This window comes from Podarcis vaucheri (assembly GCF_965113315.1).
Source record: "Podarcis vaucheri genome assembly, chromosome: 11".
NCBI classification, from domain to species: domain Eukaryota; kingdom Metazoa; phylum Chordata; class Lepidosauria; order Squamata; family Lacertidae; genus Podarcis; species Podarcis vaucheri.
In genome coordinates this window covers 32,839,612-33,050,173 of record NC_138749.1, presented here as the reverse complement: position 1 = coordinate 33,050,173, position 210,562 = coordinate 32,839,612, and the positions used below count along the sequence as shown (strand labels likewise).

At 41.7% G+C, this 210,562-nt stretch overlaps 2 protein-coding genes across 10 annotated transcripts; one reads left to right on the top strand and one right to left on the bottom strand.

Moving 5' to 3' along the window:
• Nucleotides 1-35,481: 35,481 nt before the first annotated feature.
• XRCC4 (X-ray repair cross complementing 4) lies at nt 35,482-145,494 on the bottom strand. Of its 9 annotated transcripts, XR_014212108.1 has the most exons (12): nt 145,215-145,358; nt 137,496-137,647; nt 136,982-137,134; nt 131,427-131,617; nt 102,968-103,134; nt 93,975-94,127; nt 91,857-91,959; nt 80,860-81,008; nt 74,150-74,317; nt 72,051-72,110; nt 65,663-65,766; nt 35,482-35,753 (listed from the first exon to the last, which is right to left on the bottom strand). XR_014212108.1 is itself a non-coding variant. In XM_082192018.1 (10 exons), the coding sequence occupies exons 3-10, from the start codon at nt 137,524-137,526 to the stop codon at nt 35,645-35,647; spliced, it is 1,056 nt and encodes a 351-aa protein (XP_082048144.1). In that variant the 5' UTR covers nt 137,527-137,647; nt 138,883-139,135; nt 145,215-145,324; the 3' UTR covers nt 35,482-35,644. The 9 variants fall into 9 exon arrangements, 7 of the variants coding, with proteins under 7 accessions (XP_082048144.1, XP_082048145.1, XP_082048146.1 ...); XR_014212109.1 differs by lacking the exons at nt 65,663-65,766; nt 72,051-72,110; XM_082192018.1 differs by lacking the exons at nt 65,663-65,766; nt 72,051-72,110; nt 74,150-74,317 and adding an exon at nt 138,883-139,135 and having other exon boundaries at nt 145,215-145,324.
• On the top strand, nt 145,439-153,869 carry TMEM167A (transmembrane protein 167A). Its single transcript, XM_082192043.1, has 4 exons — nt 145,439-145,553; nt 147,764-147,873; nt 149,070-149,104; nt 152,321-153,869. Exons 1-4 carry the CDS (start codon nt 145,551-145,553, stop codon nt 152,389-152,391), a joined length of 219 nt encoding a protein of 72 aa, XP_082048169.1. The 5' UTR covers nt 145,439-145,550; the 3' UTR covers nt 152,392-153,869.
• The last annotated feature ends 56,693 nt before the right edge of the window (nt 153,870-210,562 follow it).

Below are 210,562 nucleotides of genomic sequence, written 5' to 3'. Positions count from 1 at the left end.
CAGCATGGAGGCTGCTGGTGGTAAGAGGAGGGGCAAGATTGGCAACAATGTGCCGCTCTGCCCTGTGCCACTGACCACTACAGCACTGTTTGGCAAATGGTACAGAATATGCCGCTGTCTCGGGCCTACAATCGCATTACATATACAACAGTCACAATATAAGAGAAAGCTCTGGGTGATCCGCACATACCACTTTAAGAATATTTGTGAACAAGAGTAAGCCAACCAGGCTCCAAGCTGCACACAAGTCAATTTAAAGACACATTTCCCTTCCAGGCAGATACAAACTCTTGAAAATCCAAACATTTAAGGTAAATGTGACATTACTGAGTGCACATTTGTCTAATTTTGGTGGCTTCCAAACTATTTCTCCAGAGAGTAACATGCATTTAGGTAAGACATTCTGAAGCACGCTGTAATCACAGGAACAATGTGTTGTGTACCTCTAAACAGTGTTATTTTTCTAGAAAAAAAGAGGTGCTGGAACTCACAATGAACGCCTCCCTCGTTCTTATAGAATGGCAATGGCGCTCACCAGAGAGGTTCCAGAACTGAGTTCCCACTGAAAAAAAGCCCTGCCTCTAACCATCAGTGAAGCCCATAACACACTGGCCCTTCCTACACCTTCAGCTCAGAAGCTGCTCTAAGTTGTGGTGACTGTGTGGCCATAGACAACAGTCAGCAGCCACACAATGAGGTCACAGCCACTGTGTTTTTAAACAGGTATCCTGTAATTCCCGGTTGTCTCTTTCAATGAAAAATTATTTTTAAAAAATGAAAAACTCAAGACAATTTCATTCATTCAGCTCTTGTGGTTGCCACAGAAGCTGTGGCATGATGAATCAGAAGTTTTGCTTCCCTTATTATATTTTTACAACACAAGAGTTGCTTGGAAGCAAGCATCAATACTGTGGAGGAAATAACTTGCATTAACTCTTTCCTGCAAAACATTGTGTGTGCAGATTTAAGGGTGGGATCTGTACATTATGCAGCTAATATGGAAAGTCGAGAAAAGTATGGGTCTGAAACTATTTACTGAGCTGATATTTGGTTTCTTAATACTGCTGTGAGACACTCCTTTGGGCGGTGTCCTCTGTTCTCCCTACCCTCCAATATTTGGAGTAAATCCCACAGGATTTACTGTATTGCCTTTGGTTGCCGTGTTCTGCTTTTCATCCAAAGAACTCAGCCAATTGTCCAGTCAGTTTCCCACTCAGAAGGCTTACATGGCCAGCTTGTGAAGTATGGCAGTGTCATGTGCCTTTAAATTATTTTCAGGGACATTTACTGCCTTCACATGCATCACTCAGAAGGAATTGGTTCAAAACTGTGGCCGTGGTATACAACAAAAGGCATATCTATCTGTCTGTCTGTCTGAAACTAATTAAGAGCTTCTGCTTCTTCATTTGTCACACACACAAAAATGGGGCTGACTAATACATGAGTGCAAATGAACTCCTGCTCTCACAAAGTCCTGTGATCTTTCAGAAAGGCATTGCAAATTACCCTGGCTTCCTTGTAAAGAATGGAAAAGTTTCTGCTGAGGAGTCAAAAAGTGCTCGAAGACTGCAGTCACTGCAACTAGGGATAAGGACAGTGATATTGCTTGCTTCAGCTATAACACCAGGTCAACCATACAGTAAGACTAGGCAGCTGGCTGGAGTGACACAAAGCCAGCAGAAGCACAATCCAGTGGTCACCTGGTGTGCTAGAAGCAGCATAGGAACAGGCATGGGAACCAACGCCAAGGTTCGTGTGGGCTTCAGCCCCCACAGTAAAATATTTGAGGGGGCCGGGCCCCCACAAAGTTGATGGGCATTCCCATCCAAATGGTGTGTGTGATCGATTATGCAGGGCAGGGCTTACATGGGCCCCCACAATATTTTATTCAAGTTGACACCCCTGTGAGGGGCTCTTGCATTGCTCTGAACATGCCAGGCCCTCTGTGCAATCTGAAGGGGGTGCTTCAGAGTCTTCTGTAACATCTTGGGAGTAGGGGGGAGGAAGGCAATAGCCACTGTTGATCCTTTGTGCCCCCCCAAAAGTTCTTGAGCCTGCAAGTCAGCCAATAACATAGAAAGAAGCAAGATTGGAAATGCAGTCAGAGTAGTCATGGAGATTGCACTAGAGGGTTACATATGGAGAAATTTATTCTTCTGCTGCTGCTGCTTGGAATAAAGGTCAACATGAGAGAAACAGTTTCGGTCAGAGTGGCAGAGTTACCCCAGAAAACAGAAGTAGTTCCATACGAGCATTGGGCCTGATTTGATTCAGCATATCAATTCTTTAAATTATGTGAACTGGGTAGGGCATTCACAGGTCCAGAACAAATTCCAGAGGGCATCTGATTGACTCCAGAGCTGCTGCTCTAGCATTTCCCTGATCATTTTTAAAGAGGTTTTTTGTTTGACTTCTGAAAAGCTTGAGGTTTACCCAAGCCTGCTGCTACACCCGTGTGTGTGTGTGTGTGTGTGTGTGGTTTTTGCCATCTTGACTACATAATAAGCAATGATGCTCACAGCTTGAACATAAAAAGAGGGAGTCATTTAGCAAATAAGTAGTTGTCCGTATCAAGCATGTTTTATACATGTTAATTGTCATACGAGTTCTTTATAATTTTAAAATTGCAATGAAACCGTACAGATACCTAGGAGAATGGTGTTAATTTGCCCTCAGTACTGAGGATATAGTTGCTTGTACCTGTAGGAGGACTGGCTGCTGGGGGCCTGAAGGGCCCCGCCCTTGCCTCTTTCCACCTGGCTTGGGGCGGGGCTTGACAGGCTTCACAAGGATTGTGGCTGCTGCTTAGTACCAAGGACTCCTCTTTTGAATTGTTTTTAATTTTTATCTGTGTTGTTTTAGATGAGATCATCTTGGCTGTGAGCCCTGGAAGACCTGCACCCTGCCTTGCAGGCCCTTTCCCATCTGGCCTGGGAGAGTGGAGTGCTGACTGACTCCAGCTACAAAAGCTGAGGCTGCTGAACAGATTCTTGAGCTGGAGTATTGTTTACTGGGGGGGGGGTGTTGAGAGAGCTGTTGCTGTTATTTAGTTTTACATCTTATGATTTACGTGGAAATTGTTTCCATTAGATTGTGTACTTTTTGATGTGTTTTATTTATTGTTTATGACTTGTTATGTTGTTTGTAATTATGTAAATCTTGTCATGTTGTAAGCTGCCTTGAGCATAGTTTCAACTATGGAAAGGCGGCATACAAATAACATGATGGTGATGGTAGGAGGAGAACTTCAATATCATAACTCTTGATAACTACTGTAGTCACACATGCAGGTGCTCACATGGCCAGACGGTGGGCCAGCAATGCATGACAGAACCAGTGTACGAATGACAGAGTCCCCAGGAATCTGTGGGCCTCCAGGATTTCAGTCAGGGGATATCCACAGCCCTACCAGGGGATGCCAAGAACTGAACCTGAGACTTTCTGCATGCGAGGCAAATGCCATCCCACAAAGCTTCCCTTTCCCTACCGATGTACACTTCTGCTACATGGACACGCATGGGCTTTTGTGGAGGCTGATGCCATGTATTCAGTGAAGACCCTACACAGTCCTTACCCTTCCAGACAATCTGTTCAATGAGCATTCATCTTGATTTGTTTGCAAGGAGATTAGATGATGTTGTGTCAAGCAAGTGTTGCCCCATACTTTCCATTTTCACATCACTATTCTTATTGCAAAATGCCCGTTCTTTTGGGGAAGTGGGCTCATTTCATAAGAGCGTCAAATCAGCCTGAAGTTTTCCATGATGTCATTGAATCCCACCCCAAAATAGTGGTTGTCTGGAAATGCCCTGTGTAAATAGAAACTGAGTTTCATGTTATGTGTATTAACCAAAGGTAAAGTAATGATTAGTGATAGCAGCCCAAGATCCAGTGGGTTCTTTCACACCAATATGTGGAATCTATCCCTTCTATTATGCTCTTGACGTCACTGTCACCCCAGTTCCCTGACCCACAACCTCCTCAGCCTCTTGACCTCCTTGTTCCTTTTTCTCAGCAGCAACAGATAGTTCCTTGTCTCTCAACACAAACCTTATCTTTTCCCTTTCCTCACACCAGCTGCACTGTCTGTTTTTGTTATGGCTCTTTCATCTTAGCAATTAGGTTGGCTACTTAACATGCCATGACATCACTGCAGTTCAACAAATGCCTGGTATGGAGGAGGGCAGCTGGGAAGGGGAACTCACAGACAAGTGATAGCTAGCCCCATCTACAAAAAAGAATGGGTCTGTGAGCTTTGACCTGTAAAGTTTTTTGCAGATCAGGACCCCAATTTATTCTGGAATGCCTCTCCTGATATGAGCCTCTTCAGATGCTTAGATCTTCCTCTGAGGGAGGCTCAGGGTGCTGACAAAGGGAAGGACCTTTTCAGTTGTGGCTCCTGTCTGTGGAATATTCTCCCCAGTGAGCGCCACCTGGCGTTTTCATTGACATCAGATGATGTTGGCCCTGTATGGATGATGAAATAAAATAAAAAACCCAACCAGCATTGATATTAATCTTGCTAGCCAAGTCGGTGCAAGAGGTTTGCACCTTGAAATCTCCACTATTTATTTATGACCCAGGGAAGCCTATGTGGTTTACTCCAGATGTTGTTAGATTCCCACTATCAGCCTCAGCCAGCATCAAGAAGTAGTCAAACAACATCCATAGGGTACAAGATTGGTTGGGAAAGAGGCAACCAAAGCCTGACACACTTGAACTCACTCCTACCTACAACTTTACAGATACTCATGTAAAACAGTTATTCAAAATGTGTATTTTGAATAATGGTGTTAAGTTCTGTGCAAGTGATCTATATGCATTTATCCCACAGATACATTACTTCCAAATAAACACATACATATTGAATGCTAACTTTATTTAAAATTTCATCTGTCGTGACATGAAGTAATTTTTAAATGCAAGTTAAATAATTATTCAGTTCAGAGCAAAGCAGTTAGGCAACCAAAAAACGTTCCACTTGCTAGAAAAATAATAAAATGTGGTTCTCAGGATAAAAATCCTGAGATACCCATTTGTCCTGTAACACGTTGGCATGTCCACAGAAGGCCCATTTGCTGACAAATTGAGAGCCAACATACAGAAGATGCTAAGACTTAGTCATTTTTATTAGACACCCTGAAAATGTCTCCAATAAGACTGGCCTCTACTTTGAGCAACATATCATCGATTTTTAAACTGGTAAGGTTATTAACTTAACTTTAAAATGATTCTTAGCTGCTGGTCAGGCCTACAAAATGAAAGCCCTAGAAATCAAGAAGTTAGCACTCTCCCACTTCATATGTGCTTATTTGCTTTATTTTCCTCCCAAGCATTTCCAGACAGGGCCTGTTCTGTGGACCCTTTCCTGAGGCCCTATCAGCTGCTGCGCCTAAGCACAATGTAGCGATTAAAGGAGAAACCCTCAGCCTTCACTTTGAATTTCCTTGCATATGTTGGCTTAAGCCAACCCCTTAACCTTTCTGCAACATAGTTTTTGTGTGCACGTTTATGAAGCCTCTCTCTCCCACCGCCACCCTCCTTCGACTCCCCCTTCCTTCTTGACTGTAGATCAAACACTTCCATGACATATGGGCAAAGTATTTGCCAAGAAATTGCTCTTCTCACGATGGGAAATTGCAGCCCCGTTCCTCCCTCGTTTCACACACCATACAACAATGTCCAGCTCTCCCCCACCCCCACCCCCACCCCCAGCAGCCCTTTCAGGCCATGCTGGGAGGAGAACGGGGATGAATGGGGGTAGTTTCGCCTTGCCACCCTCAAGGTCTTGTTTTTACAAGGCGATCCCTATCCTGCCCTCTGCCTGCCTCCCCTTTGCCTATGTAATACGAAAGACATCTCTAACCTCAGTCATAGGGGACGAGGGAGGGGGAGACGTCGTGAAAAGATATTCATTATCTTTACAGTTCTCTTAATAGCTAGTCCCAAAGGCCTATTCAAAATATCATTAACAATGGAGCTCAACAGAGGTATAAATGTCAGAATATGACCAGGGTCAGACTCCTTTTTTACAGGCTTACGCCTCCCTTATTACGATTCTCATGTGTCTGTTTTATTCTTGGCTTTCCACTTCTGCATCTTAGTCACACAGCTTTTGTGCTTCCAATTGCATAGGCGGGTGGAACACCTTTGATTTTGTGGCAGTCCTGTAACATGAATAATGTGGTCTCAATCAGTGGGGTGCCCTTAATTTTGGTTTTCTTCTTGGAAGACGCCTGTGAGTGAATTTGTTTTATGTGTGGAAAGCAGTGCACGCTGACCAACGAACAGTCTTCGCCGTATGGCTGTATTCCGATGGCATGAGTATCAGAACGACCAGTTGATTCTTATCTGCTGCAGCCTTCATCCACCTTCACAGCTGTTGTAGCTGTTGTAGCATACCACTTGTTATCTTCTGCTTGGTTCTGCTATTGAGGACTTTTTGGATCATTCTTTGTTTAGCTCTTTCCCCTTGACCTTATCACCTTGGGTGACCCTACTGGGTCACCATGGCCTGTAGAACAAATTTTATTCCAGACTTCAGAACAAGAGAGCATGCAGAACTACTTCTTCTTCTTCTTTTTTATAAGTGGATATAACACTACAGCTCAGCCAGGGGTGCCAACTTGAATGAAATATGGAGGGGGGGGCAGATATGCCCTGCCCCATCGATCACATGACACAGTGCATGGGCACAATTTGAATGGCAATGCTCATGGACTTTGGAGCAGGGTTCAAATATTTTATTGGGGGGCTGAAGCCCTGTTATGTACTGAGCTGAATCCTAGAATAGGATCCAGAATGCAGCAGTCTGATTGGTCTGCAGGAGCCACCCAATCCAGCTCCAGGTGGAAGTGAATCATTGCCCTGATTAGCCTGCAGGAGCAGCCAATCAGGCTCCTGGAGGAGGTGAATCTGCAACCTGATTGGCCTACAGGAGCTGCCCGGAATTAGCCAATCATGTGGGGCCCATTGTGTAAAGAATGTATATGTAGCTAGACGTTTTGGGGAAGTTTTCATTCATTGCTACTATGAGCTGTATAAAGAGCATGAAATTCATACTCCGAGTATATTTCAAGCCCCCTCATGCCCTAGAAGTTGGCTCCTATGAACCCAGGTTTGGCAACACTTCAACACAAAAGACCACTTTACGGAGTTCTGTACAAACTGATATGAATAGAAAGGTTTTTGGGGGAGGAAGAGAGTTATTTTTTCTGATATTAATTCTGTTTTATAATGACAAGTTCAATATGTTCCAGGGGGCTCATTCTTTCAAAATACTTAAAGAGTGGGAATTCTATGTAAATGTGAACTAGTGCTGTCTAGTTCTATGTAGCAACTATTGTTTTCATCCAATGTGATTAATTAATACAATTCTCCATTGATAAATGTTCATCTTAGTAAGAACAAATTAATTAAAACTTAGCAGACGATACCCACTGTTAGACACACTGTTAGTAGATCCATTACAATGGATACTTAGATAATTTAAGTCCGTTGATTTTAATGCATACCACCCACGACCTCCTGCAGTGGCTGCACCCAGATTGACATTGGGCCCCTCCCTCAACATTTTGCGCTGATTATTGTGGCCCTCACACCATACATTTAAAGCACATGGCTTCCCAAAATAATCCTGGAAACAGTAGTTTGTTAAGTTCACTGGGAATTGTAGCAGTGCAAGGAGTAAACTACAGGTCCCAAGATTGGGGGGTGCTATGTGCTTTGACTGCATACTGTGGGTATGAGCTGCATAACAGCAAACAAAATTTGTAGTGCTGACCTTTTCTCTTTCTTCATGTTCTATATTGCTGTTTTATGAAATTTTTAATGTTGTAAGCTGCCCTGAAAATGGGATATAAATGCTGTAAAAATTTAAAGATTGGTTTGTTTGCTTTTATTTCATGTGCAGTACCCTAGCCCAGCATGTGCACTGCTGAAAAGTTATATATTACTTTCAACTAGTTATCTCAATTCTCTTATTGATGGTTTAATATTGTATCAATACAAACTTTGTTGCCTGTAGCCAGAGGCCACCACAATCACATGGAACACGATGTAGTCTGTGTGTAATTTTATTTTGATTGGTTGTGTTTTCATCTGTATTCTACTGATAGTATTATCTGCTCATATGTTCAGCTGAAGGAGCCAGTGATTTTGTGAATAATAGTGTCAACATTGGATAGCCCTGGCAAGTGCCTTTATAAATATTAAGTTTTAATCACTTAGACAGAGCTACGGGTACACACTAGTTTTGAGGTGATCTTTTGGTTCTAGTGTGTTACTTAATAGGAAAGAGAGGGGGGGACACTAAATATAGCTTTCCTTCTAACTATTAGTGGTAGCATTTCCCCCCTCAAACTGTATATTAACTCATATTTTCCCCAAATTTCAAAAAACAATTATCAAAATTCTGCCGACACAAATTTATTAAATGAAGCAGTTAAAAGACATATTTAATCATCAGATAAAACTTATCAGCTGACAAGCTTTATTTGACACAGTCATGAAACTTGGAAGAAAAAATAACTACATGCAGGATGCTATTGAGTCAACCCAACTAGCCTTTATCTTTGTGTGATTAGAGAGAAAAGTTCTCAAGCCAAGGTGTCTATGAATTCTAGAGGTCTTGTACCTTACAGGACACTCGGCTTAATATCTATCCCAGAAAAACTGATGAAAAGTGTTGTTGAGGATAAAATGGCCAAGCATACAAAAGAAAAAGCCTTGCTGAAGCAGAACCAGCAAGGGCAAGTCCTGTCTCAAGAACCTATTAGACTCTATAGACAGAGGTGATCCAGTTGATACTGCGTACCTCGACTTTCAGAACTTTTTGACAAGGTACCTCACCCAAGACTCCCGAATAAGCTTAACAGTCATGGAACAAGAGGAGAGGTCCTCTTGTGGATCCAGAATTTCTTAAGAAGTAGAAAGCAGAGAGTAGGAATAAACAGACATTCCTCCAGAGATGCAGAAAAGTAAGTCCCTCAAAGAACGGTGTTGGGACCTGTGCTTTTTAACTTGTTCAAAAACAATCTTGATTTGGGAATGAGCAGATGGCCAAGTTTGCTGATGATACTAAAAACAAAAAGAGAGTGCAAAAAAGAGCTCCAGAAGGATATCTCCAGAAGGATAACTGAGTTAATGGGTGGTAAAATGGCAAATGCAACCCAGTGTGAACAAGTGTAAAATGATGCATGTCAGGGCATAAACTCTTAATTTCACATATATGCTCATAGGATCTGAACAGTGACTGACCAGGAATGAGACCTTGGGATCATTGTGGATAGCTCTATGGAGGTGTTGATCCAGTGCGGGGCAGCTGTGAAAATGACAGATTCCATGCTAGGGATCATTAGGAAAGAATCTAAAATAAAACTGCTGATCATAAATACAAATCTATGGTGGCCTGCCTAGTTTTGCTGCCTCCCTACCACTCACACTGAAACATTGCTTACCGGGGTCATGTGAGCTTCTGGTAAGATCTTGTGGGATTACATGGAGGCCTCCAGAAGCCTCCACACAACCTCTTGGGGCTCTCACAAGATCTCCCCAGAACCCAGAAGCCATTGCAGTTGCTTTTCTGATGGCTGAAGTGGTCTACTTGGGGAGGCCACCCCTTGGATTCTACCAACTGAGGTGGCTGCCTCTGTCTACCTCAGAGGACAGGACACCCCCCTGAGGAACACATCTGGAATACTGTCTACTGTTCTGGTAACTTCCTCTCAGAAAGGATATTATAGAGTTGGAAAAGGTTCAGAAAAAAGCAATGAAAATGATCAAGCAGATTCTAGTGAATTATGATGTGGAATATGGAGAAGCAACAATGACCGTCTGATAGGCAGTGATACTAGGGTCCTGATCTACAAAGAGAAATGTGTTGTTGAGCTGTATGGGGAGATCCACAAAGGAGAATGTCACATACACCACCATTTTGTACTTAGGGGATAATATGGGATCCCACTGGATTAGGATGACTGACAGTTGTGGATGGCTTGGTAGAGGAACTCGTTTTCCAGAGAGTCTTTTTTTATTATTTGCTTATTTATTTAGTACATTTATAATGTACCTTTCTTCCATTGTGGAACTCAAGGCAGTGTACATGGGCCACACAAGTGGGTCACTATTCAGCTACTAAACAGCTCTAAACCTACATAATGTACCTTCAGACCCTGTCCTAAGAGGAATTTGCTCTAAACAAAGTGATGGGTTTTGATCCTGTAGCTCAATAATTCAGATTGCAGTATTTTTTTTCCCCTGGATAGTCCCTTGGAGTTTCAGAGGGAAATAAAAAAAAGTCCTCTTAAGGCTGTTCTGCCCCAGCATAAACGTTGGCAGCAGGGTCTCTTAAAAACAGAAAGAAGGTTAAAAATTATTCTGAGGTCCATTGGCTGAAATTTGGGCTAGTGCTCAATTGCATCTTAGTCTGTTAGTGGTCCACTGTCTAAAAGACCATAAATTCAAAATCATTTGCTTAATTGGTTAATTGGTTTTTGCTTTGAAAGTTTTCACAATTGGACCAGATAATACACATGCTAATATTGTGCAGCGGTTACCTTTTTGAACAGCCTGACTGGAAATCAAGTAGCAGACACGAAATAATACTCTGGTTGGTAGAAGAAGCAATGGCACTTCTGCCTATCTCCGTGTCAGGTATAAATGATAGTCTGTTTGGCCGGTATAGAATTTGATCTGTATATTTAAAGAATAGGCCTTCTGTAGTTTATAGTGGGAGTCTTTAGAGAAGGGTTTAAAAGGTCACATGCTACCAGTTTCCTTCTGCACACCGGTCTGAATGGGAACAGAGCACAATCAAATGAGGGAGAGAAACTTATCACTATCAAGAGGTCCCAGTCACAGTGAAGTACTGTGTTAATCCTTACTGTCTCAGACTTCCTTTGATAAATTTCACCCCGGGCTCATATTATTTTTGTTTTGATAATGCAGAGACTGCACCACAAGAGTTGACACAGAAGTAATACTGGACAATCAATTGCGGGTTTGTTCTTTCCCCTTTTACCTCATGCAACCAGACTTTCATAATTTACGATATGATGTTACCGCAATTGTGCAAATACTAAGTCTGGGTCCACACTGATAGGGAGGGCTCTTGAAACCAAGAAAAGCAGTGTGTCTGTTAGTAATCCTTTCCTGAGCCTCACTCTGTATCTGCTAAATGTTACAATAAATGGGAACTCAGTCCAAATGTATGAAACTCAATGGAAAATGACTGTAGGGCCCAAATTAACTGGGAAATTCTCCTGCAGAAGCCCCACTGAATAACTTACAAATCCCCAAGGTTCCCAATCCATCTCTACCATATTTAATTTATTGCTCTTGTACCTCTTCCTCTTTGTTCACAGGTTTGCTTCTTTAAGTTTTTTTTTTTTTGTCCCAGTCCAAAACAGGTATACGTAAAAATATGCCCTTATTATGTCGTTCACTTCCATTGGGGAGCTTAGAGCAGTTTAAGCATGGTTCCTCAGCTGATCTGCCTTCCATGTTGTCGCCAAGGCCTGAACTACTTCACTTAAGCGATTTCAGAGACTACTCTCTGATCTTAGGTCCAGTTCTCAGAAAGAGCTGGCGAGTGAATAACCTTACACTTCAGGTGCAGGGTATCTCAGTTTTATGTGGAAGAAATACGTTTGGGAAAGGGGGGGCTATTTAGTCATAGCAGCCCTCACATGCAATCTGGAGTGGAATCCAGGAACTGTTGTTTAAATGTATGCCTTTGTCATATCCACGGCCCATTTTTCAACAATGGTTTTCAAAGCAGGTGGTAAGTTGTTGGCATCCGCCTGTCCTGAGATGCAAGGGAGTGTGCCTCTGGGGGTGAAGTCAAACCGCTGTGTTAACAGCACCAAAGTGACCTCTCTGGGGTGCAATCTGAGCAAGTGTATGGAGGCCCTAGGCTGCCCAGATGACAAGACCCCACACTCAGCCTTGCTGGTGTGGTCCAAAGCAGAGCAACACATTTGGTACCAGCTTGGCTGTGGGAGTTGCAGAAGGAGGCATATAAAGGCACCATCCAACCATCTTAGGGCCTCCAGTTTTGCGTAGGGTTTGTTCCCTTTCTTCTCCCAAAGATATCCCACAAGGCAATGGAAGTCTAGGATCAGACTTTTCCTTCTCAGATTTTGTAGTGCTGACGACTCTTAGCATTACACTAAGTGAAGACACAGTAGATGAAATCTGGGTATTTCCAGAAAATTACCTTTGAAAACTGGGTTTTAACGACTTTGGGTTGGGGAAATAATACCTACATAAATTAAGGGAGCTGCAGGGGATGAGATTTTTGTCCACTAGGTGGTGCTTTATCTCTTACATTACCTACCATAATTATAATGCAATTATTTGAAGCTGATAAGGATTATCAGCAACTCTTTTATCTAGGTAATAATCACCACTGTGTTGCTGTTTTGGTAACTGGGCGAAAGGCAGAGAGGCCACTAATTAAGGTCTTATGCAAAGCTATGTTTCTTAGATTAGAGTATCTGGAAATTGCTCACCGACTCAAACTCTGTCCTTCAACTGCCACATTAAACACAAGTAAAGCCAGTGTTTGGTTAAGTTAGAGTCGCAAATTACTCTGTAGATTTACTAATTTCTAAGGCCTGGGTTTTACCTGTAATTCACCCAGATGTCCCTACAAGACCAGGCAATGTCTGTGAGAAAACAAGAGTAACACCATTCATGAGGAAAACCTCAACCTTAGCTTTCAGAGAGTTGTCACCAATTTCTTTGGCTGGGTTCCTTTGTTTTTAGCAGCTGCCAGAGAGGCAAACTTTCAGCAGAGACAGCCCCCCACTCCCCACCCCACCCCCGCATGAATGGAGCAACCCAAAGTGTGCTAGCCATAGTCATTCCTGAGTTAGCAGAAGCCAGGATCTCAAATGTTACTTTATTGATTGATTCAATTTCTAGGACTCTCCATCCAGACTTGAAGCAAGGGGAGGCGGGGATGCCCTGCCCACATATATACAATTAACGTGCAGTTAAGACATATGTTGAAAACCATGCTCTCCTTTTACAAAATACATGAGACAGAGATTTAATTTAGAAATATTTCACACTTTGCTGATTTTATGTAGAAAAGCTTGCTTGAGAAGTGCTATGCTAAAAATGAAACAGCAGCGTTTACAAGCACGTTTGGGCTGTACCCAACACTGTTCTGCTCATGCAGCAGATTTTTGCTTCTTCAGAAGAACTTCCCACTCCTCTGCCCAGAAATCTCCCAACACCTTCTTAGTCTGCTCCAAAGGGTTGGGAGAGCCTGTCGTGCGAGTTAAACTCTACTTGGGCAGCATATAAACCCAGTAAGTTCCTATACTAGATTTCATATTTTAGCATTTTATAGATTATTACAGTGGACGCTCGGGTTGCGAACGTGATCCATGCAGGATGCACATTCGCAACCCGCATCTGTGCATGCGCGGGTTGCGATTCGGCGCTTCTGCGCATGCGCAAAGCGCAATTCGGCGCTTCTGCGCATGCGCAACCACGAAACCCGGAAGTAACCCGTTCCGGTACTTCCAGGTTTTGGAGGTCCATAACCCCAAAAAATGCAACCTGAAGCGGCTGTAACCCGAGGTATGACTATATGTTATCATTAATACGTACTGTGTTTTCTATAGGGTTCTGTAACACAGAGAGAGAATGGGTAGTCCAGGCAAAGAAGTGCTTAATCCTGTTTCCAAGAAGGTGACACTCCCTTTCAAAATACAGTCGTACCTTGGATTCTGAACACCTTGTGAGTCTAATGTTTTGGCTCCCGAATGTTGCAAATCCGGGAGTGAGTGTTCCGGTTTGCAAAGGTTCTTTGGAACCCGAATGGCTTTTGCAGCTTCCGACTGAGTGCAGGAAGCTCCTGCAGCCAATTGGAAGCTACGCCTTGGTTTTCGAATGTTTTGGAAGCCAAACGGACTTCCAGAACGGATTCCATTCGACTTCTGAGGTATCACTGTACAGCTGTGTCGTTTGGGCGTCTTCTGTCACCTATAATTCCTGCTAGATCTCTAGGTGGCAGCTTACATCCAAGAGTACTTCTGCACAGCTTAGAGTGGCATGCAAACTGCTCCCATTCCAAGAAAAGGTCGACCTGGCCATGGTGACGTGTGCCTTCAGTTTCATAAAGATTAGATGGCTCTAAAGAGGCTTCATATGTGGCTGCCTTAGAAAAGCGTTTGGAAACTTCAGCTGTTTCAAAAGGCTGCAGTGAAAGTCTTGACCACAGCTGACCCTTTGGAGCATGTGACTTCTCCATTATAGTGTCCAAGTGGTGGAACTCCCTGTCCCAGGAGATCCATCTGTCCTGGCCATGTTTCCTTTCACCACCTTTTCGGGATGCAAAATATTGCTCACTCCAATGTGTTTTCCTTTTTTTTTTTTATCGCTAGAAAGTTAGATAGATAAAATCTAAAATGAAACACATGCAATATATTTCTGATTATTTTACTTTTTGAATTGTTAGCTGCCTAGTTCATTCATTGAAAACAGAGAGGAGGGATAAAGAATGCTCTTGGAAACAAGAATAGCAAATGATTTGCCTGAATCTTTTTGGTCCAAACCTTAGTAAAAGTCACCTTGAATGAAAAAGGGTGTATGATGCCTCAGAAAGAAATACAGTACAATCATTAGAGAAATAAGCACTGTTGTAATGGAGCTATGGAGGACATAACTTGCTGTCTTAAGTGGTAGTAGTAGTAGTAGTAGTAGTAGTAGTAGTAGTAATAAAGTTCAGAAACAGATTTTTCTACCTCATTTGCGATTTAAGAAGTAGGCCTGAGACTCTCCAACATAGTTCATGGGTAGTACTATTTGTCTTGTATGCTTTATATGTAATGACAGGTTGGGTTTGAGTTTGGAGCACTATTTTAGGTACAGGAGAGGCTTCCACTCAGAACACGTATCTGATCTAAAACAATATTATAAATAAACAAATATAGGCAAATATTTCTTTTGTTATTTTGGAAATGTTTAGCATTTTCTGGAGACCTATAGCCCAGAACCTATAGTCTGATCAGCTATATGTAGTAACTTTTAGAGGCAATCATAGGATCGTCAAGTTGGAAGGGACCCTGAGGATCATCTAGTCCAACCCCCTGCAAGGCAGGAATATGCAGATGTCCCTTACGGGGATTGAACCTGTAACCTTGGTGTTATCAGCACCACAATCTACCCAACTGCCTTGCTGTTAGCTCAGGTAATCAGACTCATGAGACGTTATTTTGAGTGTTTAGTGAAAACCTTAACTTTATAAAACAAAGCAAATAATTTCCAAAAGCATGAAGTGGAATTTGCAAGAACCTCAACCTTAATAAATGGAAATTGATACCAGGCAGGCAGTTTGCTGTACTCATTCAGAACCTGCTTAAAACTTTTTTTTAAGACAAACCTATCCAGATATGTAGAAGCTGCATGTGTTTTATTTCTTCTTTTTTAAAAACTACTGTTGAATTTAATCATCTTTTGAATATGTTAATACGAATTTTTACTGGGTGGGGTTTCAATAAATTTTTATTTTATATTGTGGTAAACTTTGAGGTTTCTTTCTTTCCTTTTAGTCAACCGGTATATTCATTCTGTTAAATAACTAAAGTAAGTAAATATGACTAAAGGATGTCATCCTCTACTTTCATCCAAGTAAACGTGGTTAAAATCTAGATATGACAATCCATAAGACTATGGGCAGATCTGCACCATACATTTTAACCACATCCAATGCATACTCAAAGCACACAGCTTCCCCCAAAGAATCTTGGGAAGTATAGTTTTCTTCACACAGAACTACAATTCCCAGCACCATTAACAAAGACTAGTTCCCAATATTCTTTGGGGACTATATGTTGGATGTGCTTTAAAAGTATGGTGTGGATCTGCCCTAAGCAAAAACTGGCATCCAGGTCTAGAGTCCGTTATTCAAGAGACCTGTAAAGTGGTACCTCGGTTTACTAACTTAATCTGTTCCGGAAGTCCGTTCTTAAACTGAAACGTTCTTAAACCGAGGCATGCTTTCCCTAATGAGGCTTCCGGCTGCCGGTGCCCTTCCACTGTTTGGCTTCCGTTCTTAGACAGAGGTAAAGTTCACAAACCGGGACACTACTTCTGGTTTTGTGGAGTTTGTATACCAAATCATTCGTAAACAGGACTGTTCTTAAACCAAGGTACTACTGTATTGTTATTTTAAAAGATTGGTTGTCACGAAACATGCTCAGCTATCCCTGAAATAGTTTCTACTACTAGAGAAGCCTGTTCATAAGATTTGGCACAGTTTACAAGGTTTACTCATTACCTTAGGTACATATTATGTTACTTGAATTTGTCATCAGTATCTCTTCTTTTTCCCTGGGCAAACTTTTTTTTGGTTACTCTAAAAACAAAGACCCCCCCCCCTTGACTCATAATTTGTGTTTGAGTTCTCACACTGCATTGCTTACAGTATCCCAGGGCACTGTTGGAGAACAGGATCCTATTCCATGTTGACGTGTTCCCCCAGTTTCCTCAGAGTTCAAATACTTTTGATGAGATGACTCTTTTCTTTTTAGGGCTTTTTTTTAAAATTCAAGGCACATTGCTCATTCATTCCCTGCATTCTATTTGTGGCTTATCATCTTCAATGAATGAGCCAGCATGACAATCAACTTTAAAGTTATTTTCAGTTCAGATTTAAACGAAGATCTGAACCTGACTAAACTACAGTTTTCTTAGGGCTGGTTCACACGTGTATGCTCATCACTTAAAGACTTTTTGGTAGTGGCGCCCACCCTGTGGAACGCCCTCCCATCAGATGTCAAGGTTCCGGTTAAGAATGGACCTGCAGAACGAATTAAGTTCTTAACCCAAGGTACCACTGTAGTTGTTTATTTCCTTTATATCTGATGGGATGGCGTTTATCGCATTTTTAATATTCTGTTGGGAGCTGCCAAGAGTGGCTGGGGAAACCCAGACAGATTGGCAGGATATAAATTATAATTTATTATTATTATTATTATTTTTACTGCAGCATCAAATGGCTGTATACATGAATAACTGTGCCACTGCATAACCAAAACTGAAGATAAAATCTGCAATTTAACTAATCTCAAGGCCACTGAAGACAGTTCTTCCATACTGTACATTCACTGATTTTACAGACAGTGAGAGAGATTGTGGCCCTGACCTCCACATGTCTGCTGGTCCTGCCCTTCTCCTGACTTTTACACATTTTGTAATGTCTGCATATAATGTCTTCAACGTGACTGGGAATGCTGCACGATTAGGGTTCCCAATCATGTGGAAGAGCTTATGGACATACAGCTGCATATGCGTAGAGACACTGTACATATCTATCACAGAATGTGCAGAAGTTGGAGGTTAGTCCCCATTGCACACATCCAGTGAACACATGGAGGAAATGTCTGAAAGGCTACAAACACTGACTATGGTTTCCAATAGAGTCAGTCCACACATTCAGTATGCATCATTGACCACCTGTTCAATAAGCCAAGGCATGAACAAACCTTTTAGTTGCACATGCAGTCCCTTTGCTCCTTTGCATGAACAAGTGAAGCAGCAAACCAGGAAGCATTCCGTTAACCATAGTTTCATATTTCACTCAAACCAGGAAACTATGCTTTGTGGCTTTGGAACAAACCAGGACCTGAAGCCTTGACTCGAAGATGGCTTGTTCCAAAACTGTTAAACATAGTTTTCTGATTCAGAAGGAACTATAGTTAACTGAAGACTGCCTTAGATGGCAAGGAAATCTGAAGATTTCCTGGTGGGTTTGCTCCCTCGTGGAAAGGAGCAGAGTGTGTGGCTAAAAGGCTCATTCATAACTCAGTTTATTAAGCTGAGTTATGAACCACCAAACCAGTACATAATGTATATTTACGTGTGCCTTATGTGATAATTAAAATATACATAAATAATAGTCCTGTGGGTCTCTTAAATGTACAGTAATAACATTAATATGGTGCTTTTGATTTGCAAGAACCTTAATCGATTACATCTTGTTGAGAATTACAGCTATTAGGTAAGATGGCTCACTCAACAGCTAGAAAACTGAGAAATCATAATCTCCTCTGGGTTTGGGGCTTAGATACATTGCACACACACCAACCTCGTCTGCTCATAAGCGTTTCCCTATTCATTCCAGCAAAGGGGGAAGTTCCCTACACATATTCCTTTGTGTAAAGAGAGTAGCATTGAGATGAATGTTGTTCTGTTTTATGCTTTAGTCCTTCTCTTCCTGCAAAGGAGCTCAAAAGAAACAACATACGGTTTGCAGGCAGTTGCCTATTAGGGCCAGATCTGTTTAGCTTCAGCGACAGCAATGCAATGTGGACCTTGGTTCTCTGGGTCAATGAAAAAGTCCACTTACCCAGAGCTGTGTATCTACTGGAAAATATGTGGGGATTTGTTTGGCCATTTACTTACCTGCTTAGGTTTATATATGGCTTTTCTGTCAACATAGGACAGCTTACAAATAAATAGTGGCAAACACAATAGGCATGATACAGAAGGAATAAAGGCAGTGGCATAGGAAGGGGGTACGGTGGGTGTGGGCTGCCCCAGGTGTCATCACTGAGGGGAGTGACCGCAGGGCCTGGCCTGCAGTGTGCCTGAGCCACACGTCTCACCTGGGGAGTGACGCAGTGGCTCGGGCACCTGCAGGCTCCGTGCTGCCTGAAACAGCAACGTGGGGCTTGCGGACTTCATGGAGGTTTTACGCAGCGTGCTCTGCCCTGGTTTTCCCCGCCCTGTGGATGGCTTTCCCTGCTCCCCGAGTGCAGGGCATTTGCCTGGGCACCCAAGCAGCTAGCTACGCCACTGAATAAAGGAACACGGTGGGAGTGTGAGAATAAGTACATTCAAGTTCTTATGTAACGGCTGAAGACTGACCATGTATTTCAGGGATGGGCAAGAATGTTGTTAGACTCCAGCTCTCATCATCTCCAGCCAGTATGGCCAGTGGTCAGGGATATTTGAAGTTGCATTCCAGCAATATCTAGAGAGCCATAGGTTGCCCATCACTGCTGTATCAAATAGCCATTATAGGAGACCAATTGAGGAGCAGAGGTGCTAATGGCTGTTTGTCCCAGCCAAACCAATGGAAATATCCTACTGTCTTGCCTCACCCACTGAGGACTTTGGACCAAGAGGAGTCTACTTTATTTTCTGTAATGCATACACAGCTCATTCTTCACAGGCTAAGTCACATATTCAATTAAATCGTCTTGGGATTCCTGTCCCCACCCTTGAGCAAAATAGATAGCACCCCTCACAGACTGGTAGGGGGTTCAGTTCTTTCTGCAGCTGAACACGTCTCATAACAAGTATTGGGCCACATTTAGGGTATCTGCTTCTCTCATACTATGAAAGCATTTATCAAGCAGCTTTCCTTGGATGCGCTGCTTATGAAGACATATGGCAGCTTTAAAGATTAGCACGACTATAATGGCACAATACTTTGATTTAGTCCCTCTGCTTGAAAATATTTGGTTAAGTGCCAGCTCCAGCTATATATCTTTGTTCAGTATTGCTGCAAACACTCAGCCAAAGCAAAAGGGAATGGGTTATCCAATAGGTTTTCTCATGCCTGGAGCAAAGGATGTCATCTATTTATACTTCTGCATCTAGTGCAGATGCCATCTGGCTGTATTTCTAGATTATTCTCTCCCATCAGTGATGCTTGGTGAAGAAATAAAATGTAGTTTTCGTCTTTAGACCTGGGATAGATTCAGGAGTGGAATTGTGCCTGTTGGTCTCATCCCCAGCCCTCTCACAGAGGCTACATCTGTACTGCACTCAACCACTTCAGTCTGTGGAACTGGCGTTATATCAGGTACCGCATAATACTCGTTGTACAGTTCTAAAGAATCCATAATTTAGTGTGGAAATACCTATACTTTGAAACTCTCTGCCTACTGATATCCAGTTATGGTTGTTTATGTGTTAGAGCTGCGCATGGGATCAGCTGAACACACTGAATGGTGAGGCAACGCCAGTGCTGTGGTCTCATGCTACCACGCCACCCAGTTATTGAACACAAATATATATCCCAAAAGTGATTGAGCCAATCTGTTTTGTTAACTGAGGAGATGTTCAAAAGCAGTTTAACTCCAAATAGGAGTCTGTTTAAAACAAAGAAAGAAAGAAAGAAAGAAAGAAAGAAAGAAAGAAAGAAAGAAAGAAAGAAAGAAAGAAAGAAAGAAAGCATGATACTGGACATGCCACATGCCTAAGACCTCAGATGTACCTGATGAAGTTCTTTGTCTCCTCGCCACATTTACTTATTCAAGGAGACGAGTGAAGCCAATACAAGCCTCTTCCCTTAATCTCAAATCTAGTCTCAGTTGTAAAGTCTTTGAGAAATATTTTAATTTTTCCAACATAAACAAAATAACTCAGAGTGTAATTTTCAAGTACTTAAGTAGAAGTAAGTATTTGGTCAAAGGAGTGTGAATATTCTATTTCCACACAAACACACTGAAAACATGAAAATATTGGGGAATCACTTCTGAGGGAACATAATTCCTGAGAATTGGTGTTATGATGCCAAAAGCACAGGTGCTCAAGTCAAATCATGCTTTACCCCAGGACATGAAGCTAGGAATTGTATACATATCTCCCTAAGGGAGCTGAATACAAACAAGTGTACTAGGTCAAGATTATTTGGTTTGCAGCCCAGAGGAGGAGGACTGGAGGGCACAAAAAGAGCCAGTCAGGGCATATGATCCCCATTATAACTTAGATGTTGGATGGAACTGGCTAGACCCTTATCTGAATGTGAGCTGCCATTTTCCTCTTCTTTAATCAGTGAGTATTCACTCAGAGTACAAACTGCAAGGTTAGGACCTTTAAGCAAAGGTTATGATAATAAACCAAGCCCTTTCATGAACATGGGCAGAAAGGGGGCCTTGGAAACCACCACAGTATTGTAAACAACCAAATGCAAGTTTACTTTAGTGACAGATCCAGATAAACAGAATAAGGCAGCTGTAAAAAGAATTCCCACTGAAAATGTGCAGTTTTCCACAAACTAAACAGATCTCCAATAAAGAAGCTACAGATTATTTAGATGCTGCAAAGAATCTTCCTCCAGGGTCCTTCAGATTTTAAGAGGAAGAGATACACAGAAAAAGCATGAAAACCCATATTTAGTCAAGGAGTCCTATTCAGTGTTGGCTACACACACATGCTTCTCTATCAAATAAGCCTGAAATTGAAAAGCTACCCTTTGTAAACATGGATTAGCTCAAGCATGCAAATCAAATTCCCAGCATTGAAATTAATTTCTACAATATTGTGAACTAGCAATGCAATCCACAGAACTCAGCCTCAAAGTCCAATCAGTGGGAATTTGGAGCGAGTCACTTCCTTATACTAGAGCAGAGATCCAGAGTTCCTCATTTTTCACCATAGTTCTCATAATTTAGGAGCCATCAGCCACATTACAAAAACTCTTCCTGGCTGTTCCTACTTCCTACATGGCTGAGTGAGATCTCAGGAACCAGACTAGGTCAGGTATTGTTTGGCTGAATTAAAATTTCCACCATTGTGCAATGCAATATACGTATTTTAAATGAATTGTTAAACTATTCGTTTAGTGATGTAGTGATATTATAATTATGCATTTAGACTGGGTTTTTTATATATAAGTTACTATGAGCATAAATCTGTGGAATATTCAGCATGTAGATTGTTGGCATCTATCTGTCTCAAGAGACAATGGAGTGCACCTTTAGGGGGTAAAGTCTAACCTCTGTGTTAGCAGCACCAAAGTAACCTCGGGGTTCAAGACCATTGCCAAGAGGGGGATCTTGTTGTCTGGTCAGCTCAGGACCTCCATTCACACTGCCCAGGCTTAGGAGGTTGAATGGAGGTCCTGAGCTGACCAGACAACAAGATCCCCCTCTTGGCAATGGTCTTGAACCCCTGGCCTACCTGGCAGCAAGTCAGTATGTCAAGTCCCCAATCCAGAATCAACTCACGTGTCCAAAGTCCTGCAGAGATTCTGGAGCATCCAAGCTGAGAGCCATCAACATGGGCAGCTGAGCAGACACAGGCATTCAGCTCTGCTTCCTTTCCATACTTTGCATGCTGATTGCAGCACCTGGGCTTGATGTTCTGAGCCTGTTCTGAGCCTACTCCATACCTCCTCCCAGAGCCAGTGAGCCCTACCTGGCCAACTAGGGAGCTGGGCTGTGGGCCCTTGCCTGCCTCAGCCTCCTGGGGTGCCCCACCTGCTGCTCCCTATGCTTCAGAGCCTGCCATGCTTGTGGAGACAGGGGTCCCTTTGGTGATGAGTCTTGCTGCTCTGCTTCCTGTGCACTAACCCCCATCCCCTAGTCATTATCCATCACCCTCTGAGTAATTCCTACACCAACCTCTCTTTCCTCAGCGCCAGCTTGTCCCGGTGTGTCCCAGTCGCGGTTGCACCCCTTGCCAGGATCTCCCTCCTCCTTCCCATTGTCCTGCCAGTTCATAATCTTGTAGGGTTTACCCCTTAGCCTTATTTCTTCCCAAGATATCCTGCAAGGATCAAGAGTTTTCCTTCTCCTAGATGGGCTACCTTGTTGACAAGCCCCATCTGCCCCTCACAACTAAAATATACATGACAAAATGTTATTATTTACTGCACAGCACAATGAATGAATGGAACTTTATTTGCGTCAGCCATCAGCCATAGCAACAAAAGAACATTGTGATATACACAGAACAAAATAAAAAGTTGATTATATAAAACACAGTTTAGGGTCCTGAATCAGCAGTCAAACAGTGGACCTTATTCTGATTTCCTCAGCTAGAAACCTTGCAACCTTTGTAGTCATCTGCTTCTCTTGATCTGGAGCAGCACAATGTTTGCCCACAAAATTTGGCAGAGATGCTACTCTGTTTCACACATTCCCTTGTGGGAAATGATTTCTAAATTCAACAGACCAAATTAACTAACATTAGTTAAGATGGACTAAATGTTACCTCCAGATTCCAAAGCACTTCATTAACAAAGATTAGAATTCCCTCAATAGTTCTTATTCATGATGAATGCAACAATACTGGCAGACGTTTGTGTCTGTAACTGTAAAAATGGAGTATGTGCCAGTTATTTGTGGCTAGTCACAGTTTCCAATGCATTTCCACCGCCTATTTGCATACAGTATGTGCCTCTTCTGTTCAGTGGTCATTGAAGGATGTGCTTTGGACACGCTGAAAAGATGCTAGCTGTGTAAAGTGAAAATTACAGTATGAAGTAAACCTAATTTGGATACCTGTTTCCAAGGCCCTGGGAAATAGATTTGGTATCACAAGATCTCAGAGAATCCTTATAATATCCTCAGTGTCTCCAGCTGAGGTCTTTCTGTTTGCAGTCAGCAGACACCACCATCTGGGCATGACTAAGCCAGTTTCACACCAGATAAGCCCAAGTGATATTTTTGTTCACTTCACAATGCATTCAGATTTTAATGAGCTAGTGTGAGAGGCAAACAGCAAATTAGACACTACAGCCACATATCCCCCTAAATTGCCAGGGCTAATAAGGAGAAAGAACAAAAGCAATAATCTCCCCAACCAACAAAGCAACAGATGAGAAGTGAATGGGCAAGCCCTGAGGATAATCTCTTGCTTTTGTGACTACAGTTGTATCACTGTAATAGGTAGTGAGCCTGGCGTGCTCTGGTCCATGGGGTCACGAAGAGTCGGACACGACTAAACGACTAAACAACAACAATAGGTAGTAATTTGGGAACATGTACCTTATGTGCAACTTCCACACTAAAAGATCACAAAGTATTTCTGTGCACAGTATCATTTTATGAGCCCATGGGGTACAACTTCCTCTGGAATGGAAAGTAGCAACTGGTCAGCTCTACGTATCATAGATGAACATCATTCACATGAAGTTAAGTCTTATATTTTGCATAAGCAATGGGGAAAAGAAAGAGCTGGAATTTGGTTCATTTGTCAGGATTTTAGCATTTTTAAAGCAAAGAGCCATTGGTGGGGTTGGAATGTTTAACTGATCAATCAGTTCTATTAATTGACTAAAAAGGTGCCCAGAAGGAATTGAGCGTAAGATTTTGTGCAGAAGTCCTTTAAAAAACTGCAGGTAGTTAAACCATTTTGAAAGTGGCATTCCCCTTTTCACTAGCATGCCTCTTCTAAGATAAAGGCCATAGTGATATATGTGCCCATTATCTTTAAAAAAAAAGGAAGTATGTTTCCTGCTTCATAGTAATTGCTTTTACCCATGAGCAAATTTAGATTAATCAACTAAAATTAATGTGATTTAAAAAGTAATATTTCTTCAATGGGGTGATGGCACTAGTTATCAGCTCTGCAAAATATGGTTTTAGGGAAATGCTCATGAAACATAGTTTGACCCAGAGCATACAGGTGCGCCAGCTGCATTTCCCTTGGTGTAAGAGACTTTGCTTTCTGAGTCACATGCCTGGGACAGGAATGCTCACTTCAGTAACACGCACTCTAAAATGCACAAGCCAAAGTTTATTTTCATAGTTCTAACTACTTTTTTCTTAAAGGGCTTTCAAACTATGGATTTAGAACACTATTTCCAGATGTACTATAACCTCATTTATTTATTTTTGAGGAGATTTTATCATCTACTGACTCACAAATTTCCTGCTACACCTATTTGGCCCTAGGAAACCTACATCAAATCTTTCAGGGGCGAAGTAGGACACTTGAAGCAGCCTGTCCAAGAAGCAGAGGTGGAAATACTTGCATCATCTCACAATGGAGGCAGCAAGAACTGAACAACATGTCCAAATCTGTTACTGATGCAGATGTCCTGGGAACATACCATTTCTGAATGTGCCATCTCAGTGTGCAGAACCAGTTTGTTGGCCAGCGGTAGAGATTCGCTGAAGACTAATTATATTGGTCTGAAACATGGGGTGTGGCTCCGTCTCCTTCACACTCCACAGATGACCTCTTAGATTCAACATTTGGTATATAGTGATATTTTAATTCCACCCTCCCATGTGCTTGATTCATTCATTCTTGCCTCCTCCCACTCTGTGTACATTCTTGGAAGAGGGGAAGACAGAGCTGCTGTTGCATCAGGCACCTTCCCCTTTGCCAGTCCACTACTGCCTTCATATGAAGCACTCCTAGGGGTGCTTTAATCTCTCCAAATTTAGGATTGCTGGCAGTAACAAGCTAAACCACAGTTCTTGCTAATGAAGCCCAGATAGGAAATAAGAGGTTGGAAGCAGAGTACAACTTCAGTTAGGATACATCAAGTCCAGAGATGGGAACCTGTGGCCAGATGTCATTGGACTCCAACTCCCACCAGCCCAAGCCAGCAGGGCCAACAGTCAGGGATGATGGGAGCTGTAGTCCTACATGATCTCCAGTCCTTTTTATTGTATCACAACAGGCAACCAGATGTACTGAAAAGGCCCACAAGCAGTGGACAAAGGCAATAGCTAGCCCTTCCATGCTGTTGCCTTCCTAGCAAATGGTATTCAGTGATCGCTGCTTCTGATAGAGGTTCTGTTGGATTAATGGCCTAATAACCCTTGATGCATATCTTTGTTGAACTGGCCTATTTCCCATTGAAAGCCCTCTAAGCTCATAGCCAACTCCTGGTCACGAAGTCTAGCACTTGCTGCATAATTCATAAATCTACTAATCCAATGAGATTGCAGCCTTAATTACGCATTATGGGAAGAAGTATTTTCTCTTATCTGTTCTGTATCTATTGCCAATCAGTTTAGGTAACTCCTGATTCTTAGCATCGTAGGAAAGGGTAGACCATCCCCCCCCCCAATTTTCTCAACACGATGCATCATTTTTTAACCTTGATCATGTCCCCATGTAGTCACCTCTTCTCTAAAGTAAAGCATCTCCTTTTAGTTAGTCTTTCCTAATAGGCAGCTCAAGTCCTTGAACATTTTGGCTTCCCCTTCCAGTCCAGAATGAAAACAGGTAGCCACTTATACACCTGAAGTTCTTAGCATTTGTCCCTGACAATGCAGTGGTAATATTTCCAGAGAAGAGGGTAAAGCAGAATCAGTACATTCATGTTGAGGACTATTTTTGCATTCCAGATTTTTGCCTAAAACACATGGGGCAATGCCCTGAGATTTTTGTCTGTTCAGCAGGGGACTCCTGCTGCCCTTCAGACTTCTGCATCAGAGTTGTTCCTGACAATGCAATTCTTGGGAGACAAGGGAGAGTTAAAGCTGAATCAATAATTTAATTTTGAGGACTAATTTTTGGCCTGAGATTTTTGTCAATTCAACAGGGGACTCCCTCTGCCCTTCCAACTTTTTTTTATCAGTGTTGCCAGCAACAAGTTATTCATAAACAATGACTCACATTTCCACCTTCCCAACTAAACACTGATTTCAAATAATCTCTTTTATTGATGATTTAAAATATGACTTTAGGAAACAAACTACTGAAATATTTTTCTTTGTAACCCTGTTGATATAAATGAGGGGGTGCATAAGAAGGTGCTCTTGCTCAGCTCCCCCTCCTTTTTCTGCTGATCATATAACACCCAGGCATTTGATAGATGAAAAATAGGTTGACATGAGAGTAAGTGCTTGTTACTGAATGGCCTCTGAGGACTTCAGCAGCTGACATGTCCCACACTACACTGGGGAAATCCTAGTCCCCAAATGCATATGAACACAGAATTCTTACATATTTCAAGAAAAGTACTCAGATTTGTGATATGACACCAATCTTGGTGTGGAGCTAGACAACATCCATGAAGCTGCATGTTGGAAGATTCGGGACAGAGCTACAATTTCCAGAATTCCCTGTGAAGATGGATCAATTGTTAAACCATTCTGGGCACTGTAGCTTTGGGAGGAGAATAGGGGTCTCTTAACAACTCTCAGCACCGTTAACAAACTGCAGTTCCCAGAAATCTTTGGGGGAAGCCATGACTGTTTGAAGGGAGTGTGTGTCTTTCTACTAACTCTAATGGAGATGCTATTCTGTGGTGAAGCTGCCAGGGCAACATTTACTTCTATTCAGTCCTTTGTCAGCCTATCCCATCACTCTGTGTTTTTGTTTCATTATATTGCAACAGGAAAGGTTCTGGCAGCAGAAAGGTTGCTGTTTCATATCTGCCTATAGCTCAATGAAAAGGGTGGAAATGCAACAGCGACACACTGTTATCCGCAGCTCTGCAGGCAAACCATGTGTCAAGATCAAGTGTAAAAGAAAACAGCTTACATTGCATCTCATTGCTGAGTTGCCCTCATAAATTAGAATCACTCTCACCTTGACTGATGCCTTCCCAAAGTCAAATGGGAAGAAGGAACACACTTAACCTGATTCATTATTGGGAAGACTGCCAATTTGCCAGGGATTTCCAGTGCCCAACAAGTGTAAGAAAAGAAGAGGTGATTTTTCTTTCTCAGCAATTATTTCCATAAATCACCCCTGATTAACTTATCATAAATGTTTCCCAGCTTAAAGATGGCAGCTGCACTCCTTTTCTGGAACCACATTACATTGCCAGAAGGATGGTGACTTCCAGGTCTCTGAACAAACTTAAGGATACCTTTGAAAGCAATTTCCATTACAGATCTGAGTTTTGTAAACAAACTCCTCCGAGAGACCCACACCAGTTGAGGAAAAACTAGAAAGCCTAAAATCTCTTGCATATGCATTCTTGGGATCTCTAGACTTCATGATTCGTGGCCCAACCTATCACAACTCTTCCATAGAAAGCTACAAAGTTTAGGAACAAGATTGAAACACAGCTTCACCTTTTTCAACATATCCAGGCCCTGGATATCCATCCCACATGTGTTCTGCTGTCTGCCAGCCCTGAGTGTTCATTTTGCAGGGTCAGAGGGAAAGGGGAATCACTCTGTTGATGTTGCTAGGCAACCCACAGCCGTCATCACCAAATACCCAGCGCTTTATTTCTCAAAACCTAGAGGCCCCAGTTCCTGGAAGCCAGGCTGTTTGGGCCAGAAGACCTCTTTCCCAATCTTAGAAGTGAAACAGCTACTTGGGGCTGCGTGACGATGAAGGGAAGCCGTTCTGCATGTGCTCAAAAGGATCCCTTGCATCATTAAAATCCCATTTTAATTCACATATTTGAGAGTTGAGCTCCCGAGCATGAAAACAGGATTGAGGGCTGAGCTTTGTCTCAAAGTAAGTCTTTGGGGCACATCAGCATTGTGGCCGCAGTTGCCTAGCAGAATGATTTCTTTTCCAGGTCCAGCAATAGGAAATAAGAAGGGATCATCACGGAGAGAAGTGCATACCACAACAGCCAGACTGAAGGGCAGTCAGACATGCACAGTGCTCAGAGCAGTCCAAGCCAGGTCTCTCTTCAGAGCAGTGCTCAAATGATGGAGAAAAAGAGTTGAGACCCCTTCATGAAATGTAACCCCTCCACCAACAATTTTAGCTAAATCATGTCCCCAATAACCTTCTTTTAAAAAGCTAAATTACAAAATTCGGGGTTTGAAAAATGAGCATTTGATACTGCATGATTAGTACACACTTGTATACTGGTATTAGTATGATTAGTATACACTATCTCACTCAAGCTGCTGGGTAGCTAAAGCTCTCTGGATTGGTGCAGATATCTGGGAATATAACCACATGTAAGCATCTGTGTACTGCAGTTCTCCTGAAAGCATCAGCAACCGGATGTACAAGATGACTTAATAACACCGATCTGTCCCATCTCACTCTCTCAAACACACGTCACAGACCTTTCCCCCTTGTTCCTGCGAGGCAATAACAATATCCCCAAACAGCTGATCTTCCTCACTGTTCCAGCCAAAGCTAGTTGTCTTCTTTCTTTTCAAGAGACTTCTTGTGAGCAGAATTAGAGTGAGCAGGGTTTGTTTTCATGCAGTTCCTTTCCAGTGCTGAGCAAATCTCAAGAAAACTGACTGCAATCATTTGCAGATCATTTTCCATCCTCCTGCATCGGTCTTCCAAAATGACTGCTTTCACGAACCCAGACATAACTTTTTTAGAGTTACCTTTGCCCTGTTGAGTAGTACCTCCAGGTTACTGTTAAAATAAAACTAATATTTAAAACTACACTTTAATCGTCTTGTTAAATGAAAGAGAACATTGTATAAGCTTAGCGGGGTGGGGGGTGGGGAGAATGGAAACACAAGGCTAGAGGGAAATACAAGGGCAAAAAAGCTTTGATCCAATACAGGATTCATGCTCAGCCAGAGTAATCAGAACCATATGCAGAAACTATGGGACTTTCAGCTGCTCTTTAATTAAATAGCATAAAAATGACTTGACATCATTTTGTGTACTGGGGCACTTTGCAGAAGTGCTTTATACTAGGATAAGTAGCCTTATGGAATGTCCTCCACTGGTTGAAAAAAAGCAACAAGACCCCAAGTACCTTGGAAACTGCTGAAATCAGTGAGACAATATATCAAAGAGGGACATGAACTAAAGCAAGTGTGTGTGTGTGTGTGTGTGTGTGTGAGAGAGAGAGAGAGAGAGAGAGAGAGAGAGAGAGAACAAATAGACAACTATTGGGTTGACCACAGAGGACTCTTACACCTCTTAAGTGTATAAAATAAACAGGATCCACTCAAAAGGTAAACTAGTTTCTAATCATTTCCCGAGTGGTTCTGCTTTATATTTTGGCTTATTGCATCAACAGGAGTTCTTTGAAAATGATGGTAAGTTTGGGTGTAAGGCTGAATGCACAACATTTGATTTTACTTATCTATAATAAACCTGCATGCATAATTTTAGCCCGTATACACCCAATTTGGCACATCTGAGTGGTTTTAATTTGCATTTGGCCTTTTATATATGCTGTTAAATTTATTGTGTCCTGTTCTGTATGCCAAGAAGGAAGGAACAATAAGCTGAGGGTGACAACGTAAGAATCAAAACCACATGAATATTTTGCATCAAGAGACAGATTTGGAATTTGTCACATTTGTTTCCTTACCTTTCTTTCAAGGAGCACTTCGCCCATAAAATAGGTCAGGCAGAAAGTGGAAAAGGGAAGGGGATGCTTCGAGAGAACTTCATGGCAGAGTGGAGATGGAACTAAAGTGAGGTCAACCTTCGCCAAGCTGGTGTCCTCCAGATGTTCTGGACTACCAGCCCCACCCGGAAGAACATCAGCTCAGCCTCTGGTCCAAAATATCTGAAGGACACCAGATTGGCAAAGACTGACCCAAGCCAAATGTTCTGTGCTGAGAAATCTTGACTCAAAGGTTGGGATGGGCAAAGAAGAAGAAGAAGAAGAAGAAGAAGAAGAAGAAGAAGAAGAGGAGGAGGAGGAGGAGGAGGAGGAGGAGGAGAGAGTGTGTGCGTGTACCCCAAACAAGGGGCTGATTTCAGTGAGAGGGATAGGGAAAAAGATCCCCAGGATTTTAAGATACAGAACTTTCTGGCCATACTGGTGGCAGATTCTTTTTTGTTTAGTTCATTTTTGCTGCTTTCTATTAGTCATGTCGGAGCTCTTCGTTGTGGTCAGATAGTGGGAACCATTTTCTTCCTCATAATGATTGGGAATTTTACTACTGCCTTTGCTAGGCCACTTTGGGGGAGGAAATGGTGGCTGGTCAGTACAAGAAACAACAAAAACTGAAACCTGCCCTCATTGTTGCTGACAAAAGTAATCTTGAAAAATATCTCTCCCCACTTCATTTTCATATCCTGTGAATGGGATTACAAATCCATGGAAGTGCATTTTGCTTTGGCACTAAAACAAACCCATAATTTTCTAGCCCAAAGTCAAACTCTCCACCACTGGCTATAAAAAATAGTTTTTAATGGTTTGAAGATGATGCATATAATCTCTGTACATTTCGCATTTAACGGTAGAGGCATTGATAAAAAGTCATGAAAACTGTATATAGCTGAGCAGATGTTTACACATAAAACATTTTTTAAAAGAAGGTATGGCTACAATCCCAAGGAAAAAGTTGAGTTGGATGCAGAGGAAGTTAGTCACAACTATAATCTATGACTAATTTCCTCAAGATCCAACCCATTTGAGATTCCAGGATGGGCCAACGTATGGAGTTGCAGCCAACACATGTCCAAAGAGTATGAGTAAAAAGTAAAAGTGTGTTTTCCCATTATTTCCTAATTAAATATGGTTATACATTGGAAAGCATCTACAGTAGGGAGCACCTGGTTACAATCTACCTATCTTTTCATAACATACACTCTAATCCTTCTTATCCCTTTTCAGCTTTGCACACTGTTTATAGAAAGAGTAGCGTTTTTCATCCATATTTCTTATTTCCATAACGGATTCAGTGTCCTATTTTCAATTATTTTTTTTTGTTTCTTCTTCTTCTTTGTTTAGTCTTGTATGCCTTAAGCAAGCTGAACTATTGTTGAATTTGCAGTGCTATAAAATGTGGCAGCAAATCATAGAATCATAGAATCATAGAGTTGGAAGAGACCACAAGGGCCATCGAGTCCAACCCCCTGCCAAGCAGGAAACACCATCAGAGCACTCCTGACATATGGTTGTCAAGCCTCTGCTTAAAGACCTCCAAAGTAGGAGACTCCACCACACTCCTTGGCAGCAAATTCCACTGTCGAACAGCTCTTACTGTCAGGAAGTTCTTCCTAATGTTTAGGTGGAATCTTCTTTCTTGTAGTTTGGATCCATTGCTCCGTGTCCGCTTCTCTGGAGCAGCAGAAAACAACCTTTCTCCCTCCTCTATGTGACATCCTTTTATATATTTGAACATGGCTATCATATCACCCCTTAACCTCCTCTTCTGCAGGCTAAACATGCCCAGCTCCCTTAGCCGTTCCTCATAAGGCATCGTTTCCAGGCCTTTGACCATTTTGGTTGCCCTCCTCTGGACACGTTCCAGTTTGTCAGTGTCCCTCTTGAATTGTGGTGCCCAGAACTGGACACAGTACTCCAGGTGTGGTCTGACCAGAGCAGAATACAGTGGCACTATTACTTCCCTTGATCTAGATGCTATACTCCTATTGATGCAGCCCAGAATTGCATTGGCTTTTTTAGCTGCCGCGTCACACTGTTGGCTCATGTCAAGTTTGTGGTCAACCAAGACTCCTAGATCCTTTTCACATGTACTGCTCTCAAGCCAGGTGTCACCCATCTTGTATTTGTGCCTCTCATTTTTTTTGCCCAAGTGCAATACTTTACATTTCTCCCTGTTAAAATTCATCTTGTTTGTTTTTGCCCAATTCTCTAATCTGTCAAGGTCGTTTTGAAGTGTGATCCTGTCCTCTGGGGTGTTAGCCACCCCTCCCAGTTTGGTGTCATCTGCAAATTTGATCAGGATGCCCTTGAGTCCATCATCCAAGTCGTTGATAAAGATGTTGAATAAGACCGGGCCCAAGACAGAACCCTGTGGCACCCCACTAGTCACTCTTCTCCAGGATGAAGAGGAACCATTGATGAGCACCCTTTGGGTTCGGTCAGTCAGCCAGTTACAAATCCACTGAGTGGTAGCATAGTCAAGACCGCATTTTACCAGCTTCTTTACAATAATATCATGGGGCACCTTGTCAAATGCCTTGCTGAAATCAAGGTAGGCTACATCCACTGCGTTCCCTTCATCTACCAGGCTTGTAATTCTGTCAAAAAACGAGATCAGGTTAGTCTGACATGACTTATTTTTCAGAAATCCATGCTGACTATTGGTGATCACAGCATTCCTTTCTAGGTGCTCACAGACTGTTTGCTTAATGATCTGCTCCAGAATCTTCCCTGGTATTGATGTCAGACTGACTGGGCGGTAATTATTTGGGTCCTCTCTTTTCCCCTTTTTGAAAATAGGGACAACATTTGCCCTCCTCCAGTCTGCCGGGACTTCGCCTGTTCTCCAGGAATTCTCAAAGATGACTGCCAGTGGTTCTGAGATCACATCTGCCAGTTCTTTTAATACTCTTGGATGCAGTTCATCTGGCCCTGGAGACTTGAATACATCTAAACTAGCCAAATATTCTTGTACTATCTCCTTAGTTATTCTGGGCTGTGTTTCCTTTGCTGAATCATTTGCTCCAAATTCTTCAGGTCGGGCATTGTTTTCTTTATCGGAGAAGACTGAGGCAAAGAAGGCATTGAGTAGTTCAGCCCTTTCTGTGTCCCCTGTTTGCATTTCACCATCTTCTCCTCTGAGTGACCCCACAGTTTCTTTGTTCTTCCTTTTGCTACGAACATACCCATAAAAGCCTTTTTTGTTGCTTTTAACCTCTCTAGCAAGCCTGAGTTCATTCTGTGCTTTAGCTTTTCTGACTTTGTGTCTACACGTGCTGGCTATTTGTTTGAATTCCTCTTTGGTGGTTTCCCCCCTTTTCCATTTTTTGTACACATCCTTTTTTAATCTTAATTCAGTTAAAAGTTCTTTAGATAGCCACCCTGGCTTCTTTAGGCACCTTCCATGTTTCCGTCTCATTGGTATTGCCTGTCGTTGTGCTTTTACTATCTCCCTCTTAACAAACTCCCAGCCATCATGAACTCCCTTTCCATTAAGTATTGCTGTCCATGGGATCTCACCCAGCACTTCCCTAAGTTTTATGAAGTCGGCTTTCTTAAAGTCAAGAAATTGAGTCCTAGTATGCTTGGCTGCTCCTTTCCGCTGTATAGTAAACTTCAGAAGAGCATGATCACTCGCGCCTAATGATCCTTCCACATCTACCCCACTAACCAGGTCATCAACATTGGTTAGGACCAGATCTAAAATGGCTGTTCCTCTTGTTGCTTCTCCCATTTTCTGGACAATGAAGTTGTCTGCAAGGCCAGTGAGGAATCTGTTTGACCTTATGCTCTTGGCTGAGTTTGACGTCCAACAAATATCCGGGTAATTGAAGTCCCCCATTACTACTATCTCCCTTCCTTTTGCATGCTTGGCCATCTGTTCCAGGAAGGCATCATCTATGTCCTCCGTTTGGCTTGGGGATCTATAGTAAACTCCCACAATGAGGTCTCTGTTATTCTTCTCTCCCTTAATTTTGACCCAAATGCTCTCACTTTGGCTTTGAGGTTCTAAATCTTGGATCTCTTCACAGGTATACACATCCCTGACATATAACGCCACTCCTCCTCCTTTCTTGTCTGGTCTGTTTCTCTGAAATAGATTGTATCCCCCCATTATTACATTCCAATCGTGGGACTTATCCCACCAGGTTTCAGTGATGCCTATTATGTCATATTTAGTTTGCTGTACCAAGAGCTCAAGCTCATCTTGTTTATTTCCCATGCTTTGCGCATTAGTGTACAGACATTGAAGTCCATTAATCATTCCCCCGTGTCTCTTATTTAAGGATTTTTTCCTCCCACCACTAGGTCCGCGTGCTGTTTGCTCCATTTGGTCTATGACATTTGGATGATCATCTTCATTAATTGATAGACTCCTACCTTCAGGAGCATTGTCTCCCTCCCCCACATTAGTCAGTTTAAAGCCCTCCTGATGAGGTTTCTGTCGAACTGAAAAAAACCAAAGGGTTGTATTCAACTAACTTTTATTTTCAGTAGACTCTGTGAAATTAATGTTCTCTAAATTAGCCATGGCCAACAATTTCAATAGGTCTACTCTGAGCAAAGGTTAGTAGATGCCCATCCAAAACAAACTTAGATTAAAAACTCCAGTGGGTCCAAAAGAATTGAGAATCATAAATGTGTGACTGCTAAAATGGGAGTTCCATATAGCAACTATAATCTTGTTAATTTTGGCATTTCTCTTTCTTCTTCCCAGAGTTGAACTGCACCATCTGCTCCAGTAGCAACTAGCATTGATTAAGGCTGAAACGGATACTGTTTTCCAGAAGCGTGTTTTGTAGTAAAAAAATAATAATGTCCCGTTTCTTCTGTGTTTTTTGGCAGTACCTGCAAAAACATCTACCTATTCATCTGCACTACCTTCTCTTGCTCTCTTTCACAAGTGACTTTGTTTGCCCCTGAAGGCGTTGTCATAGAAAAACTTGCCCTCTGGAATAACTTCCACAAGAAGAAATGATACATGTGAGAGGTATAGTGGGAGGCTGAAGTTATTTGGTTTTGTTCTATGCTCCCTTCTGTTTATTATTTATTTGAGACTTTTGTTTACCGCCTTTTGCCAGTAGGTCCCAAAGTGGTTTGCATCAATAACAATATGAAACAATGGTGCAGGCTTGAGCAAGATGTAGCACCTTAGACCACGGCATAACTGGAGCTAATGATGATCTGCCTTCACCCTGGGACTTTTTAAAAAAGTGGCGCCCAAGGAGAGACAGAGAGGACATTGGATTCCATAGCAGAATGCTGCAAATTAGAAAATATTTGTCAGCCTTGAATCTGGGAAATATCTTACGGCTATCTATGAAAAAGTTATAGACTTTTAATCCCTTTCTGCAGGGATTGCAGTCTTAATCTCCCCTCACTGTTTTTATTGCTGCCACTTTGGTGGTCTGGTTAATTTTTCTCCCTAACCCCCAAGGGAAGATCAGCTTCCCTCACACAAATCAACTGTAGACAAACCCATCTTTGAAATCTTGAGTGACAAATGATGACCACTAGGGGGATCACACGCAAAAACTTTATTAGAAAAAGATAAAACCATTGTTAAAAATGTTCTCCGAAAGAACAAATAGCCCCCCACTTCTAGATAAAAATATTCTTTTTGAGACAAATAATTAATTGGACATAAACAGCTTGTAGTGAGGTCATAGTCTTCTTCCAGATTGGTCAGATATCATCAAAGAGGTCTTCAGGATCACCAGTGTTTTTTTCTGACTCTGAAGGCATCTCTTTCGATGACGGCTGCTTGTCTGACGATTTTGGAGGAGAATCAGCTCTAGAGATTTAAAGCAGAGAACCTTTGTGAAACAAATTTATGTTGGTTATTTTTAAACCATGTTAGGTGAAGATACTTAAAGGAAAGTTTAGTGTCTTTGGAGACTGTATTCATTTTTAGGAAGAAATTGTGCTCATATTTGCTACTTGCTCATTTGCGGCAAAGCCAGCAATGAAAATTATTCAGGTTGCAGTAGTTTAGTTGTCACTTTTCCATTTGAATCCCCCCTCTCATTTTCCTCAAGATGCCAATCCAACCTGTGATGCCAACGTAAAGAATTAAGCAGAAGCAAGCAAGTAAATGGAAAAGACAGCTAAGCTGTATTTAGTTCAGTTACCACTGCATGGCATAGCTGGAAATTGGCTGGAGTTCCCCCCTCATTTTTCTCGCATGAGATTTATAGCCATTTTCTAATATTTTGACATTAGGAGCAAATTCCTAAATTTCAAGGTCTTAAGCTCTACCTTCTGCCTTGCCAATAGTTGAAATATCAAAACCAAACCAAAAAAACCCTTACAAATAGGAAAAAGATTTGAACTTTCAAATCTAGAGAGTATATTTGGGCCTGTTGTGCATATTTGAAATCCTTGAGAAGCATGTGTTTAGATATTCCCAATTTCTTTACCTTCATTGCTTGTCTTTTAATTACAGCGGTTAAAAAAAATATCTGCAGTTTACTGAGAAATGTAATAAATCCTGATTCATAGAGTTGTTAGCAGGTTGATACAATCAAGCAGCTGGCACAGGAATTGCATGATCCAAACTTCTGTTATGTACCACACAAGTAACTTATCACATAAGCCAGGTATTCCACGCAAACCAAGAGATGTGGGCAATCATAAGGCCCTCTTTGGACAACCTCCTCTTACTTCTCCCCAGGATCTGAGAGTAAAATGAGACTATGCCAGCCAGCCACACTCCCAACATCAGCGCATCCATCTAGCCACACCCCCAGCAGCACCTATCTGTTTAGCTCAAGGAAGCAAATGGTATGAAGGAACAAGAGGCAGGGGAGCCGACCTGGGCCCAAGTTTATGGGTGCCTGGTGCACATGACAGCATGTTGTCATGCCCGTGCCCTGGCCTTGGAACCTCGCAAGACTTCAGACTTGACTTCTGGTGCTTCGTGAGGCACTGGAAGTTGTGTCGGGGGCTCTCTGGTGAGCACCCGCAACAATTTTTTGTGGGTGCTTGGGCACCCAGAGCCCTCTATAGTTGGTGCCCCTAACAGAAGGTCACCACCTTGCCAAAGCTAAGCAGGCATGAGCCTAACCAGTTCAGATGGGAGACCACCAGGGAAACACATGTAGATCCCTGTGGGTTCCATGACAGAAGGCAGGGTATATAGTGGTGCCCCGCAAGACGAATGCCTCACAAGACGAAAAACTCGCTAGACGAAAGGGTTTTTCGGTTTTGTGTTGCTTCGCTAGACGAATTTCCCTATGGGCTTGCTTCGCAAGACGAAAACGTCTTGCGCTTTTTTCTTAAAGCCGTTTGAAGAGGCGCAGTTGCGACGGACCGTGCGTCGCAAGACGAAAAACATCGCAAGACGAAAAGACTCGCGGAACGAATTATTTTCGTCTTGCGAGGCACCACTGTAAATGTTACAAAAGTAAGACATACAGTGGTACCTCGGGTTAAGTACTTAATTCGTTCCAGAGGTCCATACTTAACCTGAAACTGTTCTTAACCTTTAGCTAATGGGGCCTCCTGCTGCTGCCGTGCCACCAGAGCACGATTTCTGTTCCTGAAGCAAAGTTCTTAACCTGAAGCACTATTTCTGGGTTAGCAGAGACTGTAACATGAAGCGTATGTAACCTGAAGCGTATGTAACCCGAGGTACCACTGTAAAGAGACCCTCGTATCCTCATACTAAGTGCACAGGGGCTTCCATCTTATATCTTGATTGTGAAGCACAGATACCAGGGGCATGGACAGAAGGGCATGAAGAGGCATTACTCTTTTCCTCACACTGTTACAATACACAAAGCCTTTTCTTAAACACACAGTAAGCAATGGAATTTCTGCTCTCTGGCTCATACAGTTTGTGCTGCCACCACATTAGTTAAAGGAGCCTTGTGAACTCTATGACATTTAGCAGGATTGCCAGGGAACCAAAACTTTAAAATACATCCCCAAAGCAAGGATATTATAGTCCCACCGTGGTTTTTCCAGTGATGTTTTGAACATTCCCACCACAGATGAAGAAAGTCTGCTTTGGGAGTGTGCCAGAACTTGAGAATATGTCTGCTTGGGGAGTCCCAGGTTGAAATCCATGCTCACCTATAAACCTCACTGGGTGACACTGGGCTATCTCTCAGTCTAACCTAAGGTTGTTGTGAGGATAAAACAAAGGAAAAGAAGTACACACACTACGTTCATCTCCTTGGAGAAAAAGCAGGATAATAATGTAATGAAAAAAGAATTCTAACTTCACCACAGTTTAGCACCCTCAAATGTGAAACATCAACTCTGTTTATGAGTTGTGTGAATAATACAGAGAGCTGAACCACAAATTGAAGGGCAGGTAAGAGCACTGATAAGTATTTGTTTTCTCAGCTGAGAACGAGCCACACAAACCTGAAAAAGCAGATGTGAGACATCTGAACAGACAAAGCAAAGCACCCACTAACTATTTAGTGTGATTGAGTGCCTATCCTAATGATGAGGTGATACGACAGATAATGCAACTTAAATGCTCCTACAGCCACACAAATTTCAGAATTCTGACAACAAATTAAATATTTCAAAGCTTTTGGAATGTTTACCTAAAACTCAGTTACATGTTAACATCTATGTCCAAAGTGATATGTGCTATTGTTAATAATACAGGGAATAAACACTTTGCCCTTTTCCTTTTGAAAAAAGAAAAATTCAGATTGGAGGCTGAATTTGCCAAGACTTTATATAAGATCTACATATGTGTAGGATGCTTGGTTTTTTGCCAGTGCTGGCACATCCATCATGTCCTAGGCTGTGCTGACATATTTACTGGGGCTTTGTTCTTAAATTCCCAGTGTGGGGTATATTGTAGCATGGTTCACATATTAGGAAATGTTTTCCTAGAAATTCTAACAACTACACTGGAAAACTACTTGGATTTGGTTATGCTCTATGCTCTATATAAATTTATCATTAGTTAATCACTCCCCTGTATGAAAATGATGGGGAACTGACATGTTTCCCACTAAACTTTGTGTCTCCCAGGGTGAGAATTTCTATGTCATGTTTTCAGATACTATGGGAGTTCCTTCACCTCCTATCACTGTGCAGAGCAACATATTCATGGTAGTGGTTTCTTCTATGGGAGGGGTGGGGTAAAATACTCATCACCATTGTACTGGATGGTAATGTAGTCAGGAAGATAGACATCCCTTCATTACATCATGACATTAGTAAAGGGACCCCTGAACATTAGGTCCAGTCGTGGCCGACTCTGGGGTTGCGGTGCTCATCTCGCTTTACTGGCTGAGGGAGCCGGCATACGGCTTCTGGGTCATGTGGCCAGCATGACTAAGCCTCTTCTGGTGAACCAGAGCAGCACACGGAAACACCGTACCTTCCTGCCGGAGCGGTGCCTATTTATCTACTTGCAGTTTGACCTGCTTTCGAACTGCTAGGTTGGCAGGAGCTGGGACCGAGCGACGGGAGCTCACCCCGTCGTGGGGATTTGAACCGCCGACTTTCTGATAGGCAAGTCCTAGGCTCTGTGGTTTAACCCACAGTGCCACTGTTGTAAATAAAAATATGCCCTTTTCCCTTATGGGGTATCCAAGAGCCCATATAGAGTCCTTACATAGGTTCCCTAATAATAATAATAATAAATTTTATTTATATCTCGCCCTCCCCAGCTGAGCCGGGCTCAGGGCGGCTAACAACAATCAAATAAACAATCAAATAATCATACATTCTAAAAATATTTCATTATAAAAATTAGTTAAAATCAAATTGATGGCAACCGATTAAGCAAAATTCTGTGCAGGTTGCCAGAGGAGGGAGTCAGGCTGCGCCCTGACCAAAGGCCTGGCGGAACAACTCTGTCTTGCAGGCCCTGCGGAAAGATGTCAAGTCCTGCAGGGCCCTTGTCTCTTGTGACAGAGCGTTCCACCAGGTTGGAGCCACAGCCGAGAAGGCCCTGGCTCTAGTTGAGGCCAGCCTAACCTCTCTGTGGCCTGGGACCTTGAGGGTGTTATTATTTGCAGACCGTAGGTTTCTCTGTGGGGCATACCAGGAGAGGCAGTCCTATATCATGATAGGAGAGTCCCTATCATGATATTACTTAGCTGCTTAAGTCAACCTGGTAGCATCTAGCAGTTGTTGGACCCCAACTCTCATCAGCCCCAGCTAGCCAATGGTCAGAGAAGATGACTGCTGTAATCCACAATATCTGGAGAGCACCTTATTGGCTATGGCCAAGTTGAAATTATCCAACCCGTTTAATTTTTGTTATTGAGATGTTTTGCTTCTTCAAAATCATGATCATTTTTAAGCCAAGCAAAATCTGGATGAAATCCTGGGCACAAAGGGGATGAGGAGCTATTGGTAGGGCACGAGATAGAAACACTATAACCCAGATGAAATGGGAGGGTGTGAGCAATTTCCCTGGGTATATAACAACACAGGCTGGCTGGTCTCTCACTCAGTATGGTTGATATGTTTCCTTAAACTTGGCTTTTGTGGACTAAGCTCAGGCCCTGCACCATCATGAAGTTCTCAAGACCCAACAGACCCTTAGAAACAGTGTTGTAGGAGTGCCTTAACGACAAAAACTTTGTGGCTTCCTGCACATCTCTCTGTGAGCAATACTTTGTGACCAGACATGGAATGAAACAAAAGAAAACAAAAAGAGCACAATTATTTTGATTTTCTTATAAAAAAGATAAAAATTACATTGCTGAATAATGCAAACCTCAACACAGGAATCAAGACCCACAAAGATTTAACTAGGCACAGTTGGTTGCCCGCTATCCCAGGGGTGGACTTCAGTCTTTCAAATTTCAGCTGCACCCTGTGCAAGGCAAAAATTCGGCAATCCCTGCTTCTCATCTTCCATTTTGCTCAATTCACTATGTCATAGTTACAGTACCCTGCAGCACCCTCTAGGCTCAGCGCCCAGTGCGGCACAACTGGTTGTGCTGCTCTAAATCTGCCTCTGCCACCCCCCACTTCTAACTTTGTCACATGACTAGGAGAGAGGAGCTTTTTAAATGCATGTGATGGTCTGGGAAGGAGGGAAGTGTGGGAATACGGCAGGAGGGAAGAGTTTACTTAATTGTGCATTTTAGAAAGACATTTTCAAAGAAACTGGGCAACTGAATGGTCTAGAAGGAATTCAGCACTCATTACCCAGCATAAGCGTTTGTCAGAAGTAAAAACTGCACCTGCCTTTATCATATATTTTTTTTAAAATATTTTTTATTGCTTCTTTCCAGGCACAGATATATCATCAAATGTTCAACAAAAGCAACTTTACAGAAAAAGGAAAAGAGAGAGTTAGAGAAAAAATTCATCTTTCCAAAACAATTTTTTCATGGCCTACCGGACTTCCCCACATCTTCCCCACCCTGCATTCTTTACAATAAAAATAACAGCAAATTGTTACCGTGTTTCATGCATTTTTTGTACTTTCAATTAATTATATTTTAGGTTTAAAGTACTTATTGTCAAATTACTTTTCAAAATAAATCTTAAAATTTACTCTAAACTTTGGTAATTTCATAATTATACCTTAGTTTCCCTATCTTCAAATTTTGTTGCTGAAGCTAATCTTTCCCAACCTTGCCTTTATCATAAATACAATTGGCATAATGCATCTGAAAAAAAGATCTAAAGGCACTAATTCAACAAATCATATGTGCATGTTCCAGACTGAAGGCTTCACGATGCTCACCATTTGCTGCTTTCAATTGTTAAATTACATTTAAAATTGAGGCTAGTGTTTTTGTTTTTACAGAATTAACTGTGATCTGCTTGGCTATAGCTTGGCTGGATCATTTAAAGAATGATAGCTATTGATTTATAAAATAATTTAACTCACAAATACATACTGGACAGAATGAACCCATCTTAATAAAGATCTATTTCTTTTCTTAAACTAAATTTAATATTGTAAAAATAAGCGGTGGCAACAAGTATATTCAGTTTAATAACATTAGGAGAATTAACAAAGTGATAAATAATTATTATATGTAGTCAAAATACATTTCTGCCTGCTTGTCAATAATTCAAGTTTTGAGAATTAAATCCATATACCATTAAAAAAAATTCACAAGCCTGAGGTGAGTTAACAAGAGACATACATTCCTGTGGTTCATTTACACTTAAGCTCATTCCTGCATAAAGGAACTAGACCACACATCTAGACTGAGAAATCGTTTTACAGCCACTGTCTCAGTAGGGAGGGGGGAAAGGGATCTGATTACTTAGTCAAAACCACAAAAAAGTATATACACAGCACAAACATTTGGGTTTGCCTAGCATTTTAGACAAGAGTTTTTACAAACCCAATACAACATAAACTATCCACCAATATTGCAATATTTTCTACTTTGTCTTTTTAAATTATATTTACAATGATGTGTTGGTGCTCAATACTTTCTCCCTTCCAGCAACCCTGCAGCAGCTAATAATCTTGAGCAAACTCAATAATGTTGGTCATTCCACTCACGATTTCTTATTTAGATACATCACTATGGAATGCCTTCTTGAATACACCCAGCAGCCACTATTGATCTGTCACCTCTCAGTCTAGAATGTTTATCTTGCTGAATTGGGGGAACAAATGTTTGAGGGAGGGAAGATATCGTCTTCAAAAAACTTCACCTTTACATTAAACCCCACCATCAAAGTAGCTGAGGTGGTTAGTTCATAAAGACCACACTAGAAAGTCCAAGACCTCCGTTTAGTATACAAATGCCTTCTATCTGGTGGTTGCGCTGAAACGGTCGAGACTCGTTCACTCTAAAGCTGAGGCACCTGAGACAGCGATGTCTCAGGTGCCTCGCCTTCTCCTGCCCTCAAAGGCTAAGTAAAAATATTGAATCCTGGATATAGCCCCAAACTCCTTCTGCATAGGAAATGCTAAAATGTAATGTTCAAATCCCATGCATTTGAATGAGAGGAGTTTGTTGGTTTCACAAGTGGCTCTCAACAGATAGCACCATTAAGAACTTGCAGTGATTCAGATACTGTGGTAATTTAATTTAAGTGGACGTAATCAGTCTTACCTGTTTGCTTCAACAAAGTAAGATTTAATTTGGCTTCTAAAAATGTAACTTTTTTTTAAAAGGTGAATTGATTATGCTCCCAACTTTCTAGCTTTCCAGGAGCCTCTGGTTCATCACCTGTGTATTCTCATTCATATCGGACAAGTTCAGGTAGCTTCTCTCTCTCTCTTCTCTCCCCAAATGAGCATTTCCCCCTACTATCCTACAATTCTATATAGAATTATTCTAGCCAGGTCATGAAATGGATTTGTGCTGCAATCACAATGATCGAACAGCTTTCATCTATTTTTTAGCTAGAGATGAAATCAAAAGGCTAAAAAATCAAAAGGCTAATAGCTACACAGTAGGTAGCTATTGGCAGTCTCAGTTGTTGGTAGCATCAAAAAAGCATGCAGACCATAATTGGCAGAATAAATACCTGTTTGGCAGGATTCTTAGCCACATAAAGCCAAGAGGCAGGGGAAACTGAGTTAATATTTATCTTTGAAGTATCTGAAGAAGTGTGCATGCACACGAAAGCTTATACCCAGAACAAACTTAGTTGGTCTCTAAGGTGCTACTGGACATTTAAAAAAAAATAAAAATACATTTATTCCATCTTTGAAGTGTGATATAAGTGAGGATCCTTTTCATGCCTGTGTGTTTTGTCCTTCCGATGTTTTTGCCACCTGTCTGTACGAGTTCATTGATGAGGTCTGTGAAACTGACAAAGATTCAGCTCTCTGGATGAATGAATTTAAATATTTCAGGATCAAACAATGATTCTAGAGCTGGGTGCCATCACTCTACCAAGAGATAATTAATTCCATAGCTGGACAGAAAGGACAGACAGAGCAGAGGTGAGTCTTCTCTGGATGTTAATATACACCAAGGAATGAAGTACCAGTCTAGTTGCAATTCAGAGAGCATTCCGCTGTCAGTTCTTCCTTTGTTTGCAGACAGGAAACCTGCTTCCAAGTTAAATAATTTACACTTTGCAAGTTTATGAAGAATTCATAGCGGCATTCTTGGCAGGAAGTTGGACTGATCGACCCGCAAAAGTGATGGGAGCCCTTTGGAAGGCTAAAGCACGCATTTCTCCTAAATGGTATTTACCAACCCTACTGATTTTGAAGCAAATGCATGTTCAGGACTGCAGTACAAAGCAAATTAATGAGACTGGTATAAAGAGAAGTGAGGTGTTAATTGAAATTCTTTCTTTCTTTCTTTCTTTCTTTCTTTCTTTCTTTCTTTCTTTCTTTGACACTGGAGAGACTTTAATTTATTGTTTTATTTTGACTTTTATTGCTGAATCACTATAAGCTGTCTTTAAGTCTGTTTCTCACAGAAAGTAGCATATCAATGGAAAGATTGATAAATAAATAACACACAGGGCATATGTAGACCAGATGCAACCCATGTAAAACAACACAGTGTTACCCAGATGAACCTGGGAAGCACTAATGTACCATCTCTCTTGGGTTATTCTTCTCTGAAAGCCAGTGCAAGTTTCAACTCCCTAATCTTTCTCCCCCTGCTCCCCAGCTCTGGACAGGGGAACAGGAAGAATGGCTGGCAGACATTTGTCAGGCATCAGTTTCTCACTTGAGGCTTTCGCTTTCCCCTTCCAAAGGATAAACAGCAATTGTATGTTTATGGTTCAGCATCACAGGGAAAGCTTTCATCTGCTGTCTTTCATTAACTAGGTGTGTGCGCCACTATTTACATTGCAAAGCTGGAATTCAATATATATGCTGAAAAATATGAGATTTGAAAACATGGCATAGTTCACAGACTGAAATCATTTAGCGTTTTTAAAATAATCAAGACAGAAATGGCAGAAATTAACAAATTTTACTCCCTACAGATTTTTAGAACTCTAATTACAAGAAAGGTAATTGTAACAAATGCAAAGAGCAGAATCTAAGTAATGATATGATTATTATCCCATTAACATGAAGTACAAACATATATTTAAAATCAATGAGAAGAACTTTTTCTGAGGATAAACTCATATGTAACAGTTTTCCATATGTCTTTCCTTTTAAAAAAAGATTATCTTCTGTTTGATAGCTGTTGTTATGGCATGGAATATCTCTGCATCTCCATCCCAAACCAGAACATTAGCACAACATTTTCAGTGTTACACTTTTGTTGTCATCTGAGCACAATGGTACCTCAGGTTAAGTACTTAATTCGTTCTGGAGGTCCGTACTTAACCTGAAACTGTTCTTAACCTGAAGCACCACTTTAGCTAATGGGGCCTCCTGCTGCCGCTGGAGTACGATTTCTGTTCTTATCCTGAAGCAAAGTTCTCAACCCGAGGTACTATTTCTGGGTTAGCGGAGTCTGTAACCTGAAGCGAATGTAACCTGAAGCGTATGTAACCCGAGGTACCACTGTAGTGCTGTTTGCTTCTCATGTGACAGAACTTATCTCTCTATTTGTGTGCTACTGCACACATCTGCAGAAATAAGTACCTGGCACGTGTGATCGCTCAAAAGCTAATTTTGGGGAAATAGCAAAACTATTTTTGGGATCTTTACGGGAGATGATTAAGCTTAGACAGACAAAATTGCACTGGCTTCTATAATCTTGCTGAATTTGGGGCATTTAATACTGAACAATAGTGATGTTCTTACTCTGGAGACCACACTATCACTACATTTGTTATAATTTTATATATTTATAATTGAAGTATGCAAATATAATACAATTACAAGCTACAAAAGGTTTTTATTTTTTGCAACATCAGATTCCCACTGGCCCTGCTTGCATTTAACAGAAGGCAGCACACCTTCACACAGAATTTCCAATTACACAAAAGGGTCTATGTAAGAGTCATGTTCCGGTCTGATGCCAGATCCCACAGAGAAGGGTAAGGCTGGAGGCAGGTTGCGTGAAGTTGGCAATTACAGAACCACAGAGAACTCCAAGTGAGAAACCCACCCTGATAAAAGGTTGAGCGCATTCTGATGCTTTGTAAAGCTCCTGCTATCAGACCAAAGGCACAACCTTGAGGCTCCTTCACAATGCTTTACCTATTCCTGCAAGTGGTGTGTGAAAGGGGTGACAATTTACAGTGGTACCTTGGTTGTCAAAAAGCTTGGCTCCCGAACAAATCGGCTCCCGAATGCCGCAAACCCAGAAGTAAGTATTCAAGTTTGTGAACGTTTTTTGGAAGCCGAACATCCGGCGCAGCTTCTGCTTCAGTACAGGAAGCTCTTGCAGCCAATCGGAAGCTGCACCTTGGTTTTCAAATGGTTTCAGGAGTCAAACAGACTCCCAGAATGGATTAAGTTTGAGAACCAAGGTACTACTGTACTACATATTGGAGTTTTATAAATGTCGGAAACAAACCAAGGAGATAACATGAAAAACTGGGTTCCTTTTTGCAGACTTATAGAGCAATTATTGCCATAAAAACTTGAGGGCCCATGTACAGTTAATGCCATGTATGGCATATGGAATCAGAATGGGATGTGTTGCAATGCCCTTCAATAGCCCTGAATTGGTTTTTCATCTGCGCACAAGGATATTGGTGGGGTCAGAGGCAGGTGGGAGTCTGCAACATTCCATACATCATGGAACTTTTTATTATTGACACTGATTCCTGCAATTCTAAGTTATACTCTTAAGTTCCAAACTGAGAGCATGGAAGCTTCTACGTAGGCATTCCTTAAAGGCGATAGATTGATCTGTGAGAGTGCTGGCTCTCCCAGACTATTATGATCCTGTGGCTGGGCTTTTTACACAATCTTTGGAATCACGTCATTAAATTCACAACCATGAGACAAGTTTTGAGTAAATAGCACTACTGAGTGGTTCTGTAGGGATCACAATAGTTCTGTAGGGATCACAACAGTCTACTTTCAGCAACTGAATCAAATATTAGCTCATAAAAAGCACTGGTGTGAAAAACCCAATCAAACTTCATCACCAGGAGGTGGTTCACAAGAACTAGCATATTAATAATAGGGACTAATTATATCCAGGGATTTCACTAATCCAGCTATGTCCTCTAAAGCATACGGGAATGAGTCTGATATAAAGTCCATGTAACTCTCACTGCTGAACTCAGTATTCAGGGATTCAGGGTATGTGTGTTGATTCAGTGAGAGGCATTTAAGAACTTTTAGCATGTCCCTATGAAGTTTTGCGGTGGCATATAGAATACAGATTTATGTGGGTTAAAATTACTAATAAATTCAAGGCACCCAGTTCTCAAGACAGGTTATTACTCTGTTTACAATTTTGCTGGAAGGAATCTGGAATGCCAACATGTTGATCCTAATTGTAATAATTATTTACTTCCTGGATGACTAGCATGTCAGAATTAGTTTAAAGGCTTGCTCTTAAGGCACTGAATTTAGATGGTCTATATTATTTTCCCCCATCTGCCACAAAACCTGGGATACTTCATGCATAATTTCTTTTGTTGCTGCAGTACTATTTCTGCAGGAGAACGTTACAGAAATTATTATTCTGTAAGGATTGGTGGGGGGCGGGGAGGATATCAGGAAGCACATTCATTTTGGATATTCACCACTCATGGAGGTATTCATTTACATCCTGCAATAAGACGTACATATTGACTCAGTTTGCATGTAAAACTAAACCAACCATGGGCTCTCGGAGAGGAAATTGTGGCTGCTCCGCTCTTCCTGCAGTCCAGTTCTGTCCTCCTGCTGCTGTGCTACTGTGAGCTAAGCCATGGTTTGGCATAGCACATTATCCAAACTTCAGCTTTTAATTTGTCTCCTCCAGACAAACCACAAGCTGTAAACAAATTACACATCTTGTTTACAGCTCATGATTTTTCTGAAGTGAGACAAACCATGAGCCCAGGTTCAAAGAGTATGCTAATCCAAACCATGGCTTAGTTTGCAGTAGCAAGAGGACTGTGGGAGGGACCAGGTAGCCTCACTTTTCTCTCCAGGAATCCACATGTTCATGCCAAGTGATAGCTTGACTTAGTTTTATGTGCAAATCAGGTTGTTATGAGGATTGGAGAATCAGCAGCAGTAAACAGTAGCAGTAAACACAACAGTAATCAGTAGCAGTAAACACAACTTTAACATTAAAAAGTGTTAAAATATGCATTCAAAACTATTTTTCACATCTATCCATTGGAGCAAAGAAGAGATGTGTACAAATCATAATCAATCAGTCCATTATACCAAGTACAGGGGAACTTTCATAAAACTACCATCAATAGTATTGGCTGGTGAAATTGGCCGCAATTCTTCCTCTCCTCTTCTCTAAATCATTCGTAGTAGCCAAAACAGCAACAAAAGAGTAATGTGTTTGGTAGACAAGAGGTTTAAGGAAATGAATCGAGAAGCAGTTGCCAGCAGACAGCAATGGCTAAATGTAGTCTCTTCTAGATAGGAGACAGCTGTATTCCTTAAATCTATGACAGACAAGCCTACTTAGGATTTCTAGCCATGCAGATCTTCTGATTGGAGATGCATGTGACAAATGTTCTAGAAGCAGCTATATTGCAAATTTTGATATCACAGAGTGGTAGAACAGGAAGATGGGCTACAGAAGCACAGTGCCAAACCTGCATTCATGCAAAGGAAGACCACCTGTTCTACAACAGCTTATCTTGAGTATTATGACAACCACCAACAAAATCTACCAGAAGATCATGTATCTATTTAAATGTATTTACAGAACAAATACGAGCCCTTTTCGGACATCTGATCCATGGTGGGCAAATGAGTGTAACCAAAAGGTTGGGAAACAGGGGTCTGAGATCCAGCCCTTTTCAGTCACATTCAGAGAAAAATGGCTCCTAGTCGTACGGGCTATGTATTACTTCCAGGACCAGAGGCAGTTTGCCTCTAATTATCAGTTGCTGGAGAACACAAATGCCTGATGGTGGGCTTCCATTAGGCATTTTGTTGGCCACTGTGAGAACAGGAGGCTGGACTAGATGGACCTTTGGTATGATCCAGGGAGGCCTTTGCTCTTTTTCCCCCACAAAGGAATGTGAGCCCGTGTAGACGGCGGTCGACCACTATCACCTGGGGATCGACCTGTCGATCGCAGTCGACTGGTTGGACATCCCTGATGTATACTATTCATTTTTAATGTTGTAACTGATGCTGTGTTTGCTGTTTTTGCACATTTATAATATTCAGTGTAACCATGCATGTTCCTTGGAGATGCACATTGAGCCAGTCTGCATACAACTGCACATGCAGATTGTTCCATGCAAATGTGAACCTTATTCTTTAGTCTTTGCCAACTGGGCACCTGGGGAAACCTAGCATTACTGCACAATACTACATGGCAGGTTGCTGCAGACAAATGGCTTGCGAGGCAGAGAGAGCTACCATGCAGTGTTAATTTAATGTAAGTATGGCTTTAGCTTTGTTCATGTGTAACCTCCGGGGTCAATGCCAGTATCATCTATACAAAATATTTGCAGGGCGGAAAGTCAAAGAAAGTGGGAAAGGCCTTTGTCTGTTTTCAGATGCTGCCTCTAGGCAGCACTCCTTGGAGAATATGCTTAATTTAATAGTTTGCTGTCATGTTTTCTTGACTGATTCTTTACTGAATAAAAGACAATAACTGTTGTCTAAATGTCCCTTATGTACACAGTTGGGATCAATACAAGAGCAAGAGCAAGAATTAAATCGATATGAGAATAATGAACCAAACTAACTCTGATTAAATCAACGAACATAGGAGCATCAGACCCCCTCTTAGGTACCTGTCTTGCTTGACTGATTCAAGTTAACAAATCTCTGCATAGCTGAAGCCCTGAGGCTTTGCGAACTGTTTACTCTATATCCAGCAAAGATGGTTCTGTTAATGGGGAGGAAAATGTATGGGTATCTCCCCCCCCCTTCCTTCCAACATTCTTCAAGAATGACATTCAACCTAGCATTCAAAACACAAATCTAAGCTTTTATAAAGGTAGATCTCAGTAAGGCATTCAAAATGCAACAACTCAGGGATAAAGCTAAGTTTTCAGTCTCATTCTTGTGACAGGGGCCGACTTCAAATTGGCAGATCAAGCCTTGCCTAGTATAGTACTATGGGAAATGAAAAACCTCTATGAGCTATTTCTTTAAAACAAAATTATTTGTGCTGCTGAGCCATGTAAATTTTCCTGTAAAAACATTATGATAACCCATGGGGTCCAGGTGCAGAATCCTCTCATCTCCTGGTGCAACGTAATTGTATTTTCTGTGCTTCCTTTCATTATTTGAGCCATCACAGAACAAAAATATCACCCTCCAAACTGTGATTGCTATTCTGAGATTAGGGATGCTCTGACAACCCATCTCTCCGCAGACTAAGCACAAACCAAATCTTCAGGTTACTGAGGAACTGAAAGACTGCCAGGAATGAAATATTTCTCACTGCATTTAGAGAGATAAAATAGGTAAAAAGCTATTTACCGTATTTTTTGCACCATAACACTCACTTTTTTTCCTCCTAGAAAGTAAGGGGAAATGTCTGTGCGTGTTATGGAGGGAATGCATACGGGTGGCATGCCTACGGATTTTCCTCCTCTAAAAACTACGTGTGTGTTATGGTCGGGTGCGTGTTATAGAGCGTAAAATACGGTACTTTGTAGAAATACACAACTTTCTAAGGAAGGCAGAACTCTTCATCAGGCAAGTTAGAAGAATACTTAGGTCTTAGTTGGTCCAGTGGCGTAGCGTGGGGGGTGCAGGGGGGGCCGGCCGCACCGGGCGCAACATCTGGGGGTTAGGGGGCGCAAATCCACGGGTTAGGGGGCACAAATTACTTGCCTTGCCCCGGGTGCTGACAACCCACGCTACGCCACTGAGTTGGTCTGTTATGAACTGCTTGTGTGTAGTTACCTGGAAATTCCCAGATTTTACATTTCCTGGTGTTTGTGTTTCTTTGGCCACATTAAGTCCTCAATTTCCTGTCTTTGCTCTTTACTAACGTTGTTCCTGATGATGCACAAGCAGCTGAGTCAGAAATTCTAGCTTTTCCAATATGGAGATATGCCAAAACTTGTGAAGACCCAGCAGGAAGACCCAGTCCAGGGATTCAGAATGTCTTGCCTAATCGGTGATTTTGCCTTGGCTGAAAGGCAGGCTTGCTTGTGCTATGGCTTTGGGACAACACGAATTACAGGCCATACAATTTAATGTCTATTGCTTACTCATCTCACAATGGTGGGAACAAAATCCCAGGGAAACCAAAATGGTCTGAGGAGGATAATTTACTGCTGTATTTTTGCTGGAACAAAACTTCTTCCTTTTAAGATGCTTTCACATTTAGAACACTATTTTCAATGTCTGGAACAATTTAAACCAAGTTCCACTCTGCAATTCAACATTTCCAAAGGAATAAGCCAAATAAGCAGACAATAGGTTTTCTTAAAAGATTCTTTTAAAAATAATGTGTAAATGTAAATGCAAAACCTTTATGCTAACACTCTCTGGAAATCAAATATGCTGATTAAACTGTGCGCCTCATGGATTGAGGCACTTTTGCAAATGATTTTGCAGCTGAAGGAGATGATAATGTTTTAACTAATCTGATGATATGAAATATCATTATGAATATTATGAACCTTCACTATGTTTGTGAAAGCCATACAAAGATCCTAGTGCTTTTGCTGAGACAGAAGAAAAATAAATGTAGAATTTAACCAACAGTTACAAATGAATAGTTAACATATGGTGGTCAACCACATATAGCATAAAGTGGTCAAGGCATAGGCAAATATTTGGATTCTACAAATTTGTTAAAGAATACCAATTACCTTGATCTAATATGGGTACTTCACATTTTCCAACTTACAGAAACTTGGGGGTGCTGCTAAGTCAAGGAAATGGCCGCTACAGTTCAAATCCAATTCTCTTTACAGCTGCTTTTTTTTTTTTTAGACAAATAACCATTCCAGTTATGAATGTCCGGTATCAAACATTCTGGCTCACCTTGGTTGCAACTGCCAGAATCCTTGCACTTGTCATCACTGGAAGCTCATGAACAATTACCCACTCCCCTCCCCATGTCTGAAACTAGAAAGGATAGCAAGGGCTTTTCAGTTTGCCCCAACACCATGGAATTTGCTCCAGCAGCCAAAGGGACCTTAGCCTTCTTCCCAACTTTGAAACGGTGGAGGAGGCAATGGTGAAGACACAATCGCAGAGACAATTAGCACACAACTCTGCAGCTGCAAGACTGAGAAGATGGCTGAGGTTCATCACACCCTCCCAAGGGCAACAGCAAACTAGCTATGGAAAGAAAGTTGCCAGATCCTGATCTAGCTCAGGACCCAGAACGTTTTGCATGCATAGCCTGCGCTCTGTCCCACAGCAACACACCCCTCCCCACCCAGCATTTTCCTTTCACTTCATTGTATGAAAGCATCATGGCAAGGAGTTAATTCATAAACAAAATAAATACTGATTGAACTCAATGCACAATTATACCAAGCACCAAACTGCGTATTATTTAGCTGTCTGTGTAGACTTCTGTTGCTATGCCGCACATAGAAGCAGTTTAATTTCCCTCGGGGAATTAAGAAAGGATAAAGACATTCAGACATTTCTGGTCTGTAAAACTCAAAGTGGGAGGACAGCTCAGAAGTCCAAACCACAGAGCAGAAAGCACCCCATAAAATAGAAATCAGACCAAATACTAGCAAGAGACAAAAAAACTCTAATTATATATAACTAAACAAAGGATGGTGAACATGTAAGACAACGTTCAATGGCATTTGCCTGCAAGCTCAGGGGAAAGCACATTATTCATTTTATTTCATGTTAGTTTTTCACTGAAAACTTTTAATAATTATGGGTAGGTGGGTGTGGGTGTAAAGACTATAGTGAGAAAATCAGTAAGAATGCAGACATTCAAACTGTATGGAAAGTTTGATCCTTGTGATATAGTAATAGAATCCACACCATGAAGCTAATAAATAGGTTTCAAAAAGTATTATTACACAGGAACACCATGTATCATAGAATTAAATATGCATGTTCACGCATAAACTAATATAAGCCTATATATAGCTTCCTATTGGGTGTATTCAGATGCAATGGCAAACCATTGTTTACAGCAATCCAGGAAAGTACTTGATCTCTACCCCTTACATATGGAAGGAGGAGAGGAGGGAGTACACTAGCCCGGGGTTGCTTATGTTCATAATAGCAAACAATGTATTGCTTTTATATCTGAATGCAGTCACTGAGTTTTCACTGGCTATACCTCATGGTCATACACACTGTGCAGATTGTTATTTATTTATCTATCACACAAATCAGATCCTGCACCTGTGTACGGTTTCAGTGCATTCCCATTTACCATTTTCTGATGCTTATCTTTTTTATATAAAAAAAGAAAAAGAAGAAAAAGAATGTATTTTGTACTCGGAAATAGTGGCTGCAATTTAATACATTAGTGATTTTGTCTGTTACCAAATAAATTTGTGCATTTCTATTTTGGGGGGTGCTTTCTTTGTTCGCTGTACATTTTGGGTGAGGACACCACAGTAGCAGCATAAGCATGCAGCAGAGATTTGCATATTATAATACAATCCGAAAAAAATGGAGAGAGCTTTTATGTCATATCTCTCTGGAAGAATAAAAAGCTTTACTCTTAGATAGTAAATTTATGCTAATGACACCACGGCTCATCTAAAATGAGAGGGAGGAATGAAACACTAAAGTGTCAAAAGCTAGCTGATGGTGACCCTGCAGGCGCATGCCACTGATCAACTAATTACTATGATTCTGAAGGATGCCCTAGGAAACAGCAAGTGGTTGACTGCTGGGACAGACATGCTGAATCTTTAAGCAGCTGAAATTTGCTGAATGAGAATTTGTCATTGTCTCTTTTGAACGAGGGTGGGGCGTGTTTATTGCCTGTTACCTCAAGAAGCTCTCGCATTTATTTTATGGTTATGAAAAAGAAGCCACCGATTTATGTATTCATTCTCTAATTATGAAAATCGCTCACAGTCTGAATTCCAGTTGTTTGGCAATCAAGTGATCATTCCTCCCAAACAAACAAACAGCATACAATTGGGTCCAAAGGAAAGCATTTCTCTCATACAGAATGGTAGTTATTATATACAGCCTGTAAATATAAACCTATCCGAAATTAGCAATCTATGCCTCACCTTCAAGACAGACTAGGTTGGTAGGTATTTAGGACAAGGCCATTCCTGTAAGGAGTGCCCCAATTGTGGAATTTCCTCCCCAAGGCAGATACATTGGCCAACATCCTAGCCTAGCCTTAGGCAGGCTATAAAAGCAGTTTAGTTTTACTTGGCTTTCAGTGGGCTTTAAATTCTGCTGTATGGCTTTGTATTTTGATTTGTATAGTTGTTTTAATTGTTGTATATAACCCTTGTGAGCACAAAGGCAATCCATAACTATGTTAAAGAAAAGAAAAAGAATTCAGGGACAAATATGCTTAAGACCATTGATTAAAATGTATAGGATTGGCCTGGGAAGACCCGAGCTCCTTTGAAGGTGAGTATGAATGGCTAGAAATATATATATACTTTTGATTCCAAAACTAATCTTAACATACAAATCCAGGATAATTGCTGTTGTTTGCATCCACCAGTCTCGGGAGACACTGGAAGACTTTACCTTCGGAGGTAAAGTCAAACGGTTGGAAAGTTACAACTGTGGCAGCAAAGCCTGATACAGGAGAGACATGCTTTATTGCAGGTGGGGCAGATGAGGGCATCCAGTTTTGCTGCTACAGGTTATTCTTTCTGCGCTTCTCCCAGCGATCATTCCTCCTCTGGTCACTGCGGTTGATACATGATCTGTCTGTCTCCAAGCACTGACGTCATCTGCAAGGGATTCCCATATGGTGTCTTGCATGGACACAATCATCTTGTAGAGCTTAGGTAGGAATGCTGTCTTGCTGAGCAGTTTGAGAGGCCGTAGCTCAGTGGAAAAGCATCAGCCTTGCTCCGACCTGAAAACCCATACAGCTGCTGCCAGTCAGTGTAGGCAGTACTGAGCTAGATGGGCATATTGATGGAGAACTAACCTTCAGGCCTATGCATTCCCACCCCGGTTCCTGTTGCCCAAGGTCTTGCACAGAGTCTGACTGCTGAGGGAGGAAGTAGTTCTGAGAACACCCTAGTGACCATGCAGGTTTTGGTTCCTGGAGCTCCTCCATCTCTCCAGGGCATCCCTTCTGTGTCTGCCTCATGGGAGGGATCTTCTTCTTCAGGTACTGTTTGTTCACCCAGGCCCAGAACTATTCCATCTGATAGCCTGGTGGCTGAGTGGCTCTGGCTGAAGCAGCTTGGCATGTCAGACAATGTCCTGGCTATGCTCCTGGTCTCCAGGAAGAGTTCCACAAATACGTTTGTATGGCTCCACATGGAGGGTGTTTCTTGACTAGTGCAGGAACAGTGGGAGGGACCCCACATTTAGGGAAATGGTGGACATCCTGTGGTTCCTCCAGGCAGTACCCACCTCTTCTGCCAGAAACTGGTCATATCCAGTGCAGGGGTGGGTGCTGTGTTCTGGAAGTTAGCCAAGGGCCTCCTAAGGGAAGTCCACATTGTCCTCCTGTTTTTCACTGTCCTGTACACCTTACTTGTTTAACTGTTCTTTGCCTCTGACAGTGTGTCTCTGTCATTAGTAGCTCCTAGGTGTTTTGGACCTGGAGTGGTCGGATGTGGTATGTGAGGTTGAGGGGTCATCTCTGCTCTTCCAGACATTCTGGGGGAGAGGGAAACCCTCTCCCACCACGAGAATCATCAATTTGGACTCTGCTTGACACTTCCAAATCACTTCCTACCCAAAGTCATATTGGGGCATGATTTACAACAGCCTATAATTTGCAACTTACTTAACTTTGTGGGCTAACAGGGTAGAAATCATTCTTATAGACTGGTTTTATTTTATTTTCAGCGTAGTGAAATTTGGAGCACTCTCTCTCTCTCATACAAATTCTAGCAGCGTAATTGGTTCTATTTTATCCCCCTTTTAAGCTACAGAAACAAAAAGCAAGGGAATGCGTATGTGAGACTGGATTGTTTTACAGCTCTATTCATTTTAATTGCCTAATTTCTCCCCCATCAGCATTCTTTCAAGAAAGATTTGCTCCTCAGTCAAATATGGCATGTGCTAGAACCTAATACAAAGAGGTTTTTCACAGCCAATAATAATACATTTTGGAAAATGAGTTCCAACGTGCTAATAAACCTTTAAGTACAGAAGTGGCAGCAGTGTCTCTAATAACATATGATGTAAAGATCAATTTGAATATCAAAGAACATATTGAAATACTTTCAAAATTGCTACCATTCAGTCGGTATAAATGGGAAGGGGCCAAAATCTAATAATGATTCTCCCCCCACTTCAGCACTTTCTACCCTTTAGTACAAGTAAAAACACACACAAATTATTTGAAATTAACAGGCTTTACAGGGAGACGAGAGCCAAAAACTGAACATTAATTCACCATTATACAACACTTGGTTCATTGTTTGTGCATTGAAACAATCTGTTCAAAAAATGACATCAGCAGACTTCAGTAAATAGCTGCACTTATAAACCTTTTTATCTTATACATAAGGCATGAAAGAACAAGGTAGGAACATTTGTGAGGTCACCAGCTGCTAAGGAGGAAATGTAACAAGCCCATAGCAACTCCCAGTCTCTTGTGCTGGAGGCAAAAGCATCCCAAGTCACTCCTGGTCTTTTTCTGTTCCACCCACTAGGTAAAGGTAAAGGTACCCCTGCCCAAACGGGCCAGTCTTGACAGACTCTGGGGTTTGTGTGCCCATCTCACTCAAGAGGCCGGGGGCCAGCGCTGTCCGGAGACACTTCCGGGTCACGTGGCCAGCGTGACAAAGCTGCATCTGGCGAGCCAGCGCAGCACACGGAACGCCGTTTACCTTCCCGCTGGTAAGCGGTACCTATTTATCTACTTGCACCCGGGGGTGCTTTCGAACTGCTAGGTTGGCAGGCGCTGGGACCGAGCAGCGGGAGCGCACCCACTAAACCAGCACAAAAGAAAGATGTTCAAGAATCACCCTGGACTTTGTGTACCATAGATGATTTGAGTGATTTCTGGCACAGCATCCAGTCAAGGATCATGGTTAGTGTGTGGTAGGCATCTCATGCAGATGACCTTAGCAAACTTGGATAGATTTCTAAATTTTGCTGTTACACATTAAAAAAAAAAGCAGTTTCATTTTCGGCACGCTGCCATACATCCTGAAGCAGCAATGTACATAATAATATGTGCCTGGTAATAAGTGCTGGAAATGTAAGGAATCTGAAGGTACTTTCTACCACCTTTGGTGGACGTGCCCGAAGATTAAGGCTGTCTGGGAAATGATATATAATGAAATGAAAAAGGTGCTAAAGTGTACCTTCCCTAAGAAACCAGAGGCCTTTCTCTTGGGCATTAGTAACCAATTGGTGTCGAAGAAAGATAGAACTTTTTTTATGTACGCTACTACAGCAGCAAGAATACTCGTCGCAAAGCATTGGAAGACCCAAGATCTACCCACCTTGGAAGAATGGCAGATGAAGGTGATAGACTATATGACATTGGCTGAAATGACCGACAGAATCCGTGAACAGGGGAAAGAGACGGCGGATGAAGATTGGAAGAAATTTAAAATTTATCTTAAGAAATATTACAAAATTAATGAATGTTAAAATGTTGAGGTTCTTAGTAAGAAAAGGAGATTACAGCGACAAAAGACTAAGTTAAAGAAAAAACAAATAAGGAACAAAATTTGATAAAAATTTAATTTAGGACTTGCTGAAACAATTTTGGGAACTGAGATGCAGAAAGGGGAGGTTTGGGGGAGTCAGAGAAATGAGGCTTAGGAAAAAAAGGAGACGAACTTATACATGTTTGTTTTGTCTGTTTATATGTTTGTATTGTTTATAAAAACTTTGTAAAATCAATAAAAAAAATTATAAAAAAAGAAGCAGCAATGCTGTTTACAGCTAGATGTGCTGAAAAGTTATTAGGAGATGCTGTTCATTACAGAACAGTGTTTCTTCCCATTACATTTTTTTCCTGCCAACGCTCTGATGAATCGACAGGGCTGATGGCATGTCTTTCTGGCTTCAAAACACAGGGTGAGATCCAATGCTGCCATCCTCCTTGCAGAACACCATCAGATCCAGTTGAGGCATTGTAAGAGGAGACAAGGCACATCCCTCAGATTCTCCCTGTGACACCTTTCATGCTGCTCCGGAGGGTCCCCTGGCCCTCTGGAGGGTCCCTCTGGTTGAGGCTGATGGGAGTTTGCAGCCCAACAATATCTGGAGGGCCATAGATGCTCCACCCATGGCTTACATAGAAGGGATACTGGAGGTGGAGGAGTCTGGAGGGGACAAGATGGGAAGGTGGGGAAGCCAAATGGAACTGGTAGGGAGGAGTAAATTGGGCTATCTCCTTCCCATGGCTGGCCTAAGACTTTTTGATGATGGAAGTGGAAAGTAAATGGCACCTTCTCCCTACACTTCTCAGTTAAGGAGAACAATAACCAAGACATAATATCTCACAACTGCCTCCTCCTGGCAGTAAAAATAGAACAACAAATTAAATTGCTACTTTCATGACATCCAAAATCAGATGCTTGAGGAAGCCTCCTAGCTCTGCCCATACCCCCTTCATAGTGAGTCTGGCTACTTATGTTTTCCAATGAAATACCAGAATGGCATAGTGATTCTGTAGGAATCAGAAGCCACTGATTCCTATTTGAGAGCTAAGCAAGGTATAACATAGACAATTATGTGATCAGAATCTCCTGTGTTGTCATTTTTCTTTTCTTAGCTAGCAGATGTTTTCTTTTCAATTAGATGTGAAACAAGCAAGGCTGCCTAGGTTAGCCAAAATGTTTCCATTTGGTTTTAAAAAAGAAAAGAGAGTCCTAAAACTGGGAATGAATGCTGTGAATCCAGCACACTATCTACTTCATTTTAACTGAGATAAATTCATCTCAACATTTAGATTGCCCAGAGGATGTTGGGGATCCACAGTCATTCTGGTTCTGCAAATTGGGTGCTAAACAAATGGGGTTTCATGGGATTCTGAACTCACCAGTGCTACGGGCCAAGCTTATCAATGCAATGCAGCAGGTTGGGAGCATATAAGGCATCTAATAAAATGGGGGATAGAGAGTGGAAGACTCAAGCAGGCAGCTGTCCCCAGTATGCAATAGCCTGACTGAACCTGATAGCCGACTACAGCCGTGCTTATTGGATAATTCTCACATTTCTAGTGTGTACATGAGATGCTTTACATTTCCCCTTCAAACAAAATGTTTGCAAACCATTTCCCAGCAGCTGGATAGGCTATGGCTCCTACTGTATAATGGGTCTGCTGTTGCATAATGTGTGGAACTGTTATTAAAAGGTTGGTAGCGCTGCCAACTACCTGTAGTTGACGGGCTCATGGCATGTGAGAGGGGCTTTCTTGTGATGGCCCCCCAGATTGTGGAATGCACTCTTCTGAGGTGTGTCTTGTGCTTTTTGATGATTGTTCAAGATGCATCTCTTTAACCAGGCCTTTGGTTGAGGATATGCCTTCACTCCTCCGGCATTGCTGTGCATTGCTCTCTGCTTGTTTTGCTATTCTGTTATCTGCTTTTGAGATTTTAATTTCCAATTTTGAAATAGATTGTACTTATTTTAATGGCAATATTTTTTAACCTGCCCTGGAAGAATAGCTACAAAAAATAAAATAACCAACATAGTATGGGTAGACTTCTCACACAATTTTTTAATAGCCAGCCTTGGTTTTCAGGGCCCTGGATAATACCTAGTTTATATTCACAAAAGCATATATCAATACATAACTATAAATGCTAAGGTGCAATTATTTGTTCTTGATACATCAAGAATATGTGTACAGCAGGTGTAACAGCACTAGTATGAAGTTAAGTGTAACAACACTGACCTTACTACTTTACTTTTATATCAATCTACGCGCGCACGCACACACACTGCTCTGTAGCCCAGGAATCCAGACCTGGGCCTGAGGTTCTCAATTCCTGTACTAGCTCATCACCAAATAAGCTCAGTTTCCTACAAAAAAAATACCTATCAAACAGGAATGCTTTATGAATGACCTCTTACCCAAAATGGGCAATGTATTCAAAACAGAGGCCTTAACATTTTACCTGGTGGCTTCTGTCTATGTTAGAAAGTGGGGGGTTAAAACATGCTTAATGCATGCCATCAGTTCTACAACATTGTAAACAAAATGGAGGAGGGGGGCAGAGAGGGAGATATTACTTTAAAAGCCCAGTGGGAAATACCCACTGCCAGAAATATGTTAGCCATATAATAGTTTTATGCTGCTGTATCGTTATTATGCCGCACTTTTCTTTCACCACTAAGGGTGCTGTGTTTCATTTTCAGTAAAGATTTATTGATTCCCAATTGTTTGTGAAGGGAAAATGTGACATTTATGGTTTTACGCTTTACTGAGATACTACATTCTATGCAGAGGATGTCATTAAAATGCACTGTATTGTTTGATTCTGTCATGGCAACTGCAGTATTTTCCACATGGAGATTCCTAAAAGCACTTACTAAATCCATGTCATTTCTGCCACAATGAAGATGGTCATAAAAACTAAAGAAACTGTCCTTACTGTGGAATTTTAAGAACTTTTCATTTTTTGTAATTAAAGTAGCATATTAATCTCATAGAGTGGCGATTTAATGCAAAGTAATGCTATAAATTCTAAGGTCTGTCGTTTTAAAGATTTATCCTGTTGAAACACAAACATATTGTTTACGCTTGAAATACATATTTAGCAGCTAGCATTTCTGCAGAGGGTAAAAAAAAAACCAGATACAAAAATCCAGCAATATAAACTCATGCAGAATATTTTACAGTTCATAGCAAATAAATATCAAATATTTTATTATTTTAATTCTACTTTTCATAGATTTGCAAGTTTTATATTTAGGACATTCATTGACAAGCTTCCTTTTCAAGCCTGAACACAAACGTTGAAAGAAACTTAAGCTAACATGACTTCTAGTAGTATGTAATTGTGACAGCTCCGTGGATGTGGTGGGGCTGAAAAAAAGGACATGAAGTGGATGATGGCATCCCTGACCACTGGCCATGCTGGCTTGGGCTGATGGGAGCTGGAGAGGCACAGGTTCCTCCTCTTTGCTCCATACTTCAAATCACTGACACCATTCTGAATCAAAGCAGGCAACGATGAACTGGCAAGAGAAAATGCAAACCATCTGATGCTACAGTGGTCCAGTGAAGGGTTTTTCAAAAGTAATGATGTTTGAGTAGGATTTGTAAGGGTAGAGAAAGGTGGTTTCAGCTGCAGGAGGTTATTCCAGATATAGGGAACAGCATACACAAGACCATAAAAGGAGCCAATGATTGTCCTGAGCTACTCGGTAAACTTGCTTTTCCATCATGGCCTTCTCTTAACCACACCATTTGTTTTCAAGAACGATTATTCCAAAATTATTGCATTAAGTCAATCTGCTTTAGTGGTCAGTTTAAATGATAGCATGACTGACTTTTACAAGTTAAAGCAGCATCTCTACAATTGTTTTTACACTTAGTGCATGGAATAAATGTACAAACCACACATTTCCTAATCCCATGTAAATTAATGTATTTTGAAAATCTGCAGTAAAGGCTCTATGACATTTTCAGTACCAATTTTTAAACTAATTATTTGCCTTGTTCTCTATATCCCTTGAAATCCTTCTTTCTGAGCTAAATATAGAAAAATACAGACGCACAGGGTGGATCACTTTTGCTAGCTTCTTTCATTTTTATCTTGCATCTTTCCCAAGTTATCATATTAGCCACACTCGAAGGGTTTAGTCAAAACGTATCAGACTATTCTCCTACTCTGACCCATTCATTTGTATCTTGGTATAAACATTTTAAAGAGATACTGGGCTCTTCCATTTCATTGCTTTAGACTAGCAAGCTATATTTCCCCAGGCTGACCGTTGTATCATAATTGGTATGAGAGAGACAATATGTGTGTGTGTTTGTGTAATGGATGACCTTGCTATGACTTAAGGAAATAATAAGATCCCCCAAGGAAAATGTACAAAAGCCTGCTGATAATACCACAGCAAATAAAAATTCTGAAGGACAAATATACCTCTTGTCAGAGCATTAACATTAACAGTATTTTCTCCTTAGTCTGTTATTTGATCTGTACCATGCTAAGTGTGCTAAGTCTACTTTTTTTCTAAAAAGTAAACATTCAAAACAGAATGAACCTCAGTGTGTTACTTTTACCATCCCTCTACGTGTCTAGAAAATCTTAACCTCTATCACTAATGCACATTTTTGTTTGCAATAGCATGGATTTATATCTACACTATTGGAATCTGTTCTTTAGCACCCTTCACTTGCCTGTGTTTTAGGGGTTTGTGGGGGGCAAGCTTCCTCTGCTTCCCTCTTTAACACTGCTGTCAATAAAAAAAATGGCATGTTTAATAAAGAAGTTGCTTTCTTGGTCTCCCTCCTTCCACCTGCCTTGCTCCACCCTCTGCTTCTCAATGTGTATTGTATTATGTACTGTGGCTTGCCGTTGTTTTATTGATTACAGTTTAGATATTATTGTAACCTTTGAGTGGATTTCTGTTTAACTTTTATATGTTGATATTATCATTTTATACTATTCAAATGATTGTTAAATGTTACCTTTTTTTGATGGAGGTTGCCTATTTTAAAGTTATGTTTTATTATCACATTTTTGTTTTGCACTAGATTATAAAATGTACTTTTTTTGTTTCTTCAGCTTGTAAACCGCCTTGAGTATTGTAAGATAGTAAGGCGGCATACAAATTATAAATGATGATGATGATGATGATGATGATGAAGGGAAAGAGCCATAGCTCAGGGGCAGAGCTTATGCTTTGTTTACAGAAGGTCCCAGGTTCAATCCCTGGCATCTCAAGGTAGGACTGGGAGGCTAAAATTCTGGAGAACCACTACCAGACAATATAGGCAATACTGAACTAGATGGAGCTAGGTGAGTCAGGCCAATTGTCTGACCCAACATAAGGCAGATGCCTATGTTCCTCAGTACAGGGGGCTGGTACGCTAAGCCACTTGCAGCTTTCCCTTTAAGTGCCATTTTGTTGCACCTTCACCCAGATTTTCTCTAACTGGACAATTTTTCTGAATAGATTGTGGGGGCCGCTTCTGCTTCCTACCTTCTGTAACTTATTTGGCTTTACATTTTGGTAGACTTGTCTCCGTCTCCACACTTTCTCCCCTACTCCCCCACCCTCTCTTAATTCTGCTTCGCAGTTTAATGAAATCTGGGCAGTCCTTCACAAAGGTCCTAGAAACGATATACAGCTATAGATGTGGCGGGGGGGGGGATATGGAGAGCACACACTGAAGCCTTAGCCAGCACGTAGGGGCTTACATTTGATAATTGCAGTGGCTAAGACAGGAAACTAATTCAGACAAACTAGACCACGGTCTTCACAGTTGAAAGCTGAGATAAGTCATTTAGAACTGAGCACTGGAATGAATGAATATCCTCTCCCACAAAACCTCTCCCTGAAACATGCAGCACTTTATTAACTAGGAATTAAGAGCTGGATCTCAGCGTCACTCCCATGTGCCAGGTGTTCTGTGTAAGTCATAGCCGCTCCAGTTTTGGCTCCTATTAATTTTGACAACAAAATTGCTTCTATGGCAAGTAATGTTTATAAATCTGGGGAATCAATCTCAATGTTCCAGAATCGTTGGAAAGAAGGCTGAAGGAATACGAATGCACCTCCGCCCTCTACCAGAATTCAACTGCACAAAGCCCCAAGGAATTGCCAAATGTTCATAAATTCAGCAATGGCAATACATGGCTTAATATTTTGCTTTCAAATGTCCTAGTTGTCATTCCGGCTACCAATGCAGACTATCAAAAGTAGGGCACGGGGGATATTATTACAGTTAGGGCTTACACTGCTTGATTAATTTTCTGTTATTGGCGAGGGCTGCATATGGGATTAAATTATTCTGGAAAAACTACTTTCTTCCCTTTACTTTTCATCTCTCTCATTCAACAGGCAATAATGAGCTATCCATTTTAACACTCAAGAAATATAAAACCTGACAGCAATTTAATTCACGGCATGGTAGCAAACTGCTACTGCCATGCTGCTCTTCAATTTTCAGCAAAGTAACGCATGGACTTGAGCTATAGGATGCATGCAACATGATGATACAGACATTAGCAGTACAATCCTATGTATGCCTACTCAGAGGTAAGTCCCACTGAGTTCAATGGGGCTTACTCTCAGGTGAGTAGGTACAGGATTGCAACTTTATGAGGCCATTTTATCAGGAGAGTCGGCTTGGTTTCAGTTTCATGATAAAAATGAAACAACTTAAAAATCAAGTCTACCAAAAAAGTCAAAACCAAGTGAAACTTCAAAAAAAATTATTTAACATTTGAAATTGTATCTTTTTAAAACATTAATTTATTACTACTGTATTATTGCTACTGCTGTTAAAACATACATAGCCACTCATCAATAAATATTCATGGTGAGGCTACCTTTTTCATTTTCAATGTAAAAGTCAAGTCTTGAGTTCAACTGCACAATGCCAATTTCATTTTTGCAGTACAGAATTGAAAAAAGGAAGAAACTTTCATTGAGTACAACACAAAAACTATGCAAATTTATAGAAAGTGAATCTAATAAGAAATGTTGGCATTCAGAAAGAAATTTAAGAAATTAAAATCATATGTTAAGTTTAAAGAACTAATGATTTTGGAAAACATGTCCATTAAAAATGCCCTTCCTGTTCAAAACTTTAACTAAAATAAAAATAAGATTTCTACAACATTAAATAATGCCTTGTACAAGAGATAACTTTGTAACATTTGTCAAGCCACAGGGGGAAACTGAATGGCTAACTTTTGCCTCATGCATAGATACAAACTGTTCACCTGGAAAAGGAGTGTTTCCTACAGACCAAACTCTTTATTGGACTGTCATTGCGAATGTTTGAACAGCAGCACAAAAGTAAGGACAATGCCAAATCCGGTGGAAGGAAATGGTCTGTTATCAGAGAACTATTGATTGCTTCCATGTCATGATCTTCTTTTATTCAGTTGTCCAAACAACAATGCCTTGGCTGTACAAAAAAAGAAATAAAGTCCATTCTTTGTTTCATTTATTGCCTGGCTTTCACTTTGCTGATTTTATAGGTCATTGCAGCACTTGGGAGAATCTTATCAAAGCCACATTCCTAGGTGGGTCAGTAGTTAGTTATATGACAATAAAAACAGCAACACAGAAAAAATTCCCAAGCCCACTGAGGATAAAAACAGTTTAGTGAAAAGCCCAAGAAAAACCCCAAGAAAATAAAGCCTGAAGTATCCAGCTAGTGCAGTAAAGTCTCTCAGAGTAGGATCTTCCAAAGCCCTTGCAAGTGAAAAGGCCTTCTGCCCTCAACCTCAGAGAATGAGATATAAGAGATACTGAGAAAACAGGCTCTGAAGTTAATCTTAGTGTATGGAAACATTTTAGACCTATGTATCAAATGACTGTGCTTTGCTACAAGAGCATCATCATTCCAGAAGTATCCCTATACCACAGAAATTTTGATCTGGCAACTTCTAGCGAGAACCAATCTTTTCACAACAAAAATTATTATTTTTGAAAAAAACAAGCACACCTAAGACACTCAGCTAAGACAATATCCTTTTAAAATGGGACATACATACCCCAGATGTTGGGCAACAGCTCTCATTGTTCCTGACTTCTGGCTGGGGCTGGAGTTCAACAACATCTGGGGGGCTCTAGGTTCCTCACCCCATGTTTTAAAATACTAGACAATAAGAATAATTTGTATGCTTCAGTCTTTTCACCGTGAGTCTGTGAGATTAATTTCTGCAAAATTTAAACCCTAGTACTTTATTCAGATATGCAGATGACACAACCTTGATGGCAGAAAGTGAAGAGGAATTAAAGAACCTTTTAATGAGGGTGAAAGAGGAGAGCGCAAAATATGGTCTGAAGCTCAACATCAAAAAAACGAAGATCATGGCCACTGGGCCCATCACCTCCTGGCAAATAGATGGGAAAGAAATGGAGGCAGTGAGAGATTTTACTTTCTTGGGCTCCATGATCAGTGTAGATGGTGACAGCAGTCACGAAATTAAAAGACGCCTGCTCCTTGGGAGAAAGGCGATGGCAAACCTAGACAACATCTTAAAAAGCAGAGACATCACCTTGCCAACAAAGGTCCGTATAGTAAAAGCCATGGTTTTCCCAGTAGTGATGTATGGAAGTGAGAGCTGGACCATAAAGAAGGCTGATCGCCGAAGAATTGATGCTTTTGAATTATGGTGCTGGAGGAGACTCTTGAGAGTCCCATGGACTGCAAGAAGATCAAACCTCTCCATTCTGAAGGAAATCAGCCCTGAGTGCTCACTGGAAGGACAGATCGTGAAGCTGAGGCTCCAATACTTTGGCCACCTCCTGAGAAGAGAAGACTCCCTGGAAAAGACCCTGGGCATCAGTGAGCTAAAATGGACGGGAATGGGCGAATTCAGTTCGGATGACTACCATATCTACTACTGTGGGCAAGAAACCCGTAAGAGAAATGGAGTGGCCCTCATAGTCAACAAAAGAGTGGCGAAAGCTGTACTGGGATGCAGTCTCAAAAATGATAGAATGATCTCGATACGAATCCAAGGCAGACCTTTTAACATCACAGTAATCCAAGTTTATGCACCAACTACTGGTGCTGAAGAAACTGAAATTGACCAGTTCTATGAAGACTTACAAAACCTTATCGAAGTGACACCAAAGAAGGATGTTCTTCTCATTATAGGGGATTGGAATGCTAAAGTAGGGAATCAAGAGATAAAAGGAACAACTGGCAAGTTTGGCCTTGGAGATCAAAACGAAGCAGGGCAAAGGCTAATAGAGTTCTGTCAAGAGAACAAGCTGGTCATCACAAACACGCTTTTCCAACAACACAAGAGACGACTCTACACATGGACATCCCCAGATGGGCAACATCGAAATCAGATTGATTATATTCTCTGCAGCCAAAGATGGAGAAGCTCTATACAGTCAGCAAAAACAAGACCTGGAGCTGACTGTGGCTCAGATCATCAGCTCCTTATAGCAAAATTCAAGCTTAAACTGAAGAAAGTAGGAAAAACCACTGGACAGGTAAGATACAATTTAAACCAAATCCCTTATGAATACACAGTGGAAGTGAGGAACAGGTTTAAGGATTTAGATTTGCTGGACAGAGTGCCTGAAGAACTATGGATGGAGGCTCGCAACATTATACAGGAGGCAGCAACTAAAACCATCCCAATGAAAAAGAAATGCAAGAAAGCAAAGTGGCTGTCCAACGAGGCCTTACAAATAGCGGGGGAGAGAAGGCAAGCAAAATGCGAGGGAGATAGTGAAAGATACAGGAAATTGAATGCAGATTTCCAAAGAACAGCAAGGAGAGACAAGAAGGCCTTCTTAAACGAGCAATGCAAAGAAATAGAGGAAAGCAACAGAACGGGAAGAACCAGAGATCTGTTCAAGAAAATCGGAAATATGAAAGGAACATTTCGTACAAAGATTACCATAATAAAGGACAAAAGTGGTAAAGATCTAACTGAAGCAGAAGACATCAAGAAGAGGTGGCAAGAATACACAGAGGAATTATACCAGAAAGATATGGATGTCTCGTACACCCCAGGTAGTGTGGTTGCTGACCTTGAGCCAGACATCCTGGAGAGTGAAATCAAATGGGCCTTAGAAAGCACTGCAAATAACAAGGCCAGTGGAAGTGATGGTATTCCAGCTGAACTGTTTAAAATTTTAAAAGATGATGCTGTTAAGGTGCTACACTCAATATGCCAGCAAGTTTGGAAAACTCAGCAGTGGCCAGAGGATTGGAGAAGATCAGTCTACATTCCAATCCCAAAGAAAGGCAGTGCCAAAGAATGCTCCAACTACCGCACAATTTCACTCATTTCACATGCTAGCAAGGTTATGCTTAAAATTCTACAAGGAAGGCTCAAGCAGTATGTGGACCGAGAACTCCCAGAAGTGCAAGCTGGATTTAGAAGAGGCAGAGGAACCAGAGACCAAATTGCAAACATGCGCTGGATTATGGAGAAAGCTAGAGAGTTCCAGAAAGACATCTACTTCTGCTTCATTGACTATGCAAAAGCCTTTGACTGTGTTGACCACAGCAAACTATGGCAAGTTCTTAAAGAAATGGGAGTGCCTGATCACCTCATCTGTCTCCTGCGAAATCTCTATGTGGGACAAGAAGCTACAGTTAGAACTGGATATGGAACAACTGATTGGTTCCAAATTGGGAAAGGAGTACGGCAAGGCTGTATATTGTCTCCCTGCTTATTTAACTTATATGCAGAATTCATCATGCGAAAGGCTGGGCTGGATGAATCCCAAGCCGGAATTAAGATTGCCGGAAGAAATATCAACAACCTCAGATATGCAGATGACACAACCTTGATGGCAGAAAGTGAAGAGGAATTAAAGAACCTTTTAATGAGGGTGAAAGAGGAGAGCGCAAAATATGGTCTGAAGCTCAACATCAAAAAAACGAAGATCATGGCCACTAAGATTAAACATGCCTAAATGTTTTTGCTGAAGTAGTAGAAAGAAAACTGCTGTTTGGGAAAGAACAAAACATTGCTTGTTTAAATGGCAGTGTCACCTGTTTTTAAAACTTCTTTTTGTTAGCTGGAGTTCCATTTCAAATATTGGTGACATTTGCTACACTGCTTAGGTTCCATGCTTATTCATAAAAGGGTAGCCTACAGTTATAGCCTGAAAGGTATAGGGCCACTTCTTAGTTTGTTATGTTTCATGTGACTATAGTTTCAGATGCTTTCCATAAAAACACATGTAGCCAGAGAAGAGTTAACCCAGCTTTCTGCATAAGTAACAATACAGACCTTATCCTCCCATTTTAATTCATTCACTCAAGTTGGAAGCAGAAAACATGAGGCAATGGAAGTATTCAATAATACAGGTCATCTGCTTAGCAGAATGCCAAATTCAGCAGCAACTAGAAAAAATGCAGTGTCATAACAGCTTGCCAAAAATTAAATGTGGACACTCCTGTGACATTTTTGTCTGGTTTTGTGCTTAGACGTTCTGGAAACCTTGCTACATTTAGATACCAGGGGTCTCTAAATTCTCACATCTATAAGTTGACATGGTCTGCAGCCATGGCAGAACCCACACCTACCCACTTTCTTGATTTGCCAAGGGACATTTAACAAAAAAAGAAAGAAAGGGAGATTAGCATCACATATGGATTAACAGAAGAAATAAAGAGTATTTACTGTGAACTGCCTTCACTAACTGAGACAGATTCAAAATATTGATAACACAGGTATTTTAATAACATGATTTGATGTTGCATTATTTTTTTGCCAATACTGCAGCAGAGAGATTCAAGTGCTTTAGAAGCCACCTGAGTCATACAGCTGATATTTCAACGTCTCCTATGTATTTCATTGTTTGATTGGCATAAATTGTAATTGTAAGGAATAAACATTTTTCTTTCTTTCAATTAGAAATTGCACTAGCACATCAAGGGGATTGCCATAGGTTTCCTGTCTCTCCAGACCTTGCCAAATTGTATTTGGAACAATCTGATGATCACTGTAAGTGCAACTCTACTTATACGGTGATATATCTCCACCTTTCATTTAGTAAAACAGTTAAAGAGGCAGATCTAAATATGATTGAGAACTACATCAGTAATGCAATTGCCTCATTTACCCTGTGAAATGTAGTCTAACAACCATACCCAGCATAGAAAGCATAAGAAAAATGGGAAAAGGGGTTTACAAAATTTAAAACAGTAAGTTTTTTTCTTTTTTAAAATTACCTGGGTTAAATTAAAATTCAAATTTCTTAAAACATGGTGAATCCTAGCCTCTTAAAATTGAATTATATCTATCTAAAGGTGCCTTCCCACTTGTGGAAAGCTCCTTTGCTCATGGAAAGGCTGGTTCCAACCTAGCAGACTGCATTGCTTCATTCAGTGAAGTGTGAATTTTGGATGGCTGTGTTTTGGCTTGCATTTTATTTCAGAAAGTGCAAATTAGTTAACTTCACCTTTAATGTGAGATTAATTATTTTCCCCCAAATTCCCTAAGTGAGTGACTAGCTAATGGGTATATAATTTATTACCACCACCGCCACAAATTATTATACAGGTTTCTACGTGAATCAAATATTTTATTTCCAGGCCTTTTTGCTTAACAGCTTGCAAACAAAAAATGCTGGGTTCTACTCTTCAAGAAGGGTGATACTCCTTCAAAAGGAATACATTTCCACTGGGATGGCAAATATTTCACAGCTAACACAGCATTCATTTTGGACCTCTGGAACTGGCTCAGATGTTGTAGCTCCGTTTCTTTCATGTTAACTCATTCACAGCTCTGTAATTTCACAGCACATTACCTCTAGTCAATTAAGCAGGTGAACAGCCTTATTGTAACCCTTGTGAGCCTACCTGTGTGAGGAGCAATAACAATGACAGACTTTCTCCAGAGAGAAATCTACTCAAATTCATATGGGCCTGACCTGTTTGCCAGAGAATAAAACACATGGGCCTGAATGAAGCTTTCTTTTTTTCATGATAGGATCCAAATTCAGTATTTCAGAGAACTCTAGTCTGAATATTTCTGCACCATTCAGTCTCTCTTACTGTATATTGTTTTATGGCCCTAATGTTTTACATTAAAGAACCATGAGATACCTACGCCTGTGAGATTACTTTATATACATTAGATTGACAGAATCATTTACTTATGAATAGTTTAGCAGCCTTTTAATACATTTTGAAATTAGAAACTGTGCCAGTTTATACAAACAGAAGCTCTGAACTATATTTTTAAACATATGCACAGAATATCTCTGTTACACTCAAGTGGCTTTCTAATAATGTACGGCCAATGTGTTACATGTGCCTTGCTGAATGGTATCCATGACTTAGAAAACTGTGAGCAACCAAAATGGCCACACTGATGTGTGTTGAAGTCCCAAACATGTTTGTCAGAGAATACAACACAGAGGTTGAAGAAGTTTAACCTACACTCCTCCCAGATGAGGAAAAGTACATTTGTTTTATTGTATTTTTAATGTTTTGTTGGAAGCTGCCTGGAGTGGCCGGGGAAACCCAGCCAGATAGGTGGGATATAAAAAAAAGTAAATTATATTACTACTACTACTACTACTACTACTACTACTACTACTACTAAATATCTACTTTTTTCATTTTCCTTGCTTTAATGAATTGCACTAAAGAGATCAGTTTGCTTGATGTTCTTTGGGTGTTCTGGCAGTCAACAGATTTTTTTCCTTACTACATTAGGCTCCTTAACCAGGCGCTGGCACAGAAACTACCTTGGCCACCCTTTGTTGTGAAAGAGATGGGGAAGTGTGACACTGGTTCTTGATCTTTCAGTCACTTGATATCAAGGAGCATAGTTTTCTCCTGGAGCGGCTGTCTGAACTGGGACTGGGATTCCACCTGGCCATCCACTCTCTGCTATGCAAATTCCCCTGAGATATGGATGCGGTGGGGGGTGGGGCATGGCCATGGTCACTTGGGATGGGGGAGAAGAAGACAACGATGCTGTCGATCTCTTTGTGTTTAGTTCTGGCATATTTTAACACCTCTGCCAAAAAAAAATGAATTTGTGGCTTTGTTGAGTATCAAACTAATTTATTATTTTTCTTTCTACTAGTTTCTCAATAGAACCTTTACAATAAATCATTTTCTAAATCAGAGTTCCATTTTACATAATTGAAAATAGTTAGCTGCTGTATTGCTGGTGGCAATGCAATTTACCAGAAAAATAAATTCTGTCCGATGCATTTAGTACTTCCACAGTGTGATCAAAGGTTTGCGGTATGAAAATTATCTGATGCTATTGACGTGAAACATAATGAGTATCCGAGAGCCATCACATCATATTTAATAAAAACGACATGAAAGGTTTACCCAAAACTCACGTCCTCTAGCTGGTTTCTATAATTGAAAGCATGCTATGCTGCACATTAAACAGAAAAACCCAAATTACACGGTGACAAGAGAACACTCACGAGTTAGGTGCAGCCAGACAGACAGAAACGACAGTACAGGTCTAGCTCTGTGGCCTCACACTATAGGGAGGAATTACAACCAAGAATGGAAGATCACCCCGTCCCCATTTACAATACGTTACTACTATATGAAAGCTTTACAGTGCAATTCTTTATGTATATTTCTTTGTATGTCTGTGGTGGCTGGTTCCCCTCGGGACTGGTAGGGCAGAGGTCAGGGAAGCCAACCATAAATGGGAGTCAGAGCCAAAGACAGGCAGAGCCAACTAATTCCACTTTTGTCTCTGCTGAGCTTCACAAGTGTCCAACACCAAGAATCAGGAGGAGGAAGTACCACCCCCTAGACTGGCTCTAAATAAGCAGGCAGGCAGGTGGGGCTGGCTAGAGGCAGAAGAAGACAGGTGGGGCAGTACCGCATTTGCCATAATGGACCAATCTCCACTGCTGTACATCTATTTAATTTTGAAGTTAGTTCCAATGCGTTCAGTGAGACATACCCCTACATAAGTGCACACAGGACTGCAGATATCAATGCTACACATGTTTACTCAGAAGTAAGACCCACCATGCTCAGTGGAACTTACTCCCTAGGAAGCTTACGTAAGACTGCAGCCTTAGTCTGATATTTTCCCATGATGTCTATCTTCATCACGAGGGCTGAACAGAGGAACATGGCAATGTAGGCTCTTGGTCAACCTGCCTCTGAAGCATTAACCTACCAAAGTATATCATGAAAAGCACCAACAGTGCCTTGTGTTATCCTGCTAGGACTGTTGTAAGGCAGAAAATAGCCTATCTCCTGAGTTTACACTAATAAAACTCAGAAACACGAGGAGTTAGGATTCCAACGTTATTTATGATTCACGAAATTAAAAGACGCCTGCTTCTTGGGAGAAGAGCAATGACAAACCCAGACAGCATCTTAAAAAGCAGACACATCACCTTGCCGACAAAGGTCCGTATAGTCAAAGCTATGGTTTTCCCAGTAGTGATGTGTGGAAGTGAGAGCTGGACCATAAAGAAGGCTGATCGCCGAAGAATTGATGCTTTTGAATTATGGTGCTCGAGGAGACTCTTGAGAGTTCCATGGACTGCAAGAAGATCAAACCTATCCATTCTGAAGGAAATCAGTCCTGAGTGCTCACTCGAAGGACAGATCCTGAAGCTGAGGCTCCAATACTTTGGCCACCTCATGATAAGAGAAGAATCCCTGGAAAAGACCCTGGTGCTGGGAAAGATGGAGGGCACAAGGAGAAGGGGACGACAGAGAATGAGATGGTTGGACAGTGTTCTTGAAGCTACCAGCATGAGTTTGACTAAACTGTGGGAGGCAGTGGAAGACAGGAGTGCCTGGCATGCTCTGGTCCATGGGGTCACGAAGAGTCGGACACGACTAAATGACTAAGCAACAACAACAAATATTAGCTGTATTTCTGCCCCAATTGGGGGGTTAGGACGGCAGCTTGCAAAATCATCAGTTTCATGAAGTAACAGGCCACCATAACTTCTCTATTAGAAGCATACTCAAGGATTTAAAGAGGTACGCATTATCACATTTACTGTGGCCCTATCACAATTTCAAAATGTCTGATAGCCAAGTTCCACTGCTTTTCACAGGCTGGGAGTATGCATTGTGACAGTCTGTAGCAGTTGCAGCTGTGAAATGTGCTAGGGGCAAGCATTTTTGTTGTTGTGAATTCTATTGCTGTTAACAATGTTATCTGACCAATAGTACGCAAAATCTCTTAACTGGTATTTGAAGCCTACAGTATGTGTTAACGAGATGAAAGCAAACTAACCGTGGCTCCAGTTGAGAAAATGTTTGATATAAATTGACTTTTAATGACTTTTTTGTGGGTTGATTCATTTTCCACATTGATCAATAGGTCGACAACTCTGAGGAACCTTTCCTAAAAAAGGGCAACAACTTTGGGGTTCCATCCCCCCAAAAAGGTTGACAACTCTGGAAAGGGGGGGGCGCCGGAGGGATCTTTGCACCACAGCACTGGATATGCTTAAGACGGCCCTGTGGATTACACAATCTTCCTTGGGTGTCATCAGTATGCTTTAGGGACTTATACCTTATGCTTTATTCTTACCTCCACCTTCGGCCTCGAAAGTCTTTACCACACTGAGGGGTCCACTTTTCTCTCCTCCTTTGGCGGAGGGAATATCCAGCAGGCAGGGGAACCTGGAATTGGATATCTGCCGCCTTGCTTCTTCCTTCTCCTTTTTAATCAGAAAGGGCTTGGATCCATGCAATCCAGCTGCAAAGTGGGGACCTGACACCTGCACAATTTCCATTGCACAATCTCCCCTGAAGCCCTCCTCCCCAACACATAAAAGTTGTGCATTCCCAGTGATGGCAAACAAATGTGACCTGCAGAGCTGACTACAAAGACCATTTGCATCCCTGGGTGAAGATAAAGCACACCTGTGGGGATAATACAACACATGGGCTACCATAACTTCTCTATTAGAAGCACACTCAAGGATTTACAGGGGTACACATTATCACATTTACTGTGGCCCTTTGGGCCGCTGCCACACAAGGGTACAACCTTTTCAAATATTCAGCATTTAGAATATGCGGGTACAGAAGTGTCTCCAAAGTAGAAGACAAATCTTTGACACACAGGCATTCATTAAGGTCATTATCTACAGAATTGGGCAGACGTCATCAGTCAGGAATGCCATTCCTCCTTTCAGTATCAGGAAGAAAAACCATTGGGATGTTCTTCTACGCTGTCATGTTGGCACTGAACTTTCATTTCCCCCTATACTTGAGTACTCTCCCTGCTCCAGCCAGTTTCTTGCCCAGCGTTGACTAGACCTCATTCTGTGAAGAATATATACTGAAGCAGCTCCTGTGCATCCTTCAGTGTGCTGTGCCTGGTAGCTCTGTCTGTGACCCCATGACCAATGCATCATTAGAAAATGAGTGCTTTGGTTTGCTAGGCAGAAATGCCCCTGCAGGGATGAACTAATGTGCTATGATGTACACCAGAGGAATTCACCATAATGAAAACAGTTACTGTAATACTTACATTCTACTTGTAAGGACAAAGGAAGCAAGCCAGACCCACCAAAACATAGACTGAGAAATACAATAAAGCACATATTTTCCTCATATAAATTAGAACTGATTTAGAGAGGCAGTCAGCTGAGAAAAATGTATTCAATTTCCCCCACATTTCATCATTCTTATTCATGTAAGCATTCCATTAAAAAAGGAGCCCTGAATGCAAAAAAAATGGGTATATACTGAATGCAATTGTGCTAGGGGGCTTTACTTAGGATTACTTGTGTCATGGGATCAAGGAGAACAATGCATATTCTTCCTTGTTCCATCTATTACTTCCTTCCATTATTACAAGCTGCAGAAATGGATAATGGTAGGGTAGAGATAGCCAATGTTTGCAGGACAAACGGACAGGTCTGCCTACACACAAACAGCAGCAACTTTTGTCTCTGTAATTGTACATCTACCTGTAATTGTACATCAGAAGGTTAGTGTGAAATGGACTGTATGTAGATTTCTGTGAACTACTTTGCCTATATCCAGATACCAAATAGATTGTCACTAACATTTCACTCTTGTAATTGTAAACAAATGACCAAAGAGAGATTATGTCTATTCCCTGTAAGAAACTGCATTTGTGAACTGATCCTTTCACTGTCCATGGTAGTCATCATTCAAGACTTCTTTTACTTACATACAAAATAAATGGGTACTATATTGTGTGTCAAGGATCAGGTTAGCTGCGCTTTGGACTAGGAAACTGCTGAAAAGAAACTGAAAAACTTCCCTTCCTCCATATTTTATGGTGGAATCTTTACAGTGCAAATTTGGGAACAAAAGAGTGAAAATCAGTCCTCTTGAAACTGGATAATTTTGCAGTGCAAATGCTTGCAAATTCAAAGCTGTATTTTCCAATCAATAGCACCATGTATAAATCAGGGAAATGTCTATAATGTCCAAATTACCACCCCAGATGTAACATTTACTGGCTTAGCTTGCATTTTTTCATTTTGTGGGACTGAGTTTTACCCAGTTACAATGAATGACACAGGTGTGGCTGGATAAATATTTGAGTTGATTTCAGTAAACCTATTTCATTCACCTGCAAGAAATTTGTATGACACTTGAGGCCTAAAGCAGAATGACGTCCCCACTGAAGTGTGCCTCACCCAAAACTTCTATTTCTTTAGATGCCTAGTAAAAACCCAACTCTACCCCCCGCTACCAGGTTTTTAGAAGCTGATGGGTTATTATTTGCCAGTTGCATTATTTATGAATATGGTGTTTTGCTTTATTTGGTAAAACTCCTTGTGACCTTTCTTTGGTGAAGGACAGCATAAAATCTCTTAATAAAGTAAATAAATAAATAAATAAATACAACAAACCCTTGTTTGCAGTACTGTTTTAGGCATTTAGGCAAAGGTTTCCTCCAACAATGGTTACCTGTGTTAAGTTGCGACAGAAGCACACTATGCAGGTTCTGAAATACCCTTTAAATTACAATAACTAAATCTTTCTAAAGTGCAATGACATGCTAACATACAGGTTTGAAAGAAAATAGGGGGTTTTTTAAAGGGGGGGGAAGAGTGACGGTAGTGTAAACTTCATACCCTCGCTGGGCCACGAAAAAGGTTGATGCCTTTTTAAGTGGCATCCAGTTTCACAGAGTTAAACCTTTCCAGTAAAACATTGCTTCATGTGAGACAGTAATACCAACATCTGCATGGCCCTCTGAGAAAGCTGAAATTCAAGATAAGCCCAAGCTGCTGCTACTTGAATCATTGATGGTAGCAAACCACATTTTAAACAAAGGTTGAATTCAGTGTTTAAAAAATGTGAGCCACAGGCAATAAATTAGGCAAAAGAAGAGAAAGAATCCCAAGGGAATTCATGATGTACTGCAGACTTGCCATGCTTTTAAGGAGGCAGGGGGTTATCAAAAGAAAAGCTGTTTACATCCACACAAGGTTTTGAAGAAAATCCTAGGCAACTTTAGTGAGACATTTCCCAAGGAGATAATATAGACTGCTGAAAGGAGGAGGTACACACAGCACTGCACTTAAATTTCCCTCGAGAACTTCTTGGTAGAGAAGGTCAATGTCACATCCACAAGGAGGGAAAACCCTAATTTTTATCCATCAGGTTTTCTCTAACCACGGAGAGTTTCTGAATCAGCTCCTTCCGCTCCAAGCGTAATTAGGAGAAGGTGATGTGATGGGGGTGAGAGAGAAAGAAGGTTCTTGATACCATCTAGCTGAGTATTGTAAAGACTTACTGGCAGTGACTCCCAAGGTTTCATTAGAGTTGGAAGGGGCCAAGAGGGTCATCTAGTTCAACCCTTGGCAATGGAGGAATCTTTTGCTCCACATCGGGCTTGAACCCATGATCCGAAATTAAGAGTCTCATGCTCTACCATCTGAGCTCAGACAGGGATCTCTCCTGGCCCTACTTGATGCTGGGGACTGAAACTGGGATCTTCCACATGCAAAGCAGATACTGTGCTGTTTGCATCTCACTAAATATAAGACTCACTAGGTGAGACCAAAGGGACGCAGGTGGCGCTGTGGGTTAAACCACAGAGCCTAGGTCGGCAGTTCAAATTCCCGCGACGGAGTGAGCTCCCGTTGCTCGGTCCCTGCTCCTGCTAACCTAGCAATTCGAAAGCACATCAAAGTGCAAGTAGATAAATAGGTACCACTCTGGCAGGAAGGTAAACGGCGTTTCCGTGCGCTGCTCTAGTTCGCCAGAAGCAGCTTAGTCATACTGGCCACATGACCCGGAAGCTGTACGCCGGCTCCCTCGGCCAATAAAGCGAGATGAGCACCGCAACCCCAGAGTCGGCCACGACTGGACTTAATGGTTAGGGGCCCCTTTACCTTTACCTTTTTAGGTGAGTCCACCGCATTGGCTGTGCCTGCTGAGAATTCTATAGGCTCCCCTTGACACAAGCAAAGAAGACTGGTCAAATAGGCAAGAAAGGGAAAGAAGACCTGCTAGCTGATTCTCTCCTCTGCCCCTATTTATTTTCACTTCTTAGAGGCCAGTTTCCCCTAAAAATCAAGGGGAAATGGTAAGGGCAAAAAGACAAGAACATAAAGAATGGATCAGTCAGCAGTTACTTCTTCACTGCATATTTGATTGAGCTTTCTTTCCCTGTTGGTGGGGGAATCTTCCAAATTCACACATGCAGAGTTAGGTTGCTTTCATGTGATAAGATTAATGCCTACTTGGGCATTATTCTTGTATAATATTTTAAAACAGTTTTCATTTTAAGACTTCTTTAACCAATTTATTCATCCTCCCAACTACGGAGCAATGTCAACCTTTAATGTTCAGTTTTACAGATGGGCGAATTGACGCAGAAAGCAGCTTACCCAGGGCCACCCAACAAGTCTGAGCCTGAGCTAGGGGATTTGAACCGAGATTTCCCAGGTCCAAGTCTCGCAAACGATTCATTGGACCACACTGCCTCTCAGATCCAGATGCGGTATGAGTCATGACCCTTTAAACAGGCTGAAAGCTCTTTCCTGTAGATAGGCTAAATTAATCATGTCTATTTACTAGCACTGAAAATGAGTCAAATTCTTTGAGTCAGCATTCAAAATCCAATCTCACTCCATTCTAAGGCTCCTATTTTATTAATAAAGAGGTATAGCTAGGGCTATGATCACAAAAATCTTCACTGCTTTCACGCACCTTCAAGACTATTTTAGCCTATTGCTAGGTATTCTGCCTCCAGTATTATGGCTTTCCTTTTATACTGAAATAAATAATTTGATATCACTTGATATGTTTGAACTATTTCTGAGCCTTATGTGCATGATGATGCAATGAAATTCCAAGCTACTGCTATACTATTATAAATTCTGTCATAACACAGTCACCAATGACACTAACTTAAATGTGGAGTAAAGAGTAAAACAAAACAGATGTACATGGAAAGTAGCTGCATTCTCAAATAAAGCTTTTTGCAACAATCCATAGCAATCTTCATTGGGAAGTGGCACCTCTAATGCAAATAGTAAAAGTAAATCCCAACTAATCTTAGGAAATTGTCTCTTGTTGATTTGTTCCTGCTTCTTCATAGACAATTTATTATTTGCAGAATGCTGCAAATTATAGTAGAATATCATTTTCAGAACTGATTCGCTACAGATTCTGAAGGATCGGTTTTCAATACTAGTGTCAGGCCTCTCAAGAATCTCTGATATACACACTGCTTCTGTTCCCCAGAGATCATTTGGAAATGCTTTCATAAGACAGCAGGGATATTAACATAACCATCTTCCAAGACAGCACCCTAAGGCAATAATCTTATGCACCATTAGGCTGCTTGAATCCCAGTGACTTCAATGGGCTTTAAGTAGTCTGACTGCAAACGGGATTTCAGCCAACCAACGTACTTAACTGCTTCTGTTATAAGCATACTGAAATCTCTTCATGAAGTGCATTGCTTTGTTTGAACTGCGGGTTATTAAGAACTTTGAACCAAATACGTGCTATTAAATAAATAATATTACAACTTTTTGTTTATTTTCCCTGTTATTTTGGAGGACACTACGGTTTCCTCATTGCTTTCTTTGTGCCATTAAAAAGGACAATTACGGTACTAGCGCCAGGCCTATGTACAGTACAGTACACTATAGTAGCATGACAGGAAAGTAAATTACATGGGAAAGAAAGCCACAAGGGAAAGAATACCACAACATGCAGGAACTACAAATATAATTAGGGGGGAAGGGAGCATGATAAAAAAATCCCCATGAAAAATATTAAAATACCTCAAAACACCACCTGAGATCCATTATCTGGCTACTAGTCATGCTGGTTAGGTTCTACCTCCACTGTCAGAGGAGGCACCTATGAATACCAGTTGCTGGAAGCAAGCCACAGGAAGGAAGAGCCTTGCTTGTGGGCATCTTGCTTTTTGGCCACTTTGAGACCAGGGTGCTGGCCCAATCTATTTTTACAATTTAACCCCTGTGTTACAAACAATAGTCAGTAATATCCAAGGCTGTTTTCAGCAGATAAGAATCCGATATATTGCTTCTTTCAGAGACTTGCATAGTCTTCAAAGACTTTCAGAGATTTATAAGACTTATGTTTATTTGGTTTTATGTTTTCAAGAGAATCCATTAAGAGTACATATTTTGTGATCTTCAGAGATTCATAAGTTTTCTGTTTATGTGATTTCATATATTTCATATTATATAAAGAGTGTATATTGATATTGTATCATTATATTTGGTCATCGTGTTGCCTTGGGATATTACCCATCTATTTTTACGCAGATATCTATTTTTACGTAGATATTACTACTTTAACGCAAACAAATTAATACTATTTTTTATGGCTTGACCTAGTAATTGGATTTCAGTCTAAATCAGTGGTTTCCAATCTTTTTTTGGCCTGCCTCAGCTAAGTATCTCTAAAATCCTGACACACACACACACACACCCCGTTACATATAATTCTTATTATTCAAAAAGTGAACTATTCATGTGGAGGAAGCCTAAAGGCCATTAACTGTTAAAAACTCATTTTCAAATTGCCCCCCTTAAAAATCAACACACACCCCGTGGGGCATGCGCCCCACGTTGGGAACGACAGGTCTAAATTATCCTTAAAAGTCTATGTTATCCTTAAAGCTGCGTGTTAGCCCTATTGAAAATGCTGGAATTTACTTTGGTGCAAACATGCATGGATTTGTAGCACAGTCTAAATCTAAATTCAATATGCTACAAACGGTACCTTTGGCAATTGATATAAATACTAAACCATTCTTACCTTTTCTTTGCTGCCGTTTGGGACTCGTATAACGCCACTTTTGGTTCTGCCCTTGGAACATTTCGGGCCCGCTGCCTTCTCTTTCTACTTGGTGCAACATCAATAATATCTGGGCTACCAAGTAATGAGTCTCTTCTGGGTTTAGCTACCAAAGAGAGAAGAGGTAGAAAATGACAAAATAGATTATCATTTATGGGAATGTTAAATGACTGTTTTACAAGTTGCACTGCTCAGCACATAATTTTTCAGGCAAAACATAAATACACTCCATACACCCCAAACATAGTAGGTGCTAGGAAGTACTCTTCATGACTAATAATAGCATCTAGGTGTTTCCTACCTATTAATAAATATCCACATTCTGCTATATCTCCCAAATTCAGATAATGGAATCCAAGTGAATCTGGTTTTACAATGAGTCTAGCCATAAAATTTGTATTTGGTAGTTGGAGAATTTGGAAATATTTTAGATTTTTGAAATCATAAAACAATGCATTAATCAGTTAATGATAGCTCTATTCACTTGCTTAAACTTCTTGGTTGGATCTACTGTTTCTTACAGCAATTTATTTCAGAATGCACAGGCCAAAACTTGAAGAGATCAAAGTTTGCAAGAGAAGAAGACAGGAAATTCATTCTCCAGATTTGGCGGTCTTGTTTTGCAAAGCAGCTGCATAGCGCATAATGTCATTTTTATTCCTCCCTAGGTGAAAATCTTAGAGCAGGTTTGCTTTTTTCTCCATTACTGTTTCATGAATTGGACCACTGGATGGGCCCAGTATTTACACAGTACTAATAACACAAAACTTTTAAAGGCAGATTGTGTAGTTGCATTCCTATATAGGCCATTCTAATCACAAGTAAAAATAAATAAATACAAGGGTATTGCCTCAGATTTTGTTGCTGCTGCTGTGTTTTTCTTATAAAATTCAGGTTGAATGTGTTGGGATTCCTATACATTACACACAAAATGAATAGCTGGTTTGGACACCCAAAGAGATTACAAAAAAAATACTCTAATATCCATTTTTGCTGGTGCAGGGCATTAAGAATACGACTTTATCAAAACGTCTAGAAGCTTGACTATCAAATACTTTACAAATCTGTGATTATATAGATATGGATATATTCCTAAACCCATCAACAGTGGCTTAGATACAATTAGCCCTTTCTTGTTTGGGCTAGGAGTAGGGCTTCTCTCATTTTCTTGAATGCCCACCACAATTATAGGTCTTTCGTGTTTCGGACATGATTCTAGATTTACAGAAGTGGGTGAGTGGAAGCAGGGTGGGGTGGGGGGGGACTCCTGTTGTGTGTGTATGTGCAGAATGCTATCCATGGTTCTTTGGATCAAAGCCTATATTTCCTATTCCAAAAAGGTTTGCTTTACTTAGATAGACTCTACTATAATGTTACATAGAACTTGTTAGGCAGCCAAGCTACAATTCCACTCACAATATCTTCCCAAAGATCTTAATTAATTCAGAGAAGTGCTTGCTATTAAGAAAGATTTCCTAACCGAAAAGATGCATTACTTTTTATAGCTAATAATAAACTTTATTTAATAGCTCCTCAAATGAACAATGGGACTTCAAGGGGGGGGGGATGAAGTCAAGGTTATATGCGGTTAAAACGAGAACAAATGCTTCAAGTTGAGAATTCACTGCCTCTCAAAAGTGAATGCACGATTCCACTAAATGTTTTCCTGTTGGAAAACCGCCATTAGAAAATCTGCAATGACTTTGCTTTTAGATATATTGTCAGGTCTGCAGTAAAGAGGAGGGAGAGTTTTCATGTATGGAGAGAGATCCAAGAATCCACTTGGATAATACGATAATTTACCATGGAGTGTTTATTTGTGTCATGATTACCTGAGATAACTGGCTCTAGTACAACAACTGGATGGTTTATGTTGCAGCAGCCAGTAAGATGCTCATGCCACTGCAATTTAGAGTATATCTCCCGAACCACTTCAGCAGCACTAAATTTTGATTGGAGGGAAGTGGTTGGGTGGGGAGGGAGGAGGCCAACAATGGCAGATAATGAAGCATAGCCAGTGGCCATGAAGAAAGCCGGTGAAAGACCATTTGAACTGCGCTAAAGCTTGAACATAACAACAACAAGTTTTGGGCTTTTCAAAACACTTCATATACAGTATTTCAGCAGCTTTGACAAGGTAGATCATTATTATTCCTATCCCTATAGCGCAGGTGGAGAGTCTAAAAGACAGTGGTTTGTCTAAGACCACCTAATGAGTTCAAGGCAGATGAGACAGATACAACATTTTGCATGGACGTGAGCACAAACACAGAGCCAGAAAGGAGAACGAACACACACACACACACACACACAGAGAGAGAGAGAGAGAGAGAGAGAGAGAGAGATTGAGAGATTATAGAAAGTGCTGCAGAATTCTAGTCTGGGTGTATTCTTAGGCACAGTTCTGTGCTTGGAAAGTAAATGGTGACATTCTACTTGCTGAATAATCACATGCAAAGTTGCATGCACCCAGCAGGGTGGCCATCTGTCTTACTTTGCAGGGGAAAGTCCTCTATTTGACAGGCTGTCCAGTCCAAGTTTTGGAGCAAAGGGTCATCAGTATGCTGATGCAATGCAGCTCTGCTTCCCCATAACATGTGACTCAGGAGAGACTGTGAATGATCTAGAGTCTAGACTGTTTTCTGGAAGCAGTACTGGAGTGGATGAGGGCCAATATGATGAGTCCAAGCCCTGGAAAGACAGAGGCACCATGGGTGAGGAGTGGTTCCCATATCTAGGAGATAGGCCAGTTGCCTGTTTTGGATGGGGCGGCAGTCCCTTGAAAGAACAGGCATGGAGTTTAGGGGTGTTACTGGATCCATCTTTGTAGCTGCAGGCTCAGATAGCCTCAGTTGCCTGGAGGGCCTTTCACCAGCTATGACCATTCTTGGACATGGTTAGTCCAGTTGCAGTGATTTATGCAACTTTGACTTCAAGTCTTGATTTCTGCAAGTAGCTCTATGTGGGGCTACCCTTGGACCTGGTCCAGAGGCACAAGCTGCTGGAAAATGCTGCAGCAAGACTGTTGATGGGGATAGACTATTGCCAGCACCTAACTCCAATGTTCAAAAGCTTGCACCTGCTGCCCATAAGCTACTGAGTCAGATTCAATGTTCTTGTATTAATTCTCCCTTAACAACTTGGGTTCAGCATACCTCAGAGACCACATAATCCCTTGTATCCCTGCTCAATCACTGAGATCTTGGTGAAAGTCACTGTTAGCTACTTTCATAGCACAGATCCACAAGGAGCTGTGTGCTTCGTATTGTGGGCTGAAGTTTGTGGAACTCCCTTGCAGTTGAGGTTAGATAGGCTCCCTGTTGAACTTCTGGCACTGAATGCACTTAAAAAAAATTCCACCAGGCTTTTAAACTGAATTCTGATTTTATAGCTTCAACTCATTTTTGCAGTATTGCATCTTCTATCTTCTAGCTTAGAGATAGTTATGATTAAGAGGTATACAAATGGTTGAAATAAATAAAAGGGGGGAAATATAAGAAGGGAGAGAAATTGCCTATAAATAGCACTTGGACAGAAGATGGAGGACCGTAGACAGGTTAAAGTCTTTCCCATTTTGGTAAGATGTATTTCTAGTTAAATTGTGGTAGATTTGCATTTATGCTTATAATAAGCATATGCAGATTTCAGACAGATCCATTTCCTCTTTCCTGCTGGTGCCTAAGTGCCCACCTGTACATCCTTTCATCTGCTATGCAGATTTAAGGCTGGATGCAGGAACAGAAAACCCCCAAAACTGGGAGGGAGATTTTCCTCAACCAACCTCACAGGGAAAGGCCCAACAAATTTCACCTCCATGTATACAGTGATATAAAAGTATTATTGGGAGAGGATCTACTCTCTCTCTCTCTATATATATATATATAAAGGTAGCTTCCTCCAAAAGGAGACTTACTCGCCTCCCTTCCATTGGAGAAGAGAACTCTTGGATCCAGCAAACTGATGCTTAGTTATAGTGATTTTTTATTCATTAAAACAGGTGTGAGGGGCCTATGGATGTCCAGGTGTTGCTAGATTACAACCCATCATCTCTGACCACTAGGCATGCTAGACAGATTCCCCAGCCCTAGTTCAGTGCTTTATGGGGAAAACATGCTTTTAAAACCAATAATATTAACAACAGTGACATAAGCTGTCATATTGTCAAAATGAAACATTTAAGATATAAAATGAACCCCTCTCCCTTCATCAAGAAAAAAAACCATGATGGGAACTTTCAAAAACTTTTTGGCTACACAAAAAATGAGGCTGTTTCACAGTACAATGAAAGCTTTATAATAGTGCTTTAAAATCTCTGTGACATACACTGGAGGTAAAAGATCCATTACAAAGCTGCTGAAAGCTGAGGAATTATAATTTTGTTATCTGAAACTTCTAGCCCACAAGTTGATTCTCTCCTCCCCCTCCCACCGTTATTTTATTTAAAATGGTTAGCATAACTAGCAGTGACTACAATGACAGTAGAAACATTTTCTTTATGCCATGTTTTGACAAACCAAAAGTTGTTGAATGATAAGATGTTCATTAATATAGTGCCCAAAATTAAACATTCCCACCCACCATAAATTTATAACTTATAAAGTTCATGTTTTCAATGCAGCTTTGCCAACTTTATGTTGCAATCTGTCCAGTGACTAGATTTTTTATTATAATTAGAATTATTTATAACCCAACTTTTTCCGTGACAGAACTCAAGGAAGCTTACAGATAAGAGTAAAAATGCTAAAAACATGGAAAATGCAATCATTAAAAACAATTAAAAGTTGATAGAATTAAAACTATATACATATATGAAATCTATTAAAACAATACCAATAACTACAATAAAAATAGCACAGAAACAGCCCTTTCATTAAAAGCATCAGTTCCCAAAAGCCTGTTGGGACAAGAAAGTCTGTCAGTGGAAGAACAAGGAGGGAACCAGTCTAGCTTCTCTAGGGTGTTCCAAAATTTCAGAGCAGCCACTGAGAAGGCCCTCTTCCGCATCCATATGAGGGTGGAGGGACCAGGATATGGCCGCCTCCAAAGATCTCAAAGCCTGGGCAGGTTCCTATGAGAGAATACCCTCATCTAGCCCATTACTGATACCAGTGTAGAATCAAAATGGCTTCCTTTGATTTCGGTGGAAAGGAGAAATAGAGCTGGTGCCATGGAACCCCGAAAATATGGACAATCTTTCCCAGTGGTTTCAGGTAAATGTTAAATAGCATGGCAGAACCCTGAGGACCCATAGACCAATGACCAAGGTGTCAAGCAAGAGTCCCCCTGCACCACCTTCAGGGTTTGCCCCTCCAGGAAGAAACAAAGCCACTGTAAAACAGTCTCCAAGTTCTACCCCAGCAAGGCGGCTCAGAAGGATACTATGGTCGATGGTATCGAAAGTCACCAAGATGAAGAACCAACAGTGACACGCTCCTCCTGTCCAATTCCAATTCCATCAATTTAAACTCAGTGTCAAATGCAGTTTAAAGTAATGTACAATCACAGAAATAGGGTGGGTTCTAAAATATACAACTCTCTCTCTTCCCCTTTATCATTTGCATCTAATTATTTACTTGCGTTTCTTTTTTATTTGTATGACTATAAAGGCCTGTGGGAGTATACTTTCTGAAGATGTTATTTTTGGATTAATATAGGAATAGGAATTTTAGCTATTAACAAAATTTTGAAACTTTAAAACAACATAACTTAGTTTTAGTTTTACCAGTTTCTGACAAGATTAAGAATGTGTATCTATACATCTGAGAGATTCCTTATTTTATTTAATAGTCTGCTTATTTACCAAGGTTAATAAATGCTTCCTCTATGCAGAGTCCCACTTAATTTGCTAGCTTACAAACATTAATTTCTACGTACTCTTTAATCTCTTGCCTGTGCCCCTCAAGGAAAGTCCCACTGGTTTCCAAAGCACAGGTCACTCTATGCTTTCCCAGTCATCATATTTGAAATAATAAATCTTTTTCAGGCCTGAGAGAAAGCCCAACTGAGCTGTCTGACTAGAGGGTCAAATGTCAGCCGTTAGGAGGTCATGCCCTGATGCAACTCAGGATTCTCATTCAAGAAGCTGATCACTGCTTTGCTGCTAGCTTACACTGCTGCCTATTAAGGCTCATTTCAGGGCTCTTATTTCTATCTCACCTAGAAAGAAAATAAGTGTGTCCCAGTGATTTACTCTTTCATTGACTTTTTACTACCAGGACACCTGTTATTTTCTCCAAACTTGCTTTTACTCATAATAACAGAGCTATGTTGATCTTGCTGCCCAAGGATACCAAAAGACAATTTAACAAACACCACTCCAAAAGGAACCATGTTCCAATACTCTTAAATAAAATAAATCACCAACTTAACACCAAAGCAATTAGACTTTGCATCTTCTCTCAGAACTGAATATTAAAGCTTATTTGAAAGATCACATTAAAGGCATATTGCCATTTCTGAAAGGTAGAGCATCTGCTTTGAATGTAGAAGATCTCAAGTTCAGTCCCCAGCATCTCAAGGTAGGATTGGGAATGTCTCTTGCCTGAAGAGCTGCTGCCATTCAGTACCAAGCTAGCTGGACCAACCAACTGACATGGTATAAAGGAGCTTCTCATGTTCCAGATTTCTGTCTACTGGTTTTTGCCTTTCTCTGTGTTTATATATACACACACATGCACAGACTTGTGGAATATACTTTACACATCTATACCATCAACACTTATTCCATAATAAATTGGCCAAAGGTACCCCAATATTGTTCCAGCTCCTCATCAATATCTAGTGGTACTTTAAAAAACAAATTTTCATTGGTTTTTAAACAAATACAATAACCATTAAACACACATCCAGCAGTACATCTAATGGTGTTTTATCCTTTGTTTCTAGACATACACTTACACATTCAACATTCAAGTATATTATTTAACATATTCTCTCCAATGAGAATATTGAGCGGTTGGTATAACAAGGTCTTGATTTTGGCCGTTAACATAGTTAAAGGGGCCTATGTGTCTTGGAAGGTATATTATCTGTTATGTCTTTAATTGCCTCCCTGTGTCTGGTGCGATGTTCAGACATTGCTGTATCCAGGATATTATTCTCCCATATATTCAGGGGTATTTCAATGTGGTTCTTTCATCACTGAGCTCATCACTGAGCTATCACTAATCGTGCTGCAGTCAGTAAGATGCCTCCTAGTTCTCTATGGAGCAGGGTGGAATCTATGACTATGTCCAAAGATAGTAGGGCTAAGGCAGGATTTAGAGAAAGGGGTTGGCCTGCAATTGCAGATATGATGGAGAATACTCTATTCCAAAAAAAATTAACATGGAGGCATTCCCACCAAACCTGAATAAATGAACCAACCTTTCGAAGCCCTTCCAACATAAAGGAGAAGGGAGGGGTTAATTTTTGCCAACTTGACTGTTGTCTACTGCCATTGGAGGATAACCTTGCAAAAAGCTTCCTGTTGCAGTTTTCTTCCCTGTTCCTGCCTATCATCATTGGCTGCTGGTGGTGATGGAGGGAAATGCAGTCTATCATAACAGCAGGAGGCAAGTTCTGTTAGATATTGTGAAGGAGGTAACTAGATGCACAACTATTATTTGCAATGGCAGCTGAATGTTTAGTGTAGTGTCTAATTTGGACCCTAGAGCCATGCAATACTGGTGATTCTCTTTTCGTTCCTAGAATGCCACTACTTACTCTTAAGACAGGGCTACCCAATATGGTACCCTCCAGGTGTTGCTAGACTACAACTCCCATAATTCCTACAATTTGGCCATGAGGCTGATGGGACCTGTGAACCAACAAGCTCTGGTGGGCACTATGTTAGCTACCGTTGATTTAAGGGTAGAATTATTTAAGGGCACAGAATTATCAGCTAAAATCAGAATACTCTAACAGCTAACTTCATTTCAACCCAGCAGTGGTGCTTTTATTCTTCTGCACAATAGATTGTTCCAGATGACGTCGTCCAACAAATAAGCAGTGTGCTAGGGCAGAGGGAAGCTTGCTTTGTTAAGTACAATGGCTTACACATAGTAAATTTAGATTTTAAAATGAAGAAATCAACCAACCAAGTCTTTCCAACTCCTGAAAATGCAGTAAAGCTACCTGTGAATAAGCACCGGATATTAGCCAAGTAATGAATAGAGTGCTTTTAGTAGTAATTTGTACCAAATAGCAACACTTAAATGTTATGAGAAAGAATGACAAAAAGTAGGATAAACTACTCTTTGCGGATCAGAGATCCGAGGAGCATTTTGCTGAAAGACAGCTGTAACAGCCCAGTCTGAGTAGCAACGTAAGTAAACAAAATAAAACTGCTTCCCAGAGTGGCTATGCTTTGCCAAAGAAAGCAGTCAGGTAAGAGCTATAAACAGCTGAGAGACCTGTAAACATTGCACTCTAATTTGTTCTGAACACAGGAGAAAGTAAAATGATTTACAAAGATCCTTCCAATTCATGCTATGCACACATTGTGTCTGTTTCAAATCTACTTAAGACCAAACGTCAGAGGACTGACATTGCCTCCACATTATTTATAGGTTTAAAAATTAATTCAAGAGCAGTTTCCTATGTAAAGTGCTAGGAAGTCTTTATTTCTTTTCTTGAAAAGGCTACTATGTTCTTGCTAATTTTATTCACCATAAGCATTTGGTTTATCGCGAGAGATATTGTAGTGTCAGTATACGGACATTTAGGAAGGTGGTAATAAAGATCTTTTTCTCTGCTACAAATAATGAAGTTCTTTAGGATTTACTGTTATAAAAGTTTCCTTTCTTCACTTCAGTCTTGTGCAAAAGAAATCATATACTCTCTGGAGGACTGCTCAAGTAAGACATATTCTTCCAAATTCTATCTTTATTTTTGTTTAATGTGTAATTGTTCAGTAGTTGTAACAATAACAAATAAGCAACCATAACATAATAAACTAGAATGGTTTAAATTTCAAGAAAGGTACCTTTATTAGTTTGTGGTAGTGAAAAAAGAGTCTTATGGTAAAGACTAACAAATTTGTTAAGGGATAAGCTTTCATGGACCACAGTCTACTTCATCAGATGATATATACGCTGCACACAGACACACTCTTGGGGAAATAGTGTCTCTATAATATCAACCACTGCCACCTCCTCCCAAATTTCCTTGACTATGGGATTTCTTACAAGTAGGGAAATCTCTGGTCTCTTCAGCATGTGGCCCTCAGAACATTGCTCAGAAGGGCCCTTGGGCTTAATGTGGCCCTTGGGCTTAAAATGTTTCTGCACCCCTGCTGTAATCTAAGAACACAACTTCTGCTGGATCATTTCCATTTTACTGGAGAAATTCCCATTGGTTTCAACACATTTGGCTTCTGCAAAATATATTGATGACCTGGTAGTTAAGGGGTTCAAACCATTTGGAATACAGAATTAGACTCCCCCCCCCTCTTTTTTGGTAAATTACAATCACTAAACATCCTCTACCTATTGCTATTTAAATCAAATGGCTGGAACCCTAATGTGAAATAACAGCACCCCAAATGCTATTTTAATTGATGAAATTATTTCTAATGTAGAAATAAAGAAACCCTTCACTTCAAGTACTGCATACTTTTGTTTCAATATTTCCCACTGTTACAAAGCTGAATACAGAGCTCATTGTGTGTGCTATTCTACTATGCCAATCCACCCCCTAAACCCAATTTATACAATAAGCCCCAAAGGCTGCTACTAATAGCAGCCTATGTTGACAGGTTCAATTTTTTGAGAGGAGGAGGAGGGAATTGATATGGTTCCACAAGAGTGAGCTGTCTTTCAAATGTCTATTATATTGCAATATCCATCTGCAGAAAGGTTTTGGAATTAACAGCTTTGGTCTCCTACATTTCTGTCCATCATGTGAAGCTATAGATAATGAACAGGGTATTCCACATTTGCCACGAGAAACAAATGTGCAGAGCAAAGATAGAGCAATATGGAAACCTGAACTTAATTTATTTTAAGAACAGCAACGTTCACAGTACTCTTAATTTATTTTAAGAACAGCAATATCCCAAACGTCCTGCTACTTTAGAACCTGGTTATATTTTAACTTAATAAAGGAGGGATAAAAATATTATTCATATTGCTTCCAGCCTGCCTAGTCTTACAAAGCCCTTGCACTAAGTTTTACAAATCTATAACACCATATTGAAAGTGTGTCTGTCATGCTATGCAGATGCAGGGGAAAGTGTCCTGGGGAGAGCTTTTCATCATAAAGATGAAAGAGAGCTCCCAGGCCTTTTGGAATGAGACTTACTGGAACGCAGCAAAAAGACAGATGCTTCCTTTTTAATGGCAATTATTACAATACTCTGGCACAGCATTAAATCCATTTCTGATCATTTTCATCTCTTAGAAATTAATCAATGCTGCCGCCCCTCTTTATATAAAATTGTATTTTTTCAGTACCTTCCAGACTGGTGTGTATTCAGTGTCCGCTAACAGGAAGGGAGAAGTTTTTGTTTTTTAACTTAAGAAGAATTTCAGAAGTCAATCATTAGAAGCATCGTGACAAGTATTGTAGCATTCACATCATAAGAGCACTTCGATAAAATAGCATATGCGGATCAGACCTCAACATGAGGGTAATCCCAGTAGCATGTACAAATCTTAGTCAAATAAGGACTGGAGACAGGACCGGCTCAATACATTTTGCTGCTTGAAGCAAAACAGAAGGTGTTGCATCCTGCCACTGCCCCTTCCGCCACTGCTCCCTCCTCCTCTTTTGCCACTGCCTGAAGTGACTGGAGGCAGCCCAGGAAAGGCCCAACATACTGAAGGCAGCAAGGGAGACAAAAGGATGCTGGAGAGGAACAGGTGGTGGCAGCAGCAAAGTAGTCTGCCCGACAGCTTGGCCTTCATCATAAAATATTCCTGTAAAATAAAAGGCATGCCTGTGATATCTCTGGTACAAACAATTTGATCTACCTCACCTGCTGCTGATGTGGAGGGCTGTGTTGAATTTTCACTTTCATCATCAGTGCTTCCGTCATAATCTTCTGTTTCAACTTTACTTTCGGATGTAGACATGGTGTCCCTGTCAAAACACAAAGGCATTTCCTTCTCATGCCTTTAAAATACATTTTAAACCAATAGATATGACATCATCATCTGCATATGCAGCACAGTTGAACAGGTATTTGAATTGTATTAATTGGATAAGGGATCTAAATAGAGACCATTATGTGTGGTGTGACACCCCTTTTGCATTGATTCAGATTTGTCATGGCCAAATGTCTGATGCAATAAAGATATCTGGATTGGATTGGATAATGAAAGTTTTAGACAAATCTGACCAAACTCAGGTGCCCTAACCATTTTTCTTTGAAAAAAATAATTATTGTGATTCCTAAGTTTAGATAACATTTATGGTGGTTACATGTTTTTTTAATTATGTTCCTTTCCAAATGTATAATAAGTGAAGTGTAGTGAAGATTTCACAAAAGTCCTTTAAGTTGGCAGTTTCCAACATTTTCATAATTGGGACTGACCTTAGTCCTAACCTCCAACGAAACCCATTTCCTCCCCATATATACGTTTTTAGTCATTCTCTGCTGTCTTTCTCATTCTCTCTTTTCCTTTTCTCCTTTTCCTAACTCTCCTCACTTTCTCTCTGTGTTTCTCTGTTAAAAAAACAAATCCTTAAAAGATGGTGCTGCTGCTGGTGTGACCCACTTTAGGTCAGGGCACAACCCAGCTGTGGGTCCTGACCCAGCCACTGAAGGTCAGTGTTACTATCATCCGTCTAAAGGCCACTTCACATACAATAGTTATAGCAGATTCTCATTAAAAAGTTTAGTACGTAATGTGTGATGTTGCTAAAACAAAGAGAAAAACAAGGACAGAAAGGAAAGGTAAAATGAATTCTAAGACTGGTTGACCTGATCCACACCTCCTCGATTAATTCTGGGAATTTCAATATGAACCTATTTGATCTTCACCATCCACATTAAATCACAGATTGGAAACTAAGCTTTCAGATTTTGCTCTCCTCTAAATTTTTCAGTGAATTTCTCCGTTCAAAGAAGTGCCATCAAATGCATTATTTTAGGATAAAATACATCAAAATACATTGATGTGTACTGTGAGAGAAAAAAATATTTAGAAATTTGGATTGCGTGAGGAAATACATACAAACATATCTAGGATCTTTGTGCTTTAAAAACAATACAGATAAATATGAAAATGAGATGAAATGAATGTGTAATGAATGAAGAGATGGAAAAGTACACAGAGAAGAAATATACTGATTTGTCCACCCTTAGTTACAACATGATTTCTTCTCCCCTCCCTTATGAAGTCACAGTAAGATCCTGAACACATTTCCAGGAAAATACTATGCATAATAGTAAAAACAAGGTACATGCAAAATTTGCAATGTGTGCCTGTTTCTGTTGCATTGTGTGAAACAAGCCAGAGTAGGGTATTTTATTTTATACCTAAAATTATACAAGCTTGATGTTTTCAAGGTCATCTGCCATTAGAGATGGTGATACAGCTTCAAATCCTACAAACGCATTCTTCTACAATTAGCTAACTCAGTGGAAACAAAGCCCCACTCTCAGTAGGGAAAATAGCCACCAATAGCTCCTTTCGTCAAGTTCAGATTATTATTAACGAGCTCTAATACTTTACTGCATTTACATGGAATAAACTTTTGCTAACCCTGATCAATCTCTGTTCTAGCTAAGTCTTAGCCATTCCATCATCACAAATATTTTCAAGGAAAGCCCAGTCTGCACATCAGGTATCTCATTAGCTAACACTTTTATCCTTCTTTTAAAGCCAGGATTAAGAAAAGACGGGCAGGCATGCCTGTGATATACAAAATGTTTGACAGTTTCAAATGAAGATTCAGATTTACTACTTTGCTTCTAGATGGCATTAATGAGACTGAATTGCAGAACTGCTAAAGGTGCCTGCACTTCAGAGCTCAACAAAGTGATTTTTGCTGTAAGATCATTCTGCTAAAGCTTAGATGAGTCAACCAAACTGAACCACATTTATTTTAAGCATGATGCTTAGTAGCACAAAGAAAGTAATAAAGAGTACCTTGCTTGTGTTGTTGCCAAGACAGCTTCTTCAGCTTCTTTCAAACTTTTCTGTAAGTTTCTTATCTTAGCTTTCTTTTCATTGAGGACCAAAATAAATCTTTTATAAAGTTCCATCTCTAGTTCTTCTTTAGCTTCAACACATTTTTGTAATCTTAAAAACGAAATGTACATTTCCGTACAGTCAGCTTTATACATTTCAACACTTTCCCCCAAAACTTAGTGAGAATATGCAAGAACATATGTTTCAAAGAGGCATTATCCTTATTAAATCTCCAACAAGAAGTAGTGTTAGACAGTCCTTTTCTATACAAACGTAGTGGAGTCTAAAATATTCTAAACATGATTTTCTGTTGTATAAGTCTTAGATCCATTGATACCACTGCTTACAGAAGTTAAGACACTATCCCACTATCTAGGTAGTATAGGTAGTCTGACTGTACGGAAAAACTAAAAAAATTCAGAAACAAATATTATTTTGAATTATATACTTTTAGGGGATGATTAGCTGCTTGTGCTTAAAATGGTGCCCCTTCAGAGTTTGTGCGGCCCCACAAACCTCTGTGTGTGACAGAGCTCCTCAGACATGTCTGCTCTAGTCACTGTTAGAGTCCGACAGTGGCTGTTTGCGGAAACGCCTCCAACAAAGAAGTTCCTTAACGGAAACACGTCTCCTGGACTCACGACGTGACAGCTTCCGACGAAGCATGGGTCTCCCTGCAATTGCTTCTGACACCTCCCCACTATTTTCACTGGACGTGTCTCTCACCCCTTTCTCCCCCCTGCTTCCTGCCTGCGCTGCTGCATCTCTCTCAGTATCCCTGAGATCCTCCTCCAGAGACCCCGCGCTCCCCCTGCTGGTCCCTGCTTTGGCTGTTGAGTCTCTCCCAGTCTCTGGGAGCCCTATCACCTCCTTTCCCTCTGAGGTCAGTTCCCTGACATCCACCTCCCCTCCAGGGCCCCCTTCCCCCCCGCCCCCTCCCTCTCCTCTGGGCGGTGAGGAGCTGAAACCCCGAAACGAATCCTCTTCATCTTCCGACGTCTCGAACATCTCCCTCCATCGGTCTTTGTTCCGACTCGCTGAATCCTCCTCCACCTCGGAATCAGAGAACCCCTCCAACTCCTCTTCTTCGTCTGTGGTGGCGAAGTATTCCCTCCGGAACCTCGCCACTGGCTGGGGTTTTCGAGGGAATCTCTGATGAAAAGTTTCAATTAGAACCTCGTCATCTACATCCTCTGCCCTGACCCAGGTGTTTTCCGACTCCGGTTCCCCTTCCCACATTACCAAATACTCTACTTGCTCTCCTTTCCACCTGGAATCTAGGATCTCCGCTGCATGGTAGCTGTGTTCTTTTTCCTCCATCGCTGGTCCCCTATTGACCCTCCCCTCTCTGTCCCCTATATACGGTGACAGCAACGATCTGTGGAACACTGGGTGCAACTTCATGTGGTTCGGTAACCGGAGTCTGAAAGCCACTGGGTTGACCTGTTGCGTGACTTCAAATGGGCCCAGTCTTTTGGGTCTTAACTTCTTACAACCTCCTTTAAATGGTAACCCTTGGGTGGACAGCCACACCTGGTCTCCCACCCTAAGGCTTTCCCCTTCCCTTCTGGTTTTGTCTGCCTGCCTCTTATATTCCTCCTTCGCCCGGTTTAAATTAAGTTGGAGTTGGCGATGGATCGCTTCCATTTCTTCAACGAACTGTTCTGCTGCTGGAACGCTCCAGTTCTCCCCCTCCCCCCCTGGGAAGGCTCGGGGATGACACCCGTGATTGGCCAAAAAAGGGCTCATTCCCGTGGACACGTTCTCTGCATTGTTGTAAGCAAATTCTGCCAACGCCAGCTTCTCCACCCAATCATTCTCTCTGTCATTAACATAACACCTCAAATATTGCTGGAGGACACCATTAGCTCTTTCCGCCTGCCCGTTGGTTTCTGGATGACGGGCAGTAGAGAAATTAACCTCTACATGCAGTAAGCTCATGAGCTTCCTCCAGAACCTGGAAGTAAATTGTTTCCCTCGGTCCGAAACCACCCTCAAGGGGGCGCCATGCAACCTAAACACATTTTCCACAAACAATTTGGCGGTTTCTTCTGCTGTGACCGCATGTGAGCAGGCTATAAAGTGTGCCATCTTGGTTAACAGATCTACCACCACCATAATGGCTGTTTTCCCTTTGGACCTGGGCAGATCAGTCATAAAATCTATTGCCACTGCCTCCCACGGTCTTTCCGGCGTGGGTAGTGGTTCTAATAAACCTGCCGGTGCCCGCCTCTCCCCCTTGGCTCGTTGGCAACGGTCACACCCTCTCACATATTCACGCACATCTTCCCTGACCTTGGGCCACCAGAATTCCCTGGTAACCAGCCACATGGTTTTGTGTTGCCCAAAATGCCCTGCTGTGGGGTTATCGTGCAGTTGCTTGAGTACCTTTTCCCTCAATTCCCCTTCAGGTATGTATAACGCTCCCTTGTAGTACAACGCCCCATTTCTCTCCTCAAAACCCCCGGGTTTGTCTCCCTCCCTCCTAAGACTCCTGAGTTTGTCCTGGGCGTATACATCCTGCCCCGTTCCCTCTACCAGTTCCCTTTGCCCCACCAATGCCGCCCCACACACCCAGCGGTCCTCGGGAATGACATGGGTCTCTTCGGGTACACCCTCTCCCTCCAAATATTCAGGTTTGCGTGAGAGAGCGTCCGCCCTAACGTTCTCCGGGCCTGGTACGTAACAAATCTCAAAGTTAAATTTGGAGAACTCCTGGGCCCATCTCAACTGCCGTTGGTTGAGCACTCGCGCAGTTCTCCAATACTCTAGATTCTTATGGTCCGTGCACACTTGCACCTTCTGTTGTGCACCAATTAGTAGGTGCCTCCATCTCCGGAAGGCCTCATAAATTGCAAGAAGTTCCCGGTCGTACACCGTGTAGTTCCTCTCAGACTTGTTCAGCTTCCGCGAAAAGAAGGCACACGGTCGCCACTCCGACCCCTCCTTCCCCGGCTGCAGAAGAAGCACCGCCCCTATGGCTCGGTCCGACGCGTCTGTTTCGACCCTCAGCTTTTTTTGTAAATCCACATGTAGAAGTTGTTCGCCAGAGGCGAAGGCCCTTTTCAGTTCCTCAAACGCTCGCTCCGCCTCCCCCGTCCAAACAAACTTCTTTTTGCTGCTGAGACAGTCCGTGATGGGCGCCGTCAGGTGGGCGAAGTTGCGGATGAACTTACGATAAAAGTTTCCAAACCCTAGGAACCTCTGCACATCCTTCTTGGTCTTGGGTGTTTTCCATTCCAGCACCGCTTGAACCTTGCCGGGGTCCATGGCCAACCCTTTGTCTGACAAGCGGTACCCCAGGAATTCCACCTCCTTGGTATGAAACTGACACTTCTCCAGTTTCACCCACAGTCGGTTGGCTTGCAGCCTGCTCAACACTTCTCTGACGTCTCTCACATGTTGCTCCTCATTCTCCGAATACACCAACACGTCATCTAAGAAGGCCACGCAATTCTTGTAGAGCAAAGGCCCCAGTACGTGGTTCATGAAAGCTTGAAAACACGCGGAGCCTGTTTGTAATCCAAAAGGCATAACTAAGTATTCAAATGCCCCCAAAGGGGTGAACATGGTGGTCTTCCATTCATCCCCTTTCCTTATACGTATCAGGTTGTACGCCCCCCTTAGGTCCAGCTTTGTAAAAATCTTTCCCTTCCGCACCCTGGTCAAAATATCATCAATCCTGGGCATAGGAAAAGCCGCCGGCTCTGTCACTGCATTTAGGGCCCGAAAGTCACATACCAGCCTCGGCTTGTCCGTGTTTTTTTTGTCCACAAAAAACACTGGGCTACCCCCCGCTGCCTTGGACTCTCTGATGAAGCCCCTCTTCAGGTTCTTGTCAATGAACGCTCGCAACTCCTGCATTTCCCTGTCTGACATGGCATACAACTTGCCTACAGGAAGCTGTGCTCCAGGGAGTAAATTGATCTGGCAATCAAAGGGTCTATGCGGAGGTAGTTGGTCAGCTTCCTTCTCGCTGAACACGTCGCTGAGATCAGCATACTGTGGTGGCACCTTCCCCTTCTCCACTACTTCAGTCCCTGCCAGGGTGGCTTGGGCCCCTGCTGACCCCTTTTCCCCCCTGCAGTGTTCTAAGCAATGTGCGGAACCGAAGGAAACCACTCTTTGATGCCAGCCCACCAGCGGATCATGTAGGGCTAGCCAGCTCATTCCCAAAATAATGGGAGCACCTCCCAAGGTGGCCACATTAAACGCTATCAGTTCTGTGTGCCTTGCCACCCTCATTATCATTGGGATGGTCTGCAAGCTGACTCCTCCTCCCAACAGTTCCCTGCCATCGATCGTGGTCACCTGCAGGGGGTTGCTTAAAGGGATAGTCTGTATCTGGTGTTCAGCAGCAAACTCCTTGCTCATAAAATTGCAGGAGCTGCCTGAGTCCAACAGTGCCTTTATTTTTAGGGGGTGTCCATTTTGCAGCTCTAGCGACACTTCAATCACTAGAGCCGGTCGAGGAGCTTCTGGCACTGGCACTTGGGGAAGGGGCACTTTCACTGCTCTTTGGCCTGGCTGCAGTGCCCTGATGGCAACCAGGCGTTGGCTTTTACCTGCTCCGTTTCTCCCTGCTCTTCCCCCTCAACAGTTCCCACCATCCCTTGCCATTCCTTCCTCTGGGGGCAGACTCTGGCAAAGTGGCCTGGCTGTTGGCAGAGATAGCATTTCCGGGCTCCCTTTCCCTCCTTCTTCGCCCCCTCACTGGGCTTTGAAACTGCGCGCGCGCGGGCTGTTCCGATTTCCATCGGCTCTGCCGGCGGGAAAGCTGGCTCAGGAATGTCTGGAATGCGTAACTCCTTCCAACGTTCCCCTCTCCCTTCCCGCCTCTCCAAGGCTCTTGCCTCCTGGCGCGCTCCAATGGTCAGCGCCGATTTGGTCAGCTGATCCATAGACACCGCCCTGGGGCTCCTGGCCAGCTCGTCTTTCACAGCTGAAGAAAGACCTTCTTCAAATAGCATCTGAATGGGTGCTGCCGATAAATCCCACCCCAATCTGTGAATCAGCATGGTAAATTCAGTCCAGTACTCACGGACAGATCTGCTTCCCTGCTTGCAAGCCATTAACTGTCTGCGCACCGCCCCTTCCTCAACGTCGCTGGAAAACATGATATCCATTGCACGAAAAAATTTCATAGTGTCCTTTAGGATATCGTTGTGCGTTGCCATCAGGGGTCGAACCCAGTCTCGCGCGCCCTTCTCAAGATGCCCAATTACAAAAGCAACTCGAGATTCCTCATCAGGGAACTCATCAAACTGGACATTCAGGGCATATTGCATTTCAGTCCTAAAGGCATGGTAATCCTTGGGGTCCCCCCCAAACTTCTGCACCAATCCTGGTACCTTTCTGGGGAACTGAGTGGTTCTCCCCTTCTTGTCTGCATCTTGAGCCCTCCTCTCCTCGAGCCTCGCCGTCTGCAGCGCCAGTTGGACCTCCAATGCTCGGCATCTTTCTTCCAAGCTTGGATCAGCTCCTCCCCCTGCTCCGGCTGGGTCGCTCATGATGCTTTCTCCTGCACAGGCAGCGTACAGAGACTGTCGGACTGCTTTTAGGGGATGATTAGCTGCTTGTGCTTAAAATGGTGCCCCTTCAGAGTTTGTGCGGCCCCACAAACCTCTGTGTGTGACAGAGCTCCTCAGACATGTCTGCTCTAGTCACTGTTAGAGTCCGACAGTGGCTGTTTGCGGAAACGCCTCCAACAAAGAAGTTCCTTAACGGAAACACGTCTCCTGGACTCACGACGTGACAGCTTCCGACGAAGCATGGGTCTCCCTGCAATTGCTTCTGACACCTCCCCACTATTTTCACTGGACGTGTCTCTCACCCCTTTCTCCCCCCTGCTTCCTGCCTGCGCTGCTGCATCTCTCTCAGTATCCCTGAGATCCTCCTCCAGAGACCCCGCGCTCCCCCTGCTGGTCCCTGCTTTGGCTGTTGAGTCTCTCCCAGTCTCTGGGAGCCCTATCACCTCCTTTCCCTCTGAGGTCAGTTCCCTGACATATACCTATCATATGGAAGTTGACAACTGGACGACAAAAATGAACTCTAGGTGCCCTAACTATGGCCAAAAGACTAGAACTGATGAATTGGAGGGGGGGGACTATGTTCCCTTTAACCAATGGATTGAAGACATTACAGCATTTACAACATATGAACAGATTGCTTATAGATACAGACTTTGTTTGGATAAACATACTGCTGTTTGGAATGAGTTTATACAGAGTATAGCAGGTTATTAATAATCATATATGTATTAGCACAGATAAGCTTTAAAAACTTTAATAACTTTAATCAATAGGAGTATAGCATCTAGATCAAGGGAAGTAATAGTGCCACTGTATTCTGCTCTGGTCAGACCTCACCTGGAGTACTGTGTCCAGTTCTGGGCACCACAGTTCAGGGAGGACACTGACAAACTGGAACGTGTCCAGAGGAGGGCAACCAAAATGGTCAAAGGCCTGGAAACGATGCCTTATGAGGAACAGCTAAGGGAGCTGGGCATGTTTAGCCTGGAGAAGAGGAGGTTAAGGGGTGATATGATAGCCATGTTCAAATATATAAAAGGATGTCACATAGAGGAGGGAGAAAAGTTGTTTTCTGCTGCTCCAGAGAAGCGGACACGGAGCAATGGATCCAAACTACAAGAAAGAAGATTCCACCTAAACATTAGGAAGAACTTCCTGACAGTAAGAGCTGTTCGACAGTGGAATTTGCTGCCAAGGAGTGTGGTGGAGTCTCCTACTTTGGAGGTCTTTAAGCAGAGGCTTGACAACCATATGTCAGGAGTGCTCTGATGGTGTTTCCTGCTTGGCAGGGGGTTGGACTCGATGGCCCTTGTGGTCTCTTCCAATTCTTATGATTCTATGATTCTTTAAAATATTAATAAAAATACAAATGTACATTTCATGTTTATGATAAAGAGTAAGGGAGGTCTCTAAATTGTCTTAGATGCTTACATCAAAAGCATGAGGCATGACAGCAGCCTTCCAAGTTTACCCAAGTGGAGAAACCAGCTCCTAAAATTGAATGTGTTGCCATACTATTGGGTGATATTCAATGTTACTCTGAGCAGGCCCACTGATTTCATCCAGTGTCTATAAATTTAAAATTTTAAATTCAGGTTTTTTTGTGCATATTAAACCATAAAGACCCAACATATTAAGCTTATGAAAAAGAATGTATTTGGCTCTTTAGGTCACTAGCCCAGTTTAAAATATTAGCAAATATAGATTGTACCGCTTTACAGATTAAATTCCATAATGGGAAAATAATCTTATGAACTATTAACACAGTCTGCCTTGATGTGTTCAACAGCTGATAAATAATTCATCTAATTTAAATGCAAATGCAAATGGCTGTGTATTATTAGCATGTAGATCAGCTCAATAACTCTTAAAAGAAAGATGATATGTACTAATCAACTATAAATCAAACCTCAAACTCTTTAGCAGGGGAAATTGAACAGAAATGGTAAAATGTTAAGATTAACAGTAAAAGGAGAATCCTTACAGATTTCATTGGGGAAGCAAATTTTTTAAAAAATGTTTCAGAAAATAAAGACAAAGTGATGATTGGAGTTTTTTCCTATTCTGTAGCAGCAAGGTTCAAAAAGTTCAATCTTGCTTACACATCAGCCATAGGACCTTATCATTTGCAGAAAATACGTCTACAACTGCTTTCAGTAAGAAACAAAATCCATACAAATTTCTGAATTATAGCTATCTGGAGGATAAACCAAAGCTCAGCAGATGGAAGTATGCTTTTATTATTGCTAAAAGCAACAGATTTAAATTAACACCAGCAGATTCCTGGTTTAGCACGGAGTAGTGGCATGCAAGGATTATGAAAGTCACAAAAACCAGGCAGCTTCTTTTTCACAAAAACTTTTGCATCTAGTATAAGGAGGGACATTTTACATAATTTAAGTTTGCAAGTGTTACTTTCATCCTTTGTTGCCTTATGTCCTCATTTTATTTGTATTGCTCTCTCCTTTTTCATTCCAGTCTGGCTTCAGGCTTCCTCATGGCCCTGAAACTGGCTTGGTCACCCTTGTTGATGATTAATTGGGAGAGAGATGGGGGCAGTGCAACACTGCACTCTCTCCTTGATCTCTCAAAACTGTTAACCACAGTAGCCTTCTGGAGTGTCTCAGGGGGTTGGGGGCCACTGAGCCAGGCAGAGGGCCTTCTCGGTTGTAAAGCCTGCCCAGCCGATGTCAAGGCAATAAACAACTATTTTACTTTTAAAAGACAACTGAAGGTGGCCCTGTTTAGGGAAGTTTTTAATGTCTGGTGCTGTATTGTTTTTAATATTCGGTTGGGAGCCACCCAGAGATGTGTGGGGTATAAATAATAATAATTATTATTATTATTAATAATAATAATAATTCTCTAGTTTCCTTCGTCAACAGGAGATTCAAAGTGAAGTATCATCCATATGCAGATGACACCAGCTCTATCTGTACCATCTGAATCAGGAGAGTGGTTGGAGGCAGTGATAAGATGAAAAATGGGCCAATAAACTGAAGTTGGAAGGGACATCGGGAGTCATCTAATCGAACCCCTCTGTAATGCAGGAATCTCAACTAACACATCCATGACACATGGCCATCCAACCACTGCTTAAAAAACTCCAGGAAAGGAGAGTCTACAGTGCAACCTCACGAGGGAGTCTGTTCCACCGTCAAACAGCTCTTACTGTGACAAAAATTCTTCCTGATGTTTAGTCGGAATCTCCTTTCTTGTAACTTGAAGACATTGGTTCAGGTCCTACCCTGTGGAACAGGAGAAACTGTCTTCCAGTTCACAGCCCTTAAGATATTTTAAGATGGTTATTTTAAGACCCTTTATCATCAAAATAGCCATTATCCATCCTTACATTAGAAGTACAGATATTAGAATAAAAATCAAACAAAGAATATCCCATGCAGTTTATTTTCAACTTACTGCTCTTGCACATCATCCAGATCACTTTGAAGTCTTTCATTCTCTTTTTGCAGATGCTCATTTTTTGAATGTAGCCCTTTTATGCAGTCTAGGCAATAGCTAATCAGCTCACTAATGACTTCTGCTGGACCTGAGACTTTCTGTAACATCAGCGATCCGAGTCTAAACTAGGACAAAAAGAAACAATGAGTTACTTAGCTAGATAAGGTCAGGATACCCATTTTCAATCAGGCATCTTCAATGGTCACTCTACAAATGCTTTCCTGTTACAAATGACAACAGCAAGACGATAGAGCTTGTATACTGGTGAAAGCTTTTCCTTCCTAGGACTTGATCTGAAAGGTCTCTACTGATATTTGAAAATGGACATTAGAGCAGGGATTAGTTTCATTTCGACTGTAAATGGAACTCCAATAAAACACAGATTGTGTGCTGCCTTCCGAAATAGAAGTGCCATAAAATATAGGACTTTATTGGATCTGCATAGGATAAAGCTATACCTCTCAAATCTATAGTGGTCTAATACAAGCCACAAGAAATTGCATGTGCATCCAGATCCTGCTAACTGATAAAGTCATTGGGAAACTCAGAATTTATTAATAAATCAATTTATCAATCCCAAAAGCTTGGGACAGTATGCATTGAATTTTTTACATTTTATCAAGAGTTAAGGTAATCCACTAGCGAAGATGACAATGAGGCCAAACTTAGATTCACAAAATGTTTAGGGGCATGCATACCCCTGCGTACCCCCAGAAAAAAGCACTGCCTTTAGCTAATTTAAGTTCCTACGTCACTTTTTCTGTCATGGGTATTTGCCATAGCATCCGCGACTAACCTAACGGTCAGGGGTCCCTTTACCTTTACCCTTTACCTGTACCAATAATTTAACCGTACCAATAATAAGCAAAAGTGAAGTCAGGTTGCACAAGAAGGGAGAAACACTGAAAGGCTGGTGGGGACGGGGGAAACTGGCAGTTTTAAACAATGGTAAGAGGTTTGAGTAAAGTACTGTGGAATATTTGAGAGCTCTCATGAGGCAGCTGAGGAATGGAAGAGGGAGTAGTTTGAGTACAGTGAGAAGGGAGAGAGATGGTTTTTGTACTTTTAAAGTTATTGTTGAAACCATATTGTTTTTGTTGACCCTCTTTTCCGCTTACAGAGCTAGTTTACTGTTTTTCTTTGAAATAAATATTCAAAAACATTTAACCTACTGATGCCTCGATTAATGTAATTTTATTGGTATATATTTTTATTTTTGAAATTTACTAGTAGCTGCTGCATTTCCCACCCTAGGCTTATACTTGAGTCAATAAGTTTTCCCAGTTTTTTGTGGTAAAATTAGGTGCCTTGGCTTATATTCGGGTCGGCGTATACTCGAGTATATATGGTAAGTTCTTAACCTGAGGTACCACTGTACAACATGTAGGTGGTTCACGATTTTTTTTTCCTGATGTCCCAACTCCTCCCTTTCTTTCCCCAGTTAATATTTTTCCCCAAGAAAAATTTCACTAATTTCTGCACATTGCTGAAATCTCTACAGATCAATTCATATCTTCCTACTGCCTCCAGCTGTTTTCAGCTGTCTGATTATATACCATGTGCAAATGTAATTACTTTGTTTCCCACTTCTCTTTTCAGTCTACTAACATGAGATTTAACAAGAACCCAACACCAGGATTTTGGTGGTCAAGTATATATATTCCACTGACATTTCTAAGTGGATCCGCTGGGGAAATGGTGTCTCAATCTGAAGTCCCCCACTTTTAAAAAAAATAATACCCATTACATAACAGGGACACAGAGGAAAGCAAGAAAGAGCAGAATCCTATATTCATGTCTAATAAGAAGAAAACGTTACTGAATTCAATTAGGCTTACTCATATGTAAGCAGCTATAGGATTACAGTATAGTCTAACTAGGCATGCACCAATATAGCTTGTTTGGAATTGCCTCTCTACCTGGATTTCTAAAATCCTGTATCTTTTGCCTAGCCAATCAACGACTTCATTGAGCACTGATGCTCTTTGGGCGAAACTGGTATCAAGCTTCTTCTGATAACATTTACCTTTTCCAAATACTAACTTTTCCAATTACTACAATTGCAATGATATTTGGTTGAGAAAATTCAGCAAATTACAAATCAGTCTTACACCACAGGGTGTTGGATTTTGTAGGTTTTTATTTCCTTTGCTTTGATCTTGGTTTGTTCAGAGTGAGCAATTGTATTATACAATATAAAATACTAGATCTCTATACCAAATTGTTTCCAGGCTCTATCCGCTGGATGACATAGGGAGGAAAAGAATGGAGCAAAACAGGAAAAAGAGGGTGGAGGGTACATTGGGTTTTTTTATATAAAAACAACATTTTTATTGGTTTTTAAACAAATACAAATAAAATAACCATTAAGCACTTATCCAGCAGTACATCTAATGGTGTCTGTTTTATCCATTCTCTCTAGACATTCACTTACACATTCAACATTCAAACATATTACTTAATGTAACCTCTCCAATGAGAATAATGAGCGCTTGATATAACAAAGTCTTGATTTGAGGCACATTGTTCTGATCCATCGCATTATCAAACCCTCATCTAAGGAAGTCCCCATTCCCAATAAGACTACCTCCCCACCAGTCCCCAAGAAGTCTTCTGTACCCTTAATAGCTTCACAGAGAGCATAACATTCCATGGAGTTCAGTTTCTGCCATAATTAAGATACCAGGAAGAGGAAGATCTCACCTGCAATATTCTGCCCTCTACATAAATTACTGTACACAGAGATAAGAAACCAGCTCCAAACACCCCAAATAGATCCTTTCCTATTCAGCAGCGTATTATATATAGTTTTCTTCATAATGAGCCAACCATTGCTTTTATTTATGCAGAAAACCTCAGCTACTCTTCGCTCGGGATGTCAGAATTCGAAGGAAAAAGGGGAATGGGAGTGGAATTTGCTGAAGTTCACTTATTTGTGAGGTGGGGGGGATGTAGACCAGCAACATGGCAGACAGTTGGAAATAGAGACATAGTTAGTGCAGTTGGTTCTTCTGTGAGGGGAGACAGAAGAGTTAGAGGCAGGATAAAATAAGATTAAGAAGGTAAAGAGTAACAACGTTTGAATGCAGTTAAATTTTATTTGTGTTTGCAATAAACTACACTCTTTGTTAAGAACCTGACTGAGAATAAGTGATTTACCAGGGAGGACCTGGTTGGTGGCAGCGGATTAGTGGTGTACAGGTCAATAGTCCGTGAGACAACTGGGGGCTCTGTACGCCACAATGCTCTATTCCCCCCCCCAAAAAAAAATATGAGCTGCTGCTGCTGCTGTTGTATAGTGCAGAGAAAACCATTTCATAACATTCTTTATAAAAAATTAGGAAAATCTATCAGAAATGTTTGGGTACATAATCCTGCCTCAACAAGGACTTTTTTTTTAATCACAATATATTTATACCCCACTTTTCTATGTAAAACACTGAATGCAACTGATACATTTCAAATAACAAAATGCCACATCAATGCAACAAGTTATGAGGCGAGAAACTTATACAATAAAAGCATTATATCGTGTTTTTAAAATCACTTTCCAAGTGTTCCTGTTTGAAATTGACACAATGACAAACTTGTTTTCACAAAACATCCATCTGGAAAACATTATGCCATTTGATTTCCTAAGTTAATCAGTCAGTGGTCCTGATACGTGTTTTTTTAAGCTGTGCCATCACCATCTCCAGGGATAATGTTCAACAGCAACCATGTCATTGCTGGGTGTGGCAAAGAACCCGTGTTATTACGCAACACACTTACAAAAAAATGTAAAAGCTAAACTAGCCTTTAGTCTGAAAATTCTGGAAAGAAAGTAAAAAAGTCTAAAAACTTTGGTTACAGTATTCTAGGTGTTGCATCAGCAAAAGCTGAGCTGGGTTATAAGGGGTTTGTTTTAAGACAGATCATTGATGTTTGTGTGGTTTCCTCATTTTCTCTTTCATAGGAAAGCTAGTTCGTTCGCATTTAAAGAGGGGATGTGTGTTCTGAACGTGGGGCGGGTGGTGGTGGAAGTAAGTCTATCAGCAGCTGGCCCTGCCTACTCCATGAATGGCCATCTGAACAGAGGCTGCATAGGCACATATTCATGTAGGCATATTCATGTAGGCTTCCTAGAGCAATTGTTCAGAAATTACAATGCATGCGCATGGAAAGGCTGGGCCATAATATCTCTCCCCACACATTCCCAGGATTTGTTCATCATCCCCCTCACACAAAGTTCTCTAGGCCGCTTACAATGAAAGCCGTGTAAATATAGAATCAAACATAAAATCAAAACCAAACAGGTACAACAAAAAGAGCGCACACAACATTCCCAATATTAGCAGAAGGCCTTCTCAGTAGTGGCGCCTGCCCTGTGGAACGCTCTCTCATCAGATGTCAAGGAAATAAACAACTCTCTGACTTTTAGAAGACATCTGAAGGCAGCCCTGTTTAGGAAAGTTTTTGATGTTTTATCGTGTTTTTAATACTCTGTTGGGAGCCACCCAGAGTGGCTGGGGAAACCCAGCCAGATGGGCGGGCTAATAATAATAATAATAATAATAATAATAATAACAACAACAACAACTATAGCAAACAAGAGGCTCAGACTACAAAAGTGGCTTAGAAGGTCTAACAAAGTTTTATCCGGCTTGCTCAATGGCTGGCTGATATTTAGCAAAGGGGGAAAGGCCCCAAGCATGAGTACTGTGTGAGGCTATAGGGGCATCTGCATGTGACATCTCCTTCTCCACCCCTGACCTTCCCTTATTGGGCAGGAAGGTCTGTAGTGGTGTGTGTGTGTGTGTGTGTGTGTGAGAGAGAGAGAGAGAGAGAGAGAGAGAGAGAGAGAGAGCACCCTGTGTAATCTGGGTTCCTGTTTACAAGGTGCACTGTAACTGCATTCAGCCAAATCCCCTTATAATACTCCTTCAATCAACAGGAAGGTCAGTGATGGAGGAAGCAGGGCTGGCTGGCTGGATGGCATGCACAACCCATGGACAGAATTGAAGCCGGGGTGTAGGAAGGGGGTGGGGGTGGGGGTGGTCCACCCTGGGTGTCATCCCGGAGGGGGTGACAAAATGGCATACCGCAACGTGAGGCTTGCGTCCGACAAGCGGACTCCGTGGGCAGCTCACTGTGGCACCCCCGCCCTGGGTGGATCAAGGATCACTGAAGCACCTCCGTGCACGGATCGCCCCACCCCCGCTGCTCCAGGTGCCAGAGCAGCTAGCTACACCCCTGAATTGAAGATTACTCGAGTAGAATTTCAGAAGAAGCATCTGGCTTGTATGAGAAGGCACAAAGATGAGCCCAGATTTAAGTAGGAAGTAAGCAGACAGATGAAGGCAAGGCAAGCTGGTGAGTTACCAGCCCTGGAAGGGCAAGGGAAACTCTCTCCAACACACCTAACCACATACTCAGAAATGGTGACTTTGGTTTGCTGCTAATTGCCTCAGCAAGATGCAAGAGGCAAGCTGTTAGTGTTTATTATACTCGCATGGGAGTGTGTGCAAGCCTATCTCACACCCCTAAATTAGCCCATTAGGTGAAGTGGAAGACTCTTGCGTTGAAGAATGACTAGACTGCCAGGCCAGCTAGCTTCCATATATCAGAATGGAAACACACCATTTTATTTTTTGCCTAAAGCAGCCTCAGGCAGTCGCCCCTAGCCTTATAACAGGTGTAAACAACCCAGTTTTCACACAGGCCTCTCAAGGTTGCCAAATAATAAGCAGTCAATTAACAACATCAGACCATCAACCGTCACAACCAGAATGTGAGCTGCAGAGTTATATAAATATAGATTTGTGCTTGCTATCATGCTTGCAATATGCTGTCAAAGTACACAAAGTTGGCAAAAGTAATAATTAAGACTTCCAGCACTTTTAAGAAAAGCAACAGCACACCAACATATGATGTAGTAGCAGCTACATAAATAGGAGCATGTTAAAACTACATCTCAATTGGCCATATTTATAAAAAGGCAAAGCCAGACTGATTTTTTAAAAAGCCTTAATAAAACACAACTGAAACGTCTAGCATAATAAATGTCAGGTATGCAGAGAACATGTCTTGGGAACTACTTCCCTTTCAGGTGTTGACCTTTTCATTTGAGAAGTAATGGAAACTATATAAAGTACCTCTTAAACATACCACTGAAATTAATACGGCAGTGGTGTGCAGTAATTTAAACCCAACTCCTTTTGAATATACAGTAATCAGAAAGTGAAAATCTCAACCATTGTGGAGGCTTTTACATTTTTGTGTTTTGGTTCCTAGCGTGGAAAGTCAATGTATACCCCCGTGAATATGAATAAGCATGAGATAATGCCTAGACTGAGGCAAAATATAAATGTTTCTAAATTGAGTACTACAAACAATTTTCCAGTATGAGTAATAACATTATGTTCATTTCAAATAACTATAGCCTGTTTTCTTGGTGCTTTTTACTGGGCTCCTCCAGGAAAAAAGGCAGGATATAAATTGAATTATTAATGCTTATAATACTAAAATTTTACAAAATCCAAACTGCATCCAGCTAGAATTGTCAAGTAAATTATGTATAAATCACCTATTAGCAAGTACAAACCTCTCTAAAGACTTTAGCCTTAAAGTATTAGCGTTCGGTATTATTAGTATTATTAATAACATTATTATTTAATTTTTTATCTTATTTTTATACATTTTTAAAAATTTTTTAAAATATTTTGACAAAGTAATAAATAAATAAGAATAAAAAATGTGCACCCCATCACCGAGACCATTCCATTGTAACTATCCAACCCCCCAAAATTTCAACACCTCTTGTGATGGTTTGACCCCTGTCCATTTTAACAGTACAAATTCTACAAACGCCCTCCATATCTCCTCAGAATAATTTCTCCTGCATATTCCCCATCTTACCTTAATGACACATTCAGTATTATTTTAAGGCTTTTGAATCATCACTTTCTATATTAATATATTGGGAAGTTCATGTGTAAACAGTTCAATAATCTATATGGTGGGAAGATTAGGAAAGATTCTGCTTTATTGATAGAGACTCCTTATCCTTGCAGAAAAATATTTCTGCAACCCCAAAAGCTAGCTGGCACCAAGGACTGCAGATGGACATTGCCCTCATACTGGTAGGAAATATCATGGTGAGTGGACAGTGAGAGGAAGTGTCTACTGTTATAGTTTTACAGTTTCTATAGCCTGTCATCAAATCTAAAGGCAAATATTTTCTATCGGTCAGTTTTGTGTGAGAAGGCTATTTCATAGGAGAAGGAGGAAAATGAAAGAACATAGGAAACTGGAAGGCAGTTTTTGGAATACATAAGGAAAACATTGCCGTAAATTGGTTAACATGCAAAAGTTTCTTCTAGCCTACAAAGCAAAACTAATTCAATACACAATATTAGGATTATGTCATAAAATTCTCTTGAGGAAAACTGGGAGATACTTCACAGTGAAACAAGAGGAAATTCTGGCAACTATGAAAACAACATTTCTATCAAAACCAATTGGATAGTGCTAACTGTGCAAGAGGTCAGCAACAGTTTTCCTTACTTAAACAAATATCCTCAACTAAAGATAAACTTGAATGCAGTAAGATTGTGTACCCTTCTCTATAGTCGATTACAAGTCCACTTTGCCACTGTAAAACACAAGTTTTCAGATTTTTTGTTTTGAAGGGGAGAAACAGTCCCTGAACCTACATGTAACATACATGCTTAATATAATAGCCAATTCTTAGGTTTTCTTAATGCACCAGTTGTATCTTCCATTCATTACTTCTCTCAACCTCTCTCTATTTGCTCATTAGCCTCTATACAGCACAAGTGTGCTAGCTACTGGTGCTAATGGGAATTTTAGTCCAAAAGATCTGAAGGATGCCAGCTTGGAGAAGACTGTCTTATGTTAAACAAGAGTAGCATGTCCAGTATAAGAGGAATGCACTCTAACTTGATTGGGGGAAAAACAAATTTAATTACTTAAATAAAAATTAGAAGGGTGATAACTTAGCAAATTAACATGTAAGCATTTCTTACTATATAATGAAAATGTACAAGTGTCATCATACAACAGTTTGCCTGGCCACAGATGGGTGGCGATGCAAACTACAGTAGAATAAGAGGAAGTGAATGAATGGCCCAGGCAACCTGCAGCAGGACAGCCTGCTCTGCTGGCTCTCTTGGTTCAGAAGGGGGTAACCTTTGGCCCTCTAGACATTGTCTAATCAGTCCCAGCCAGCATGGCCAATGGTCAGGAATGAAGGAAGCTAAAGTCCATAACATTGGGTTGAGGAAGGCTGTGCTAACATCACATATAAACATCCAATCTGGATGGTTGCAGGTTCCTTATACCTGACTGATGTGCCATCACAGCAATGTAGAGGAGTGGGGAAATGCATAATGCCACGTCACGTTTCTCTCACTAAAAGTTACAGGGAGACAACGGGGGATATCAATGGCACACAATACTGTTTTCAGTGACAAGTCTATGAATGGCATCATGTATTTCCCTTTCCTGAAACACAGGGTTTGAATAAAGAGTGTCATGAGGAATGATCAACAGCCGTTCATGCAGTAAAAAAGGAGTTTCGTTGGATGTCTCGCCTCCAAGACTCTGATCCCATTTAGCTTTCAAGATCAGAATATGCAGTCACAGTCTGGCAGGATATAATGTGCTAGTAAGCCAGCGTTATCACTGTTTCCAGAGACGTTGCTGTTCAATTTCAGTGAAGTACACGGTGGTATTTTGTGGTAACTATATAAATAATGACCCTGCTGCCCAGCACCTAGCCATTAATGGTCATTAAAAACAAAGATCTAATTCAACCTTAGTACAATATCGGCCACCACACAGATGAGAAGTATGAACTTCAGCTGAAAAAAGTTTAAAAGCATTTTGAATCAGTACAATTTCAGAGGGGGGTATATATGTTTACAATGCCTGGCCATTAAGCAGCAGTTACAGAAAATCTGTGATGTCAAGGACTTCATTATATTTGTGTGTGCAAGTTGAATTACAACAGCTGTGCCAAGGTTAACAAAGGTGGTACCCGTGGGAGACTCATTTCATTGATTTATTTATTGGGGGCTTAACCTAAAATGTATGTTGTATACAAAGTACACATTTGAGAAAAACTGTGTCCAAACTTTTAGTGTTTTACTCAGATCAAGTTTTAACAGGAAACATTACTTTACTTTTTCTTTCAGCTGCATACAGCAAAAGTTTAGAAAATAATCATTTTAAGTTAATCAACTCAAGCCGTATTTTGGATTAGTGTACCCTGGTTACTACATACATAGCACAAGAAGACTGAATGCTCATTTCTGCAACTGCACTCTGAGTTACAAACAGCTTGACAGAATCAAGAGCACATCCTCTGTGCAGCAGGGTTTACATTTCCTCTACTGTGGCAAAGTTTTCTATACTTCTTTAGCAAATGGAATATCTGTTTGGGGCCGCAGAAAATCCTGTTGCACGGTTATTTGCAAGGAAGCTCCACTGAACTCAGAGGCATTTACTACTGAACAAACAGCCATTTGTTTGAGCGAACACCTCATGTAAACGCTCCCTTTCTAAAAATGCTTTTAGCGTCAACAATGGTCGTGAAAAATCAGGAACATCCAAAGCACAAGGTTGAAGCCTGAACACCAATTTCCCCTTCCCCTTGTCTCTATTGTTGTTGGAGCCTTTAAGAACTGCCTTTAAGAACCTTTAAGAACCAGAATATGAGAGAGTGGAGAAGCAGGAGACAGCATCAGCCGAAATCTGTTTGCTATTTCCTGCTTGGCTCTTTTTAGGAACTAGCTGCTAGTTAATATTATTTATTAATACCGTACCTGACCACACTGGAAAGTTTTATCAGATCTGACTCTGATTTATTATATATTTTTTAAAAACTGATAAATAACATTGATTTAGATGTGTTTAAATGGTTGATATTTAATAATGAATTTAAAATGTCAGGCAGATTTGTATTATTTATATATAGCCTAGGGAGCAACAAGCAACTCCCGATTTTACAGTCCACACAAGGTACTCATATGGGGAAAGAAATTTTAAACTGTGAGCGACCTTCTGGGAGCCAGAGGGGAGTGGAGCCAATCACAAAAGTGGGCAGAGCAAAGGTTGTGACTCCTACCTTTGTGTGACATTTTACACTCCAGCCATGCAAATAGCAGAGACTTCCACATGCCCAAATACATACACCTCTCTCCATCCTCCTTTCACGAAGGCAACAGGCATTATCACAGTTACAGAACACATTCCAGCCAATCGAAAGCATTCAAGAGGGTGGCCTCTGAGAGATGGTATTGTCTGGAGATAGTCCCAAGGGCCAAACAGAAAGTACTGGAGGGTCACATTTGGGCCTTGGATTCCCTGATCCTGTCTTAGATGTACGACAATGCCAGCCATTAAAATAAATTTAAAATCCTAAAATATTTCTACTGTCAAATATTTGTACTGTTAAATTAGATAATTTAACTTGGACCTGGCTACTTGCAAGGCAAAAAAACAGTGGAACCAAAATTTATTAAGGCTTAAACAAATTGAAAGCTATGCAGTTGCCCTACATACCAAAGTCCTTGGTATCAAGGAGTCTGCTGTCTTAATACAGTTCAATTATTCCACATTTTGCATCATGTTTTCAGCAGCTACTCGCAGAGAACGTAACATCTGGCATGCTGAAATGTGTTTTAAGACACACGTGAAACATGGTCTTCCCAACAGGACAAATGAATGAAGGAAACTTAAATTGCTTCCATCTCAGAAAGTTGATAATGGTATGCATGATATTAGGGAAGAGCAAAACATTTTTTCACATGCAAACAGCCCCAAACCATTCCAGGGTATTCCTTTAAACAAATGGAATGTGAGGAAACCCCATCATCATAAATCCAAATGGCAGCAACTGTGATTATTGCAGTGTCTGGAAGACATGCATTCACAACCACATCCACAATCACAGCATTGGCAGTACATCTGTGCCTTGCACTCTTACAACATGATTTTCCACTTCTTTTCCTCATGTCGGGGGCGGGGGGGGCATTTGAAGCGCAATCTTATTCAGAAGTAAACCCCTTTGATTTCAGTGGGGCTTACTCCCAGGTAAGTGGGCATAATTTTGTGACCTAGGTCAGTCGATATTTTAACTTACCTAATTATAATAACAGGCATTTAAATTGAAAACGGTAGAATTCCTTGGGGAATATTCATTCAGGTATATGAGCTTCACCAAGCACTAGAATGCACGTCATTAAAGTGAATTTTATTGGGCCAATTTAAGTTTGGAAGAGCTTTGCAAGATTGTTTTCTTGCTTTATAAGAGCCAAAGTCTAATCAGCACTAGTGAAAAAGTAAAAAGTGATCTGAAATGAGTAGGTCAATGATGAAAGCTTTTCCACTGCTCCTCTCCAGTCTGTGACTAACCTGGATAGGTCACTCTATGATGGACTAAAACAATCCATACTCCAGCATTGCTACTGGCTTCTCTTCAGGAGCAATATTCAACTCTCTTTCTACTAAGGTAAGGCGCTATCCATACCTTGCTTTTTCTAAATCTGACCCCGCAGAATGAACAGAAACATAGGTAATAATTACAGTGGTACCTCGGGTTAAGAACTTAATTCGTTCTGGAGGTCTGTTCTTAACCTGAAAATGTTCTTAACCTGAAGCACCACTTTAGCTAAGGGGGCCTCCCGCTGCTGCCACGTGATTTCTATTCTCATCTTGAAGCAAAGTTCTTAACCTGAGGTACTATTTCTGGGTTTGCAGAGTCTGTAACCTGAAGCGTATGTAACCTGAAGCGTCTGTAACCCGAGGTACCACTGTACTATGTAAGTTCTTTTTTAAAAAAAAAATGATATTTATTAGAAGTTTAAAGATTACAGAAAAAAGAAAAAAAGAAAACAATAGAAAATTTAACAGAACATACCTTACAATACATAAAAAGAAAAACATAGAAGAACAATACAACAAGACAACAAAAAGAAACAAAAACATTAAAACATACATCCAATATTCCATATCTTTACCTTTCATTTACTTGTTTCATCGACCTCCTCACACCTCCCTTTTTTGTATTCTAGTTCAATTAGCTATTTCAGCAAATTCTTTCCATCTTTCTCAATTTTTGTTCTATAATTTATCTTAACGGTCTAACCTTAAATTTTTCCATTTTGGCCCATTATCAATCAGTTTTTACTTAATTCTTTATTACATTTCTGCTAATGCCATATAGCTTCATTCCAGCATCCTTCTAACATTCATTGTACTATGTAAGTTCTTAAATGATTGCCTGTTTTAATTTCTTTGATTCTTTTAGTGCTTGATTTTTGTATTGGGTGGTGGTGGTGATTTATTGGTAATTATTTATTGTTTTCATTCTTTTCGTCCCTTCTGCAGTAGCATTGGGCAAGAAATTAAAACAATGCTCCATCTAATGCAGGGGTAGTTAATCTTTTTATACCTACTGCCCACTAATGTATCTTTCTTGATGGTAAAATTTCCTTACCACCCACCAGTGCTTGATGGAACGAGGATTCAGCTTGTGCCATAGAACCCTCTACTCCCCACCTAGAACCCTGAAACGCCCACTAGCGGGCGGCAGGGACCAGGCTGACAACCCCTGATCTAATGCAATGCTTCACCATGTCAAGTGACACAAGACATCCATAAAGGAATGCCTCTTTGTGCAACCATCAGCTCTGCAAGATAGGCTTGATTCACAGCTTGATCACAACAGAAATGCAGCATTCAGCTTTAAATTGGGAAGCCCATTCTCCACTCTTCTCTTGCCCTTTCAATCAAGCAGTCTCTTGGACAATGTCATGATAATGCTGACTGGCTACAGAAACTTTTAACTCAACTCCCATACAAAGATTTATCCACTAGGGTATTTGCACCATTGCCCATCCCCTCCAAGGTTTTTGCAACAAGGAAGTAGCAGGTGACATCACAAGATCACACAGTGAGTCAACAAGTAAGTAATGAAGGGGAAAACTGTATATTGGACAAATACAAACCTGGGTGGAGATTACCGTCCAAGATGAACGACTTAAATATTTTTTTCAGTTTACAAAGCTGATACAATTCATGGGTGCTGTCTCGTTACCACAGCAATGCTCAGTCTGTTTACTTTAAATATTACAGCTTAAGAACATTTTTAGAAAGCGTTCCCCCCCCCTGCGCAATCGAGCCAAAGGGAACACAAAAGGCTAAATGCGTGAAGAATTAGTGAGATCCAAAATGAACTTCAGCCAATCCCACAAGCTTTCAGGACGAAAAAGCTGAACTGCAGCTGTTCTAGCTTAATGCAGGGATATATTGACCAACATGTTTCCACTATCATTTTCCCAACTTAAAAAGAAAAGAAAGAGAGTAGCAATATGCAGGATGCAGGCTGTAAAACAGTAAATGGCGGGGAAACATTTTAAAAAATGTATACCCAAGGTAGAATCAATAGTTATTTCTTTCAGTTAATTTGTAAAGGGTTGTTGGCAAAGTGCGGGAGTGCGGGGAGAAAAGAGGAAATCTGGTTCAAGGAGCAGGAAATGGAAGCAAGGAGTTTGGAAAAAACAGGGATGAAATTAAAAGTTTCAATTTCAAACTTTTAGACAATGCAATGTTAAGGCACACTATATTACATGTGTAGTTTCTCTTTGCATTGGCGGCTTTTATTTATTGCTCACTTGCTTGCCTCTACCCTTCTCAGACAGCAGCCAAGTTAGCCCTGGAGCAGGAGACAAGACTATAGCCCTGGCTCCTTCCTATGGCCAGGCCCACACATCCTTCTGTTTTCGCTCAGGAATATCACAAACACTAGCTGCCTTGATCAGCTGCGGCCAGGGGCATAGGAAGGGGGGGAGTGCAGGCCGCCCCGGTTGTCATCCTGAAGGGGGTGACATTCAGTGTGCCCCGCACCGCCCATGAATCCCCCAAGCCCAGCGAGCGGCAAAGCTGTAGGCTTGGGAGTCGGGGGGGCGCCAAATGTCACCCCCCTTCAGCCTGAAGAGGGGGTGACATTCAGAGCAGGGCCCCCCCTCACGCCAAGATCGGCCCAAGATGACTTTCCATGGCAAGGAGCATTGCAAAGTATTAGAATACAAAACATCAACATGCATTTGAATCTGTGTCCCGCCCCCGTCACCTTGCAACATACGTGAGGTTACATTGTAAGTGATTTCAGATTTACGCACAATCCCTGCAATCAAAACAACCTGGAACTGCTTCCGCATGAAAAACTCCTACCTTTCTGAAGCTGGTGCACTAGGAAAACCCAGTGTGGGAAGAGCTTTTAAGCTCTCCGCCTTATGTGCATTTAATTTGTGCAATTTCAGCTGGTTGGCTACCAAGCACATAAAGCTGAAATCATGCAACTTAAATGTGTGCCTAGGGCTTGCCAATCGGTAGGTTGGTGGTTCGAATCCCCGTGACGGGGTGAGCTCCCGTTGTTCGGTCCCAGCTCCTGCTCACCTAGCAGTTCAAAAGCACATCAAGTGCAAGTAGATAAATAGGTACTGCTCCAGCGGGAAGGTAAACACCGTTTCCGTGCGCTGCTCTGGTTCATCAGAAGTGGCTTAGTCATGCTGGCCACATGACCCGGAAGCTGTCTGAGGACAAACGCTGGCTCCCTCGGCCTATAGAACGAGAAGAGCGCTGCAACCCCAGAGTCGTCCACGACTGGACCTTACGGTCAGGGGTACCTTTACCTTTTAACCCTCAGAAAAATGAAAATAAGCCAATTTCAGTTTTGCCTATTAATGCATGCATATGTTAACCAAAGCAGAGGTGAGTAACCTGTTTCCCTCTGGATGTTGCTGGGCTTACATGCTCCATCATCCCTGACCATTAAGAGTCCAACAACATTTGAAGAGCCACAAGTTTCCTACTCCTGAATTGAAGAAAAAACTTGTTTTAGTATATTTAACCTTGTTCACAGACTCAGCACTCTTATTTGTTTATTTGTTTATCTCTTTATTTACAAAATGTATATATACCACGATTGTATCCTGAATGTAATTTACAAATGTTTCAACAGAGATCTTCAAATAAGAACAAATTGCTATTTTTCAAGCACAAGTCTGAGGCTCTGTTTCTTCCCCTTCACTTCCATTTCAATGAATTAGTCATGCTTTATCAGCTTGCTCTCATAGGACATTCAAGGACAGGACATCTTGTTATCAAGGCCATAAGATTGTGAAATCCTAAAGTCAACATATATGAATAAACTTTTTTGTTTCATTATCCAAATCAGACTCAAGTTCCTCTTCCAAAGTTCATAAGAAGGCATAACGAGAGATTAGAAACCTTTGGAAAGATCCCCACTGCTATCCCTAGACTTTGATCCATGGTCTGTAACATTTTCTCAAGCAGAGAAAGTAATAAAAGTTCTGATAAACTGCAAGAAGTTCTGTGTAACTATGACTGCTCTCATGATACTTGAGCATGGAGTTTTTACTGTGCCAAGCACTTCCACTGGGCTCATGAAAGCATGATCTTGCTCTCTGGTCGTAGGTGTCTAAAACAAGTTTCCAGAAATGAAAAAGTCACCGAGTTCACAACGCAGTAAGAACCGCTAGAAAACATGACTTTTTGGTATATAAATTATTTGGCACCCGATATAATGTTTTGCAGGACGCTGTTATAACAAGAGCAGATTTCTGCCCTCTGTACTTCCAAGTAGCATATTCAGTATCACATCCACAATAACTTTTAATCCAATCACATTTCTTCCTGTAACATGTTAATGGCTAGTTCATTCGTGATAATGTCCTGGTTCACACGTCACATGAAGCCATAGTTTAAACAATGGTTTAAAGTGATGAGCAAACTGGGCCAATTACACACAGCACTATTGCCTTCAGGCAGGTTTCAGTTCCATTTTCTCAAGGATGCCTATTTTTTCCCCCAGAAAGGGAGAGATGCAACATTCAATAATGAACCTGAAATATGCTTTCGTTCCCTGCTCCTTGCGAGACCCATGTCTCTCCTGAATTATGAATTTGCATGTTGTCATGGACTGGCTGGCTGCAGAGGAGTGGTGGGAGGCAGCAGCTGGGGAACTCCCTAAGGGAATGGTCAGGGGAAGAAGGCTCAGAGTCAGGATACTGGTGGTGGGACAATGACGCACGGTCAGAAGGAGCCCCGTCAGCCCCTGCCAGTGCAAGCTGGAGCTGATGAGAGTTCTAGTCCAAAGCAGCTGGAAAGTGTGAGGTTGACAAAGGCTACTAAAAGTGGTCTGCATTAATTATTAAGATTATTTCCATCCCTCCTTTCCACTAAAATTAATACTTTTACCGAAACATGTTTTACCACATGGGAAATGAATGAACAGTATTGAGTTTCCTTTTGCACTCCCTTATAACATGTAGTTTTAATACACATGGACCTCTTCACATAACTGCTTCAAACCTTGAAACACTGTTGGCATTTGTCTGTCTCAAGAGACAATGGAGTGCACCTCTGAAGGTGAAGTCAAACCACTGGAAAATCCCAGTAACTGCTGCGGCTGCAGACCAGTAACTCATAACTGCTTCCTCTCATGTCGTTTTTGCTGCAGTAGCAGAACCAAAGTGACCTCTCCAGGGTTCAAGCCTGAGCAGCATATATGGAAGTCCTTAGGCTGCCCAGGCAACAAGACCCCCTCCCCCTCAGCCTTGCTGATGTGGTTCAAAGGAAAGGAAAGCAATACATTTGGCACCAGCTTGGCTGCAGGAGTTACCAGAAGGAAGCATATATTGCGCCGTCCAACTACCTTATGGACTGTGCTCCAGATTTGTGTAGGATTTACACCTTTGCCTTTTTCCCCCTCACAAAGATATATTGCAAAGCAGTGGAGGTTTCAAAGCAAAGTTTTCCTTTTCCTAGATGGGCTACCGTCCCAGGTTGCCCCTCACTTCCTTCTACAGCTCATGCAGAAACTGCCTTCTTGACTGTTGGACCCACTATTGGCCTTGTCCACTCAATCCACTTAAGCCTGTCTTCACATGCAGGGGGAAGTCCCTAACTGAATGTTTGAGATCCATCAGCTACCCCTGGTATAGGAGGCCAGTCAAAGCCGTCCCTGAGGTGTGGCTGCTGGCTCCAAACTCACACAGGCAATAATTATGTGAGTCATCCAGTTTGCCCTCACTCTCTGCTGCTGGCACACAACCAGTTGACTGACAGTTTGTTTTACCTTAGAGGAGAGTGTGCTATTTTGTGGTGCACATTAGGAACATGCCTATGGACAGAAAGGTTAGGACTGAATCAAAGGACAGAACTTCCCTGTTTCTTACACTACTAATGGCTGGGACCCTGAAAAAATGTAAGAAAAAAATTATCTGCATGGCTGGGCCCAACACTTTAGACCTGTGAGCAAATTTTGGATCAAAGTATTTTTGTGTAAGGGTGGGAGGGTCATGTTTTAAAAGACCCATGATTTCTGGTCAAACTCCATCAATTCTAAACCAAGCTACTGTTCCTAAAAGGTGGAGTCCATATGACATTATTTGCACAGAGGACTGTCCCTTAAGTGTATGCTTCTAAGTAATACCAGAACAATAATACAACTATCAACCTATTTTGTAAAAAGTGAGTATCATGCAGAAAGGACCTTTGGTAATCAAGGGCTTGTGGACATCATGCATGACCAGACTTTCCTTGCCCCCACTATTATGAATTGGTTTCAAAACTCCTCTTTATTTTAAAGTAGTTTTCAATGTGGGAGGTTCCCTTTGCAGGGTGGGGGAATTTTTCTGGATCACAGCCATTACCACTGGAAAACTACAATGAAATTTTATACCAGCAGGTTGTGAGAAACGCAGAGCTGAACAACAAGGACCAGCATTAAGCCGATACAAGCATTCACGGATGACAATTACTTCCGTTTTATTTTTCCTTAAGTGCTTTAATGTTTTGGCCACTGTCCAAACTATAAAATCCGATATGAGTAAGTCCTCTGCCCAAAACATCTTTAGCAGCCCACCCCCCACCCCTCGCCAACTTAGAAAACTATTGTGCGGGGGGGGGGATTAGAGGAGATTCAAGCAAATGTACACTTAATTTCTATCCTGGCAATGTACTTGCTACATATTTGTTGTCCTTGTTGTCTATCTCTAGGAGGTGGCCTTGATTAAAGCTCATTGTTCAGGAAACTAAATACATGTGTTTCTAGATAGCATAAATATACTGCAATGACTAAACAACATTTGAGGAACACATGCAGCACTGGAAGCATGCCAGGCACAAACCTTTGTGCTTAAAATGTTATACAAATACTGTCTGGCACGTCTGATTTAAATTACATGGCAATTAAAATCCACAAGCTTTCAATATCCCTGGGTTTAACCCGTCATGGCTATCATCACTACTCTAAAGGCAGCATTAGCCCTAAAGGTCTTCTTCTGGTCACAGATGACTATGAATTTCCTTGCCTGGTTATGATCAAGCATTTAAAAAAGATTACTTAACAAATAGAAAGATCTCCACCTTGGATGTTTCTCTTTGGTTTAGTTTCTGGTTCTTAAGCACAGAAAGTGAACACCATAACCATGTAAGGTAACTGGCATTGTGACCGCAAGCACACCTTTAAGTTCCACCAGCAAAGCAACGTGGGACATTGCAACTGTGCCAAATATGGGTAAAGTGGGAGCAGACACAGAGGGAAGCCATGTTGTAGCAGTGCAAAAATAAAATCCCAAAGCATAATACTAAGGGAAAACATATTATCACCAGATGCCAACAAAAGGCCATAGCCCAAAGAGATACCACAGAGAGCAGGCAGACACACACAAATGGCAATGCCACGCTATCTACCAACCATGGAAAAAAGCTGACAAGTTTTGATATGGACTTACCCCTCTGATACCCACATTTACATGAACACCACATAATTCTCTGGCACCATCTGCTTCACATAAAGAGGCAATGAACATTCTCGGCTGCCATGTGCTGGTGTAGCAACAGCACTCAGCAAGCACCAACAGAATAGCATGAAGTTTGCCCCCTCTCCATATTGGAGGGATCCTAGCAAGCGCTTTCTCAAGAACTTAGCTAATTGCTTACATACTCCTCAAAACTGTATTTCTCTCTCCATATAAATTTTATGCTCCAAGTTCAAAATATTCATTATTTTCGTATCATCATACAAAAATGTTGTTTTATGAGGAGTATGAATAATGTTTGCTAGTTTAAATTTCATATCAACAGCTGTTAAATCTTTAGGAAATTATCTGGCTAGGAGTGCTTTTTCCCATCTGTCTGATAAGTCAGAAGGCAGATGCAAAGAAGAGTTGCAAACTTAACATAAAAGCTTTTGTTGAAAAAGAATGAACTTCAACCCCATCGACAAAACCTGCAACAAGTGGACCAAACACCATAGCTAAAAGATTAGAGCTAGCAGACTGGGAAGCTGGATTGAAAAAATACTCTTGGTCACATATGCCACCTAAACATAAAAGCCAGGTCCAGAAACACCAAACATGAAAAAATCCCAAGCTATAAACCGGATCCTTCAATAAATCATAACCACAACCAGAAGTTCAACTGGCCACAAATCACTAACATCTCAGTCATATCTGGAGTGAGCTCGTCCACAGGTGTTCATCTAACCCATTACTGACACCAGATACCAGATTCACTGAACCACCATCTCACTAAGAGCCACATATTTCTGACACTGAGCTCCAACCCATTACTGACACCAGATACCAGATTCACTGAACCACCATCTCACTAAGAGCCACATATTTCTGACACTGAGCTCCAAATCCCTGTCCAGTAAATTGTCCAGTAGATATTAAACAGTGAAAGAAAAAATGCATAGCTTTGAGATGGAGCGATAGTCTCTTTGTATTCAGTTCTGGAACTTAAGTGGAAACATTACAAAACAGTGCTCCCTGCTCCCAACCCTGTCAGGTGATCCAGAAAAGTCTATGGTCAATGACCTTCCCACAGCAGTGTCAATGATGCTTACTGGGATGGTGCAGGGGATGGGCAGGGACACAATTGCAAAGATTGTCGCCAAATCAGTTTCTGCCCCCAAAACAGATAAAAAGTCAAAGTGAAATGAGATCTGATAATTAGCCCTATCCAATAATTAGCTTCATCCAAAGAAGCCTGTAGTTGACATACCACTATTCATTATCTAAGTAAAGGTAAAAGATCCCTGGATGGTCAAGTCCAGTCAAAGGCAACTATGGGGTGCAGCACTCATCTCGCTTCAGGACAAGGGAGCTGGCGTTTGTCCAGCTTTCTGGGTCATGTGGCCAGCATAACTAAACCGCACAACAGAACACCGTGACGGAAACCAGAGCACATGGAAATGCTGTTTACCTTCCCGCTGCAGCGGTACCTATTTATCTACTTGCACTCGTATGCTTTTGAACTGCTAGGTTGGCAGAAGCTGGAACACGGTAATGGAAGCTCACCCCATCACATGGATTCAAACTGCAAAGCTTCTGATAGGCAATCCCAGGAGGCTCAGTGGTTTAGACCACAGCGCCACCCGCTCCCTAACATTCATTATATAACTGTGCCCATGAATGGAATTACTGGATTGTTAATGAGGAATTCCTGAAAACTGATATATGTAAGGCTTTAGGAAAGGTTTTACATTTAACTTATTTCAGTATATTAATTATTCATGGTAAACACCAGGTTTTTAATGAGGATTGTAATTGTCATTTGCCAGATGTAGAGGTTGTTGATATTTGACAATATTCCCAGGACATTATATGCTGGGCAATGGTCTATGTACATAGAATCAGGGCCATTTTTTAAAAATTTAAATATCATTCTAGTAATGGGAGTCAGAGTTCCAGCTATCAGGAGATTCCTCTGAGTCTTCTTATGCACAAGGTATAGCTTCTCTGGGAATCCAACAAATGGCTACGAAACAAAACATCACTGGTGTAAAACAGTTTTCTTAGATTAGAAATATAGTAATTACTCTTGAAAAGTTTTTAATAATTTAGGTAGGTAAACAAGATGAACCACAATGTTAATTTACTTCACAATGTTAATTTAATTCACATGACAGATATTTCATTTATGAAATCTCACTACAAAATAGTATGATGGCCACCAGTTTAGATGTTTTTGCAATATAGTACTAACTAATAACTGTACGATAAGGCTTGAAGTGCTACCATAATTTTTGGACTCGAAGCTTGCAGTATATTTCAAGAAGCAGCCACTGGAGAAGGGTGGCTACAACATGGTGAGGAGAATTTTACCTTGCACCTCCACCTTAGAAGCTGCTGTTAGCTGCAGAGACAAAAATGCTAAGGTTTAGGAACTGACACTGCTAACCAGAACTATGGTGAATTTAAATCGGAGATTTGGCAGAGGGGCAAAGAGCAAAACCGTCTATAGTGTGGCCAGAATCCAAATAATCCTGGAATGACTTTTATGATACAAAAAGACCCTGCATACTATTCTCTCTTTAGTAGGTTCCTTCTTAAACAGCAGCAGCAGTAGCAGCAAGCAAGCAAATAAACAAGCATGGCACTGATTCAAAACTGCCTCCACCCTTTTATCACCCTTTTATCATTCTCACATGTCTTCCCTAGACTCCCATGTTTGTAAGCAAAAAAATTAAGTTCTTTTTGAATCCAGCCATAAATATCATAAATATGACAAAATGCCCTGTTAACTGTTCCAGTTTCCCTGCTTCTGTTAACTGTTCCAGTTACCCAGCCATGCCCTTGCCAAGCGTACTCCATTCCAGTCTTTCTACCTGATTTCTGATCCCCTAGAGCTAGACCCCACAGTCAGCATTTGGTGGCCACGGAGCATGCTCACTGCACAATGGGCTGTTTGGGGGAATTCGCTTTAGAGATTCACTTCCTCTTCCCCATACACATGCACATCTGGGCTCCCCCAAACATGCTGGGTTCCCCAGAGCTTGCACATGGGTGGTCCTGTTTTTTTACATATGCATTGACTGACTATCAGAAATAGAAGCAATGAGGATTTAATTTTTTGTGCAACCAATAAATTTAAACATTTGCCTTTATGAATGTGAAATGCTAGAAATTCACAGTTTGAGCCTGCAGCTGTTTCCATAGTGTCAAATAGGGAATGAGTTCCTTCTCTGAAGATGCAGAACACTGGCAAAGGCAAATTGTAGGCAAAACATTTTACGTCCTGTAGGTTTATATTTTTTTAAAAAATAACAATATGAATGATGTGGCGGAGCAGTCACGATGCACTTGATGTTCCATAAGAATCTCTTTCTTCTCTTTCTCTCTTCCTCCCTCTGTGGAAACCAAGTCTTGTCACCAGCCCATGATTTAAAGATTTTCCTCATGACAAGAAGTTATTTTAACTCAGCTGAACAAGAAAATGTAAACACTGACTTGAAATATCAAGAGCTATAATGCCCAGCATGCATCCCAAAACAGGAAAGCACAACTCAGAGCCTTTGGGTCCTTGACATTACCATCTGGGAAACTCTGAAATGCACACAGATTCTAGTTGGTGATGGTGCAGAGGGATATGTGAAAATATACGCATGCTTATAAGGTGATGCTTTAATCCATTTGAAAATTAAAATTATCCCTCTGTCCTGTGACCTGTATTTTAAGAACACACTACAAAAAAGATGGACAAGCTGAAACAAATTATGTGGGTTTCTTTCTTCAGCCTAGTAAATCATTGTCGTTTTTCACATGCTGACAGAACTTCATTGACTAAAATTTTAGCAATGTTCTTAGGCGGGGGTGGAGGCAGAAAGAAAATACAATACTTGCCACCTTATTATACAGAAAGGTTTGCTAGCCCTCAAATGCTGCTTATCAAGAGGTCTTTAATCAATTTAATTGCCACCTCCAATGAGAAAGTCTTGCAGGAGTCCCATTTATTTGTTATATGCAGAGAGTTCCTAGCTGAAGTACTTGGAAAGATTTACTTCCAAGTGGTCACCTACTTAGATCAAACAGTAAATCACTGACTCTTGTTATGGTGTTTGTTTAGGTGGCAGCAGTTTAGCTGGCCGAGCCTCAATGGCCCCTTACTGAGTTCTCAGTGTGTGTGGCCCATTTTGCTCTGCAGCTGCTTTGACACACAAGCCCTACTGTGTACCAAGCCTATTGTTATTTTAATGCAATTCTCAACAGTCTAGTTTGCCCTTACCAGTCTAAGAGCGTTTCCAAAGAGCAGCATGTTAAAAACTCTTAAGACAAAAGACAGCTGTCTTAAGAGGCAAAGTCATTAATAATTGGTATTATATAATTTAGTGGCTTCAGATGCAACTAATACAGATCTCTAGTATTTTCTGGTATACGAAAGCCTCGTGTCCTTTGGCTGAAAGTTCAGTGGACTTAGAACAAAGCATTTCACAGAAACAGAGGCAGTGTTATATACTTGTTCTATTTCTTCAAAACATAGTTTTAAACGCACAATAATTGATTTGAACATTACTTTTGGCTATCAAACTATTATGAAGTTGTAACATTCTGTCTACAGTATAGTAAATCCTTTTCTTCCATGGGAAGAATAATTATTGGTAGAAACTGCAACCTTTATTAATTCTCTACACTGCACATTAATATCATCTTCTGACAAACATCAAATACAATTTCACAGCATCCCACATATATCTAGGATATCATAATCAGAAAGGCAAAGGAAGTTATCTTTTGCTCTATTCATTAAAGTCAAATAATAATAATAATAATAATAATAATAATAATAATAATAATAATTTATTGAATTTATATACCACCCTATACCCAATACAGTGGTACCTCGGGTTACATACGCTTCAGGTTACAGACTCTGCTAACCCAGAAATAATACCTCGGGTTAAGAACTTTGCTTCAGGATGAGAACAGAAATCGTGCTCTGGCGGCGCGGCAGCAGCAGGAGGCCCCATTAGCTAAAGTGGTGCTTCAGGTTAAGTACAGTTTCAGGTTAAGTACGGACCTCTGGAACAAATTAAATACTTAACCCGAGGTACCACTGTAGTCTCAGGGTGGTTCACAGAACAAAATCAAAATATAAAACCACAAAACAGGAACCCCCAATTCCTAATCTATTTGAGTCTCATAAAAATTTTAAAAATTAAAAAATTTAACTGCCAAGAAAGAAATAAGTTCTATTGGTGCAGCTGTTGGAGATGTAGATTTGAATGTGACTCCAATTGCACAACTCAGTGGGCCCAGTGTTGAAATCAACACTCACAAGGCATTGAAGATCAAATTTTAGGAGGACTAGCTTGAATTGTGAATTGACTCGAATGAATTGTACTTCACTAAAACATCATTGCTTGGAAGATTTTTCATGTCTGCCCCATGTGTGGGCTAGCTGTCACAGAATTATAAATTTCTAGGATGCAAAACACCTAATTAGGTCATGAAATGCATTTCAATGCCAATGCAAGACTGCTTCAAGGCGCAGATTTTCCAATGCTTTGTCTAGTTTATTGCAGAATGACTCAAACTAAACTACCACTATTTCCTCCAGCAAGTATTTCCAAAGACATACAGATTTTGCCAACTGTACATGTTCCCCAGTCAACAGCCCTTATTTTCCTTTCCTTTATTTTAACTTATTACATCTAATGTAGTAGATAAAATTAACTGGGTTACTGTGAAATTTTCAACTAAAGGAGGCCCATACTATGTTATGTTCCCCAGACCCCCTTCCTGATTAGTATAGTTATGCAAATTACCCACATGCTTAGCGGGTTAACTTTTAACAACATCCATCCTGTTACGAAAAATGTTAACACTTCAAAAGTGCAGATAATGCCACTGGTTAATGTCATCACCACTATATAAGACTGTCCACCTCAAGCATACCTAGATTTCCTTATCTAAATCCCCATCGAACCATGAAGCAGACTGGGTGGCCTTGGGCAAGCCACTGGGTTGTCATGAAGATAACACACACAAATGACAGAATACAAATGTGATGAGTGACCCATGCGACGGTCATCTCCAGGCTTGACTACTGTAATTCGCTCTACGCGGGGCTGCCCTTGAAGCTGTCCCAGAAACTCCAGCAGGTACAGAATGCTGCAGCGAGGCTCCTCATGGGGTCTCTGCCATGGGAGCATATTCACCCAGTGCTTTTCAAGCTGCACTGGCTCCCGGTGGAGTACAGGATCAGATTTAAGGTGCTGCTTTTGACCTCTAAAGCCCTTCACGGCCTAGGACCCTCGTACCTACGGGACCACCTCTCCTGGTATGCCCCACAGAGAGCCTCAAGGTCCATAAATAACAACACCCTAGTGATCCCGGGCCCTAAGGAAGTTAGATTGGCTTCAACCAGAGCCAACGCCTTTTCAACTCTGGCTCCGGCCTGGTGGAACGCTCTGCCTCATGAGACCAGGGCCCTGCAGGATCTGATTTCTTTCCGCAGGGCCTGTAAGACAGAGTTGTTCCACCTGGCCTTTGGCTTGGAGCCAATTTGACTCCCTCCCTCTCTTTCTTTTCCTTCTGCGATGAGGCTACATTTTAATATTTTAATGTTCCATTATTTTAATGTTGTATTTTATTTTTGTTTTTAAGTTATAATCATTCATCTTGTTTTTATTATTGCTTGTAAGCCGCTCTGAGCCCGGCCTTGGCTGGGGAGGGTGGGGTATAAATAAAAAATTATTATTATTATTATTATTATGAGTAAAAAATAAAATACAAATTAGGTTTTTTAAAAAATTGATACCCTGGCTTCTCATTCTTGAACACATTTATGTGGAAGCATGGTCTATTTTTATTTCAGCTGTAACCAGTGCCGTCCCTGGACCAGGAGAGCTTAACCACAGTAATTCTGGCACAGCTGAAGACAGGAGGGAGACCCTGTTAGTATATCACATCTCTGCTCTGCAACTGCTTGACAATTTTCAACCAAGCCAGGTTCAAGGTGTTGCTATTCATATATAAAGCCCTTAACAGTATGGGACCAGTTTACTTGCGGGATCGTCTTATCCCATATACGCTCACTTGACTGCTTCAGTTTTTGAAACTGATATTGTATCAGGTGCCACATAATATGCATTCTTGTAAGAAATCAATATTTTAGTCTAACAGCACCTACACTTTGGAAGTCCCTGCCTAATGACATCAGGCAAGCGCCATCGCTGTACAGTGGTGCCTCGCAAGACGAAAATAATCCGTTCCGCAAGTCTCTTCGTCTAGCGTTTTTTTTGTCTTGCGAAGCAACCCTATTAGTGGTTTAGCGGATTAGCGTCTATTAAAGGCTTAGCGGCTAAAAGGCTATTAGCGGCTTAGCGGCTTAGCGGCTTACAAAAAGGGGGGGAGCGGAAAAAAATCGGAACACTCGCAAGACGTTTTCATCTTGCGAAGCAAGCCCATAGGGAAATTCGTCTTGTGAAGCAGCTCAAAAACGGAAAACCCTTTCGTCTAGCGGGTTTTCCGTCTTGCGAGGCATTCGTCTTGCGGGGCACCACTGTACTCTCTCATGGTTGCTCAAAACATTTTTGTTTAGGAAAGCTTTTCCAGACATATAGAAGTTACATGTGTTTTAATCTTGTTTTCAGCTTATTGTTGTTTCCAATTATTTGTGAACGTTTTTAAAAATATATCTGTGACTGTCCTTTACTGAAAACGTCATATGTTATTGTACATGGGTTTGAGGCTTTATTACAATCAAGTGGTAGATAAATTTTGTTGAAATAAATAAATACATACATACATAAATAAAGTCAACAGGACTTATTTCCAACGATGTACACTAAAGAGTGCAGCCTGATCTTATTACAGTTTTCACGCAATAGTCTTGATGAGCACAGGTTCCCAGGTCTAGTCTGCTTGCCTGGTAAGCCACCTTTTGGAACCTACATGGTTCAGTGAGACTAGAACTATGGGAATAGAACTTCAGAAAGGAATCTCAGTAGGGACAAATATCAGGTTCTACACTTAGGTTTGAAGAACCAGCTGCACAAATATAAAATAGGAGACACTTGGATTGCCAGTACTACATGTGGAAAGGATCTAGGGAGTCTTAGAAGACCCCAAGCTTAACATGAGTCCAGAGCGTGATGCAGCAGAAAAAAAGCTAATGCTATTCTAGGCTGCATCAACAGAAGTAAATTGTCCGGATTAAGGGGACAGTATACTTTATTCTTCCTTGGTCAGACCACACCTGGAGTACTGTGTCCAGTTCTGGGCACCACACTTTAGGAAGGATATGGACAAATTGGAATGTGTGCAGAAGAGGGCGACCAAGATGAACATAGGTCTGGAAACCAAGCTTTATGAGGAACGGTGAAGGGAATTTGATAAGTTTTTCCTGGTAAAAAGGAGACAGAAGAGAAAGGATAGCTATCTTCAAATATCTAAAGGGCTGTTACATGAAGGATGGAGCAAGCTTGTTTTCTCCTGCTCCAGAGGATAGGACCCAAGCCAATGACCTCAAGTTACAAGAAAGGAAATTCTGACTAAACAACAGAAAGAACTTTCTGACAGCAAGAGCTGTTTAACAGTGGAAGAGACTCCCATAAGAGGTGGTGAACTGAGGCCATCTATCATGGATGCTTTAGTTAAGATTTCTGTATTGCAGGGGATTGGACTGGATGACCCTCAAAGTCCCTTCAAACTCTACAATTCTATGGTGCAGATAGGTAGTTATTTCCTCAAAAAAGTGCCTATTTCCCCTGAAACAAACACATATAAGTTTTCCAACATAAAAGTAGAAAGCATAGGGCACTGTTGGGAAGAACAAATAAAAGATGGTAAAATGGCAGAGGAAAGATTTCTGATCTTTCTCCCTCTCATACATATCCACAGGTATCACATTGGTGTCTATGGCCTGAGCAGTTGTTTTTAAGTAAAATAAATAGATGAAGCATTAAGGGACAAAACTACATAACATTAACATCATGTGTAGCTTTAAGTGTGAGTTATTGAAGAAATGTTAGTGACTAAAAACCATATATAAAAGGTTTACCACCAGGTCTGTAAAATGTTAGAGATCTGGAAAGCCTCTGTTTACCTCATGTGATAAATATTTTTATTTATCAATGCTAGTAACTTACAAGAAACTTCTGTCATTTTTCAAATCACGCCAGATAGTCTAAAAGCATTAAATTAAATTCATTCAAATTATGTTCCCAAGAGGAGGGTAAATACAAAGCTACATTATAATTTAAGCCGTTCCCATAGCTTTCATTGTTGTTGCCTTCATCAGAGTAACTATATAGCCTTTTACTCCTTGGGATTCAGACAATAACTCAAACTTAATGTATGTTTAACAAAATGATTCCTTGCTTTACTTAAATTTTGGAATCAAAAAGTCAAAGAAATCCTTATACTGATTAAAAACAACCTCACAGATCTTACCCATTACAGAATTATTGAAAAATAAAGTTTAAGGAATTGCTGTGCAGTGTCCACTATATTACTGAAGATTAATGGTCTACTATACTGAAACTCTCTTGGGAAAACCATAATGTAACAATTCTTAATAAAGCAATACTTACAGAAACATCTTTCAGATTCTTTTCATAAGAAAAATTGAGGCACTCTCCATCCACTCCTCCTTTAGAAATATCAAAATTGTATTTGTCTGCCAGTCCTCCTTCAAATAACAACACTTTTTTAAGCTCTCCAATGTATTTCTCTCGTTCCATTTCCATGTCAGCAGCTTCCTTGGAAATATCTTCCTCAGGCACTGTTGGAAGATTCCATACACATTTTTGTCACAATGCAGTTTCTTACAGGATTTCTTCAAAGTACAGAATAAGGCAATACATGGTTGGTTTTATATTCCATCCCTTATCACATTCTGTAATTAATCAAACACTTTATAGGTCAATTTATTGCTGCTGACTGCTGAAGCAAGTAATTAAAAATCACCACAATGTTTCAAAAGTTTCTAAAGCTAAAGAAATATGAACTGCCTGATGATATCCAGGTAAGGCACACATAAACCCACTAAAATAAAATGGTTTAGGTGCACATAACTCTGCAAGGATTATAGCCTGAAATCCAGGATTCGAACCAAACCTCACAGGATTAGAGGACCTTTCTAGAGAGCTCAGTAGTATTTGAATCAGCTCTCCTCTTTAATGCTCCTTATCTTCTTTTTTTTAACATTTACAACTCAATTTAGTTTTTGCTCGCCCCATCTGAAGTTACGCTATGATTTCAAAGCCCATTTCACAATCCTATGTTAAGGAAAGCATCAAACCAAAACATGTGGATGATTTGAAGAGTAAACAAGTACGCACTTTGGCAATGGTCTTGATAGCATAAGCTCAACATTTCTACTTAGAAGTAAACACTACGGGCTTAGTAAACATATGCCTGGGATCAGATAATTTGATATCTCCCTTTTATATTCCACTGCAATGTATTTTAATGTTATTATTCAATTATTTTTTGTGCTCCTTTTCTTTCTTAACTCTTACACTCAACCCAATTCACAAATAAAGTTAGGTTTAGTTCAACAGGTCTTCCAACACCAGCATGTACCGCCACCCAGATTTCAACACTGATCCATTTAAGAGCCATCCTGCACATTTATTGATCCTTGTAGTGAGCCATTTCTCCATGGTGACACCCTGCACATTCCATTAATATGTATCACCCCTCTTCTTAATGACTAGGAGTCAGGGCCAGTATCAGCACCCGACACCCTTGGGCAACTGCTGAGGCCTCAGCCCCACAGCAGAGTCGAGCGCCAGTATCTGGTCCAAGCTCCCCTTTAAAACATCTGACCTGACAGTCGAATCAACTGCCGTATTAATTCTCCAGCTCAGACATCTAGCTGTCAAATTCATCTCATATAATGCTCTTATATAACAGGGGTGGCCAACTCCCAAGAGACTGCAATCTACTCACAGAATTAAAAACTGGCAGTGATCTAACCCCGTTTTGGGGGGTTCAGGTCCAAGTTGTTGAGCTTTTTTAATGGAGGAGGAGAGCCACATTTTGGGGGAGTTCAAAGTTTAGCTGTTGGCCATTTTTAGGGAGAAAGGGGGACAGCCACTCACCAACAGATCGCTGGGGAAACAAACAGCCTCACTAAACTCTGTGCAACAATGGAGGGTGGGGCTTTACCAGCGCTAAGGAAAGGGACCCAACGAACCTCCCTGGGGTCTACCAGTAGATCGCGATCGAGCTGTTGGACATCCCTGCTATATAGCATCACTCTGGGGCATTGTGGGAAATTGTAATGGTGGTTAGACTGAGCTGTCAAGTGCTGTTTGTAATACAGTGGCCAGGGAAACCCAATGGGGCCAACTGACAAATGAGGAGGCTCCTCAAAGGATGCATTGTCCACAGTGTTAGAAACTGAGATATGAAAGCAAGGAGCTACCGTATTTTTCGCACTATAGGACGCACTTTTCCCCCTCCAAAAATGAAGGGGAAATGTGTGTGCGTCCTATGGTGCGAATGCAGGCTTTTGCTGAAGCCTGGAGAGCGAGAGGGGTCCGTGCGCACCGACCCCTCTCGCTCTCCAGGCTTCAGGAAGCTATCCCAAGTCTTGCAAGCCCGGCGGGATGTCCCACGGGCTCGCAAGGCTTGCGGACAGCAGCCTGCACCCAAAAGCTGGGGACAGCGGGGAGGCGCAGAGCCGCCACCCCGCTATTCCCCGACCTGATCTGGAGGCTGGCGGGGGGAGAAGCAAGCCTGCTTCTCCCCCCCACCATCCCCACAACCTCCAGATCAGGTCGGGGAAAAGCGGGATGGCGGCGCTCCGCCATCCCGCTATTCCCCGACCTGATCTGGAGGCTGGGGGAGGGAGAAGCAAGCCTGCTTCTCCCCCCCACCATCCCCACAACCTCCAGATCAGGTCGGGGAAAAGCGGGATGGCGGAGCTCCGCCATCCTGCTATTCCCCGACCTGATCTGGAGGCTGGGGGGGGAGCCTCCAGGCTTCAGGAGAGCCCCACCGCCAGCCCCACAAGCTCGGGGGACAGCGGGAGAGGCGCAGCGCGCCCTTCCCGCTGTCCCCCGACTTGTCTAGAAGGCTGGCGGGGGGAGAAGCCTGCTCCTCCCCGTCGCCAGCCCTGCAAACTCGGGGGACAGCGGGAGAGGCGCAGCGCGCCTTTGCCGCTGTACCCCGACTTGTCTAGAAGGCTGGCGGGGGGAGAAGCCTGCTCCTCCCCGTCGCCAGCCCTGCAAACTCGGGGGACAGCGGGAGAGGCGCAGCGCGCCTTTGCCGCTGTACCCCGACTTGTCTAGAAGGCTGGCGGGGGAAGAAGCCTGCTCCTCCCCGTCGCCAGCCCTGCAAACTCGGGGGACAGCGGGAGAGGCGCAGCGCGCCATCCCGCTGTCTCCCGACATGGTTTGGAGGCTGGCGGAAGGCTTCCTCCTCCCCCAGCCCCGCAAGTTCCCAGAGCGATGCCAAAGCTGCGCGCAGCTTCGGCATGGCTCTGGGTCCCGTTCTGGGGGAGGGGGAAGCTCGGGCTTCCCCGCCCCAGCCCCGCGACTGGCGGGGGGGGATAAATTTTTTTTGCCTTTATTTCCCCCCCCCCCCCAAATCTAGGTGCGTCCTATGGACCGGTGCGTCCAATAGTCCGAAAAATACGGTAAATGGCACCTTAAACCTAGGCTATGGGTACAACAACAGAATGTCTAGAAGTGCTTTTAAATAAGAATACAAAACTGAAAATGAACGAACTACAGCTAAAATATTATGTTCATTTTTCATATGGTCTTGTTCTTCCCATGCCAACCCCCTAATATTCTTAAGAGGGTCTCTTCTCCAGTCTTCAGGGAGTAACTGGAAGTGGGGAGGCAGAAAAGTCATCCTTTCCTTCCACTCTGCAGTTTTAATCTGAAATCTTAGGCGCAGTACTGCGCCCAGAGCTCAAGAACTGCTCATGCTAATGAAATTCCCTCTCACAAAATGGGCCTAGAACAATGGGGGTTTTGAACACTCTTTGTCCAGGGATATCTGACACCTGGTAAAAATTTCTGTTTTTATAAGCATCCATAGTTGTTATGGAAATTTTCAATGGCTAAGTATTAATTAGGAAGATTAAATGTGTTTGTTTTATATACACAAATTTGCTTTTTCTTCTTTCTTTTTTCTGTATTTTCTTCTTTTCTTTTTTCTTAATTGTTTTTTCTTTAATTTTCTTTTTGTGGTATGAGATTGTAAATTCTTTGTATAAGTGTGTAATTTAAATTAATAAAGATTATTTTTTTAAAAGGAAATTTTCAATGGCATCTGTAATTCCCACAACAGTTTTGCAGGGGAATACTATAGAGTACAATCAAGCAAGAAAAGGAACCATGGGAAAATGGCTCACAATGAAAATCTGATAATGTGTAGATTATTGATATCCATTGATCATTGGGAGGGTTACAAGCATTAGGATATAGCATGAACCAATAAGACATTTGAGATTTCTCTTCTGTGTCACCCCATGAGTCAAGCCACTGCTCAGTTTAAAAGGAGATTGCTCTTCCTCAGTTTCCCTACACACATTAGTTCCATTGGACTGCAACCTGAATAAATGGAACAATGGCAGAAGTGATCATTAGGAGCTGTGGGGGTTGCAAAGGGTCAGCAGTATGCTGATGACACACAGCTCCACATCTTCACAGCACCTGAGGTAGGAAAGGCTATGCAATATCTAGTCCACTTCCTGGACTAAATGAGGTAGACTAAATGAGGGTCAATAAACTAAGTTTGAATCCTTGGCAGATGCAGGAACTGCAGGTGGGTGGTTCCCATGTCCAGGAAATTGGTTGGTTGCCTGTTCTGGACAGGGTTGCATGCTTTCTGAAAGAAAAGGTTTGCAGTATGTGACTGCTCATGGATCCATCTGTGTTGCTGGAGGCTCAGGCAGCTGCAGTGGCTAGAAGTGCCTCCAACCACTGTCCTGATCCCCTGGCCTACCTGGCGGCAAGTCAGTATGTCAAGTCCAAAGTTCAAACTCCAGGGTTCAAGCCACACAAGCAAGGTCCAAGGTCCAGAAATGCAGTCCAGAGTCAATACAAGTAACCAAATATGAAGTCCAACGGTCAGGATACAGTCCAGAGTCAAACCCAAGGTGCAGTCCAACAGCATCCAAGTCAAGGTCTTCCAACACGGGCAGCTGAATAGACGCTGCCCCTCAGCTCTGCTTCCCTTTTGTACTTTGCATGTTGATTGCAGCATCTGGACGATGAGGCATGTGATCCTCACCTGTTCCAAGCCTCCTCCAGCTGAGAAGTCACACACCTTCTCCCAGAACTAGTGAGCCTCACCTAGCGAGCTAGGAAGATGGGCCATGGGCACTTGCCTGCCTCAGCCTCCTAGAGCAGCACTTCCGCTGCTCCCTATGCCTCAGAGCCTGCCAAGTTCATTGAGACAGTGGCTCTTCTGCCTCTGGTGATGGGTCCTGCTGCTCTGGTTCTGGTGCACTGACTCCCATCCCCCTCGCCATCCTCCACTATCCCGTGAGTATTTCCTTCCCTATTCCTTGCTTGCCCCGGTGTGTCCCAATCTTGGCTACACTCCTCACTGGGATCCTCTTCCTCCTCCCTGTCATCTCACCAGTTCATGACACCTATTGCTGGTACACCAGCCATGGGTGTTCTTCAGCAGGGATAGCGTGACTGTAGTGTATCACGGATTGGCAAGCAATGAACTCTAAGTAGGGCTACCCTTGAACTTGTCTCAATAGCTCCTCCTGATGCAAAATGCTGTGGCAAGACTGTACCATCAGCACAAAACTCTAGTACTTAAACTCTTGCATTGACCATCTATATGGCACGAGGCCAAGTTCAGGATTCTGGTATTAATTTACAAGGCCCTTAACAACTTTGGTCCAGGATATCTTAAGGCCCACTTGATACCTTATATCCCTGGCTGGCTGCTGCTGAGGTTTTCAGGAAAGTCACTGTTTGTGGCTTAGCCTTATAGTTCAACACTATAAGTTTTGAAGTTTTGCTTATGCATTTGAGGCCTGACTATGAAGAATCTGGGGAAAGTCTCATTTCACATATACCATTCTGTGCACTTGTTGCAGAAAAGTGAGACAGAAATCCTTGAAATAAATAATTACATAAATAAATAGCATCTGATCATACATCACCTTTCCCAGTCCAAGCTGATAGGCCATCACTGAGTACTACATCAAAACCGGCGCCCAAATCTTTTTGCCACGCTATCTGAAGAAAATAAGTTGTGCCTGGATCAGAAACAGGGCAGATGCGAACAACTTTCTTCTCCATTGTTCTCCAAAAGGCTGTTTAGGAAAATTGAGAGATGGAGGATGGGGGGGGGGGAGAGAAACAATATATAATTTAAATCTATTCCCAGTTCAATGAAGAGGAACAAAATATGAAATTGGCAAGCTATGCTAACCACAGCTCTGTGAATTAATACAGATAATGTTTCAATTTCTCTATGGGACCAAATAATTTAAGCTTCCTTTATTTGTCCTGTAGGAATTTAAAATCTAATACACAAAACCTGCATGGCCTCCATAACCTGAAAGAGATTGTACTATACTTTAGAATAAATATTCAAGTGGGGTGGGAGTACTAAATATAGTTCACTTGAGCCAACAAGTGGAGGAAGAGGGACCTTTGTGTCAGGATTCTTACCTCTCCCAAAGCTAAGCACAACTATACACATGTGTGCAAACCCATAGGCAGTGGTCACTGCTGCTCACATGCATCCCTGGATCTAAGTCAACAAAGCCTTCTGCTCTTGAGCAATGGAGACGTTCAGCTCCAAATGTTAACTTAGAAAACAGCTGCATTGTAATAAAAAGAAAAAGAAAAAAGTGAGGAGCAATTCACTTAAAATAATGCTGAGGGGTCTAAAGACTATAACCATAACAAAAATCACAACTGGAACTCATCAATTGGAAAAACATGTTTGAATTCTAAGTGAAAAATCAGTCTTCTACTCTTGATTGAGCATGAATACCCAGAGTAACCAATGCAAAGCTTAAAAGCTTAATTACACATAAGTTCCTTGTTTATTTCATTTATTTAAAAGTTTTTTATCAACTAAAGAAGCAGTGTAGATAAAGGGGCAAATGGGGGGGGGAGCTTTTGATAGAAGATTATGGTTAAGCAAAGAAACACCCAAGATAATTTGACACAACCCACCCTGTAAAAATTCACCACACCAGCTCATTTCAGGCCTGTCAGAAACTAATCTAGGCTACAGAATGCAATGATATCATCTTCAGTGCATGCCAAACCTAGAGGCATCTGTAGATCAGGTCCTCTCTCTCTCATTCCACAGAGACATCAAGGATCTGATTCACTGTGGAAGTCACAGTTTGCACTGGGATTCCGATGATGCAGATGGCCTTTGAGCCTGCAGGGCCCAGACAGTATGGGGGCAGGACGGAGGGGGAATACAAATTTATAACACAGGTCCCCTTCAGTGCACATCATCCACATTACAACCGTATTTCAGCATTTGTTCCTAAAACACCCAGTAGCCTATTGTAATGCTTGTGAATTCTTCTGAAAATGTTTAAATAAACAATTAAAAACAGTTTGCTTCTATTTGTTACTGAAAGAAAAACGCACATTAAAAACTTCACAAGTTCTTAAAAGCAGTTTTTGCAAATTTCTGATATGACAGCCAGTTGAATAATAACTGTTGGGATTTTACTTTTACAACAATATCACGGTTTAATTAAAGCAGACTGGTAAAACCCAAATATTTTCTAGCACTACCTCATTTAGATGCTATTGTAAATAAGACCCATTTTTAATCCTATGATAAGCATCTCTCAGGCAGTAATAGCCAGATGGGAAGGAGTATCCTGGAATGCCTTTAAAGATTCAATAAAGCTGCTTCTGTAGTCTGAAGATACTTGCCATCTCTGGAAAATTAAAGCACTCAGTCTCTATGTCCCTTCATTAATACAAAGAAACGCTTTAGGGAAACTGATTGATTATAGCAACAGGAAAGCCAGCATTTTTTTCCTAAGGGTTTGAAGAATCATATTACATATCAACACCTCACCATATAACTGCTAAGGAAGAAAGATTGGCTTGCAGGTGGGAAGCACAGAGTTCCACCCCAATTTGTACATCACTGGCTGTATTGAAAGCATCAGACAGTTGACGATTGAGCTGCTCATCTTTAGTACTTTGTGTCTTTTAGTGTTGGCATCTATGATCTTTATTAGGCAATGCTTCCTTCTGGGTAAGAATCAGCTGTTGGCTGGCATGTAATTAGTTGGAGTCTACTCCACGAACAATGACAGTCCACATTCCTGATGAATAAACAAGACACTTTTTAAAAAATTAGTAGACAAATGATTTTGTACACTGCTTTGGACAGCACTCAGGCACAATACAGAAGCCAATTTTTAGGTTTCCTTCACTGTTCCACAGAGTGTCATTTATACTTCGACTCCAGCTTTTCCTTTCTGGCTTACAGAACTGCCTTTTGAGAGAGTGATTGAGGGAGAAAGGTTGCAGCAGCAGGTGTCTCAAACCTCCGCTATTATACTTTGGGAACATGCAGATCTAAAAGAAAAAATATTACGACTCTTGAACAATTACATTTACAGCTTGATCCTGTCCACATGGCACATAGCCTTAGCTGATCTTGCCATGTTTCAAGAAACACATGAGCAGTAGTGGAGGCTTGTCCGTAAGGGCTGCCTGTTAGCCCCAGTCTGCCTCAACCAACCCTCATCTGCCTGTCCACTTACTTGCAACCAATGCACAGTGCACTTCTAACTAGCTTTCTCCACAGCTCATTTTGCCCTGGGAGGAAAAGGAGCACAGCAGTGCCCCTCTCATTGGCTTATCAAACGAGCCTTCCTTCTGCTAGCCTTAGAGCTTGGGCCTGGCTGGGACCTCTAATGTGGATCAGGGCAAAGAAAGACATCCTGACTCCCCTCTACAGTTTGGTCCCTCCTTGTAAACCAATCTTTCAACCCAATGCAAAAAAAAATAATCTGCCAACTTTTCTGGTCTATTCTGTATGACAGCAGAGTGTTTCCATGCCAAAATGTCACCATTATTCTGCATGGTACCTCTGGTTAAGAACTTAATTTGTTCCAGAGGTCCGTTCTTAACCTGAAACCGTTCTTAACCTGAGGTACCATTTTAGCTAATGCAGCCTCACTCTGCCAGCGCATGATTTCTGTTCTCATCCTGAGGTAAAGTTCTTAACCCGATGTTAGCAGAGTCTGTAACCTGAAATGTCTGTAATCCGAGGTGTTTGTAACCCGAAGTACCACTGTACAGTGGTGCCTCAGGTTACATATGCTTCAGGTTACATACGCTTCAGGTTACAGACTCCGCTAACCCAGAAACAGTGCTTCAGGTTAAGAACTCTGCTTCAGGTTGAGAACAGAAATCGTGCTTCGGCGGTGCGGCAGCAGCAGGAGGCCCCATTACCTAAAGTGGTGCTTCAGGTTAAGAACAGTTTCAGGTTAAGTACAGACCTCTGGAACAAATTAAGTACTTAACCCGAGGTACCACTGTAATTATTTTTGAAGCAGCAGGCAAAATTCTTGCAAACCTTCTATCACACAGGAGCCCCACAACCATTCACTCATTCCTGCAGTCAGGATGTTTGAAAAAAGACTGTTTCCCCATCACTCCTGAGAGAATTCATAGCAAGAATCTCTGTTACAGTTGCTATTGTGGCACCTGCGTACACACACACACACACACACACCATCTACCCCAAAAACTATTCTCTACAGGTACTCCCTGACCACCATCAGTCAGTGTGCCTCCTTCCATCTTAGAAGTGAAGAACTCTACCCAATAGGATGCTCATAGTCCTACCTCCACTCAGCAATGAAGAGCAAGGAAAGCAATGTCCCACTGGGACTAATGCTACCTGGGAATGGAGGAAGTACTAGCAAACCTAGGGAACCATTAGTTCATTGATCCCAATGCTGACTGTGTCTCTTTTCTAAAAGGCAGGAGATTCTGCTGAACGACATGCTGTTGCTGAGTTACGGGCCAGAACTAAACATGCTCAGTAGAAGAGAAGCCAGTCAGAAGATTTGTGTGTATGTCCTAGGTGGCAAAGAAACATGAGCATCTCAAACTTGCAGGTCAAGTCTTTAAAGTTTTAATTTGCATTTACAGGTTAAATTTATATGAACAGAAATGGTCACTGATGGCTGCAACAAAACAAAGCAATGCTTAAGCTAGCTTTCTGGATCTTAGCTAATGTAAACCAGAACAATTCATGGTACTCTTGACTTTATGGAAGAATAGCCATTGCTATGTTCCTCCCATCAAGCTAAAAACTCAGAAAATATATAATTAAGCAGCAACTTAAACAATCTCATAACTAATCAGCTATGATTTCTTCTTGTTAGAACAATATAACATTGGATTGTATCCAGCGTTAGTTCTACTTAGAGTAACCCTATTGAAATTAATAGGCATGACTAACTTAGGCACAATTAATAGGCACAACTAACTCTGAGCAAACCTTACTTACACATAACTTACTATGGGTTGCTACTGTATTATTTTAAAAACCATAAGCACTTTATAGTTCTGTTGACTTCAAAATAAGTTTTCATAAGATGCTTACATTTTTCAAGCTGAAATCAATGGAACTGGAATTTCACTAACTCTGGCTGGATTGTGCCATGGTTTTTACAACCATGTTCTAATGTGAGCTGCATCAGACACACAGCTTGATCCACAAAGCAAACAGATGAAATGAACTTTTTTTGGGTGGGGAGTGCAATGAGCCCATTAGAATATTACTCATCTCAACATCAGTAGCACAGTTATCAAAATATTACAACATTTGGATATTTTACTGAAGTTTGCACACAATGGACTGAATAAGTTAGCTGCATTTAGATACCACTGAAAACGGGACTAGTTTGCCCCATTGGTTTCAATGGGAACATATTAACTAAGCCTGTATATTACAACAGAACAGTAAAGAAACATAGACAACTCTATGTAGTGATGTATTTCCTATGTTTTCTGCTTTCTTTTGCCAAAATGTCTCAGAGGAAGTCTACATTTCACATTCTCAGGTCATTTCTTTTATTCTCCAATAAAGGAAACACATTCTTCATTTCTGAGAGTGGATGGTGGACCTAAAGTAATATTTTTTGTAAACAGTATTATTGTATATCATTTTCCCCAAACATGGACACAGTAAACGTCAGTCCTCCAGTGCATTTCATTTTGGATCTACTGACAGCAACCAAAGCCAACATTATCGAAGACTCAAATGCAGGCATAATCAGTTTCCTGCCACCTGTGGATGGGACTGAATTTGGCCTTCATCCTCATAACCACATGAGGCTTCTGGGTCATTTCAAATAATATTCAGCTAAACACTCAACATGGAGCTTCTACTGACAACTCAACTTGTCATATAAAGGAAGCATAATTAACATTAAAAACAAAATAAAATGTAATGAACAAATTTCAAGTATAGTCTAAATCACTACATACCTTGAGCATTAATGTTACCAAAAAGGGGAATAAATAATTTAGTGAGAGCAAGTTAGGGGGCAGGACCTGCCAGTGTGCCTCTGCTCTCCATCACGTCAGGGGCATAGTGCTGTCTGCTGGTGCTGGGAGAGGAATAAAAGCATTTCAAATAGTCAAGATTACCCGGCTATTTTGGATGTTCACGTATTCCTCTCACCAGGGAACATGACCACTACCAATTTAATATATAAACACTGTTCCCGCAGGTCCCAAATCAATTATATCTCATATTAAAGGACTATCTGAACTAAATCAAAGTGTAAAGCAGGTAGAGGGGAAGTTTAGGGAACTGGGCGATCCAATCCCTTGCTTCATACTACCAACCTGGATCGCTGCAAGTACATATCAAACCTTCAATTTACATAATTCCATTTTGCAAATGTATCCATAAAGGAAAATGGCTGAGATGACAGAAACTATTTAAAGTACCGGTGTCATTCATGAGTGAAGTCGGGGGGGGCAAGGGGGCAGCTGCCCCCACCCCGATCAAGTAAAACAATAGAAATACTTAACTAATGGATCAATCACATCAGTTCTGCAACCCTAACAAAAGTCTTGCCCTATGGAATGTTGTGCAGTAGAGCTATTGTTCAGTTTGGAAATGGCTATCACAGTCATTTCTCCTCCAACCTGACAGCCTGCTGTAACATAATTGTTGTATGTTTGCAGATAAAGTTGCTCACATCCATTCGAACTTGTGATTGTTGGGTCAAGAGTTATGTCTGAGATGTTCGTTTCACCCACTTATCTCAATTGCTTGGATCAGTTCCAGTTATAATTAACTGAGGATGTTGACAGGGTGCTTGGAAAAGTCCATTCAACCACAATTGATCCTTGCTTTTTATGGTTTATTAAAGCTAGCTAGAAAACACAGCCCCTATTGTGAACAAGGTAGTTAATTAATAAACATTTTAACATTTTGTCCCATCTTTCAATAATGCTAATAATACCTTGAGCAAGAGTGACACAAAGGAGTGTTATAGCAAGCCATCCTTCCTGAAAATGGTGTCCCCCAAGCCAGTAGATTTGGGGAACTACTACCTGGAACCCCTTGAAATACTTTTTTTTAAAAAGATAGTTAAGCACATTGTGTTTGATCAACTCCAGGCATTCCTGGGTGATAAGCTATTCTAGACCAAGTCAGAATAGCCAACATGGTGCACTCTAGTTGCTGCTGGGTTACTACTGCTATCAGCCCCCATCAACATGGCCAGTGGTCAAATAGGAGTTGAAGTCCAACAATGATCACATCCACACCATACAATTAAAGTACTCTTATACCACTTTAACAGTCACCACACTCCACAAAGGATCCTGGGATATGTAGCTTGTTAAGGTTGCCAAGAGAGCCCCCTCACAGAGCTACAATTACCAGCACCCGTAACAAAAATAGAAGTCATACAAGGGCACTCTCTCTGAAAGTAGTTATTTAATAGCGTCTCTTTTTTTCATAGCTGGGCAGAGAAGCAATGAATGCAATTGGCAACTTAAAACCAGGGAAGTGATTATTATGGATTCCTTGGGTCCCATTAAATGGTTAGTTTCACTGTGGTATAAAAAAATTTAAACATAATTTTTACTTCAGGTCAAAACCCTAGGTCCTAGTAGGAACAAAACTGGGGTGTTCAGAAAGATTGGAAAAAGCTCTAGTCCAAAGTTCCATACAGATCTCTTTTGGCTCAAACTAGGAAATTCTCCCTGAAAATACAGGCAACTTCCCATTTGCAAGCGTTAAAGTAACATGTGACAACACACACAACGTTTTCAGCACTGCAGGGGGGTTGGGGTGGAAGGGGGCTGGGCAGGCTTGTGTGTGTTCTGCTGGCACATGTGCTGCCTCAGATAGAACCCCTGCATACAAGGGGAGTTGCCATTTGGTCCAATTTCATTTCATATACAAATACAGCAGCTCAGAAGCATCGGATGGCACAGATCTATGCAAGTGTCTGGATTTAGTGCAGCCAAAGGTGGTTTTTTTTAAAAAAAAAAACACCATCTTTTTAAATAAATAGTTTTCAGCTTTGTATTATCATTTAGACCATGGACCAACTAAGTTGTCTTGAACTACAGTGGGGCAGGCAAATGTCAGGTCAGGATGTACTGACAGATCATTGGGTGGCTTTCTGGTTTCCAATTGCAAAAACAACGTTGTAATGTTAGGCTGCTGAAATGAAGAAAGTAAGCAAACAGCAGACCTTTTCTGCGTGAAAGGCCCGTGAACCCACTTCAATCCTGGTACTCAACGCCAATTCTTAAGACTCAAACTGTGTTCGGAGTAACTTTGCACCACCTAGTAGGTCTGGGGGCTTCTCGTAAAAAAACAGCAACAAAAAAAAACCCCACCAAAGCATATAGGATGACTTATTTCCGATTTCGACGAACTACTATTCACAAGATCATCTAAGCGGAGAGTGGCTTGTCAGTTCAAGACTCTCTAGCGCAGCCTTGGGCACTCTCCAGATGCTTTTGGACTACAACTCCCATCAGCCCCTGCAAGCAACGTGTGATGAGCACCCAAACAAAACGCCTAATTCTCGTCTAGAAAATACAGTATAGGTGCCCAGAATGAAGTATCTCCTCCCTGATGTAGAAAGAGAGCGAGGAAGAGGCGCAGGGCGGATAGGACTCTTTAGGGTTCAGTCCTGACCACCATGCCGCCCAAGAAGGGAGTCCTATAGGGGGAGCGGGGTTTACTCCTGTGTAAGCGGGCACATAATTGCACTGCTGGCAAAAGACGTGTTTCTTCTCTCCCGCCCGCTCCTTCAACGTGCCCCTTGGAAGGAACCTCCTCGCTTCCAACCCCACACATTCGCCCCCCACCCGGCTCTTCTCCTTGCCCGTCACTTTGCCTACCTCACACCGCATTGAAAACTGCCACTTCCGGCTTCTATATAACCAATAATACCTCCCCCCGTTTTGTGTGTGTCGGTTGGAAGTGCCCCGCCTCCTCCTTTCCCTTGAGCCAACGGGAAGCCAGAGCCTTTCCCCGTTTCGGCCCCTCCGCCGCCCTCGAGCGCTGCCCGTCCCACTCACGTCCTCCAATGGGAACGCCGGCCCCATCTTCTCCTGCGCCTATCCGGAGCCTGTGCCTCCTCCGAACCAATCAGTGGGGCGTCTAAGGCGCCGCTTCTTCCGTGCCCCGCCCCTTGGCTACCGGATGTGTGATGTGGCTCGCGGCGCTGCGTAACTATGGTAAGCGCGGCGGTCGGGGGTTTATTTGGAGGGGGGGGCTTCGGTTAGGTCGCCTTTGTCTCTGGTAGTCCGCCTGTGTTTGTGAGTGGGGCCGTTGGGCTCAGTGATGGGCTCCGGGGGTGGTCTCTGCTCGTTTCTGCTCCTTCCCCGCTCAGCCTCTCTCTCACTACAATAGTGGCCTTTCCTTAAAATAAAAAAAAAGGTTGTTGTCGTTGCAGCATCTTCCCTTTCCCAGAATGTGGTGGTGAAATTATCGTTTGTGAAACCTGCTTCCCCCTTTTTAACTTACAAGAGGTTCTTCTTGTTATATTTAAAATGCTGCCTTCTCACCTGCTATTCTAAATACTATACTCAAGGTCTCATGTCTTCTTTTTACTTTCCCCAGAGCAGCACTAAGATTCTTTAGGAGTTTTTTGGTGCTAATAATACTGTTAATAAATTAATAATAATAATTTGCATTAAATTGCAGAGGCCTTTGCGTGACTTTAAACTGGCCTCGCATAAAGATGCCATAGGTTTCCATATAAAAAGCACTGGACAGTACCCGTTAAAATGCAGTGGCTAAACAATTGGAATTAGTGCCCCTTTGCATGTGTGCAGCAGCACAATCTTATTCCAAGTTTACATGGAAGTAAGTTTTGTTGTGTACAGCGGAGCTTCCTCTCAGGTGGATGTGCACAGGACTGCAGCGTAGTGTTTAACATTATTTACATGTAACTATTGTGTAGATAAAGGCACATATGCAAGCCATGCTGTTTACATAGGATTTCACTAATGGGGTTTTGTTTAGTAGGAAGGTGCATATATGGACCGAGCGCCAAACAGCTTTTGATATTTTGTTGGGATGAATAGTGAAACATCACCCTATATCTCTAGTTGCTTTTGAAACTTCGCTTGGTTTCAAAAGGGGTTAGTTGTGGCTATTGTTTGAGGAAAAACTAGCCCAAAGTTTCCATTTGATGCACAGTCCTTGGTTTATGATTCTGAGTCTTGCCCATAGTTCTTTCAAATAGTGAGACCATAGATGTTCTGGTATAAAAACTACTTTTTCTCTGCCTTTTCACTTTACACTACACATATCACTTCTCTTTTTACATCAACTATAGCTGTCTGGGTTATGAGTTTAACAGGTTAATTTGAAATGATATGGTATGCCCTAATTCAGCTCTCTCTGTATTTAAAAGTCAGTCCATCATACTTCAGCATTGCCAAGAAATATAGTCTATGATTAGATAGGATAGATGATGAGATGCAGATAAGAACATAGGAAACTGCCTTATATGAATCAGGCCACTGGTCTATCCAGCTCAGCATTGTCTACATGGATGGGCAATGGCTCTCCATGCTTTCAGGCAGAAGTTTTTCCCATCCTCCTTTTGGAGGTCAGTGATTCAACCCAGGATCATATGCATGCCAAGTATGAGCTCTGCAGCTTGCTACTCAAGGATTTTAAAAATATTAAATTGTTTCAAACAAACAATTGCTAACAAACAGCTGAGCTGCAGCCCATCCTCAGAGATAGGAGAAGATTTAATTATCAATGGTTTGGATTGGCAGGAAAAGGCTTGACCCCCCCCACATCAGTAGTGTTCCAAGCTTACTCATTTAATTTTACCTTAAAAAGGAATGGCTGCAGTTAACACCTATGGGGAAAAGTAAAATGCTGGACTTGTGATAGCATTTCTTTGAGGGCAAAACCTGACCTTGTGCTTTAACACTGTGTGGCCTGATCCTCGTTGACAGGGTATCCCCTAAAGGAGAACAATGTGTCTGTGAGACTTCCGGTGCCCTCAGTATGTCCTTGAAATGCACAAGTCTTCCATTTGCACACACCGTGTCTTCCATAATTATGAGCATTTCGGTGGTTGTGTGGTACAAGCAGGAACGCCAGAGTTTCAGATAACTTTGTTTTTGTTTTGAGAGTTGAAATGCCTGTTTAGTTTGTGGTCTATATGGTGCTTATAAATACAGAGTTCCAGTAGATTATGTACTGTATTGGAAAAAAATCATATTCTTGTACCGATTTCTTTGCTAGGAGATTTAGGGTGTGTGTGTGTACTGGAATTGTAAAGACATACGTAACATAATGGGCCCCCAAAGCTCACTTTTTTCTACTCACTGGCAGGGAGGGATGCAGAAACAAAGGTGGCAGGAAGACGATTTTCAAAAGTGAACCATAACTCCTCTTCTGTTTTACTTTTTTCTTTCAGTCTGCAATCTTCAATTTTCAGAGCCTACTGACAGTAATCCTTCTGCTTATATGTACCTGTGCATACATAAGATCATTGGCTCCCAGGTTACTGGATAATAATCAAACTGGGTATGTAACTCTAGAAATTTTTGGGGAGGGGGAATATAAATTGCATGTTTATAATCTCAACATGATATCTGACACAAGTGATAGAGTAGACCCATTGAAATTAATGGACAAGTCACTTGCCCATTGATTTCACTGGATATCACCATTAATGGATTTTCTTCTCAGCTGTAATCAATGACGTGAGATCTGTGTCATAAGCATTTTAACCTTTGAAAGCCTAGCTAAACTATAATTCATTACAACAAATCTTCATGAGCTTTTGCTTCTTGGGTTATTAGGGGAAGAAAATTGGAGGCTGATTTCTTTTTCAGTGTTATATGATACCTTTCTTATCGATGCACACACAAGGTGGTTTAAGATTTTTTTAAAAACGCAGTGTCAATCAATTAAAATTAATTAAAGAACAGTTAAATCATAAAAGCAACATATCCTTAAAAGCCCTAACTTCAAAAAAGAAAACTATCTTAAGTGCAAATTGAAAACAAGCAGTGAAAGAGCCAAACCTACTTTCAGAACGGGGAAGCCAGTCATTCCACAATTGAAAAGGCTAAAATGAAACAGTGAGGGGACGGGACAAAAGAAAGACCCCAGAAGCTAGAACAAGAACTCAAGCAGGTTCATATGAGACAAGGCAGTTGCTGAGGTACCTGGAATGGGATTACCAGCAGTGAAAGTCTTGCATAAGGATGCTGCTCCCAAGTACTTGGCACAGCAAACCACTTCAGTATCTGTGGGCACATCAAAACTATTTAGTGACATAGCAGTGTGAGTTTCTTTTGCAACAAAAACAGCTGAAAATCCTACTAGGCATGCCTGAACCATTAAGCATGGTGTGTGTGTGTGTGTGTATACATAGTGGACGCTTGGGTTGCGAACATGATCTGTGCGGGAGGCGCATTTGCATGCGCAGGTTGCGATTTGGAGCTTCTGCACATGTGCAAAGCGCCGAAACCTGGAAGTATCCCATTCTAGTACTTCCGGGTTTCGGCACGTCTGTAACCTGAAAACGCGCAACCTGAAGCATCTGTAACCTGAGGTATGACTGTGTGTGTGTCTGTGTGTATACACACACACACACACACACAGGCTATTCGAATTCTAGCCATAACTACTCTATCTCTATTAAAAAGGCATCCAGTTATAAGCTTAAAATATGAAATGCTGCATTTTTCTAATTTCTCAAAATACATTTTCAGATTATTGGGCATATTCTGGAAGTGTGCCAGGATTGGTAAGTGTGCATGTTCTGTTTCCCAAAAATATACTGTATTAGTGGATGTTAGTGTGTCATCTAAGCATGCCTTTATTTGCCTTAAAAAAAATCTTCGTGGTATTATTTTCAAATACGCAGCATGTGCTTTTCTGCAATTTCAACTTTGATAAACAGACTGCTTAATGTAAGGGTTACTAGTATTAGGAATCAAAATGTGTAGACTTAAGAGCAAAAATGTTCTGTATACTGAATTACAGTCTTCCTAGCAAAAGTTCAAGCAGTAAATTGCTCTAGACTCTCCGCCTGTCTCACAGCGTTGCTGTGGGATCAGTCTGTAAGGACTGCATGTATGCTACTTTGAGCTGCCTATGGGAAGGCTATATGACAGACAAATGTGAAGAGTGATGTGAGAGATTCAAGAATAGTCGTGGTGCATGAGGTAAGGCATTGCTTTCCTGGCTAGAGTGGCACTGCTGCTTGCCAGGATGGAAGAAGGGAGCGCTGGGTTAGTTGTGGCGGCAGACGCAAGTGTGTCAACCTGCATCTGCTGCCACTGCCACCCTTATATTTCTCCCATCCTCCCTGCCACCCTACCCTGCCACACCACTACAGCTTGAAGGGTGGTGCAATGGAAGCACCACACTTCATGTGCCATGAGTGCCCATAGATTTTGTTCTGTCCTCAGCACATAAATGCAAACACAAGAGAAGCTGTGATTTAGAAAGGGGCACAGGAGGAAAGGGTTAAGCACTCTAGAATGCCACTTTCCCAATCTTCAAAGCAGCACATGAGGCTAATAGTTATCAAAACAAAAAATTAATCACTTGTTCAAAAACCTGTTGTGCCTAGTTTTGACACAAAAGATGTGGCAGGTTTGGCATGACCTTATTATAATCATAATTTCTTGTCTGGAGAGCCAAAAATTCTAGCAGACATTATGTGATTCTCCCCCTCCTGCCTTCTGACTGTTTTAGCACTTGTTCTCTTTCTGTAAAAGGATAAACACAGAGCTACATCAGTGTAGAATGCAATTCTGCCCCTTGTGTTTAAACGTCTGCACCTTTAAGCAGACAAGCTGTTGCCTATTTGTAAAGTAGTGCTAACAGGCGTTGAATCCTAATTGATGATGGATGCCTCTCTCAAGAAAATTAAGAACAGAAAAGTACAACATGTAAGAAAACTGTAGGAGGTGGACTTCCTCAACATTAATTCTAAGCAGATGTGAAATTGCAGACGTTAATTTGCACAGCTATTTGCAGTTTAATTAAATGTGTGCCAGATGATGACAGTGTCTCGTAATGTAATTGGGGTGGCCCTCACTTGTGCAAAGACTCAGTGAACTGTTTCTTGCTGTGGAAAGATTTCTCACTAAGCAGCCAGCTTGTGTGAGCGGATACTTGTATGCATATTCCTTTGCGCACACCACCAATACAGAAGCATTAGCAATGCCATCTCCCAACTCCTCAAAAGATTCCATCAACAGTGTCTCCGGAAAAAAATACATCTCTCTTGGGAAGACAGGCGAACTAATATCAGTGTACTGTACTGGAAGAAGCAAAGATCACCAGTGTCGAAGCAATGATTCTTCAACATCAACTTCGTTGGACTGGTCATGTTTGGATGCCTAATTATCGTCTTCCAAAGCAATTACTCTATTCCCAACTCGAGAATGGAAAGCGAAATACCAGAGCACAAAAGAGGTTAAAATGCACTCAAGGCAAATCTAATAAAAGGTAGCATAAACACTAATAACTGGAAAACAATTGGAGAACAGCCTTTACCAAAGGTGTCATGGACTTTGAAGATGCACGAATTCAGGGTGAAAAGGAGAAACGAGCTAAGAGGAAGGCATGTTTGGCAAACCCTCACCAGGATCAACTCCCACCCAGAAACCTATGTCCCCACTGTGGAAGGGCATGTGGATCCAGAATTGGCCTCCACAGTCAATTATGGACTCACTGCTAAGACCATGTTCATGGAAGATAATTTTACTCAGCTACGAGTTATCACCAAAGAAGAAGAATTATATTTCATGCTTAACATACTCTGGGAATTACAGCATTTATTCAGTTAAATGTTAGGTTGTTTTTCCAAATGTTACCCACCATAGATATATGGCAACAATTGTTCACTACAAGAGAAACATTTTTGACATGTTTCTGCTTTAGGGCAAGGGTGGGGAATTTCTTTTGGCTCCATGGACCAGATCATTATTAGGATCATCCTTGCAGGCCAGATTTGAGAGGTGGGTGGGGCTGCCCATCTGTCAAACCACATGACATCATTAATGACACTGAGTGCTTGACAAACCCACCTTCTAAAATCCATTGTGCAGGGTTTCCAAGCACCCAGCAACCCACAGACTGAGAGGAAGTATGGGAGCTGTCATAATGCCCTTTACCAAAGTGGTTTTTGAAGTAGCATATTTAAGCTGGCGGGACCACCTGCTCAATTAAAGGAAAAGCACACACGTGCTTCACAAAGCACTTTTGCAAAGGGCTTCAATCTGTGCTTACCAACAGGGAACAGAGCCAGTGCAGCATTAAACCCAGTGGCATCACCAGTGAACAAATGGCATGGTTTAGCAACTATGAGCTTTTGGGCCAAATTGTACCCCCTGATAATACAAGACTGACTTGCAGGCTGGAGGCTGCCCATGTCTGTTTAAGGCTGGTAGTACATATTAGGAGTTTCAAACTTTTGTGCAAGGGGAAGCATGTTAAGAAGATTTGGGGGAGGGCTGAGCGGTTACAAGGAGGGGGATTACAAACTTACAATTGTAAAAGAGAGTATGTATTTGTGTTTCTCTGGTGCCCTTGATGCACTTTACCCCTGTAATGCTGCAGATTTACCTTACAAGTACTGTTCCCATAGCCTTCACTGGAAGTGGTCTGGGCAGAAGATTAGATTGATATTGACACATTTTGCATATTTGTAGATATTGCATTGGGGCAGGGGTGGCCATACCTTCTCTCTGTCTATGCGCTGTCTATCCTATCCAGTTGTGGTGTCCTGCTTGCACAATAGACTGTCGTTCATACAAATAGCATGTCTCCTTCATCTCCATCCCTCTGCACCTTCCTGTACATCCCAAAAACGTGCTTGGAATTCTCATTTTTGGTGTCTTTTCCCTTGCAGATTTCCCTGCTTCACATTACTGCATTTCTTTCAAGCAGTCATACTCGCTTGTGTGATGTGAACTAGCCAGTAATTCAATTTTGTTTCTTTTTCCAGGCGAGCGGAAGAGCCCTTATGTAGCTGTGTGCTGTATTGCGATGGCCTTCAGTATTCTATTTATACAGTAAAAATGGGGAAATGTCAGGAATAGATTTGTCAAGCGCATTTGGAATAAAAGACTCGGGGAAAACAGAAGAGATGAAAAATATGATCTACACTTCACTTTCTTTGTTAATGCTGGACAAGACATACCTTTGACAATTTGTTTCCATATTTCAGTTAGGGGAGCAGTGGTGTATTAAATTTATAAAATGCAGTTATTAATTAACACTGTCATACTTCTGCCGAATTCTTTTATGTGAACTGTATTCTGAATTTCAGATGAGACATTTTAAGATGGACAAAGTAGAAACCTCTCAATGAGAATTGAATTGCTATTAAAATACAAAACCTTTTAAAACGTTTATATTTTTTGCAACAACTTTTGATTTTAAAAATATGAAATCACAGAGATAGAATTCCAGTGTCACATTAGCAGACATGATTGGGCTTCGCCTTCTCCTTCCCCAAAGGCCTCAGTGCCTTCTCCACTCTTTTCTGGAGGATTCCCACAACATGAAAATGCAGGAGGAAGGAGACGAAGGAGAAGTGCTGTTTGCATGAGCGACTGCCTTTTGTGCAAGCAGGATGCCAAAGCTGGATATCACCTTGAAACAATAAAATCTTAAAACCATTGGCAGAGACAGAGTAAAATCAGATCAATATTGTACCATTATCAACAAGAGTGGCGGTGTAATAAGCAGTAGAGATTGAGGTAAAGCAGGGATATATGCAAAAGTTCAAAACAATGTTTCAAATTAGAAGCACATGAAATTTGTGATTAATTGTTTTATACACACACAGGCACACATACAGGTTGAAAATATTTTTAAATTAGTTGTTAAAATACCTGTAAAATAAAAGAAGTACATTTTACAAAGAATGAATCCTGTTCGCAATTACTTCAGGCAAACACTGCTCTGTATTAAAGTCAACACTTAACAATCAAATATTTTTGGTTTATTCTGATTTTTTAAAAATAAACATTTATATAATAACGTGCTGTGTGCTTATGATCTCTGCAGGCTGTTAAATTCTGGAACTTGTCTTGAATGTATGAGAAATATATTTGTTTATCCTATTATGAAATCCAGAACTTTTCCTGAAACCTGGCTTTTATATTCATTCAGTAGTTGTATCTGCTGGAATATTCACTACAGCTCATACAAAAATTCAGAAAGGAACAATTGATAATACTGGTTTATTTATGAACTGAGCTTTTCTAATGTGTCCATCCTATTTCTGCTTAGCTATCTTTGTATTAGGGCTACTGTAAACAACAACAACCAAAAACCCTCTGGATTTTGTGCTTATTTAACAAATAATGCTAATATCCTTGGACCTTCAAGTGTATTTTTGTACTCAGTGATGTGTTCAGTTTCTTACAACCTTCTGACGATTCTCTTTACAATACGTTATGTTTTTCAAAATTACAGTAATTGTATAAATAACAGAATGAACAAGCGCAAAATTAAAGAAAGGTCATTGCTGAGCAGTTGTTGCTAAACTCTTGTGTGGAAAATGGTGTGTATTTTGGAGGATATTTAGCAGGCAGTATTTTTCACACAATTAAGATGTAAATTTATTCATGAAACTGAGAAGCGATGTCAGCAGCCAATGGATTCATATTCTTTGAAAGCAGTGTGGCATGGCATAATCCTGCATGTAGCGTTTGCAGAACAAGAATGCATAGAACTCCCAATATGCACATCACAATTTGTTGTGTGTGAAGTTTCTGAAAACCTGATCAGAAGGGGCCAACCATGACTACTTCAGAATGCTGTGTTTGTGCATTGTTTCCTTTTTATAAGTGGTCAAAATGTATGCTTTCCTGATCTGTTCATATACCTCTCCACAGAGTTTCTAAAAACCTGTTTTCTGACCATGTTTTTAACAATGGCAGTTCCATAACTATAATCAAGCTTCTGAATACAAGCCTGATAAAACAAATAAAATTTGTTATCCTTGAGAAAATGCATCATCCACATTGATACAAAATTTATTCTGAAAAGAAGTTCCTTTTTTTAAAGCAGTAATGGCTGTTCAAATGTTTCCAAATGTGATCAGGAAATACAGTATATATTACATTGTATCGTGTATTGAACTATTCAGTTTATAATATCCATTGTTTATAAATGTTTGTTTCCACAGTTAAAACACAGCTACAATTCAGGATTATTATTATTTTTTAAGTAGTTCAAAGCAGAATGTGTTTACAATGTTTATTAAAAGTTTCAGTTTTCCACAACCCCTTAAGTAGCAGGTAGCAGAAAGTAGGAAAAAATAGACAGTAGTCTGCATGGAGAAAAGTAGAAAGTGGTGTATCAGGACCTGTGATTTTTAACTTCTTCATAAACAATCTAAAGTTAGGGCTTAGCAGTAAGGTAGCCAAGTTTGCTGATGATACTAAATTGTTCATGGTCAGGGATTTTTTCAGGCAAAACTCAATTCCGGCACCTCTTAGATGGGCACCATTGGCATTTTAAGAAAACAAGGGAGGCGTTCAAGGTGAGTTCCTGCACCTCTTTTTCTAGAAAAATAGTACTCTTCATGATCATAAAAAAATGCAAAGAGTTCTGAAATGACCTCTCCAAACTGAATGAATGGGTGGTAGAATGGCAGATGTAACTGATAAACAAGTGTGAAGTGATGCATATTGTTACAAGGAGCCAGGGGTGGAGCAGAACACGGCAACATCACCCTAGTGGATGGAGGCCCCCATCCCCCTGCCACACAAGGGAAAGATGGAGGAACTGCTCCTGGCCAGTAGTGGAAGCAGGAGGAGCCACTGGCCACCAAAGCGCCACACCCAGCTCCGCATTCGCCCTCCTGCCCTTTGAACAATAGGGGCGCCTGGCCCCTTCAAAGAAAAATGGGGTTGGCCCCTAAGAGTTGGTGCCTACGTCGTGTTTTTAAGTTCCTTAAATCGTATTGTGATCTTTTAATAATGAGCTTTAGCACGTACGCCTAGCGCAAACTCTAGTCAGAAAATAATTTGTTTGCATTAACACATTCTTTTTCAGCCCAAGGCTGCATTGCCCTGTGCGAGAATGAATTTGGAAGAGACCTAAAAGCCTTGAGCCATAGCTGGGTGAACAGCATATTCCTTAAATATGGAGAAAACAGTGATGGTATTGTGTGGGTGAGGGAACGGATTTTGTATTTCTTCATTGTAAAGAATCCTGCAGTGTATAACTAGCTTTAAATACTCCAGTAAGATGAAGTCTTCCTGGCAATCTTGAACTTTCCAATTCTAGCAATTAACATGAATGACTATAGCACTTAGGAACGACATGTCTGGTTAAAGAGTACAGACTCCAACCGAACTTCTGTAGTGTGGCAAATGTGCAGTCAGATAGCGAGTGTGCAGTTATGTGAATACTTGGCAGGAGAGAGAGGTCCTCGGGGAAGGAAGTTCTTTGGAAGAGAGTCGTGAGGAAAAATGGCCTCACATACTCTTGATGTACGTCCAGTTTCACCTCAAGGGCACTAATGTTTTGCGTAATCCTAGATTTGACGTAGAGACTCAAAATGTTGAAAATGGGACAAAAAATGCTTCTGGCTCTTCAGGAGCTCTTGACTCGTCTCCTCTTTATATCCAGATAACGGACTTAAAACAACCTCTGAACACATGACCGTGTTCACCAATTGGTTTTCTCATCCTTTAAGAACTTGCTTCTTCCCTGGTCACGTTTACAGAGAATGAGGAAAGGGTAGGTTCTGCTTCTTTTGAGTGCCTGTTTATGATTGTGGGTTTAAAACTCTGAGTGCCATATTGGAAAGAGAGGTTTTTTTCTGATTAACCTTGGAATCACATATAGTGTCACATCTACACAGTACATTTAAAGCACATAGCTTCCCACAAAGAACCCTGGGAACTGAAATTTATCCCTCAGAGCTGCAATTCCCAGCACCCTTAAAAAACTACATTTCCCAGGATTCTTTGCGGGGGAGCCAAATGCTTTAAATGAGCATTAAGCCTAGGATGGGGATGTGACCTAGTGCACATGGCCTCTTCAGTTTGTTGGATTTTAGAGAAATGTATACTGGAGTGTGGACAATTATACAACCAGATTCTTAGTGGTTTGTTTCGTTGGTTTTGGTTAGTTGGTTTTCCACCCCTACAGTATTGCAAATCACTGCTCTTGTGCGCACTCTCTCTCTCTATATATATAGGGAGCCAAGCCTCAAGCTGATACTAAATGAAAAGCTTTATTCTTTTCCCCTCAACACCCCACTCCCCGCCAATAATATCTTGGTGCCGACAGCTCTTTAGGAACTTGTCAGTAGAAGTGCTAATTTTGAGAGAGTTGCTTTAAACAAACAAAAGCAAGGGGAAATAATCCAGTGGAAGTTCTTTGCAGACTAGACCCATTGAAATTAATGGACATGCCAAACTTACGTCCATTAATTTCAGTGGGTCTCCTTTGAGTAAAACTTAGTGGGCTATAATGCATGTCCCCAAAGAAGCTTTTATTAGATTTCAGCTGAGTATTTTGCAGTTGGGGGGGAGGCACAACCTTTTTGGTTCAGTAGCAGCTTGTGATTGGTTCATTTTTCTATAGTTCTTTCTGTCTTCTCCCTCACTGTTTCAGAGGACTTCCCCCCATATTTTACATGTAAATAATAAACAGTTACCTTGGGATGGGATTCATTTAATGAACCCCACCAGGGGAAGCTCTGTATTAGGCACAACAGGGCTTCCCCTCTCCTACCTCATGTGCTGCCTGTGCCCTCCAAAATTGCCCCAGGGAGGTCAGGGGAACCCCCAGATCAGCACATGGAGGGAGGGGAAATCTTTCTGTCTGGCAAGCTACTATGCTTGCTCAGATGTAACATTCAGCATAGCATGATGTTGAATTCTACCCTTGAATGAATAAATATCCATATTTTAGAACGTTGACAGCTGCCTCGTTTCATAATCCAGAAAACCTCCTAAATAACACCCGAGTTTTGTGAGTAAGGGAAAGTCTAGCAAAATAATGGATGTGTTTATGCACACCCTGAGGAACCACAAAGAAATAATAATTCTAAGCCACTGGCAAGCTACGCTTCTCAACATATACTTCCACTACCACCTTTAAATATGTACCACAGGAATGAAAGAATGCAGCTAGCTTTATTGCATCCACCAGCCAAGTTCACTAGGATTTCTGATTTCCCTGCCATCTATGCTGACCACATGTTTCTGCCCACCCCATCCCCTCTAATTAATGAAGGCAGTGAATGTACTGCCAGGTGGTAGCTCTCCGTTTTACTGGAATAAGCATTAACTGTAAAACATGGAACTCTTTGACTTCTGACGTCAGTGGCAAACTTTCAACCAAGGTCTTGTTATCAATTAGCTGAGACTGGTGAGAAGGACGAAATCCTCTTGCAACTCATGGCTTTTAAACTGTTATGACTGCAACCCTATACCCACTTACCTGGGAGTAAAGACCCACATCTCAATGGAACTTCCTCCATGCATAGAATTGCATTGTTAAAAAGTTTTTCTAGATCAAAAATTAAGCAGCTAGAATTCTGCTTCATTGCTAATGTATTAAAATTTGGGGCTTTTATAACTGTAAGATGCAGACAGTTGTTTCCCTTACATAGCTGGTAACAAAAATAAAAGGTTGGACAATAATTTGCATTTTCTCTCATTGCCAAAGCTAACAAGCTGCTTTGGATGTTGAATGTCAGAACATAGAGTAGGTAGTTTTAACATCTTGCGTGCATAGTTTGTGTGCAAATGAAATCAGAAAGATCTTGGAGTGGGGTAATCTGACCATCCACATGCTCTGAGATGATGAAAGACAAATTGGATTGCAGTCCCACCCCCCGTGCATTTATTGATTGATTTTCAAGAACACAAATTAAACAATGAATCTTGAAAGTAAATTACAACACTCTTCCTCTCAATGCTATTTTTAAGATAGTTACCAATGTTTTGATCTATTAAAGGCAGTGGGATCAATGAATGTGTTACTAGATGTAGTTATAGGATAAAGTTGTGATCCCAAACATTAACTTGAAAATGAATCCAACTGGTATCAACTGGACTCTGCTACCAACATACTTAGAGATTATTTGTGCTTCCTATACTACCATACTGTCATTCTAGGGCAAGCCAATCTAGAAAAACTACAGTGTTTTCCATCTGATTGAATTGCCACCAAACAATGGGCTCTCAAGAACAGGCCATTCCTAATCTTTATTTCTGGACTTCTGATAGCACATCACCCAATCTGCAATCTCCCCTCTGTTCATCATCATCAATTTCTATCACCAATTTTTTTTGGGGGGGGGGGTTACAGATCTAATCAGGAAAATCTCATTGTCATTGGCTGACTTCATCTCTTTATTATATGTTGTTTTAGAGGATGGAGAAGAAAATAGGATTGCGAGAAACCAGTCATTATTAAAATGAATCTTACCCAGTAATACTTCATGAACTCAATCACACTTAAAACCAGTGCTTTTTTCTTTAAAAATGATTAGGGGTACTCGCATTTTGACTCAAGAAAATCCCCATTTTATAGTTCAAATCGGGGAAAATAAATACAGTAAATGGACAAAAGTACAAATATTCATAAAATGTTTAGGGGTATGCGTATCCCCACGTACCCCCCAAAAAAGCACTGCTTAAAACTAGAGAACAGAACAATGCATCTATTTGTTTTTAAATTCACACAATTTGCTTAGCTTGACTTCAAACTACATATAATAAAGAGATGAAGTCAGCCAATGACAATGAGATTTTCCTGATCAGATCCATAACTTTTTTTTCCTAATCAAGGGTGGATAAAGCAGAAAATAAAAAGTGGTAAGTAAACATAAGGGTTAGTAGTGTTTTATCTTTCCTTCATGCTTCCGTTTCCACTATTCTCTCATATTGTCAGCTCAATGGAATAGTATTCTAGAAAAGTTGTTGCCAAATCTGAAAGAAAGTCAGCAATGACAGAGAACTTTATTTAGTGAAAGCCTGAGTGGTCACATTGTGGATCTTTCTAGCGCTGGTATTATTATTTCTGACGTTTGAATATCATGCAGTGCTAACAGCTTGGCTTTATGCATTTTTTTTTACTTGGAAGACAGTCCCCCTGATTTCATGGAACCTGCTCTCTGGTAAGTGCGTAGGAAACATTTCAAAGTCTCAGGTGAAATTGTTTGGTTAATGACCCACCTGGCCTGGAAGACAGTCTGTGTGTAATTGTTCACCCTATTCCCCACACGTCACATATTTGGCAAAGCCCAGGTTCTTCTGGAGCCAAGTGTGCTGAGAGATATAGCCATGTGGGGCTTCACACAGAGGAGAAAATGCATGATTACTGTAAAGTTAACAAATGCTGGGTGTCCATCACAATGACAGCTGGGGGGTGGGGAAGGGAGCGGGGAAATTAGCATCCTGAGCATGAGAAATGAATGTTCAATTGTTTGGTTTTTCACCCTTCTGTCTAACCTCATATTCCCTTCCCTGTTTGTTTGGATCCAAGTCTGCCACACTCGAGCACCTGCTTCCTGTAGCAACCCTTATGGGCCGCTGAGAATGAAGTACTTCTTGTTTTTGTGTGCTACTCTCGCTCAGATGGGAGGTGATGACCTCCCTGGTTTAGGAAAAGAAATCCTGCAACTTGATAAAATGATTCAATATGTGCTTGTGGAATCTGAACTGAAGACAAGACATTATTCCCACATGCCACATATCCACTCCTTTTGCACTTGGAAAACACATTTATGAAAGAAAGCGAAGCACATTCCTCAACAGTGCGCAATAGGACCACCGTATTCACACAGAGTGCCTCTGTGAGATTTCACTGTCATGAAAAGACCTCAGCTTTTCTTCTCATAATGAAATACTGTATGATCTGAAGACCAGTATCCAGATGCTATATCCTAAGAGTGCAAGGAAAACAAAGGCCAAAGGTCATGTTATGTCAAATTCATATTGGAATTTAATTTCAAACGATTGCCACTCTGTGTGGGGTGAGAGATCTGATCCAGGGCATGGGTGTGGCAGGAAGTTATGGGTTTAACTCTCCCCTCCTCGCCCCCCAAGGCTGTGATTTGCATCCAACAGCCATGACACATCTAACACTGAACCTGACCCCAAGTACAGTGCATTTTGTGCATATTATTGAGTCATACATTATGTGCAGGGAGAGCTCATCAGTTCTTTGCTAGGCCACTAGCCTTAGCCCAAATAAGCCCTCCAAGGCTACCAGCCTTTATATGGAAGAAGAGAAAACAAAAGGCTGTCCAGGTGCCTCAAAGTAGTATTTTGAAACTTAGTGGGACTGCATGACTAAGCAAGCTGTGGGCTGTAGTAGGTAATGCTTATTTCACAAATATGAACAATTATTTGCTTAATTGGGATGGAACTAGGACAGGGGTCAGCAACCCGCGGCTCCGGAGCCGCATATGGCTCTTTTACACCTTTGCCGTGGCTCTGGGGCAGATAACTAGCAAGGGGAGGAGGCGCATTGTGCGCCCCGACACTCCCCACTGTTGCAGGCGCTGTACTGGCTGTGACGTCGCATGGGGGTGGTGTATGCGTTAGTCACGCACCGTCCCGACATCACCTTCCCGCCTGCCCGCTACATTGTAAGGGGCATGTACGCTGGTCACTGCATTGAAAGGGGGCATGTACGCTGGTCACTGTTTTGAAGGGGAGTGAAGAACACACACACAAAAAAAGGTAACTTGTTAATTTAACGTTGATTTCTATGAGGAGGAGTAATTCTGAGGGGTCAAACAAAGAAATAATAATAAAAAGTGACAAAAAAGTTATTTTTATAATGATGAGTTTTGCGGCTCCCAGTTTTTTTCCCTTCGGAAACGGGTCCAAGTGGCTCTTTTTGTCTTAAAGGTTGCAGACCCCTGAACTAGGAGATATGCTGCACAAGGTGCCATCGAAAATAGTGGCCCCCAATCCACCTGGAGGGGGGGTTACACCCAGGGCACATGCTTAAGGGGGCATGGCTCTCACATTCCCACTCAGTTCCTTTTAACTGCTGGAGCATAATTCGGGAATTCTCATGTATTGTTATCTATAGAATCTATAGACAAACCACCCATTATCTATGAACCACCCATTTATTCTTCCTTCTACTAGTCTGGCTTGCATTAAATGCTTCATTCCCCTTATGAGTTAAAAAGGTATATTTGACTATAAATGCTGCCTTTTAGAATCTATATGATTTGCGGGGGGGGGGGGAATCCAAGGCCATTTTGAAGTTCTCTTTTAGTAAAGACATTGGATTTACATTTTACTCTGACAATCTTTTTGCATATGCATAAAATGTATGACCATGAATACAGCAGTCCTACTTACTGATGTCACAACGGTTGTCTATGATATCTGGTATCTTGCTGTCATTACAGTGGTACCTCGGCTTAAGAACTTAATTCGTTCTGGAGGTTCGTTCTTAACCTGAAACTGTTCTTAACCTGAGGTGCCACTTTAGTTAATGGGGCCTCAAACTGCCGCCGTGGGATTTCTGTTCTCATCCTGAAGCAAAGTTCTTAACCCGAGGTACTATTTCTGGGTTAGCGGAGTCCGTAACCTGAAGCGTCTATAACCTGAGGCATCTGTAACCTGAGGTACCACTGTATTGCAGAGGTCTAATGGTCTCGTTGAGTTTAATTTCTGCCGGGATGAAGCAAAATCCTCTTAAAACATCTCTCAGCAGCTCTGCCTGAGGGAGGAAAGTTTTACTGCCAATAGCTCTAAAGAGGTGAAGTTACTCTTGCAAAATTTATGTCTTTAAAAATTGCCTTTCACAAATGTGGCACATGTGAGAACGTACTCAAGGAAGTGCAATAAATGAATACCCAAATGGATGCTTTCCCTTCCCATATGTGCTACTTAAACATGACTACTCCTGTGATTTACTGCACTTTTAATGACAGGTTTACTACAACACATTATTTCCCTAGGCTCCTCTGTATCTTTATGTTATGTGTTATCCACAGGTGAGACACAGTCAGCCCCTAACTTTACAAAACAAAAACAATGAGAGGCTGATATAGACAGTGGTTATCTCTCCCCAGATTTTCAGAAAACGGTGGGCAAACCCTTACATTATGCTTTTCCATGCATTTTGCTGACTTGGTGCCCTTCAGATGTGTTAGACTACACCTCCATCATCCCCACCAAGCAGGTCATGGAATGGGAGTTGTAGCACTGTGAGGAGCCTTAACAAGCTACAGTCCCCATAATTATTTGGGGAGCGATGGCTGTTGAAAGTGGTATCATAGTGCTTTAAATGCATGTGGATTTGGTCTTCGTCGGGTTCTACTTTATCCACACTTTCATGGGGGGGGGGGATGGGCTAGATAAAATGAAGAACAATGGCCTGGATACCAAAGAGCCATCCAGGAATGGTAAGGACTCCTTCCATTAGCTGAGGAAAATGGTGTTCCGTCTAGGCTATTACTAGAGTATGGCGATGGGGTGGCATGTTGCTGCAAAGAGTCACCCAACCCTCTGGAGCAGATTTTTGAGGGGCAAATGATCTGCACGAGGAAGAGAATAGCATCAAAAAATACTACTCCCCCTTCTGCTGGCAGGAGCACCCCATTAGCCCAACTCCTTTCATCAGACACTTCTACCAGTGAAACTACATCCAGTTAGAAAATGACAATATTTTATGTCCAACTTCCTTTTATAACAAGACTATTCCAATTTATTTCTCTCATCCTAGAGACTGGTATCTTTTTGAGGCATCTGTTTTATTACTAACCTATGGCGGGGTGTTGTTTATTTATTTTTTTAAAGATGTGGGTTTTTTTTAAAAAAATCTCATTAAATCTCGGAACACTTTCACAATCATGCATTTTAAATGTTGTCTCTTGTAGGGAGTTGTGCTTTCTCTCTTTTATATTTGTCGTGCTTTAAAATAATCATTTAGATATGCTGAAAGAGTCTATTTGTCATCATAAGCTTTCATCACATGCAGAGGATTAGCCAAAAGACACAAAAGGCGCTTGTTTTACTATGTCAATCTGTCACATCCAAAGCTTCAGATAAAACAGACCTCCAGGTGATTTCAAGGTTTGGTGTGTGTGGTTTTTTTTTGGGGGGGGACCCCATTAAAAAACTATGCACATAAAGGATTGTGCATGGCAGTTATCCAAAGAGTGCCCTTCAGAGGGAAGGGGAAGGGGTATAAGGGCCAAAATTAGAAATGTTAACTATGAAGCTACCAAACTCTCCCTCCCATTTCCCTCTCTGTTATCTTTGTATTTCGTGTTAATCCAGCAAATTTCAGGCTAAAATAGAAATTCTCTTTGAATTTCATGTTAACATGGCAGATTTTAAATTAATTCTATTAGAATATTAAATATGAAAATACCTGACGCAACTCATGAATACTAAATTGGAAGCAAATAAATGTAAGAAGAAACCCATATATCATCATTGTCTCTTCAAATATATGGTGTATATATGGGTGACCTAGTTCATTTTAAGTGTGATAAACCATACGAAAAGATCTTTAGAATAACAAAGAAAACTCCTTTTCATGTGTGGTTTAGTAGGAGAGCAATTCACTAGGGATGGAGAAACATCTGTTTGCAAAACTCAGGTGGTTTATAAGGCAATTGTTCATTGCAAGTCTTCTGAAAACCTTGAGATGTTTTGCCCAGGGACACCTTTAGCATACGCGCCCCCAGATTTAGTTGAGCCCCAAATTAACTTTTATTATGTATCTGTCACTATTATAATTTGATAAATAGCACTCATGCCTGTGCAGCTCCAAAAGGAGGGTTTTTTTGTGTGTTTTTTGTTTAGAACCAGCTTTTCTAAAAAAGACAAAGAACACATTGAGAGTCGGTGTAAAGACTCCACGCATGCGCTTATGGGTGTAGGGAAGTGTCTGAAAGATGAGACGGGCGGCCACTGTGCGCATGTGTGGGAGTGCCATCTTGGGCAGCCTTTCATTATGGGAGCAACCTTATTTCTAGAGGAGCTAGGACGGCCCTTGCAAACGCGCATATACGAGTTCTTCTTGGGAAGGTTCTGGAGCCTTTGCACGCTCCCGTCACTAGATCGGCGCAGTCTCTTTCTGTCTCTCTCCCTCTTTCCTGTCACTCCCCCTTCTCCTGGCAGGCAGGCAGTGCGAGATCAGCATAGCAGCTCAATACAATATGCTTAGGCAGCTTCAGCAGCGGGCGCCTGGTGCCCCCCAGAATTTAGCACCCGGGTGCCCTGCACCCCTTGCACCCCCGGGTAAAGACGGCCCTGGACTTGCCCCCCACATTGAGGGTGCCCATCATCTCATGACATGTCCTGCCCTGCCTGGCACTCCAACACTCTTCCTGGTGGTGGGAGATGGCGGCCTCATGAATATGGGGGGGGGACGGACTCTGCCCCTTCCCCACAAATATTGAGATGGCCAAAGCTCCTCCTGCCTCCTATAGTTGGAATCCCTGCAATAAAGGGTTGCAATACCTGAATGGTACATCCACCCTCTTCTCTCCCCACTAATGTTCCTCCACTTAGAAGCAAAGTAGAGCAGTTTGTTTGTGGAGCAAGCAGTGAAGGGACAAACAGCAGGGAGGAGACCCAGCTCTACTGACTGGCCTTTCATCCTGTATACTAATGCGGGTGGCGCTGTGGTCTAAATCACTGAGCCTCTTGGGCTTGCCAATCAGAAGGTTGGCAGTTTGAATCCTCACGACGGGGTGAGCTCCTGTTGCTCTGTCCCAACTCCTGCCAACCTAGCAGTTCAAAAGCACACCAGTGCAAGTAGATAAATAGGTACCGCTGTGGTGAGAAGGTAAACGGGGTTTCTGTGTGCTCTGGTTTCCATCACAGTGTTCTGTTGTGCCAGAAATGGTTTAGTCATGCTGGCCACATGAGCTGGAAAGCTGTCTGTGGACAAACGCCAGCTCCCTTGGCCTGAAAGCGAGATGAGCACCACAACCCCATAATTGCCTTTGACTGGACTTAAATCTCACTCATCCTTGTGAGTGGTCTGATTTTTTCTTCATAAAAGAAGGAAAGGGGGGAGCGATTGTGTTTGCTATGGCATTGCTGTTTTCCGTGGTAAATACAAGGATTGCTTGGAAAGACAAACTAAAATAATCAAGCCACCAAATGGCTTCTTAAAGTGGCAAACTCCTCTCAGATGGGGAAAAATGCCTCTTAAAAGGACAAAATGATGTTACCGGTAGGTAAAACACTGGTATGGCAATGTGCTGATTTCTAGGATTGAAGCATAATCCTAATTTTAGAGAGAATGCCCAGGAAGATTGAAATGTTTCAGTGTTGTATCTGAAGTCTCTTTTAGCTGCTGCAAAGCAAGGTCTGTTTTGTATGATGCATTCTGTAATTAGGAACAATGAATTTGTGACAGCTCTATTGCATAAGGTATTTGCAGTACACATATTTACTCTTCAACATACCTGCAACCAAGATCCCAGCCCTTCTCCAGTTCCCATTTGCATTTTTTGAGAGGAAAATATATTTCTGACAGGATTCCTTTGTATTTTGTGCAAAGTGATCTAATGCTGCTACTCTTTGGAAATTTTTCTGCAATAATGAATATTCACGATGCTTTTCCTTCCGTAAATCTATTTGCTGATGAAAATTAATTTTTGCAGATGTGGGCAGAAATGATTTCATCAGCTTGTAGTCCAGCATATTTTCTTCTACAAATATTTGCCAAGCCTTTCAGACACATTCTAGCTAAATTCCTGGAATGAAATTTGAACACTTAAGCTTGCAGCTAAGATACAATGGTCCAAGCTTACATCTTGGCTATGGCAATGCCTTTCAGGGGTTTCAATACAGGACATGTTCCAACTTGCCAGCACTTTAAAATCTGAAAGAGAAATAATTAGTCCCTCATTCCTGAAAGTAAAGCTCTTTCCCCTACACTTCTGAACTGTCAACAAATGTACTTCCCACTGGCTTTTGTCATCATTATGCTCACCATTGACTTTCTAATTCTAACCATCATGCACCTGCATAAATGAAGAATTGGAATATGTGAAAGCTTTTACAACAGGACTAAAAGTGAGAAGAGCATGAAGAGAGAGAGAGAGAGAGAGAGAGAGAGAGAGAGAGAGAGAGATATGCAAGCATAAGAATGAGTTCAGGGCCAGCCCTATCATTAGGCAGAGTGAAGCAGCTGCTTCAGGCAGATGATTCTGAGGGCAGATGTACCATGCAGCCTGCCCTGGGCCCCCTTAGCCAGCATTTACCAACCTGGTCCTCTCTAGATGTTTTGGACCACAACTCCCATCAGCCCTGTCCAGCACCGCTGTGTAGTTGTAGTCCAAAACATCTGGAAAGTACCAGCTTGGCAAAAGCTGGTCTAAGCAATCCAGTTGCCCTCAGGTGCAGATGAAAACATTGCCCCATCAACAGTATGTACATAGCTGCCAGTCCAGTCAGCGTCTAAACATGGCATGGAGGAGGAGTGTTGGGGCTATCTTGTTTTCAGGTGGCAAAATGTCTTGGGCCACTACAGAGGGGGAAAGAGACAAGTTCAAAATTAAGGAGGCAGAGAAGATTAGGGTTTAAAAAGCCCACGAAAAAACCCAGCAATCTCCCCTACTCTTATTGCGCTAGTGTGCCGGTCATTTTGGCACTGACTTAACAATATAAAAGATTGTTTGTGTCTTGTCTTATTGTCTATAAATCTGTCTCATTAGATAATTCTCTGGGGCCTCATCAAAAATGAAGCAAAAATAAAATGGCCCTGAGAGACAAATCGGAACGTATGCTGCCTGAGCAGGGGTATAATTAAACAGGAAGAGAGAGAAACAGGAGGACTCTCTTCCTGGAGAGAGACAGAGCGCAGCTGGTGTATCAGAGAACTGTTCTGGACAACCTGTTTATTCAGCATTCATCCTCATTTGCTTGCACAAAGCTCAGATGGTAGATTATGTCTGGTCTTGATTAAGTATTCATTTTGATTTGTTTACAGGGTGCTTATATGACAAAGAGTAGCTAGCCAGCATTCATCCAGATTTGCTTGTGGGGTGTTCAAACATCTTCCCATTAGTTGTTTGTTCACCCAACATTTTCAATGCATTTCCCTGTCACTTTCCAAAACGCAAAAAGTTCATTTTTTAAAAATGGATTTGTTGTCTCAAAGTGACAGAGCATATCTCACCCTCTCATAAAATATCAGGGCTGTCTACAGCAGTATAAAAACATTAAAAGCAGTATTTGTAACCATGCAAACCTAAACTCCCAGTATGCATTTGAATCTCTGCTGCAATATACAGTCTGGAGGCACTCAGAGTCCGACTTCGGAAGAAGAGGCACCCTGAGAATTTTAAAATGTTATACAAGGTGTGAGTTAAGCGAGATATTCTGACATTACCCCAAAATTGCATGTTGTTATAAATTGCATATTAGGTTTCTGGGTTTAAAAAAAATAAAGGCCCCACCAGACATCAAGCATATTTATTTTAAACATGTTTGTATTCCTCGTTCAACAAAGGAGTTCAGATTATGATATTGATTTGTTCATTCTAATTTGAAATTTACTCTGCCAATCAGCAAAAAAGGCCCCCATGGCGCTGATAACATCCCTTGTAACAAGTGAGACCCACTCATCCATCTAGCTCAATACTGTCTGCGGTGGCTCTTAAGGGTTTGAGACAGGAGTCTTTACCCAGCCTTACCTAGAAATGCTGAGGACTGAACCTGCAGCCATCAGTATGCAAGCTAGACCCAATTGCTACAGTTTTATTGTACTATATTCTTTCTCAATATTTTATAACCGGCCAATTTATACCTCCACATGTGTCCCCCCCCCCAAAAAAAAAACATACAAATATCAAATATTATCATGCTATTGCCTAATCACTTGTTGTGCAGATGTAGCTTGGGGAAGAAATATATTTAAATAAACGAAACAAATATAACCTGAGCTCTAACATATGCTTCGATATTACTACACAGGGCTGTCAATCAAGGAGACGGATGTGATGTTGCTAGGATACCTTTTGAAATTACATTTATTCATTGCTCGATGTGCACACATGTCTTCTATATACTAGATTGGAAAAGTGATAAAAACCACATTTATAGCATAAAAGAAACAAGGCTCTATCCATTTTTAAAAGGGCAAAGCACAAACTGAAAGCATGACTTCCTTTGCTACTGAGTAAATTAAGACCACAGGCATAGAATGATATACCACCAAAGATTAACAGTTGCATTGAACTCTCTGTACCTCTGGAAAGGGGAGGGGGAGGGAATCGTCTTTGTTCTCCATAGTTCTTCAACATGTCAGAGGAACAATGTCTTAAAGGAGAAGCTGCTGACATAAATTCATCTGCATATTCTTTACACCTTTTACAAAGACCCTTCAACAGTTTACTAAATAATGTAAGTTGACACAAGATGAAGTTTTTTTTAAAAAAAGAAATCATCCCCAAGTGGCTAAAAGACAGAAAACAAATTTCAGACAATAGAGAGCTGTTTCTCACCAAAGTTAAGTGTAACAAAGGGAAAATAGCAGTCTCCATTAGGACCATGAGTTGGAAAAACTGATAGACAACCTCTAATCAATTTTCATTAGTGCAGTATAAAAGGCTGTGAAAGAAACCAGGTTTGATAATCCAGTGTGCTTTTCCAATCATAGTGCACAAAAGCTGTGATCAGCGGAATAAAGGAACCAAACAGCATCAAAAATAACAAAAGGTGGTTGGTGAGTAGGACTAGATTAGGAATTATTGGGGCTTCTAGAGACTCCAGAGCAACAAGATGGTTATTTATTTCACTGAAAGAAATCCATAATGCTGATGGATTGGTTAATTTACATATGAACGTTTAAGTTGTAAAAAATGCCTAATAGAGCTGAGCTGTGGGATGTCGGAATTCACAAGCTACTATTTTCTGGATCTCAGAGACAAACTACTCATATGTTTTGTTTTTGAGTACTTTATATTTCCTGAGAAATTGCCATCACAGAGGGCCCAGACCAGATCATGATGCTGGTGTGTGGGGATTTTTGCCCTTTGTCCCTTCTGTGGTCCTGATCCAGATTGGGGTCCCACAAGTTTGCCGGGAGGAAAAGAAAACAATTCACTTTCACTGGTCTCCCATTTGTATTATGGGTCTGATAATGATACTGGCCCACCTGACAGAGAAGTTTTAAGGATTTCTGAGAATATGTGAGAAGCACTTTTGACAGGATACTTAAACCATATGATAAACATGCTAGATATTATTTATTATTAGTTTAATATTTCATTTGTTCACATTTGCTTTGTTAGCATGTGTGAAAAATGTAGATATAAAGGGCAATTTATTTCCATCTTGTCAAACCGTAGTCTGCTCTATCTTGGGATTGCCTGGTGATGAAATCTTTCTAAATGTGACACTTGTGAATCCAGATCACTTGCACATTTGGCTTGGTTCTCTTTATTTTTGGCTCTGTTTATCCTCTCAGTGAGCATCCCAATGCATAACAAACAAATCCAGCTGGCTGAATAAAGCCTTTGCATAAATTAAGAGGGAGAATCTCACATTATCCTCGTTTTTCATCTAAGATGTGTGTGACAGTCTGGGTAGAAGAAGCCCCTGTGTTTTCAGACTTCCATTAGAAAATTCTCTAAAGGCATCTTCTTTCCTGTGTCTGGCAGAGATTCTGTAAACCTCTGGCAGTGGGTTCAACTAGTTCTGCTTTCTTGAAGCACAAAAATAACCACAAACTTTTTGTAAGAGCCATCCAGTCTTTTCATTGTCTGGATCTATAGTATTGCAGACAGCTAAATAATTGTGGGTGAAGCATGAATAAGAATAAGAATAGCTTATGCACAAATTCTTGTTTTCAATCCAATCCATTTTTATTTTATTTTTTGCAAAATTCAGAGAAGTCATTGGAGAGGCTCTGCTTGAGTAAATGACAATGACTTTGATTCAAATTCAAATACGTTAAAATTGGTTCATGATATGGTAGAATTTCCTCCATGCAATTGTGTGAGGAAAGTACTATATGAACTCAAAGTATGTATGTACGCCAGAGAGCAGGGACTCCTATAACTGTGTCAGGCGGCAGAGGAACCGACTCCCATGGCAGGTTGCCAGGAATGGATAAAACAAGGAAAAGTCCTTATCATCTGCTTTTTTTCAATATTTACAGAGAGAGGCTTGAGAATGTAGCCTCTTGGAATAAGGGCGTTGTCCTGAGTAAATCTCCACCCCCTTTTCTTCCACTTCCTCATATCAACAGCACACACACCCCTTACGGTTGCTGCTTAGGGCATCTGTCTTTGAGCTCTTTGCTCTCCTACTTTTAAGGCTCACCAGGTTCTGGGAGATGGTGGGTCTGGAATGCTTTCTAGTGATAACATGTCAACCAGCTGTTCTGGCTCTGCCTCTTCTCCCATTATTTCCCGACTTTTCCCTTCATCTTCCTCTGAGCTGTGACCTCCCTCAAACCTCTGTTGTAATTCTGAACTGTCTTCTTCTCTGGAAGGGTCAGGCTGGGGAGGCGGTCTCCACCATTCCTTCTCTGCCCAGTTCCTGACAAACTGTGGTAGTTCTCTTTGGATATATATCCCCATCATGGAAACTGTTCCTGCCCTTTGTACCAAGTGAGTAGCAAACTTGTTTACAAAACGAAGATTCAGGCAAGGTTGTCTTAGGGTGGTTACTCGCAGGGCACTAGAATTATAGTGGCAACTCCCCACCGGGGTCATCTGAAAGCAAAGGAAGCACTTTTCTCCCTTCAATAGTATTGTTTTTAACCTATTATTATTATCATTATTATATTTATTCATGCCCCACCCATATGCAAATTTAAGCTATAATCATCTAAAATAATTAATCAAATGAAATTCCTTTAATCAACCAAATCCAAATAACTTTATTGTACTAGCCACTGGCCATGACAAATCTGAATCAAAAATAATTACAAGCAAAAGGGGTGCCGCACCACAAACAAGAGTATTTATTTACATCTCTGTGTCTCCCTTACAGTTCACTGCTATATTGTCCAGGGTCTTCTTTCTGATCTGAGAAAGAAAGCCAGGTGGCAACAGCAAATCCAGCTGTTTTCCAGGGTGAGCTTTCCACAGTCAAGAACAGCAAGGTGGCAACCATAGTTACCCCACCTGAACCCAGACAATTTGACCTTCGTCAATCAAATTAGGTAACTAAGCCCACACACCCAAACTGAGAACGAGCCAACAGCCTGAGAAACCCCTTGAGACCCTGCACAATGCCAATGATCAAAACATGCAGAAAGATCCTTTAATCAAGTTTCAGCCCTAACCAAAATATATGTATAGATGAAAGCACAGTAAAAATAATATTTTTTTATAATTTACATGTTTGCGTTTTTTAAACTGCAGGAATAGTGGGATCTAAACAGTTGTGTTTGATAAAATCACATGTGTCCAGTTCATATTTTGAATCACATATACTTTCAGTGACACACATATAACTTCCAGCCATCTTTCTTCAAAAATGTGGGCAGATCTCATTACAGTGCTCCATAATATAGCCTATTGGGTAATTTACTTTGCTCTTTTATTTGGCCTTGGAGATCACATTGATTCATTAATTCCTGGTACATATCTGCTTTTACAACTTTGTTTTGCTCTCCCATATTTTTGGATCTGACTGGATGTAGTTTCCCACTGATCTGGGTCACTATGGACTAAGCATGTTTGTGTCCCATTTATGGTGTTTTATCTGTCTCCATGCCAGCAGGAAGGTTTCCTCAAATATCTGTTTTCTGTCTCAGTGAGTATTAGTGATGGCAGTAGTCCAAAGGTAAGTGTCCAAATTATATCAAATACTACCAATGGGATAATTGGAAATAACTTCCTTTGAAATAATGAAACTTTCTGGACTATAATAACAATAGGTTGTCATATTCTGAGTCCTAGGTCCATGTATACTAGGTCCATCTATACTATATACATTTCAAGCATTATCATTTTAAGCAAACATGGCTCCCCCACCCCCTTAGTTTGTTAAGACTCCTAAGAGTTGTAAAAAGATCCCTATTCTCCTTGCAAAGCTACAATACTCAGAATGGTTTAACCATCTCTCCCCAGGCAACTCAGGGTATTATAGCTCTGTGAGGAGAACAGGATTCTCCCAAGGGCGCTCTCTCATACTCTTCAACTGCCTTGGAAAACCAGGGACATCCCGTCCCCGTCCCCCCGCAAGAGTATGGCAGCCATTTTAGGTCCCTTGCTCTTGTGCGATTTCAGACCAAGGTCTCGCCCTGGATAAAAGTGGTTATTTTCGGGTCTGCAATTTTGCACGGTGTTCCAAATCACATGTTTGGAGGCACCGTGCTCCCAATCTCATGTGGATCACATGACTCACACGGGATTTTGTCCCAGATTTGGGTTGTGTCATGGTGGAGGGAATGCTCTCTATAGCCTGAACAAACTACAGCTCCCAGGATTGTTTGGGAGAAGCTATGACTGTTTAAACTGGTAATATGATGCTTGAAATGTATAGTGCAAATGAGGCCCATCTCTCTCCTCCACCCTCCTGCCCCCAAGCACCTGAAATAAGACAGACCTTTCAGTCATGTCACCTCACCTTTATCACAGTCCAACTTTGGGATTCCTGCTACAGGTAGGTAGCCGTGTTGGTTTGCCGTAGTCGAAGTATCTGAAGAAGTGTGCATGCACACAAAAGCTCGTACTAATAACAAACTTAGTTGGTCTCTAAGGTGCTACTGGAAGGAATTTTTTTATTTTGTTTGGAATTCCTGTTCCTGAGGGATTCTCAAATACATCACCCTCTCTTGTTATCTGGGGAAGGAGGGAGCAGTTTTCTAAGTTCTGATGGCCCTCTTACTCAAATACTTGGAGAGACGTCGATGCATTAAGAGACTATTTCCTAACAATTAGTTTCTACAGAGAAAACATTAACCAACAGTTCTGGACTGTCAGGGGATGATTAGCTGCTTGTGCTTAAAATAGTGCCCCTTCAGAGTTTGTGCGGCCCCACAAACCTCTGTGTGTGACAGAGCTCCTCAGACATGTCTGCTCTAGTCACTAGTAGAGTCTGACAGTGGCTGCCTGCGGAAGCGCTTCCAGCAAAGAAGTTCCTTAACGGAAACGCGTCTCCTGGACTCACGACGTGGCAGCTTCCGGCGAAGCAAGGGTCTCCCTGCAGTTGCTTCTGACACCTCCCCGCTATTTTCGCTGGAAGTGTCTCTCACCCCTTTCTCTCCCCTGCTGTTTCCTGCCTGGGCTGCTGCGTCTCTCTCAGCATTACTGAGATCCTCCTCCAGAGACCCCTCGCTCCCCCTCCTTGTCCCTGCTTTAGCTGCTGACTCTCTCCCAGTCTTTGGGAGCCCTACCACCTCCCCTTCCTCCGATGTCAGTTCCCTGACATCCACCTCCCCTCCAGGGCCCCCTTCTCCCCCGCCCCTACTCTCTCCTCTGGGCGGTGAGGAGCTGAAACCCCGAAAAGAATCCTCTTCATCTTCAGACGTCTCGAACATTTCCCTCCTGAGACCCCTGAGTTTGTCCTGGGCGTATTCATCCTGCACCGTTCCCTCTACCAGTTCCCTTTGCCCCACCAATGCCGCCCCACACACCCAGCGGTCCTCGGGAATGACATGGGTCTCTTCGGGTGCACCCTCTCCCTCCAAATATTCAGGTTTGCGTGAGAGAGCGTCCGCCCTAACGTTCTCCGGGCCTGGTACGTAACAAATCTCAAAGTTAAATTTGGAGAACTCCTGGGCCCATCTCAACTGCCGTTGGTTGAGCACTCGCGCAGTTCTCCAATACTCTAGATTCTTATGGTCCGTGCACACTTGCACCTTCTGTTGTGCACCAATTAGCAGGTGCCTCCATCTCCGGAAGGCCTCATGAATCGCAAGAAGTTCCCGGTCGTACACCGTGTAGTTCCTCTCAGATTTGTTCAGCTTTCGCGAAAAGAAGGCACACGGTCGCCACTCTGACCCCTCCTTCCCTGGCTGCAGAAGAAGCACCGCCCCTATGGCTCTGTCAGAAGCGTCTGTGTCGACCCTCAGCTTTTTTTGTAAATCCACATGTAGAAGTTGTTCATCCGAGGCGAAGGCCCTTTTCAGTTCCTCAAACGCTCGCTCCGCCTCCCCCGTCCAAACAAACTTCTTTTTACTGCTGAGACAGTCCGTGATGGGCGCCGTCAGGTGGGCGAAGTTTCGGATGAACTTACGATAAAAGTTTCCAAACCCTAGGAACCTCTGCACATCCTTCTTGGTCTTGGGTGTTTTCCATTCCAGCACCGCTTGAACCTTGCCGGGGTCCATGGCCAACCCCTTGTCTGACAAGCGGTACCCCAGGAATTCCACCTCCTTGGTATGAAACTGACACTTTTCCAGTTTCACCCACAGTCTGTTGGCTTGCAGCCTGCTCAACACTTCTCTGACGTCTCTCACATGTTGCTCCTCATTCTCCGAATACACCAACACGTCATCTAAGAAGGCCACGCAATTCTTGTAGAGCAAAGGCCCCAGTACGTGGTTCATGAAGGCTTGAAAACACGCGGAGCCTGTTTGTAATCCAAAAGGCATAACGAGGTATTCAAATGCCCCCAAAGGGGTGAACATGGTGGTCTTCCATTCATCCCCTTTCCTTATACGTATCAGGTTGTACGCCCCCCTTAGGTCCAGCTTTGTAAAAATCTTTCCTTTTCGCACCCTGGTCAAAATATCATCAATCCTGGGCATAGGAAAAGCCGCCGGCTCTGTCACTGCATTTAGGCGCCGAAAGTCACATACCAGCCTCGGCTTGTCCGTGTTTTTTTTATCCACAAAAAACACTGGGCTACCCCCCGCTGCCTTGGACTCTCTGATGAAGCCTCTCTTCAGGTTCTTGTCAATGAACGCTCGCAACTCCTGCATTTCCCTGTCTGACATGGCATACAACTTGCCTACAGGAAGCTGTGCTCCAGGGAGTAAATTGATCTGGCAATCAAAGGGCCTATGCGGGGGTAGTTGGTCAGCTTCCTTCTCGCTGAACACGTCGCTGAGATCAGCATACTGTGGTGGCACCTTCCCCTTCTCCATTACTTCAGTCCCTGCTAGGGTGGCTTGGGCCCCTGCTGACCCCTTTTCCCCCCTGCAGTGTTCTAAGCAATGTGCTGAACCGAAGGAAACCACTCTTTGATGCCAGCCCACCAGCGGATCATGTAAGGCTAGCCAGCTCATTCCCAAAATAATGGGAGCGCCTCCCAAGGTGGCCACATTAAACGCTATCAGTTCTGTGTGCCTTGCCACCCTCATTATCATTGGGACGGTCTGCAAGCTGACTCCTCCTCCCAACAGTTCCCTGCCATCGATCGTGGTCACCTGCAGGGGGTTGCTTAAAGGGATAGTCTGTATCTGATGTTCAGCAGCAAACTCCTTGCTCATAAAATTGCAGGAGCTGCCTGAGTCCAACAGCGCCTTTATTTTTAGGGGGTGTCCATTTTGCAGCTCTAGCGACACTTCAATCACTAGAGCAGGTCGAGGAGCTTCTGGCACGGGCACTTTCACTGCTCTTTGGCCTGGCTGCAGTGCCCTGACTCTGGCAACCAGGCGTTGGCTTTTACCTGCTCCGTTTCTCCCTGCTCTTCCCCCTCAACTGCTCCCACCATCCCTTGCCATTCCTTCCTCTGGGGGCAGACTCTGGCAAAGTGGCCTGGCTGTTGGCAGAGATAGCATTTCCGGGCTCCCTTTCCCTCCTTCTTCGCCCCCTCACTGGGCTTTGAAACTGCGCGCGCGCGGGCTGTTCCGATTTCCATCGGCTCTGCCGGCGGGAAAGCTGGCTCAGGAATGTCTGGAATGCGTAACTCCTTCCAACGTTCCCCTCTCCCTTCCCGCCTGTCCAAGGCTCTTGCCTCCTGGCGCGCTCCAATGGTCAGCGCAGATTTGGTCAGCTGATCCATAGACACCGCCCTGGGGCTCCTGGCCAGCTCGTCCTTCACAGCTGAAGAAAGACCTTCTTCAAATAGCATCTGAATTGGTGCTGCCGATAAATCCCACCCCAATCTGTGAATCAGCATGGTAAATTCAGTCCAGTACTCACGGACAGATCTGCTTCCCTGCTTGCAAGCCATTAGCTGTCTGCGCACCACCCCTTCCTCAATATCGCTGGAAAACATGATATCCATTGCACGAAAGAATTTCACAGTGTCCTTTAGGATATCGTTGTGCGTTGCCATCAGGGGTCGAACCCAGTCCCGCGCCCCCTTCTCAAGATGCCCAATTACGAAAGCAACTCGCGATTCCTCATCAGGGAACTCATCAAACTGCACATTCAGGGCATATTGCATCTCAGTCCTAAAGGCATGGTAATCCTTGGGGTCCCCCCCAAACTTCTGCACCAATCCTGGTACCTTTCTGGGGAACTGAGTGGTTCTCCCCTTTTTGTCAGCATCCTGAGCCCTTCTCTCCTCGAGCCTCGCCGTCTGCAGCGCAAGTTGGACCTCCAACGCTCGGTATCTTTCTTCCAAGCTTGGACCAGCTCCACCCCCTGCTCCTCCGGCTCCGTCTCCGGCTGGGTCGCTCATGATGCTTTCTCCTGCACAGGCAGCGTACAGAGACTGTCAGACTGCTGTCAGGGGATGATTAGCTGCTTGTGCTTAAAATAGTGCCCCTTCAGAGTTTGTGCGGCCCCACAAACCTCTGTGTGTGACAGAGCTCCTCAGACATGTCTGCTCTAGTCACTAGTAGAGTCTGACAGTGGCTGCCTGCGGAAGCGCTTCCAGCAAAGAAGTTCCTTAACGGAAACGCGTCTCCTGGACTCACGACGTGGCAGCTTCCGGCGAAGCAAGGGTCTCCCTGCAGTTGCTTCTGACACCTCCCCGCTATTTTCGCTGGAAGTGTCTCTCACCCCTTTCTCTCCCCTGCTGTTTCCTGCCTGGGCTGCTGCGTCTCTCTCAGCATTACTGAGATCCTCCTCCAGAGACCCCTCGCTCCCCCTCCTTGTCCCTGCTTTAGCTGCTGACTCTCTCCCAGTCTTTGGGAGCCCTACCACCTCCCCTTCCTCCGATGTCAGTTCCCTGACATGGACCATTAATGAAACAGAAGAATAGTCAGTCAGAAGCTGTAACAACATTAATGCATTAATAATACAATGAGCATTTTCATTCATTCTTTCTAAGGAAAACATTTCCCCTAGATTATGGGATAGTTAATTCAAAATATCTGTGGTAATACAGTGTGGTTTGAGAGGTTGAGTATAATCCAATATAATAATAATGTCCAGATTACTGTAAATAGTTTCTAGAGGCAGTAGCTATGTTAGTTTGTTGCAGCAAAAATAACAAAAAGCTTAAAGAGTAACACATTGCTTCAGACGTTGTAGTGGCACAGAATGGAATCAGCCCAGTTGTCAACTGAAAGGACCATCAACGGAATACAACATCTTTGCAGAAAAATCTGCACTAGTTTTTTTTTTGTTAGTATACACAGGTAGCTTGTGTGCAGGACCGTTTTCCACAGCATATCCCTGACCAACCCCTGCAATCGTTGAGAGAAGCACTTTTAGTTGCAGTAAATGATGTCTGCTGCATGAATACTAGGAGCAGAGGATTTAGTGCGGCAGTGCCAATAATGTGGAACACCTTACATCAAACAAGCACTATCAATTTTGAGGGTTGTTTCACATGTCATACTAAGCCAAATCATGGCTTCACATGAATGTGCAAGCATTTGGGATACTCAAGAAGTACTGTGGCTGCGTTGTTCTGCTGCTGAACTGCACTGAGCCATGGATCCAAACCTGGGCTTGTGGTTTAGCTCTATTTAGATGTAACCAAGGTTTGCCCTATGGTTTATGGTGTGTAGGTTGTCCAGGGCTGCTAAACCACAAGCCTGGTTTCAGATTGACATGTCAGTCTCTTCTGCTGGAGCAAACACACTCATGCACTCATGCTAAACCATGGTTTATAATAGCATAGCATGTCAACTAGGTCTAAGTGGCATATACTTGCTAAATATGTATTTAATCGCTCAAGCCTTCTCTGGAATGTGACCCAGCCATGTGTTATCTGTTCTGTCCTTGACCAATTGACTAGTTTATTCTTTGTATTGAATTTATATTGTTCAAGGAGAATTTTATGTTGCTCACCTCTTAGAATTTTTTTAACATAGATATAATTATTATTGGCATATGCTTGCATAGACTAGAGGTTATGATGAGTGGGTCTCAAACTTTCCCTCCCTCAGATCATTTAAAAATTCCTGAACTGAAGGTTTTGGCAGACCACTGAATTTTGTAGAATCCAGACTGCAATACAACAAAGGACGCAATGCGAATACAATAGAAGACCAATATGGATATTTTATGGTGATAGAGATGCCATTTCCCATCTTCAACCACAGATCTACAGACATGCTACAGACCAGCTGAATGAAAACCACAATTGGGGAACCCCTGCTCTAGATAATTGTCTCAGGCCCACAAACGTTTATTCAAGAGGCAGCTAACGTGTGCCCTGGAGATGTTGTTGAACTTCAACACCTATAAGCCCAGTGCTCTTGAATGTTGTGAGTCATAGTCCAACAACATCTGGAGAGCATCATGTTAGCTCCTCCTGGTTTATGCCATAATAAATTTTCTAGTCTGTATGGTGTCAATATAAGATTATTGGCTATTTCTGCAGATTAGATTAGGAACCTGACATGATTATATCTGTGTACTTATTGTATTTTCTTGTATAATGTGTGGAGTGCAGGACATAGCTAAGAAGTTGAGCTGAATAAGCATTCGGGGCAGAGACACCTCCTCTTTCTATGAGCTCTTCCTCGGAAACAGATGCTCCTTCCATGAGCAAAGTACATGAAACCTTTAGTCCAGGCATGTCCAACAGGTAGATCTACTGGTAGATCACTGGATGTCTGTGGTAGATCACTGGTAGACCATTGGCTCCCCCCAAAGAAGCTGAACAACTGTGGCGCCCCTAAAAAAAGCTCAGCATTTTACCTCCTCCCTGAAAAAAGTCAACAAATTTGACCCGAACCCCCCCTCCCAAAATGGGTCTTCCTCCTTCCTAAAAAAAGCTCAACAACCTTCAACCTTGAGAAAAAAGGGGGTAGATCACGGCCAGTGAGTAGAGTAACTCTGTGAGTAGATCGCAGTCTCTTGGGAGTTGGCCACCCCTGTAATAGTCTATTCCAACTCTACTATGATTCTATGATTCTATCTAGCTGAGCATTGTCTACAACTGACTGTCAGTTGCTCTCTAGAGCTTCAAGCAGGGGGCTGCACCAGCCCAACCTGGAGATGCCAGGGATTGAATCTGGGATCTTCTGCATGCAAAACAGATGCTCTTCCATTGAGCAATTGGCTTCCATTGGCTCTTTCCTAAATGTAAGGATCCATGTTTATATATTCAAAGAGCTCTTTGTCAATGCCAATGCCATGAATAGGAATCCTTCAGCACGCAAATATGTGCTGATAGGTCCTGTGGCACAGTAACATCATGAAATTTTGTCTGGTCTTCTGTATAGCTGAGAACCATATCTGGGGGGAAATGAGCCAGGCACTCTCCCATTCAAACAATGGAACTGCAAACTCTGTAGACTATCAGTACTGAAGTTTCCCCTGTCACCTTTTGAGCATGGGTGTCTTCGTGCGTGCCTTGCCTCTCTTCCTTATTTTAACGATCCAGTCAGAAAGCACACCAGATCCACACCAGAGGGCATCAACTTACTTCACCTCATCCATTTGATTTCTTATTGATGACAGCAGGAGGCCTGACATTTGCTAGTAGATAGAAAACCTAGAAAAGAATAACTTCTTAGTGAGAATTCTACAACCCTCAACAAAGCCTCTCTCTCTCACACACACAATCACATTTTAGAGAACTGTCTGGAATGGGGCTATAGATTTCCTGCTTTGTCAGTCCGCACTAAACCTCAGAGGAGGCAATTCTTACTTTCTCTTCACACCATCACCTGCAGCTAATTGTGCTGGAAGGAAACTGTTTGCTGAGCTTAAAAAACATTCCGCATAGGAAGCAGATCAGCTTGTTCCCACTCAAAACCATTTGTTACGTCCCACAAATGTTCTGTCTTCTGTATGCTCATAATGAAAAGGATGTGCAGATCTCATATAATTATGTCCATTAGTTTTGTGGCATTAGCTAGCGTAAAAGCCTATTCAAATTTGTTCCTGCGGTCTGCATGTTAGGAAAAGGAGGCAATGTTCACAATATACCACAAAACTGTCTTTTGAACAGTGTTGTCGTCAGCCAAACTATGGCAGCTGTAGGAAGCACCAGATTTTTCTTCAAGGGTATTTTTTTTGGGGGGGAGGGTTGCTAGTGTTCCCTCATCTCCAAACTCTGTTTGGGAGGATCGCTTGCTTTTTTTAAAAGACAAAAACTGACCAGGAGCAACAGCTTTCAATATTTACTGGGATCAGCTAAAATCTATGTAGGCCATATTGTGTGTTGGACGGGAGAGAGAAAATGCAAAGAAACTGCATTTGTGTGATATTTTAATCAACCTTAACATATGTATGACGATAATAATATAATAATTGGTTTTTCTAATGGATTTTAGAAGGATTAGACAAATTTACAGAGGGTATATCTTCTCTGTACTTCACTTTCACAAAGAAGTATCTTGATAGGGAGTAACAGAGGGCAGATTTCCCCCTTCCTCCTCAGCATGTGAGGGACGCGGGTGGCACTGTGGGTTAAACCACAGAGCCTAGGATTTGCCAATCAGAAGGTTGGCGGTTCGAATCCCCACGACGGGGTGAGCTCCCGTTGCTTGGTCCCTGCTCCTGCCAACCTAGCAGTTCGAAAGCACATCAAAGTGCAAGTAGATAAATAGGTACCGCTCCAGCAGGAAGGTAAACGGCGTTTACGTGCACTGCTCTGGTTTGCCAGAAGCGGCTTAGTCATGCTGGCCACATGACCCGGAAGCTGTACGCCAGCTCCCTCGGTCAATAAAGCAAGAAGAGCGCCGCAACTCCAGAGTCAGCCACGACTGGACCTAATGGTCAGGGGTCCCTTTGCCTTTACCTCAGCATGTGAGCATAAACACTTGGCAAGCCAGAACATTAGGAGGAATGGGAAGTTTGGTTGCACTGCCCATACTAAACGGAAGGGGCAGGGTAGATCAAGACAGTGCCAGTATCAGGTGTAAGCATCCTTCCTCTCTTGTAAAGGCCCACTCCCCTGCAGGTAACCCACTGTCGTTTTCTGGAAACTTCTTTCTGTCCTCCACGCAAGCAGTGACCAGAATGAGAAAACAGAGCTCCCTTCTCCCTCTCTTTCTCAGAAGCTGTATGGATTGGGAGGGGGCAAGGTTGGGGGGGCACTGATGGCACCTTCCGATAGCTGCGTGAAGGATATGGGGTGTGCATGCAGACCTGTCTTTCCCTAGAATGGCCTGATATAGTTCTTGCACATGCGTCTGTATGAACACATGGAGGAAACAAATTGAGTTTGGTTCCTATCAGGATCCCTCCATGTGCAGGAACCGGGCCTATATGAATACAATCCTCATTGGATTTTATCGTATGGTATTACTCAATTGATGGTAAGTCTGGGAAGCGACTTGCGGGATTTTGTCCCTTCCCCTGCCTCTCCCCTCCCTGTGTCTGCACTGTAGAGTCCCCCAACCCCTTGGAGCAGATAAAGAGGGCAGAGGCTGTAATAGGTTTGGTTTCAACATATGGAGACATTAGTTAACATGGTAGCTTTTCCAATGTCTCTAGTAAGGAAATGTCATCACAATATTGCAATCACTACAGAGGCTGCAGGGAGAATTGCCCAAAAAGGCTTCTCTCCAGTGATGGAAACTTTGCCGTCAGTTGAATGACACTATTGGATGCAACCCCATGGTCTATCAATAGATGGTTATTAGATCATGGCTGAATGGCATTTACTTTTTCAAAACTTTGCATGCTGTTTCTCCACACAGCAATCTTTCCTGTATTTGAAAAGAATATTGGCTTCAGAAAGCAAAAAGACACTTGAGACTCACAACAGAAGCTCTAGAGTAAATTAGGCAAAACAAGTGAATACTGAATAGATTAATACCCATTGACTCTGAAGAAAACACACAGACAGATAATACATTTTTTGGGGAGGCTTCATTTGGCTGAACAGCTGCCTGAGGGACATTCCATGACTGTGCAAAACAATGACAAAATTTGAAAGATGGTAGATGAAGTAAAGTCTGCATCATATTCTCCTGCCTTGTCTTTTATTAACTAGACTGAATTTAAGCCTTGAGATATGTAAAGCTGAGCCCCCCAGAGGAAACATGACTCAAATGGCACTGCCTATGAATCACAATTCACGGCTAAGTAATCCTTATGCTGGAACAAGCAGGAGATTACATGTTTCCTTTGCTGTCTCACTTTTTCTTAGGGCGTACCTCAAGACTCCACCTATTTATCATTTCCCCTCACTCCTCCTTGTGACATGCTCCCAAAATAACTGTGATCAACTCCTTTTCATTCCTTGAGCCATTATTATTATTTATTAAATTTCTATGCTGCCCATCATCTGAGGATCACTGGGCAATTTACAATATAAAAGCACAAATATTTATATCACAGTAGCAAAAAAACCCACCCCCACCCCCATGCGCACACACAGTTTTAAAGACCGCAGATTGTTCAATTAGCCAAAGACGTAGGAGAAAATGAATGTTTTTGCCTGGCACCTACAGATATGTAATGAAGATCTGTTTGCTAAACTGCAGTGTAAATAAAACAAGCGAAAAGGCTTTTAGCAAGTTGCCAGTCAATAAGAGACTTTTGCTCTTACTGAATGTTTGCTAAAAGAAAAACATAAAAAGACTCTGATGAAGGGTTTTATTTAAAAAGCTTATGAAAATGCAAATATAGTGGTACCTCGGGTTAAGAACTTAATTCGATCTGGAGGTCTGTTCTTAACCTGAAACTGTTCTTAACCTGAAGCACCACTTTAGCTAATGGGGCCTCCCACTGCCGCAGTGTGATTTCTGTTCTCATCCTGAAGCAAAGTTCTTAACCCGAGGTACTATTTCTGGGTTAGTGGAGTCTGTAACCTGAAGCATATGTAAGGTACCACTGTATACAGTATCTATCAAGATATATGAGCTTCTCAACAGGTGAGCTTTTTGCAGAAGCCATGCAGAGACATCCTCAGCAAGACTTCTTCTGTATGCTGAGAGAACATCTATAAGAAAAAGGGTGGTGGGTTCCTGGGTACATGCAATTCAGGTTGTGGGTTCCAAAATACCTGTGTTGATTGACAACTGTCCTAACTTCCGATAAAGAAGCATATGAGCTATGGTTGCACTAGTTATTTAATCATAGGAGTCCTGGACATGCAAATTTATCTGGCGGAAGTGTGGGTGAGCTTGGGGGATGTTTATCATCTTGTATTAGCAAGCCTAGTTAAAAAACACACTACCACCTGTGTATTACAATTCATATAGCATTAGCAACGAAGCCACACCCTTTGGTTCTCTTCTTTATCTGCTTCCTGAAATGTCAGCCTTCTTCACACCAAGAGATCTCAGCAATTCTTATCCCTCACTCAGCTCTGTGATGCTGCAGCCTTCCCGGGTTTCCTTTTTCTTCACAGCTACTGCACAGATTGAATTTTGCATAGAATTTAGCCACTAGAGCATTTATATACATTTCATGACATCAGAATGGGGCTGCCAGTTAGAGCAGGAAGGTTATTCACAATTTATAGGTTGTCATTTTTAGTCTATTTTATAAGCAAAAAAATAAATGTGACATGGTGTGATGGATTTATGTTGTCTCGGGGGTGGCATTTTCCCCAAAACCATGCTATGCTCCCCACCCCCGTCCCAAAGAACCTTTCTGAAGATAAGTGGAAAGCTCAAATAAACTTGCCTGAAGCTTTTTATTGCACAAGGAGCAGTGCCCCCCTTTGAAAACAGAAAATCTCCCTTTCAAGGGTCCTGTGGGCAGAGAACTCGCTTCTGATGTGAACAGAAGGAAAGAAAGTTTCCTTTGCTTCCTTTGAAGAGGCAGTTCATCACTGTCTCCCCTGACAAGTAGTCATGATGCTTTGCACTGAAGTTGATCCTTAGCTCCATGGGAGGTGCCCAGTGGATATTTTACCACAGAATAAAGGCATCTTTACTAGCAAAGCAACTCAAAAGTGTGGAATTTACTGTCCCCTGGAGACTATAATTCTGAAAATGACTTCAGTACGCTATCCTTGGGCTTGGTTAATTGAAGCTGAGACCAGATTGCATAGTGATTATTTGTAGTTTCCTGTACACATTTCATCCGTAAAACCTTTGGCTGAAACAGCTATAGAATCCAACACTGTGCTGTGCTGTGCAAATATTGAAGAAATCCACTACATTCTAAGTATGTAGCTCCAAAATAACTGATTGAGTTGTTAATAATAATAATAATAATAATAATAATAATAATAATAATCCAGTAAAAAATTCCATGCAGCAAATTTGCCTGAATGTTGATATTGTTGATATTTTATTATCTTAATTTTGCTTTTTGATTTTCTAAGAGCCCCATCGGCCCAAATATATGCCAGGAGAGCAGACCTGAGTGGAGCCTGCCAAGTCCAGGTCTGCTCCCCAGGCCCTGCCTCCCAGGCTCCCATGGATAGGCTTAATTCAAACAGGGGGCTGGCAGTGCCCATGGTGCTCCGCGGTGGCTGGAGAGGAAATTCAACTGGCCAGGACCACGTGGTGAGACTCCAGGAGCGATGGAGGTGCCACGGCAGGCTGCAACCACTGCTCACCACAGAAGAGGGTAAGCAGCCATTATCTTTTTGATTCGTAATGGTATGATTTTAAAAAAATTGTCAACCACTTTGCAGTTACTTGCGATAAAACTCTGTATATAAGCACATTTAATAATAATAATAGTGCTACTTATAGTATGACTACATTCCCAATACAGTGGTACCCTGGACGCGAACGGGATCCTTTCCAGAGCCCCGTTCGCATCCTGAGTAGAACGTAACACGCAACTGCACGTCTGCATGTGCACGGGTCGCTTTTCACTGCTTCCGCGCATACACGTGACATAATTTTGAGCGTCTGCGCATGCACGAGCGGCGAAACCCGGAAGTAATGCGCTCTGTTACTTCTGGGTCGCCGCGGAGCGCAACCCAAAAATGCTTACCTGAAGCTACTTCAACCCAAGGTATGACTGTACTATCATACTTGGAAAATACTGTCACAGTGCAATTCTACATGTGCAGACTCAGAAGTAACTTTCACTGAGTTCCCCAAGGTAAGAGATTATAGGATTGCAGGGCAATCATTATGCTCACAAGGATATGCTTCTGCAGTACAACTGTTGTCATGCCCAATGTGTGCTCAGTTGGGGGAAACACACCAGTGGAAAACACAAAGATACTGTAAAAACAACAGACACACCCACAACATCCCTGGAAAGTGCACCGGCACTCATGAATCAAGGACTGGTATGCAAGTGATGGTGCCCACATTGCATTCATACATGGAGAGGTATTTTGTGAGTCCTCTAGATGGTCATTCTGAGTGAAGTAAGTAATTTACGACGATACACACCTCCAGCGGTGGAGGAAGCCGCTCGGGCACATGGGATGGCACTTCGTGGGGCCTCCGGAATCTGCCTGCCTCCTCCCACTCAGCCACCCTACAGCTGGGGAGGGGAGGCAGCGGGTGGACCGTTTGGACAGCATGGAGCCTGCGTGCTCCCAAGCCACTGCATCTCTCCCAGGAGAGACACGTGGCTCAGGTTTGCTGCAGGCCCTGCGGTGAGTGCCACCCGGCATTTTGTCACCCCCCTCAGTGGTGACACCTGGGGTGGCCCGCACCCACATCATCTCCCTTCCTCCGCCCCTGCACACCTCCAGCACACACCAGGCATCAGTATACACACAACAGGTAATACAACATTTCATGAGCTCCAGGGACACAGCTAGTGATGCCCTTTCAGTCTCCAGGTTTCTGTTGAGTCCAATAGCCCTCAACAACTGGTGGACCATCCTCAGACTCTGTATAGGATTGCATCCTCAGACTCCGAAATATTGAATTGTGCCTTTTTCATATGGAGTTAATGATGCTTTTGCCATTAGTGTGACAACACACTGCTTCAATTTGGAAAGTGAAGCTAGCAAAACTTTCCATGGCTTAAAAGTACATTGAGAAGAGGGGTAATGTATAATAGTTTACAAAAGAAAAAGAATCTTCTGGAAGCTGCCAGTTTCCAGAATGTGATGAGAATGTAGGCATTTATTCAGCTTCACAAACAAGGCTTTCTGAAAATTGTATTCAGTGAATGGTGGGGAATAGAACAGGCACTGGTAGGATTGCTCTGCAAATTGGTATTTTTATTTGCCATGATAAGGATGGTATCTTCACTAGTAATCTCTGCCATCCTTAAAAAAACCAAAAACATTTTCTTTATCCTCTTTGGATACAAGACTACAAGAGACATCATCAGGTGAAAGTTTTGTCAACTTTAGCAAAGTCATAGGATAGACTTTAGAATGGTTTGGGGCAAAAAAAACAACACAGCCATTAACTGCAATCCATCAATTTATTTATTTGCCTCCTAGACTAAAGAACATTTCTTAACAGCAGATGGAATCTCTATTTTACTACACCAGTCTTGCAAATTTTGCCCAGAGCATTGTTTTGTTTTGCTTTGTTTTTACTGTGAAAGTTTAGGATGTATATTTTCTAAAAGTAAAGAATTTTTGGGTTTATAAATTACCCTGAGAAATGGAGAATTATTTGTTTGTGCAGAACATTCATTCATTCATTCATTCATTCATTTATTCCAGTCTTCTCCCTGTCCAGAGGCCCAGGGTTAGCATGTAGCCTCAACAAGCGGGACACGTTCCTCCTGCTGATCACTGAAATAAACTTAGCATGTAATGTACATACAAGATGTTGATTTAAAAGTAAACAGGGCTATTTTGCAAAACCAAATTATCTTTCTTTATGTGCAGTTTACATATGAAGAAGCATTTGGTGATTTTCTGGCATGTTTTGAAAGTCTCTTTCCTGTGCAGTTAAATGGATATAATATCAAATCTTAGAAGCCTGGGTGATTCGATTAGTTTGAGGATTTGTGATTTTTTAAATAAAGCACACAGCTTCTGTAATGTGCAATGTGGTCTCCTGCTAGAGATTTGCTACTCCACATCTTCTCAGACTCGCAGAAACATGCTTTTTAATGCCTAGGCCTTTTTCCCAGCCTTGTCACCATTAATGCTGCCTTTGCAAGGTTTTTAAATCATGCAGTACGTTCAGGCGAACTCTCAAAAATGAATTTTGTCTGTGACTTAGCTGATTTGTCCTGATTGTTTACACGTATGTTGCATCCCTACTCAGTGTGCTGTTGCATGTGACATGTGTCTAATTTGGCCGTTGAATTTATGTAAGTTTCCATTTTGACAAGTTGTTGGTTTAGTAATTGTATATTACCATCTATAAAAAATTTCCATAAAACACCGCCAAAGCAGCCTTAAAAGAACACAACAAGCTTGTCCAAAACTGCTGATGAAATTCAAAAGCTCAAATTGTCCATGAATCCACTAATGCAACTTAAGAATAAAAACATTTTCAACAAAAGTGTTGCTGAAAAGTTTGTAGCTTGTGCCACTACGTCAGGAGAAATAGCTAAACAAAAGATGTGAAACCATACTTGGAGGTTATAACATGTATACTAGTTGGAGAGAAAATGTATATTGGCTGTACATGTATATGGGTTGCAGGGGATGTTCTTTGTCTCTGAATCAAGTATATATATATATATATATATATGCAGGTTTTGGTGTCTTCGGGTGTCTTCCCGTGTAAGAGTCGGGGTGTCTGTGCGACGTTTCGACGAGGTCTCACTCGTCATCTTCAGGCTGGTGCTTTCGGCTTCTTGTTACTGGAACAGAGCAGAATCTGGTGTTTGAGTTCCTATAAATACTGTTGAGGGGTGTGGTGTATAGCCTCCAACGTTCTGGGCAGAGAGGAAGTTCCTGGATTAGTGTGCCTTTTCTTCTTTTGTTCCTTAATTACTTGAGGGATATCTTGAGTGATTTCATGAGTGATATTCTGAATATTCTGAATATACACCACACCCCTCAACAGTATTTATAGGAACTCAAACACCAGATTCTGCTCTGTTCCAGTAACAAGAAGCCGAAAGCACCAGCCTGAAGATGACGAGTGAGACCTCGTCGAAACGTCGCACAGACACCCCGACTCTTACACGGGAAGACACCCGAAGACACCAAAACCTGCATTCCTATACCCGTGAAAATCTACGAAAACATATATATATATATATATATATATATATATATATATATATATATATATATATATATATATTAGGCCTGGAACCCCTTAAATATAGTCGTGCCTTAGTTTTTGAACAGCTTAGTTCTCAAAAGTTTTGGCTCCCAAACGCTGCAAACCTGGAAGTGACTGTTCCGGTCTGCGAAGTATTTTTGGAAGCTGAACATCTGACGGAGCTTCCATGGCTTCTGATTGGCTGGAGGAGCTTCCTGCAGCCAATCAGAAGCCACGCTTTGGTTTCTGAACATTTTGGAAGTCGAACGGACTTCCGGAATGGATTCCATTTGACTTCCAAGGTATGACTGCACCTCCAAAGGATTGTAGACTCAATTTGTGCAGAAAGACATGTGGAAATGAAGTCATCAGAGGTCCTGCCAGTGGGGCAATATGTGGCTGTGAAGAAGTGCTCCATAATGGCTAGAGGGATATCAAAGGTTTGGTGCATACAACTTTCAATGCTAATTTATCCGAATATATTCATAATTTAAACTGTGAAAGACCTATGGCCAAAGGACCAGGATCTGAGTCACCCAGCCCAACAAAGTTGTCAAGAGATCTAACTTTAATAAATAGTGCTGCAATCAGTGGACAGCTGAGATTGAAAATCCTTCAAACTGCTACAAACGAGAAATTTTTTTAGATGGCTTTGGGCAAACTTTTCAACCCCCACTTAAAGTTTCCTTTCTCTCCAAAGCTAATGTTCAATACAGCCCAAGTTTGGACCCAGAAAGGGATTTTAAGACAAAGATATTTGGAGCTTGTGTGTGTGTGTGTGTGTGTGTGTGTGTTATAAAATTCATCTTCCCTCAACTGTAGTGGACACAATTCTGCATATATCAACAGGTTCTTGATAACAGAACTGCCTTTGCAGTTCCTCCTTCCCAAAGCCGGGTGCTTCCTTACTTGCCTTTGGGAGGGCCGCGCGAGGGCTGGGGAACAATGCCCATTTTTGGCCTCACACAGGGTGTCATAGTAACCAAGTCTGCCTGCCGCCGGTGGTAGCCAAGAGTTTATTTTTAAAAGGGGGGGGGACAATCTGTCCATTTTCATTTATAAGAATTGAATTAGGGTTGCCATATTTCAAACAGTTGTTGAGCTTTGGGTTTTTTGGGCCAAAGTTGTTGATCTTTTTTGGCAAAATCATCCCCCCATGCCATTTTTATGGAAAGTTGGCAAAAACGGCACTCCCTACATGGGCTGCCATATGTCCAGTTTTTCCAAGATATTTGCACCCAGAAACTGCTTCCAACTGGACGTATGGCAACCCTGATTGAATGTTCTTTTAATCAGGGTCCACCCCGCCCCATTTTAAAATGAGTAAGTAAACAAATAAAAGCCAAGATTAGAAACAACAGGCGTGTGTTGGTAGAGTTCAATTGAAACAGAATGTGATCTGCCAAGTTATGCTAGCTGAGCTTCTGGCCACAACAAAGTCCCTAATGGGGGTGGGGTGGGGGTGTGAGAGAGTATTTTTAAAGCAGTTGTGTGAGGAAGGAGCTACTTGAGTCAATCATTTTTTCAGCATTAAGCCTTGGCTCTCCTTATCTGTTATCCCTGCATGTGCAAATGGATGCCAGAGGATTAGGATGCTAAGAATCTATTTATACCTGAGGGAGCAAAAGACTCTATCTTAATAGCTGCTAATGGAGGAGATGCTATCAGGTGTCCTTTGTACATTTCTCATCAGAACTGCCCTTTGGTTATCTCAAGCTATCATGGCTGTTTGCTGTGAGAAGAATAGCCTCTGATTTAAAAGGCCTCTGCTCACCAATTGTCAATATTTATCATTTATTTATTGTATGTATAGCCCACCTTTCCTCCAAGGTGCTTAAGGTGGTGGGCATTGATGTTCTCTTCCTCCCCATTTTATCCTCACAATGACCTTATTTATTTTTTTTATAATAATTTTTATTACATTTTTCCAAATTACAAAAAGAACAGAAAGAAAAAGCAGAATAGAAGAAAAAAAAGAAAAAGAACAGAAAATCACATCCGTTTCAACAGCTTATTTCAAATTTCCGTTGGACTTCCCCACATCTCCCACATAATGCATTCTTGATAATAAAGTCATCAGCAAATTATACCCTTATTTCGTGTGTTTCTTTATATTTTCAGTTGCAATTTAAGTTTAGATCTCTTATTCTCCATTTACTCTAAAAATATCATTTTTACCCATTTAAACTTTGATTCTTTCACAAATGTTAGCAATTTCATAGATAATTAAATTTCATTGCTGGGGCTAACGTTCCAAATCATACGACGTCTTATATTTCATACAGCTTATAATACTTTTGCAAATAGTCTTTAAATTTTTTCCAGTCCTCCTCCATTGCCTCTTCTCCCAGGTCTCGGATTCTTGCAGTCATCTCGGCCAACTCCATGTAGTTCATCAATTGCGTCTGCCACTCCTCCAGTGTGGGCAAATCTTGGGTCTTCCAATGCTTGGCGATAAGAATTCTTGCTGCTGTTGTAGCATACATAAAAAAAGTTCTATCCTTTTTTAACACCTTCTGGCCGACAATGCCCAGAAGGAAGGCCTCTGGTTTCTTGGGGAAGGTGTACTTAAACACCTTTTTTAACTCGTTATAGATCATTTCCCAAAAGGCCTTCAATCTTGGACAAGTCCACCAGAGGTGAAAGAATGTCCCTTCAGCCTCCTTGCATTTCCAACATTTATTATCAGACAAATGGTATATCTTGGCGAGCTTGACTGGGGTCATGTACCACCTGTATACCATTTTCATAATGTTTTCTTTCAAGGCATTACATGCCGTAAACTTCATACCGGTGGTCCATAACCTTTCCCAGTCCTCAGACATAATATTGTAACCAATGTCTTGAGCCCATTTTATCATGGCTGATTTAACTGTCTCATCCTGAGTGTTCCATTTAAGCAGCAAGTTGTACATTCTCGATATTACCTTGGTCTTTGGTTCTAACAACTCTGTCTCAAGTTTCGATTTTTCCACCTGGAATCCTATTTTTTTATCTAGCTTAAAAACCTCATTAATTTGGGCATAATGTAGCCAATTTTGCACCTTATCCTTTAATTTTTCAAAGCTCTGCAACCTCCAATTACCTCCAATGTTTTCTATTATTTCCCAATATTTCGGCCAATATGCCTCCATATTGGATGTTTTCCGAGCTTTGGCCTCTATTGGTGAAATCCACCTCGGGGTTTTACTTTCCAATAAGTCTTTGTATTTTTTCCAGACCATAAATATTGCTTTTCTGACAATATGGTTTTTAAACATTCCATGTGTTTTCCCCTTGTCATACCACAAATACGCATGCCACCCTAACGAATTATTAAAGCCTTCCAGATCTAGGACATCAGTGTTTTCCAATAAAATCCAATCTTTCATCCAGCAGAAGGCCGCAGCTTCATAGTATAACCTTAAGTCCGGCAGGGCAAACCCCCCTCTCTCCTTTGCATCAGTTAGTATTTTAAACTTTATTCGGGGCTTTTTGTCCTGCCAGACAAATTTAGAAATATCCTTCTGCCACTTTCCGAAACAATCCACTCTGTCCACAATCTGCAAGGCCTGGAATTTAGGTATCAGTGTGATGAATGCTTCTTTCCACGTATCTGGTGCCCTCCCTCCCCCCATAATCTGGTTACAAACCTCCATTAATGGTTGTATCAAATAGTCTTTTAAAATCCTGTAATACTTGGAGGTGAGTCCATCAGGGCCCGGAGATTTGCCTAGTTGCATATTCTGAATGGCATCCTCGATTTCCTGTTGTGTTATTTTACAATTCAAGATTGATCTCTTCTCTTGAGATAATTTTGGTAGGCCGTTATCTTTCAAGAATTGTTCTATCTCAGTTGCTTCCTCGGATTCTTGTGTGTACAGTATTTCTGGAAACACCTTCTAATTTCTCCCGGTTTCTGAATGTTTTTCCCTTCAACTTCTAAGTTGGTGACATAATTTAATTTTTGTCTCTTTTTCAACTGCCAAGCGAGCAGTTTCCCACATTTGTTCGCAGATTCAAAAGATCTTTGTTTCATTTGTTTGATTTTCCATTCCACTTCTTGGTTAATCAATTTCGCATATTGTGACTGGTGAAATTTGATTTCTCTTAAAGTCTCTTTTGATTTTGGATTCACTCTTAATTTTTTCTCTCCATCACTTATCTTCTCCAATATCTTGTCTTTTTTACTATTCCAAAGTTTTTTCTTGATTGTATTCTGTTGTATCAGAAACCCTCTCATAACAGCTTTGCTTGCGTCCCAGATAATTCTTTTTTCCACCGAGGTATTCAAGTTAATTTCAAAATAATCCTTTAAAGTTTTTTGGGCCTTCTTTACGATCTCTTGATCTCTTAACAGGTTGTCATTCATTTTCCATCTGAAGGAGTCGGCAGTAGTAAATCTCATTTCCATTTTCAAAGCGTTATGGTCGGAGCAAGTCTTTGGGCAGATTTCTATTTTTGTAGTCTTAGGTGCCAGCCCTCTAGTTGCCCAGATTTGGTCGATTCTTGTCCATGACAGGTGGGCCTCAGAAAAGAAAGTTCCTTCTTTACCTAGGGGGTTTCTCGTCCTCCATAAATCAATTAGGTCCATATTGTCAGTTAGTTCAAAGAAAGTTTTTGGTAGTCTTCCATCTTTAGTCAGATTCTGATTCTGTGACTTATCCATCAAAATAGAGACGACCCCATTCATATCTCCCATCATAATGATGTTGGAATAGTCCAGATAGTCCAGTAGTGTCTCATGCAGCTTCTTATAAAATTCTGATTTCCCCTCATTTGGTGCATAGATTCCTAATATCAAAACTTTTTCTCCTTGGGTCGAAATTTCAATAGCCAGGATTCTTCCTTGTTCATCTTTAAACAAAAATTTTGGTGATAGATTCTCTTTGGCGTAAATCACCACGCCTCTCTTCTTGACTCTATCTGATGAAATAAATTCTTGGCCTAATCTTTTATTTGTTAACACCTTCCTGTGTGACCTGGTCACATGGGTTTCTTGCAAGCAAATTATATCCAAATTCTCTTTCTTTAGGATATGGAAGATCCTTTTGCGTTTTTCTGGGGAATTCGCGCCGTTAATGTTCCAACTATACAGCTGCAGAGACATCCTGTGTCAATCTGTTGTTACTCTTGTTGGGTGTCTTCTTTTTTGTCCAAATCCGAGGGTGGTAACTCTTTTCCTGACTCTGGTGGTGGCCAAATAGCTGCCGCTCCTTTCTGCAAGTCTTCTCCGTGGTCGTGTAGGAACTTCTGGCTATCCTCTTTCGTTTTGATTTTTATCTTCTTTCCTTTGTATTTGAATGAGAGGCCTTGTGGGAACTCCCACCTGTAAGGTATTCCGTTACCTCTCAAAAGTCCAGCTAGGTCAGTGTAGTTAGATCTTAGATCCAGTAATTGTTTAGGAATATCCTTGTAAATTTGTGCTCTTCTGTCCTGGATCACAAGTGCTTTATTAAAATGTAGGTCGAGTATCTTGTCTCTCTCCTGCTTAGTCCTTAAAATAATCAAACAGTCTCTAGGTCTGTCCTTCCCGGCAACCCTTCCCAATCTGAATGCAGTTGTTATTTTGAAATCTGTATCTTCGTTTATACCCCAGAATTTAGAAAATTCTGCTGTTAAAAAGCCAATCAAGTCCTCTTTCTCAATCTCTGGGATAGAGCGTAATCTCAAATTATTTTCCCTGTTTCGCAGTTCCACCAAAGACAGATAGGCCTGCTGGTCAGTAATATGTTTATGGAGCGGCCTTACCTCTCCTTTCAATTCCTCCACTTCTTTAGTTACTGCTTCTACTTTTTCATTTGCAGCCTCGGCCAATTTTCGATTTTCGGATACCACGTCCTTTAGGTTTCCAATGTCTTGTGAATGCTTAGCCACCTGTTCAGAAAGTTTGGTAATTGAGGATGTGGCTAAGTCAATTTTTGCAGTTTGGTCGTCCACTTTTTTGTTCAAAATTGCAAATTGTTGTAGCATTTCCTCTAGGAGAATGTTGGATCCCCCAGCTGCCATATCTTCACTTGTTGATTGTTCTGATTCTTCAGCTGGGGTTGTTGGTAATGGTACAGCCTGTAGTACCGCAGGGACTGAAGATCTGCGGGCCTGGGAAACCAAAGTTGTTTGTACCAATTTGCCTTTCCCTGCTTTCGACGCAGCTCTTGTTTTTGGTTTACCACTCATTCCACACTCATTCCACACCTGTCTTTGGATTCAAGGTCAAGCTGTCAAAAGTTCCATGGGAAAGACAGGCCTCAGAGTGAGTAACCAGACCACAGAGAGACAAAACAAAGTCAGTTCTCAGGAAATTGTAAATCCCAAACTCCACTAGGGGGAGTGTTGTTCAGTTCATGAAAGAAGAAACAAAGTTTCAGTCGCCATTAAAGTTCCTACAGTTAGTTAAATTAGTCAGTGTCTTTAGAGAAGATCTTTTCCCTCTGGCAGAGCCCTCTCAATTTTGCCACAATAGTTTCTTAAAAGGTGCAAAATACAGTTACTTAATTGTATCCACCGGTAATGCCTCTAAGTATCTGTTTCAGCATTGTAAGTGTATCCGCAACACAACTTTTTGCCCGCTGCAAGTCCGGGACTAGGGATTTTCAAGTCTTTAAAGTTTTTAAAAGTTTTAGCGGAGAAGAAACCCCAAGCAGAATAGATACGATCACAGAAAAATAAAGATAACTTGCCTTTCCCTTCAATTTCCAAACTTCTCCAGACGTATGCTGTCTCTCATTTAAAAACCCTTTTGTACTGCTTCCAGCTTGTCAATTCCTTTGCCTTTGATCATTAAGCACCTCCGGGAGACGGACTTCCTTTTTCTCGTCTCCCGCTTTCAGCCGAATTCACAATTTGTAATCCAATCTCAAATAAATCCTACTCACGAGTAGTTGATTTGTAATCCAATGTGAAGGAAGAAAGGTCGGCGCTCATCGGTAACAGCCGCGCGGCTTCACTCCCGCAGAAAGAGCGATGAATCCACAGCACCGCTTCCCCTCCGCGCTTCCGGAGCCCCTTACGGGGTCCCTTCTTCGTTTTGGGGGTCGCTCTCGGTGCCCGCCGGATCCCACGGCCACGAGCTCACTCTGCTCGTGGTTTAACTTAATGGGTCGTCGCTTCGCCGTAGCGAACAACCCTTTCCTGCGGAGCCCCTCTCTGCTGCGCAAAGAGGACCGCCATTACTCGTTTCGCGCCGCCTCCGGAAGTATCCTCACAATGACCTTATGAGGTATACGTAGCAAATGCCGGATGGATGGAATCACATTAGCAAGGATCTCCAAGATGTCTGTTTGGATCCTTTCTGTTTCCTGACTATTCCTCCTAATTTTTCAACTTTTTTTTTATCCTATCTATTTGAAATGTCCATTTCACCTTTTAGCTAAGCAGTTATAGAATCATAGAGTTGGACAGGACCCCAACAATAATCTAGTCTTGTCTCCTGCAATGCAGCAGTCTCAACATGGGTTACTCATCCAATATGAAGCCATACTGGACTCTGCTTAGCTTTGCAAATGTGCCAGCAGTTTTATTGCTGCATCTCTATGTTGTTGCTGTTATTCCAGGATTTTGTTGTTTAGTCGTTTAGTCGTGTCCGACTCTTCGTGACCCCATGGACCAGAGCACGCCAGGCACTCCTGTCTTCCACTGCCTCCTGCAGTTTGGTCAGATTCATGTTTGTAGCTTCGAGAACACTGTCCAACCATCTTGTCCTCTGTCGTCCCCTTCTCCTTGTGCCCTCAATCTTTCCCAACATCAGGGTCTTTTCCAGATTTCAGGATTAGTCGCCTCTCAATCAATCATCTCAAGGTGATGTACAGTTCCCACAAATAGCATAACGTGATCACCTTTAATTATAGTTGGAGATACACAAGTCCCATCCCCCTGCCCCCCCCGTTTCGTTTAGAAAAACTGTGTATGACACAGTTTGAGCCAGCATTTCTGTTAAATAAATGGGGAACTGAGTGATTTTCTGTCCATTTTCTGTCCAAATGTGCCCTGAGAGGTCTATCCTCCTCTGCTCCCTCAGCAGCCTTTCATGGTGCAGCTAAAATGGAGTCCTCTGTCCTCATGCAGGCTTTAGTGGCATCCAAACTTTTTTCAAAGAGGGCCAGATTTGATGAAGTGAAGGGCCGTGGGGCCCAACCAAAGGGCCGACCAAAGTCGTTGACCGTTAACCTTTTTTTAGGATTGAAGTTGTTTTTTTAGGGTTGGAGTTCTTGAGCTTTTTTTAGGATTTTACCCCAGGGAAATAAACTGCCACAGGGGCTGGATTAAACCGACCGGCGGGCCGGATTAGGCCCCCGAAACGGACTTTGGACATGCCTGCAAAGGCAAGTAGAAGATGCAGAGGCAGTTCAAGGGATTGGGGAGAGGAACTTGGCATGATGAAGAGTCCTATTGATCTCTTTTAAAAAATAGATTTCATCTGTAGATAGCATATGGAAACCCTACATTATGTTTAAATTAAAAATCCTTTTAACTGAACTGGGAAACCTGAGGATACTTTGAAAAGCAATTCTGCTGAAAACCAACACAGATCCCTACCAAGAGTACCAGGGGGCAGTGTCTCTGCTCCCTCTGCTGACCATACATAATACTGCTTGTCTCTTTAGGAAGTTTCCATGTTTCCTCCTTGAACATTTCTGTTCCTAGCACAGACTGGTACATCTAATGAAATCCCCTTCACAAGCAATGCAGAATCCTGCTATGCTGGCCTGTTATACAAGTAGCTGTCTGTATAGGCTTGATGCAGCTTCATCACTGCTTGCAGAATATAGCCGTGTCAGTCAGTGCAGCAGATAACCTTACCATATTTCTCTGGCCAACTCTACAGTATGTCTAAGAATATCTTAGAATATCTTAGCTCTGCAAGTCAATGGAACTCACAGCCTGAACATCTGAAATAGAAGAATTCTAGATATTTTCCACCAACTCATTTTAGCCTCTGTAGCTTCCAAGGCTCCTTGGCAAAAGCCATGTCAGTTGAACCAGTTTAAGTTGCTGGGACCAGCAGTACAGTCAAGTCAGCCTCTCCGGCAAAATCAGCTTAAAATGGTTGACAGCTAGTTTGGGGTGAGGATAAGAATATTATGCTGCCCACAACTTCCCCCCTCCAGTGTTGAAAGTCAACTCCCAACATTTCACCCTTAAAGGAAATACAGTGGTACCTCGGTTTACGAACTGTCCTGTTTACGAACTATTCAGTTTAGGAACTCCACAAAACTGGAAGTAGTGTTCCGGTTGGCAAACTTTACCTTGGTCTATGAACGGAAGCCAAACGGTGGAAGGGCACCGCTGGTGGGAGGCCTCATTAGGAAAGCGCGCCTTGGTTTAAAAATGGATTTGGTTTAAGAACGGACTTTCGGAACGGATTAAGTTCGTAAACCGAGGTACCACTATACAATCATGAAGTATAGGTTTTGTCGCAATAAATTGTGATTACCATCTTTGTTCTACCCACAGTAAGCATTCCGGATTGGTTATTTGAAGCACATAGAAATGCTTGCTTTTAATATATGGCAAGCATCAGACAAACAGAAGGGAACTTAAGTTATGTTGTTTCCCTCCTATAGCTTTCTTGTACAGTGGTACCTCTACTTACGCGCACCTTTGGTTACGTATCCTTCGGGATACGCAAGTGACAAACCAGGAAGTATTTTTCCAGGTTTCGCTATGCACGCATGCAAAGAAGTGCTCTACCGCACCACGCACATGCACAGAACAGGCACCTCCGTTTGCGAAAACCTCAGGATCCGACCAGAACCTCTGGGATGGATCCCATCCCCAACCGGAGGTACCATTGTACTGGAAATATTTACTTTTCTTATCTGATATGAATCACTTCCCAACAAACATCCCAAAGCAATTTAAGACCATCAGCAATAAAAACAAATTCAAGTACCATTTTTTGTCCATTTAATAGACAAAACACATGCAGATTCTCCTGTGATCTGCTGTTGAAGATCCTAAGATAATGTGCATGTTCCAGAGCTACACCAACCCTTAAGCTAAGTGCCCAGCCAAATTCAAGGGCTTTAAATATATTCCCCAATGCTGCTAGAGTGATGTCCCTACTCATTAACATGTAGAAGCAGCTGACCAGTTAGGGCAGAGTTGCTATGATAGCTTCCTAGCTAGCAGACCCTCCAAGTGTCCCTCTTTTCCAGGGACGTCCCTAATTTAGAGAAGCCATCCCAGTTTCTGATTTGATCCCAGAATGTCCCACTTTTCCTTAGGATGTCTCTATTTTCATTGGAGAAATGTTGGAGGGTGTGGAGTTATCTGACTCCCAAGCCGCCTGAAGGCAATCTTGTATAGGGAAGTGTTGTTTTTTTTTAAAAAAACCACCGTTTAATGTTTTCTTGTGTTTACATATATATATATGTATATATGTATATATGTATATTGGAAGCTGCCCAGAGTGGCTGGGGCAACCCAGTAAGATGTGTAGAATATAAACAGTAAAATTACAATTGTGGAATGGGACGGTGCTGGAGGGTATGACCTAGCTGTTGCTTACCAAGAGGGAGAGGAATGGGAGGGTAGTGAGGTAGCTGGCAGGTCATGTGGTACAAACATACCAGTGGAGCAAATCCGATGCTCTGCTTTTCCACCACACTGACCTCCCTGTCCCCTTGCTCCCGCTCCCTTCCACTAAGCAACAGTGAACCAAGAGAACATGCATTTTCAACAGTGGTTCCCCGTCTGTGAAATGCTCTCCCCAGGGAGGCTCACCTGGTGCCTTCTTTATATATCTTTAGGCACCAGGTGAAGATGTTGATCTACCAGGCCTTTAGCTGAATTAACGTTCTATGGCCTTTTAAATGTGTTTGTGGGAGGGGCGCTATTGGTTTGTTCTTGTTTTATTATGTATTTGTGTTCTCATTTTGTATTTTTATGCCGTGAACCGCCCCGTGATCTTCGGATGAAGAGTGACATACAAATTTAATTCATCATCATCATAATACCAACTGTCAGAAAGTTAGCCAAGTAGCTCTGCCTCACTAGGCATACTGCTTCTGTTAGCATGCTTCTACCTAACCTTTAGCAAGCTCTTTATCCATGTTGCTGCCACAGATTGCACATGGAATTGCCCCAGTATTGCCCCACATTCACTACCCTCCAACAGCAGCTTGGTTGAAGAGTGTTTGGGAGACAGCAAACCCCAATTCTGAGCTCCAACTAAGCAACAGGCCTTAGAGCTGTTTAGCAACGAACAGGAAAATAAAATCTTATAATGCAATCTTATATACACAGAGGTAAGTCCTACTGGGTACGTGTGAAAAATCACTGTGGATCGAGTAGTTTATTTACAGTGAAATCCCATAAATGTCTACTTGGAAGTAAGTCCCCTGAATTTCAAATCAGTTTTACTCCCAGGTAAGTGTAACCCTTGCCAACAAAGGTCCGTATAGTTAAAGCCATGGTTTTCCCAGTAGTGATGTATGGAAGTGAGAGCTGGACCATAAAGAAGGCTGGTTGCAGAAGAATTGATGCTTTTGAATTATGGTGCTGGAGGAGACTCTTGAGAGTCCCATGGACTGCAAGAAGATCAAACCTATCCATTCTTAAGGAAATAAGCCCTGAGTGCTCACTGGAAGGACAGATCATGAAGCTGAGGCTCCAATACTTTGGCCACTTCATGAGAAAAGAAGACTCCCTGGAAAAGACCCTGCTGTTGGGAAAGATGGAGGGCACAAGGAGAAGGGGACGATAGAGGACTGGATAGTGTTCTTGAAGCTACCAGCATGAGTTTGACTAAACTGTGGGAGGCAGTGGAAGACAGAAGTGCCTGGCGTGCTCTGGTCCATGGGGTCACGAAGAGTCAGACACGAATAAACAACTAAACAACAACAACAAGTGTATGTAGGATTGTAACCTTTAAAATGATGAGAGGGAGAGAAGATGAGGGAGAGGGGGAGAGAGAGAGAGAGAGAGAGAGAGAGATGCTTTCTATGGAAAATTATAATTTCATTTATATGTGCACAGCTATCAATAACTCAGCACCAGTGTCACCAGTTATTAAACTTTCTGCAGCAACTTTACAACCAAAAAGTAAAATAATGAAGAGGAAAAACATCATGTAGAAAAAGAAATGCCATTTATCCAGTGTCTCTTTCCCCTGCATGCAGACAAAATATTTTGAATAATATTGGTGTTGAAACACAATTTAGAAAAAAAACCAGAAAATCGAATTTAAGAGCACATCTGTCTTCCTTTCCCTTCCTGAACTTCATCTTCCTTGCCTCTCTTGTTAGCTCTCATTCCTGAGAGCAATTAGTGATATTTCATCCCCCTGATAATCTTCAGGCCCACAGTTGTAAAATGGCTTCCATGATTTTGGCTTGCAGTAGAAACAGCTTGAACCAATATGCATTATTCCAGAGGAATAATTCAGCTGCCAGATCAAAGATTATCAATTTGATTTAGTCTGCCTTCCCCTGTTGAGAGTGGAGGGACTTGCTCAGGGACCAAAAGACAAAAATATGATTTCTATTGCACTGATTGACAACAGATGGACTATTGTGGAAACTTTTAATTGGTTCACTGAAAACTCTAATTCAAACATTACCCAATGTATTCTGCTATATAATTATCTATATAGACATGATTTTGAATGGGGTGAAGGAAACCAAGTCAGCTTCTGTTCATCAGTAGTGAATATACCGATGTGCTAATGATCCTGTAAAGAAGCATTTCTACTCAATGAAGGCTGATACAGGAGGGCTACTGAGGCACAGCCTTCCCAAGCAAAATGTCAAGTAATTTTGTATACAAAACCCAATCTTAAAGCCATATACAGTTTCCTGACATACATACATTTGATACTTCTAGGCAGTGCTATTTTTCTAGAAAAATAAATGCCGGAACTCACCATGAACACCTCCCTTGTTCTCTTATAATGGTGCCCAGTTGAGAGGTGCCAGAACTGAGTTCCAGTGAGTTCCGGAAGTAAAAAAACAACGCCCTGGGGAGGCATTTTGGTAAATTTTATGTTCTCTGGCCAATCAGGTCTCTGTGCTATTCAGCCAACCCCAATCCAAAAGTATAGCTATAGCAAAGAGGTCCTTCCCATGTGCCACTTGGCAGAAATATACTCTTTCGAAATTAATAACACACTAGTCAACCTCTTATACATGAAGCACCGCTTTTATGAATATGGAGGTAAAACTCTAGACTTTCATCAGACAGATGTGAAAAGAAAAAAAATCTAAGTCAGGGGTACACAGTATTCAAAAAAAGGATGGCACTAAAACATTGTCACCTAAAGACATCTGCTGAGAATCTGCCTCCTTTTGTTCGAAATTATATACTCCACAATCCCCAGATAAAAAAAGATATTCACAATTTCTTAGAAAACTTAAATATACCATCATTAGCTCATGATGAGAAAACCTTTCTAGATAGCCTTATCTCACTAGAAAGAAATTGGCAATGTTCTTTAAAAAAAATTGAAACCACATATACCTCCAAGAGCTGATGGCTTCAATTTCAAGCTTTATGAACAATTCAAAGAAACTTTATTCCCATATCTAGTCTGCCTACTTAGTAACCTCATGAAAGGAACACCCCTCCCCAAAACATTGTACCACTTCAATATTGTAGCTTTCACGGATGTGAGGGCGATCTGGCTGCAACATCCGTCACCCCATTGATCGCCAGGGTTGATTCGGCTGATCTGGCTGGCTAGGTGGGTGTCCCCTTCCTCCCACACCGCTCCATGTGCGTCCTTCCCGAAACTGCGCGCTCGGTGGAAGAGGATGACCATCCCAGATAAAAGGAGTGCACCATTCTTCAGTCAAGGGTATAGGATAGCTGCATTCCCCTGCTAGAATCCCCAAACAGGCTCAAGATTGTAGCTCTCACAAAACCATTTAATGGCCAACAGAAGGTAGAATCTTTTCGGGCAACCTTTCTAATGAATCAGGATTATAAAATATGTACGTTAGTGCTAGTCAACAGGATTAAGGTTGTTTTTTTACGTAAACTAATAGCCCCAGACCAAGATGGTTTTGTCCCCCATCAAAACATCACTGAACCAATCAGAAAACTTTTAAACAAAATCAAACATAGTGAATGGGCAACTACCTGGTAGTCATGTCCTTAGACACCCTCAAGGTTTTTGACTGCCTGAAATGGGTCTACTTGGTGGCAGTGCTATCAAAAATGCAAGTTGGTTCCAAATTCAAACAGGTTTGAAACAGATATACTCTGAAGCTCTGCAGTTTATCAAGGATGGTAAGAGACCCCTGTTCCATCCAGAGCACTGCAGTTCTCAGACTGGTTAAACAGTTAATCTCCCCTTCCCTGAGTTCTTACAGAGATTATAATTTTTTATATAGATTGTACCACTTCAGACTGCAAATAGAAGGCCACATAAAGGAATGCTATTTTCTCTCTGTGTGTTTTAAAAAAACAACCCTGCACATAGAAATCTAGATTCCAAGGAGTCTAATCTAGTTGTAGTGTTAGGGTTCCCATACATTCGGAACTTTCCGGACATACACTGCTGTTGGAAGCAGTGTCTGGGTGGAAATTGGTGAAATGTCCGGGAAAATCTGGTGTATGGCAACTCATGTCAGCAGTGTCATTTTTGCTGTTTTCCCTTTAAAATAGCTCTAAATTTGTTGTTGTTGTTGTTGTTTTGTGATTTTGCCAAGAAAGTTCAACAACTTTGGGCAAAACTAAAAGAAGCTCAACAACTTTGCCCCCCCCCTTCAAAAAATGAATCTTAACAACATTTGTGTCCAGATTTTCACTTTTTGAAATATGGCAACCCTATGTAGTGTGTGGGTTGTGTGTGAAAAAGCATTTCATCATATGAGTCCCTACACCAGGGCTGTCCGACTTCCAATAGACTGTGATCTACGACCACTATAAAAAAACAACTAACAGTGATCTACCCAGAGTTGTTGAGTTTTTTTTAGGGAAGCCAAAGTTGTAGAGCTTGGGGGGGGGGCAAGATGATCCCGCGATCGCTAAGGATCGACCAAGGCCATCCCACAATCAACCAGTACAGCATGATCAACTTGTTGGACAGCCCTGCCATATACATACAGTATAAAATGGGTACAGTCCAGAAATGGATTTACTCTCCCTGTGGGAAATAAACTGTAGACTAAGGCTAGCCAACATTGTACCTTCCAGTTATTGTGGACTATAACTCCCATCAGTCCCAGCCAGCATGACCAATGAGCAACAATGAAGGGAGTTGTGGTCCATCAAAATCTGGAGGGCACTATGTCGGCTAACCTCGCAGTATGAAAGTATTATAGTTCATAAAAAGCAAAGCTTGGTTAATTGTCATAGACCTGAGATACCATGGCAAACTACCAACTCAGCAAGGAAAACTGATGATTTTACTCAACACACTAAATCTCATACTAAGTAACAATCATAGTAAAGTCAAGTAGATCCTTCTTGTTCTTCCATTGTTGTTAAACTGTTCTTACTTATAATAAATATAGGCAGCTACTAGGATAAAACTGCACTTTAGCATGTTTTAGCACCGTCTTATTACAGTTGCTAGATCTTGAATCCAATGTTCTATGTTAAGTCATGACAGCTTTACTGTAGTTTTCACTTAATAAAGTAGACTTGCATGATAACATCTGTATAGTGGCTTGAGATTTATTGCATTATATTTCACTGTAGCTTTATGATTTTTAAAAATGGGTTTGGGCCAGTGTTTTATTAGGTTGCATTGCTCAACTAGTCTCTGCCAGCCAGAGCTATGTCTATTACAGCTCCTGGAACTGTAGCAAGAACAGGAAACACTACGTTTACTTACAACCACACAAGGCAGAGAGCCAACGGCTTGTCTGGTTTCTCTTTCTCTCAAGTCCAGTCTATTGAAAAAGTGGGTCTGCTCATCTCCCTGCAAAACCCACTGATGTTTAGCATGGGAGAAGGAACGTTCCAAAGAATCAGACAAAGGTTGAATATTTGGAACTGCCTTGGCTCATTGTTAAGGCTCCTTTTTTTACATATATAAAAGTTTCATCCTTTTAAAGAAACCCTACAGCACAAGAGCAGTATTAAAGCGGTCCGCCTGCCAAAATGAAAGAAAATATACAGATGCGTAGCACAAAAAGCTGTCATAGAGTATCAAAGCCAGATGTTTCATTTCTCCATTTTGATGCTTTTGCCGCTCCACCTGCATCTTAAGCTGACAGAACTATCCTGCTCTTTTGTCAATTATTTATGTGGAGATATCCTATGTGACTGGAGGCAGAGATGTCTATCTGTTTTTCTCCCAGTGCATATATACTGTATTAAGAGATGCAGTTACAAAGCAGGAAGTAATGGGTGTTTAGGTCATGCAATAGGTGGCAGCTATTATTTCTAAGGAAGAGAAAATAATATATGCACCTGTGGAAATTAACCAAAACCCTGCTCTCATATCCTATGCCTATGTGCCAGGGGAAAACAAGAGTGCCTTTTTTCAGTGTATTTTCAAAGGACAAGTGGGATTCCAATTGGAAAGTGCTTTGGATGGTCATAAAAACCAGCCACAATCTTTCCCATGTGCCAGTGGTTTGCTGTGACCACAGTGGTGGTCTCAAGTTCTAGGTAATGAACTATGTTCAACTAGGAGGTGGATGCCAAGTATTGTAGGTTAAGTCAGAATTGGAAAACAGGAAAGGAAACCAACTTATACTGCTGGCTTAACCAAGCTCTTTGGAGTGCTTAGTTGGAGAGATGGATAGACAGAAGATTTTGCCTTGACAAGTCATAGTATGTGCAGTGTAATAGAGAAAAATATTTCACTTTTATATCTGTCAAATAGTTATCACCAGAATCAGATCCCACAGCATAGTGCATCGTATAGTTAGCATAACAGCTTGTTTTTATTTCTCAGGCAATGAATAGGAGACAGGGATTTTTTTTTAATTGATATTTGATTATTTGTGACCATTGTGCTTCTGGATCCTTCACCTGCCAAATCAATGACAATTCTGCCCTACTTCATATAAAAATTATGATTGGGTAGTGCAGTCCCCAATAACGTGGTAAACAGGAGGGGAGTACACCAACCATAGAATCCAGTCCTAATTCGGCATTTTGGAAAGCAAACTGCCTTAGTTCAAAGTACTTTGGAGATTGCCTGAGTCAGCTCAGGCTCTGAGGTCAAGCCTACTTTTTTGGTGTGGAGGAAGGGAGAGTCTTCATTCTTCCCATTCACTCTTATGAAATCAAGCAATGGCATAACTTTCCCCTCTTTTTGACAGAAGTGAATGAAATTTCAAGGCACAATAGTCCATCCACTGTGAATATAGGACTTCTTCCAACAACCTGTTTATTTAGCATTCATCTTGATTTACTTGTTCAAAGTTTACACAGTGGCTAGATTATGTCACATCTTTATTGAGCATGCACTCTTCTTAAAAAAAATGCACTGTGAATCCTGCATTCTTCCTGATTCCTTGCATGGTGTTTACATGGCTTCCCATTAATCATTTGTTAATCCTACACTTTTCAATGCATTTCCCCATGGCTTTTAGAACTGCAAAAAGTCTGGGGGGTTTTAAAGTGAATTTGTTGCACTAGGGCAAGAGGGAACTTTAATCCACTTTATTTAGCCAACTTAAAGTTCCAGCATTTGCACAAATCCCTCACACACAATACTGGCACCTCAAGCCTGCCAAATTACAGGCAAATATGTTTACAGAGTTTTGTGCTGGGAACCTTTAAAAACTGATATTTTATTTAAAAAGGAAGTTCTGTGGACATGACTCCAGCCGAACTTCAGAAGGATAGCTACAGTGACTTTCCTGCAAGGGCAGCCTTCACAGTTTTGGGATGGGTAAGAAAGATTAACATAATCTCCCCCTAGAGTTTTGTGGAAAACTGGTCTGAAAATAGCAGTCATGAGAGAAATGCCCCTCAGTAAGAAATCTATCAAACTGCAGACAAATAGGCCCAGGGTGTGGGCTTGTTTGTGCCTTTCCAAACACGACTTCTGGTTACATCACTGCCCACTGAAACCCTGGCAACTTCCCTCTCCCTGCTTGCAGAGTCTTCTGCCTTGTTAATGGGTTGTTGACTAGCCATTTTAGCCTTTGTTTCTTAATGGCTTATCTCCAGCCAGCTCTATAGAGCTGGACTGGTTTGTTATCCTAAATTTAATCCAGCAGTGTTTGGCACAGTTTTAATCAAAGTTTAATCAATGCTAACTATTGCTAATTCCAGGAGTTATGGATGCCTCTGCATCCACAAACTCAGACCCCCACCCCATACACATAACAATACAGAATCTAAAACAACATTTCATATTTTACTTTGCTGTCATCTATTTCATCATCCATATCTCAAATTCACCAATATTCAGATTTAAAGGAATGTTTGGTCTGTGTGCATTAGTTTTCATTCAGCACTATTCAGCATAATGTGAGGGAAAATGAAATGCATTTCAGGATTAAAATAAATAACTATGAGATGGAGTGGAAGCGTTGTTCAAAAGAGAGTGCGTTTGCAAGGGATTGAAATAACATCTGCCAGGTCCCCCACGCTGGCTTGTCTTCAAACAGCAGTCCTTCCTGTGCAGAAGAAATCATGCATTTTAAGATTTAAAAGCTTAACAATTGCCTCCAGCATTAGCTTTTGCTTCTACAACAGCTTGGGCTGAATGGCCAAACCACAGCACAAACCAATGTTTGGATTGCAAAAACTTCTTCCTATTCCATAAAGTAAGTTACTGAATGACTGCTTAAGATAATGGACACAGGGATGAGGAATTCAGCATTGTGCTAAGGTGAGCATTGCCTGAGGACAAGTATTTCCATTTGCCAGACAGAACTATCCCCCCTCTCCTCCCTCTGTGTTCTGTTCCAGGAGTTCTCCTGGAGTGTGGGAAGCCATTGCAGGGGGAACTAATTGTGTTTTCCTTTATTGACTATATCCAACAACTATATTCCTTTATTGACTATATCCAACAACTATATCCAAATAAGCTTAAAGCACCCATAAAACTGTAATGGCTACGGAGCAAATTACTGGTACCAGTTTCCAGCAAAGGGGTTAGAAGAAGAAAAATGAGCACTCCTTGCAATCTCATCATTCATGGGACAATGTTCAAGGTAGAGGCAGCAACAAGCAAATGCTATTCATGCTTCTGACAGAGTGGAAGAAGTCAAATGTAAACCTTCCTCTTGGCATCTTGCCTGCAGAGTCTCCAAACTTTGCCCTATCTCTTGCCTCTCTTGCCATGGAAACTCTAACAATGAATTGAGCAGCTGTTTCTTTATTCGCAGTGTTATAAGAAGGGCATTGTGTGCATTTTTTCAGTTAAACCCTCCCTAAGACTTGAGAAATCTTCTCTATTGCAACTTGTAGATTCAATTAGGAATCAACATTTTCCAGAGACGAAGTTTGTTTCCCTCTCACTGTGTCTGAGCTCAGACAATAGCGTCTTGGGAAATCTCCACTCTCCACCCCCCACTCCCCTTTGCTGCTTCAGTGCTTCTCAATAGGTGATTTATTTCTTCATTCATCTGACACACTGTCACTTATCTGCCTTCTTGCATTCACATGTGTGAACACCTCTCTCTTATCAGAAATCACATGCCAGACAGCTCCTGTCACTACAGGCCTAAGAACCCTGGAAATAGCAATCATAAGAAAAGATAAATAATGAAGGGCAATATCCTGTTATGCATGCTCAGTTCTTTCGGAAGCCCTAAGTGGAACTGACTGAGCTCAGAGCTGCCAGCTAAATCTGGAAACAGAAAAAGGTGTTTAAAAGTATTAATAAGCCTTCGGAACTGAACAGAAGTGGAGGAGCAGGCTATTGGTTAGAGAAGAGATATTTGAGGAGAACATGAACATAGTACCTAACAATACCTCAAGCAGGTGCTCTGGGTTTTGCCCAACATTTGTGACATCTCAGAGGGCCCGACAGAGCCCGTTGCAGCCACAAAAGGCCCCATTGGACCTTTCTGGAGGGTGTGACAAGGTGTGGACTGTGGAATATTGAAGGGGCCTGGCCCCCTCAGTGAATTTTTTCGGGGGGCCTTTGCCCCCACAGAGATGGCACCCCTAACCTCAAGTAGTCTTGAAATGACAAGAATCAATTCAAATTTGCCCCAAGGTGATTTTAAATAGGTTTGGTGTGAGATTTTAAATAGAAAATGTGCTCATTTCAAATCAGTAGAGTTCTAAGAGCCACTATCCTTAACAACTTTAGCTTATAGACATAAGCCCTTTTCAGGCACTTCCCCCTTCTCACATGATTGAGTAGGGGTGCAATCCCTGAGCCCTGTCTGTGTTCCTGTCCCTGCAGTTCTCCATATATTGGGTGCTGAATTTCTGCAGTGGAAACCCCGCGTGTAGGCTCCCTGCACAACTTGGAACCCTGATCTTCTGGGGTTCTAAACCATGTAAGGTTCCTTCATAAGTAGATAATACATTGATCAACTAACACTAACTCATGAAAAGCTGCAGAGAATGGCATTGATACAGAGGAGGGCACTCACAGTTCCTCTCATGCAGTGATAATTATGGAAGAGATTGATTTCCATATGTCATAGTGGGTACATTGTAATACATGGTTGCATGGGTAGCTGCTGGCTTTGGTAAGTGTTGGCTTTCCACTTTACATGGTCAAATGTAGCAGGACCATAAAAGGTTGACTATAAATAATGCTCCTACACCTTATCCAATACTGCTGCACATACATATAAGGCTATGTGGAAAGGTACATAATATTTATGTATGAATTTGTGGGTACAGAAAATCAACCTTTGATTTCTGCCCTTATTTCCACTGAAGGTACTTGGGCCTGTGATAAAATTGTTAAGGAAGTGCTTAAATAAATTTTTTAAAAGCCCACTGGAAACTACAGTGCATCCTTTCTTTTGCCAGTTGCATAATCTGAAAAATATTCAGCCCTGTGCCATGTGGTCAAGCTGCATATAAATATATGCATGGAAGGTGGAATTAGAATAGTGCCTGCTCCTCATCAATCTCTATGCCCTGCTTTCCACACACTGATAATAACTTCTGCACTGGGATTTGTGCACATAAAATCACTATGCATAAACTGTGCAGAGTTTTTATTATGCTAGAATAGGAATGGGGACCAGCGATCCTCCATATGGTTCTGTACCCCAGCACCCCTCAGACCGAGGCAGCGTGGTCAATAGCCATGGATGATAGGACTTGGAGTCCAGCAACTTCTGATGAGCCACAAGTTCCTCATCCCTGTGCTAAAAAGTGCAATAGTCAGTGGTGTGTTGAGAAAGAATAGCAAGAAAGGGAAACAATTTTTGCCCACAGATTACTTTGGGGGGATGTTCCTGGTAGGGCTTTGCATTGGTAATGAAGGAACATTTGTCAAACACATTTGATGGCCTATATGTTGCTTCTGACTGAACTAGAAAGGTTTCCTTTGCAATTGCTACAGCTTTCAGTTACTCAGTATTGTGATAAGCCAGGTACTCTCCAGGGCATACCTAGGAGTTACCGCAAAGACTTCATCTCCAACACGGAGCCCAACTCATTGATGTAAATTTGTGGGGGGAAATTTAATGCATCACTTTGGCTAAGATAATGTTATGACTGCATGCCAGAGACTTCTGAGTTAAAAGGCAACTTGTTTCAAGCACTTGAGGCAGCTGGATATTGTCTTCCTACCTCCATCACACCAAGCAGGCAGGAAGGGCCAATTGACTTAACATGGTTTCGAGTAACAGCAAGCCACCTTATCATTTCCCAGATAGAGCCCAATCTGCATTTTGCAATGCTGCATTACCGGCATGTATCTGCTATTTTAAAGTTCTTTCTTCATCTGAGTTATCAGTCTGGAAACTGACATAAACACATTAAAGTCACTTCTATTACTATAAGGAAATTGCCATAGGGAAAATAAAAACCATAATGTCATAGTCATAAATCAGGGACAGCTAGCTCCTGCTTTATAAAGTGACCATGGACTGTTTTGTGTAAATAGCCACCCAAATTAAAGCATTTTATGTTGAAGCCTCATTGCTTTTAATAGTGATTATTTTCACAGAAGGTACTATGAATCATA

Coding starts and splice junctions, on each gene's coding strand:
- XRCC4 (XM_082192019.1), bottom strand. CDS start 137,526: ATGTGTATAGTTGTGCTTAGCTTTGGGAGAG. Junction 137,135..137,495: donor TGTGCTTAGCTTTGGGAGAG/GTAAGAATCCTG, acceptor TTTCCTAAACAG/CCTTTTGGAGAACAATGGAG. Junction 131,618..136,981: donor ATCAGCTTGGACTGGGAAAG/GTGATGTATGAT, acceptor ATCTTCCAACAG/TGCCTGAGGAAGATATTTCC.
- TMEM167A (XM_082192043.1), top strand. Junction 147,874..149,069: donor CTGGATAATAATCAAACTGG/GTATGTAACTCT, acceptor ATACATTTTCAG/ATTATTGGGCATATTCTGGA. Junction 149,105..152,320: donor CTGGAAGTGTGCCAGGATTG/GTAAGTGTGCAT, acceptor TTCTTTTTCCAG/GCGAGCGGAAGAGCCCTTAT.